Here is a 288,358-nt window from a genome sequence, read left to right on the forward strand (position 1 = left end):
TCACTTAACAAGATTTCCGAAAATGTTTATATCTTGTTTTTTTTTGGTTTTACATATTTCTGCACCTCTTTTAATTATGTTAATACTAAAATATATTTATATATATATACTATATATATATTTATGAAACTTTTTTAATTTTTAGGTTTGTTGAGCGTTACTTGTGTTCTGCATAAAACTTTCTGCGAGTTCTTACAAGTTGTAATAAAAGTACACGTCTGTTGACGTACGTGTGTAAGCAAAAATATATTTAAGAGTGCACATTTAAGATAGATTCATGACACAAGCAGTACAAAGGTTAGAGGCAAAGTTTTTATTAAGCGGAGACAAAAGACCGAGAGTAATGCAAACTATTAAAGGTTATGTTGGAATCCGATCATTTGGACTAAATATTAAAAAACTATCTACTACCAAACAAAGGGAAGAAAGGATCTTCATGGAAATTTGTTTAAACTTATTGACATAATTGAACCGCTCGATGCACAAGCTTATGTCTCCCAGATTTGAAATTGCCCTTTTGAACATCTTATTCACAATGCCGCAGCCTTCCTTTGAAGATTGGAGATGTTTAGGTAAACACATAATTATATATACATACCATATATATATATGTATGTATCTACGCATAATATAACCGCACTCTGACTTTAACTAAGTGATGCATGACCTATGAACAATATTGAGAGAACCAAAACCATATTTGGAAAGGAGAAACAACTTTAGTAAATGTGGCGAAAAAATACAAATATGTATACACATGTACTTCGATACGTGCGTATGCTTGTCTTCTAAATTATGGTTTGTTGGGTGGATATACTTGTATGTATGTAGGTACACGTATTTAATTTTATTTCGGGTCTTGAAATGATTGTGCTTACGAATCGAATTATTTGTGTATTTATATTTACATTATTACATAGTATTACTTAGTTTTTACTATAATAAAATAATAAAGGTAACGCAAGTGATCTATTCATTCGCACTCCAAACTTTAAACTTAAACGTGTAATTAATAAGCAAAATACTTAATTGAAGGTGACTCGTTTGCAAATACTTATGTATAACGTAATTATATTTTTTGTGTGTCTTTTTATTAGTTTACATCTTAGTTACAATTACCTGCTTCATAGTCTATATATTATAAAGTCTACAATTTATTTAATCTTAATTCAATTATTGTTTAATATTTTCAAGTTTATTTGCTAATCCCGAATTTATGGGATTGATAGCACTATTACTATTTTGTGGTTTGTAGATGAGCGCATACTAAAAAAAACAAACCTTTCATGTTGTATATAAAAGTAACATTCTTTTATTTGTGTTCAGTTCATTCTATTAAAGACGACTGCTTAGTTGATAATTTTTGAATTATGTCGTTTATTGGAGCAAACACTTCAGACGCTGAATGTGAAAGAGCGGATCAACCAAAAACCCGTCATTCGGAATTTATTTCAAAGTTAGCTGCAAACAAGTTATCCTTGGAACCTAAATGGACAAATAAAAAGGATGATGAATCTGGATCAGAATTGTCCTACTCAGAAAACTTTTTGACGAGAGGTGAGAAAATATGTCAGTGTCATTGTTTCAATTTTAAAATTTATAACTGCTAATAAAGTGAATCACAAAGTACAAACTATAGAAAAATATTATAAAACCAAGTCAAATTAAGCATTTATTTCGAACTTAACCGGCAGATGATAAAACCCGTGTTTTTACAATGATTGGTCACAATTATGTTGAGTATGTTTGTTTAAATTTATCAAATAATAGCATTCGACCAATTGCTAATTATTGCAAAAAGCTCCTTCTATATACACACTGCTTGCTCTTAAAAGAATTTACAGTCAGGACACTAACTAGATAGTAGAGCGGTGAAGACGATATTTAAAGCTAATATTAAATTATTTATATATAATATGATTAACAGCTAACTTATTCATATATCAGAAAATCAGGTCTTAATAATCCGGATTTAAAAATTTTGTTTCAAAAGTGGTCGTTTTTGTACAATTGACTTAAAATGTGTTATGTATTAATGTATACAAAAAGATAGAGATTGCCTTGCATAAGTTTGTGTAAACAGTTATCTTTTAAGTACAAATTTTGCATGATTGAGGTTCAGGTTCAACATTTATTTGTATACGCTTCTACAACTACCAATAATGAGTCTTAAGGTGAAGAGATGACGAAACTTTTTTTTCCGTAATAGAAGGGAAATTCTACTGATAATTATAGTCATGGACTATTACTGAGTGCTGAAAGCATTCAAGGGGATCAGTAAAATGATTACGAACTAACTATCGAGTCCGTCTGCAATGCTTTTTAATATTCGTATAGTTGGGTTTAGTATTATAGTGTCGTAAATTTATAGTTTGGTAAATGCTCGGTTTCTGGCATTCACCCAGTAGATTCTAGAGTAGGTAGCATAATTAAAGAGAGACTAATTTTTGTGGCGAGTCGAAGGTATAGGTGCCGTGCATACTGCCGTACTTGGGTTGAGAATTGAGTGCAAATGTAATCTGAATACACAAATATATTTTTTGATTACCTAACTTGTTTGTAACATCCTAAAATAATGAAGGTATATAACATATGTACATATCAACCTGAATTGAGAAAAGTGGATTTCCGGGCGATAACATAAGTAAAAAATGTGATATCAATAACAACTAACTCAAACAACTCATATTATCGAATAATACAAGGTGCGTTCCAAAGTAAACAAAACTTAAAAAAAAAGACAGAACAAATTGTTTTAATGGCAAAATCAATTAATTTTATTCAATATATTCTCCTTCTGCTTTAATACAGCTTTTTGCAAGGTTCAAAAGCATGTCGAACGAGTGTTTTAGCTCGTTGCCCGGTATGGCCGCCAGTATGCCGGTGCAAGCCTTTTGAATGGCCTCCACGTTTGCATAATGCTTTCCTTTCATCGGCAAATGCATTTTTCTGAAAAGGTAGAAGTCGCACGGTGCCATATCAGGTGAATACGAGGAGTGTTTGATTGTTAAAATGTGATTTTTGGTCAAATAATCGGCCACAAGCGTCGATCGATGAGACTGCGCATTATCCTGCAACAAACGCCAACTTACATCTTCGAGATATTCGGGCCGAACACGTTGATTACGGCGCACCAAACGCTTCAAAACTCCAAGGTAGAATTCCACATTAACGTTTTGGCCGGGTGGAACAAATTCTTTGTGAACAATACCCTTGGAACCATAAAAACAAATCAGCATTGTCTTCACTTTTGACTTCTACAGCCGCGATTTTTTGGGTTTCGGCTCATTTCTCATTTATGCCCTCACGACCACTTTAAAAACATTGAAACCACTCGTGCACTCTGCTACGGGATAGGCAATCATCGCCATAAATATATTTCATCAATTGAAATGTTTCGGTAATAGTTTTATCAATTTTAAAACAATATTTAATGTTGGCTCTTTGTTCGAAGCTCATTTTCGCACCGATGACAAAAACATATTGGCACTTAAAACGCAATAACTTCACTTCCAGTAGATGAAAGGTCATGAAATTTTTACTGGAAGTCGATAAAGGATAACAGATTCTAACGCACTAGTCGACATATAGATAGACGCCACTAGAGTTTACTTTGTTACTTTTTTACTGTTTACTTTGGAACGCACCTTGTAAATATTTCGATTTTTCAATAAAATTTATATAATATTCTACCAACTTTTACTTATTAGCTTACATTGTTATATTTTGAACCGGTTCAGTGCAGACAGTTCATTCAGGAAATTGGAGCAATGAAGTACGAAATTATGTTTTTGTTTCTTCTACACATTATCTTTAAGAACCAGTAAATTGTTTTTCCCTAACCCTTTAATAATTGCACGCAGCTTCAATTTAAAATGATTCAAACTAACAGGTGAATATTTATGTGGTTTAAAATAAATCTAAGCCGATTTAATGCAATTAAAAACAACCATATTAGTTGCAATGTGCGCAAGTGTTATAAAAAGTAAAATATACATATACAAGGCGAATAGTCTATTATATATTTAAATAAAATACCGATCACGGATTCGTACAAAACAAAACCATGATTGGTTAGGTTAGTCTGGTAGGCTAATATACCACCAAGCATAGACCAGTTTTTGTCCTTAGCAATACCAGATACAGTGCGGTCAAGTAGTCCATGAGTAGTAGTCATCCTTTAGGATGCCGCGAATTTCTCTGTAATGTCATTTACGATACCTCTTCCAGTGTTAGAGGCCCCAAAATGCTTAAAGCGTTGCCAATACGAGACAAGTCCAAAAAAGATCCTCCACTGTTTCAATGGTGCATTCCTCTTGACATTTCCTGCAGTCTTCTTGAAATGTTTCCCTATTCCGCAGGCGTGTGCAGCCAAAAGACCTGTGAGCATTACAACCATGTTCCTACAGCCCCATCTATCGATTGCCAGCAGAACTTCGTGCATTTCTGACCTACCGCTTTACGTATGACTTTTGATTCCGCTAGATCGATCCATCGCGTTTGACCTTCCTTGTCATTCTCATATCTAGATCTTTGTATGGGTAATGCAAGAGTTTACCAATGTCGGTCGCGCTTCCGGATAACAATGGGACATTATTCTAGGCAATTTCGTCCACTATCATGTTGCTTCGATGTCTTTCTGACCTGGTTCCCCGTAGAAGTTAAGCCGCTTGTTCCTGGCGACACTCTTCACTACTGCCCTGCTTACCAAGACACTTTTGGTCGCTATGCGAAACGAGGTAAGTGCCTTGATTTCTGGTTGGGTGTTCACGAGTATGTCACGCGACTTTTTCAATAGTAAAAACCTATGTTTGATATATGTATACTGCCTGTTAAACCGCCGTTAACCACTGAGTAGATTTCCGTAGAATAGAAGAGTTGGTCTTACTATTACTGTGTAGCACTAGTGCACGAGCGAGGGAGAAAGGGTTATGCCGAGCATTTGCCTTCGTCCATGTAAGGCATTGTAAGCCTATTTCAAGGTACTTGATGCGATCTTGAAGCGAGAGTTCTGTCTCATTTATCGAAGTTAGCCTTCATGGAGGGATTTTGTATTTCTTTGTGACAACAGGAAAATCAGTTTCATCCGGATTCAACCCCAGACTAGCTTGCGATGCCAGTACAGTGCTAATATTGGAGTGATGGTCATAATATTGCTAATGGTGTGTAGACATCTTCCTGTTATTAAAAAAGTAATAGCGTCCGCACATGCTACTATCTTGGTGGCTTTGCCGCCTAAGTTACATAACAAGTTCATAGCTCATTAGAACGAAATTAATTTAAAAGAATTACGGTTGAGCTTTAAAATTCAAAACCCACCAAATATATCAAAAAAATGTTTCCATTAGATAAATTTATTCCGAAAGATTTATAATATGAAAGACTCTTATATTTCTGCAAAATTCTGGTTTTACAATGTTTTACCAATTCAGATAGTTTCGTATCATAAGTCAACATTTGTGGCTCTGATACATACTTTAGTATAATTCCAATTATAATATCTTTTGAGTATTTTTTCAAACTTGCAGAGCCAAAAAAATACGACCTTCGTCTGTTTAGTTCTAAACCAAACTTTTTCTTTATTCGTAAATGGCTATATTTATCTATGCACAACTTTTTTATTTGTCTTCTTTACTTCCGAAAAGCAATATAGTACTTTCCAATTAGTAAAACCATCCTCTAAATTCATAGATTTTCTATCAAAAATTCCAGATATTTATACATAACTTTTCGACTCTACTTGTCATAGGATGAAGTTTTCTCAATTGTTAATAGAAAAAATGGTGTATATAGAAGTATACTATAGTTGTGAATATTGTGATAAAATGTAGCTTTATCGGTAACGCGCCTACATTGCAGCCCCAGAGGTGTTAAAAAAAACAATAAATATGCAATAAAATTTTGTTTCAGAGACATTCTTAAAAGTTTCCAATAAGCTTTTCCATTAAAACCACATTCCATTTTTCACAAAAAAAATCATATTTTACATTTCTTTTATTTAAATTTCTGTGCCGAAAAATCTAAGTATTTCAATCAGATGATTTCAGCTGTGTGAAAATTTTGACAACTATATGATTCGTTTGTTGCTTGTATATCTATGCAGTGGCTAAGTCCTCCTCTAGTACCTTTTACGCTCAGGGCGATTTATTACAGCATATACACATAGCCAATAAAGTCTGCGTTCACCCGACACTATTTTTTAAGTGAAGTAAAAACACAATGTAAATAGGGAATTCAGTTCAAATTTTCTATATGTATTTCTTCTTTATATCTTTAAGTTTAAAATGCAAAAACAAAAGTGTATATTCCTATTTTAATTTTTGTGATAACGGGATTTTAGTGTAAGGAGAAGTAAACATAGGCACCACTAAGTCTGCGTTCAGCTTTAAAATTAGTTACAAAAGTATTAACAAAATTAAATTCAATAGTTTGTTATTTTAAAACCTCGCTCAATCGATTTGGCATTGATCTTACCAACTTATCTGTTTCCTCAGCTGTAATCTGTTACCATTCTTCTTTCATAACTCTTCGCAAAGCCCCTTTACTTGTTATTGTATGCTGACAAATTCTTTTTTCCTACAGATGCCAAAGATTCTCAAGAGGATTGAGATCAGGTGATTGAGGGGGCGTTTTAAGTTGTCTAGGAGCATTTTAGAAGAGCCAAAGTCTAACTATTTCCGCAGTATGCTTCGGGTCATTATCTAGTTGGAACCAAAACGTCGAAGATAATCCAAGATTATCTGCACTTTGTTTCAAATTGTTTTTAAAATGTTCAAATAACCCCATTTATCTATTGTGGATTCAATAAATTTAAGCTGACCCACACCACCAGCCGCCATGCAACCCCACACCATAATTCCGCCACCTCCGTATTCGTATTTAACTGTACCAACACGATCTTGCTTTTCAAGGGCAGTTCCTGACTTGCGCCACACAATTTGTCGACCTTTTATGCCAAAAATGCATAATTTACTTTCATCCGAAAATATTATTTGTCTCCAGAATTCTGGCGATTTATTTATATAATTATAAGCAAATTCAATGCGATTTCGCCTGTTTACAAGTGAAATATATAGTTTCTTTCGAGCGACTCTACCATGGTATCCAGCTTTTCGTAAAATTTTTCTAGCAGTTTCGGCACAAAATGTTTTTTTAATGGTTATATTTACGTTTTCAATAATCTTTGTGGGCGTAATTCGAGGGTTAACTTTCACCATATTTATTATTTTCCGTTCTACCCGGGCTGATAATATTTTCAGACGGCCAGATCACGGTTTTGACGTTAAAATTCCGGTTTTTTTTTAAATTGTTTACGACGCGCTGGACAGAAGAATACGTTCTTCCAATAGTTTGCCCAATTTTTCTGAAACTTTCGCCATCTTTCCACAACTTAATGATAATTTTTCTTTCCGACAGACTAATTTCTTTTCCTTTGGTTTCCAATTTTTGAAATATTAATAAAACGAGTCACGAGCTCTTTAAACGACTAATTATATTAAAACACAATAGAATTTACGCAAAAAGAACGAACAAATTCATGAGAAGTAACGGTATTTCTAATTCAAGCTAACTGAACGCAGACTTAATGGTGCCTATTTTTACTTGTTGTTAAACTAAAATCCCGTTATCACATAAATTAAAATAGGAATATACATACATATGCGGTGTGTTAAAAGGAAAAAAGAAAATTTTGATTTTTCGCAAGTTGTGTACATTCGATTATCTATATTTTGGTTGTGTTATAATCAGACACATATGTTTATCATGCATTAGGAGCCAATTTCGATTAGTAGTTTGTTTTGACAACAGAAAAGATTAGTCATGTTTTTGTGTGCTCTTCGCTTTTTGACTTTTGAGAGAAATTGATCAAAGAATATGTATTAAATTTTGCGTTGTGGCATTCGGTGAGTCCATTTTGTCTCAAAAAAGTGTTTATAAGTGGTGTAAGCGCTTTACAGAAGGCTAAGAAGATGTTGAGCATACAGGAGATGCGACTACGTCAATAAGCGAAGAAAACATCGAATCAATGGAAAATATGGTTTTTGAAAATCGTCGAATCACTATAAAGAAAGTTGCAGAGGATGTTGGGATATCAAACGGCTCATGCCATTAAATGTTCTCGAATGTTTTGGGCATGAAACATGTGGCAGCAAAGTTTGTTTCGAAATTGCAAAATTTTAAATAAAAGCAATGTCATATTAGTATCGCTCAGGAGTTCTTGAATCAGAAAACGTAAATGAACGAGAATGTGCAAATTGAATTTTGTATGATGCTTGATTAGACGGCTAACAGAGCTGAAAAATTCCGACCAGGGAGTTCACCATTTTCTGTAGTATTCACTGCTATTTAACAGAAATGAGAATTTATAACAACGTCATCTTGCACAAATACGTATCCACCAACATAAAGAGAAAAATTAAATACTTTGACCAAAAAATACAAATGCCACTTCACAAATGCATGTTTATTTTTTGCCATATAAACGATTTTTATGATGAAAAAGGAAGGTTATGCAAAAAAATAATATTTTACTATTTTTATACTTTTCTAATTTCAATTGTTACAGAATTTATAATTTATGTATGTACATATGTACAATACATCAATATGTTATATTATATATTATAATATTATATAATAATATAATATATTATCACTTGTCAATAAATACATGTGCGCGCAATGCACTATATGTAAGTATGTATGTACAAATGTGCGTATGACATTGCAAAATAAGTGATGCATACACAAATCTACATACATGTATGCGTACAAATGTAAGTATGTCAGCCAATAGAAAAAATAAAAAACATTCTGGTACAAAAACAACAATTGTCTCAAATCGGATGAGCAGCATCAGTAAATCACACAGCAACAACATTTTCATTCATGAACGCTGGCGCACATGTAATAAGTCGTCTTATACATTAAAGCAATCACCTTACTCTTCTCCCCGAGCATGCGTTTGTGCCTTGTCGCGACGATGGCAAAAGCTAGAAATCATAAATTGAACAACTTTCTGATGTTCCCTCTAGAAGGGAAAAGTGACAACCCTGCAAACCCACAAAACACAGAAAAAAGTGATAAAAGTGGCAACAAAGCTTTCGTCGACTTTATATAATATATTTTACTATTCTTACATATACACATATTTTACAATTCTAAAATATTTTTCCGTGGCTCGCAAAAATCTTCGTCAATATGTATGGATGTTCATATATAAACATACACATTTACAATGATTTGTGGGCAAAGCTGTTAGAGCGGCAAGGGAAGCGGTGACAATCGTCGACGGTTCGTTTACTTTTTCGGTACATTTCGGATTTTCTACCAACAACACAATGTTGTGACGCTTTGTCGTCGCGTCAGTCTTTCGACAGATTGAGTTTTTGACATAAAAGCAAAAAACGTGAGCTTCGATCATTGGTTGACCATGTCAACGGAGATTTCACATGAAGTAATGAGTATTCATATCTACATACATATGTATGTTGTTTGTAGACAAATTTACAAATACGTTTCTTTCATATTTGTTTACATATACGCATGATATGAAAATGCCGACGGCGAAACACAATTCTGTACTTTTATAACTCCATAATGGTGTCAAGTACATGAATTATTTTAAGAAATATGTATATCAAAATACTTTATTATTAATAATTTTAAAGTATTTTGCCATACTTTATCAATCATAAGGGATATGGCCATAGTGCGCTTCAGAGCGAATTAGGCTTGAATATTTCGTGCAGGTACATCCAGCGACAATCTGCAGAAATTAACTTCATAACAGAAGTGCCAAAAAGCCATACATTTCGCACAAGAATCGAAAAGCGTGGAAATGCCGTTAAAATGGAACTACCAACACGATAACGATCTGAAGCACACGGCCAAATGTGTAAGGGATTGGTTTATTTACAATAAAATTGAAGCTTTGAAATGGCACGGAATCACCAGATCTCAATCCCACAGAGAATCTATGGGAAATTGTAGATCGGAAAATTCAGCGGGAAAATTGTAAAAACAAGGACTCTCTCTTTACCCAAGTCGAACCTTTCTAAAAACATTTTAATCAATAATAATGTATATTTTTGTGAAATAAAATAGAAAATATTAATTTTATAACAGTAAATAAATTTTGTACAGCTAAATGGTAATATGGTAAATTTCAAGCTTCAGGTTTGTCCGACACTGTATATCAGGTAATACGATATTGCTGAACAGTACTCTCTGTCCTCGAAAGCCTTTCAGATATCATGAGTACTTCTCTTTTCTTGCTCTACAGTGCCATCCTTCGCATGAAACCAGAATTAGTGCGCTGGAATTACATTTTTTTCTGAGAGAAAAGGAGACATTTTTGATGTAACACCTTTTCAAATATTTTGGAAAAGCAAAGTAGGTAGGTGTTAAGTCTTTCCCGAGTTTACTTATCATGTTGATCTTTTTTGATGAATCAATATTAATATCTCGAACAGAAATTTGCGTTAAAAAACAAGGAACGCACTACTACATATTTGGAAGCTCCATTAGGATTTTATCATGTCCTTTGATTTATCTCTTTTATGATCTTTTTAATTTTAAATGTTGAAGTCTTTAGACAAGAGCGACTCTTTATCCGTTGCAAAATTGACAGCTTAAAATCGTTTTTGTGACAGTTAGGCTGAAATACCATGTATATTTGGTTTACAAAACAAATTCAGTTGAGTGAAAGGGAAGCGATTTACATGCCATTCATGTCTACTTCTAGATCGCTTTGTTTTTAACATAGTTGCAAGCTTTTCTTTTTCATCATTTGATGCTTATACTCTTGCAACATTTTGTTATAGAGTATAATAGTTTTCTAACTGTAGATTGAATCACCCAAAACTAATCGAAATAGATATATGTATGTAGGTATATGTATAAATTACACAGATCTGCAACAAAAGTGCTGTCTAGATGTTTTCAAATAATTTGAATGAATTAAAGTGTTCCACAAACTAAAAAAATATTAAAAAAATTCCAGGACGTCAAATTATTTTGCAAAACGCAAAATTTTATTAAAAACAAGGGGTTTTTTTTGGACATTGTTATTTTGGTTACTGTTTTTAAATGTATACAAGGCATAGCTATTATATTTATATGTTGTTACATAAATAACGTAATGTGTGGGCTAAATTAACAAACAAAAACTTATTGTAACCTGAACGTACGCGCTCCGATAGTGTTGAAAGTTAGCGCTACTTGCTAACTCGTCACTGTTTTTTATATCTTGGTTCAATGTAGTACTCGTCTGACGGTTTTTGTAATGTTTGTGGCAAATATATGATATTAATGCAACAATTTAATATTATGAACTTTGCAAAAAAGGTATACTTCTTTCTGTTACCTCAAGGAAATCTATAAAAACTTGGAATTTGTCCTATGAATTTTAAAATATAAAGACCAGCGTTGGGAAGTGTGCGGTGATTTCAAGATACGTGTTTCTTAAATACCTTTTCTTTTTGTGTCTATGGACCAAAAAGTGCTAGCCTCCAAGTTCTGATCCACAGTTCATCACAACCATAATGGATTCTACAATCTAATAACAAGGGTATTTTCGACTACTTTCCAAAAAATGTAGGATAAAAATCAAGGTGAACGATTTCAGCAAGATATGAAGGAGATGAAAGAAATTTAAAGACAAATGTCTTAGTGATGGCAGATTACTGATGGACGCTTCAAAGAAACCTTCCAGTAGCTTCCTACAAGCGAAAATGTACCAAACGGAGTCTCACTGGGAAAAAGAAATGTGTTTAGTACTTTCTAATGAATGTATTTCAGATAAAAAAATTAGTTTTGTTAAGCAATTTTAAATAAAAAATTTTTTTTACTCTCTTATTTTTTATTGTAAGATGACAACTTGTTGAATATAGATACCTACACTGTCAGTAAACGTGACATTCCATGAAAAAATGAAAGTCATTTTCGGATTCAGTACACCTAAAAACATAGGAATTACGCAAAGTTCATAGAATACAAGGTTACGACAACTTTATGTCATTGAACCTATATCGTCATACTTACAGTGGGACGAATTTGAAAGACAAAAATTATTATTTATGCTACTGATTATTTTAATTTTTATAGTTATCTGATATATCTCTATTAAGAGATCTAATTTAAAAATACGTTCGACATGTAAAACACAAACGCTTAATTTAGTTACTGCACTCTAGGTTAGCTAGAATTAGCTTCTTCCAAATGTTTTTGATATTAAAATGGTTTACCAATTTATATTTTTTCATATTGGGACACCACCTCCATTATTAATTCAGTTCGTTTCACCAACCAGCCATTGTTTACGTGATTAGCCCATGTATAATTCTGATCTTAATCAAAATAACTTACTATAGTTTTTAATTCTGTACAAATGTAAACAACCAAATTGTCTAGACCGTCGAATTCCAGATGCAATAATTTCTTCAGGAACTTCCATTTGGAGTTTTCGTAATAGTATACTTTAATGAAAGGAAGTGATACATAAAAGGTAATTGTGCCCCTTCCAAATCGGATGTATCGTTGGATTCAACATAGCTGCATTCGGTTAAAGCCGCTTCGTTGTGACTCAAAAGATAGGAATGAATACGATATTTAAATTTCTATGCCAATTGCCAACATGAACATCACCATTTAATAGCTTTAATAATTAATATTTTAAGCTATTTTGGGAATAAAATAACACAACATATTTAAGAGACTATGGCAACCAACCAATTTGAACCAACTTCGTCATCAAACATATGATTTCAATGCTGTCGTAACGTGAACGTTGGGAATTACGTAATGGCACACTTGTGTTATCAGAATGACCAGACTAGTCGGGTAACTGTCTGCCCGTCCGTCCGTCTATGCAAGCTGTAGCTTGAGTAAAAGTTAAAATATCTTAATGAAACTTGGTACACATGTTTCTTGGCACCATGACGTGGTTGGTAATGCAGATGGGCGGAATCGGACTATTGCCAAACCCACGCAATTAATCGAGAACCTATAAAGTGCCATAATTGAGCTCCAAAATAAAATAGAAGACTGTTATTTTGTACAACAAATGCACTACGGAAGAGCATCTGCGGTTTTTTAAAAAGTGTGTTCTAATAGGTTTGATATACACATCTACTAAGCCACCAAAGCCAAACCAACCAAATTTACTCAGAGCAAGTGTTTTTGTTATCACTTTCGAAATGGGCTTAATTATAAAAACGCCTACTCTTATTTAACGGATTTGTTAGAAACTACTCAAAGTGTGATAAATCAATATACTTGTACATATAAATGGGTTAGAGATATTAAATTTTACGGCCAAGATGATACGATAAACCCCCCGAAACCGGACCTGAGTGTCTATGGCTGACTTAGCTATGGTCATTCTGTGAGATATTACAATGAAACTTAGAGGACGTTTTTTTCTGGTAATATTATGTTTGTATTGACCCTACGCTCCAACCAAAGTTAAGGAAATACTATACAGCTAATTCTGTTTATACACGGTTTGAAAATATTTAATATTTTGATTTAATTTTTGCGAAATTTTATCATATCACAAATTTAAAAGAAGTCCCTTTTTGAGGATACAAGCAAATTTACTGGTTAGAGCAATTGTAAATAGCACAAATTTAAGGAAACGATCAATGTCTTTATTTACGTGGCTTTTTCTGGAACCAATCTACCGTGTAAAAACAGAATTAAGTGTATACTTACATAAATATGTATTATGTCTTGATGTTCTTGTTGAGAGCAAGTAGTTTAGAGGACCTCTTATAGTTCACCCTGAGCTAGAACTATCTCGCACCCAAGTTCACGAGTGGGTAGAAAGCTCATCTGCTTGACAGTATCTAGCGATTCTGTTGTAATCCGGCACTCAAACCATTCGGATAAAAAAGTTGTTTAATACTAATAATAAAGACGACAAACACACCTTTACTAATCCTGTGCTTATAAAGAGCTCTCAATAGAAGACTTTCACTCCCACGTCTTACTTAACCTACGATCCATCTATAAAAAAGCTAATTGTACTTCGAAGTAGCGAAGGAACTCATAACGACCATGAGTCTATTATTTAACTACTGTTTCATAAAGCCAGAACACTATCGTAGTGAGAGACCCTACCTATTTCCAAAAAGGGTAACGAATGCCTTCCTCACTATCTCCTCGAAGTTTATCTTCCACAAAAGCTTACGATATCCTTGGGAAAAATCGTAGAAGCTGTTTTTGAAAAATCGCCCTTACAGAAGATATGAAAGGCTGTACAGCATTCAAAGGTGTGTATCTTCTGTAGATTGATTTTGTGGAAAGAGAGTTCAGGTGTATCTTTATTGAATCCTCACTAGTCAATGTCGAATCATCCGCCCCATTTCTTAAATGCCCCAAAAAGTAGGATTCATAGCGAAATTACGTCTTAACTCAGAGGATTCTTGAAAACCCTGTACGCCTTCGCAGAAGGCTATCCAAGAATATGTTCTTATATTTCCTATTTTTTTTTTAACATCTCTTTATTTATTGAATCTGCTTTTTTCTCTTTAAAGCCTAACAATAAGTAATAAAATCTTAAACCTTTTTAAAGCCAAACAACCTGAAGTCTTAATAGGCAAGAACGACTCGTTATCGGTGTCGGGCAAAATTTGCAGATTAAAACCATTTTTGGACTTTTAGGTTAAAATACCATTTCTAGGGGGTTTGTAAAGTAAATTCCCTTTTACTCTTCACTTCGAGCCTAATTACCACTTACATCCCATATACGCATGTTGGATTCCACCGGCGGCTTAGTGTGTTGCGCTTTTCAAAGAGAGTTCTCCTTGTTTGTTGTATTTGGGCTCAATTTCTCTAGATAATTTTTAGTGTTGTATTCTTCCGCACACTTAAGCGCTTTTCTTAATATGCGTACAGCAGACTTCAATTGCAGCTGAGTGCAAGGAGAGCGATTTACTTGCCATTCACATCTAGTTCGCTTTTTTTATAACGCTTTTATTAGCTTCTGTATGTATTGTATGCTTTTCAGTTACAAGCTTATCAATTTCACATTTGTGATTCTTCTGAGACCAGGAGACTTGCAAGTTTGTATGGTGCTGCTAGGACAGCTGTTTATTTTGAATTCGCTAATGCTCTGGTCAATATCTATTTCTGAGTTTTTTCTATAATCAATATTAATGTGGCTACTGATATAGTTTTTATATTTTAACCAATTAATTTTATGGGATGTTAGATCCACTTTTGGGGATACAATCAAGGGTTGTTTGGATAGTTTTAAGGGCACAAGAGAATGATCAGTCAGTATATGTAGTAGCAGTTATAAACGATCTATGCCGGCTTACCAAGAGATATTATAATATGTCAAGGTTATTGCGACTATTCAAATAGCGTAAGACTTTTGGATTAATTAATATGCTTTGCATAGTAGAATTCTATTCCTAGCCAAAAAGTCATTAAATTTTTAATCTTCTTTAAATCACCACGTACCACACAAACACTACCAAACCAAATTTATTATGTAGTTCTTCAACGGTCACTTTACGATGAACAATATATTATATATTAAATTGTAAATCGGATGTGTTTCATTTTTTATGAGCTGGTTAGCATTTCGTATCAATTCACTTTTGAACATTGGTAGTGGTACTTTATTTCTATTGAAATTATTTACAATCGTTTTAATATCGTTACCACATTCTTAAAGATCGTCTTTGATTTTGTTAGATTTTACTGAAGACTCTATACCGTTAATAACTACATCTAGGCCCTAAGAGCTCTTCAGTTCATATGAATAATAAGTTTTGTTATTGTTTGATAAAAGTTTTACAACGTCCATAAAACTTTTGTTTGTGTAGGTTTGTATTCTGTTTCATCAATATTACCCTTTTTCAAGTGCATTATGTGTTATTTGTGTCTACAATATCACTTAGTTTGGACATAATAGCATTAGAGCTACGCTACATATGTACAAGTATATAGGAGGCGGTTGTGTAATACCGGCTCTGTAATACAGACTCTTTTTATCCTCGTTTTCGTCAAATTCTCTTTTAGTATCGCTCTGTGCATTCACACGAGCAAAAAGAGTCCAGCAACTCGAGTCTAGTTTTTCTGCATTCCTTTTCATAATATCATAATATTTATTATAAAACATCCCTGAATTAATTATAGTTCTCATTTTAAATAAAATAATATTCGAACTAACTCCTTTGCGGTTAAAAGAAATAAATATGAAAGCATCTTAATATTTTATGTTAATATAAAAAAGTAAAGTTACCATTTTTATTAGCATTATTTTATGTATACTGGTACATTATTACATTTAATACCGCTATATGTTGTTAAAAATGTAAATTAAATATTTTTGGGTATCTTAAATTTCTCCTTATTTACAATTTTTCAAAATATTTATTTTATTCTATGCATACATATTTGCATATTACATACAAAAAATAGATAACATAATTCAAATTTGTGAACGAGTTCATTTGAAACCGAGCGCTCTTGCCACCGTTCAAAGAATTTGAAAGTGTAAAGGAATGCTGAAAAGGGTAGCAGCGAGCTGTTACGAACAAGAACACAAAGCGTGCTACCCGAACACGAATGGCACGGTCCCTTCGTCTTTCCTCGTCGTCCCCTCGCCCACAATAAACCGGTTTGGGTTACAAAAGAGTCTGTGTGTAAACGCCCACTTACTCAACAAGGCAAATCTGTTGCCGTTTAGAACTGCAGTCTTTTTGACACTTGAAGCGCCGGTCTGAAACTGTTTTGACATTGACCGCTGATTTTCCTTTTTATATTTATATAGCGGTCAATTCCAACCTGAACTGATTTTCCTTTCACCTCCTAATCTGTTTTCCTTCGGTCTTCGTGCGTTTGCTGATACATGCATTCTTGTTGGTGCCTGCTTGCTTGTATCTGTAAGTTAGTTGTTGCCCGCTTGTTTACTGCTGCTTCTGCGGATGGTGTCTTCTGCTTCGGTTCTTCTTCTGTTATTATTGGATGCAATGACTCATTTTTGTAACCTTTTTTTTTGTTGTTTAGAGTTTTTGCTGGCTTCACAAAGCTGAAGCAGACATTCGAAGAATGAATGAATGATGGTCTTGTTAGTGAGACTGAGCAGCACCCATGGCTGTTATTTTAAAAAATTTCCCCCTTTTAGTTTGTTATTATAATGTTCATTATTATTATTTCAGTTTTTTTTTTGTTTTTACGTACTTCTTTGTTTGTTCGGTGGTTTTACTTCACTTGTTTTGTTTGGAATTTTTTATTTTTATTCTTACTTACTTTACAGTAGGACATCCACAAAGCAAATTTAAACACGTCCGTACTCTTCGAAAGCTCCTTGACAAGTTCAAATTTTCTATAAATTTACTAATCGGACCCGCTCTGTTCGGGTTAAAACTAATATACCTATGATCAGAGAAGGAATTTTTAGTAAGAAGATTAGACATCTTTTAAACGTTTCTCTAGAATTGTGAGCTCCGCACCACTCCCTCCCGATTCGCTGCTCCAGTCGTGAGTTGGGAGAGATAAGTTGTAGTATCACAATATTTCCTCAATTTTTTCAATACTGCTTCTTCTACGGGGAGATCGTCCGTTCGTCAGCATACCTGACCAGCTTGTACCCGAGTGGCAGTTCCCATAAACTCACCTATTTTTTTTGTAATTTTTATAATACAATTTCGGTCGGGGCAAAATTAGTATTACTCATCAATAGTTATTAGTAATAGAAGTAAAAACATTAAGAATAAAGCAAGTAATACGTAGTTTCAAGAGAGTTATAATTATTTTACTGTTTTTGACCTGGCAATTCATATAAACATGGGTACAAAGACTAAAAAATTGTTAAAGAAATAAATTGCGACTTAACTCCCAACTTCTAGTTAGTAATCTGTTCACTTTCCGTTGCGTTTTACAACTGGAACTAATATTTTCGGCATTGAAGCCATTCGTTTTTTAAAGTTTGTAGCGGTATTGCAGCCCAAACTTCTTTAATCTCGACTTTTAGGTGTTTGACTGTGTTAAGTTCTTAAGCACAAACTTCTCTGGATAGAATACTCCAGAGATTTTCAATAGGGTTTAAGTCTGGGCTACAAACGAGCCAGTCGGGAATTTGGATTTTTTTTAGTCTCATAAACTTCTTTGTTTCTCTGGAATAATAAATGATGGCATTATCTTGCTAAAAAATTAAGTCAAGGCCGCATAACTCTTCTCATTCACATTCCCACGTTCATGTATATCTCAAAACAAAAACACTTACATATGTAACAGTTCACAGATAATTTTTTACCACAGAAATCAAAATAATTATCATTACTATCTTTGGTTCACATTGAACAGTTTTTAATATTTTACAAAATAATAGTTCAAAGTTTTGAGGACGTGCAACGAAAGAACAAGAGAAAAACAAAAGAAAAACTATCCTCATGGAAGAATTAAACTTGTTTACTGTGAAGCTTGCTCCAGCTGGTCTATCGGCCGTTTCCGCGACGGCGGTTGAACTGGTAGGTAATGGTACCTAGAGCGAGCGAACCGACTGGCACGTGGTCGACGCACCTGTCTATTACCTGAAATATATTTTGAACTACTTCGAAATCGAAGCTTATATTTTACCGATAGTTTTGAAAGAGAAATAGATTTTATTCGATTTAAATGATCCGACCCCCTTAACTACCTTTATGACCGCGACTATAGTCGCCATGCGACTGTCCGACTCCGTCCGGGTCGGAAACAGCCTCGGCAATAACGCACCAGCCATTTCTGCAGGGTGTCACCTCCAAGTAGTCTGGTGAAGGAATATCTAGACCACCAAGCAAGAGCTCAACTAAATGTAAAAACTTCAGTTCTTAACATAGTCCATGTATAATCCGATTTCAAATGTCAATTATTAGGTTCACCTGTATGTTTGTAACTTTTTTTAGAGCCACTGAAACTGAAAAAGAATCAACAGTTTGATAGGCACTGCAACTATGCAGCTAAAAGCTTCAACTATCCTTCCATCCTGCAAAAATATGGCGATAAAACTATGTACTTATGTAGCTAAAAGCATCAACTTCCATTCTGTTGTTCGGTGTGTAGTGCGAGAAAAAATTAAATTTTTTTTTCCACCAACAAAAAAAATATACGTTCACGTTATTAATTCAATTATATTAATTAACTTTATAAATATATGTATGTATATAACCAAACAATTATTACTTGTAGATATTCTTCAGGCGTATGTGCTAAAAGTATAAAAGTATAATATAGTATGAATATAATGTAAATATATTATACATTTGTATGCTATGTGCGAAGCAAAACAAAAATAGGATTAATTTTTTTAAATTAAGATATCTTTAGAGCATTCAAAAAAATCTTTTGCCGATCAAATGTTATGAGAGTGTTAAAAAATCGAACAAATCTTCAAGTATTATCTTGGAAAATGAATTGCATGAAATTTTTACTTCGTTTTAATATATATATTCACTTTAAGATTTTGAAGATATTTTTCAAAAAAACTCTTCATTTTGAAAATAAATCTTCACAGTGGGCAAAACTGAACTTGTCCCAGCGTTTTAGTGTTACCAGATTCTACAATATAACTTGAAGAACAGTCGGGAAAATATTTAGTAACACTGCGAATGAATATGATTATGGCGATAATAAAAAACCATGTACATTTATTGAACAAAGAAAATTTCCTAAAGCATGGTATTCAAAATGGACCATTTCACAAATTAATATTGGCATTGGAGCCACTCAAGATTAATTTTTATAAAGATACTTGTTATTTTCTCCTTTTTTTAAGACGAATATATTCGTGAGAAATATAATTAGAGGCCGAACGGGGCCTCTAATTATATTTATCCAAACTTGCGGAGTGTTAAAAAATACGACCGACTTTTGCTAATTCTAAACCAAGGTTAGTTATTCACAAATGATTACCATATATTTACGTCTTATAATTATGTTAATCTTATTGAGTCTATAACAGTTTTGATGCGGTTTGCCAAGGTAAGGCGTAACTTGATTATTATTCCATTGCTCCAATACTCCGAACATGAAATATTAATCGAGTAATTGTTGCATTGTTAACAGAGTCATCATAATTTTTATACTCTTGCAAGATGTTGTTACCAAGTATAATGGTTTTTTTTGCCTAACGGTTGTAGTTAAAACTAATCGAGCTAGATATAGGGTTTTATATAAATAAATGATCAAATTATTAAATTTTATACCCAAGATGGTATAAGAAGGCTTTATAGTAGCCGGTGTAAAAATTAGACAAAGGACGTAGCTCCGCCTAAATTTAGGTTAAACCACATATTTCCAAAACCATTTGACCAATTTCAACCAAATTTGGAACCTAACACATTCCTTTGTTAAAACGCAAAAATAGGCGAAATCGGAGTACAACCACGCCTACTTCCTATTTAATAACCCTTTGAATTCCATCTGGTTCTTTCACTTTTCAGTATACAAATCAAGTACTAATGAATATATCGGTATAAAACTTCGTACAATAGTGTCATTAAAATATGCATATGCTTACCCTAGTTCCATATAACTATTTGTATGTGAGGTACCTTTGTGAAATTTAGAGAGCATCTTTTTCTGTTAAAAATGTGTAGTATTGCCAAAATGCCATACAATTTCCAAATTTCCGGGTATGTAAGATATCTTAGCAATATTAACTGAACGTATAAGTCGTTTAGTTAAGTTTAATGTCGAAAATACATGTATGAACTTAGTCTACGTCTTTAGTCCAACTCCCATATAATACATAAAATGATTTTGTTATGGCGAATATGTCGGTCAGTGTGTCAGTTATATATTTATAAAATTGTTTTAAAATATGTTCTATGTGAAAAGTTTCAGCAATTAGTCCATCCAATTTTCTGCCTCCAATATACACTATATAGTGACTTTCAACTTTCCACCTGACTTTAAACCTTTAAATGAGTAATATTTTTAAAAGGTTAAGTGGAGTAGTTTTCTTGAAAAGTATGTGGTTTAGCGCTGAATATGAATGAAATTCGTCTAGACCTTGGCTCAAACCTAATATCCCTGACATAATGAATTCAGATCCTGTAGTTGATGTTTTCCACATCAGCTCTATGTATTAAATTTTGCCTCTTCGGTTGAATTTATCTCAGATATATCTCTTTTGAGGAGGATTTTAATACAATAGTAAGTAAAATATAGTAATAAAACTAAGTGAACATCACGATTTCGTCGAATAATAAATGTTGAATTCTTTTGCAAATTTTTTTAATAATAAAGTTTTACCAACACCTGAAGTATTTCACCGTCTTTGATCCTTGCAAGAACCAGGAGTATAAAATGTTCGGTTACATCCGAACTTAGTCCTTCATTACTTGTTGAAAATGGTATTAAGTATTACACAATTTTTAGGTGCATTTTTGCTGACACCTCTACATGAATTATCAATGGAACGAGCTGCAGTTATATGCGAGAAAATGAATTTCAAGGGATGTTTTAGTCTAACGAAAACTGCTACGGGAATTCTTTTCAAGTTTTCACACCCAGACGATTATCAAGCCGTTTATAAAAAGGGATTCCACAAAATAACGGGAGCGAGATTTTATCGAAAGGTAAGTTCTTATTCAATATAAATAATAGTGATGAACGCATTTTGTCTAGTCACCGGTGCATCAACTTTTCCAGCCACTAAATTGTTTCTCCCGTAAAGCACCTTTTAAATATTTTTTTACATCACCTAGCTAAAAACTTTTCGGTTTTTCTGCACAATATTATTGAATAGGTACTGTTATTTAATTTTTATCATAAAAGGAAGAGGAAGCCATTTTTCCGAAATACGCAGACAAGACCTCGTTCACACCCGGCCAAAACAAAACCAAGAGTCTGATTCGGCTGAATTTTGACAGTGGTCGTCTCAATGATCAATTTAGTAAATTTCTCTTGTGGTGGGGAGGCTGAGTTATTATGGGCACATAATCGTGTCCAAGATCTATACCAATTCGATTCATATTCAACGCTTAACGACATTATTTTTAAGAAATTTTCTTAGTTTCATTAAAATATCACAGACACATTTTAGGAACTAAGCTGTAGTATATCCAGTATTATAAGTTCATCTAATTTTGCTAAGACACCTTACTTATTAACCGATATACCTATACGCCATAAATTCGACAATAAGTTTCAAATTCGTATATTAGGTATATGGGGGCTAGGGAAATAGACACTCACTTAATTTCTTTAAGATATCTTACGCATTGACGGGTATATGAGGTATAAAATCAAAAGCAAGTTCTAAAATCTTTGTATTAGATATATGGGGGCTAGGGGAATTATTGAATCGATTATATCCATTTTTGGTATCCATAAAAATATGCTCTGACTTTCAATAAGGTACCGCACAGGTTGCCCAATATCTTCGGTACCTTAGGACTTGAAAAGTTTCGGTCCGATTTCGAAAATTCTTGGACGTAAAATATGCGATCATTTTAAATACATTCCGAGTGCAAAGTTTTATTTCGACGTTATCGAATTGGCTCTAGATTTCAAAACTGTAAAGTGAAAGAAGAAAATGAAATTTGAAATTGTGATATATGGGAAGTAGGCGTGATTGTATCTCGATTTCGAAAATCTTAATAAGATAACATTAAAAAGTTGTTGGGCACAAAATTTGGTTGAAATTGGTTAAGTAGTTCCCGCGATATAGGGTTTTACCCAAAGGTTGGCAGTGCCACTTCCGTTGTTGCGCTGGCTCCCATGAAGGCCTTCCGTACCATCGTCTCTTACGCCTTTAATTCTTGAATTATCGCATTATTAGTACTATAGTTATCATCTGATTTCACCTAGATACAAGTATGTACTAAATTACAGTTGTGTATCTTAATGCGTTGCTTAGTTATGACACTTTATAGGTTTTCGGTCAACGGCAATTTGGGGCGTCAGCTCAATTATCATCAATATATTTACATTTTTTTAGGTTATCGCACAGACGAACGGACGGATAGCAGGGTTTCAACTCGTCTCGTCATCCTAATCATTTATATGTAATTATACTTGTATATCTCTACATCTATCCCGATTAGTTTTAAGTGATACAAACAATTGTTGGGTGAAAAATACTATTATACTCTTTATTGTAAGATGTTAGAAGAGTATAAAAAATGTTAAAAATGTTGTGTTTAAATTCCATATTATACTCTTTGTTGTTACAATGTGCGAGAGTATAAAAAATGTTATGTTTAACTTCCGACTTCCGAATTGTGAACAATTCATATTTAACATCATGTAAACTTATGTAATAGGTCAGAGCATCACTTAGCAGCATTACTACACTTTGTGTTATTTCCTATATTTACCATACACTAAAATCAACTTATCTAGCAAAAAGCCACATATTTATCATACTAGTACTGGGCGAAAGTATACTGTATACCCATATCACCAATTTTAATACTTACTCATTACATTAGACATATGAAGCCTAGTCTAAGGTTCAAGCCTGAAATTAAACTACATAAATACATTGTGGTAAAAATAGTACCTTAACTTAATTATTTTAAAATATGGAACTCATTGACTAATATAAACAGTTAAAAGTCAACCGGAAAGTCGAAAATGATTATATTAAATACTTATATATTGGAGTTAGGGTATGATAAGGTCCGATTTCTTTTACCTTTGGCATTAAGCTAAAATAGACTTGAGAACATATTTTCACGCAATTTTATTCAGAAGGTGAGGTAAGTCAATGGCTAACATATTCGACACAAAGACCACAAAAATGGTAGAGCATAGATACCTTTCCTTATTATGATGTACTGCACCATATTTAAGGTGGCTTTTATTTTCAATGCCCTACCAACCTCCTCAGAGTGTTAAGGAATAGGTGTATCAATCATGCTTCTTCAAAATATCTAAATTTTTACTCAAAATATCGCTCTTACTAACAGACCGGTATCTGCCATAGTGTAAAATTCAGTAATACAAACGCCCGTCCCGAAAAAAAGTCATTTATAAACAAGTAAGGAAGGGCTAAGTTCGGATGTAACCGAACATTTTATACTCTCGCAAAGTCAAATGGTATACTCGTTTGAGATTTCTTTGTGGATTGACTGATATTTTCGGTAGAAGGTCAACTCTAGGCACTGGGGTCCACATATTTAGTACTTAGGGGTTTGAACAGTTTTGGTTCGATTTAGACAATTTTTAGCCGCAAGGTGGCATACTTTAATTACATTAATCACGCAAAGTTTTACCCCGATATAATCATTGTTACCTGATTTGCATAGTGGAAAGTGAAAGAATCAGATGGAATTGAAAATGGTGTTACATGGGAAGTAAGCGTGGTTGTAGTCCGATTTCGCCCATTTTCGCACTGTAACATAGAAACATGAAAAGAACGTTATGCACCAAATTTGGTTGAAATCGGTTGAGCAGATCTGAAGATATGGGTTTTCACATAAAAGTGGGCTGTGCCACGCCCACTGACTAATTTTGAACGCGGTTCCTATAAAGCCAATTTATACCATCTCAGAGATAAAATTTAATGTCTCTGGCGTGTTTAGTGCTTGATTTATCGCGCTTTTAGTAGTTTTTAACAGTACCGTTATATGGGGAGTGGGCGGAGTTGCCACCCGATTTCAACTATTTTCACACCGTCAATAGAAGTGCCAAAAACATTTGCTTCTAGTGAATTTTGTTATTATAGCATTAGCGGTATAGAAGATATGCACATTAAACCTATTAGAGGGGGGACCACGCCCACTTTTTAAAAAAAAGTTTTAACTGCAGATGCCCCTCCCTAATGTGATCCTGTGTACCAAATAACAGTCTTGTATCTTATTGCGGAGCTTAGTTATGGCAAGTTATTTGTTTTTGATTAATGGCGTTTTGTGGGCGTGGCAGTGGTCCGATTACGCCCATCTGCAATACCAACCGTCTCACGGTACCAAGAAACATGTCTACCAAGTTTCATAAAGATATCTCAATTTTTACTCAAGTTAGAGCTTGCACGGACGGACAGACGGACGGACGGACAGACAGTCACCCGGATTTCAACTCGTCTCTTCATCCTGATCATTTATATATATATAACCCTATATCTAACTCGATTAGTTTTAGGTGATACAAACAACCGTTAGGTGAACAAAACTATTATACTCTGTAGCAACAGGTTGCGAGAGTATAAAAAAAAAAACCAGAAACATTTTACTACGAGCGAGCGGACCGGTGATTAAATTATCTAATAGTTCACTTTTAGGTGAACTTTCGTACCTCAGCAACTGCTTGATCAATTTGAACATTTTGGTGTTTGGTATGTATTTTGTTATGTTATGGTTTGAAAATGGGAGATATTGGTCTACAACTACGTTACTTCCCATACAACACAATATCAAATCTGCAACTTTACAATTTATAAATCAAACTCTAATAAAGATATCGAAACAAAACTTTGCATACCTACTATTTTTAAGGTGTGGTCCTCTTCACCAAAAATTGGTCGAAATAAGATAATGAATTTTCAAACCCCCTGATACCAAATAAGAAGGCCTCCGTGAATAACGTTGATTTTATATCGAAAATATCAATACCTATCCTAGCCGTCATATATTAAACGATACACTTATATCGGACAATATGCAACATATTAAATTAAAGTGAACCCATTTCCTTAGATACACTGTAGTGAACAGTGTACAATTTATGAAATACTTCCTAACCCATTTAGGTATACTAAATGTGTGGCATCTGAATAATATTGAGTGAAAATTTGTTCCTAAGCATAGCTTTAATGCGAAAAGAAAATGAATGAAATCGGTTCAGACTTTAGTTCAAACACCATAGAATTAATATAATAATTTCTGACCCACTGGTTGAGTTTAGCGCAAGATCAATACATAGTGTAAAACAAAGTCGCTTTCTCTGTCCCTGTATCCCTATGTATGCTTAAATCTTTTGCCGGCTAGGGCCGCGGGAGCGTGCCTATAAATAGCGCGTCGAAGGCGGCGCTTCTTTCTGTAGCGCTTTGAATTTAGCAGCGATCGCACACGTTTATTTTCGGAGCTCATACGACATTCTTTGCATACCTAAGAAGCAGCATGCAAAGCTATGGGGCACTTGGAAGACGATTCTCACTGGGAAAAGACATTATCAGAAGCAGCTGTTTGTAGTTCAGCTACATCAGTAAGATATTTATTTGCCGTCATAGTAGCGTTTTGTCAAGTAACTGATTCTGTTAATCTATGGAATAAATTTCAAGAAAATATGGCCAGTGATATTCTGATTCGACGACGGCGAGATTTAAACTCATATAATGTACAATATGATCAAAACATATATGAGGAAACATTATTTGAATTGGTGAATGTACAATTCTGTTCTGTTCCGGCTGACGAAATAAATGATTCCCTAAAAAGATCCCACCTTTGGCCACGTGTCAATAAATTAGAGCTTAAAACTAATATGACGGTTTCGTCATCTTCACGTGGGCTATTTCCAGAGGTGCTGCTAAAAGTTGGCAATGGAAGTTTAATACAAAAGGAGGGAAGGATTAACCTAGAAAATCTTTGTGTTTTGATAGACAACATCCAAGAGTTAGTCAACAATGTCTATCTTGACATTGATAACATAAGTTATAAGGCAATGAACAAGTAGATAAAGAAAATAACTTGATTCTTAAACAAGTAAGGAAGGCCTAAGTTCGGATGTAACCGAACATTGTATACTCTCGCAAAGTCAAATGGTATACTCGTTTAAGATATCTTTGTGGATCTTGCCGCCTTGTTCTATGTTGACCCGCCCACTGTCTAATTTGAACGCGGTTCCTATAAAGTCATCTCATACCGTCCCAGAGATAAAATTTAATGTCTCTGACTTGTTTAGTGCTTGGTTTATCGCGCTTTTAGTATTTTTTAACAGTACCGTTATATGGCGAGTGGACGGTATTGTCACCCGATTTCACCCATTTTCACACAGTAGGTGCTAAAAACATTTGCTTCCAGTGAATTTTGTTATTATAGCATTAGCGGTTTAGGAGATATGCACATTAAACCTATTAGGGGCGGGACTACGCCTACTTAAAACAATGTTTAACTGCAGATGCCCCTCCCTATTGTGATTCTGTATACCAAATAAGAGCCTTGTATCTTGTTGTGGAGCTTAGTTATGGCAATTTATTTATATTTATTTTTATTTTTGAAAAATGGCGTTTTGTGGGCGTGATAGTGATCCGATTACGCCCATCTGCAATATCAACCGTCTCACGGTACCAAGAAACATGTCTACCAAGTTTCATAAAGATATCTCAATTTTTACTCAAGTTAGAGCTAGCACAGACGGACGGACGGACAGACAGTCATCCGGATTTCAACTCTTCTCTTCATCCTGATCATTTATGTATATATAACCCTATATCTAACTCGATTAGTTTTAGGTGATACAAACAACCGTTAGGTGAACAAAACTGGTATAATTTGTAGCAACAGGTTGCGAGAGTATAAAAAAAGATTGATGCGCGGCGAAAAAATACTACTCGGTCGATACTGTTCTCGATTTGGAAGATGCTGTTCATTTTCGTACAGAATTTCTAAACTTTTTGAACCCGTCTGGACTCCCTCCTCACAAAATGGTGTTGAAAGTAGGTTGTCCTGTTATTTTATTAAGAAACCTGAATCCACCAAAATTTAGTAAGGGCACGCGTTTGCTGATAAAATCACTGAAAACTTTTATAATAGAGTGCACAATACTCATCTTGAGTACCGGAGAAGATGTATTGATTCCCCGAATCCCTCAGATACCATCGAATTTACCCTTTCAATTTAAACGTTTACAGTTTCCGGTAAAGACATCTTTTGCAATGACCATTAATAAATCGCAGGGATAAACCTTCAACGTTGCAGGCTTAGATTTGAGCCTTGACTGTTTTTCACATGGCCAACTGTATGTCGCTCTTTCAAGAGTAAACTCTAGGGAAAACATGTTCGTACTGTCTAAAGACAAGAAAGCTGTGAACGTTGTATATAAAGACATTATGTAATATAGTGATTGTTGTAACAATAAAACAAATAGGTATAAATTTAAAAAGTAAATAAGTAAAAATGTAGTGTATGAATTTGGATATTCCAGATATAGCAGGAAATCTTCATATATATAGGGAAAGGCGAATTGTTTTACTTCAAATTTATAAAATAATGAATAAATGAAAACTACTGGATTATATCATTGAGTGACATAGGCTATATCTTTTAAACCCCTGCGAAGCTGGAACGGGCCGCTTTGTTTTTATAAACAACGTTCACAGTTTTTCTGAAGTGTATCAGAGCTACCAGATCTGCGACGGGTCTCTAGTATCTCAGTAAACTTAAGCGAAAATATTTCGATTAGAATTATGCCATTCGGTAGAAAATACGTACTTTCCCACAGCACTAATATGATCAATATAGTGGCTTGTGCTAGGGAAGAACAAATTTATTTGCGCCCCTTGTTTAAATGAGATAAGCCTCCCCTAGACCTACACGCCACTCTACTCGGCAAGAACTGGCGCACCCTAGTATAACCCACTACAATACACCACACTCATACATCACCACACGGGACAACTCAAGACACCACAGCATCGCGCCCTTCAGCAAACAAATAGGATGGTCTCCGCAGCAGATACACCTCATTCGAAGTAATAGCGATCCTGCGCGCACTTCATTCGCTTATCGTCTACGGGCCTGAGCGCCACATCAACTTCCCGCTTTTTAGAATTTTCGACTCGCTAGCGATCAGATCCTCGAGCACCCGCCTAAATCGAATCCCTTTTTTAATAATTTTGCCAACGGTGAGTGAAGTTGAAATTAACTTATTAATTAATTATTCATGATCCTTGGAGCCATAGTGAGCGGCACTATGGAGTAACAAAAAAAAAAAAAACAGTTGTGAAGTGGCTAAACGTTAATATATACATGCAAACGAACAAAAAAAAAACAAAAACTATGTATATAATATATAACAAGTGACTAAAAAGTGCTGTGGAGTGAACTGACATACATATACACATAGAAGAAAAAAAACAGATTGTTAAAAAGTTAATTTAAAAAAAAAAAGAAAGTGTGGAGTGACACAAACATATGTACAAGAGGTAAAAAACAACAATTATAAAAAAAAACGGGCGCGAAATAACACAAAATTTCATACGAGCGCGAATAGCAACAAAACCACAACAAAAATACATACATAATTAAAAAAAAGAACGGGCGCGAGTCAAAACTAACAAAAAAAACATAATCACTTCAAAAGGACACAACAACAACCACACCAGCCTAAATCAGCACTGCGAAGCAGAAATTGGGAGAGAGCCACAAGCGGAAAAAGCAACACACAAGTATACCATACACACATATGGTATACAATATTGTCGCCAAAACCCCTGGTGGACCCCAAAGTGAGTCGTATCGTTTCCTATTCCTTTATTTTATCATGCATATATGTATGTAAAGATTACAGTTTTATATATATAGAACCTGTAATAACAAATACGTTCACCAAACTACAACAGTTCGGTAAAATATATATATTATATATTGTATATATACCAACATAAAGATGTATTATTAAGAACAACAATAATTCAATGCCTATTTATGCTTAGCTTCGTGTATTCAAATACACCATCAAGAAACAAAAATCAAAAACGAATTCAAGTATATACTTGCAAATTTCTCCAGCAATACCCCTTTGTGTTTAATAAAGCAATAAGCAGGATTGCACATAATAAGTAAGCAAAGGCAAAATAGAAAATCTAAAACAAGACAGAGAAATAAATAAAAACACAACAAACAAACATACATATATGCATATCGAAATAACGCTTATATATCACATCTCTATATATCGTTAAATATATATTTTTAATAAACATATATACATACAAAAATATATTTACAAAGTGCATACGGTCAAATACCTGCACATTATTTACTTTGCTTTGGCGCTCTCTTCGCTGTGCGAGCCTACATACATACGTATATATACACATTTATATACACAAACGGCAATTAATATATCTGTAATTTGGGACCTAATAAAGTTATTTAATATCCATTTCAAAAAAGAAACAATTATCATAAATTTCGAATATAATCAAACGGCGATAAAACAAATATATGATAAACGAATTTATTAAAAATTAAAATTATTAAAAACAAAAAAAAACATTTTTTCCAACAACATACTTACATTCATATGTTACATATATATTTACAATTTTACATATATTCAAAGTCCTCATAGGCAATTATCCGGCAATACCCCTTGTAAGAAACAAGCAGGATTGCATATAAAAAAAAAACAGCACATTGATCTCTTCAACGAGCTCTCAATTGCATTAAAAAATAAACATACATACACACAAACAATCCGTGCATACTTATGTACAAAGTGTATTGATCTCTTCAACGAGCTCTCAATTTCACGAGCACATAAATATATAATAACAAGTCGTCAAAATAGTGAATCAAATAAACACGCAAAATAAATTTGCTTACATTAAGCGCCCTCGGCTACTCTACCAGCAGCACGCCGAAATACTTCCAACATTTACAGCCAATATGGGTAATACTAGGCAAAATATTCGCCTAGGGGGCCCAGGATGTTTAAATGAGATAAGCCTCCCCTACACATACACGCCACTCTACTCGGCAAGAACTGGCGCACCCTAGTATAACCCACTACAATACACCACACTCATACATCACCACACGGGACAACTTAAGACACCACAGCATCGCGCCCTTCAGCAAACAAATAGGATGGTCTCCGCAGCAGATACACCTCATTCGAAGTAATAGCGATCCTGCGCGCACTTCATTCGCTTATCGTCTACGGGCCTGAGCGCCACATCAACTTCCCGCTTTTTAGAATTTTCGACTCGCTAGCGATAAGATCCTCAAGCACCCGCCTAAATCGACTCCCTTTTTTAATAATTTTGTTAACGGTGAGTTAAGTTGAAATTAACTTATTAATTAATTATTCACCCCTTAAAAGTTTTGTAGAAAACCATCGTTTATGACATGGAACCTCAGTTGGCATCATAATGCTGTAATCACAAGACTTAATTGAAAGGTGATTTAATGCCTTTGGCGGTGGAATATGTTACAGATTCTGAAACTTTGTCAAGTAACGGGTGTTTTTTTCTAGGTATAGATTTTTAAGTTGGCATTAATCATGAATAGACTCACTCACGCCTGAACAACGCTTGCAAATAGTGCAATTTTATTTCGAAAATAATGGTTTTGTGCGGAATACGTATCGCGCACTAGCACTATCTTTTTATCGTCGACAATTTTTTTTAGCGATGAAGCAGAAGTGCAGTTGAATGGCTACGTCAACAAACAAAACTGCCATATTTGGAGTGAAGCTATCCTCAACTATATGTCGAAACACCGTTACATCCAGAAAAACTGACTGTTTGGTGCGCTTTATGGGCTGGTGGAATCATTGTCCGTACTTCTTCAAAAACGATGATGCCCAGAACGTTACAGTCAATGGTGTTCGGTATAGAGCCATGATTACTAACTTTTTCATTCCTGAATTGAACAACCATGATGTCCAGGAGCTATGGTTCCAACAAGACGGCGCAACATGTCACACAGCTTGTCCCACAATCGATTTATTGAAAGACACGTTTGGTGACCGCCTAATTTCACATTTGGGACCTGTGAATTGGCCTCCAAGATATTGTCATTTAACACCGCTAGACTACTTTCTGTGATGTTATGTAAAGTCATTGGTCTATGTGCTTAAGCCACAAACGCGTAACCATTTGGAAGACAACATTCGCGTGTTATTGCCACAAATGTTGGAAAAAGTCATCGAATATTATACGTCCAGATTGGACTAGGTATATCCGAGCCAGCGGTGGCGGTCATATGACAGAAATCATATTTATAATGTAATGCCACAAGATTATCTTTCGGATAAATAAAATTCATGTCAATCGAATAATCCATCGGTGTTTTATTGCAATTTAAAGTTCTATACCTCTAGAAAAAAAAACACCCTTTATTTCGAGTCTTTCGAAACTGTTTGTAAAGAACAGAATTCAGTAAATTCATTGTTCCACATAAAAAACGGTTTAATAAGATACAACTTTTGTGAGAATTATAATGTACCAAGTTGAAACTGATGAGGAAATATACTTGGAAATTAATTTGGGTTATATATTTAAAAACAAAAAAACTGTAATCTTTATAACAAATCGTTATGAACGAATAGAAATGGCGACTATGTATGGAGCATGGTGATGTTGTGAAGTCCAGTCGATAGTTGGAAAAAATCCAATTGCCCAATACGAAGGCATGATCATTAAAATTGTGGCTTACCCGAATCTGCCCACTACACATTATACCAAAACCGTATAAAAACACTTGAACTTACAAATTTTTAGAGCTCGTCCTGTGAACTTAGCCCTTCTTTACTTATTTCTCCTACCATTTCCACAATTTCAAAATAAAATATTTATCATGAAAAAAAATATTTTCTAATCGTTTAAAGTACTGTAATAGTGGTTGCTTTGTCACTAATACTTACATATGTAAATCAAAAAACTGCAATCCAAAGGAGTTTATGTGTCGTTTCGCGACTGTCAACGGAAGATGGGCCAACTTATACATACCAGAGACTAAAGAACAATAAAACAGTCGACTTCAACCTGTGAACTTGTTTCGAAGGCGACCTCCTTTTCCAGCCGTTAGGACAGTGTAACGTGGTCTTCACCATTTTATGGGATTCGCAAAGTGTCATTCACATCGAGTACCATTTTCTACAGATTTCGCTCCATACGACTTCTTTTTGTTTCCAAACTTGAAAGTCACTTGCCGGGCAAATCTTTGAATCGAAATCGCCTCCAAGGATATATTATATTATACAAGTATTTCAGATGGGTTAGGGGAGTTGGAGCATGGCTGGGTAAGTGTACCGAGCTACAAGGAGACTAATTTAAAAAATTAATCGACATTTTCCAAAATTGTATATATAAGTACAAAATGTTTCTACAGAGTATAATAGTTTGTTTCACCTAACGGTTGCTTGTATCACCTAAAACTAATCGAGACAATTATCGAGTTATATATTATATTATATTATATATATAAATGAACAGGATGACAAAACACGTTGAATTCCGAATAAACTACAAGTACATATCTTCTTACTCTTGCAACATGTTGCTACAGAGTATAAAAGTTTTCACCTATGCGTTGTTTGTATCACTTCATACTAATCGAGATAGATATAGGGTCATATATAATATATAAAAATGAATACGATAACGAGACGAGTTGAAATCCGGATGAGTGTCTGTCAGTGTAAGCTGTAATTTGGGTAAATTGTCGTTATGAAACTGAATACATTTGCTCCTTGGCAAAAAAGAAAGGAAGAGTTCGTAGTTGGGCGTAATTGGACTACTGCCGCGCCCACGAAATGCTCTTAAACGAAAAGTTCTAAGGTGCCATAACTCAGTAGTAATATAAGATACAAAACTGTTATTTGGCACAAGGAATCGCAGTAGCAAGAGGCACCTGTAGGTTAAAAATTAAAAAATTTAAAAAAGGACGTGGCAACGCCCTCTATAAGGTTTAATGTTAGAGATATGTACATAACCACATTCGTTCAATGTAAATCCCTTTTTACAGTGTTTCCATATAACCCTTATATCAAGACCTACTCCACCGATATCGACTAAATTTGGATAAAAACTTAAGCTGGCATAGTGCGTATAGAGTTAGCCACATTTTAGCCAAAAATTGTCAAAATCTGACTACAATAGTTCAAGCCCCCATACACTGAATATGTAGAACCCCAGTTCCTACAGCGAACATTTTATCGAAAAAATCAATCTGTGATAATAATATGTAACTGCGTGTTCTCAGAAATAGGATAGGAGAAAATAGAGATTTTAGCTATTGCAGTTGTGAAGTTAAAATTACGCATCGAAGCAGCATTTCCATTGAACAAAAGCTATTGATTATAACAAAGTTTAGGAAGGAAAAAATAAGATATTGCTAATCAGTGTGAAATTTTTCTTACGGCACCAAACGCAAACGACTTCGAAATTGCTAATTTGAGAATATCGATGAAGCAGTACTAAATGGATAATTGTTGTACGCGGTAAGAATCTTCCTTTATCTGGATTATTATTGAAGCACTAGGGCACTATGAATTGGAGGCAAGTACAGGTTGGTTAGCCAAGTTAAATATACGCTGTATGGGGAAAGTGCTGATGCCAACATACATATGTACATAATCGTGAAGAATGAGTAATGAACGTTATAGAAGTTGATTGAAAACGACATCATTAATGCCGATGAGATCGCCAAATAAAACATTGACCTTTAAAAATGAGATATACTTTGGTGAAAAACAAAGCAAGGAATATCTGTCCTGGTGGGAAGCAATATGACGGGATCAGAAAAGCTTAAATTGCTTGTAATCGGAAAGGCCTAGAATCCGAGGCGCTTTAACTGTAGAACACTAAATCTCGCCCTCGCAACGTTTTGAGATTTATTAATGTATTTCTTGGGTATTTTAATATTTGAAAACACTTACATGTTTTAAATAACCTAAACATGGACCCTACTTCTTTTTTATATACTCAATAAACAAATATCTTTTGATAATTTACGCGGAAGTCTAAGTTTAAATAACGTTTGCGGGGAATTCTAACCAAACTATGTATATACGTTGACTTTTAATACTGTCAAGCAAGACAATACTCTGCGACAAAAAACCCACTCTTTCTTAAAAACAAAACTATACAAATCTCTTTACATAAAGATTAGAAACACACGTAGAAGTCACTAAAAAATCTGATCTCACAAATAACCCACTGATTTCCCAATTTATTTCTGCGGGATTCTTAGTGGTGTTTCGTTGTTTTGCTTGTCATCAAAGCACGAGATCATGAGCTCTATCAAAAAGCAAAGAGAGGAGTTTCGGATCATTCGGGATGGATGAACTTTCATTAGATGGAAGCGAAAATGCAGATAATGTGGAAGTTTGGTCGTCTGCACCACCATCAACACAAAAAACTTTACACAGGACTCCTGCGAGAAATATTGTTCATACAATTTCAGGATCAAAACCTAATAAATCTCTCTTCTCCTTGCCCTCAAGGTGATAAGCCGTCAACTTCCAAAGAGCTCAATTCCCCAAAAGCTCTATCTAATAATAGTAATAAGTGTCTTACAATTCCAGAGGCTCCCCCTAATAACTTAATAGCATCAGTTAATAATTTGATAGTTATTCCACCTAAAAAGTCTATATTTATTTCGAGACTTGCCAAAGATACCTTGGTGGAGGACATTAAATCTTACATTTCGTCACGTTTAAAAATCGATGATATCAATATACGTAAATTTAACTTTAATTATGATAGAAGTATATCATCGTTTAAAATAGACGTATCTCTTGAAACATTCAAAAAGATCTTAGATAGTTCATTCCGGCCACCTGGGACTTTTGTACGCGAATTTAAACCTAAACTTAGAAGTCAACCTGAGGAAAACATTGTTAAATTACCAAAAGCAACCACCGATATAAAAAACTGATTGGTAGAAATTCGCATAACATTTATTATCAAAATGTTAGAGGTCTTAATACAAAATTAACTGACTTGTATTTGAACAGTTCCAATTTTAATTTCCATATAATTGGTTTTACAGAAACTTGGTTAAAACCTCACATTTTTGATAATGAGATTTTAAACAGCGAATTTCAAATTTTTAGATGTGATCGACTGAACAGAATCGGTGGAGGTGTTCTATTTGCCGTGCATTCCTCTATCCCATCTGAAAATATTCTTGTTCCAGGGACCGACTCATTTGAATTTAAATGTATTAGAGTATACGTTACTAGTTGCTTTATTTATTTAACCCTATCTTATATACCACCCCATTCGGACTTATCTGTATACATGCAGCATGCTTCTTTACTAAATAGTGCTACCTCGATGGCAATTAATGCAGATTCAATAATTGTATTAGGTGATTTCAATTTACCGTGTGCTTCGTGGAAATCTTTCGATGACTATATCGTGCCGATTTGCAATCGGTCATGTTTTAATGAGTTTTTCGAAAAAATGTCCGAGTTGAGTCTGAACCAAATTAATTTGATTCCGAATAAATTTGGTAAATGCTTAGATTTAGTATACGTTGATACCTCTGCAAAGTGTTCCGTTATTCAGAGTAATCCTCTTGTTCTACCAGAGGACTCATATCATCCTGCTTTGGAAATATCTGTCGAAATCTCAGGCATTGTACGGGATAATAATCATCAAACTTCGTGCTTCTGTACTCAGTTTAACTTTGCAAAAGCTAATTTAAAAAAATTAAATACAGAACTTTCTACAATATCATGGCCCTATTATAATGGTGGTATTGAATTGAGTGTCTCTCATTTTAATAACATTATTATGAAATTATTTGAAAAGTATGTTCCAATAGTAATTGTTAATAAAAGCAAAAGTATAAGTCCGTGGTTTTCGAAAGAGTTATATAAATTGAAAAACAGAAAAACTCGAGCCTTTAAACATTTTAAAAAAACCGGTTCACTTGTCGACTATTCTAAATATTCTCTATTGCGTCGACAATATTTTGACCTAAACAAAAAATGTTATAATAATTACTTAAATAAAGTAAAAAAAAATATTGTAAGTAATCCAAAATCGTTTTATGATTTCGTCAACTCCAAACGCAGGATTTCCAAATTTCCGTCCGCAATGAAATACAAATCTATCATTTCAAGTGACAATGATATTATATCCAATATGTTTGCAGAATTTTTCAAGTCAAACTACTGTAATAATTCTTCCAAAACTTTTTCTTATCAGCAAGTGCTGTGTTCGAATACTTTAATTAATGCTCCAGTTATTTCTGAAGAAGACGTCCTTTTTAACTTAAATAAGTTAAAACCATCTTTTAGTTATGGCCCAGACATGATACCCTCATGCTTCCTAAAAAATAGTGCCAAATATATTTACTTCCCTTTGACAAGGATATTTAATTCCTCCCTTAAACACGGTATATTTCCTTCAATATGGAAACAGTCATTTATAGTCCCTTTGCATAAAAGTGGATTTAGATCCAACATTGAAAACTATAGAGGTATCGCAAAACTATCAGTTATACCTAAACTTTTTGAAGCTATCATCACTGACCATATAACCTTTTCGATTTCTCCGTTAATTTCCTCATCTCAGCATGGATTTCGTAAAGGGAACTCGACTATAACAAACTTACTTGAATTTGTAAACCATGTATCATTGGGTTTTAGGGAACATAAGCATACGGATGTTATATACACAGACTTTAGCAAAGCTTTCGATAAAGTAAATATCTCATTCTCATACATAAACTTGATCTGCTGGGCTTTCAGCCAAGATTCTTTCAATGGGTATCTTCCTATCTTTATAATAGAACACAACGAGTGATATTTGAGGATACACCTTCAGATACAATTAATGTTTCTTCAGGTGTTCCGCAAGGTAGTCATCTTGGCCCGATTCTGTTCTTGTTGTTTATTAACGATATCTCTTCAGTAATAGAATTTTCAAAAATTTTATTATACGCTGACGATGTAAAACCTTTTAAATCATACACTTCAACTGAGGAAAGTTGTCTGTTGCAAACAGACTTAAACAATTTGGTTGCATGGTGTGATAGAAATGATTTGCCATTGAATCTCAATAAATGTAAGACGATGTGCTTTTCCCGTAGATCTGTGCACCCCTCTTCTTATGTAATAAAACACCATATTCTAGAGCAAGTTTTAAGCTATGTTGATTTGGGAGTTAATATTGACCCTAAGCTTAATTTCAGTCTTCGTATTGATACCATGGCCTTGAAAGCAAAAGCTGTCCTCAGTTTTGTTAAACGTTGGTCTAAAGAATTTAGAGATCCGTATATTACTAAAACACTTTATACAACTTTGGTTAGACCTATATTGGAATATGGCTCTGTGGTATGAAACCCTAGCTACCAAATCCATTCTGACAAGTTAGAGTCGGTTCAAAAACAATTTTTACTTTTCGCCTTAGCGCATTTCCGATGGGATGCTAGGGTAAGTCTACCTCCATACACTAGTCGTTTAAAACTTATTAATCTACCTACACTTTCTAGTCGTAGGGAAATGCTTGGCATAACATTCTTAGTGAAACTTTTGAATGGAACTGTTTGCAGTTCTTTTCTCCTGTCTGAAATTAAATTTAATATCCCGGTTCGCCTTTCGAGGCAGTTTAGACCTTTACTGCTAAAATCCTGTAGATCAAATTTTGAACTAAACGAGCCATTCCGCCGTATATGTCATGATTTTAATTCTCATTCCAGCACATTTGACTTATCTGACTCACTTTTCAAAATTAAAAAGACTTTATTGTTTTCTCTTAATAAATGAAAATGTAACAATTTATTATATTGTAACTTTAGATCTTAGCTGTTGAAATTTTTGTTTCTGTAGCTGAGCAGTTTTAGATCTCAACACTTAAAAAACTCTCTTGCCTTTTCTGACTCGGCTAATTCCGCACGTATGCGGAATGCGCCCCTCGCGTCGGTTGGGCGGGAGGTGGGTAATCGTTGGGTTATTAAAAAGAGGAAGTGAAAGTATTATAAAACCGTTAAAGTGTTTTCAACAATATTTCACATCAAACATAATTGATGAAATACTTCTTCGCATTAATGAGGACATTCAAATCACGGGAAGCAAGTACAAAAAACAAACTACCACAACCTCGCTGACTAGAAAATAAGAACTTAATGATCCTCTTGGCGTCCTAGTTTTGAGTGATACGTTGAAACATAGCCATTTATAATGTAAGAAGCTCTTTGATTCTTTGCTCCGTAGGTCCCTGTCTACATTTTGATGATAGAAGCACCATTAGAGTTTTACTTTTAATCAAAACTACAACAGAAATATAACAGTAGATTATGGGTTAACCTTTATAAGTTTAGCTGAACAGATGCTTTCCGAACCAATAAGTTAACGTTACTTATGATTATAAGAAGCAATAAAAAAGAAATTCACGTAAAATTCAAGCATAATCTATGTCCCTGTGTTGACACTTCCATGTTAGCACTTCATAATAAGCTTATACAAAATCAAACAAAACTGTTCACATGATATCTACTATGCACGAATCACCTACCATTGATTATGTGTCGAAGAAACCAGCAATAATTGAATCTTACAACTAATCAAATTCAACCGTGGATACTTATGATCAAATGTCTGGTCATGTTAGTTGCAGCCGCAAAACCAGACACTAGTATTTTTGTTTTTTAAAGAATGACTAATATGGCCGTACTAAACAGTTACATTCTCTACGCTTCCAATTGAAAAGAACTTAAAATAAAGCCAATGACTGAAGGATATTACATGGAAGCTTTCGCGACAAACACGAGTTCGTGAAGCAATAAATTATGCCCTCCACACTTTTAATTTTCAAAAGGTGCCACGCAGAATCCATTTAAACATTGAGATAAAGAGGACTTTCTTTCAATATCGGATTTGGCTGCTTTGGAGTCTTCATTTAAAAAAGTAGTATATACGTCAACATTGATACACTTTTACATATTCAGATAACGATGAAGACGATTTGACCGTTGAAGAGTTGGCAGATCTGATGAGGCATTACGTGCATTAGGACAAGTTTCTTCATTCATTAACTGAATCAGAACCTTTATGGAGATGAGGATTTGGTTTAGTTAAAAATTTGATATGGAAGAATGTAATTCAAACGAAACTTATTGATTATTTTAAATTAAAATACAAAACAATCATAGTTTCTACATAATGAAGTTTTTTATACAGTGAAGTGATTTTCAGGTCCCGAGCGAATTCGACTGTATAATGATTTCCGACTTTCCACCTGACAAAATGTGTGAGACTTTAATAAAATTAAATGAAGAAGTTTTTCTAAAAATTGTGTGGGAATATGAATGCAATCAGTCTGCACTTATATCGATAAAATAAGAAATACCGATCCTCTACTTGACATTTTCATATCAACTCATTATATTAAATTTAGCTTCTTCGGTTGAGTTTATATCACATATTTCTCATTTACGGATGATTTTAATATAATTTTGTTGACGTGATTAAAATATGTTTAAAAAAAATAAGATGCCTAAATTGATTGTTATCCATTCACGATTTCGTGGAATAATAATTATTGAATTCTTTCGCAACATTCTTTAGTATAATATTTCGCCAACTTTGATCCTTGCAAGTTGCAAGAGTATAAAATTGGTTACGCCCGAATTTAGCCCTTCCTTACTTGTTTAGTACAAAGTTTTGAAAGAGTATAAAAGGTTCGGCTACATCGAACTTAGCCTTTCTTTAGTTATTTTCCTTTTGTAGGCTAAGTATTTATCGGACAGCTCTCGTATTAGAATTATTCGTTTGGTAAGAGATTTAACCATTCAGAAAGGCGTTAATATTTAATAACCATAAATTTTTTCTTACAATATTATTTTATAACGTATTATTATTTTTTTATTTCAAAATAATTACCAAGTACGTAATTTAATTAAATGAAAATATAATATCTTTACAGATAGCGATTCCCTGTCGACCGAAAAAAACATTCACTCTCTTTGTTATGGATGTGCCTGAAGATTTACCCGTCGAAGACATTAGGCATGCATTATATAAGTTCGATTCTGTAGTTGAAGTAGTTCGCCTTCATTACCAAACTCAACAATTAATATCAAACGAAAAGATTCAAGAAGGTAACTATCGAGATAACATACTGATAAACTTATGCAATTAAGAGTTGTTAACTAGATATTATTACTTCTCATGATGAAGTGGAGTGGATCTTATTTTTATACTGTCCCAACCCATAGTATAATAGACTTATTCACCATACGGCGGGTTCTAACTCCTAAAACTTGCTACACGAATTCCTTGACACTATGAGGAGTTGGTATTGGAAATCGTAAAAATCTGCCTATTGCCATGCCTACAAAATGCCGTTAAACGAGAAGTCATAAAGTGCTATAACTAAGACAAAAATTACGCTACGAAATTAAACTTGGTACAGGAATAACATTTTTTTGTTTTTGTTTTATTTTGGAAATGGGTGAATTAGGATGATACTACGCCCACTTCCCATGTGACGAATATGTTCAACATTACTTAATGAGCGATAGCTCATTAAATAAATATTTTTATTTATTAAGTAACCTTAGTTCGAATTGAATATTGTTTATATCGAGCAAAGTGGCTAGAAAGAACTAGCAAAGTTTTTCGTTTTTCAGATTTTGTTATACATTTGTAAAAGAAATGTACCTGTGAATGGTATCACAATTTCGGTCCACATTTCACATTCTAGGAGCATTTTGTGCACCATTAGTTGAATCAATGAAGACTATTTTTATATGAAATATGTAGAAATGTATGTATTTCATCCCAGAAAAAAGTTTAATGACCAAACTAGCATATAACCTTCGCCCGTGAAAACATTTTTGAAATGAACTTCCAAAGTAGCCATACACGACACACTTATGTTTACAAATTCATTCACGATATACAGATTCATTTTACATTCGTCGTCGTAGTACTCTCTTGTGCACATTTGAGCAATTTTGCCATTGCTCAATTTTTATACACGGTTTTGCACACATTTAGCTTTTCAGTTATACTTTTGCATAATGTAAAAGATCAAAAGTAAAATCCAACTATTATCAGAAAGAAACAATTCAACAGTAATTACTCGACATCAAAATCGTAAATGGATTACAAATTTGGTAGTTTATTAAGTTATATTATAGGTCATAGACTCACTGAGTTTTATTATTATATTTTTTTCACTGTCAGTTAAAATTATATTAAAATCATCTCTGCTTGAAGTTTTCACAGCAACTCATTATATAATATTAAACTTAGCTTCTTCAGTTGCCTTTAAGTTCAATATAATATAATAAGTTGCAGTGGTTAGGGTGTATGACGCATCCACTAGTGAGCCAAGATAAAGAAAGAGAGAGAGAGCTACGAAGCAAGTGTTGACAGAGAACGTATATCATAGAGAAGGTTCATGGTGTGCCGATTGTCAAAATGTTCCTCTTGACGGAGGGTTACTCGCCAACTTAAGAGGATCTCACCACAAATAAATTATAAGCTGATTTCACCAGAATTTTACCCCTGCGGAGCGCAAAATAGCAGAATTGAGCATTTTGAATGTTAAATGAGAAAAATAATGCTAAATTCAATGTTAAGAAATGTACGCCAACAGATTCGTATATTTACAATGCGCAAAAGAATTTACATATAATTTAAAGATATTCTGCATATACAGGGCGGCTCACGAATCGTGCTACAAAAATTAACCGTAATAAGTTTCTTTTTATCAATATTTTTTGTATTGTATAAAAAATTTTAATTTTATTTTATACAATTAATTATTCCTCCATGCTCAGCCATGCATATTGGACACCTAATTAGAAAATTAATGCGGGCTGGAGGGTTCAAGTCGGGATTGCCTCAAATATCTATTTAATGGACTGCTTCAGCTCAGTCAGATTTCTGGGTTTGATTTTGTACTCCTCTTGCTTGACATAACCCCATAAGAAAAGACCAAGCGGTCGCAAATATTCTTATACATATATATGTAAGTATATGTATAATTATGTGTGCATATAAACAAATATGAAAGCACCCATTATAATTGTTAGTTTGTCCATATGCAACGTATGAATGTAAATATGTACACTCATTGTTTGATGCGAAATCTCCGTTGCCACGGACAACCAATGGCCGAAGCTCACGTTTTTTGTTTTCTTGTCAAAGAGTCACTGTGTCGAAGGACTGACGCGACGACAAAGCGTCACAACATTGTGTTGTTGGTAGAAAATCCGAGCTGTGCCGAAAAAATATTAACGAACGGCCGCCGATTGTCACCGCTTCCCTTGCCGCTCTAACAGCTTTGCCCACAAATCATCGTAAATATGTATGTTTATATATGAGCATGCATACATATTGACGCAGATTTTTGTGAGACACGGAAAAATATTTTAAAATTGTAAAATATTTTAAATGGACAAAAGCTTTGTTGCCAGTTTTGTCAATTTTTTCTGTGTTTTGTGGGCTTGCGTGGTTGCAACTTTTCCCTTCCAGAGGGAATATCAGAAATTTGTTCAATTTATGATTTTTAGCTTTTGCCATCGTCGCGAAAAAAAGCTTGTTGGCAAACGCATGCTCGCGGGGATGTGGGGGTATCTGTTTTTATGAATGAAGCGAGGTTGCTTGTTAAAACTACGCCTGCGTTCATGAATGAAAATGTTGTTGTTGTGCAATTTACTATAAATTTGGGCTTCGCCTATTTGGCTGACGTATTGACTTGTGACGGTTGTTGTTTTTGTAGAACAATGTTTGTAGTTTTTGCGGGTTACATATTTACATGTGTACGCACACAGATATGTAGGTTGGTTTGTGTATGCATTATTTGTTCGGCAATTTTATGTAGATATGTGCGTGTACATATAAATCATTGCGCGCACATATAGTGTATTGATAAGTGATAAAATCATGATTTGACTTTCTGAATGCGTACATTCAAATACATATGTACATACATATGACTATATAAGATTAATATGATAAAAGATGTACATACATACATATATTGTAATAAATTTAATCTCTATTATTATAATATTAAATATATATTAGGAATGTATATTAGGTAAAAACTAAATAAAATTATTAAATGCCCAAATTGGCTATAAATTTTAATTTGAAATGTCATAATTTAAAAGATCTTATCAGTTTTGCATGCATTCATAAAAATTCGCAAAATGATATTCATATCAATAAATATGTTTGCATATAAGCGTATAAGAATATAAGCCAAAAGGCTAACATGCAGCTGTAATATCAAAGCAAGTCTCTGAGCATAATTTTCATACAATGCTCAGCTCTGTTCACTCTCCACTGTTAAAATTTCTCCTTCCGAGCCAAAAGTGGTGAAATCCACTATTAAAATCTTGTTAGGTTTTGACAATTCACACGCTGGTCTGCAATTGAACCTTCTCTATGATATACCAGAGAACTTAAAACAATGAGAAGGTGCAAATTGAATTTTGTATGATGCTCGATTGGTTGGCTGAAAATTTGAGATCAAGGAGTTCACCACTTTCTGTACAGTTTAGCTGTTATTTAACAGAAATGAGAATGTTAACAACGTTCTCTGACAAAATACGTATCTACCAATATAAAGAGAAAAATGAAATGAAATGAATGAAAAAACAAGAAATACAAATGCCACTTCACATATGCATGATTATTTTTTGCCACATAAACGATTTTTATGATGAAAAATTGATAAATTATTATTATTTTGCACAAATGCTACATTGATAAAATGTGAAAGATTATGCAAAAAATGATATTTTACTGTTTTCATAATTTTCTAATTTCAATATTTACAGAATTAATAATTTATGTATGTACATCAATATGTTATATTATATAATATAATAATATATTATCAATTATCAATAAATACATGTGAGCGCACTGCTCTATATGTAAGTATGTATGTACAAATATGCATATGACCGCGCAAAATAAGTAATGCATACACAAATCTACATACAAGAATAATACAAACATTGTTGTACAAAAACAACAATTGTCTCAAATAGCATCAGCAGCAGAAATCAATATGGCAGCCAAATTGACAAATCCTAAATTTGTAGTAAATCACACACCAACAACATTTTCATTCATGAACGCTGGCGCACAAGCAATAAGCTAAGTCGTTTCATTCATAAAAGCAAACGCCTTACACATCTCCCCGAGCATGCGTTTGCCTACAAGCGTCTTTTCGCGACGATGGCAAAAGCTAAAAATCATAAATTGAACAAATTTCTGATATTCCCTCTAGAAGGGAAAAGTGACAACCCCTCAAATATGAGTATTAAAATATTTTAGAATAAAAGTGACAACATAGTAAATTTGTCGATTTACAATTCAAGAAACTTTTTAAAGAAAATATTCAATATTCCTCTGATTTATGTATACAGTAAACCCCGGTTAAGTATCACTCCTCCAATCCCTCTTATCTGCCGGTGTCTTGCTGCATCTCACTTTTTTTTTCTTAATTTTTTAAAGAAAACGGTAATTTTTTTTTAAATACATAGAAATAATTTTTTTTGGTACCACTCGCTTAAGTACCACAATCGCTTATGTACTACAAAGCAAAAAAAATCTGAATCTTTGGTTTTGGCACTTAACCGGGATTGACTGTATTTGTCAAAGAATTTACGTAAGTACGTTCGAATTTTTTGTACACACATTGACTTTGCACTTGCCCATATGCGATGTATGTTTGTAAGAGTGTGTATGGCACATCTCGGATTTTCTACCAACAACACAATGTTGTGACGCTTTGTCGTCGCGTCAGTTCTTCGACAACGGAGATTTCACATGAAGTAATGAGTGTACATATCTACATAAAAATACATACAAATGTGTAAACGACATAATATATGTATGTCCTGTTACATATGTTTACACATGCATTTGAAAAGAAAAATTGAAGCATGAATGTGAAATACCGACGGCAAAACACAATTCTGTACTTGCATGACTCCATAATGGTGTCAAGTACAATTAATGAATTATTTTAAGAAATATATCAAAAAACTTTATTAGTAATAATTTAAAAGTATTTAGATATATTTCTCATAATAAAGTAAAAATGAATTAACATAAAATAATTTAAAAAATAATAAATAATAGTTCAATAAAAGGGAATATATTTCAAATGGCATATCAATATTCCCAGTTTGGCATACATATTGTATTCTCTTCAATATTCGCCGTTTGGTTATGTTAAGAGAGCGTATGTTTACAGATTCACCGCTGTTATAAAAGCGAGAAATGTTATTTGTTTCTCGTGCATATGTGGTGAACTCCTTGATAAATTCCTACAAATTGTTCGCTGTCGAACCTGCACCTTCTCATTGTTTTAAGTTCTCTGGATATACGTTCTCTGTTTCTGATGTTCCCTATAGAAGGGAAAAGTGACAACCCTGCAAACACAGAAAACAACTACAAAAGTGGCAACAAAGCTTTTGTCGATTTAAAATATTTCACAATTCTAAAATATTTTTCCATGGCTCGCAAAAATCTTCGTCAATATGTAGGCATGTTCATACAGAGAATGTAAATGAACGAGAAGGTGCAAATTGAATTTTGTATGATGCTCGATTGGTTAGCTGAAAAATTGAGATCAAGGAGTTCACCATTTTCTGTAGTATATGCTGTTATTTAACAGAAATGAGAATTTATAACAACGTTCTATGACAAATTACGTATCTCCCAACATAAAGAGATAAATGAATTGAAATGAATGAGAAAACAAAAAATACAAATGCCACTTCACATATGCATGATTATTTTCTGCCATATAAACGATTTTTATGATGAAAAATTGATAACATATGATTTTTTTGCACAAATGCTACATTGATAAAATGTGAAAGATTATGCAAGAAATGATTTTCATAATTTTCTAATTTCAGTTGTTACAGAATAATTTATGTATGTACATATGTACATCAATATGTTATATTATATAATATAAAAATATATTTTCAATTATCAATAAATAAATGTGAGCGCACTCTATATGTAAGTATGTATGTACAAATATGCGTATGACCGCACAAAAACAACAATTGTCTCAAATAGCATCAGCACCAGAAATCAATATGGCAGCCAAATTGACAAATCCTAAATTTGTAGTAAATCACACACCAACAACATTTTCATTCATGAACGCTGGCGCCCAAGCAATAAGCTAAGTCGTTTCATTCATAAAAGCAAACGCCTTACACATCTCCCCGAGCAGGCGTTTGCCAACAAGCGTCTTTTCGCGACGATGGCAAAAGCTAGAAATCATAAATTGAACATCTTTCTGACAGAGAACGTATATCATAGAGAAGGTTCATGGTGTGCCGATTGTCAAAATGTTCCTCTTGACGAAGGGTTACTCGCCAACATTAGTGCATTTCACCACAAACAAATTATAAGCTGATTTCACCAGAATTTTACCCCTGCGGAGCGCAAAATAGCAGAATTGAGCATTTTGAATGTTAAAAGAGAAAAATAATGCTAAATTCAATGTTACGAAATGTACGCTTACAGATTCGTATATTTACAATGCGCAAACGAATTTACATATAATTTTAAGATATTCTGCATATACAGGGCGGCTCACGAATCGTGCTACAAAAATAAACCGTAATAAGTTTCTTTTTAATCAATGCATTACATTAATTTTTTTTGTATTGTATAGAAAATCTTATTTTATTTTATACAATTAATTATTTCTCCATGCTCAGCCACGCATATGCGACACCTAATTAGAAAATTAATGCGGGCTGGAGGGTTCGTCGGGATTGCCTCAAATATCTATCTAATGGACTGCTTCAGTTCAATCAGATTTCTGGGTTTGATTTTGTACTCCTCTTGCTTGACATAACTCCATAAGAAAAGACCAAGCAGTCGCAAATATTCTTATACATATATATGTATGTATATGTATAATTATGTGTGCATGTAAACAAATATGAAAGTACCCATTATAATTGTTAATTTGTCTATATGCAACGTATGTATGTAAATATGTACACTCATTGTTTCATGGGAAATCAGAACCATACACACTCTTTCAAACATACATCGCATATGGCAAGTGCAAAATCAACCCTTATTCATATACAACGTGGCATGCCTAAATGGAAACAAAGTCAACAAGTCATGTGCATATATACGGGCAGATGTGTGTACAAAAAATTCGCATATTCACATACGCACATTCTTTGACAAATACAGTCAATCCCGGTTAAGTGCCAAAACCAAAGATGCAGATTTTTTGTGCTTTGTGGTACATAAGCGATTGTGGTACTTAAGGAGTGGTACCAAAAATATAATTTCTATGTATTTAATAAAAAAATATAACCGTTTTCCTTAAAAAATTAAAAAAAAAACCTGAGATGCAGCAAGCCACAGGCAGATAAGAGGGATTGGAGTATTGATACTTAACCGGGGCTTACTGTATACATAAATCAGAGGAATATTGAATATTTTCTTTAAAAAGTTTCATGAATTGTAAATCGACAAATATACTATGTTGTCACTTTTATTCTAAAATATTTTAATACTCATATTTGAGGGGTTGTCACTTTTCCCTTCTAGAGGGAATATCAGAAATTTGTTGTTGTGCAATTTACTATAAATTTTGGCTTCGCCTATTTGGCTGACATATTGACTTGTGACGATTGTTGTTTTTGTAGAACAATGTTTGTAGTTTTTGCAGGTGACATATATACATGTGTACGGATATTCATATGTATGTAGGTTGGTTTGTGTATGCATTATTTCTTGGCAATGTTATATATACATACATACATATATATGTTGACATATAAATCAATGTGCGCACTCATAGCAGAGAATGTTAATATATGAATATTTATATATTTATTAACATTCTCTGCATATAGTGTATTGATAAGTGATAAATTATGATTTGAATTTCTGAATGCGTACATTCAAATGCGCATGTTCAGATAAATGTAAATATGACTATATAAGATTAATATGATAAAAGATATAAAATTATATAAGAATGCATATTATGTAAAAACTATATAATATTATTAAATGCCCAAATTGACTATAAATATTATTTCGAAATTCCATAATTTAATAGATCTTATCAGTTTTGCATGCATTCATAAAAATTCGCAAAATGATATTCATATCAATAAATATGATTGCATATAAACGTATAAAAATATAAGCCAGAAGGCTAACGTGCAGCTGTAATATCAAAGCAAGTCTCTGAGCATAATTTTCATTGAATGCTCAGCTCTGTTTACGCGCCACTGTTAAAATTTCTCCTACCGAGCCAGATTTGGTGAAATTTACTAATAAAATCTTGTTAGGTTTTTACAATTCACACGTTGGTCCGCAATTGAACCTTCTCTATGATATACGTTCTCTGTTTCTGATGTTCCCTATAGAAGGGAAAAGTGACAACCCTGCAAGCTCAGAAAACAATGACAAAAGTGGCAACAAAGCTTTTGTCGATTTAAAATATTTCACAATTCTAAAATATTTTTCCGTGGCTCGCAAAAATCTTCGTCAATATGTAGGCATGTTCATACAGAGAATGTAAATGAACTAGAAGGTGCAAATTGAATTTTGTATGATGCTCGATTGGTTAGCTGAAAAATTGAGATCAAGGAGTTCACCATTTTCTGTAGTATATGCTGTTATTTAACAGAAATGAGAATTTATAACAACGTTCTCTGACAAATTACGTATCTCCCAACATAAAGAGAAAAATGAAATGAAATGAATGAGAAAACAAAAAATACAAATGCCACTTCACATATGCATGTTTATTTTTTACCATATAAACGATTTTTATGATGAAAAATTGATAAAATATGATTTTTTTGCACAAATGCTACATTGATAAAATGTGAAAGATTATGTAAGAATATTCTAATTTCAATTGTTACAGAATTAATAATTTACGTATGTACATATGTACATCAATATGTTATAATATAATAATATATTTTCAATTATCAATAAATACATGTGAGCGCACTGCTCTATATGTAAGTATGTAAGTACAAATATGCGTATGACCGCGCAAAATAAGTAAAGTACAAAAACAACAATTGTCTCAAATAGCATCAGCACCAGAAATCAATATGGCAGCCAAATTGACAAATCCTAAATTTGTAGTAAATCACACACCAACAACATTTTCATTCATGAACGCTGGCGCCCAAGCAATAAGCTAAGTCGTTTCATTCATAAAAGCAAACGACTTACACATCTCTCCGAGCATGCGTTTGCCAACAAGCGTCTTTTCGCGACGATGGCAAAAGCTAGAAATCATAAATTGAACATATTTCTGATGTTCCCTCTAGAAGGGAAAAGTGAGAACCCTGCAAACACAGAAATCAATGACAAAAGTGGCAACAAAGCTTTTGTCGATTTAAAATACATATTTCACAATTCTAAAATATTTTTCCGTGGCTCGCAAAAATCTTCGTTAATATGTATGCATGTTCATATAAAAACATACATACCTACAATGATTTGTGGGCAAAGCTGTTAGAGCGGCAAGGGAAGCGATGACAATCGGCGAGGGTTCGCTTATTTTTCGGCACATCTCGGATTTTCTACCAACAACACATTGTTGTGACGCTTTGTCGTCGCGTCAGTCCTTCGACACAGTGACTCTTTGACAAGAAAACAAAAAACGTGAGCTTCGGCCATTGGTTGTCCGTGGCAGCGGAGATTTCGCATGAAGTAATGAGTGTTCATATCTACATACATATGTATGTTGTTTGTAGACAAATTTACAAATATTTTTACACATGATATGAAAATGCCGACGGCAAAACACAAGTCTGTACTTTTATGACTCCATAATGGTGTCAAGCACTTGAATTATTTTAAGAAATATATCAAAATATGTTTAAATTATTAATAACCCACAAGAAAGTAAAAATGAATTAACATAAAATAATTTAAAAATAATAATAAATAATAGTTCAATAAAAGGTAATATGTTTCAAATAGCATATCAATATTCCCAGTTTGGCATACATATATATTCTCTTCAATATTCGCCGTTTGGTTATGTTAAGAGAGCGTATGTGTACAGATTCACCGCTGTTATAAAAGCGAGAAATGTTATTTGTTTCTCGTGCATGTGTGGTCAGAGAACTTAAAACAACGAGAAGGTGCAGGTTCGACAGCGAACAATTTGTAGGATTTTATCAAGGAGTTTACCTCACATGCACGAGAAACAAATAACATCGCTTTTATAACAGCGGTGAATCTGTAAACATACGCTCTCTTAACAATGTTGTTGGTGTGTGATTTGCTACAAATTTAGGATTTGTCAATTTGGCTGCCATATTGATTTCTGCGACTATTTGAGACAATTGTTGTTTTTGTACAACAATGTTTGTATTTTGCCTATTGGCTGACGTACTTACATTTGTACGCTTAAATGTATGTAGATTTGTGTATGCATTACTTATTTTGCGCGGTCGTACGAATATTTGTACATACATACTTACATATAGAGCAGTGCGCTCACATGTTTTCATTGATAATTGATAATATATTATTACAAGTATATTATATAATATAACATATTGATGTACATACATATGTACATACATAAATTATTAATTCTGTAAGAACTGAAATTAGAATATTATGAAAATAGTAAAATATCATTTCTTGCATAATCTTTCACATTTTATCAATGTAGCATTTGTGCAAAAAAATCATATTTTATCAATTTTTCATCATAAAAATCGTTTATATGGCAAAAAATAATCATGCATATGTGTAGTGGCATTTGTATTTTTTGTTTTCTCATTCATTTCAAATTGGGAGATACGTAATTTGTCAGAAAACGTTGATATAAAATCTCATTTCTGTTAAATAACAGCAAATATTACAGAAAATGGTGAACTCCTTGATCTCAATTTTTCAGCCAACCAATCGAGCATCATACAAAATTCAATTTGCACCTTCTCGTTGTTTTAAGTTCTGTGATACAACAACCAACTTCTTACATCAAGCGCCGTATGTTTTGGGTCGTTGTACTGATAAAATTGAAAGTTGTCTTCAATACCAAGTTTTTGCACGCTTTCTTTCAAATCACCATCACTGAGCCACCACCGTACTTCACAGTTTTCCTTATATTTTTGGCATCAAGCTCTTGGTTTGGCTTACGCCACACTTTATTTCTTCTATCACATCCGAATAAATTAAATTTCTCCAATATGAGAAATCTTTATCCATAAATTTTATTGCAAAATTTCTTGTCGATCATGTTTATTTTTTTTTTGCTAATCAGGAGTTTTCTTCTTGCTACTCGAAAATGAAACTAATTTTTTCGTTATAATCTTCTAATAGTTTCTGGATTAACCTTAGTCCCTGAAGATTCTTCGACCATTGCAGTTTGGGGGCAGAAGTAAAAGGTCTTTACTTTATTTCTCGTAAAACAAAGTTTTCATCTCTGGTGGACAATTTCTTAGGTCTGGACTCACGCTGCTTATTTGAAATCAATTTTTCTTAACCAAATTTGCTATTTCACGCTCCATTTTTCCTTGTAAATCGGGATGTATGACTAAATTGCGTTCATCCAAAAAAGACTGTTTAAGATTTTGCGACATTTTAAAAAAATACTCACTTAAACTTCACTGACTGACTTACGATACTCAAATGACAAATATTTAGGCTTATAATAAAGCTTCGAATAGATATTACGGAATATTCGGTAGAAATACAGTTTGCCCGACTTTCAATGTGAGGCGAAAATAGAGCCTTAGCTCCGTTTTTGCTCCATGTGCTTAATTTTACGTTACTTTGAATATATATTTTTATTGTTTTGTTACTATAGGACTTTTTGTAATAAAATAAAATAAATGTGAGTGACTGTATATCTTATTGATATTATACATCAACTTTACGTTTTTACGATATCACACATACAAGTATGAATAAAACTTAAAAATAAATGCAAAAGTATATGAAAAAGAACATAAAATGAAATTTACAAACTCCTTTTTTTTTAATACTACGTCGTACTTATATACAGAATTAAGAATGTGTGGACTCACGCTAGGGATATATATATATTTGTAGGGCCTCTTTTTTTAGGTCATAATTATATGCAATTCATCGAAAAATTACTCATCAATTTATTTCTACATGGTCGTTAATATAATCAGACGTGTTTTCAGTATATAACCTAACCTAACTATATGAATATATTGAAATTATATTACTGCAACGACTCTTCATGAGTCTTTTTTACGTATACTGCAACGATATCGTCAAAATCTAGCACGCGCAGTATACAGCAGTATCTATTTCTGAACTAAAAATAACTAAGTCAATGAGTAGATCTTCCTCCATACATGTACGGAGTCGTTTTTTTTTCAATTTTATGTTGGAGAAGGATCCTTCACTTGCGCAACTCGTTACCATCATAGCCAGGTATAATCATAGAATAATTTCAAACCTAGACCTCTAATTGCCTTTGTTATGTGGTACAATACAACATTGATTCGTTTTCTGCTAGAGAGATTTAAAAATTTGTTGAGTTGGATGAATTCTGGAACTGGTATATTTTTACAAAGTTTTTTGCATTCAACACCTTCTGAAGTATGTCTCCAGTTACTAAATCCATTTGTTATGAAATGAGATTCACGTTCTTTAGCTAACAAGGTACAAACAAAGGAGCTAATTTTGCCAGTTGAAGAAGAAAAACAAAACGAAGAACGATGATGTTTTTTTTTGTTAGGAAACGTTCCCTGAAAAAGGAATGATGTACAGCCAGAGAACTTAAAACAACGAGAAGGTGCAGGTTCGACAGCGAACAATTTGTAGGAATTTATCAAGGAGTTCACCACACATGCACGAGAAACAAATAACATTTCTCGCTTTTATAACAGCGGTGAATCTGTACGCATACGCTCTCTTAACATAACCAAACGGCGAATATTGAAGAGAATATAATGTGTATATATGCAAAACTGGGAATATTGATATGTCATTTGAAATTTGAAATATATTCCCTTTTATTGAACTATTATTATACTCTCGCAACCTGTTGCTACAGAGTATAATAGTTTTGTTCACCTAACGGTTGTTTGTATCACCTAAAATTAATCGAGTTAGATATAGGGTTATATATATATAAATGATCAGGATGAAGAGACGAGTTGAAATCCGGGTGACTGTCTGTCCGCCCGTCCGTCCGTGCAAGCTCTAACTTGAGTAAAAATTGAGATATCTTTATGAAACTTGGTAGACATGTTTCTTGGTACCGTGAGACGGTCGGTATTGCAGATGGGCGTAATCGGACTGCCACGACCACAAAACGCCATTAATCAAAAACAAATAAATTGGCATAACTAAGCTCCGCAATAAGATAAAAGACTGTTATTTGGTACACAGGATCACATTAGGGAGGGGCATCTGCAGTTAAAACTTTTTTTTTTAAAGTTGGCGTGGTCCCGCCTCTAATAGGTTTAATGTGCATATCTCCTAAACCGCTGATCCTATAATAACAAAATTCACTAGAAGCAAATATTTTTAGCACTTCTATTGACGGTGTGAAAATAGTTGAAATCGGGTGGCAACTCCGCCCACTCCCCATATAACTATACTGTTAAAAACTACTAAAAGCGCGATAAATCAAGCACTAAACACGCCAGAGACATTAAATTTTATCTCTGAGATGGTATAAATTGGCTTTATAGGAACCGCGTTCAAAATTAGTCAGTGGGCGTGGCACAGCCCACTTTTAGGTGAAAACCCAAATCTTGAGATCTGCTCAACCGATTTCACCCAAATTCGGTGCATAACGTTCTTTTCATGTTTCTATGTCATAGTGCGAAAATGGGCGAAATACTACAACCACGCTTACTAATGGTGTTACATCATTTTCAATTCCATCTGATTCTTTCACTTTCCACTATGCAAATCAGGTAACAATGATTATATCGGGGTAAAACTTTGCGTGAATAATGCAATTAAAGTATGCCACCTTGCGGCCAAAAATTGTCTAAATCGAACCAAAACTGTTCAAACCCCTAAGTACTAAATATGTGGACCCCAGTGCCTATAGTTGACCTTCTACCGAAAATATCAGTCAATCCACAAAGAAATCTCAAAAGAGTATACCATTTGACTTTGCGAGAGTGTAAAATGTTCGGTTACATCAGAACTTAGCCCTTCCTTACTAGTTTTTTTTTTATTAAAATTGTTCATATTGCAATTGAACTTATTCGTGACATGTTTTTTCTTTTTTCTATTTTTACAAAGATTGATAATTTATAGTATATCCCTAATTCACAGAGCTGAAACTTTTTTGCTCATTATCATAATATTAGGTGACCAATAAACACTTTTAGGTTGTTCATATCATGATAGAGTTGAAGGGCAATTTTTAGATACTTTTTGGCTTTTAATACTAACTCACTCAAATATTTTTATTAAAAATGTTGCAACCGCACGTAGGAAATTTATCTACATATGAATTAGAATAGCTTAAAACCAACATACATATATACATTAGCATACAAGAGAATTTCATATAATCCAGCTTACAAGTAGTAAACCGTTACTTGGTAACGGTTTGGCTGATATACATATATACTTATATATATATATTTATACCTTTACTATGTGCATTAAACCAATAAGAGGGAACCACGTCAAAACGTTGTATAATGCAGTTGTATATAAGTAAGTATAAATAATAATACTAGCAAAAACTATTCAGCATTGGGCGTAACGCAGCCGAAAGTATCAGATACATTAATCTTATAAAGCAGTAAGTTGATCCATAATATCAGATAATAAGTTACCATATTACATATTATTTAATATATTTCTTATACATTCACTCACATTGAAAGTCGGGCAAGAACTAGAACAAGATAAAAGATATTTAACTCAATTTTATTTTATTTTATTACAAAAAGTCCTACAGTTACAAAACAATAAAAATATATATTCGAAGTAACGTAAAATTAAGCACATGGAACAAAAAATTAGCGACTTTTTTGAATCACATTGAAAGTCGGGCAAGACGTAAAAAATAAAAATATTTAAAAGTTTACAAACAAATAAATTATTTTTAGTATTTTGTCGCACCACCCTTTTGATTTTCTACTGCTTTCAGTCTTCTTGGTATTGATTCAACCAGATTTTTGCATACATTCGGACTAATTTTGTTTCACTCCTCTTGTAATGCATTCTTCAACTGGTCCTTCGATGTGCACATCCTGTGTCCTAATTCGTCCCACAAATGCTTAATTACATTAAGGTCGGGACTTTGTGCAGGGTTCTTGATAACTTTTGAGCAGTTATACCAGAGAACTTAAAACAACGAGAAGGTGCAGGTTCGACAGCGAACAATTTGTAGGATTTTATCAAGGAGTTCACCTCACATGCACGAGAAACAAATAACATTTCTCGCTTTTATAACAGCGGTGAATCTGTAAACATACGCTCTCTTAACAATGTTGTTGGTGTGTGATTTGCTACAAATTTAGGATTTGTCAATTTGGCTGCCATATTGATTTCTGCGACTATTTGAGACAATTGTTGTTTTTGTACAACAATGTTTGTATTTTGCCTATTGGCTGACGTACTTACATTTGTACGCTTAAATGTATGTAGATTTGTGTATGCATTACTTATTTTGCGCGGTCGTACGAATATTTGTACATACATACTTACATATAGAGCAGTGCGCTCACATGTTTTCATTGATAATTGATAATATATTATTACAAGTATATTATATAATATAACATATTGATTTACATACATATGTACATACATAAATTATTAATTCTGTAAGAACTGAAATTAGAATATTATGAAAATAGTAAAATATCATTTCTTGCATAATCTTTCACATTTTATCAATGTAGCATTTGTGCAAAAAAATCATATTTTATCAATTTTTCATCATAAAAACCGTTTATATGGCAAAAAATAATCATGCATATGTGTAGTGGCATTTGTATTTTTTGTTTTCTCATTCATTTCAAATTGGGAGATTCGTAATTTGTCAGAGAACGTTGTTATAAATTCTCATTTCTGTTAAATAACAGCATATACTACAGAAAATGGCGAACTCCTTGATCTCAATTTTTCAGCTAACCAATCGAGCATCATACAAAATTCAATTTGCACCTTCTCGTTCATTTACATTCTCTGGTACAGCATTTCCGGTCTGTGTGCGTTCAATTCGATTTCAATTCAGATAATTGTGTATTGTACATGGATAAACATGCAAATTATTAGAAAAGTGATGAACATTATGATTATATAAGTTATAATATTTTAGGTTATGTTTTTGAAAAAAAATTATTTTTTAGGCCGAAGCCATCTTTATTGAATCAAAGTGAAACTTAGACTAATTTTACAATATTAACTTCTTAACATTAAAGTGTACTTGTATATAAGTATTGTGGTTGTTGGTGCGCTTCCGTATCGTGGGAAACGTATAGTTCAAGCTTTTGAGTGTTAACAGCGTTAACTTCTCCCCCTTTAAGAGGTGCAACGTCCTCGTTGACCGATAGGACGCTTGGGATTAGTGTATCTTCTTGCCTGGGGTTTGAATCCTGGCTCTGTGTTTTGTTCGTAATTTTTATTGTAAGTTTTTTCTTTAAATATCCTTTTGCCGCTGCTGCGAGGATCAGGATTATGACTATTATAGTTGTGGCGGAGCCCGTCCAAAGACTGGTCCTATATTTTTTATTCTGCAGGACTATTTCTTCTATATTAGCTACGTTTAGTTTTTGTAGCAATTGCAAGGATAGAATTTCTTCGGTTTTTGTGGTAGAGTTTGTTGATTGTCTGATTTCTGGTAATGGGTTGGCAAGTGATGCCTCTTTATTGGAATAACTTTTGTCTTGGATATTGATAGTGGAGTTGACATAATTTATGATAAAGGTTCCCGTTAACTCTAGTGGGTTTCCATCTATATTTATTGTTCCGTTGTAACCATTAATAACTAATGTTCCTGGGAGGATTTCTTCCTGTATTGGTATGTGCTGATTGTTGATGGTTGTGCAGTTTGAAGGTTGCTTTTTAAGCAATCGTGGAATACAGTTTGTTTTTGAAATATCATAATTATGGAAATATGTTTGTGTATAATTATGTAAATATGTTTGTTTATTTAGATTGGTTTGCAATTTTAAGTTATTGTCACGTCTGTATCGTTTTTTTTGCAATTATTGCATGTGTGTTTTCTGTATGTGTGTGTATGTAGATATATATGTATACATATATGTATATTGCCACTGCACTTCTCTGTTTTATCATTACACTTTTGTCTGTTTTCACTACGTTTTTTTATATTTAATTTAGTCACCACTGTTTTAAATTTTTTTCGTCTTGGACAGACATGCAAACATACACCACGCTCGATGACACCACACATGGATACCACCCTAAGTCTAGGTGCGTCACTGTACCATATTGGGAGTCCCTTAACTTTAAGTTTGAATTGCTTTATAATTATGAAATTTCAGGCAACTATGAGCCATTATAGTAACATAAGTGTCGATTTTTCGACTTTCTGGACAATTATGCTGCGAACGATATTATGTATGGACGTGGGCGATTGTAGCCAAGAATCGGGAGATTCGGATATCGTTTGGTTGTTTGAAAATTGTGACCATTTTTCTAAGAGAAGAAGAATTAGGATTTTCGCTAATATATCATAATTAGCGAAAGCCATCCTGCGGGGTCGAAATGTTATTGCGGTTATTGGTTCAGTAGGATAAGAAAACTGGTCATATCGCATTCCATAGGATCCCCTGTGTTTTTATGGTGTACTGTCTTTTTCGAATTTAACGAAATTAGTGTACAACAAATTTTTTTTTGGAATATTTAGTAATATATTTTGATGATTTGGTTGAAATATATATATGTATATAGGGTTCTCAGAAGAAGCTCTGACTCGGTTTTTTGTGCCAATTTGTGCAGTGTTGGAAAATTGTGACTTTAATGGTAATCGTACGACGTATAAGCCATTATTTGATCGAGTAGTGGTTTCTTTGTAGAAGTCTTCACAATATTGATCTTCTGGGAATCAAATTTATATGATGGGGCGTTTTTATAACTCCCGAAATTTCCATGGCAGTTTTAGCCTATATTCTGCCCTAGACGCTATAAATGATCGTTGTGATACTTGTTCTATTAAGGCCCTAAGCTTAAACAGTTCTCCTCGGTGTTCGATGGAGACGACTGCTGTTGGTAGTAGTACTCTACTTTAATTTTCGCTGTGTAGCGTTTGAGTTTTTAATGCCTTTGAGCAGCATGGTGCTTCTTTTTGTAATTTTCGGGATTTGACTTTGCAATTAAACCCGTTCTTTTCTAATAAGCGCTGCTTTGGGGTGAGCTAGGATCAATACCGTCTTTACCATAAGGGCACACGGGGCCCGTGCCCAGGGCCTCTTTTCTCAGGGGGGGCCTCGAAGGACATTCAATTTTTCTCACACATTTATTCTCAAAACATTTTTGTCGGACACATTACTTTTTTTCGCAAATTAGTAACCCTATAAGAAGGTATTATACACGCACGAAGGCTTATACACTATACACAGATACTGTGGGCATATACTACGCCATTATATCAATGAGTGCGGCTATTCCTACTGTACAAATTGATAATATTTCCGAACGCATCCTACCTAATTTACTAAGAACACCATCGATCGATCACTCACGAAATCACTCCGATTCAAAAGTCAAGCTGCACCGTCTAAACAAGGCCTAACATAAATATCGACATTGTCTATGGTCGGGGAATCCCCGAATGATGTATTAAACTTTCAGTCTGTTATTATGAGTGAGTGGAGTTATTTTGTATCATTTCATATTTAAAATTTAGTAAGATAAAAAAAAGTTTCGATTAGTTCGTTTGTGGTTCGTTAAAACATTATTTCATTATGTCGAAAAGAACATATTTAAGTGGTTCACAAAAAAGAAAAAAAAATACAGCTCAAAAAGAAATAACGGAAAAACTTCCAAAGCTCACTTCTTTTTTTACGGCGGAAGAAACAAATAAGCCGAGAGATTATTCATTCTCATCACCGCTAGACAAAAATAGTACCTCTGAAAGTTACCAGGAAAAAGAGGTTACGTGTCACGGAAATTCAACCTACTGTGAATTAATAACTGCAAGCTTAGAGAATGTATCTGTGCCTGTGTCTCCTTATCCTGGTACTTACTGTGACGACATTTTACCGGAAAAAGTCCGCGATATTTGGATTCGAAAAGGGCCAGAGTTTTTCCAAATTATAAACAGTGACTTCTCCGAAACGTCTACTAGTTTTCCATATTCAAATGGTAAAACAAAAACAAGATGCTTGACAAAAAATATTTTTATTCATAAATTGACGAATGGTGAGTCTTTATGACCAACTGACTTTCATAGTTAGATACGTTACAGACGGATTGAGAGATTTTTGCAATTTTTGCCTATGGATGAACATAATGCGCAATATATTGCAGATACCATTTTAAAGCCTTGATATTTCCATAAAAGATTGTCGCGGGCAGAGCTACGACAATGCGTCAAATATGTCTGGAAAGAACTCTGGTGTTCAGTCAAGAATAAAAGAAGTTTGCGAATTTGCGATTTACGTTCCATGTGCGGCACATTCGCTGAATTTAGTGGGTGTTCAGGCTGTTGAGTGTGTTACTGAAGCAGTAACATTCTTTTAATTTGTACAATGATGGAAAATTTTGACAGAGCATTTAGGTCTGTAGACTGTATTTACCTTGAAGTCTCTTTCAGAAACTAGATGGTCTGCACGTGCCAACGCTATTAATGCTTTGCAAAATGGTTATTTAAATATTTCTGAAGCATTGTGTTCAATCGCAAGTGACATTAATCAACCAGGAGAAACTAGAAAGGAAGCCCAAAGCCTAGCAAAAAAAATGGAAAAGTTTGAGACTGCTCTTCTAACGGAAATATGGAATGATCTTTTGGGAATTATGAATAAAACAAGTCTAAGTTTACAGAATAGAACTATGACCATGGACGTTGTAACGAAACTTTACGAGTCTCTGATCAGATATGCCAATACCGCACGCGATAATTTTGATCAGTACGAAACGGTTGCTAAAGTAAAAAATCCATATGCTGACTACAAAGACACATTTGAAAGAAAAAGAATGCGCAGCACACGCATTACTTTTTTTGCAGGATCATAGGAGATGGCACAGTTGAGAGGTAAATAAAAGTTAAGTGTAGATACTTTCATTCCCGTAATTGACACATTAATTACTCATTTAAAAAAACGTTCTGCAGCATACCAAGAAATTAATAGTCGATTTAGTTTTCTTTGTCAGTTAACAATAATAGAATCTGATGAGTTGACCAAAAAATGCAAAGAATTTGCAAAATATTAAAAAATAATATTATATTTTATTAAGACATAAATGCAGATGAGTTCAAAACAGAATGTTTTCATTTAAGTCAATATTTAAAAAACATAGCAAAGCAATCGGCGGATTTAAGTATCTCAAATTTACATAACTTAATAAAAGCAGATAAATTGGAAGAAACTGCTCCAAACATAGAAATTGCTACAAGAATATTCCATTGCTTGATGGTTACTAATTGCAGTGGAGAGCGGTCATTTTCGCAGCTTAAAAGAATAAAAAATGAATTGCGAACAACAATGTTACAAGAACGACTAAGTAATTTGTCAATTATGTCCATTGAAAGTGATATCCTTCACAACATTGACTTGAATGATATAATAGAAGATTTTGCTCCACAGAAATCCCGAAAGAAACCATTATCGTAATCAGAACCAAAAAACAGCAGCATTCGAATATCATTAATGACATAATATTTATAACATCATACTTTATTTGATTTTCTATAATTTAATAAATGATTAAACTTATTTTTAAAATGTTAGTATAATTAGCGTTTTTTACTTCCCAAAAGGGCCTCCAATTCTAATGTGCCCAAGGGCCCCAGCTTAGTTTAAGACGGCACTAGCTAGGATGTGTGCTGTAATAAAGCATTGAATGGTGTCTTTTATGACAACAGAAGCAATTAAATTTGCTTTTACAATTTTTATAAGTATGCGCATGTGACAAACAATTTGTCTTATGTCTTTTTGATCTTAAAAAATTATTTCGTTCGTTAACTTTTAAGTTTTTAAACTTCTCTCAAAATTGTAGTTTTTGCCTCCTCGCGCATAGCTCACATGACGTATGTTTATTCTGTTCGGATGTGAACGATTGCGTTTTGTTAAAGCTTCTGTTTAATTTGTTTTTGCTACTAGCTTGGGGCTTATTGAAGCTTCGATTTAGGTCATGTTGAACAATTTTTGTTATAATTAGTTTTTAATGCCCTTTCAGCGATTGCTCCCAGAAAAGTAACGTGGGAATATTTTGTGCCGATATAACCGACAAACAATTTGAAACACTGGATAGTAGTTTCACAAATTCTTCACTTGTTTCTGTTTGAATTTTAGGCAAGTTTACTAGCTTGGGGTTTATTGAAGCTTCGATTTAGGTCATGTTGAACAATTTTTGTTATAATTAGTTTTTAATACCCTTTCAGCGATTGCTCCCAGAAAAGTAACGTGGGAATATTTTGTGCCGATATAACCCACAAACAATTTGAAACACTGGATAGTAGTTTCACAAATTCTTCACTTGTTTCTGTTTGAATTTTAGGCAAGTTTATTAGTATCGTTACTTGTTTATCGACAAATATTCTTTCGTTTTCATATCTAGATTTTAGAGCTTCCCCAGCCAAATATAAATTGTCGTCATTCAGTTCGCACTGTTTGACTATTATGCCTGCTAGACCTTCTGTTTTGAATCGGAGATGATACAATTTTTGTGCTTGTGATACTTTTGGATGGTTGATGTATGCGGCTGTAAACATGTCCTAGAAGGACGGTCATTCCTCATAAAATGTTTCGGTGTCACATGCAGGCACCTCGAGGCAGATGCCTCTAGCTTTAAATGATCGGAGATCATAGCTTTTGTACCTTCCTATAGTCTAAACAGTTTTCGTATATTGCATAGGCCGATGATTTAAAATTTTGTGGTAGATCTGAATCGTCAGAATCCACTATGGTGTCATGAGAAGCTTGGAGACGAGTCCGAAAATTGTCCAGATTTTATTTTTGTATTTCTAATAACGATTCAGTGTTGTCTTGAATTGGTGAAGAACAAAATCGAGTGCAGTAAGGCAGAAAAATATGTGCCTTTTATTTTTTAGTAGCAGCATGTCTTGTGGGTGTAGCTTCTGCAGGTGTATTTGGATTTTTATTCACATTCATAACTTTTGCAGTATGTTAAAATATTTGCCAAAACGAATTAAATTTTTCTCAGTGTAAACTGATTTATGTACACGACGCGATAATTGATTGTTATGTTGTTGAATTGTTACCGAATACTCTTTTAGGTGAATAAAAGGTTGATATTTCTGAATATCATTTAGAAACGTGTTTTTAGTGTTATTAATAAAGTTTTGCATTTACTTATCCTGTCTTTAAATTATATTTTCTTAATTTATTTATTAAGAACCGCACTTTTAATTTCAAACTTTACTTTTTATGTCTATGTTTATGTATTTAGGTACACCCTAATACACAGACTTGTATGTGTATATTTATGTGCTCGTTCAATTGAATTGAGACTTTGAATATACAATATGCAATTGTATATGAAGAAATAATTATGAATATTGTTCCGTGTTCGTTTTTTTTTTGAGTACATTAACTATTTATTGTTATAATTTCTAGTAGTGTTAATTTTACCACAACGTTTATTATTTTATTTTATCTTTTTGGAATTTTACAACTTTTTTTTTTAAAATTTTTAAAATTTCAATGTGTAATTGACCCAATGTATGTGGGGTATATGAGCATAGATTCTATGAATATGTTTATCAATAATATATATGTTTTTTTTCTTTCTCTTTTTTTTGTTTTTATTATAATATTGATTTATACTTGTGCCTTTACTTACTAAGCTTATGTAATCCTGCTTATTGTTTTTGTTAAAAATAAGGGATATTGTCGGAAAATATTTGCAAGTAAATACTTGAATGATGTTTTTGGATTTTCTGTGTTTGTGGAAGGGTGTGTTTATAAACACAAAGGTAAGCATATATGTAAAAGCATTCGATAATTATTTATTTTTAATTGGATATATATTGTACCAAACTGTTTTCGGGTTTTCTGGTAAATTAAACCCACAATTATGACAGTTTGGTAACCGTTTCTTATATTGTTAAAACAGATTTTCAGTTATCAGTTTTGTATTGAGTAAAACTGTGTTTATGCGTACATATTTACATATAAAAAATAAAATGTGAAATGAATACGCTCACTCTGTTTCCTTAAAGGGTTTTTGGGGATAATGTGTTTATATATAATATTATATAATATATGTATGGTATGTGCGTGTGGTAAAATTCATGTGCTCCTCTCCGAAATGCTTCCAGCTGGTATGCCTTCTGATGTTGTTTGTGCGTATATTGTTTTTATGATTTTAAATTCGCTTTCGTTTCTTAGTTTTTGTCTCTTGGTTTCGCTCCCGATTGTGTTTTTTTTTTGTGCTTGTTTAAAATGTTCTCCAAATTTTTAACTGTATAATTATGTAAATATGTTTGTTTATTTAGATTGGTTTGCGTTTTTTGTGTTTTATATTCTGTATCGTTTTTTTTTTTGCAATTATTGCATGTGTGTTTTCTGTATGTGTGTGTATGTAGATATATATGTATATTGCCACTGCACTTCTCTGTTTTATCATCACATTTTTGTCTGTTTTCACTACGTTTTTTTATATTTAATTTAGTCACCACTGTTTTAATTATAGTGCCTTTCGTTTAGGCGCGAAGGACCATGAATAATAAGGGACCCAGTTTATTGGAGAATATATTAAGCACCGTACATAAAATATTAGTAATGCACCAACACTCGCAGTTTATGTTTATATTTTCTGTTTATTGGTGCACTATATTACGATATATTGTATGATATATATATATATGTACATTAGTAATACACCACAACAATAGAATCCACACGCAAGAGTATCACACATTCAGACATGCAAACATACACCACGCTCGATGACACCACACATGGATACCACCCAACAGTACCATAAACAAAAGGAATCGTTGCCTTCACACGGATCTCTCTTTCTTTTGGATTTCGAACACGCCGCATTATTTTTCGATCAGTTCCCGTTCGTCGCCGTCACGTAGTAAAGAATTCGTTAAATTAAAAGTAAAATCTTTGTGAGATATTTAATTAAGTTAAAATATAAATCAAAAAATTAAATAAAAATTAAAATCTTATTGTGTGATAGTTGAATCAGAGAATGTAAATGAACGAGAAGGTGCAAATTGAATTTTGTATGATGCTCGATTGGTTAGCTGAAAAATTGAAAAAGTTCACCATTTTCTGTAGTATATGTTGTTATTTAACAGAAATGAGAATTTATAACAACGTTCTCTGACAAATTACGTATCTCCCAACATAAAGAGAAAAATGAAATGAAATGAATGAGAAAACAAAAAATACAAATGCCACTTCACATATGCATGATTATTTTCTGCCATATAAACGATTTTTATGATGAAAAATTGATAACATATGATTTTTTTGCACAAATGCTACATTGATAAAATGTGAAAGATTATGCAAGAAATGATTTTCATAATTTTCTAATTTCAGTTGTTACAGAATTAATAATTTATGTATGTACATATGTACATCAATATGTTATATTATATAATATAAAAATATATTTTCAATTATCAATAAATAAATGTGAGCGCACTCTATATGTAAGTATGTATGTACAAATATGCGTATGACCGCACAAAATAAGTAAAGTACAAAAACAACAATTGTCTCAAATAGCATCAGCACCAGAAATCAATATGGCAGCCAAATTGACAAATCCTAAATTTGTAGTAAATCACACACCAACAACATTTTCATTCATGAACGCTGGCGCCCAAGCAATAAGCTAAGTCGTTTCATTCATAAAAGCAAACGCCTTACACATCTCCCCGAGCAGGCGTTTGCCAACAAGCGTCTTTTCGCGACGATGGCAAAAGCTAGAAATCATAAATTGAACATCTTTCTGACAGAGAACGTATATCCAGAGAACTTAAAACAATGAGAAGGTGCAGGTTCGACAGCGAACAATTTGTAGGAATTTATCAAGGAGTTCACCACAGATGCACGAGAAACAAATAACATTTTTCGCTTTTACAACAGCGGTGAATCTGTACACATACGCTCTCTTAACATAACCAACCGACGAATATTGAAGAGAATATAATATGTGAGCAAAACTGGGCATATTGATATGCCATTTGAAATATATTCCCTTTTATTGAACTATTATTTATTATTTTTTAAATTATTTTATGTTAATTCATTTTTACTTTATTATGAGAAATATATCAAAATACTTTTAAATTATTACTAATAAAGTATTTTGATATATTTCTTAAAATAATTAATTAATTGTACTTGACACCATTATGGAGTCATAAAAGTACAGAATTGTGTTTATATAAACATGTATTCTTTCTATATTACTTTTAATAAAATTTTAAAAAATATATTGTTGCTCAAAAGTCTATTTTATTTCAATACTAATTTCAGTTGATTTTCCTATAGACATTTGACTGGCGTAGAAGCAAATGTGCAACAGGACATACATACATATATTATGTCGTTTACACATTTGTATGTATTTTTATGTAGATATGTACACTCATTACTTCATGTGAAATCTCCGTTGACACATTTTTTGCTTTTATGTCAAAGAGTCAATCTGTCGAAGAACTGACGCGACGACAAAGCGTCACAACATTGTGTTGTTGGTAGAAAATCCGAGATGTGCCATACACACTCTTGCAAACATACATCGCATATGGGCAAGTGCAAAGTCAATGTGTGTACAAAAAAATCGAACGTACTTACATAAATTCTTTGACAAATACAGTCAATCCCGGTTAAGTGCCAAAACCAAAGATGCAGATTTTTTGTGCTTTGTCGTACATAAGCGATTGTGGTACTTAAGCGAGTGGTACCAAAAAAAATTATTTCTATGTATTTAAAAAAAAATTACCGTTTTCTTTAAAAAATTAAGAAAAAAAAAGTGAGATGCAGCAAGACACCGGCAGATAAGAGGGATTGGAGGAGTGATACTTAACCGGGGTTTACTGTATACATAAATCAGAGGAATATTGAATATTTTTTTTAAAAAGTTTCTTGAATTGTAAATCGACAAATTTACTATGTTGTCACTTTTATTCTAAAATATTTTAATACTCATATTTGAGGGGTTGTCACTTTTCCCTTCTAGAGGGAATATCAGAAATTTGTTCAATTTATGATTTTTAGCTTTTGCCATCGTCGCGAAAAGACGCTTGTAGGCAAACGCATGCTCGGGGAGATGTGTAAGGCGTTTGCTTTTATGAATGAAACGACTTAGCTTATTGCTTGTGCGCCAGCGTTCATGAATGAAAATGTTGTTGGTGTGTGATTTACTACAAATTTAGGATTTGGCTACCATATTGATTTTTGGTGCTCATGCTATTTGAGACAGTTGTTGTTTTTGTACAACAATGTTTGTATTCTGCCTATTGGCTGACGTACTTACATTTGTACGCTTAAATGTATGTAGATTTGTGTATGCATTACTTATTTTGCGCGGTCGTACGCATATTTGTACATACATACTTACATATAGAGCAGTGCGCTTACATGTTTTCATTGATAATTGATAATATATTATTACAAGTATATTATATAATATAACATATTGATGTACATATGTACATACATAAATTATGAATTTTGTAACAACTGAAATTAGAAAATTATGAAAATAGTAAAATATCATTTCTTGCATAATCTTTCACATTTTATCAATGTAGCATTTGTGCAAAAAAATCATATTTTATCAATTTTTCATCATAAAAATCGTTTATATGGCAAAAAATAATCATGCATATGTGAAGTGGCATTTGTATTTTTTGTTTTCTCATTCATTTCATTTCATTTTTCTCTTTATGTTGGGAGATACGTAATTTGTCAGAGAAGGTTGTTAGAAATTCTCATTTCTGTTAAATAACAGCAAATGCTACAGAAAATGGTGAACTCCTTGATCTTAATTTTTCAGCCAACCAATCGAGCATCATACAAAATTCAATTTGCACCTTCTCGTTGTTCTAAGTTCTCTGGTATATCATAGAGAAGGTTCATGGTGTGCCGATTGTCAAAATGTTCCTCTTGACGGAGGGTTACCCGCCAACATTAGTGCATTTCACCACAAACAAATTATAAGCTGATTTCACCAGAATTTTACCCCTGCGGAGCGCAAAATAGCAGAATTGAGCATTTTGAATGTTAAAAGAGAAAAATAATGCTAAATTCAATGTTACGAAATGTACGCTTACAGATTCGTATATTTACAATGCGCAAACGAATTTACATATAATTTTAAGATATTCTGCATATACAGGGCGGCTCACGAATCGTGCTACAAAAATAAACCGTAATAAGTTTCTTTTTAATCAATGCATTACATTAATTTTTTTTTGTATTGTATAGAAAATCTTATTTTATTTTATACAATTAATTATTCCTCCATGCTCAGCCACGCATATGCGACACCTAATTAGAAAATTAATGCGGGCTGGAGGGTTCGTCGGGATTGCCTCAAATATCTATCTAATGGCCTGCTTCAGTTCAATCAGATTTCTGGGTTTGATTTTGTACTCCTCTTGCTTGACATAACTCCATAAGAAAAGACCAAGCAGTCGCAAATATTCTTATACATATATATGTAAGTATATGTATAATTATGTGTTCATGTAAACAAATATGAAAGTACCCATTATAATTGTTAATTTGTCTATATGCAACGTATGTATGTAAATATGTACACTCATTGTTTCATGGGAAATCAGAACCATACACACTCTTTCAAACATACATCGCATATGGCAAGTGCAAAATCAACCCTTATTCATATACAACGTGGCATGCCTAAATGGAAACAAAGTCAACAAGTCATGTGCATATATACGGGCAGATGTGTGTACAAAAAATTCGCATATTCACATACGCACATTCTTTGACAAATACAGTCAATCCCGGTTAAGTGCCAAAACCAAAGATGCAGATTTTTTGTGCTTTGTGGTACATAAGCGATTGTGGTACTTAAGGAGTGGTACCAAAAAAATAATTTCTATGTATTTAATAAAAAAATATAACCGTTTTCCTTAAAAAATTAAAAAAAACAACCTGAGGTGCAGCAAGATACAGGCAGATAGGAGGGATTAGAGTATTGATACTTAACCGGGGTTTACTGTATACATAAATCAGAGGAATATTGAATATTTTCTTTAAAAAGTTTCATGAATTGTAAATCGACAAATATACTATGTTGTCACTTTTATTCTAAAATATTTTAATACTCATATTTGAGGGGTTGTCACTTTTCCCTTCTAGAGGGAGTATCAGAAATTTGTTCAATTTATGATTTTTAGCTTTTGCCATCGTCGTGAAAAGACGCTTGTAGACAAAAGCATGCTCGGGGAGATGTGAGGGTATCTGTTTTTATGAATGAAGCGAGGTTGCTTGTTAAAACTACGCCTGCGTTCATGAATGAAAATGTTGTTGTTGTGCAATTTACTATAAATTTTGGCTTCGCCTATTTGGCTGACATATTGACTTGTGACGATTGTTGTTTTTGTAGAACAATGTTTGTAGTTTTTGCAGGTGACATATATACATGTGTACGGATATTCATATGTATGTAGGTTGGTTTGTGTATGCATTATTTCTTGGCAATGTTATATATACATACATACATATATATGTTGACATATAAATCAATGTGCGCACTCATAGCAGAGAATGTTAATATATGAATATTTATATATTTATTAACATTCTCTGCATATAGTGTATTGATAAGTGATAAATTATGATTTGAATTTCTGAATGCGTACATTCAAATGCGCATGTTCAGATAAATGTAAATATGACTATATAAGATTAATATGATAAAAGATATAAAATTATATAAGAATGCATATTATGTAAACACTATATAATATTATTAAATGCCCAAATTGACTATAAATATTATTTCGAAATTCCATAATTTAATAGATCTTATCAGTTTTGCATGCATTCATAAAAATTCGCAAAATGATATTCATATCAATAAATATGATTGCATATAAACGTATAAAAATATAAGCCAGAAGGCTAACATGCAGCTGTAATATCAAAGCAAGTCTCTGAGCATAATTTTCATTGAATGCTCAGCTCTGTTTACGCGCCACTGTTAAAATTTCTCCTACCGAGCCAGATTTGGTGAAATTCACTAATAAAATCTTGTTAGGTTTTTACAATTCACACGCTGGTCCGCAATTGAACCTTCTCTATGATATACGTTCTCTGTTTCTGATGTTCCCTATAGAAGGGAAAAGTGACAACCCTGCAAACACAGAAAACAATGACAAAAGTGGCAACAAAGCTTTTGTCGATTTAAAATATTTCACAATTCTAAAATATTTTTCCGTGGCTCGCAAAAATCTTCGTCAATATGTAGGCATGTTCATATAAAAACAAACATACCTACAATGATTTGCGGGCAAAGCTGTTAGAGCGGCAAGGGAAGCGATGACAATCGGCGAGCGTTCGTTTATTTTCGGCACATCTCGGATTTTCTACCAACAACACAATGTTGTGACGCTTTGTCGTCGTGTCAGTCCTTCGACAGATTGACTCTTTGACATAAAAGCAAAAAACGTGTCAACGGAGATTTCACATGAAGTAATGAGTGTACATATCTACATACAAATACATACAAATTGACACTTGCTTTAATAAATATGTAAAATGGGCCAAAACGAAAAATAAGTACATATTTACGTACATAATTACTTTTACACATGCATTTGAAAAGAAAAATCGAAGCATGAATGTGAAATGCCGACGGCAAAACACAATTCTGTACTTTTGTGACTCCATAATGCAATCAAGTACATGAATTATTTTAAGAAATATATCAAAATATGTTTAAATTATTATTAATAATTCACAATAAAGTAAAAATGAATTAACATAAAATAATTTAAAAATAATAATAAATAATAGTTCAATAAAAGGGAATATATTTCAAATTTCAAATGGCATATCAATATTCCCAGTTTTGCATATGTACATATTATATTCTCTTCAATATTCGTCGGTTGGTTATGTTAAGAGAGCGTATGTGTACAGATTCACCGCTGTTATAAAAGCGAGAAATGTTATTTGTTTCTCGCGCATGTGTGGTGAGCTCCTTGATAAATTCCTACAAATTATTGGATGTCGAACCTGCACCTTCTCGTTCTTTTACATTCTCTGGTTGAATCAGAGAACTTACAAGAAAATAATATACTTGTAATATATATGCCAAACTGGGAATATTGATATGCCATTTGAAATATATTCCCTTTTATTGAACTATTCTTTATGATTATTTTTATTATTTTATGTTAATTCATATTTACTTCATAATGAGAAATATATCAAAATACTTTTAAATTATTACTAATAAAGTATTTTGATATATTTCTTAAAATAATTCATGTACTTGACACCATTATGGAGTCACAAAAGCACAGAAATGTGTCTTCCCGTCGGCATTTTCATATCAATTCTACATGTAAAGAAATATGAAAAAAAATATTTGTAAATTTGTCTACAAACAACATATGTATGCAAGTAGATATGAACACTCATAACTTCATGTGAAATCTCCGTTGACACGGTCAACCAATGATCGAAGCTTACGTTTTTTGCTTTTATGTCGAAAAGTCAATCTGTCGAAAGACTGACACGACGACAAAGCGTCACAACATTGTGTTGTTGGTAGAAAATCCGAGATGTGCCGAAAAATAAACGAAGGTTTGCTGATTGTCACCGCTTCTTTGCCGCTCTAATTTTTTTGCCAACAAATCATTGTAAATATGTATGTTTATATGCATGCTTACATATTGACGAAGATTTTTGCGAGCCACGGAAAAATATTTTAGAACTGGAAAAATATTTTAAAACTGTAAAATATTTTAAATCGACAAAAGCTTTGTTGCCACTTTTGTCACCTTTTTCTGTGTTTTGTGGCTTGCAGGTTTGTCACTTTTCCCTTCTAGAGCGAACATAAAAAAGTTGTTCAATTTATAATGGCTAGCTTTTGCCATCGTCGCGAAAAGACGCTTGTAGGTAGGCAAACGCATGCTCGGTTAGATGTGTAAGGCGTTTGCTTCTATGAATGAAACGACTTAGCTTATTGCATGTGTGCCAGCGTTCATGAATGTAAATGTTGTTGTTGTGTGATTTACTACAAAGGATTTGTCCATTTGGCTGCCGTATTGATTTCTGACGCTGCTTATGTTATTTGAGAGAATTGATGTTTTTGTATAACAATGTTTGTATTTTTTCTATTGGCTCCCATACTTACATTTGTAGACTTATACTAAATTATTGTACATAAATAAATTATTAATTCTATAACAATTGAAATTAGAAAATTATGAAAATAGTAAAATATCATTTTTTGCATAACCTTTCACATTTTATCAATGTAGCATTTGCGCAAAAAATCATATCTTATCAATTTTTCATCATAAAAATCGTTTATATGGCAAAAAATAAACATGCATATGTGAAGTGGCATTTGTATTTAATTTTTCTCTTTATGTTGGTAGATACGTATTTTGTCAGAGAACGTTGGTATAAATTCTCATTTCTGTTAAATAACAGCAAATACTACAGAAAATGGTGAACTCCTTGATCTCAATTTTTCAGCTCTGTTAGCCGTCCAATCGAGCATCATACAAAATTCAATTTGCACCTTCTCGTTCTTCTAAGTTCTCTGGTTGAATAATTGTGTTTGAAATAAAAAGAAAAACCAATACACTGAAGTCTTGTCGTCTTATTTAAAAAACCAAAAGATCGGTTGGAATTAACAACCGTGGTGAGTGCTATAGGAGCAAAAGTGGGTAAGAAGATAAACATTGGTCTTTTAAGCCGCGTTGTAACAAAAAAATAAAAAGAAAAAAAGTGTGCTAAAAAAATATATATACACCTACATAGATATATACAGTGCCGTGGCACAGACGTGCAGATATCAAAACATCAAAAAAATCATATATGATATATATATACATATGTATATATTAATATACAATACAACTAAAAAAAAAATTACAAAAATAATATAATATATTGAAATATAGGTATTTATATCAAATAAATATATTGTAATTATAAAATGTGAGGTGGCTCAGCCAAAAATATTATATTATATTAGAAAAAAAAATGTATGTGAAAAAAGGCAAAATAAAAGAAGTATGTGTTGATAGATGCGAAAAAGAAAAAAATTGCAGTGAAACAAAAAAATCAAATTGTATATAATACACAAATTTACAAAATATTGTTAAAACCGGTCGCGAAACATATGTATGTATGCAAAAATTAGCAATTATTGGAGGAAAGGGATTATGCATATTGACACACCCCACATTTTAATACGCAGATAAAGCCCTTAAATAGCCTTGATAATAGTTTCGGATAGTCGAAAAATCGACTCTTTTCATACAACATCGGATGACTCTGAAATCCTTGAGCGATTTACTCTTCCCCCGTGCCCTTAGAGTAATTGCCAACATGCTAAATTGAATTTAAGGGAGTATCCCAAGTATACCCTCAAAGCGATATATTAACGCATCTAGACTTACCAAAAGCAAAGGCCGCTCTTACCACACATACTTAAACGCGCTTCTTCAGCCGCAAGGTCTCACTACTAAGAGAATCGAAGCCAATTGATAAAAAGAGCTCATTCTTAGTACTAAATCTATTTCTGAACACGAAGGGTCTACTTCGTGCGAATGGTCGGCTGGCCAACTCTAGTCTGACATACAATGAACGCCATCTTATACTTATTTCCGAAAAGTTGCCACTTTGCATAAGTTACAATACAAGAATGCGAACACAGATAACAATTCCACCTCCGCTGGAAAGCTCCAGAAAAGGCGCCGAAGCTTGTACTAATACACGATGATTGTCTCCCCCCTACAGAATGGCGATTTGGTCGCATAGACAAGCTACATTACGGCATATACGGGTAGTTGATCTCTGTACTCAAAACGGAACACTAACCAGACCGCTCGTTAAACTATGCTTTCTACCAACCGCGTACAATAGCAAAAATGAATTAATAAACAATCCGACAATCGATACTACCGAAACACAAATGAATTTAATGGAATAAATTCAAATAAACCTATAAATCCCAAAACCGCAACAAACCGTTAAAAGTCAGATTAGAATCAACAGAACCGACCGGTCAATATGACGACCTATTATTGCTACATAATGCGGCACGATCGCTTATTCTATTTTATATGCTACAAATATATAATAAAAATAAAATTTAAAAATTTCCGGATACCGGATATGGAGACCCCAGAGCCTATGACTGGCTTTTTTCCCAAAAATATCGGTCAAAGTGTGAGGTATATAATTGAAATTAGGAAAAATTTCTTCTTGATAATAGTATGTCTGTATCTCAAAAATGGGTGGAATTGGTCAATATTTCCCTTAGCCCCATATACCTAATAGTAAGATTTTCGAACTTCCGACCGACTTTATATTCCTATATAGGCTAGTATGTGAGTTATCGTAATAAAAGAGATGAACAGTATTAGTAAATTAAAAGTGCGGTGCAATAAAAAAAAACTTGATAAATAAATACGAAACTGTATTAATAAACGTTTTTACCAATGTATTCCGAAATAACAAATTCTTATTTACCGATAAGAGTATTCGGTTTCAAATTAAAAATCAGAATACTTCTGCAGGAGCTATACGCTCAAAACCGGTTGCTAGATTTATTTCAGAAAGTGACAGGTTAATAAGCTACTGACTAGATTTTCCTCTTCCCCAAATCAAGAAAACTCTGAATCGATGTTAGAAATTAAGAAGTAAAATCTTAACACTTGGAGTCGTGGCTGATGACGCCATAGTAGAATCTGAGGTTTCATATCTACCACAAATTTTTAAATCAACAGCTTACGCAATATACGACGCAATATACTGCTTAGACCAGTACGAACAAACAAACGCAACGCCACAAATTCAAGAGGCAACCATCTCGAGGTGCCCGCAAGGGACACAGAAATATTTCTTCGAGGTTATGAGCAATGGCCGTCCTTCCGAAACATGTTTACAACATAAACCATCCTAAACTATCAAAACCGCAAAAATTGTATCGCCTCCGATACAAAACTTAAAGTCAAACAGACGTAATATTCAAATAGTTCGCAGTCTTAATGACGACAGTTTCAATTTGGCATAGGAAGCTCTTAATTCTAGATATGAAAACTAAAGAATATTGGTCGATAAACAAGTAAAGATACTAATAAACTTGCCAAAAATTCAAACAGAAACAAGTGAAGAATTTATAAAACAACCATTCACTGTTTCTAATTGTTTGTCGGTTCTATCGACACAAAATATTCCCACAGACAGCTGGGACCCAATACTGGTAAATATATGCACTGCCGCTTTACCAAAAAAATCATAACGTCTATGGGAGCAATCGCTCTCGTCTCGGATAAAATGACCAACGTGGTAACAAATGAAAGATTTTCTAACTACCAGTACGAAATCGCTGAAAGGGTACATAAAAAACTAGTTAAAACAAAAAATGTTCAATATGATCCAAATAAAAGCTTCCATAGACTCCAAGCTAGTAGCAAAAATAAGTTAGGCAGAAGCCTTTACAAAACGCAAATTATTAAAAATTAACGAAAGAAACAAACAACAACGACTTTGTACAAACTGCGTACGTTAAAAATTGCAAAAGCAAATTTACTTGCTTATATTGTCACAAAAGACACCACTCAATGCTTCATTACAGCAAATTTCCCAGCTCACCCCGAAGCAGCGTTTATATAAGAAAAGAACCACGGGTTAAATTGCAAAAGTAAACTCCGAAAACCAAAATCCCGAAAATTTTCAAAAGATGCCATGTTGGTCAAAAGCGCAGTCATCTCCATCGAACACCGAGGAGAACTTTTTAAGGATCACAACGATCTTTCATAGCGTCTAGGGCACAAAAAAGGCTAATTGCTCTAGGCAGCGACCTCATACCCCAAATATTACTTGAATGTGTTGAAAAAATCTCAAACACATTCTCGGCGCAAAATACAATTTTCGGTTGGATATTTAGTGAACAAGTTACTGAAAGAGTTTCCACGTTAATAACTCAAGTTGAGGAAATCTCAAACGTATACCTTAATTCACAATTAAGGAAATTTCGAGGTTTAGAGAAACTACCCCCTCCCCCCATATCAAATACAACCCTAGGTCAGTATTGTGAAGACTTCTATAAAACCACAACAATTCGATCTGATAATGGTCGGTACGTCAATTAATACAATCCACCGCAAGATGTCACCACATAACGACACCCCACAACACCAAGCAGTAAAAGAATGGTTTCCACATCAGATTCAACACATTCAATAAGAAAACGACTCCGCACGCGCAATTCGATACGACAACTTCCCTCGCAACTTACACTCGATCGACACCGCTCAGGATTCTCCTGCGATACTTCAACAGTCCTGCGCGACATGCCCTTTTCGCCCAGAATTTGAAGCAGTTGTTTTATCGCATCCTCCTTTAATTCCCCAGCACAGCTACGCTCAACTCATTTAAATAAGTGTCACCAACATTATAATTTTACTACAATAAAATAAATAAACGCTGCTTTAACCACAAAAAAATCATATTTTTATTCAAATTTTTCATGAGATTTGAAGTGGAGTAAGTGAAGATCTTAGAAGTGGTAATATCGCGGTGGTGTTCTCCAATCCATTAGATATAAATTAAACACCTTGTATATCTTGGCAAGAAAACACAAATTAAAAGCAAATAATCGCTATACAATTCTAATGGGTCTATAAGATTTTGACACATTTTCTTTCATTAGCAATTTCATTATTTTAATTTACATCAGAATACATTCGAATAAAATCTTTTTGACAGTTTTATGATTGCAACTCAAGCAACTGTGATTTCAAACATGAAACTTACGGTTGAAGTTTCATTTGTCTTTTCCCCCTCAAAAGTACAGAAGAAGAACGAAAATTTAAACCAATGCAATTTATTTATATATATAATATTATATAATATCAAAATTAATTAGTTTTGATCAGGGTTGGAAATAATGCATTTCAAAGTAATTGAACTTTTGTTAACGTGTTAAAAAATTAATATACATATCGGAATACAAAAAAGGTTAGCACAGCTTTTTTTTTGTTTGCAGGTGAGGGGGTGGAAAATGCCTTCCGCATCATCACTGATGTCGTCAAGGAATATGTGCTCAGCGTCGTCTTCTGTCGAGTCGTTGTATGGGTATGACGTCTCTTCGACTTTCCCCATTATGTGGAGGTACGTTTTGAAGTTTCCGTGACCGGATAGCAGTTGTGTCATGTATAAGTCAACTTCTCCTAATTTCCGGCTTGTCCATAATTTCAAATCTTTTATAAGTCTGGCCGTCCGTCAGCCGCGACTCTCATTCTCCCATCTTGGTTTGCATGCTGACATCGTATCTTTCTTTATTTGTTCTCCCAATCAATTGGGACATTAGTCTGCTGAGTCGGGAGGTGATTTTCGCTGCCTTTCCTGCGGCGTGCTGGATTTGGACCCAGAAAGTTTATCTGGGGTCCAGTCTGATGCCTAGGTAGTTTACCGCTCTTTGTGTTCTTAGAATATCTGTAGTCGTTTGCATACTTATTTTTAGAGGTATGTGCTTGTTTGTCAACAGTAGTAGCTTTGTTTTTTCGGTAGCGAGCTGTAGGTTGTGTAAGTCAAGCCATGCTTGCGTCCGTACCATGACCTGGTTTAGCTTCATTTTCTTTCTAATTAGGACCAGCGTTGTTGAGTGCATGGAATATTCCGGCTCGAGGCAGACGTTGTACATGTTCAGAAGTGTTTGTACAGAGGCAGCATAATGAAGGCTTTGTGGACTCTTTCAGTTTGTGACCTGGTTGACCTCTTCTATCGGGTCTTTTGCAGTCCCAAGTTAGGTGTCCTGCTCAAAAACAGCAGAAGCACCTCTTTGCGTTTTCTTTGAGTCGCAGTCTACAGTAAACCCAGCAAATTTTTATGCATGCCCGTCGCATTAACGCTTCTGATTTCTCATTATGGAGTTATGTTCGCCTTTACCTGCTCTTGTGTTAGGTGATGTTAAGTTTATATTAATGCCTTCGTTAAAGTCCTGAATTCTCGAAGGGTGCTTTTGAGTGCCTTGCGGAAGCTGGCCTTTTTAGTTTGCCCCTTTTCCAGTTCTAGTAGTATCGCCCAGGCTCTTATTTTGCGGATCCCTTTTATATTAAGATCTGCTTCTTAAAGATTCACCTTGCTTCGCATATTCTTTACGATCTAGGCGTAGCGATTATATTCTGCTAGCTTAAGGATCACGGCCTCTAATTGCCGCTTGATCCTATTAATTGTTTTCAGATTTGCAGCTGTGTTATGCCGTTGTGGTCTGATTTCTACCTGTTTAGGAACTTCCGTAACATTTCGTCCATCGGCCTGGGGCTTCTTCTTTTTTTTAGGCAGAACTTTTTGCCACTCGCCGTCCTTTCGTTTCATGGCCGCACTATTTCGCGAGGTTCCACAGGGCTTGTCGCGCGTCGCTTAGAGGTTGTTGACTCTGGAGTTGCGATACGTCTACTTAGATGCCCCCGTCTTGGTTTTTTTTCCGCGATAAGCCAGTTTCTGCGGTAACTCTTGATTACATCAAAGAGTTTGTCGAGTTGCGCCGTTCCATTCTTGACATCCATGCTGACATTCTTTTGTTTTGCCATCGCCATCTTCATTTTTTTACGATACCCTTGCACTGCTCTAGAGACTCCTCTTCTGACCGTATCATTTGGGTAATGTACTCCTTCTTCGGTGAATTTTGGATGGTCCGAGGCTCTACTGTGATGGTAGCTGGAGTGCTTCCCGCTTCTGTTTGCTTTGCAGTTCCTGCTTATGTAGACGAAGTTTCCCTGTCCGTCTTTCTGTCTGTCTTTCCTTCTTTGTCGGTTGTTTTGGAGGGACCGTTAGTATAGGGGACCTAAGTATCATGCTACTCTTGCGGAAAATTGTCCCTATTCCCTTGTCTTGATTGTCTTTGTTTTGTTGAACTGTACCCTGTATGAACCCTGTGGTTATCTATGCAAGCAGGAAGGTCACGCGAGGGTTGACACAAGTCCTTATGGGAGCATGTCTTCAGAGCCTTTGCGGGCACGAATCAGGAGTTCGTCTCAACTGAACCTGTACGACCAAATTACAGGCAGCATCTATTCGCCTCTTCGCTGGAGGTTCATTGGGCGCAAGAGGCTTTTTGAGCCAAGCCTTCCTCTCCTGCAGCTCTTGGTCGGGAGCTGCGTAATACTATTCGCAGCTAACCTACTTAATGTAGGCCATCCACTATCCGCCAGCTGTGGCCCCGGTAGTAGCCTGAGCTCAGCCCTACCCTAAAGGTGGCTAATAATGCATTATAAAATAAATGAATTAACATTTAAATAATTTTTTTTTGGTTTTTGTAATCCCTGGAATAAAAAATAAAAAAATTAATTTTTAACCCCAAATACCAGATTGAAAAAAAAATTGGACTATAAATTAATCCTAAATACCTGATTGATTTAATAAAATTTTAACCAGTTCAACCATTTTTGTCTTATTTAACCTTACAATACCTGGTTCATATGTATATGGTATAAAGTTAACGAAAAGTTTGCAAATACTTATATTAGATATTATATATGGGAGTAAGGGAATGTATTCACCTACTTTTATGTATTTTAGGCACAAGAACACAGTGTCATTAGAAAGATACGCTGTATGCGGTATGAAGTTAATCAATTCGAAAATCTTTATATTTGGTATACGGGACTAGGGAAAGTAATGAGCTGAATTTATTCACTTGTGATACAAATCAAATCATGTATATATACATACATAGTTATGTATATATATACCGATATATTTTGTGAATAATCAGCCTTAGGCACTGAACCACATATATTCGGTATTTGGGGGCTTGAACAGTACGGTCCGATTTTAACAACTTTTAGACTAAAGATGGCATACCTTAAAAGCTCTATTTGTTCAAAGTTGTATCCCGATATTTACATTGGTGCTTGATTTGTATACTGTAAAGTGAAATGCGCGAGATAACAAACAAATATTATATAATATATTGTAACGGATTTCTCGATAAATCGTCTACCTGTAACTCACTCTTGAGTTCGATCACTGGATTGTTAAATAAAAGTCCCAATTTAATGGCTACACACTTATCTTTATTTCTAATTCCAACAACTTAACACTTATTGCTCGTTATTCGAGCTTACAACTTCTTACTTATAGCTTAATTGCTCTTATCACGACAACACTTTAACTAGAACTGTGTTTGCTGCACAATCCGGCAGCCTTTATATAGTAAATCTGTAACAAAACATTGCTTCTAGAACATTCTGGCCACTACGAATTCGCTAACTACTTTACTACTAGAACATTCTGGCAACTACGAATTCGCTGTCTAGTTGCTTCTGGCAATTTATCGTCGATTCGATTTTGTTCTATCATCCGTGTTCGTCACAATATTATATATATTTTTTTTGGCGCCTGTTTTATACCTATGAGAATGTTTGCTTACTTGCTAAATCTAAGATAGTTTGTTACACTTAACAGCTTATTTCTTATCGCATCCTGTCTGCTGCATTTATGATGCTTGACTTTTCTTCTTTGTTTAGGTTAAGTGTGATATTTATTTAGGTTATTTTCTGCGTCGCTAACTTCCCTCGTTCTTAAAATAGAGCGTCCTCGCAATTTTGCTGCTAATTGCTGTTGTTGTAGACGGTTGATTTCGATCTCAAATAAGCCATCGATTTGTCTTTGTCTGTTGAGCATTCTAACATTTTGGCAATATTTACAGAGGTTTACTAAACCATAAATAGTAGCTACGAAGGTAAGAAATCATATTATCATTATAAGTGTGTACTGTACTGGATGTTCTTCGACAGAAATTAAAAACGTTGAAAGTTCTTGTATGTTACTGAACTTGCAGTTTGATTTTTTTCGCTGTGCTGGTTGTGTTCGATTTTTCAGAGTTTTTGTTGAAGTTTGTAATATGTAAGCATCAATGTTAGTGGATTCCGAAAAATGAATTAACTTAGGCAGTGCACTTAGTTTCGTGTTGCCTGTTTTATTAATATATTTTTACTGACTACCTTTACAATCTTACTGCTATTTATACCTGTGAGAATATTTGCTTACTTGCTAAAACTAAGATAGTTTGTTACACTTAATATAGACATTTTGTTTAAAGAATGCTCATAATCTATTATTTTCATGAATTGTTTCACGTTGTGCTGATTTATCGTTTAATATTTTGATAGTACAATTACAATGATTTACAAATAAAATTACTGAAAAAATTCTTACATTTTGAAACTAATAATAATAATACATTTTGCTTTTCGTTATTGATTGTAGTTCATTATAAACTTCTGATATAACAATATTTTCGGTTTTGGGATCAAGGATTTCGAGTATTCTTTCGAACTGTGAATTAATTGTGTCTTGCTTATTGTTTTTTTCGATTAGCAAATTAAGTAAAGTTTTGATTTCCACAGGGTCATGGTGGTCATAAGTGATCTTTTCGGCTCTTTAAATGTTTGGAATGAGTTGAGTTTTCAGAGTTTCAATTTTGTTTACTAAATTTTAGTTTTGGCTTGGTCTTCCAGATTGTATGATGATTTCATTATAGTTTCGTATGGCGCGTATGGTATTATAAATAAGAAAATTATTCTGTACATGCCTTTACTCTAATGTTATCTTTATGAATAATCCGTCCTTTATTGGTCGTTACTGTCGTTCCGTTAACTTCCTTTACAATATGTTTCGCGTATTTCCTACGTTTTTATTACGCCTGTGCGTCTTTGAAAATATCACGTCTCCTTGATTATAGTTTAGATGCTTTCGATTGCGATTATAATGTCGTAAGACTCTTTCCTGGTTTTGTTGTAGGCGTTCTTGAATGTTGGGATACCCCCTTGATTAAAATTTTGGTATTTGTCTAAAGTGGCAAAATTTTGAGTATTTGTCGGTTGAGCTAATGTATATGTTATCGCTCATATAGCATAAATCTAAGTGTATGGATTCGCCTACATTTTTTGTTGTTGGTGCTAAACCAATTGGTTGTTTCTTTGGTCGGCGTTCGTATTTGCTTGTAGGACAGATTTCACAGTCTTGTACTTATTTTTTACATGTTTACTGTTTGGTCAGTAATAAAGAATTTAAGGAAATTGTGCAATATTTTTGTAGTTTCTGTGTGCACGTCTATGCGGGGCATTTATTATTTGTTTTTGTTGTTCGTTATCTGTTATGTCGTCAACCGTGTTATGAGTTAGAACGATAGATATAGTGGGAAATGTATTGATAATGTCATCTTCGACGTAAAGTAATAATTGTTTGTCTATTTGTAGAGCGTTTACAACTTTTGGTCTGATTACATTTTTAATCTGTCCAGTAGCTCAGTTTTAGTGTTAAAGAAAATTGTATGCCTACTGTTAGATAAAATATTTTGCGAAGATACTTGGGTGAGGTTTACATCTGATAGTTTTACAATAATTTGTTTTTTTAAGCAATTTAATGGTTGTTTTATATGTTTGATTTTTTGTTTATGGGAGCTTTGCGCTGAATGTTGGGAATTATCAGAATTACAAGTATATATGTTTTTAATTTGTTGGCAGGAAAGTGTATCAGCAACAATGTTCTGATGTCCAGTTTTGTAGCGATTTTAGCACTGTGTTCTTCGATGAAATTGTTCCATCTTTTTAATTTTGTATTGGGATTTTCTTCTGATATGGCGAAAGTTAAAGGTTAATGATCGGTGTATTTAGTTAAATCTGATATGCCATATAAGTCATTTTGAAATTTCTGTAAGGCCCACACAATTGCGAGTAACTCTTTCTAATTTCTAGAGTAATTCAGTTCGGCTTGACTGAGTGTTCGTGAAATAAATCATATTAGTTTTTTATTCTGCGATAATACAGCTCCTCTTGTAAAATTACTAGCGCTTGTGGTTTAAGGGCTTGCTGAAATTTGGTTGTAAAAGTTTAACCTGAGCTTGAAGTTCTTCATTTATTCGACTCAATGCTGCTAAACCTGGAATGTTTATTTAATGTGATTTTAATTTTTGCGCTATAATTCTTTGATATGCCACCGATGTCTACTTTGAGAAACGTGGTAAGTGGTTTAATAATGGTGCAAAATTTCTTATGAAATTTCGATAATAGACCTAAAAAAGATCTGAACTCCTTTAATGACGTGGGAATAGGCAATTTTTTTATAGATTGTATTTTTACTGGGTCGACAGTGCTTTTATTGTATTTAATTATGTATCCCAAATATTCTACAGAGTCTTGAAAGAAGTGTGACTTTTCATGGGAAATCTTAATGTTAGCTTGATGAAGTGCATTTATAATTATACGCTCGATATGCTCTTCGGGAAAAGAAGAGTAAATAAGAACATCGTCTATATAGACATACGCAAATTTGCCAATATATGGTCTGAAGATATCATCTATATATTTTTGAAAAATTCACGGAACATTTTTCAGTCTGTAGGGCATGCGAAGAAAATCATACTTGGCTCCTTTAATACTAATTGTTAGATTACTTAATAAGAAACTGATGAAATCATACTTGACTCCATTTACCTTAAATGTTGTAAATATGTTAGCATTAACAAGATTTTGTATGGTAATAGCAGCATCAGGTATGGGGTATCTATCTATAGTTTGAGCGTTTAGCTTTTGAAAGTCTACAACCATTCTGCGTTTAGGTTTCCCTTGTTTATCGGTACGTTTTTAGCAACTGTCCTAAAAAGTGACTTGTATGGACTTGTACTCGGTTGAATTGTTAGGTTAGGCTAGGTTTGGTTAGGAGGTCGATCCCATTTCGGCTAAGTATTCAGGTCCGCCGAAAGTGTGATTACCGAGATGTTTCAGTCTCAGCATAGCGAAAGCCGGACAGTGGAGGAGGGAAGTTTTCTTTCGAGGATAAGCCCTAGGTATTTCACTTTATCAACAGGTTAAATACGTGAACCCGGGAAGAGGGGAAAGGCACATTTGGGATCTTACACCTCCTATAAAATAAAAACATTTAGGTTTTACTTGAGTTGACGTCTAGGCAGCTTCTATAAATAGGTCGTTTATCACCAAGATCCAGAGCAGTGGGAAGAGTACCTCTCCCTGCGGAGCTCCCTATTAACTTTTCTGGTTGATTTGGCACAACCCCACTCCGCTACGAGAGTTCTGTTGCAAAGAAGACTAAAAATGAGGTGCTTGAGGTTCGATTTCACCTCAAACTTTTCGAGGGCTTTAACCACTGCCTCTGGCCGCACGTTGGTGAAGGCCCCCTCGATGTCGAGAAAGGTGCCCACTGCAAATTCCTTGTGCAAAAGCGCTATCTCCAGCCATGACACTACATCATGCAAAGCAGTGTCGACCGACCTGCCCTTGATATAGGCATGCTGCGCCCGTAACAGTTTACCCCTCGGTATTCTGCTCCTAATGTACAGATCCATAAGTCCCTCCAACGTTTTCAAAAGAAACGAGGATAGACTGATGGGTCTGAAATCTTTTGCACCGACGTGAAAGATTTTACCGGCCTTCAGAATAAACGTAACCTTAACCTGTCTCCACGCCTTCGGGACATGGGCCAATCTAACACAATTCGCGTAGATGGGTTCCAGCCAGCTGCATGACATCTTGACCGTACGCTTTTTTTTTTTTTTTTTTTTTGGTATATTTGTTTATTTGAATAAAATTAATAAACTTAATTACTACAATAAACAATAGTATAACGATAATATATACGTACAGTGTCTCTAGACGAGCTCTCGAGTACTTCGCTATCAATAATTAGTAACATTTTATTAACTAATGATATTATTTATATCTTAACTTAGTAGATATATAGTATATGCTTGTATTTGCTTGCAAGGAAAAAGTAAAAAAAAACGATGCATAAATGATTTTATAATATAAAATGGTTAAAAGAAGAACAAGAAATCAGACCAGTTGCGTCAAGAGTGAATTAGTTATCATTATCATTTAATAGCCACCAGCAGTTCTGTTTCGTCAAAGTGGTTTCAGTTTTGTCTCTAAACGAGATGTATGTGTCGAATCGTTTATTTTCAGCAGTGAGTATTTTTGAAGTGACTACTTTGTTGTTAGCTCTTCTAAATATGTGATATATTATTGGGATGTTGTCTTCGTTTTCGATGAAACCATTTTTGTCCAAGTAGAGAAAGGATTCTGGTGGTGCAAATCCGTTTGCAATAGCTAATGCAAAGTAGTCATCACTTTCGTAAAAAGGAGCTCTTATTAAAGAGTTATTGTCATCATATAGGCAGCGACTTATATGCTTTCTAATTAGATTTATGATGTGACAATCAATTCTGGGAACTTTTGCCGTGTCGTATAGTTTAGAGTTAGATATAAATTTGGTAAAATTACTATTCTGTGACCTATGCAGCGATGTGCATGATCGGAGAATTCTTCTCTCGAATCTTCTGAGTCTTTCCATGTATGAAGGAGAGATATTAAACCAAATTGAACATCCATATGAAAGTATTGGTCTCATTAGTGATTGATACATGATAATTTTAAGCCTGTTATATAGCAGTTTTGAAGAAAACATTTTTTTATAAGTATAAAGGGCTCTATTTGTTTTTAGGATTTGTATGTTGATATGATCATTAAAATATAAAAACTTATCGAGGTGAATACCAAGATATTTGATTCTCTCCTTGCGCTGTATTTGGATATTTGCTACACTGGATTTTATATTAAACTCCTTCCATTTTTTTTTTAACGTTTGAGTTACATTTATTAACGGGAGGGCGAAAAAGGATACTTTCGCATTTGTTAATATTTATTTTCAGATGCCAGTTTATTGTATAATTCTCAACAGTATTGTATTAGAGTTGCAGGTTCCTATTAACACTGTCGATCGTTCTGTCGGAGTGGTAAATGACAATGTCGTCAGCGAAGGCTACAATGTTGTCCATTTTTTGTACTAAGTCGAGGATGAAAAGATTAAACAGAATTGGAGCATTTACTGTCCCTTGTTGCAGACCATTTACTACGTGAAATTCGCGACTGCTTTTTATATTATTTATATGAACAGAAAATTTTTTGCCGGATATCATGTTATAAATAAGTATAATCAGATGGAGAGGGAATTTATAGCTGATGAGCTTACATATTAACCCTTCGATCCATACTTGATCGAATGCTTTCTCAAGGTCAAAGAAACATGCACCTGTGACATATTTCTTATTCCAGTTCCAGCTTATTTCGGAGACGAGAAGATTAATGGCATGTATAGTCGAATGCCTGTGTTTGAACCCGAATTGCTTAGAGCAAATTAAGTTGTTGGTTTTAGTAACTTTATTTATATTTATGTTAACCAAAACTTCAAAAACTTTACTAATATTTGGTAGCAAGCTAATTGGCCGAAGGTTTTTCAAGTTATTTTTGTCCTTATCTTTCTTTGGTATCACAATTAGTTTAGCTGTTTTCCAATTAGGTGGGAAGTAGGCATTGTTTAACATATTATTGAATAAAGTGCAATATTCTAATATTATTTCTGGGGAGAAATTTTTTAGAATGATATTGGGTATTTGATCTAAGCCGGATGATAGTTTACCTTTTAGTTTAGAGAATACGTCTGTAAGGTCGTTTGAACTAACATAAAAGTTTTCCGTTTGGTCGTCATTTAAATTATTGGCTATTTTGTTGGTATTGAAGTTTGTTTTGGTCGCTCGAGTGCTGTCGAATAAAGTTTTCATTTCCAAAAACTTTCTGAAACATTCTTGTACCTGGTAGTGGACTGGATTGTTGGGTTTACTTTCTTTTGAAGCATGGACTGCTTCGAAATGAGTCCCGACTATTTCATTTATAAATTTGTTGTTGTTGATGACGTAGTTGTTTTTAACTAAGTCTTTTTGCAGAAGGTCGCGGTCTAAGCCAGCGTTTTGGATTATGTTGGATGAGTTTAAGGGGATATTTATGTGACTGATTGTATTATTGTTATCTTTTATAAACGATTTTTTAATAACGGAAAATTTTGAGGGATCGTTAGTTTTAAGGCTAGTAAGTCTCTGTTCGAGTTGGTTATTAAAATGTTTCTTAATATTGTCATCTATTAGTTTTTTTAAAAGTTTCAGTTTTGCTTTTTCTACTTGAAGTGTCGTGGGAGGTAGGTATGTTTGAAGTCGATTATGTTTTTTGATGGCTGAAAGGATTTTACTTTTTTCTGCTAGCAGTTTTTTTATGATAGGCAAGTTTACAAGAGATTGAGTAAGGCTAATGATTTTTGCTTTTGGTACATTATTTTCTATGGCTTCCAAGACAATATTATTTAAATGAAGCAAATGGTGATCAATCTCTGTGTTGCTCAAGTTTCTGTCGTTTGGTACAAGGGGGTTGCTTTGAAGTTGCATGTTTAGATATTTTTTAAATTTTGTCCAGTTAGTCCTTTTGTAGTCAAATGTGGTTTTTATTGGGTTGCCTAACAAAGTAAAATAGTTTGTGTTGTCCCTATTAGTCGCAACGATTTGAATAGCGCAGTGATCGCTATCGTAATCAATGCATCTCAAGCAGTTAATTGTGTTATTGGCTCTGTGAATATCTATTCTGTGATCAGCAATGCAAATATCTAGAAAGGAATTAGCTCTTTCGTAAGATGGAGAAACCGAAGCATACATATTGCATCTGAACTTTAATTCGTTAGAGGTCAGCCAGTTTTTTAGGGCTTTACCTTTAGAGTTGTTTTGTGGGTTACCCCAGTCTGTGTGTTTACTGTTGAGATCACCAGCTAATATGTAATAGTGGTTGGGGTTTTGTAGGTTTAAGGATTCAAAGATTGTGTTGAGTTCAGATTTAAATGTGTCGTTATTATTACCTGACGGGTAATAGGCTGAAATTATATACATGATGTTATTCGGAGGCATATGTATTTTTATTACACAACATTCTAAACAGGATAACGCATCGATGTGTTGGTGAAAGACTTTCGTGTATTTTATGTTTTCACTAATTAGAATTGCGGTTCCTCCCCCTCTCGATCCTAACAATCTATCTTTTCTTATTAAATTATACCCTATAAATTTTAGTTTGTGTTGTGTGTTAAGTTTAGTTTCGTTCAACAGAAGAATATCAGGCTTATTATTCGATAAGAATTTATGTAACTCTATTCTCCTGCTTATATTAATAAGCGAGTTGACATTAAGAGAAATTATATTTAACTGGGATTGGGTAATAGTAATAGTATGGTCTGAATTCATGCTGTATCTATTATATTGTAAATTGCATCAACTCTTGCCGTTTGTATTTCCAACTGCTTCTGCAGAACTGTTAATAGTTTACTTAAAGATAACATTGTATTTTTTAGTTCTTCGAATATAGTATGTTGAGAATTTTGATTATTGGTATCACAAAATATACCAGATGACTGTTTACAAATATTTGCATAACTTAAATTAGAGTTAGTAAAATTTTGGTTAGTGTTTATTTTCGTGGCTATTAGGTTTTGTTTTTTCATTCTTATTTTTTGTTGAAGCTCTTTATATCGCTCACAGCCTTTATAGGAAGCTGGGTGCCCAAATTTCTTGCATAAAACACAATACACCTTTTCATTTTCGGTTGAGTTTGCGTCTAATGAGGTACAATCTTTGGTTTTATGTGTTCCGCTACATTTGACACATCTTGGTGGTAGATTACAATTAGCTGCGCTGTGAAAGAAACTTTGACAGTTTCTACATTGCGGAATCTCAGCTTTCCGTAGGGGTTCCCATTTAATGCAGTGGTACAAAACAGTTTTGATTGCTTTTAATTCGTTAATGTTACTTTCGGCACTTGTTTGAACCATAAACATAGGTAGTTTTATATTGCGTTGCGTGGAAGTTTTTGTGGTAAATTGACTAACTTTGAGAATTTTTAGCTTATCGTTTTGGTATGTGCAAAGTTCATTAAAAATTTCTTCGGGGTCGGTATTGCCGTTTAGCCCTTTTAATAGGTATGTTTTTGTTTTTAAACATTTAGGGGTGTAAGAATAGAATTTAACTTTTGATTTTTCTAAGTACCCTCGAACTTTTTTATAGTCTTCAATGTTTGTTAAAAAAATTGCTAATTTATTTTGATTATATTCTTTGATTTTAAATTGTGTTATGTTTAGACCATCTTTTATTAGTTCTATTATTCGTTTTGATTCGATATCGAATGTGTTTATTGGAGGAATGCTTTTGCTGTTTATTTTTTGTTTGACGTTTAGGTTCGAATTAACTTCACTAGTGCTGTTTTTGTGAGAAACGACAGCTGGAGTTATTGCTGCCGCTGCACTTGTTGATGGATTGTTTTTTGTTGTATTGTTAGTTTCATTTTGTTCATATTCGTTACTTAGATTATTGGAACGAACGTGTTGTTCGAATTTTTGAAGTGTTTCATTGCACTCTCCGAGATCAAGGGAGCAATTTCCCTAAAAGTTAGCGTAACGTTAAGGACTTCCGCCCTGCTAGCTGTCACAAAGGCAGGGCAGTTTCTCCTATTGCATATAGAAAGGTTTACATTACAAATAAAATCAAAAAATCTTCCACCCCAGCTAGAGGCAGCGGGCCATCTGCCCTGTCTTCTTTTGGGAGTATCCTAAGAACGACCCTCTCGAAGCTATAGCCCCGTTTGCAGTGCTGAGAGGAGCGAGGGACTCCTTGTTTAGGAGGGCTTGCCGATATGGTTCCTCGGTCCTCGCCAGTCTAACCACCCTCCAGTCTTGGGTGGGAAGAGATGGATTGCAGTAAAGACAGCAGAGATAGCAGCCGTACTGGTTGGATTGTTTCATTTTCTAAAAGTTTATTTATTTCTTTATATTCTATTTAAATCATTATAAGATATGGGGTACGGATATTGTTTTGTCCAAATAGGATCTTCGAATTTCGTCCTAATTTTGGTTTATAATGGTATAATAAATTTTTTCGAAAATTCCCTTTCTTTCTTGGCCCTTTACTTTTAACTGAGCTTATACTCGAAAAGGTTAATCGCTGCCTTGACTGTTCGGCCAGAAGCATATCAAATTCTTCTTATGCATCAATTTCAAAAAATGTAAGGAAATTATCTAATACTGATATTCTTTTTTTGGAGTTTGTTATTGAGAAACCATGAAGAGTTTTCACTTGAATAAGTTCAACTAACTAACCGATATTGCATTTAGTGCTTATATATTGTAGGTATTTGTTGCTCCGGTATCGATGAGGATATTAATTGCTTTACCTGTATCCCTGCAGTGGCGTTGCAGACACAGCAATTCATTCATTCGCATAAAAAAACAAAGCCTGTCTTGTATTCATAGCCGTCGCTTTGTTTTGGAGCAGGGGATCGTAATTATTCGCCGCTATACTATTGGGGAGCGAGAGAGCCTAATTCTTCTCTCTCTGAGTATAATGCACTTGTACGTTTGGTTTATGTCTTCGCTGGTCGTCGTGGTATTTTCTGTTTGGTGGAAAGTGATGCTGCAGGTTGCTATACTGCTTCTGGTTGCTGTACTGTGGGGCAACAAATTGGAAATTCGCGTTGTCATGGCTTATTGCACTTGCGATGGCATAGGCGGTTTCTAAGTCCTTTGAATTGTGGCTGTAGAGGGTACCGCTGGTATACTTGCTGTTCAAGCCAAGAATGAACGTCCTGCTGGCTTCTTGAGTCGCATACTGTTGTATTGCTGAAGAGTCATCTGGGCTGTGCATTTCGATTTTTATTAGGGCAAGATTCAAAGCCTTGCTGACCTCATAATGGAATTCCGGCAGCGTAAGTTTCCTTTTTGTAATTTTTTTTATCTCATCCATTAACACGCCTTTGGTCCGCATATGTGTAGTCGCAGCGATTTATTATTGAATAAAAGTTGAACTTCGTGTTGTGATTAATTAAGATTTTTGCTGCTTCTCCTTGGATTTTTGAGTGTAGTATCGAAAGTGCAGTGTAATATGTGGGGGCTGTGGCATATTCCTTTATATATTTCATGTGTGTCAACGCATGTTTTCTTTTAGATCTATACCGATTTCTGTTGCCCGTGAAGTCTGGCAACGCTTTGAAAATATCCAATTAAATCTACATTTGGTTGCTGGTGTTTGGTTTACAGTCCTCGTGGTTCTCAGTAATTGTCACATTCGATGGCACACAGTTTTCCAGGTTAGCCACCCTTTGTTGATACTCAGTTAGAGATGAAGTTAAAACAGCAATTTCAGCACTGAGGCTTGCAATCTCTTCTGCAGACATCTCGACGTCAGTGTTCAGTTTTTATGAGATCCTGTTTTAAATTTTTCAGGAACTTTTTATACTCTCGCAACCTTTTGCTACAGAGTATAATAGTTTTGTTCACCTAACGGTTGTTTGTATCACCTAAAACTAATCGAGTTAGATATAGGGTTATGTATATATAAATGATCAGGATGAAGAGACGAGATGAAGTGAAATCCGGGTGACTGTCTGTCCGTCCGTGCAAGCTGTAACTTGAGTAAAAATTGAGATATCTTTATGAAACTTGGTGGACATGTTTTTTGGTACCGTGAAACGGTTGGTATTGCAGATGGGCGTAATCGGACCACTGCCACGCCCACAAAACGCCATTAATGAAAAACAAAAAAATTGCCATAACTATGCAGGATAACATTAGGGAGGGCATCTGCATTTTTTTTAAAGTGGGCGTGGTCCCGCCTCTAATAGGTTTAATGTGCATATCTCCTAAACCGCTAGAGACATTAAATTTTATCTCTGGGATGGTATGAGATGACTTTATAGGAACCGCATTCAAAATTAGACAGTGGGCGTGCACAGCCCACTTTTAGGTGAAAACCCATATCTTGAGATCTGCTTAACCAATTTCAACAAAATTCAGTACATAACGTTATTTTCATATTTCTATGTTATAGTGCGAAAATGGGCGAAATCGGACTACAACCACGCCTATTTCCCATATAACACCATTTTCAATTCCATCTGATTCTTTCCCTTTCCACTATGCATATCAAGCAACAATGATTATATCGGGATAAAACTTTGCGTGAATAATACGTTCAAAGTATGCCACCTTGTGACCAAAAATTGTCTAAATCGAACCAAAACTATTTAAGCCCCTAAGTACTAAATATGTGGACCCCAGTGCCTATAGTTGACCTTCTACCGAAAATATCAGCTAATCCACAAAGAAATCTCAAACGAGTATACCATTTGACTTTGCGAGAGTATAAAATGTTCGGTTACATCCGAACTTAGCTCTTCCTTACTTGTTTTTTTTTTGCCTTCTTCAGAATGTGGATTTTTGGTTTTATCCTTTTACGTCAGGATATGGCAGGTTTAATTCCAAAGAAAAGACCGATTGAGCCCCCAGTTAACAAACGGTTAGTGTGTTATGAGTAAAAGAATATATATTTTTTTTTATGACTACCCTTTTACACTCTTATTGATATTTATACCAATGAGAATGTTTGCTTACTTGCTAAAACTAAGACAGTTTGTTACACTTATCAGCTTATTTCTTATCGCATTCTCTCTACTGCATTATTAATAATAACCCAACGATTACCCTCCTTCCGACCAACCGACGCGAGGGGCGCAATCCGCATACGTGCGGAGTTAGCCGAGTCAGAAAAGGCAAGAGAGTTTTTTAAGTATTGAGATCTAAAACTGCTCAGCTACAGAAACAAAAATTTCAACAGCTAAGATTTATAGTTACAATATATTAATTGCTCAATTTTCATTCATTAAGAGAAAGCAATAAAGTCTTTTTAATTTTGATATAAGTCAAATGGGCTAGAATGAGAATTAAAATCATGACATATCCGGCGGTATGGCTCGTTTAGTTCAAAATTTGATCTACAGGATTTTAACAGTAAAGGTCCAAACGGCCTCGAAAAGCGAACCGGGATGTTAAATTTAATTTCAGACAGGAGAAAAGAACTGCAAACTGTTCCATTCAAGATTTTCACTAAGAATATTATGCCAAGCATTTCACTACGACTAGAAAGTGTAGGTAGATTAATAAGTTTTAAACGACTAGTGTATGGAGGTAGACTTACCCTAGAATCCCATCGGAATTACGCTAAGGCAAAAAGTAAAAATTATTTTTGAACAAACTCTAACTTCTCAGAATGGATTTGGTAGTTAGGGTTCCATACAACGGAGCCATATTCCAATATAGGTCTAACCAAAGTTGTATAAAGTGTTTTAGTAATATACGGATCTCTAAATTCTTTATACCATCGTTTTACAAAACTGAGGACAGCTTTTGCTTTCAAGACCATGGTATAAATATGAAGACTAAAATTAAGCTCAACATAGTTTAAAACTTGCTCTAGACTATTATGCTGTATTACATAAGGAGAGGGGTGCACAGATCTACGGAAAAAGCACATCGTCCTACATTTATTGAGATTCAATGGCAAATCATTTCTATCACACCATGCAACCAAATTGTTTAAGTCTGCTTGCAACAAACACCTTTCCTCAATTGAAGTGTATGATTTAAAAGGCTTTACGTCGACAGCATATAACAAAATTTTTGAGAATTCAATTACTGAAGAGATATCGTTAATAAACAACAAGAACAGAATCGGGCCAAGATGACTTCCTTGCGGAACACCTGAAGAAACATTAATGAGAATCGAGAGGTTTACTTTATCGAAAGCTTTGCTAAAGTCTGTGTATATAACATCCGTATGCTCATGTTCCCTAAAACCCAATGATACATGGTTTACAAATTCAAGAAAGTTTGTTAGAGTCGATTTCCCTTTACGAAATCCATGCTGAGGTGAGGAAATTAAGGGAGAAATCGAAAAGGTTATATGGTCAGTGATGAAAGCTGCAAAAAGTTTAGGTATAACTGATAGTTTTGCTATACCTTTATAGTTTTCAATGTAGGATCTAAATCCACTTTTATGCAAAGGAATTATAAATGGCTGTTTCCATATTGAACGAAATATACCGTGTTTAAGATAGGAATTAAATATCCTTGTCAAAGACAAGTAAATATATTTGGCACTATTTTTTAGGAAGCATGAGGGTATCATGTCTGGGCCGTAACTAAAAGATGTTTTTGACTTATTTAATTTAAGTAGGACGTATTCTTCAGAAATAACTGGAGCGTTAATTAAAGTATTCGAACACAGCACTTGCTGATAAGAAAAAGTTTTGGAAGAATTATTACAGTAGTTTGACTTGAAAAATTCTGCAAACATATTGGATATAATATCATTGTCACTTGAAATGATAGATTTGTATTTATTGCGGACGGAAATTTGGAAATCCTGCGTTTGGAGTTGACGAAATCATAAAACGATTTTGGATTACTTACAATATTTTTTTTTACTTTATTTAAGTAATTATTATAACATTTTTTGTTTAGGTCAAAATATTGTCGACGCAATAGAGAATATTTAGAATAGTCGACAAGTGAACCGGTTTTTTTAAAATGTTTAAAGGCTCGAGTTTTTCTGTTTTTCAATTTATATAACTCTTTCGAAAACCACGGACTTATACTTTTGCTTTTATTAACAATTACTATTGGAACATACTTTTCAAATAATTTCGTAATAATGTTATTAAAATGAGAGACACTCAATTCAATACCACCATTATAATAGGGCCATGATATTGTAGAAAGTTCTTTATTTAACTTTTTAAAATTAGCTTTGGCAAAGTTGAACCGAGTACGGAAGCACGAAGTTTGATAATTATTATCGCGTACATTGCTCATGATTTCGACAGATATTTCCAAAGCAGGATGATACGAATCCTCTGGTAGAACAAGAGGATTACTCTGAATAACGAAACACTTTGAAGAGGTATCAACGTATACTAAATATAAGCATTTACCAAATTTATTCGGAATCAAATTAATTCGGTTCAGACCCAACTCGGACATTTTTTCGAAAAACTCATTAAAACATGACCGATTGCAAATCGGTACGATATAGTCATCGAAATCTTTCCACGAAGCACACGGTAAATTGAAATCTCCTAATACCATAATTGAATCTGCATTATTTGCCATCGAGTAGCACTATTTATTAAAGAAGCATGCTGCATGTATACAGATAAGTCTGAATAGGGTGGTATATAAGATAGGGTTAAATAAATAAAGCAACTATTAACATATACTTTAATACATTTAAATTCAAATGAGTCGGTTGCTGGAACAAGAACATCTTCAGATGGGATAGATCAATGTACAGCAATTAGAACACCTCCACTGATTCTGTTCAGTCGATCATATCTAAATATTTGAAATTCGCTATTTAAAATCTCATTATCAAAAATGTGAGGTTTTAACCATGTTTCTGTAAATCCAATTATATGGAAATTAAAATTGGAACTGTTTAAATACAAGTCGGTTAATTTTGCATAAAGACCTCTAACATTTTGATAATGAATGCTTGAAAGATTTGAACAATTTGTCGTAGTGCCTATATTTTTCAGTGAGAGTTACAAGATCTCGACCGATTTCAATAGATCTACAATTTAAACAGGACCAACGCAATCCCTTACAGTCGAAAATAGAATCTAAGATTCTACCTGTCAGTCCAGCACATTTAATATGGGCAAGCCCATCACAAAGCCAGTATGAAACGTAGCAATCTGACTCGCCTTTAATGTTACAATTGGGGAAGTTACAAGACATAATAAACAACAAGAATGAAGATCAAATTAAAGAGTAAGAAAACAAAATTTAATGGATGTAGAATAAATTGGTGTGTTAATAAAATATTAATAGAAATAAATTCAATTAAGAACAAACGCAAAAATAATAGCAATTTTTTTTTTTTCAAAGTTCAAAACCAAGGCAGTTTCAAAAAGCAATATAGCGAGCAGTTTTAGATGCACTGGAACAAATAAAAAGCTACACGCAACACAGCTGTGAATAAAGAAGTAAGTGAGATAAATAAAGAGAGAAAATAGAATAAAATAAAACTAAATGAAACAAAAAGCTGACTCGGCACCAAAAATTCGAAAATTTAAACTTTTTAATAATGCACAAAACTTAAGAACATTTAATACTTAGCTTGCAAATCAGAGTTAAATCACTAAATATTGAATTAAATCACTAAAAAATAAAATAAAGTTTAAGAATTTTGCAAAATTAAACACAATAGTTCACAGCAAAAAAATTACAGCTTTACAGCTTGAAGTGTTGCCACCGGGGTGTTGCCAACGGGAATTTTCTTGTTTGTTTAGGTTATGTGTGAGATTTATTTAGGTTATTTCGGCTTCGCTAACTCCTGCAAACCGAATCGATAAACTTCTTTTTATGGGTCAATTAGTGTGTGTTGGCAGCTTTTTTTTTGCGAATTGTATAAATCGTACTAAAAGACCTGAATATAATCCAAAAACGACCTCGAGTAATGACCAACGTAGCATTCAGCAAACAAGTGAGCTGGTGAACATATATGGAAATACATTACGATGGCATGCTTGTATTGAATAAAAAGCCTATTTTGATATCTTGGATATTGACCTATAAATACGGTATAACGCTAACCGAAAGTTTGTAATTCTTATATAGGTTGTCATATATCTCCCTTCCGCTTTTTTGCTCTTCATTCAATGCTTTATAAAAAGTGTTACAGTGATCGGATTTAGTTAAAATATGCGCCGTTTTGTTCGATGATCTGTTTCCATCTAGACGGCAACTTCATAATACCTTCCTTGTAGAAGCTCCCCTCCTTATTTGCGAAGAATTCGGACAGCCACTTTTCACAAGCCTCTTTTGAGTTCAACTTCACACCACCAAGGGCATTCGCCATCGACAGGAACAGGTGGTAATCACTTGGCGCTACGTACGGGCTATATGGTGGATGCGATAAAACCTCCCATCCGAGCTCCCGTAGCTTCTGACGAGTCATCAACGAAGTGTGTGGTCTGGCGTTGTCCTGGTGGAACACTACACCCTTCCTGTTGGCCAATTCTGGACGCTTCTGGTCGATCGCCTGCTTCAAGCGGTCCAGTTGTTCACAGTAGATGGTAGAATTAATCGTCTGGTCATATGGGAGCAGCTCATAGTGGATGATTCCCTTCCAATCCCACCAAACACACAGCAAAACCTTCCTGGCCGTCAATCCCGGCTTGGCCACTGTTTGGGACGATTCACCGGCCTTCGACCACGACCGTTTTCGCTTGATATTGTCGTATGTGATCCATTTTTCGTCGCCAGTCACCATCGGCTTCAAGAATGGGATGAGTTCGTTCCGTTTCAGCAGCATATCGCAGGCGTTGATTCGGTCCAAAAGGTTTTTTTGCGTCAAATTATGCGGCACCCAAACATCAAACTTTTTTTTGTATCCAGCCTTCTGCAGATGGTTCAAAATGGTTTGGTGACTAACTGCCATCTCCTGGGCGATGTCACGAGATGCCATATGCCGGTCTAACTCGATGTATTCCATGATTTGATCGGTATTTGTCGTCACAGGTCTTACGCCGGCTGGCTTATCCATGGTGTCGTTTTCACCGGCTCTGAATCGTCGAAACCATTCCTCCGCGGTTCGAAGTGATGATGAAGAGTACCATCCCCCAAAACACCATTAATCTCACGGAACGTTTCTCTAGCGGATTTGCCTTTAACGAAGGAAAACTTTAAAATAGCGCGAATTTCGGCGTTAGTGAACTCCATGCTTACACGTCTATAACTGTTGAACGCAATATCCAAACTAATCATGCATAGCGTTGTTTTGTAGATTATGTCAAGACCTTTCAAATTATGCCAGATACGAGCTCTGTAGCGCTTTGTACATAGCCGCGAAATTCAAAAGACAAAAAAGCGGGAGGGAGATATATGACAACCTTTATTAGGTATATGAGAGCAAGGGTTAGTATTGACCCGAATTTATTAATTTATGGCATTGCGGCATACCATTGGCTTAGAAGCTTTCTGAGTTTCATCAATATACCTTACAGGTTGACCAATGTATAATTATATAAAAATATGTTGCGCATGGCTAATTTTCAGGAAATTCTCCATTCCCAGTTGTGCAATATGCCTTTTCAGATAGGTCGCAGAATAATTTCTAAATTACGATTTGTATTTGGGAAACCTAATTTAAAATTATAATTAATTTATAATCTTTGTATATATATTTCTTGTGTGTGTGTGTATGTCACTGAACTCCTCCTAGACGGCTGGACCGATTTTAAGAAATTTTTTTGTGTGAGTTCAAGGGCATTCGAGGATGGTTTAGATTCACAATTTTGTCGACTTGAAAATGTTTATTTAACTAATTTTCATTTATAAATAGTTTTTTATTTTGGAATGTTTTACATCATTGTAGACTGTGCTACCATCGCAGATGTTAGAACGTTTTACATAGAATTCCGGCAGACAGACTTTCCTCGCGGCTAATTATACGTCCCGTGCTCGAGAACCATCGAATTTATTTGATTATGCCTCTCAAGGATTAACCATGCTCAGCGATTGGTCGGATTGTAATAAATATATATGAGTGAAGTTAGATATTGTAATAAATTTGTAATAAAAATTTTCATCAAAACGGTCTACAGCTGATTTCAAAAAGTTTACATTTAAGACGTGATACAGAACAACGTTTATCGGGCTTCTAGTATCATTATATATTTATTAAAATATATTTAAGTAGAGTTCGCTGAAAATCTTACAGATCTTTATGTATGACCATCCATCAATACATTTTTTCTACGTCACCACTGAATATATTGTACCTTTGATTGCAGAGATGATAGTAAGTTGTTAGCTTTGACAATACTATAATTTCTGATAATTTGCTTTGCCACAATTCCGCGGAGAAGAGTGTTTGCTGTCATTCGGGTTACGGTAAGGCGTTAATAAGTGTGGTTCTAACGTATAGCCACATTCATAACGGCTCTCGTAGGAATTTCGTGCTTTGCTTAAGCTCCAAATAAAAATATCGTGACATGACCCCGGCCTACAAGCGTCTACATTATTATGTTATAATCACATCTCTTTTAATGAAAGCATAAGTAATTTGAATATATATACAACAAATTAACTTACAATCATAGTATTAATATTATAGTAACCCTTCCTATTATAAAATAGTTCCCATTCTTTATGTGGTTTCAATAATCTGACATGTGTGCCATCAATACAACCCACCACTCCAGGTAAACCAAAATGACATTTTGTTATGTCATTCTCATGCATTTCCAATTTAATCCAATCCCAGCACAATGTCGATTCTAAAACTTCTATCAGTTCTCATTTGGCAACCTTCTTCAGCAAGAAATCGTAACAGTGCTCCCAGTTGCAGATGCAGTGGAATTCTTGATGACTATATGTATGGAGTTATTTTATCGATAAGCATTTTAAATACATCCTTGCTAACTCGATAATAAGCCACAAAACCAATATCAAATACTACAATAATTAAAAGTATTCAAACTATTTACAGTGTATCAGGAACTTTAAATGGATTTGAATGGTTTCTTAAATGCCTTCTTCTAATATTTTGCAGAACACTTTAATTGAAATCATTCGATTTGGAAAAACGAAATCACATCTATTTCATTTGGTTTCTGGAACATCCCTGATTATAAAAATTTATTCGTCAGTTTTTGAGATATCTGAATGTAAATTAATACATACATAGGTGCGTTTTGACATTCTATTGATCATTTGTCGGAATCGGCCAGATCGCACAACGACATCACATATCTCTAATACAACCGATCATTCAGTTATTTTATTTTCCGGTTGCCTGCCTTAAAGTAAAAAGCTGAGAGCACGTATTTTGCAGAACTGTTCTGTAATACCTACATATTTAAAAATGACAGTGAAAATAAAGAAAATCGAACAACTATAACATATACAGGTTGGTTGAAAAGTTTCTGCGCTCGAAATGGGAAAATACTGTTTTTGATACGAAATATATTCTTTTATTTAATATAATCCCCTCAATACACTTGTTCTAATGATCGTACAATAATTTTGTGCCATCCCTATAATGACTTTCAGGAAGCTCTCTGCAAAATCTTTTCTCACAAATTTTTTCATCAAGCTAATCCAAAAGGCTGCAATTATATCCAGAGTTGATTGTTTGACCTTTCTGCAGATAGTCATTTAACAAATTTCCTTTTGCATCCTAAAAAACTGATGCCATAACTTTTTTGCTGATCGTTGTAACTACAACTGTTTTGGAGCTGAACAACCAGCTTCAGTACACTGTAAACGTTCTTGTTTCAATTTAAAAATATGCCGAGAAATTTGTTTTCGATCCAGTTTTTAATAAATTTTTAACGTGTGCACTAACTTTCCAAACAGCTTTTTCATATGTAATTCTCCATGTAAAATATGAAGTACTCGTTGGTCTGAGATGCCTATAGCATTAGCAATTTCAATTAGTCAAACTTGGATCTTTACTAACAATGTTATGAACTTGCTCAATGATTTCTGGTGTGGTTGCGGTTTTTGGTTGTCTTTCGCGTGGATCTCCTTCAAGCCTAGTACGACTACGTTTAAATTCACCAGCCCAAAATTCAACGGTGCGTTTTGAAGGTGAGGACTCCTTATACACTTCTAACAATTGTTCATAAATAGAAGAATCCAATCACTGCGCGATATTAAATTTTTTTCTTGTAAAAAAATACAATACACGTCAACTTCAAATGGCTTGTAAACAAAGAATTAATTGGCATAATGGTTTGTAACATTGCATGTCTTCTCAAGACAGATGTACCAACTTGAGAATAAAAAATTGGAGCTGGTAGTGCATTTTCTGGATACGCGATTTTATAGAAAGAATCAACCCGCACTAATATATGCAAGTACTTAAATATATGTATGTATATACACATATTATTCAACATTAAAATGTAGATACATATGTATGTATGGGTCTAAACCAGGGGCCGTGAAAAATTATTATTGTTTGCGATTTTTAAATGAAAAAATCAATAACATAGATTCGACAAAAAACAAACACACAGTTGCATTATCTGTTAGTCCATTTTGGATGACATTCTTTAAACAAAACTTTCATGTTACGGATCCTATAGTGATAAAATTTGCAATAGTAATGCAAACCGGGACATACCTATGTATATCCTGTGTTTAAAAATTTGAGGCCCTAGCTTGATGTTCTAATTTGCGGATAATTGTACGTACCTACGTAGGTATTTGCAAACACATACATGAATTTAGTAGACCGAGTCAGTATAATATAATATTATATATCGTTCATACAATCATACCAGTATATTCAGACATCCTTTATCAAACAATGAGGTTAGTCTGGCCTGACCAAAAAGAAAATAATCTCATCAAAGATTTTTGCAACATACTCGTATGAATGCCAATAGAGGGATACGCATACACCCTCTAAATGGAAAAATCCCTATTTATTGTATTGGACCATTCATCAAATGATGCGTTGAAAGCTATAAGTTACGCGCCACTTGGAAAGCATTGATCAAACACAATGCACGGCGATATTCAGCCTACAATCCTCGTACAATAGCAATAATCAATGCTGTCATAATCACAGTTAATATCGGGCGTTAAAATCAGTGTGACGAATCTTTGGCGTATTTCATGCTGGATAGCGGACACAGGTGAAACAGAGAACTTAAAACAACGAGAAGGTGGAAATTGAATTTTGTATGATGCTCGATTGGTTGGCTGAAAAATTGAGATCAAGGAGTTCACCATTTGCTGTTATTTAACAGAAATAAGATTTTATAACAACGTTCTCTGACAAATTACGTATCTCCCAATATAAAGAGAAAAATTAAGCGAAATGAATGAGAAAACAAAAAATACAAATGCCGCTACACATATGCATGATTATTTTTTACCATATAAACGATTTTTATGATGAAAAATTGATAAAATATGATTTTTTTGAACAAATGCTACATTGATAAAATCTGAAAGATTATGCAAGAAATGATATTTTACTATTTTCATAATTTTCTAATTTCAGTTGTTACAGAATTAATAATTTATGTATGTACATATGTATGTACATCAATATGTTATATTATATAATATACTTGTAATAATATATTATCATTTATCAATGAAAACATGAGAGCGCACGGCTCTATATGTAAGTATGTATGTACAAATATGCGTACGACCGCGCAAAATAAGTAATGCATACACAAATCTACATACATTTAAGCGTACAAATGTAAGTACGTCAGCCAATAGGCAAAATACAAACATTGTTGTACAAAAACAACAATTGTCTCAAATAGTCGCAGAAATCAATATGGCAGCCAAATTGACAAATCCTAAATTTGTAGTAAATCACACACCAACAACATTTTCATTCATGAACGCTGGCGCACAATCAATAAGCTAATTAAGTCGTTTCATTCATAAAAGCAAACGACTTACACATCTCCCCGAGCATGCGTTTGCCCACAAGCGTCTTTTCGCGACGATGGCAAAAGCTAGGAATCATAAATTGAACATATTTCTGATGTTCCCTCTAGAAGGGAAAAGTGACAACCCTGCAAACACAGAAATCAATGACAAAAGTGGCAACAAAGCTTTTGTCGATTTCAAATACATATTTCACAATTCTAAAATATTTTTCCGTGGCTCGCAAAAATCTTCGTCAATATGTATGCATGTTCATATAAAAACATACATACCTACAATGATTTGTGGGCAAAGCTGTTAGAGCGGCAAGGGAAGCGATGACAATCGGCGAGGGTTCGCTTATTTTTCGGCACATCTCGGATTTTCTACCAACAACACATTGTTGTAACGCTTTGTCGTCGCGTCAGTCCTTCGACAGATTGACTCTTTGACATAAAAGCAAAGAACGTAAGCTTCGATCATTGGTTGACCGTGTCAACGGAGATTTCACATGAAGTAATGAGTGTTCATATCTACATACATATGTATGTTGCTTGTAGACAAATTTACAAATATTTTTACACATGATATGAAAATGCCGACGGCAAAACACAATTCTGTACTTTTATGACTCCATAATGGTGTCAAGTAAATTAATGATTTTAAGAAATATTGGGGTACTTAAGCGAGTGGTACCAAAAAAAATTATTTCTATGTATTTAAAAAAAAATTACCGTTTTCTTTAAAAAATTAAGAAAAAAAAGTGAGATGCAGCAAGACACCGGCAGATAAGAGGGATTGGAGGAGTGATACTTAACCGGGGTTTACTGTATACATAAATCAGAGGAATATTGAATATTTTCTTTAAAAAGTTTCTTGAATTGTAAATCGACAAATTTACTATGTTGTCACTTTTATTCTAAAATATTTTAATACTCATATTTGAGGGGTTGTCACTTTTCCCTTCTAGAGGGAATATCAGAAATTTGTTCAATTTATGATTTTTAGCTTTTGCCATCGTCGCGAAAAGACGCTTGTAGGCAAACGCATGCTCGGGGAGATGTGTAAGTCGTTTGCTTTTATGAATGAAATTTAGGATTTGTCAATTTGGCTGCCATATTAATTTCTGCGACTATTTGAGACAATTGTTGTTTTTGTACAACAATGTTTGTATTTTGCCTATTGGCTGACGTACTTACATTTGTACGCTTAAATGTATGTAGATTTGTGTATGCATTACTTATTTTGCGCGGTCGTACGCATATTTGTACATACATACTTACATATAGAGCCGTGCGCTCTCATGTTTTCATTGATAAATGATAATATATTATTACAAATATATTGTATAATATAACATATTGATGTACATACATAAATTATTAATTCTGTAACAACTGAAATTAGAAAATTATGAAAATAGTAAAATATCATTTCTTGCATAGTCTTTCACATTTTATCAATGTAGCATTTGTTCAAGAAAATCTTATTTTATCAATTTTTCTTCATAAAAATCGTTTATATGGCAAAAAATAATCATGCATATGTGTAGTGGCATTTGTATTTTTTGTTTTCTCATTCATTTCGCTTAATTTTTCTCTTTATATTGGGAGATACGTAATTTGTCAGAGAACGTTGTTATAAAATCTCATTTCTGTTAAATAACAGCATATACTACAGAAAATGGTGAACTCCTTGATCTCAATTTTTCAGCCAACCAATCGAGCATCATACAAAATTCAATTTGCACCTTCTCGTTGTTTTAAGTTCTCTGCTTTAATGATTTCAAAAGGAACTTGCCAGTTATTTCTTTTTTTCTAGTTCGGTTAAATATTTATTGAAACGTCGCTTACAGAATTCTTTGGAATTCTTTTCGACCGATTTCCAATGGTCCCTTAACCGATGGTAACTTTGGTTATAATTAGTGTCAACGATTGTTAATAAAAAAAAAAAATGAATTTGTTCCAGCAAAAGAAGTCGTAGAGGTCATTTGGATGATGTTATATTCAAATTTAATTGCATCGATTGTGCTTTACATTAAATAAAAAATATTTGAAGTTCCTTAACAATTAGTGTCATATCACTCTTATTGTTAAACCCTGTATTTTGTTTGGGCAAGTTCGCCTAGAAATAAATATTTTTAAGGCACCTACTAAAGCTGCTGAAGTTAGATTTAATACGATTTTTAAGTGTACAGTTTCATGGAAGAACATACAAAACACATACATAAGCATCTGTAACATTTGTTTACAACCAGCAAGCAAGGTGTACCTCTTAAAATCCAAAATTAGTAACCCTTGTGGTCCAATGTGTAAATGCTTCAGGTGTATATGGTTCATTAATAGTCAAACGATTTCATCCTCATAATGGAGAATCATAGTACGCTTAGCATCTTCGGAAGGATTGCTATTTTGAACCCTTCCTCCTACTCTTATAATGTTATTGTTGTCTACAATTGGAGATGAGGTGACTTGTTTGGAATTTCTTGGAGGTTGTATATTAGAAATAATTAGTTTTAGTTCCAAGTCAAAATTGTTTTCTGTGCTTCGGAACTACGTAATTTAATGCTTGTCGTTTATATAAAATTTTATTCATTAATGGATTTTTCTTGATGATATCTAAAGATTTGAATATGTTACACATAACATTTCACAGAAATTCAAAACAATTTTTATGGTTTATATTCAATAGAATTGTTTGCTTTTCGACAATAACAATATTGGATTTCTTCATCTTTGGAATAATTAAATTATCAATGTTTACCTTTTGTTGGACTTAATAGTTATTTGTATTAAGAATTTCCAGTCCTCTAAACCACAATTGGTTGTTGATGTTGTTGTATTCCTGAAGAAGTATATAAAAATAATTAAGATACATATTGATATAATAATTGAGATATCTATGCTAAAACTAAGTATTTTCGAGTTCTTATCTGTATATAGTACTTGATTCAATGTTCTTTCGTATTCTACTTGTTTTAGATATAAAGATTCAATTTTTATGTCTGCAAGCGTTGTATTACTGTTGTCTTTGATTTTCGTTATGAGATTAGGTAGGATAAATTTGTCTTGTATTTTAAGTTTAACATTTGTAAAAGTTTTGTTTAACGTGTTGATCTCACAATTTTCAAATTTTATCAAGTAATTTCCCGAAATTTTTAGTTTAGCCTTACTGCAATTGTGCGATATGTTACTATTGAATTGTTTGAGAACTAATATGCCTGGAATTATTTCCACTATTTCCTGTCTATTAAATATTTGCATATTGTAGTCGGCTTCTTCAAAATTTAATATATTATATTATTCAAGCAATTATCGTTGATTTTTATTAGGTTCTTTTTCAAATTTTCCATAATGTACGTACTATAAATGTTGTTTTCTAAATCTATAAGGACATCAGAATGATTAAGTTGTATGGATTTATTATTCTTGTCAGGTATTGGTACGAATGTCACCATGAATAGTGAATCTTGTGAAAATTGTGGTATAAGGAGGATAATGATGATGTTACCGTCATGAAGTGTTATGGATACCTTAATGTTGGTATAACTGTCAAAGTCTGAGGTTAGGGTAAGTTCGGTTTGAGTAAGAATATCTGTGGGGATAATTCCCAGTTTCCCGGAGAAAATAATTTGTCCGATGTCATCTACATGTTGGCGTAGGAGTGAGATGTCGTCATTAATCTGATATATGTCTTCTATAAATGTTATCTCGTCTTCTATGGTTGCAATTTTATTTCCTATAATATTTTTGAATTTAGTTAAATAATCTCCAATTGTCTTTTGTTGGTAATTTATGTGACTGGTAATATTTTGGATTTGGGTGTTCATGATATTATTAATATAAGTTAAATTGTCCATCCTGTATTTTAAGTTTTCGACGTTTGTGTGTAGTAATTTAAGAGTTTTACTTATTTGTTCTTCGTCGTCGCTGTCCATTGTACCTGCAATCATTTTCAGGCCTTTACCCATAATGTTTAGTAAAGCCAATTTTCTTTGAGAATGTGGGTTAAGGTTTTCTATCTTTTCATCATTATCATAATCCATTTACTCATCTAAAAAAAAATATTCATTTACTTGTTGCCCTGATTATGGGATTATTCTTATCTTGGTATTTCTTAGTAGGTCTAACGTGAGTTTTGTAATATTTATGTCCAGTTCCTATCGTCTGTATGTGGTCATCGTCTATTTTTTCCGCATTAATTTTTCTATATTTCCTGTGGTTTTTCCGACCCCTTATCTCCTTAACATAATTTAGTCCTCCTTCCAATTCAAAATCCTTCCTGTTCTCGTTTAACTTCTGAATATATTTTTTCGTTTTTACGTTAATAAGATCACGAATTTCCGTATATCTATCTTCATGTACCTTGCCATTTACAAAATCAATTGGCCTAATGCCGGTCGTCCCATGTATTGTGTTATTATAGAAACCTATTATTCTCATTATTTTATCTTCCATACTTTGATCCATGTTTTCTTATCATGTCTTAGTAAGCGTATGTGTTCAATGATTGTGTTGTGTAATCTTTCAATATCGGCATTGGACGTATGGTTACTGTTTGATGTATAGTGAATATCTATGTTCTCCTTTTTTAAAAATTCTTGCTTCGGTATTGCCTTAAAGCCTAACTTATTGTCTACGATAATTTTATCCATTCTCCCGTAGGTATTGATTATCAGCAATAGTTTCGTTTTGAATTCTGTCCAGTTTCTACTGTTTATCTGGAATGCTAAAGCGAATTTTGAGAATTTATCGATTGCTGTCATAAAGAGTTTCTTATTTAAGGTATAAAATACGTCTATGTGTAATACTTCGAGAGGTTTATGTGGGATTTTCGTAATTTTGTAAGGGATCTTTGGAGGTTTCCTGTCGTATTTTTCTATATTACAAATTTCGCAATTATTTATGAATTGAGTTATCCTTTGTTTCAATATAGTATTGTAAATTCGCGTAATTAATTGAATTTCTCTATGATTTTTGTTAAGGTGTTCATTTTTAATAACTTCCGTTAACTGATTTTCATCCTCTATGTTCTCCGTCATGAGTGTAGACCTAAGTACTTTAAAATTTGTGTTGTTTGAAAATAGTTCGACATAAGCATTTTTAAACATTGTATAAAATTCTTCTTCGATATAAATAGCGTTCAGCTGTGTAATGTGTAATGTAAAATGATTCTTTAGTATTGTAATTGCTGTTTCTCTGTCCATCTCCTTCAAATAAATTCTTCTTCTTTTATTTTTAAAAACAGATTTATTTTTTATTTTTAAAGATCCGGAGGTTGTTTTCAATATAACTACTTGGTTTTTAAACATATTAATTGGTGAAGTAGTACTTTTTATCGTTACACTGTCGCATTGCAGTGTATTAATGCAGGGTTCAGTTTCAATCCTTGATAAAGCGTCGGCATTACTATTCTTTGTTCCTTTCTTGTACCTTATTTCGTAATCGTATTCAGATAATCTTAATCTCCACCTAACAAGTTTTGAATTGGGCTCCTTTATAGAAAAGAGCCATGTTAATGGCTTGTGATCCGTTTCTATGGTAAATTTGCGACCAAAGAGGTAGGGCCTAAAATATTTTGTAGCCCAGATGATGGCCAACAATTCTTTCTCTATTGTACTATAATTTATTTCGTGTGTATTGAGGGTGCGGCTTGCATAGCATATTGGGTGATTATCTTGCGAAAGCACTGCTCCCAAAGCGAAATTACTCGCGTCCGTTGTCAATATGAATGTTTTAGAAAAGTCTGGATATGCTAATAATGGATCATGTGTTAGTAGGGTCTTGAGAGTGTGGAAACTTGTTTCATACTCTGGGTCATTTATGTTTATCTTTGAATCTTTCTTTAAGTATTTAGTCATTGGTTTAGCGATAGATGAGTAGTAGTTTATGAATTTCCTATAGTAGCCTGTGAGTCCTAAGAATTGCTTGATCTGTTTTGCCGTTTTTGGTATGGGAAAGTTAACAACGCATTATATCTTTTTAGGATTGGGCTTGACTCCCTCCGTTGTGATTATATGTCCAAGGAACTCTGTTTCCTTTTTTAAAAATTCCGACTTATCCAGTTGGATTTTTAGGTTTGCTTCCTGTAATCTTGCGAATATAAGTCTGAGTGAGTTCATATGTTTCTGTAGGGATGTTGAAAATATGATTATGTCGTCCAGGTATACTAGGCAGATTTAATTGATATAGTCCTGGAGTAAATTGTTCATCAATCTCTGAAACGTTGCAGGGGCTGTTTTTAGCCCGAAAGGCATTCGCAGAAATTCGTAGTGTCCTCCTTCGACACTAAATGCGGTTTTGTGGATGTCTTCCTCCTCTATCTCGATTTGGAGGAAACCCTTCGCTAGATCGAGTGTAGTGAAATACTGGCTTCTTCCCATTTTTCGAGAATCTCATCTATGTTCGGGATGGGGAACTTGTCATCGATGGTTACTTCGTTCAGCTTACGATAGTCGATCACAAGTCTCCATTTTGGTTTTCCGCTAGCATCAGCCTTCTTCGGCACGATCCAAATTGGGGCTGAATAGGGAGAATTGCTATTCCTGATTTTTTTATTTTTCAACATCTCTTGGATTTGATCTATAACTTCCTTTTTGTGTACGTACGGGTATCTATATGACTTGGAAAATATGGGTATATTGTTTGTAGTTCTAATTCTATGCTTTATTGCGGAAGTAAACGAAAGTCTATCGCTCTCCTGGTAAAAAATACTATGATATCTATTTATTGATTGTAATAGTTGTGATTTTTCCTCAGGGTTTAAGTGTCCTATTCTAATTTGATCATTCAATGGTTTAAATTCTTTGTTCTCAATTATGCTAAAATTTTCATGATCTACCTTTTGCGTAGTCACCTGGTTAGTTTCGGATAGCAAGTTCAGTTCTACTTCTCCATTTTCCACATTCAAAATTCCTTCTCTACAATCTTTCCGTCTTTTTCTTCCTTATAATAGACTAGGTCAGAGTTATCTGGTGCTATTATCCTTTTCTTATTTAAGTTTCCGTCTTCGAAGTGCATAGGGAGTGTCTTGTTACCGATGGTTATTTCCTTTTTTCCATAATTGATGCAGGCATTTAATGGTTTCAATATATCATTACCTATCAGACCGTCAAAAAATTTATGAAATCTTATTATATAGAATTCCAGTGTTTTATCCTTTTCAGTGTCGCTAAATTCTTCGAACATAGGTACTATGGCTTTTTCGTGAACGTAAATTTGATGTTAAAGAGTTTAGATTGGAAGTGGGCTGGTTGAATGAATTCTTTTGGGATCGCAGATCCCCGGATTTAAAATTGAATTTGTTGCGCCTGTGTCTATTATAAGTCTTATAAACCCTATCCTTGTCCTTATTATTATAAATGGTAATTTATTTTTGAGGCTAGTTCCTGAAAACTTTCAGCCACTTCTATTTTTCCTGAGTCCATAGGTTCTGATTGGTTTCTAGAATTAGGTCCTTGGAATGATGGATTTTGTGGGTTTACTTGTAGGTATGGGCGGTGTTGTTGGAATGGTTGCTGGTATAGTCGGTGTTGTTGGGATGGTTGTTGGTATAGTCGGTGTTGTTGGTATGGTTGGTGTGGTTGGAAGTCTCTTCCATTATTTTGGGGCATTGGTTGGGAATTTTGTCTGTTGAATGGTTGTTGGGGGTTCCTGTGTTGTGTTATATTCCTACTATCTCTCTTATTGTATTGTGTACTATTTCTGTAGTTATTATTCCTACTACCCGAATGAGTTTTAAATTCCGGGCCGTTACCGTTATTATTCCCTACATGACCGTATCCGACCTGGAATAGTATGTCCATAGCCTGTTCCAAATCTCCTGGGTTTCTGCAGAATAGGATAGACTTCATTGATTCAGGGATCTTGTTTTTAAAGATGTTAAGGGCAGTGCGCTTGTTGTTTATCGCGCTCTCTCTAGTCGCTTCGGTTGCCCCTAAAATAACCACTAGTTTGTTATTTAATCTATGTAACTTGGTTTTCATATCGTTATAGAAATCTAGGGTATTTGTTCTAAAGGTCACGCTGCGTAATTCGTCAAAGAGTTCTTCACAGGAACGTCTATATCCAAAATTATTCTGTAGTATGGTTTTAATCTCTGCCCATGAAGTCGCGTGGCAGTTTATTTCTATCGCCTGTCTTGCCCTTCCTTTGAGTTTTGACTTTATTAGGTGTGAGTGTAAATTGTTTAAGTATTTCAGAGGGTTTATAGTTAATCTGTTCATTAAGTTTTCAGCCTGTACTACCATTTTTAAGAAAAAATATAGGAAAAGGAAAAAGAAATTGTCTCTTACACACAAATGCGGTTTTCTCTTTTATTTTTATGCCTTAAGTAGAATTTCTTTGCTTTAGTTTTTATCAATGTTATATTATGTAGGAGTTCTTGCAAATTTTTGATTTCTTGTTCTTCTGACGTATACAGTAGTTTTCTTTTAATTTCTAATTTTATACTTATCTTTTGAGTTACATACATTTAATAATAATATTAATGGATATAAAATATTATAAATAGTATAATATAGTTAATCAAATTCTTACTTTCTGATACTATTGTTGAAAATATATATATTGCTGTCTGCTTGAGTCTGTGCTTCTACCGTTGGATTTAAAGTTGATTGGGATGAAAAAGTTGTCACTATGTTGAGTTTAAAGTTGATTAGGATAAAAAGTTGTCACTTTCTTCCGTTGTGTTGTTTTTTCTCTTTTTTTATATTTTGTATGTGTCCTTTAAATTTTTAAAGGATCCACAATCTTATGAAGTCTAAGAGTTTTGCACTTTAATTTTTTAAAGGGTCTGTTCTTCAATCTTATGAAGTTCAAATGTCACAAAAATTGTATATGTCCTTTAATCTTTTAAAGGATGTGTTCTTCAATCTTATGAAGTTCAAAAGTCACAAAAATTTTGTACGTCCTTTAATCTTTTAAAGGATCTGTTCTTCAATCTTATGAAGTTCGAATGTCACAAAAATTTTGTACGTCCTTTAATCTTTCAAAGGATTCGTTCTTATTTTCGTTTACCCGTTACGGATATTAAAATATCCAATATCCTTTCTCATGTAACTCGAATTTAAATGATTTACACACAAGGATGCACGGGTATCCTACCGACTGCGCCACTTTTTTTTTCTTCTAATGAGAAACACCAAAAAATAAAACAATTCGATTTAAGGTTCGATCAATAACTGACTCTTATTCTTTATTTTCCACTTTCTTATATACTATTATTTTGTTGATAAAGATAAATGTTTGTACAATAATTCTTAAGAAATTTGTTTGGTGCGTTTACAAAAAATGTAACAATTCACTAATGTTGCATTTTCGTTAGCGGACACTTGAAAATAAAGTTATTAAAGTTCTTTGGAATTAATGCACTTGGGCAAATAAGTAATAAAATTATTTGGAATTAACGATACATTTTTGTTAACAGTTGCATTTTCGTTAGCGGAAATGCACTTGGACAACAATTCTTTGTAAAGTACAATTTATAAATATATTTTATAATTCTTTGCGAAAATACAATTAACAAAGTTATAAATATACATATTAAAATTCTTAGGAATTAGTATACTTTGCAAAAAACAATTGATATTATTCTTAATGAGTTAAAATAGCGTGTGTATGTGTGTATGGTCAAAGTAACGTTAAGGGAATAAAGGAAGACACTATAACAATTTAGCTGCAAGTATACCATATTTATATGTATAAGTTTTACCTGTTTCGTTTTCAGATTTTGCATAAACTACTGCTCCATACGCTTTCATCCAAGCCTAATAAAATCCGTGTCTATCAATATTTACCTATTCATTGCACAAAATTCGCCTAAATATTCGTATTTGATTTAACAATGGAAGCTCGCAACGCAGTCAGTTTTTTATTTCCAAATCTCTTATCTTATTTCCAATATTCCAAGGTTATACGAAATTGATCGTTTTCTTGTTTAAGTCAAATTGATTTTCCCTGTCTTTAAGAGGAATAGTTTTTAAAAATTCAATGTTATTGGAACACCATTTTCTAAGGTTACATCCATAATTTTTACACTCTCACAACATGTTGCTACAGAGTATAATATTTTTGTTCACCTAACGGTTGCTTTTATCACCTAAAACTAATCGAGTTAGATATACGGATATGTATATATAAATGATCAGGATGAAGAGACGAGTCTTTATGAGACTTGGTAGACATGTTTCTTGGTACCGTGAGACGGTTGGTATTGCAGATCAGCGTAATCAAACCACTGCTAGGCAAACAAAACGCCATTAATCAAAAACAAATAAATTGCCATAACTAAGCTCCACAATAAGATAAAAGACTATTATTTGGTATACAGGATTACATTAGGGAGAGGCATCTGCGGCTTAACTTTTTTTAAAGTGGGCGTGGCCCCGCTTTCTAATAGGTTTAATGTGCATATCTCCTAATCCACTGAAGCTATAATAACCAAATTCACTGAAAAACACTGTGTTTTTAGCACATCTATCGACGGTGTGAAAATGGGTGAAATCGGGTGACAGTACCGCCCACTGCCCATATAACGGTAGTGTTAAAATCTACTAAAAGCGCGATAAATCAAACACTAAACACGCCAGAGACATTAAATTCTGTGAAAATCTAAATATTCTGATCTGCTTAACCGATTTCAACCAAATTCGGTACATAACATTCTTCTCATATTTCTATGTTATAGTGCAATAATAGACGTAATCGAATTACAACCAAGTCTATTTCCTATATAACACCATTTTAAATTCCATCTGATTTTTTCACTTTCGACTATGCAAATCAAGCAACAATGATTGTATCGGTGTAAAACTTTGCGCGAATAATGCGTTTAAAGTATGCCACCTTGTGACCGAAAATTGTCTAAATCGAACCACAACTTTTCAAACCCCTTTACTGAATATATGGACCCCAGTGCCTATAGTTGACTTTTTACCAAAAATATCGGTCAATGTATAAGATATATAATTGAAATAATAGTATGTTTTTGTGTCAAAAATGGGTTGAATCGGATCAATACTTCCTATAGCCTTGATATACCTAATATAAAGATTTTTGAACTTCCGGGTGACTTTATTCCGCATATATCGGCCAATATGTGAGATATTTCAATGAAAATTAGAGAGAGTGTGTTACTCATACCAAGGTATCTTTGTGCCTAAAGTAAAGTCGGGTGAAAATTTTACCTAGCCCCCATGTAACTAATATGAGGATTTTCGAACATTCGTCTGACTTTACTCCATATGATTGGTGATGGTAAGTGAGGTACCTTGATGAAACAGTGGGATTATTTTAGTCTGTGTCATGTTAATAGTGGTATTGGCAAAAATTTATAAAATCGGATTAATACTGCCCTCAACTTCCATATACTACTTAGAATGCTTTTTGTTATTCTAACTAGTTTTATGCCGAATATGTCGGTCAGTGAGCTAATTAATTTATAGATTTTCCTTATCCTAATTCATATATGTAACACAAACATGTGTACATATCTTAATCCTAATCTACTGTACATAACGGCATTGTGTAAACATATCTTAATCATAAATGCTCTCAACTGCATAACACAATTCTTTCTTATTTTTTTTTTTTACTTTAGGATCATTTGTGATCCTTTACATAGTCAACGCAATATTTGTATTGCATACAATAAATACTACAGCTACTATTTAATATACCCGAAATGAACACTTTCAAGTGTTGATAGAAATAAGTAGGTAATTGATAATCCGTTCCGTTCAGAAATCTGAACATATTGCCCGCGTTAAACTGTTTATGTTTCAAAGTAATTCAAGAATATATAAATCTTGGACATTTTAATTTTTTTTTTTTGAAAATACGCTGGTGGCACTCTTAGTTGTTTTCTTATACCATATTTTTTATTTTTTATTGTATTTTTAATTTGCTAATATTAATAACTAATTTCTAAAGGTATAGTTTTCTACCGGATATACGTACCTTGCTGAATTACAGATGTATTTTTACGATACTTCCTTTAGCAATTAACAGATGGTAGTCTCGGGTCTCGGAATTTCAGGTATTTTGAAGGCCTAGATTGAAATGCTTTATCCTAGTCTAGTAAACCCAACATATTCTCTTTTTTCAATAAATACTCTAGGACTATTTTTAAAATAATTTACGTTTAATCAGTTTATGCTTGGTAAAACTATTAGTAAGCTTGATAATATTAAAACGAGGTTTTTGTTTTTAAAGCGAGCCGCCTTAGTGTATTTTTTCTTCGGTGTCTGTGGCATGTTAATAGTGGTATTGGCAAAAATTTATTAAATCGGATTAATACTGCCCTCAACTTCCATATACCACTTAGAATGCTTTTTGTTATTCTAACTAGTTTTATGCCGAATATGTCGGTCAGTGAGTATTAATATTTTTTATTTATATATAAGATTTCTTTAAAATATGCTCTCGAGTATAGCTGAGCAATGTCAAAATTAATATCATTCTCTATCCCCAATATATATATGATTTCCGTCTTTCCACCTTAGCTTAAACCGTTCCGGTTAATCAAAATGTGATATTTTAATAAAATTAAGTGGATACATTTTTTTAAAATTATGTGATTTGCCGCTGACATACACTTAGAATATAAAATTTAGCCACTTTGGTCGAGTTAATATCACATTTAAGCATATGTGTATCTCACTTCAAGATGTTTTTTTTCAATATAATTTTCGCTGACGTGAGCAATAAAACTGTTTCTGGCTTTTAATATAAGTCAAAAAGATACCAAATTTGATTGTAATTTAATTACGATTTCATTTAGTAATATATGTTTAATTCTTTCTCAACATATTTTTCCTATAAGGTTTTGCCGAACCTGAAGGAATTTCCTGGCATTTGAGTCTTGCGAATTGCAAAAGTATAAGATTTTCGGTTTCACCCTAGTACCCATTATTAGGGATATATTGACACTAGCTCCAACATACTTTATGGAAAAAATTGAAACTTCGTTTGGCTTTATATAAAAATAAAATAATAGATATACAATAGTTTAATACCGAAAATGTGTGAAATCGGTCCACGAATTTCCCCAGCTTACATGTATAATTTTTTTCGTTAATTTGATCATTTACTGAAATTCAATGGAAAGTTTTTGTATAATGTGGTTTATCGCTGCATACGAATCAAATTGGTTTAGTTTAAACCCTATAACCCTAATATACTGATTTCCGCTGCTCTGGTACAACATCAACCTCATATACCCCACATATTAAATCGAATCCCTTTGGTTCAGTTTATATCACATATATCATGTTTGAGTTAACTAACTTCTTTCGAAGAACATTTCGAAAAAAAATAGTATTGACACTAAATAAATCTATGATCTACAACATAAGTTAATAAGATACCAGATAATAATCGAATAATGAATGTTGAATTCTTTCGCAACATGTTGCAACAGAGTATAGCTTTATTCACCAAACTGTTGTTTGCATCACCTACAACTAATCGAGATAGATATAGATTTCTATATACATATACTTCTTCTAATATTTGGTGATAATCAGTGGATAGGTATATTTGCTCAGCCATCATGTTGAACTTATAATAAAATATACCAAACATATAATATTAGATATATATAATATTAGAGTGCTGGACTTTGTATAGAGCAAAAATATCTTTCTAGAAAAAATAGCATGAAATAAATATTAGTGGTGTAGTATCAAAAGGGCTAAAGACCCTTTTTATGTGGTAATAGATGAACAGCGACCCCATCGGATTATATGCTACTGTCTATTTCAGTTTTGCGACACAATTTCATATGAAGGTAAACTGTAAACTCAAGAAAAGTACATTTAAGTACTTTTTGGGATTTACCTAGCGCCGTTGGCAGCTAATGAAAGGTTTAGATATTAAGACAGAAAGAAGAAAATCTACCTACCTGATCTACATATGCTCATACCATACCTAATTAAAGTTATTGTTAATTTAACCTTCATTTACAGACCTTTCCATCTGTTTAAAAAAGCGTTAGACTAAAGCAATGAACGGAGGGGTTTTCCGAGTACTTATTTTCAATACAATGGAATAAACTGCTCATTTCTAAAATATAAATATAACTAAATATTATGTTATACTGTGTACACTGTGTTCTGAAGTTTCAGTTACACTAGATTTCTTGACCAGCAAAGTGCTTAGTGTTTAATACTTACATACATATATAGTGTTGCATGTATGTGCACACATTTACACTAGTATATTCAACCTATACACGAGAACAGGAAAGGATTCATAGCAAGGACTCAATTATAGTGAAAGAGAGCAGCACCTAGGATCCAACTTTACACAGCCGAACGGACGGAATTACATAAGTATGATATTATATATAAGTATTTTATATATTTTGGTAAACCATTTATTATTTATGAATTATTCCTAGATTAAGTAGAAGGTCTGTATTACTACTGCAAACTCTTTATATAGAGATAGTGAGCAGACACAAGATACTGTTAGTCACGCTAATCGTAAATTAAATTCCGATGTATGTCTGTCAAATTATCAATACAAAACAACATAGAACCAGGCGGGAAAATCTCAAGATAGACCGTATGAACAAAATTTAAATACTGTTTATCATAAAACAAGGAGGCAAGATCCACAAATTCGTTCTGAAGAGCAAATAAGAGGTCATAGATCTTGTCGAGAAAATCTCGAAGTGCGTTGTGATGAGCAACGTATCAACACCGGGGATCATAGAAAACTTCGCGTAAGAAATCCTAAGTATAGGAATATAGAGCGCATTCGTCAAATGCAAAGAGAATATGCATAACGAAATCTTTAAACTTGGAGAGAGGAGCATGATAGAGAAGCACAACGTCGATAGCTTAGTAGGAAGGGTATGAGGGAAAAAATGTTTAATCAGAGACGTCTTAGACCAAGTCAAGTTCGCCTTTGCAGAGATAACCCGGTCAATAGGCAAATTGAAAACGAAAGCCAGTCCCAATGAGTCCGATTAACGAGCGAAAATAATGTTATAGAAACTGATTATATTCGCAATTTAACAAATTTTAAAAACATTTTTTTCCAAAATATAAAGAAGAGCCGTACTGAAATATGTATTTGCTGCGGCGGATTATGTTTTTCACAACAAGTTCGCAAATTAAATTTCGAAACTATTGCCCAAAGTCACCTTCTTTTTAATGCAAAAATTCCCTTCGGAAGATGGAAATTATAATTTTTATTCTACTTGCAAAAATGCGTTTGTTAAAAAGAACGTTCCAAAAATATGTTTACCTAATGCTCTAGACTTTCCTGAAATACCGGATTATTTGAAAGATTTAACCCTAATTGAAGAACGTCTCATAACGTCTAGGTTATCTTTTATGACAATCCGTGAGTTAGGATATCAAAATGAGAGTTTGCTCAAAGGTGCTGTTGCTAATATTCCAATTTCTGCTAACGATATAGTGACATCTCTACCAAGGTCTTTTGATGAGGCTCATGAGATACAAATTTACTTAAGAAGGCGTTTCGAATTCAATCATGATTACATGATCGATACCATACGCCCCACAAAGATTATGGAAGTTTTTCAATTCCTAGTGAATACCTCTCTGTATCGTGAGCATTATATACATATTAATGAGGACTGGAGTTCAGATTTTAATAACCAAGTAGAAGTCCGGTTTGTTGCATATGCAGTGGATTCCCGATTGGTTCAATGCGGAACAAACTTCTCATGATAATCCCTTAGGTAATAATATTCTCACGGGTCTTTTACCTTCAGAGCTAAATCTAGGCGGTCAAGAAACTCTTTTGGGCAATATTCCTGTAGAAAACTTAGACTATAACCGTTTAGTTATACCCCCAGGTGAAGGACATAGACCAATTGACATAATTCAAAAGAGTTGTCATTTGGAACAATATACATTGAGCAGAACCATACATGCTCTGAAACATATAGCAAGATAATACGTTATGAATTTCGTCGTTTTGACAGAAGAGTGTGTATCATTCCAATGTTGTTATATGATTAGAAAAACAAGAACTGGTACAAACTTAGAATAGTACATCCATTTGTCTTAGAAAGTTTTCAGGTCACAACCGAGTTGCGGCCCAAAATCTATTTAACAAAAACTTGTTCATTCAATTTGGGCTTTCAACCTTCTTTATCACTTTATCGGTTGCAGAATTTCAGTAGGTTGAGCTTTTTGTCATCCTCTCTATAACTGTTGATTCTAAAGATATTTCGGATGAGGAAGTCAACAGTTTAACAACCCAAGATAGATATCGCTTAATTCGTTTAGACGCGGTTACTTATGCTTAATTTTTTGACGGCAGCTATCTACAAATTCTTAAGCTTTTTAAAGACAATGCCGGCATGTTTGTAGAGCATTTTGTCAAAAATTTCTATTGGAGAGTGGAGTAGCAACAGAGAGATTCGAAGCATGTACATAACATGTATTGGTTTAATAATGCTCCCAAGATCAAACTTCAAGATCCTCAGACATTCCCTGATGTCATTAGTTTTATTAACAACTATATTTATAGAGATGGTTCGGTTAGTCACTTGGAAAATTATTTGGGATATCAAAAGCTTAACCACAGTCGGTTCTGTACTAGGGAAATAAGAGGACAACAGTTTTGTCGTTTTCGTATACCATATCCTACAATGCCTTTAAAGCAAATACTGTTACCTCTTAAAGAAACAAGTCAAAATTCAGAAAGACACTGGGAAAATTTTTTCAAAATTCAAAACGCTTTAAATATGACTACAGAATATATTTCTAATTTAAACGATTTTGAACATTTCCTGTCTGATAGTAGCATAAATATGGCTTTTGATGACTATTTGTTAGCCCTAAGATCAAGTTTATGAAAATCCAAAATTTTTCTAAAAAGAAAATTACAGGATCGTTTTATAAACGCTTATAATCCTTTGATTTTGGAACTCCATAGAGCAAATATGGATATCCAATATATACTGCATGCTTCCTGTTTATATAATATATAATCAATTATATTAACAAGTCTAACAGGAGAATTTTTTTGCTTTTGGTAAATACTGGTAACTATGCTGTAAAACAAAAACTTAAACATATAGGCCACCAACTTATATCAGGCACAAAAATATATGCACAAGAAGCAGTATATTGCATTGGCCTCCATCTTTCGGAAGTAAAGCAGAAGTATTTATAAATACCTCTCTACCTAAGAAACGTGTTCGAATGATAAAACCTAGAGCGGAACTTCAGAATCTTCCTTCAGGTTCGACTGAAATATTCGTAGCCGGTATTATTGACCGTTATGTTCAAAGATCCGATCAGTTAGAAACTATTTGTTTAGCTGATTTTGCACAAGTATATTTTAAACATATTTTAAATCTAGTAGAAGAGCTCAAGACAATGATCATGAAGAAGAAGAAGAAAAGAGAGAAGACGATAATTTACGGCAAAATCTTATTGAAAACGATAATGAGCAGACTTGCATAGCACATCATATTTTAATTGATAAAAATCAAAGAATATATAATGTTTTAAATACGAAGCAAAGAACCTGTTTGACATATTTGATGCACCAGATAAAAATAAATTGCCCATTTTATGAATTAATTGGCGGCGGTGCAGGTGTAGGAAAGAGTCGTTTGATATCTGCAATATATCATGCTCTTAACCATCGTTACAATTCTACACCTGGATCCAATCCAAGTTCCTTAAAAGTTCTTTTTTGCGCACCTACGGATAAATCAGCATTCGGAATAGGTGGAATGCATACATCACTTTAGTTGGTTCCCCTTTGTGGGAGTTATTTAAATACTTTTAAATTGACAGAAATAATGAGGCAACGGGAGTATCAGGCCTTTGCAATTGCATTAAACTATATGACACCTGTTACTATGACAAATGACGACATTGAAACTCGAGTAGTTAATTTCGAGGAAGTTCTCGATGATGCCATACATTTATTTTGGTCCAATGAAGAGACAAATAATTTCAATGCCCTTAAAGGAATTGATATTAGTGAAAATGAGAATATTTTGAAAAGAGTTAAACTTTTGAAAATTTCTGAAACGCAGGGACTTATGCAAATTGATTTCTATTATTCTTTTCCAACAATTCTGTGGATTAAATTTTTGGAACCTTCTGTTGAAAGGAAAGAATTGAACACAATTAAAGCTCTGACAACAAGTTTCAATTTTATGATTTCCCGAACATCAGGACATCAAATTTTATTCCAAAATGTTCAGAGTTTTCACGCTCTCATTAATGATATAAAAAGCGACTATTTGATGCTATCTCAGATATTTTATATTTTGTAGAAACTTGGAGTTATCCTTTCGAAACTTTTGATATAGCAGGACTTACTCCAATTAACGAGCTGAAGACACAAGTAGATATCACCGAACAAGCAACAGAAATAAACGGGGCATTATAATAACTATATGCAAAGCATAGTATTGCTTGCTCTATAGAACCAAAGGCTGTAAAGAAAATTTATACAGGCCGCAAATATTTATGTTGTATATTGTAAATATTATATAATATACAAATTAATATAATAAAATAATTTTTAAAGTTGTTAATATTTATTAATTTTAAGCTAAACATGTATTGTAAAAAAATTTATTCATTGTCAAAAAACGATTTCTTATATATTAGATTTTATACTCTTCAATACAGTTGTAATGCATTCTATATAAAATAAATTATATATTATATTATATAATATAAAATTTGAGTAAATTTAGTTTACAAATTGTTCTAATTAATTTCACTGTGAATGTAAATAACTGAGGCAAATGTTCCTACTTCTATTTAAATATTAAAATATATAAAGAAATCTCAAACGAGTATACCATTTGACTTTGCGAGAGTATAAAATGTTCGGTTACATCCGAACTTAGCTCTTCCTTATTTGTTTAAAATAAATTTGATATTATTCTGCATTAACTTGATATCATCTAGATTATCTCCTCTTGTCATAAGATCATCCATGTTAAAATCTACAATGATAATCTCCGCTAATTCTAATTAATTTCTTTCCCTTTTTGCAATTTTCTGTAAACATTTAACTACTAAATAGGATCCATACGTAACTGTACTGTAGAGTATATGTTCGCAATGTTTCGGTATCTTCATCGCGTCAGTAAATTAATTGATATTTTTTATCCTCTGGACGAATCCATATTTGCCAAAACATTTTGTCTGCTGTGAAGACATACCAATGTTTTCTAAATATTAATAAAATGTTAAATAAATCTTCTTGCAATTTAAGTCCAGAATCCATTATTGAGTTGAAGGACATATTCCTGCCTATTTTACAGGATGCATCAAAAACTTATCTTAATTTAGTATATGTGCTATCTGGTTTTAATACACAATGATGTGGTAAATAATATCTCGACTTAAGCTTATTAACATTTTTTATTTCCACCATATGGCCCAATCCTATGAATCTATTTATAAATTGTTTATATTGCTATCACATGACTTAATAATTTTTAAGTTTTAGAGAAGTAAGAGAAAGGAATCTTCTTTTTGCTTCAAAAGAAAAATCTCCAAAGGTTTTAATTTTTCATCTCCAGCATTTTTAAATTATTAAGTGCTCTTCACATTGTGTTCTTCTTTAGTTTCATTAACACATCTATTTCAAGGGTTTCCATGACATGTCAGACAATTTCCGCTTTAACATTACAAGTATTTACCCTGTTTTAAGACATTTGGTGCATAATTTGGTTTTCATTGCTATATCCCATTTCTCCTGCGTAGAAAGAGCTTTAAATTTATAATAATAAAATATATTGTGTTGAATATTACATCCCATTATGCATTTAAAGACTGCATTTGTATTAGAATTTGAATCTTGTGCTGCATCTAGTGCATTCCCTTCATAATTCAGAAACGAATGTAGTGAATTTAGAGTCGGTATTTCCTTAGAGTTCTTAAAGGAATTTTCATATCGAAGTCTTAAACTGTTGTCTAATTTTTGTACAAGTGTATAACATAATAAAGCTTGTAACAAATTGTCTGCAGACAAACTGAGACTTTCCAATGCATGTATACTTTCTGAAATTTTTTTTTAAATTTTCGTACACCTAAAGCAGTTTCAATCACTACTGGTGCATCTTAAATAATTGCTAGTAACCGTTTATTTATAAATTTTTCATTAAGTAGGTTTCAAACGACAGAAAAATTCGTCGAAGTTGAAGGCAGATTTTCAATAAAACTTGCAGCCTATCCTCTTAATTTAGTTTTTAAAATGCGCATTTTGACACACAAACAGATTTTGAGACTCAAACAATTCTTTAAAAGTTTGCTACTGAATGGGTTCTCCTGAAAAAATGGGAATGTCAACTTGAAGCAACGTAAAATTGGCAGCATTTTTTCTACCAGTCAATTTTAGTCTGTAAAATATATTTTTTATATCATAGAATTTACACGTTAATTCTTCATTCTCGTTTTGGCTAACAAATTCATTCACAGTATCACGAGTTTTTTTCTAATATCATCTCTATGCTATACTAATGACCCAACGATTACTCTCCTCCCGACCAACCGACGCGAGGGGCGCAATCCGCATACGTGCGGAATTAGCCGAGTCAGAAAAGGCAAGAGAGCTTTTAAGTGTTAAGATGTAAAACTGCTCAGCTACAAAAGCAAAAATTTTCAACAGCAAAGATTTATAGTTACGATATAATTGTTACATTTTTATTTATCAAGAGAAAGCAATAAAGTCTTTTTAATTTTGAAAATGAGTCAGATAAGTCAAATGGACTAGAATCATGACATATACGGCGGTATGGCTCGTTTAGTTCAAAATTTGATCTACAGGATTTTAACAGTAAAGGTCTAAACTGCCTCGAAAAGCGAACCGGGATATTAAATTTAATTTCAGACAGGAGAAAAGAACTGCAAACTGTTCCATTCAAGATTTTCACTAAGAATATTATGCCAAGCATTTCACTACGACTAGAAAGTGTAGGTAGATTAATAAGTTTTAAACGACTAGTGTATGGAGGTAGACTTTCCCTAGAATCCCATCGGAAATACGCTAAGGCAAAAAGTAAAAATTATTTTTGAACAAACTCTAACTTCTCAGAATGGATTTGGTAGTTAGGGTTCCATACAACGGAGCCATATTCCAATATAGGTCTAACCAAAGTTGTATAAAGTGTTTTAGTAATATACGGATCTCTAAATTCTTTATACCATCGTTTTACAAAACTGAGGACAGCTTCAAGACCATGGTATAAATATGAAACCTAAAATTAAGCTCAACATAGTTTAAAACTTGCTCTAGACTATTATGCTGTATTACATAAGGAGAGAGGTGCACAGATCTACGGAAAAGGCACATCGTCTTACATTTATTGAGATTCAATGGCAAATCATTTCTATCACACCATGCAACCAAATTGTTTAAGTCTGCTTGCAACAAACACCTTTCCTCAATTGAAGTGTATGATTTAAAAAGCTTTACGTCGTCAGCGTACAATAAAATTTTTGGGAATTCAATTACTGAAGAGATATCGTTAATAAACAACAAGAACAGAATCGGGCCAAGATGACTACCTTGCGGAACACCTGAAGAGACATTAATTGTATCTGAAGGTGTATCCTCAAATATCACTCGTTGTGTTTTATTATAAAGATAAGAAGCTACTCATATGCTTATGTTTCCTAAAACCCAATGATACATGGTTTACAAATTCAAGCAAGTTTGTTAGAGTCGATTTCCCTTTACGAAATCCATGCTGAGGTGAGGAAATTAAGGGAGAAATCGAAAAGGTTATATGGTCAGTGATGAAAGCTTCAAAAAGTTTAGGTATAACTGATAGTTTTGCGATACCTTTATAGTTTTCAATGTAGGATCTAAATCCACTTTTATGCAAAGGAATTGTAAATAGCTGTTTCCATATTGAACGAAATATACCGTGTTTAAGAGAGGAATTAAATATACTTGTCAAAGGCAAGTAAATATATTTGGCACTATTTTTTAGGAAGCATGAGGGTGTCATGTCTGGACCGTAACTAAAAGATGTTTTCGACTTATTTAAATTAAGTAGGACGTCTTCTTCAGAAACAATTGGAGCGTTAATTAAAGTGCTGATAGGAAACATTTTAAGACGAATTTTTACAGTAGTTTGACTTGAAAAATTCTGCAAACATATTGGATATAATATCATTGTCACTTGAAATGATAGATTTGTATATCATCGCGGACGGAAATTTGGAAATTCTGCGTTTGAATATATAGAATAGTCGACAAGTGAAGTGTTTTTCAATTTATATAACTCTTTCGAAAACCACGGACTTATAGTTTTACTTTTAGTAACAATTACTATTGGAACATACTTTTCAAATAATTTCGTAATAATGTTATTAAAATGTGAGACATTCAATTCAATGTCACTATTATAATTAGGCCATGTTATTGTAGAAAGTTCTTTAGTTAACTTTTTAAAATTAGCTTTTGCAAAGTTAAATTAAGTACAGAAGCTATAAGTTTGATAATTACTATCCCGTATTGCCTATGATTTCGACAGATATTTGCAAAGCAGGATGATACGAGTCCTCTGGTGGAACAAGAGGATTTCTCTAAATAACGGAACACTTTGAAAAGGTATCAACGTGTACTAAATCTAAGCATTTATCAAATTTATTGGGAATCGATTGAATTGGACATTTTTTCAAAAAACTCCTGAAAACATAACTGATTGCAAATCGGTACGATATAGTCATCGAAAGGTTTCCACGAAGCACACGGTAAATTGAAATCTTCTAAAGCGATTATTGAATCGGCATTATTTGCCATCGAGGTAGCGCTATTTATTAAAGAAGTATGCTGCATGTATACAGATAAGTCCGAATAGGGTGGTATATAAGATAGGGTTAAATAAATAAAGCAGCTATTAACATAGACTCTAATATATTTAAATTGAAATGAGTCGGTACCTGGAACAAGAACATCTTCAGATGGGATAGAGGAATGCACGGCAAATAGAACACCTCCACCGATTCTGTTCAGTCGATCACATCTAAAAATTTGAAATTCGCTGTTTAAAATCTCATTATCAAAATTGTGAGGTTTTAACCAAGTTTCTGTAAATCCAATTATATGGAAATTAAAATTGAAACTGTTCAAATACAAGTCGGTTAATTTTATATTAAGACCTCTAACATTTTGATAATAAATTCTTAGCGAATTTCTACCAATCAGTTTTTTATATCGGTGATTGCTTTTGGTAATTTAACAATGTTTTCCTCAGTTTGACTTCTAAGTTTAGGTTTAAATTCGCGTACAAAAGCCCCAGGTGGCCAGAATGAACTATCTAAGATTTTTTTGAATGTTTCAAGAGATACGTTTATTTTAAACGATGATATACTTCAATCATAACTGAAATTTATCTTATCGATATATATACTATCAATTTTTAAACGCGACGAAATGTAAGACTTTATGTCCTCAACCGAGGTACTTGGCAAGTCTAGAAATAAATATAGATTTTTTTGGGTGGAATAATTACCAAATTTTGAACAGATCCTACTATGTTATTAGGGGGAGCCTCTGGAATTGTGAGACACTTATTAAATTAAATAGAGCTTTTGGAAGGTTGAGCTTTTCGGAATTTGACGGCTTATCACCTTGAGGGCAAGGAGAAGAGAGATTTATTAGGTCATTTGGAGGAGACGTAGTCTTCTGTACAGAAGAACTAAGTGTTACTTCCTCGGGAGGACGTTTACGCTTAGGAGCAGGTTTGGAGGATTCGTGAGAATAATTCAGGCACTTAAAAGATTTGAACAATTTTTTGTAGTGCCTAAATTTTTCAGTGAGGTTTCCAAAATCTTGACCGATTTCGTTAAAGCCATTGCGTGTCTGCCTATAAATTAAATAGATCGATTTCAATAGATCTACAATTTAAACAGGACCAACGCAATCCCTTACAGTCGAGAATAGAATATAAGATTCTACCTGTCAGTGCAGCACATTTAATATGGGCAAGCCCATTACAAAGCCAGCATGAAACGTAGCGATCTGACTCGCCTTTAATGTTACAGTTGGGGAAGTTACACGACATAATAAACAACAAAGAAGATTAAATGGAGATCAAATAAAAAAGTAAGTAAACAAAATCTAACAGATATATAATAAATTAGTGTGTTAATATAATATATTGGGTGTTGCATTAATTCGTGCGGTTTTCTAAGAGAGCGCTCTACTAGTATTATTTCGCGTCGTATTCATCTGTGGCTATATTCATTTAAAAGGTACTGTCATTTCGCGTCGTTTTCAGTAGATGTCATTTGTTTTAGCGTGAACAGCAATTTGTTTCATTCTTTTGAAAATGTCGAAATTTGTACCAGATAAAGTGTTTTTGCGGGGAGTTCTTCTTCATTACTTTAACATGAAGAAAAGTGCTACCGAAAGCCTTCGTATTTTACTGGACGTTTATGGTGACCATGCTTTAGCCGAAAGAACGTGCCAAAAGTGGTTTGCACGGTTTGAAAGTGGCAATTTAGACTTAGACGACGGAGAACGGCCCGGACAGCCAAAAAAATTTCAAGACGAAGAATTGGAGACATTGCTCGACGCAGACGCAAGAAGAACTTGCAAAAGTATTAGGAGTTGATCAAGCAACCGTTTCCAGACGATTAAAATCATTAGGATTCATCCAGAAGCTTGGAAATTGGGTGCCTTATGAATTAAAGCCAAGAGACGTCGAACGTCGATTCTGCATGTCGGAAATGTTGCTTCAAATCCACCAAAAGAAGTAATTTTTGCATCGGATTGTCACTGGGGATGAAAACTGGATTCATTATCTCTATTATGAGCTATTGAAATCGGGTCAGACGATCAATGGGGACCTTAACCGAAAACAATTGATTCGTTTGAAAAAGGCCATCGCGGAAAACGACCAGAATATGCAACCAAACACGAATCAATAATTTTTCATCATGACAACGCTCGGCCACATGTTGCAAGGCCAGTTAAAAACTATTTGGATAACTGTGGGTGGGAATTTCTACCTCCCCGCCTTATAGCCCAGACATAGCACCTTCCGATTACCACTTATTCAGATCAATGCAGAATGCCCTCACCGGAGTACGCTTCACTTCAGAACAGGGTATCAGAAATTGGCTCGATTCTTTCTTGACATCCAAGCCGGAGAAGTTCTTTTGGGATGGGATCCACAAACTGCCAGAAAGATGGGCAATACTTTGAACATTAAATGTGGGTATAACATCATATATCAGTGGAGTGATGATAATTTTTTGTGGTTTTAATGTTTCATATTTTTTCTCATCCACTTTTTCTTAATTCCACTCGTGTATTTAATTTTTAATTTTATTTTTTTTCCTTTACTTATTCCTTTTTTTATACTCTTGAAACATGTTGCTACAGAGTACACATACTGACATATGAAACTTGGTTGTAGATGGGCGTAATCGGACCAATGCCACTCCCACAAAACGTTGTTAATCGAAAACTTATTAAACGCCATAACATAGCATTAATTTAAGATATATATGCATCTGTAATTTTGTACAGAAGATTGTATTGGGGAGGGGCATCTATGGTTTAGAAATGGGCGCGGCCTCTCCTCCTAATAAGTTAAGTGTATATTTTTCCTAAGCCATTTATTTATTTAACGGTCTTGTTAAAAACTACTTAAAGTGCGATAAATCAAAAACTAAATGCGTCAGAGACATTAAATTTTACATCCAAGGGGGTTTTAAAGGCACCGTTGTTGAAATGGGACGATGGACGTGACACCGCCCACATTTAGGCGAAATCATATACATCCGGAATTACTTAATCAATTTCAAAATTTTTTACATAGATTTCTTTTAACAATCCTATCTCACAATGAGAAAATGAACGAAATCGGACTACAAACAAGCTATCTATCCTATCTAGCACAATTTTAAATTTCATATGATTCTTTAACTTACCAGTATACAAATCCAGCACCGAAGAATATATGAGGACAAGACTTCAAACAAATAGTGTTTTTGAGGTATACCATCTCCAGTCTAAAAATTGTCACAATCGGACCATAACTGTTAAAGTCCCAGTTACCGAATATGGGATTCCAGTGCCTAATGGTTTTTACCGGAATTAATTGTCAATCTGTGAGATATATTATTGCAAGTCGGAGAGAGTCTCTCTCTGATAATAGTATGCAAGTATGTCAAAAATGGATTGAATCGAGTCAATACTTTTCATAGCCGCCATATACCTTATCGAAATATAAGGTTTGCCATTATTTCCCTTCCGCTTTTTTGTCTTTTGAATTTCGCGGCTATGTACAAAGCGCTATAGAGCTCGTATCTGGCAACACTATACATAATTTGAAAGGTCTTGACATAACCTACAAAACAACGCTATGCATGATTAGTTATATGTGAGCTATTTCAATAAAATTAAGTCGATGTACTTTTTTCATAATGCTTCATTCATCCTTGTGCCTAAAATGTGTAAAAGCGGGTGCAAACTTGCCCTAGTCCTCATAGAACAAATCACAGAATTTTCAAACATGCGGTTGATTTCATTCCACATATGTCGTATTTCATTCCACATATGTCGGTAATGGTATGTGAGATACCTTCCGGTTGGCCTTATGCCATATATATCAGTCAATGTGTAAGATATCTTAGCAAAATTAACCCAACGTATAATATTGAATATATTATACTTTTAGCTTAACGTACAGTATTTATATATATATTATAAATATATATTATATACAATATATATATATAACTACAGTATAATGACGAAAATATGAGAATTTAGTATACGAATACCCCAACTTTCTCCACATACTACCTATATTAATTTTCGTTATTCTAAAAACCTTATTAAAATTGTTTAAAAATATGATCTCAAGTATACTTCAGCAATGTCAAAATTAATTCAATCAGCTCATCCCTTTCACTGTCTCCAATATTACCTATATAATAATTTCCGACCTTTAACCTGACGAAATGCGTGAAGCTTTAACAAAATTAAATTTCTTAAAAATTGTGTGGGAAATTAGTCTACACTTTCGTCCACACCTTATATCCCTAAAATAGGGAATGGCGATCCTCTGCTTGACGTTTTCACATCAACTCCTTATTTTAAATTTAGCTCCTTCAGTTGATGGGATATACCATATATCTCAGTTGAAAATGATTTCAATACATATTTAGCGGGCACGAAATAAAATATAGCAATAAAACTAAGTGAGTATATGACCTATACTTGCATTATAACTTAATACAATACAAATTTGATTGTAATCCATTGACGATTTCATCGAATAATAAATATACCTTAACGAGATATTTTCGAACTTCCGGTTTACTTCATATCGCATATATCGGCTAATATGTGAGATATTTCAATAAAATTAAGTGGATGTATTTTCCTTATAAAGCTTCATCTTTGTGCCTAAAATTATCAAAATCACAGAATTTTCAAACATCCGGTTGATTTTACTCTACATATGTTGGTGATGGTATGTGAGGTACCTTAAAGACTCCCTCAGGGAGTATTTTATTCTGTTAATAGTATGTTGTATTGCCAAAAATAGATAAAATCGGGTCAATATTACCCCAATCTCTCATACACCTAATACATAATACCTGGCCTACAAAAACAAACGGTAATACCTCTTTTTCAATACATAACATAATTTATTTTTTATTGTTTAGCAAATTTTATTTTATTTTATAAAACTAATTATTTTTAAAAATTATGGACCGTTAATGACCTTCATGCTCAGCCTACATATGTGATTAGGACACAATGACCTAATTAGAAAATTATTCATTGGGGCCTGAAGGGTTGAAGTCGGTATTGCCTCAATTATCGATTTAATGGATTGTTTCAATTTAGTCAGATTTCTAGGTTTTGTTTTGCACACCTCTTGCTTAACATAACCTCTATTTCAAGGGATACGTCTTCAGCGCAGTTCTTTATTTCTTTAAAGAAGTATGGCCCGACAATACACCTTGATCAAACTGCGCCCCACACAGTGACTCGTTCTGTGTGAAGTTCCATCTTGTAAATTATTTTTGGATTTGATTCACTCCAGATACGGAAAATTTGCTTGTTGACATTTCCATTTAGATCACAATGCGATTCATCAGACATAAACAGGCAATTTATCAAGGCCATTTCAATAATTTTTTGGAAAATTCTAACCGAATAAGCAAATCTAGAGGGGTTTACCTGCTTGTTATTTGAACTTTGTACGGAAACAGCTTTAATTCATGAGGCATTATCCGTTGTAACAAACGTCTTCTAACTCCAACTTGCTCCAATAAGTAGCGAGTCGAAACTCTTGGATTTGCCTGAATTGACGATGCAAAGCCGCGATTGTTTCTTGAACACGAACATACTGATCTCGAGAGTATGGTCTTCTTGCAAAACTTCTCAATTCGGCACAAACGTTTACCAACCTCATAATGGTTCATCTACTCAGGCCCACTGTCATACTATCGAGACTAAAGTCTACTCACTCTATTGGCTTGTCTCTGAACTACTCCGTGCTTCGAATGAATTTAATTAGTACGAAAAGTTTTTTCTGTCTAACATCCGAAACGTCGTCCAGAAACTCTCGATCGATAGTTGCGATTCTTCTCCTATATAAGTAGATCCTTAAAGTCGCATAGGAGATGTTTAATAGTCTCCTACTCTTCTACCTCTTGGCAGCTTCTACAATATTAATTTCATCACGTTCCTAGTCTACTGGCATATCTGCCTATTAGACAGTGACCTTTTAATACTCCTACTAGATTACTTCTGTCGTTTCTTTTAAATTGTAATACTTGTAGTAGTACTATATTCCATTCATGCCTCGTTTGCCTTCTGTTGAGCAAACTAGAGATTGATTCTACCGATACCAGATATGTTTATGACATATTTGTCGTTTAAATATTTGCAAGTATTCAGAGGCATAAAAATTCCGGAGTCCAATTGTAAGATGGTGCCTGTTATGGCTAGTTCATCTTCTTAAGAGTTCGTAGGAATATCACTATGTTCTGGAAGCCTTTGCAGATTTATCGTGAAATAGCATGTTAATCAATCCATTAAGAGATCAAGACATTCTTTTACTAAATTAGACGAAACCCGAGGAGACTTTAGTGCTCTCAAAGCCGCCCGATTATCTGAATATATATCTATATTCCTTGTTGTGAGCACACTCCTAGTCAGAACAAGAAGGCTTTCTTTAATTGCTGTGATCTCCACTTAGAAGAAACTATGGTGGGTGCTTAACCCTGCGCCGCCCAAATGGCCCCCTTCCGTGGTAATGGGAAGAATCGGGAACTTTTTTAATATCCTAGACTGTCCCTTGTTACTGGCGTCTAATAAGGAGAATTCCCTCAGACTAAGAGCTGACTTCGCTGCCATTTGCTTACAAAACAAGCCCGTTGGCAGTAAGTGTAAAATTACGTGTGGTGCCTGGTTTAGCGTTCTGAGAGCTCCATTGATGCAAATATTGGCTGCTACTGTCTTTGCGGTAGCTGCTTTTACAAACGCTAAAAACGCTTGAGCTTTTACAAACGCTGCTCTCTTCTTGGAACAACTTACCTCTTCAGGCAATAATGGCCTTTGTAGTAATCAAGAATCCGCCCATACCTTAATTTTTAAAGTCTACCCTGGACGGAGTTTTTCTCTTCTAATTTCCAAAGAAGTACATCTCAAGAAGGCGTGTTATCCCCACTTCTCTGGATCCTAATAATGAATAAATTATTGTTGGATCTAAAAAAGAAGGGGGTATATGTTGTGGCCTACGCTGACGATGTGGCGGTTTCGGTTAGAGGTAAATTCCCGAACATTCTCGATAACGTTATGCAACCAATTTTAAATGATATAAAACGTTGGGCCGTAGCTAGTATTGTTAATTAGGAAAGTACTCCAGAAGTTATGGTGCCAGTATTAAATGTTACCAGACTAAAAATTGGACATAGGCATGCTAATTCGGACTTATCTTTGACAGGAAGCTTTCATGGAACCCAGCAAGCAGCTACAGAACTTTACGCTTACAAAAGGATGGTGGGCCCAAATGAGGGTTTACGCCTCGGATTATATCTTACGGGGATTATGACTTATGGTCTATTGGTATGGTAGCCAACAACAAAAAAGAAATACGCGGTAAGGCGAATGTAAAGAATAAAAAGAGCAGCCGGTATTTGAGTGGAGTTTAAACAACGCCAAACCAGGCACTAAACATTATTTTATACCTTCTGCCAATATACTTGTTTTGTAAGCAAATGGCAGCGAAGTCAGCTCATAGACTGAGGGAATCCTCCCAATTAGTCGCCTTTAATAAGGGGAATTCTAAGTTACTTAGTAAGTTCCCATCATCATTAAAGGTGGCAACACTTCAAGCTCTTAAGCTGTAATTTTTTGGCTCTGAACTTTTGTGTTTTTATTTTATAAATTCTTCAAGTTTAATTTATTTTTATACTCTCGCAACTTGTTGCTACAGAGTATAATAGTTTTGTTCACCTAACGGTTGTTTGTATCACCTAAAACTAATCGAGTTAGATATAGGGTTATATATATATAAATGATCAGGATGAAGAGACGAGTTGAAATCCGGGTGACTTTCTGTCCGAGAGTCCGTGCACGCTCTACGGTTGGTATTGCAGATAGGCGAAATCGGACCACTGCCACGCCCACAAAATCCAATTAATCAAAAACAAACAAATTGCCATAACTAAGCTCCGCAATAAGATACAAGACTGTGATTTGGTACACAGGATCATATTAGGGAGGGACATCTGCAGTTAAATTTTTTTTTTAAAGTGGGCGTGGTCTGCCTTTAATAGGTTTAATGAGCATATCTCCTAAACCGCTAATGCTATAATAACAAAATTCACTAGAAGCAAATGTTTTTAGCACTTCTATTGACGGTGTGAAAATAGTTGAAATCGGGTGGCAACTCCGCCCACTCCCCATATAACGGTACTGTTAAAAACTACTAAATGCGCGATAAATCAAGCACTAAACACGCCAGAGACATTAAATTTTATCTCTGAGATGGTATAAGATGACTTTATAGGGACCGCGTTCAAAATTAGACAGTGGGCGTGGCACAGCCCACTTTTAGGTGAAAACCCATATGTTGAGATCTGCTTAACCGATTTCAACCAAATTCGGTTATTATATTATATTTCTACGTTATAGTGCGAAAATGGGCGAAATGGGACTACAACCTCGCCTACTTCCCATATAACACCATTTTCAATTCCATCTGATTCTTTCACTTTCCACTATGCAAATCAGGTAACAATGATTATATCGGGGTAAAACTTTGCGTGAATAATGCAATTAAAGTATGCCACCTTGCGGCCAAAAATTGTCTAAATCGAACCAAAACTGTTCAAACCCCTAAGTACTAAATATGTGGACCCCAGTGCCTATAGTTGACCTTCTACCGAAAATATCAGTCAATCCACAAAGAAATCTCAAACGAGTATACCCTTTGACTTTGCGAGAGTATAAAATATTCGGTTATATCCGAACTTAGCCCTTCCTTACTTGTTTTTTACTGATTTTATAAAAATTTTAGTGATTTAACTGTGAGTTGCAAGATAAGTATTAAATGTTCCTAAGTTTTGTGCAGTATTAAAAATTTACATTTTCGAATTTTTGGTGCCGAGTCAGCTTTTTCTTTCATTTTGTTTTATTTTATTCTATTTTCTCTCAATATTTATCTCATTTACTTCGTTATTCACAGCTGTGTTGCGTTTAGCTTTTTATTTGTTACAGTGCTTCTAAAACTGCTCGCTATATTGCTTTTTCAAACTGTCTTGGTTTTAAACTTTGATAAAAAATTGCAATTATTTTTGCGTTTGTTCTTAATTGAATTTTTTATTATTAATATTTTATTAACACACTAATTTATTATATATCTATTAAATTTTGATCTACTTACTCTTTTATTTGATCTTCATTCTTGTTGTTTATTATGTCTTGTAACTTTCCCAATTGTAACATTAAAGGCGAGGCAAATCGCTACGTTTCATGCTGGCTTTGTGATGGGCTTGCCCATATTAAATGTGCTGGACTGACAGGTAGAATCTTAGATTCTATTCTCGAAAGTAAGGGATTGCGTTGGTCCTGTTTAAATTGTAGATCTATTGAAATCGATCTATTTAAAGTTTATAGGGAGACACGCAATGGCTTTAACGAAATCGGTCGAGATATTGTAACCCTCACTGAAAAATTTAGGCACTATGAAAAATTGTTCAAATCTTTTAAGTGCCTGAATAATTCTCACGAATCCTCCAAACCTGTTCCTAAGCGTAAACGTCCTTCCGATGAAGTAGCACTTAGTTCTTCTGTACAGAAAAGAACGTCTCCTCCCAATGACCTAATAAATCTCTCTTCTCTTTGCCCTCAAGGTGATAAGCCGTCAACTTCCAAAGAGCTCAACCTCCCCAAAAGCTCTATCTAATAGTAATAAGTGTCTCACAATTCCAGAGGCTCCCCCTAATAACTTAGTAGCATCAGTTAATAATTTGATAGTTATTCCACCTAAAAAGTCTATATTTATTTCGAGACTTGCCAAAGATACCTTGGTGGAGGACATTAAATCTTACATTTCGTCACGTTTAAAAATCGATGATATCAATATCCGTAAATTTAACTTCAATTATGATAGAAGTATATCATCGTTTAAAATAGACGTATCTCTTGAAACATTCAAAAAGATCTTAGATAGTTCATTCTGGCCACCTGGGGCTTTTGTACGCGAATTTAAACCTAAACTTAGAAGTCAAACTGAGGAAAACATTGTTAAATTACCAAAAGCAACCACCGATATAAAAAACTGATTGGTAGAAATTCGCTAAGCATTTATTATCAAAATGTTAGAGGTCTTAATACAAAATAAACCTACTTGTATTTGAACAGTTCCAATTTTAATTTCCATATAATTGGATTTACAGAAACTTGGTTAAAACCTCACATTTTTGATAATGAGATTTTAAACAGCGAATTTCAAATTTTTAGATGTGACTGAACAGAATCGGTGGAGGTGTTCTATTTGCCGTGCATTCCTCTATCCCATCTGAAAATATTATTGTTTCATGGACCGACTCATTTGAATTTAAATGTATTAGAGTCTACGTTAATAGTTGCTTTATTTATTTAACCCTATCTTATATACCACCCCATTCGGACTTATCTGTATACATGCAGCATGCTTCTTTAATAAATAGTGCTTCCTCGATGGCAAATAATGCAGATTCAATAATTGTATTAGGTGATTTCAATTTACCGTGTGCTTCGTGGAAACCTTTCGATGACTATATCGTGCCGATTTGCAATCGGTCATGTTTTAATGTGTTTTTCGAAAAAATGTCCGAGTTGGGTCTGAACCAAATTAATTTAATTTCGAATAAATTTGGTAAATGCTTAGATTTAGTATACGTTGAGACCTCGTCAAAGTGTTTCGCTATTCAGAGTAATCCTTGTTCTACCAGAGGACTCATATCATCCTGCTTTGGAAATATCTGTCGAAATCTCAGGCAATGTACGGGATAATAATCATCAAATTTCGTGCTTCTGTACTCAGTTTAACTTTGCAAAAGCTAATTTTAACAAGTAAGGAAGAGCTAAGTTCGGATGTAACCGAACATTTTATACTCTCGCAAAGTCAAATAGTATACTGGTTTGAGATTTCTTTGTGGATTGACTGATATTTTCGGTAGAAGGTCAGCTATAGGCACTGGGGTCGACATATTTAGTACTTAGGGGCTTAAACAGGGGCCACAAGGTGGCATACTTTAATCGCATTATTCACGCAAAGTTTTATCCCGATACAGTCATTGTTGCCTGATTTGCATAGTGGAAAGTTAAAGAATCAGATGGAATTTAAAACGGTGTTATATGGGAAGTAGGCGTGGTTGTAGTCCGATTTTGCCCATTTTCGCACTATGATATAGAAACATGAAAAGAACGTTATGCACCGAATTTGGTTGAAATCGGTTGAGCAGATCTCAAGATATGGGTTTTCACCTAAAAGTGGGGTGTGCCACGCCCACTGTCTAAGTTTGAATGCGGTTCCTATAAAGTCATCTCATACCATCTCAGAGATAAAATTGAATGTCTCTGGCATGTTTAGTGCTTGATTTATCGCGCATTTAGTAGTTTTTAACAGTACCGTTATATGGGGAGTGGGCGGAGTTGCCACCCGATTTCAACTTTTTTCGCACCGTCAATAGAAGTGCTAAAAAAATTTGCTTTCACTGAAGTTTGTTATTATAGCATTAGCGGTTTAGGAGATATGTTCATTAAACCTATTAGAGGCGGGACCACACCCACTTAAAAAAAAAAAGTTTTAACTGCAGATGCCCCTCCCTAATGTGATCCTGTGTACTAAATAGCAGTCTTGTATCTTATTGTGGAGCTTAGTTATGGCAATTTATTTGTTTTTGATTAATGGCGTTTTGTGGTCGTGGCAGTGGTCCGATTACGCCCATCTGCAATACCAACCGTCTCACGGTACCAAGAAACGTGTCTACCAAGTTTCATAAAGATATTTCAATTTTTACTCAAGTTAGAGCTTGCACGGACGGACGGACGGTCAGACGGACGGACGGACAGACAGTCACCCGGATTTCAACTCGTCTCTTCATCCTGATCATTTATATACGTATAACCCTATATCTAACTCGATTAGTTTTAGGTGATACAAACAACCGTTAGGTGAACAAAACTATCTGTAGCAACAGGTTGCGAGAGTATAAAAAGGTTAATACAGAACTTTCTACAATAACATGGCCTAATTATAATGGTGACATTGAATTGAGTGTCTCTCATTTTAATAACATTATTACGAAATTATTTGAAAATTATGTTCCAATAGTAATTGTTAATAAAAGTAAAAGTATAAGTCTGTGGTTTTCGAAAGAGTTATATAAATTGAAAAACAGAAAAACTCGAGCCCTTAAGCATTTTAAAAAGACTAGTTCACTTGTCGACTATTCTAAATATTCTCTATTGCGTAGACAATATTTTGACCTAAACAAAAAATGTTATAATAATTACTTAAATAAAGTAAAAAAGAATATTGTAAGTAATCCAAAATTGTTTTATGATTTCGTCAACTTCAAACGCAGGATTTCCAACTTTCCGTCCGCGATGAAATACAATTATATCATTTCAAGTGACAATGATATTATATCCAATATGTTTGCAGAATTTTTCAAGTCAAACTACTGTAATAATTCTTCCAAAACTTTTTCTTATCAGCACGTGCTGTGTTCGAATACTTTAATTAACGCTCCAACTACTTCTGAAGAAGACGTCCTACTTAATTTAAATAAGTTAATACCATCTTTTAGTTATGGCCCAGACATGATACCCTCATGCTTCCTAAAAAATAGTGCCAAATATATTTACTTGCCGTTGACAAGGATATTTAATTCCTCTCTTAACCATGGTATATTTCCTTCAATATGGAAACAGTCATTCATAATTCCTTTGCATAAAAGTGGATTTAGATCCAACATTGAAAACTATAGAGGTATCGCAAAACTATCAGCTATACCTAAACTTTTTTAAGTTATCATCACTGACCATATAACCTTTTCGATTTCTCCGTTAATTTCCTCATATCAGCATGGATTTCGTAAAGGGAATTCGACTATGACACACTTAATTGAATTTGTAAACCATGTATCATTGGGTTTTAGGGAACATGAGCATACGGATGTTATATACACAGACTTTAGCAAAGCTTTCGATAAAGTAAATATCTCGATTCTCAGGGAGGGTAATCGTTGGGTTATTATTATTATTTTTATTTCTATCCACTACCACGGATTTTCGAAGTCCTATACAATTGAAACTAAATTCGTTGCACAATATTGCCTTCCCTTCCAGGGAGGAGTGGGAAAGGGGGAGGTGGACAGGAATGCAGAGATAGGCATCTAGGCGGGTATGCCCAAACTAGATAATTGAGTGGGAGATGGTACCTTTTTAGCAAAATTAGTTTACTAGAAAACTGCAGTGTCTGCCAAACGGAGATCACAGCAATCAAAGCAAGTCTTTTTGTTTTGACACGCACAATAAGGAGTAAATTTATATATACGGATAGCCAAGCGGCTTTGAAATCACAGAGGGCTCCTAAGGTTTTGTCAAAGATAGTGAAAGAGTGTATTGATCTCTTAGTGGAATCTCTTTACGATAAACCTGCAATGGTTTCAAGGGCATAGTGATATCCCTGGTAACTGCAAAGCAGATGAACTAGCCAGAGCAGGCACCACTCTACAATTAGACTCCGAATTTTTAAGCCACTTATAAACATTTAACCGACGAACATGTTAACTGAGTCTCGGTGGAAACTCTGACTTGCTCAACAAGCACGCACACGTGGCATAAATGGAACATGAGCCGCACAAGCTGACTATTAAAATTCAAAAGGAATGACATAAGGACTCTAGTAGGGGTGCTAACAGGTTACTGTCTAATTGGTAGACATGCTAACAGACCACGTACACCATACAATGACTATTGTAGAAGTTGTCAGGAAGTGGAAGAAGAGGAGGCTGTAAAACATCTTCTGCGAATATAAGGCTCTATAAAACTATTCAGCGCCTATCTATAGAAATGCATGCAATATATTGGTTGTCCCAAACTATTTTCAAATTTCATTCACAATTCTACAGTAATGTGCTTTATTTTTTCCGAAAAAAGACAATCTGTTTATATACACTAGGTAGAAAAAGTCTCCGCTCACCAATCCTTGGAATGTGTTTCAATAAAAATATCAATAATATATATGCGTTTTTGAAGTTCTTTTCAGAATATCAGATGCGCATGCTAATAGCATTACAATCGCCAAATTTAATGGAATTCGTATGTGCGTTTGCAAAGTTAACGGCATTTTTTGACTTCTACTAATGGAGAATAAGCAAAAAAAAGTCCGCTCACTGCTTATTACATTAGTTTATTGTAGTTTCTATGCGTTTAAGACCTGATAATTTTTTGTGCGTTGTTGTCAATAATACAGATTTAGATAATCGAAGGAAAAATCTGTGAATTTGTGAGTAAATTTTTCGAATTATTCAGCTTTAATCGAAATGAGTGCAAAAGGCAAAGAAATAAGTGTTGATGAGCGGAAAATAATATTAAAATTAAGAGAAGACGGTAAACGTTTTCCAACAGAACGGAGTCATCAGTGCGATATGTCATCCAGACTTTGAAAACAACGGGAATTATTACTTCAAAGCCTCGATCTGGACGTTTAAGAATATCGACTGATCGGGAAACACGCAAAGTTGTATCTCTTGTAAAGGTTAATCCGCGTTTAACCGCCTTCCAAATAGCAGAAGATGTAAAACTACAATTAAAAACAAGTAAGGAAGGGCTAAGTTCGGATGTAACCGAACATTTTATAATCTTGCAAAGTCAAATGGTATACTCGTTTTAGATTTCTTTGTGGATCTTGCCGACTTGTTCTATGTTCACCGATATTGTCGGTAAAAAGTTAGCTATAGGCACTGGGGTCCACATATTCAGTACCAAGGGGCTTGAACAGTTTTGATTCGATTTAGACAATTTTTGGTCACAAAGTGGCATACTTTAAACGTGTTATACACGCATGCCGATATAATCATTGTTGCTTGATTTGTATACTGGAAAGTGAAAACATCAGATGGAATTTAAAATGCTGTTATACGGGAAATAGACGTGGTTGTAATCCGATTTCGCCCATTTTCGTACTATAATATAGAAATATGAGAAGAATATTATGTACCGAATTTGGTTGAAATCGGTTAAGCAGATCCCAAGATATGGGTTTTCACCTTAAAGTATGCAGCGCCACGCCCACTGACTAATTTTGAACGTGGTTCCTATAAAGTCATCTCATGCCATCCCAGGGATAAAAATTTAATGACTCTGGCGTGTTGATTTATCGCGCTTTTAGTAGTTACCGTTGTATGGGGGGTGGGCGTTGTTGTCACCCGATTTCACCCATTTTCACACAGTAGGTGCTAAAAACATTTGTTCTCAGTGAATTTTGTTATTATATCTTTAGCAGTTTAGGAGATATGCACATTAAACCTATTAGGGGCGGAACCACGCAGATGCTTATCCCTAATGCGATCCTGTATGCCAAATACCAGCCTTGTATCTTATTGTGAAGCTTAGTTATGGCAATTTATTTGTTTTTGATTAATGGCGTTTTGTGGGCGTGGCAGTGGTCCGATTACTCCCATCTGCAATACCAACCGTCTTACGGTATCAAGAAACATGTGAACCAAGTTTCATAAAGATTTCTCAATTTTTACTCAAGTTACAGCTTGCACAGACGGACGGACGGATGGACAGACAGTCACCCGCATTTCAACTCGTCTCTTCATCCTGATCATTTATATATATAATATATAACCCTATATCTAACTCAATTTATGTTAGGTGACCGTATCATGGGCGAATTGCACACAAAAAGCCATTCATTCTTTTAGAAATCGTATGAAGTGTATTGCATTCGCAAACGAACATATAACCAAGCCTATATCTTTCGGGGAATCAGTTTTATGGTCGGATAAGACCAAATAAATTATATTTGGAAAAAAAGGAAGACAAATGGGGTGCCGAAAATCTGGTACGGCCTTTGAAGCGCAAAATCTTACTTGAACCGTAAAGCATGGTGGGGTTGGAGTTCAATTGAGGGGGTGTATGGCAGCATGTGGAGTTGGTGGCATTAAGTTTATCGAAATGAAGCAAAGTGCTGATAAATTAGGATTGCCAAACGTGTTTTGTTTCCAACAGGACAATGACCCTAAGCATTCAGCGGAACTTGTTCACCTTTGGCTTCTGTACAATGCTACAAAACAGCTACATTCACCTCCACAATCACCTGATTTCAATCCAATTGAGCATTTCTGGGCTCTATTGGAGCGCAGAATTCACACACATATTATTACCAGTAAAGAAATGCTCAAGACCGTTATATTGGACGAATGGATGGTAAAATGTCAGTCCAAGATACGAGAAAATTGGTACATTCCATACCTAAACGTCTAGCAGAAGCTCTAAAATTTCGAGGCTACCCCACCAACTATTCAACTTTTTATAATTACTTGATATTATTGAGTTCTGTTTGATGAGCAGAAACTTTTTCTGTTTGAGTTAATTGTTTTTAAAATTAAAATGAACTATGTGGCTTTTGTTTATGGAATAATTTGAAAAAAAAGTAAATTTTTTTAAGCGAAAAGATATGATTTACAAGCACAAAAAAAATTTCTTAATTGGTCAATTGGTCAAACTTTTATTTTAGTTCAAAAGATTTTGTACCCAGTGAGCGGAGACTTTTTCTACCTAATGTACATACTGTATGTGTCGGAAAAAAAGGTCAAAGAATTTTCAATATTAAGGTCCGTGAGTACGAGGTTACCCAGTTGCTAATAGGCGTCGACAAGCAAACGAGTTTTTTAATCGTCGTTTATTGTAAAAGTTGAAACAAAGCCGCGTCGAATCAGAAAAAAAGCACGATAAAGAGAAATTTACAGTTCAGTAATTCAAGCAACGATGTAACAAAAGTTTGTGCAATTGGATGAGTAATGGCTATACAAAATATTTACCCGGTCGCCATTGACAGTTAAGTTATCACCATCATCATTTTAAAGGCAACGATAATTCAACCGACTCACAAACCACACCAAACCGTTATATTTCTAGATGAAATGACAGCTATTCAATCTCTTCAGGTTGCCCTTCGTCTCAAATGCGGCAATTTTGCTTGTTTACATACCCATTGAGCCAGAAATTGACCTCATCGCTGAACGAAATTTGGATCTACTTGTAACTTCTCAAGAACCCATAGAGCGAAGAGATGTCGCTTTGGAAGGTCGAACGACCTCAGTTCTTGCACAAGTTGTTGGCTTTCAATTTAAGATCTCGACCTAAAATGCGCCAAGTCATTCCATACGTCAGTCCGAGTTACTGCGAACGGCGCCGAATCGACTCTCCACGGTCTTCGTGTACACTCTTAGCTACGCCGCTATACTTTCTTCACTGAGTGCTGGACGTGATTTATTCGCTTGAATATTATACAATAATGAATACTGGGTTTCAAGATGGGTAATGGTGTTGCGAATAGTACATAACAAAGTTGAACGATTTGTAAACGTTTTTCAGGTGTAAGTGATTCAATGATGAAATACCAAAAAATTCTGAACAAAAATAACATGACAACTTGACACAATTCACGCATGGTCTGTCAAAAAAAGGCTATTGAAAAAAGCGCTCTACTTGCATCACTCGTTATATATCCAAATATATAACGAATTTTATTGCCTTTAAAAGCTTACCATTTTGTTTAAACACACACAATGTCTCAAACAACAAAAACTTCAAGTATTTACTTACACCAACTTCCGGCACTACTCCTTATACTTGATCAAGTATAAGCAGGTTTGCTTAAAATAGCAAGAATAAGAAAATTTACCAAGATACAATAGTTTTAAACATACATACATATATGTTAATACAATTTTCTACATTTATGTATAACATTAATACGTTACATATTTCTAACAACATACAAATATACATATAATATTAACTCTATATACACAAACTGTATATAACGCAACAATATCATTTCACATATGTACATATGTATATAAGTACGTATAAAAGAGAACTTACGAAAATTACCTGAATATTATTAATTTCCTTTTCGCGGTCTGATCGTACTGCGAACATACATATATACATGCGCATTAATACAAATATAATATTACTATTTTATTTTTTAGAACATCGATTATTTCGAAACTGCATAGACGGTGCTAATATAACCGCACCGGCTAATATAAATTATAAAAACCAAAAATTATAACTTGTTCCAAAACAAAAAAATAAAATAAATAAATAAAGGAAGTTCGTGGTGTATCATAAATAACTAATCATATACACATAGCAGAAAAAAACTGCGTTCACCCACTGTATTTAAGCATTCACCAAAAAATATATGCAACTTAAAAGTTTCATTAATTTCTTTTCACTTATTTTGAAGACAATTGTTCGATGGGTAAAATTTCGCAGTCGTTCTGAGTTAACGGAAGTTTAACCGCGTTTTAGTACCGCTAATTAAGTAAGTTGAGCAGAAAAAGTGTGCGTTCACTTTAAATATCGATGGTTGGTTGTATGAAAAGTACAAGTTTTTTAGATCAAAGTTATTTTAAATGATAAACGATAGTTAGCGCGGTTAATAACACGTCTAAAACATATATAATCACAGGAGTTATTCGTCTTTTTTTAATATGGACCAAAAGCGAAAAGAAATAGATATTGGCGAAAGAAAAATTATTGTTGGATTGTGGCAAAATGGCAAAAGTTATCGAGGAATTGCGAAAACTGTTGGGAGACAGTACTCCTCAGACCAGAAAGTAATAAACAATTACAAACAAACAAAATGTCATGAGTCCAAGCCCCGTTCTGAACGTCCAAAAAAAACTAACTAAAAGAGAAGAGCGCAATATAACCTCTCTTGTGAAGTGTAATCCACGACTGATAGCAAGCCAAATTTCAAAAGACATAGAATTTAAATACCAAAAGAAGTTATGTCCAGATACAGTACGAAAAATTCTGAAAAGAGCCGGATTTTACGGCAGAGTGGCACGTAGAAAGCCCTACATATCGAGAGTAAATCGACTTAAGAGGATGGCCTTTGCAAAAGAGCACTTAAACAAGCCTCCAGAGTTTTGGAAAAGCGTTTTTTTTTCAGATGAGAGCAAGTTCTGCATCTTTGGAATAAAAGGTCGTAAGATTGTTTGGAGGAAAAGTGGAACAGCACTGGATAAGCAAAATCTCGTACCTACGGTAAAGCATGGTGGTGGAGGTGCTATGATGTGGGGGTGTATGGCAAGTTCGGGCGTTGGAAATTTTCAGTTTATTGAGTCGATAATAAATAAACATGGTTATCTTGATATTTTTAAAATAAATTTAAAAGAAAGTGCAGACAAGTTGGAACTGGGTGAGCGATTTATTTTCCAACAAGACAACGACCCGAAGCACACAGCAGAGAAGCTGAAGCTGTGGTTGCTCTAAAATATTCCAAAACAACTTCGTACACACCCTCAATCACCTGACCTCAACCCAATTGAACACTTATGGCACCTACTAGAGATAAATATTAGGCAGCGTGCTATCACCAGCAAAGAAATGCTTAAGGACGCGCTTAAAGAAGAATGGGAAGCTAGAAGTCCAGAAACAACAGCCATATTAGTTGGTTCAATGAAAAATCGCCTACTAGAAGTCATTAAAAGACGTGGATATCCAACTAGTTACTGATTTATTATATACTTTTTAACCTTTAGCCTTTTATTTCTTTATTCTTGAAGTGAACGCAGTCTTTTTCTGCTTGGCTTGAATGACCTTTTTATTTTTACGAGAAATTATTTTAAATTCAATTACGTTTTTGGTACGTTTTCTATTCAACTAAATAAAATATGTAAAAAAAATTGTGTAATTTTTTTTTCCGATTTTTCATAGTACAAAGGAAATTTGCGTAAGTGAACACAGACTTTTTCTGCCATGTGTATATACGTATATCACATCGCAGTCTATATTGGCATATTTCGCGCAATACCCCTTGTTCTTTGGCAAACAAAAACAAGTTGGATTGCGTATATTATAAATATATTTAAAGTTCACTTTGGCTTACATTCCGTAATTCCCCTTGCTATAAACAAGCAAAATTACGTAGAAACACATAGCTACAAAGTGCATTGATCTCTTCAACGAGCTCTCAATTGCACAAATACTTACATATGTACATAGATACAAATCTACATATTAGGGTGTACCTACAAAACCCTTCACAAGGACATAATAAAAAAGTGCGGTTATTAAACAAAATTGAATTGAAAAAAATAAATTAATTCGAAACGGTACCAATAAATACGAAATGCGAGATTTACTTTCAATTAAAAACTCTTATTACCTCAAAAGAGTTTTTCGGTTATACATACGATTATATACGAATATTAAAAACGTCATTGTTTTATTGATTTTATTCGAACACTTATTTACTTAAAAGAGTCTTCTTGCAAACTTATACTCGTGTATATACTAATATATTTCTGAAATATTATCACGTTTTTAAATGAGCTCAGATTAAAAAGAATTGAAAACAAGTAAGGAAGGGCTCAGTTCGGATGTAACCGAACATTTTATACTCTCGCAAAGTCAAATGGTATACTCGTTTGAGATTTCTTTGTGGATTGACTGATATTTTCGGTAGAAGGTCAACTATAGGCACTGGGGTCCACATATTTAGTACTTAGGGGTTTGAACAGTTTTGGTTCGATTTAGATAATTTTTGGCCACAAGATGGCATACTTTAATTGCATTATTCACGCAAAGTTTTACCCCGATATAATCATTGTTACCTGATTTGCATAGTGGAAAGTGAAAGAATCAGATGGAATTGAAAATGGTGTTACATGGGAAGTAAGCGTGGTTGTAGTCCGATTTCGCCCATTTTCGCACTATGACATAGAAACATGAAAAGAACGTTATGCACCGAATTTGGTTGAAATCGGTTGAGCAGATCTCAAGATATGGGTTTTCACCTAAAAGTGGGCTGTGCCACGCCCGCTGACTAATTTTGAACGCGGTTCCTATAAAGCCGATTTATACCATCTCAGAGATGAAATTTAATGTCTCTGGCGTGTTTAGTGCTTGATTTATCGCGCTTTTAGTAGTTTCTAACAGTACCGTTATATGGGGAGTGGGCGGAGTTGCCACCCGATTTCAACTATTTCCACACCGTCAATAGAAGTGCTAAAAACATTTGCTTCTAGTGAATTTTGTTATTATATCATTAGCGGTTTAGGAGATATGCACATTAAACCTATTAGAGGCGGGACCACGCCCACTTTTAAAAAAAAAGTTTTAACTGCAGATGCCCCTCCCTAATGTGATCCTGTGTACCAAATAACAGTCTTGTATCTTTTTGCGGAGCTTAGTTATGGTAAGTTATTTGTTTTTGATTAATGGCGTTTTGTGGGCGTGGCAGTGGTCCGATTTCGCCCATCTGCAATACCAACCGTCTCACGGTACCAAGAAACATGTCTACCAAGTTTCATAAAGATATCTCAATTTTTACTCAAGTTAGAGCTTGCACGGACGGACAGACGGACGGACGGACGGACGGACAGACAGTCACCCGGATTTCAACTCGTCTCTTCATCCTGATCATTTATATATATATAACCCTATATCTAACTCGATTAGTTTTAGGTGATACAAACAACCGTTAGGTGAACAAAACTATTATACTCTGTAGCAACAGGTTGCGAGAGTATAAAAATTCAGTTGCGTAAAATTCCAACGATGATTTCTGAGGAAGAAAGTACATGTACACCTCAAGAAGCTACACGCTCAAAGTAAGGTGCTACTAAACAAAAGAGAGGGAAAGACATTACATACAGCAAATTCATTGCTGACAGTTTAATAAGATACTGCAATCGATTTTCATCCTATCCGATTCAAGACTACTCTGAATCGGTATTAGAAATGAAAAAAAAATCTAGAAAATTTTGAACACGTCTCCCAGCTGCATATAACGCAATCATAGAATCTGACGACACAGATCTTCCGGGAGGTTTCAAAACCCCGGCTTACGCCAAATGCGAAAACTTTTTAGACCAGTTTAAGGAAACAAAAGCACTGATTTCTGACCAATAAAAATTTATTAAAGCAATTGCGCCTACTCCACAGCCGATAGTAGAGCTGCCACAAATTTAAAGTCAAGAGGCAAGTTCAAGCATCCAGATGCCCGGATGTGACACAGAAATATTTCATGGTTTATGAACAATGGCCATCCTTCCGGGAAATGTTTACAGCCGTATACATAAACCATTCAATTTATCAAAAGCTCAAAAATTTTATCCCTTCCGATACAAAACGAAAGGTCGAGCAGGCGCAATAATAAAACAGTTCGCACTTAATTACGATAGTTTTAATTTGGCTTGGGAAGCTCTAAAAGCAAGATACGAAAGTAAAAAATATTGGTCGATAAGCCAATGAACTTGGCAAAAATTCAAAAGGAAACAAGTGCAGAGTTCATCAAACTTCAATCCACTGTTTTTTTAATTATAGTAAGTTCACCTCGGAATTCAGATACCCAGCTGTAAGTCTGTAAATACTTGTATATTGACACCCTAAAAGTTGTCTCAAAACCTACATATGGTAGGGTGTACGCAACTATTAAATTCCAAGGTCAAAGGTCACAAAAATCGGTTTTTTGCGCTTTTTTTTGTAAATATCTCATTTCCTATGGGTTTTTTGCTATTGGTATTTATTATCAATATTGTAGAATAAAAAATTCTCTACAAATTTTGTTTAAAATTTTTTTCATACGGTGAACCGTTTTCGAGATAAAGGGCTTAGAGCGCGCGGTCATAGCATCACTTCAGGTGCCTCAACCTCAGGTGCCTCCGATCAAAAACGCGCCATATATAGTTGATGAACTATCGATAAATCAATGATTATAAATATTTGTCAATTTTTATTAACTATTATATTATATTATATTTTATCATTTTTTCCTAACCTATCCACTTTTTATTCAGTATTAATTTATTTAACAACACTTACCTGCCCATGAAATTGCAGAATTGTTAATGAAAATATAGGAATTATATTTGAATTTAAACCTTATTAATATTAATAACTTCTTACATGGTAAAAAAAAATAAAAAAAATTTATTAAAAAATATCATTCAATACATTTATTTTTATTAAAAGTAAAAAATGGAATAAAGGGTACAAAAACTACAATTTATAATTTTAATCATCTTCTTCCTCTTCATCGTCGTCTTCCGGCTGCTGGTAAATTTCAAACTGGTCTTCATTATCGTCTTCAACGACATTTGTTTCAAGTTCTTCCATGATTTCGGGGTCAAAAGTTCCATCTTCGTTAATGTCGCTCTGATAAGGTAGAGCATTGAGACAAGCTTGCCCATTACATTGGCCACAAGCTAAAGAGCATTGCAAGCCCGCTTTCCTGCATCCGCATCGCGAACCACAACCACTCTTGCAGTTGCAGAAAATTGTATTTAGCAAATGTTCTGGAGCAGGTGGTAAAATTGTCATGATAGGCTCCAGAAAATCGTTTCGCATTGCCCAACCCCATACCTGGGGTTCCAAATCATGCCCTAACCAAGTTTGAACTTGATAATATACACGTTCGAAATGTTGATGAGCAGCTGCACTTGTTGGTGGAATATTTGAAAGCTGCACAGGTTTATTAAGTTTTGTAGACTTGACGTAATGCATATAACGAAGATGATCGAGACTTTTCACAGATTTCGGAGCATTATAGACTGCCAATAAGGTTTGAGTTCCACTCTCTAATAATCTCTGGGCCGAACAATTTTCTTCCTCAAATGCTGCAGCTAGTTCATCCAAATTGGTCAGTTTCTCAAAAACTTTTAAAAATGTTTTCTTCCCTTTTTAAAAAGCGCAGAAGTTGTGTCACATCCACTTAATGCGTGCAGAAATAAAATATGTGTTTTGGAATGAGGATAATTATCAAAACTTTTAGTCGAGTATATCTCCGTTTTTACATTGCCTTTCCCAACTTTTTTGAAGAAAATTTCTTGTTCGTAAGACAGTGTACGCCCAATTAAAATGATGAGTAAATCAATATCTTGTCCTATTATTTACAAATTTACAGATTTTAAAGAAGATGCACTTAATTATTTTCTAATTAAAATGTCATTAGTGTTCATGGGAATATAATTATAGTAAGATTTAAGTTTTTCCCTTCATTATTTTTTAATTTTAGGAAACGGTGATCAGTATTATTGAATAGATAAAGATTTAAGGCATGAAGAAAATGATAAAATGTAATATAACTAGCAAACCTGGCGAACCCCGTTTCGCCACCAGATGGCTTTGTTTTATGTAATATTTCGTTTGGTGATTAAAAGATGAAGAACATTTTTTTTTTGTTTTATATTTGGAAAGGAAAAATTTTATTTCATTTGAAATGAAAAATGAAGTGTTATTTAGTTGAACTTCTCTAAGTAAATGAAAGTGGATCCAAAGTAAAAACTGAATCGAAGCGTTATACGTGTCCGCAAATTATCCGTTTCATTGAAGTGCTCTTTGGAAAACCACATTTTTTGTTTTTTGGTCTGACGTTAACACAAACAAAGCGGATGGTTTCCCAACTCGTGAACACGCAACGTATAACTGCCCATGTGAAAAACAATGATTTTCTAAATTTATCCCGCAAACACTAAGCGATTGGCCATGCGACTTGTTAATTGTCATTGCGAACGCAAGGCGAACTGGAAATTGCAATCGTTTGAAGTCAAACGGAAGATCAGTCGAAATATATACATTTTCACCTGCGTACTTTCCGTTAATAATGGTTGCTTCAATCAAATTCGGCATAAGTCTTTTTACCGAAAATCGAGTACCGTTGCAAAGTCGCGGCGGATTCAAATTACGCAATATCATAATAACTGTACCAACTTTGAGTTGCAAGTTATATGGTGGAAATCCTGGTAACTCCAGAGAGTTCAAAAACTCCGTTGGATAATTTACTACATCATCGGGATTTGTTATGGAATCAACGGAATTGTATGTCACCAAATCGCCAGCAATTTTTGATTGAATGGTGAAACTCAGTGCCTGTGCATCATTATTCTTTGCGGCAAGAATTGCTCGTTGACTTAACCAAGCATAATTCTGATAATTCGCACTAATGGTTTGGAAAACATTTTCAAAAATAGCTAATTGAGAGTCTACAAATCGGCAAAAGTCGTTGGTAAGAGTAATTAATCCAGATGTCGCATCAACTCTGACTTTTCCATTTCCAACAGCTAACAATTGTTTGGAAAATTGTGCAGCAATTCGATCATTTTGAAGTTGAACTCTCATATTAGTGGTCCATAAAGGTGATGCCTTCAGGCAAGCATTCAATTCATCTGCAGCCGTTCCACGGGGAATTACTGGCAACGTCTGCCTGTCAACAATAATTGCAGCAACATCATTAACGGTGGGTGCATTGAATCTTCGCACATGTTTACCTGTTGGGGTACAATCAGCATTTTGACAAATTTGTGCGTATCCGATGGCATTCGTTCCAATGCTGTTTTGAACATATTAACCACAGCATTATTAGCGTGAAAAAATGCTTGCAACTGTTCAATAATTCGTCTCTTTAACTGTTGTGTTCCCTGTATATTGCACCGCTCATTCAGCTGATCGACCATCGACGAAATGAAATATATTTGCAGAAATTTATGCGGTTCATCTGGTGTTGGCACCATTGAACCATGCAAATGATATATTTGTCCTTGTATCTGTAATTGCAAACAATCATTTGTTGAAGAATACGGTGTAACTTATGATCGTGTGATGGTGTTTTTTTTTGTCATGCGAAAGCAGTTATTGTATTCAAGGATGTGTTGAAGAAAATGGCTGGAATCGGGATCACTTCCATCGAACAATGGTTTCAGTGGCTGTGGTGGTGTAAGTAATGGATCCAGTTTGACTTTTCCACTTGCGCAGCACAATCCAGCCGTTTCTCTTTTGAACTTTAACGCATTGCAATATCGGCATATAGTCGTCATTGGTCCAATATCTAAGTTTGCATCATCACTGTAGTTCGCAGTGGGATCAGATTGGAATGCCAAGCGATTGTATGATGCCAATGATCTTCGTGTGCTCACGCGTTGTCTCAATCACACGTGTTGCTGGCTTGCATGCTTGTGCGGCGGCCGATGTTGGCACGTCGTCCTCTAGGCATTTTGGGCTATGGATAGAGTGGTGAATTTAACCTCAAATGCACGCTCCACATAATTTATACAGTTCAACTTACCACCTTAAAGACAAATGCCTGTTGTTGAAATTGAATAAAAATTTGCACAATACACGTGATTGATTTGATGGTTTCCAATTGAAATGTTAGTTCCAATTGTAATGAACGAATAACTTATTTTTCACAATTTCACAGTGAACACAATACCGGTTTGTCACATGAAATTAATTGAGCAGAGAACAATGAGTAGCTGTCAAACAATGTATCACGCACCGGCGCCATCTACTTAAAATATTGGTTTGTAGTACATGCTATGTATCAGAGATGGCGCTGTAGTGAAAAAAGATTTTCCCGCCTTTCTGTTAAAATATTTCCTGAATTTCCTTTGCTATAAACCTCACGGAGCCCGAGACCTTTCCAACGAATACAAAACCGTGGAAATCGGTTCGTGCGTTCTGGAGTTATAGCGTCAGGAAGGAAAACCCGACTTATTTTTATATAATAGATAGTTAATAAAAATTGACAAATATTTATAATCATTGATTTATCGATAGTTCATCAACTATATATGGCGCGTTTTTGATCGGAGGAACCGGTTGACCTGAAGTGATGCTGTGACCGCGCGCTCTAAGGCCTCTATCTCGAAAACGGTTCACCGTATGAAAAAAATTTGTAGAGAATTTTGTATTCTACAATATTGATAATAAATACCAATAGCAAAAAACCCATAGGAAATGAGATATTTACAAAAAAAGGGCAAAAAACCGATTTTTGTGACCTTTGACCTTGAAATTTAATAGTTGCGTACACCCTACCATATGTAGGTTTTGAGACAACTTTTAGGGTGTCAATATACAAGTATTTACAGACTTACAGCTGGGTATCTGAATTCCGAGATTCTAACCTAATTTAAGCTTAAATGACTGGACTAAGCTTGGAAGCATGTTAGTAATTATATTATAAATTTTTCCAGTTCACCCCTAAACAGCGCAAATTTGAAAAGAGCCACGGGTTTAGTTGGAACAAAAAATCCCGAAGCGTGAAGCCCCGAAAATTGCCAAGAAGAACCATGCTGATCAAAGGCATTAAAAGCTTTAACTCTACATAGCGAAAATCAAAGTAGGGGACTACTATCCATAGCAGTCGTCTCTATCGAACATCGAGGAGAAATGTTTAAACTTAGGTCCTTAATAGACCAAGGATTACAACAATAATTTAGAGCGTCTAGGTCACAAAAATGACTAAAACTGCCAAAAAAGCTAGCTATTTTAAAATCACGAGAATGGGCGGAAGAGTAATTCAAAACTCAAATAAAATCGGCCCCATTACCCTAATTTCCCCCAAAGCGGATAAGCGCATTCACGCAGAAGCTATAGTCTTACCGCAATTAACAAATATGCTGCCAAGCTATCATATAAATAGGAAGCATTGACAAAAGGTTTCACACCTAAAGCTAGCAGATCCCAACTGCAACACTCCCTCTCAAATATATCTTCTATTAGGCAGCGATCTCATACCACAGATAATACTCAAAGATATTGAGAAATTTTCAAACACACTTCTGGCACAAAATACTATCTTTGTTAGGATCATAAATGGTTTAGTTATAGAACCAGTTACTACCATGATAACTCAAGTTGAGAAAATCTCAAATAAATACCTCAATTCACAATTGACGGAATTTTGGGAAGAACTCCCTCCCATACCACTACCACTAAAGCAACAATTTCACAAAACACTCGCCTTAGGCCATTCTCGCACCTCTGCAATACGGCAGTTTCAAAGTATGGAAAAAACCTACTTAAAAAGTGAGCTCAAACTATAGCTGCAAAACTACCAAAAGTCGCACCACTCAATAGTTTAAAATAATAATATTGATAGTATCGATACTTTTTCCCTTTGAAATCTCCTTATTTTTCGCTCGTTCAAATTAAAAAAACTTGGCTTTGTACACATCATTTTTATGAAATTAACTTTGGATTTATTGAGAAAACAAAACATCAACAATAACGGAAAAACAAAAAAATTAATAAAGCTACATATACAATTTTTCATAATAGACGGCTTTGAGAGCTGACAAGTTAAAAAAAGATAGCTTGTTTTTATAAGTACACTAATGCAATGTAACATGAGATCAAGTAATTTATATATACTTATAATACGTTTTAGTAGAGTTCATCAATCCACTTGTATAATTCTCATAAAAATAAATGAACCCCCAGTCTGACCAATATGGGTCGGCTTCACAAAATTTACTGCACTACCCATTCCTATGAACGTAATCGTTGGCGAGGGTCACTTCCGCAAGGTGATCGCTGCTGCTACCGCTCGCTTCATACCGGCTGGAAAAATCGAGGAATCCCGTACCAACTTCCCAGTCAAAGCAGATGTTTTTGCCAACGGGCGCGACACCTTACTTTATGCCGCTCCCTGTGATCCCCAAATAAGGGATCTCAATTTTCAGATTCGGCAAATTGTAAACCAACATATGCGGACAAAATTTGTTGAGCATCTGAAGTCCTGCAACCTCTCAACCGGTGTAAGTAAGCTTTAGACTACTGTCAAGGCCTTGTTTAATCCGAGGAAACATGACAACCGGGTTGAAATTCAATTCGATGGCCGTGCCTCCCCGGAACCGAAGAATTGCACAAGCTATGTCAGCCGGCAATTCATACTGCACCCTTCGACAGAAAAGACCAAACGATGGCTGCGCAAAATGCTAAATGACTGCGAGCCACTTACTTTCACCGATGGGGAGGTTCAGAGTGTCATCACCAAGGCAAAATCGTCTAAGTCCATTGGCCTTGATGAAATAAATATGCTGATGCCAAAACATCTAGACTCGACGGGAGTAAGCTATCACACTCTTCAAATATCCGATGTGTGGAAACTCGGAAGAGTGGGGAGTCTTATCGTCTGATAACTCTCCTTTCCCTAGTAGCAGACCATCAGCATGGCTTCCGAAAAGTGCACATCACCACTACAGCACTTAGCGTCATAAACGCCCAGATAGTTCATGCCCGAAATCGAAAGCCACCCTGTGAGTGGGCGATCATCGTAGCGTTGGACATGTCAAAAGCTTTTGACACAGTCAATCATACAACGCTACTTGAAGACATCGAACAATCCACGCTCAATCGATCTGAAGGGGTCGCCTAAGAACTACCTAAGCGGTCGGCATTCATCCGTATTGTTTCGAGGTCAAAATTCCAAGCTGAGAGGAGTTAAACAGGGGATATCGCAGAGTGGTGTCCTCTTCCCGCTACTGTTTTACTTCTATATCTCGAAACTCCCCCAACCACTCGAGGAATTTCCATGACCTCGTACGCTGATAACTGTATGATATTGACATCGGGCAATGGAATCGATGGCATGTGTTTAAATGACTATAAACTCCCCTTCCAACTACACCGCTTCTTCAGGGTAAATAATGTCACACCCTAATACAACACACCTCACCTTGGAACACAACACGCACTCACAACATAAACGACCACACTGCACACGATGTCAGCACAGAAGTTACCACCATACACGATGACACCCCACACAATCAACAAAAAGAGGGATTGGATCTTCAATTCAACACATTCGAAATAATTCCGATCTCTTTGCGCAACGTAAATGTATGAAATCGCTATCTCCGCTACCAACCGTCAAAACTTTCTGAGTTTAAAATCGTGGTATTAATCTTTATCAAAAAAAGTGTTAAACCAATAAAAAATTTGTGAAAATTAACATTTAATAAAAAAGGTAAATTTAAACCTTAAAAAAGGCGTTTTGTGGAAAAAATGGAAGAAATAATGTCATTGGTGAGTGCTAACATTATAGCATAATTATTCAGCATGTGCTCAAAAGTAAATGGCTATCTCTCCAAAAAGCTTAACACTCTAAATCCACAGCGACCATATTCACAAACTGGACAAAGGAGTACGGACTGGATCTTAACATTACCCTCGATGGCGTTCAAATTCCGACCGTCAATAACCCTAAAATTATCCCTATCAGTGTACTCGAAATCAAACCACCACCCATCGAAGACGAAAAGATCGAGTGGCCACGAGAAACTAGAGTGACTCTTGCGCAACTTTGTTCTGGATACTGTTGCAGGATCGACCCTGACATACAAAGTATATGTCCATCATGCAATAGGTGTCCGGGTTACGGGTAACCACCTCTTTGCATTCCCAATGAACCCCACTCATCTAACACCTTTCTCACTATGGTCTAACACCGTTGAAATAGCTGTTTCCCGCGATCAGATCGCAGCAGACCAGCCGTCCGGGTCAGTACCGAAGGCCAGCTGCCCCTCCTCCGAGGCAAAATGAGCCATCGACGCGGCCTCAGCAGCATCACAAGTCGACACCACCCAACTATCAAAACGGACTGACTGAAAACCAGAGGGCCTTCTTTTCGTTTTAAATTCCGAATTGGCAACACAGCGTCCGTCGCAGCATCACCATTTTCCTTTTAATTATTTATTTAATTGTTTTTAATCGTACTTTGCGGCATTCCGAATTTTATGATGTTAATTTATTAAATTTATTATAATATTAAGGAAGAAACCAGCATTTATTTATAACAATTTCTTGGTTCCTTCTTTTTAAAGTAATTTTATCCAAAGTTAAGTGCGCGGTATGTGGCGAGTGAAGGTAGTCCAAATAGTCAGTATGTAAGCTCATTCCCAACTTGGAGATAACAAAAAATTGCGTCAATTCAAATTAAAAAATGTAAAAACAAGTAAGGAAGGGCTAAGTTCGGATGTAACCGAACATTTTATACTCTCGCAATATGAAATGGTATACTCGTTTTAGATTTCTTTGTGGATCTTGCCGCCTTGTTTTATGTTGACCGATATTTTCGGTAAAAAGTTAACTATAGACAATGGGGTCCACATATTCAGTACTAGGGGCTTGAACAGTTTTGATTCAATTTAGATAATTTTTGGTCACAATATTATTCACGCAAAGTTTTACGCCGACACATCATTGTTGCTTGATTTGCATACTGGAAAGTGAAAAAATTATTTTATTAATTAAAAATGATGTTATATGGGAATAGGCGTGGTTGTAATCCGATTTCGCCCATTTTCGTACCATAACCTAGAAATATGAGAAGAATATTACGTACCGAATTTGGTTGAAATCAGTAAAGTAGATCCCAAGATATGGGGTTTCACCTAAAAGTGGGCGATGCAACGCCCACTATCTAATTTTTTGAACGTGGTTCCTATAAAATCTTCTTATACCATCCCAAAGATAAAATTTAATGTCTCTGTCTTGTTTAGTGCTTGATTTATCGCGCTTTTAGTAATTTTTAACAATTAATTGTCACCCGATTTCACCCATTTTCACACCGTCGATAGAGATGCTAAAAACAATTTTTTTCAGTGAATTTGGTTATTATAGCTTCAGTGGTATAGGAGATATGCACATTCAACTTAATAGGGGTAGGGACCACGCCCACTTTTAAAAAACATTTAAACCGCAGATTCCCGTCCCTAATGGGATCCTGTATACCAAATAAGAATCTTGTATCTTATTTTGGAGCTTAGTTATGACGCCCATCTGCAGTACTAACCGTCTTACGGTACCAAGAAACATGTGTACCAAGTTTCATAAAGATATCTAAATTTTTAGTCAAGTTACATCTTGCACAGACGGACGGACGGACTGACATTCACCCGGATTTCAACTTGTCTCTTTATCATGTTCATTTATATATATAACCCTATATCTAACTCAATTTATGTTAGGTGATACAAACAACCGTTAGGTGAACAAAACTATTACACTCTGTAGCAACAAGTTGCGAGAGTATGAAAATATATAATATGATATCATTCATTTTTTGTGTTTTTATATAGCTCCACTTGCTATGTCTTCGACACAAGTTAACCGTTCTCGAGAAATATACTAGCGAATGCTTATTATTTTATCTGGTGATTTTAATACAGATTTTAAGAAAGAGAATCAGGTCAACTTTTTGAATACTCACGAGAAGTAATTTACATTGAAAAGAAATATGATAGAAATATACTACAAGATATGGTACTCCGATCGATGTAGTTTTTACTAGATACATTGTAAATGTAATTTTTTTTATTTATTTTAGTTACTATAAAATATTAGTTACATATATTACTAATAGAATAATTTAAGTTCAAAATAATTCAACGACTTAAATATATATTGTTCTTAGTTTTTAACATGTGCAAATCAGCTCAATAATTGTATTAATTTTTGTTTTTTTTTTTGTATTCTGTGCTTTATACGCAAAGTGAAATTAAAATTTATTGTGATATATCTTGTCAACCATTACCAATTTGTTTATTAATTATTGGGTGAAAAAAAGGCGCGAATTAAAAGCCATAAATCAAAAAATTTTCCGAACATTTGCAACTGAATGCCTGAAACCTTTCCTATGCGCTTTAAGCTTTTTTATATGAATAGGGCTTATGGACATTGGTATTCAGACTTGAATTAAAATTAATGAAGTTTCCTAAAAAAAAAGTGTATATTTTTTTCTTGTATTTTGTTCGTATTTGTATACTAATTGCATTCAACTTATTCTCTCAGGAACCCTTATAACTAGAAATGAAATTTCTGAGAAAACAGACCGCCGAGAATCAACTACGTCGGTAATTCGAATAACATTGGCATCAATGGATGAATATAATATATTACTGCAAAATGGACTAAACTTTTACGATGCGACCTTTTTCCCAACAGAAGCAAATCTTCAAATGAAGGATGCAAAAATTGACTATAAAAGACGGTATATATATCAACTCATTTAAAAAAGGCTCTCGTATTAATATGTAACAAAATATTTGTTTCAAATGTTCAACTGTTTTCATTTTACAAAATTTTGTTTATTTATTCTGACAATCTTTTGGTAAATGAGTTGCTTAATATAAAAAACATGAGAAATTTGGAAAATGCATATGTATCTTATTATTTTAGAATTTTCGATGGAAATAAGAGTAGCCGAGTTCGTGAATTGCTTCCTGTTTTCGATGCCACCGGATTTTGTAAATTGCCACCACCATCAAGTAAACTTATTAAGCCAACAAGAATCATCAAATAATGTCTTCCAATAAAAATACTGCACTACTAAATGATTTACGAAACGCATTTAACACATGATATTAATTCCTAAAAATCTTTTTAATTCTTTCTTCTTTTCTAATCAAAGAATAAATTTTGAAATATATATGCAATATTCATAAAGTTTAATTTTTTTTTGCTAATAGTAAGTATACATCCATCATACATAGTGAAAAAATATGGACTGTTAATATGTGCAAGTATATATGTAAGTGTGGCAGTAACCATAACCATATTATACAATTCATATATTTTATTTAAACCCTACACTCAATGTAATTAAATTAACCATTAAATGTATTTATAATTCTAAAACTAAGGATTAAATAATTTTACGTTCTAAGTATGAGTTAAACCAGTTTGTCAGTGTAGGCAAAATTGTACATTGAATTTCTAATCATTGATCAGGATGACGAGGCGAGTTGAATTCCGAGTGCCTGTCGGTCTGTCCGTCCGTAACTTGAGCAAAAATAGAGATATCATGATGAAACTTGCTACACATGTTCCTCAGCGCCCAAGGTTGGTTGGTACTGTAGATGGGCAATAATTTTTAAGGCACCAAATATGTGGACCCCAGTGCATAGGGCTAGTTTTTTTCATCGAACGTATCGGTCAATCAGTAAGGTCTAGTATTGAAATTCCTGGCAAAATTGGTTTGTGATGACAAAACTGGATAAAATCGGGTCAATACTTTCCTTAGCCTTCATATACCTAATATAAATATTTTAGAACTTCTTGTTGACTTTATACCTCATTTATCGACCAATATGCAAGGAATCTTTATGAAATTCAGAAAAATTAGATATCCGCTTTCCCAAAATGAATGAAACCAGGAATATACAGATTTTCAAAATCCGCTTGATTTTATATCTTATACGAATATAGTATTATTTAATCTGTGAGGCTTCTAACTGAAATTCAGAAAGTACCTCTTGCTGGTAATATTATGTCGTTATACCAAAACTGGATCAAATTGGGCAAAAATATTTCCTAGCTTCCATATACCTCATATAAGAAAATTGATAAGAATTATATAAAATTGCAAACTACCGGTTGGATATATTGGTTATTATGTAAAATATCTTAGCAAAATTAAGTAAAAGTATAATTGGCTACAGTATTGTTTAATGCCAAAAATGTACGGTATCACCCCACGAATCAACCCAGCTATACTAAATATAATGATTTTCATTTATTAAATATAGTCCTTTTGATTGAGTTTATATCACATATCTCTTTTGAGTTAATAATGTTGATCTAAAATTAATATTTCGCCATAACTCAGCACTAAATTAAGATATAAAACTGTAATTTGTCACAAGTGATCGCAGGAGCAAAGGGCACAATTGGCTAAAAAATTTGATAAATGGGCGTGGTCCCGCTCTCTAAGAGGTGTAGTGTAGAAACTTCCTAAGCCACGTAAGATACTATGATCAAATACAGTTAGGACAAATCCCTTAAGCACTTCTATCGGCACTGCAAAAATTCATGAAATCGGATGATAACCTTGTCCACTGAACAGTTCTTTTAAAAACGACTAAAAGCGCGATAAATCAATAAATACCCCAGAAGTATTAGATTTTACCCCGAGATAGCACGAGAGCGCTTTATAGGAGCTGGGGTCAAAATAAGACAATAAGCTCGGAACTGCCCACATTTAGGTGGAAATACATATATCAGAACCTACTAGACCGATATTGACCAAATTTTTATTGTGATAGTGTGATTTTTAGTGCGAAAAAGATCGAATTAAACCAGTCCTACTTCCTATATAACATAACTTTACATTTTTTTTTGATTTTTACACTTTCCAGTGTACATATCAAGTACAAACGAGTATATAAAAAATAGTGCTTTAAAGGGTTGCCATGACAAGTTTAAATATTGTAAAAATTGGATCATAACTGTTCAAGCCTCAAGTGCATATGGCTGACTTTTTACCAAGAATTACGGTCAATGTGTGTCATATAAATAAAATTCGAAGATTATCCTTTTCGCATAACCGTATATTTCTATGTCAAAAATGTATCTTAGTGAAAACTAGAGAGCGTGTTTTACTAATAACGGTGGATCTTCCGGTTGGCCTTATACCATATATTTGAATTACCCCCACTCCCGTTTTCGTTTTTCTAACAAACCTCAGTCGTTCAGTGTGTGAGTCACATACATATGTATATATTTATAACATTTCTGGAACATATGCCCTCAAGTATACCTGAGCAATATCCAAATTAATGCAATCAGCCCCTCCCTTTCTCTGCCCTCAATATTACATTAATTATTTCCGCTTTCCACCTGACCTGACCTTACCACCGGTTGGTCAAAATGTGTGATATTTTAATGAAATTAAATGGACAAGTTTCCTTGAATATTATGTAGTTTACCACTAAAAACCAATATAAGTTAATAGAATGCCCAATTTGATTGTTATCCATTCACGATTGCGTCGAATAATGACTGTTGAATCAGAGAACTTAAAACAACCATTTACGTTCTCTGGTACAATAACTTCTCATAATTTGGATACGCCAGGATCGGCTCTTTTGTTACTAATAACTTAATAGTTTCTATGGCTCTTCTTTATCTGAACTATTCACCACATTGTCTTTCTTCGTGCAATTTGTCAAGGGTTATGTTATTTTTGAAAATTTTTGAATAAATTTACGGTAAAATCCCGCTAAACCCAAACATTGTTTTATTTCCTTTTCCGTTTTGGGAATTGGATAATTTAAAATTGCCAGAACTTGATTTGGATTTTGTTTTATGCCAGTAAGGGTAATAACATCGCCAAGAAACTCGGTTTCTTGTTTTAAAAATTCACTTTTGTCCGGCTGTACTTTTAGATTCGCTTCAGCTAATCTTTGAAACACTTAATCGAAAGATTCGGTGTGCTCCTTCATAGATGTACTGAAAACTAAATAAAAGCCATGCAATCTTTCCCAATTAGACCTTCCAAAACTGTATTAATAGGCCTTTGGAAAGTAGTAGCCATTTTGAGTTAAAAAAGCGGGTTTTTGTTTATCTATAGGATCCATTTCGATTTGGTGGAATCCTTGCGCCAAATCAATTGTCGTGATATATAAACATTTACCTAACTTGTCCAGAATGACGTCCATATTTGGAATCGGGTACTTGTCATCCACAGTGATATTATTTAACTTGCACCACCCAAATCGGTGCAGAATATGGAGAAGTACTGTGGCAAATTATTTTTTGAAGTGAAGTTCTTTCCGCTCGTTGAGCTGTAATTCCAGTATCGAATGAAACAAAAAAGCGAAAGGAAATGTTAATGTTAATAGTAATGCAGAGAATGTTAATAAATAGAAAAGGGGCAAATGTTAGCTGCGCTATTATTAAAAGCGAACATCGAAAATGCGCCAATTCGAAAATTAAATTACACCACGTCGAAAAGGACCGCTTTCCCCTTTATAAGTGAACTCAACAACTACACCACTCTAAGAAGGTACCAAGCAAATTTTAACCAGAGAACTTAAATGAACGAGAAGGTGCAGGTTCGACAGCGAACAATTTGTAGGAATTTATCAAGGAGTTCACCACACATGCACGAGAAACAAATAACATTTCTCGCTTTTATAACAGCGGTGAATCTGTAAACATACGCTCTCTTAACATAACCAAACGGCGAATATTGAAGAGAATATAATGTGTATATATGCAAAACTGGGAATATTGATATGTCATTTGAAATTTGAAATATATTCCCTTTTATTGAACTATTATTATACTCTCGCAACCTGTTGCTACAGAGTATAATAGTTTTGTTCACCTAACGGTTGTTTGTATCACCTAAAATTAATCGAGTTAGATATAGGGTTATATATATATAAATGATCAGGATGAAGAGACGAGTTGAAATCCGGGTGACTGTCTGTCCGTCCGTCCGTCTGTCCGTCCGTCCGTGCAAGCTCTAACTTGAGTAAAAATTGAGATATCTTTATGAAACTTGGTAGACATGTTTCATGGTACCGTGAGACGGTTGGTATTGCAGATGGGCGTAATCGGACCACTGCCACGCCCACAAAACGCCATTAATCAAAAACAAATAACTTGCCATAACTAAGCTCCGCAATAAGATACAAGACTGTTATTTGGTACACAGGATCACATTAGGGAGGGGCATCTGCAGTTAAAATTTTTTTTTTAAAAGTGGGCGTGGTCCCGCCTCTAATAGGTTTAATGTGCATATCTCCTAAACCGCTAATGCTATAATAACAAAATTCACTGGAAGCAAATGTTTTTAGCACTTCTATTGACGGTGTGAAAATAGTTGAAATCGGATGGCAACTCCGCCCACTCCCCATATAACGGTACTGTTAAAAACTACTAAAAGCGCGATAAATCAAGCACTAAACACGCCAGAGACATTAAATTTTATCTCTGAGATGGTATAAAATGACTTTATAGGAACCGCGTTCAAAATTTGACAGTGGGCGTGGCACAGCCCACTTTTAGGTGAAAACCCATATCTTGAGATCTGCTCAACCGATTTCAACCAAATTCGGTGCATAACGTTCTTTTCATGTTTCTATATCATAGTGCGAAAATGGGCGAAATCAGACTACAACCACGCTTACTTCCCATGTAACACCATTTTCAATTCCATCTGATTCTTTCACATTCCACTATGCAAATCAGGTAAAAATGATTATATCGGGGTAAAACTTTGCGTGAATAATGCAATTAAAGTATGCCACCTTGCGGCCAAAAATTGTCTAAATCGAACCAAAACTGTTCAAACCCCTAAGTACTAAATATGTGGACCCCAGTGCCTATAGTTGACCTTCTACCGAAAATATCAGTCAATCCACAAAGAAATCTCAAACGAGTATACCATTTGACCTTGCGAGAGTATAAAATGTTCGGTTACATCCGAACTTAGCCCTTCCTTACTTGTTTATTATTATTTTTTAATTATTTTATGTTAATTCATTTTTACTTTATTGTGAATTATTAATAATAATTTAAATTTTATTTTGATATATTTCTTAAAATAATTCATGTACTTGATAGCATTATGGAGTCACAAAAGTACAGAATTGTGTTTTGCCGTCGGCATTTCACATTCATGCTTCAATTTTTCTTTTCAAATGCATGTGTAAAAGTAATTATGTACGTAAATATGTACTTACATATATTATGACATACATATATTATGTCGTTTGCACATTTGTATGTATATATGTACACTTATTACTTCATGTGAAATCTCCGTATCCACGTTTTTTGCTTTTATGTCAAAGAGTCATTCTGTCGAAGGACTGACGCGACGACAAAGCGTCCCAACACTGTGTTGTTGGTAGAAAATCCGAGATGTGCCGAAAGATAAACGAACACTCACCGATTCTCATCGCTTCCCTTGCCGCTCTAAAAGCTTTGCCCACAAATCATTGTAAATGTGTATGTTTATATATGAGCATGCATATGTATATATTGACGCAGATTTTTTATAAAATCTCATTTCTGTTAAATAACAGCAAAACTATACAGAAAGTGGTGAACTCCTTGATCTCAAATTTTCAGCCAACCAGTCAAGCATCATACAAAATTAAATTTGCACCTTCTCATTGTTTTAAGTTCTCTGGGTTGACCGTGTCAACGGAGATTTCACATGAAGTAATGAGTGTTCATATCTACATACATATGTATGTTGTTTGTAGACAAATTTACAAATATTTTTACACATGATATGAAAATGCCGACGGCAAAACACAATTCTGTACTTTTATGACTCCATAATGGTGTCAAGCACTTGAATTATTTTAAGAAATATATCAAAATATGTTTAAATTATTATTAATAACTCACAAGAAAGTAAAAATGAATTAACATAAAAAAATTTAAAAATAATAATAAATAATAGTTCAATAAAAGGGAATATGTTTCAAATAGCATATCAATATTCCCAGTTTGGCATACATATATATTCTCTTCAATATTCGCCGTTTGGTTATGTTAAGAGAGCGTATGTTTACAGATTCACCGCTGTTATAAAAGCGAGAAATGTTATTTGTTTCTCGTGCATGTGAGGTGAACTCCTTGATAAAATCCTACAAATTGTTCGCTGTCGAACCTGCACCTTCTCGTTGTTTTAAGTTCTCTGGTTGAACGATCGCACGCAAGAAGGGGTCAGGGGCACACTGCCACATAATTATATCAGATATATATTTTATTTATCGAATTTATTTTAAAAACGATTATAGGTATGAATTTATTTGTATTTATATTTTTACGTATCTATTAATTATATTACGTCAATAAGTCATTAATGCATTAGTATTTTTCAATACAAATTAAGCAACATATTAATATATTATGAGCCCTCACTTGACGCGCCTCTGTACATGGTGGCAAGCCAAGGAAATAACGGCGAGTTCGCGCGGATATTGTGTTGTTGAAAAAAACCAAATGACGACTTTGCCGACAAACATACATATTTACATACATACAAACGAGCTCGCATACATATTGACGCCAAATTTTGCGCATCGTCGCGAAGTTGACAAAATTTGTTTCAATCGACAATTTTACGACAATGTCGGTCGGCTATGTCGTCTCGTTTGTCCTTTTTGCAGTGGTTTGCTATTGAAAGTTGACTTATGCTCTTTTGAAATATTGCGATTACCGATTGCACTGCATTTTCATAGCGTCGTGTTTAGATAAAATGGGCTAAATTGAGAAACTATGAAACACTGATAATAAGTAAAGAAGCTTAGAATATATAGAAGTAGTTAAAGACTTCTTATGATTGGCAATTTTATATTAATTTTATAATTTAATGCCATAAATAGTGCATAATATGAAAATATTAAAATAATATTTCAAATCGCTAAGAGGTCATGTTGCCAATTCTCCTTTCTGAATGGGAACACCAGACAAATTCTTCAATTTCTGATTTTTAGCAAATGTTGTGAGGAAGCAGCTTGTGGGCAACATACAAATGCGAGGGGAATGGTAGGATCAGTTGTAAAATTGAAACTTCTTCAATTTTACTGAAGACATTCAAAATTCAACTTCATTCATTCATATTTTATAAACTTTTGCGTAGGAATTCTATATGCAAACCAAATGTGGTTTACCAGGCGCACAGAAAAAATAGCGCGGCGCAGAGTTATGAACGAACGCACTTTGCTTTGAAGCAGACGCACGTTCCCTATGAATGAATTTGTTGTAATATGAAATACTTAGAAAATAAGCCGCGAGTTCGCTTGAATATTATTGGCCGACGATGGTGCGTCTACGTTTTTTTGTCACTTGCGCGAATGTTTGATTTTTTGTGAAAGACATATTGGGGGACATACATATGTACATATATGCAAATATATTTGGACATGCGAATGAAGGAAAGCAATTTCAAGAATATTCACATATAGATATATGAACATTTGAAGCAAGTAAACAACAATAGCTGTTTGAGTTCACAGATTAGACAAAATGGCTTAAATATTGTCGGTGGTGCTGCTTGTATAGCAGACTTCTTTATTTCAACGTGAAATATTTTACCTAAGTTCAAATCCTACCAGATATTTTTATATACTATTTTTTTATTTTTAAAACCCTTTTTTATTGAATGATATTTTCTATTTTCATATTATTTTCCTCATTCTTTATATATTTTTGTCAGAAGTCAATTATTTTCCTTTTTATTATTTAAATATTTGTTTATGCGCATAACAAAGAACATCTGTGCATATGTATGTATATACATCTTGCTTAGAGAGTGGTGTAGTTCGTTGAGTAAATTGATATTTGTGGTGACATTTTAATTTCGAACTTGCGCGTTTTCGATATTCCCTCATCGTATTAGCTGTTCTAAAATGTTAATTACGATGAGGGAACATCGAAAACGCGCAAGTTCGAAAACAAAATTTCACCATCCTATCAATTACGCAAAGAAATTGACTTCGGACAAGAAAATATTAATAATGAGGGAAATAATATAAAAATAGAATTAAAATATCATTCAATAAAAAAGGGTTATAAAAATAATAAAATAGTTTATATACTTTGAAATAAACAAATCTGCTATACAAGCACCACCACAGACAATATTTAAGCCATTTTGTCTAATCTGTGAACTCAAACAGCTATTGTTGTTTACTTGCTTCAAATGTTCATATGTCTATATGTGAATATTCTTGAAATTGCCTTCCTTCATTCGCATGGCTTAATATATTTGCATATAAGTACACATACATATGTATGTCCCTCAATATGTCTTTCGCAAAAAATCAAACATTCGCGCAAGTGACAAATAAACGTAGACGCCATCATCGGCCAATAATATTCAAGCGAACTCGTGGCTTATTTTCTAAGTATTTCGTATTACAACGACAACAAATTCATTGATAAGGAACGTGTGTCCAGAGAACTTAAAACAACGAGAAGGTGCAAATTGTATTTTGTATGATGCTCGATTGGTTGGTTTGTAGTAAATCACACAACAACAACATTTTCATTCATGAACGCTGGCGCACATGCAATCAGCTAAGTCGTTTCATTCATAAAAGCAAACGCCTTACACATCTTCCCGAGCATGCGCTTGCCCACAAGCGTCTTTTCTCGACGATGGTCAAAGGTAGAAATTATAAATTGAACAACTTTTTTATGTTCCCGCTAGAAGGGAAAAGTGACAACCCTGCAAGCCCACAAAACACAGAAAAAAGTGACAAAAGGGACAACAAAGCTCTTGTCGATTTTAAATATTTTACAATTCTAAAATATTTTTCCGTGACTCGCAAAAATCTGCGTCAATATATACATATGCGTGCTCATATATAAACATACACATTTACAATGATTTGTGGGCAAAGCTATTAGAGCGGCAAGGGAAGCGGTGACAATCGGCGAGCGTTTGTTTATTTTTCGGCACATCTCGGATTTTCTACCAACAACACAATGTTGTGACGCTTTGTCGTCGCGTCAGTCTTTCGACAGATAAGCAAAAAACGTGAGCTTCGATCATTGGTTGACCGTGTCAACGGAGATTTCACATGAAGTAATGAGTGTAGTGTAGTGTAAATACTTTATTATTAATAATTTAAAAGTATTTTGATATATTTCTCATAATAAAGTAAAAATGAATTAACATAAAATAATTTTAAAATAATAATAAATAATAGTTCAGTAAAAGGGAATATGTTTCAAATAGCATATCAATATTCCCAGTTTGGCATACATATATATTCTCTTTAATATTCGCCGTTTGGTAATGTATGTTTACAGATGCGTATGTTTACAGATTCACCGCTGTTATAAAAGCGAGATATGTTATTTGTTTCTCCTGCATGTGAGGTGAACTCCTTGATAAAATCCTACAAATTGTTCGCTGTCGAACCTGCACCTTATCGTTGTTTTAAGTTCTCTGGTACATCATTTCAAAGTCCACATTGGCATATATCCCGCAATACCCCTTGTTACAGGATTGCGTACACAAAAAAATAAAAGCACATTGATATCTTCAACGAGCTCTCAATTGCATTAGAAAATAAACATACATACGCACAAACAATCCGTGCATACTTATGTACAAAGTGTATTGATCTCTTCAACGAGCTCTCAATTTCAGGAGCACATAAATATATACTAACAAGTTCGTGTATTAGGGTGTACCTAAATACATCAACATAAGGACATAAAAAGTATTATTGAATTAAAAGTGCGATTTTTAATAATTAAATTAATTAAAGCAAGAGAATCAAAATAAAACCACAACCAAATCATATTGCAAGTAAATAAGGTTTATACTGAGAAAATTTTAATTAAAATTGACAAATATTCTAACATACTAAAAAAAAAAAAAAAATGATGAATGTGGATAAAAATCAAATTACACCTGCAGAAGCTACACGCGTAAGACAGGTTACCACAAAGCAAATAAAAGGCACAGGTATTTGTGCCACCAAATTCATTTCTGAGAGTGACAGATTAACACGATACTACACTCGATTTTCATCTTCACGGATTCAAGACATCTCTGAATCGTTATTGGAAATAAAAAAACAAAATATTGACAATTTTTGGACTCGTCTCCAAACTGCTCATGAAGCCATAGTAGATTATGACAATTCAGATCTACCACACAATTTTAAATCATCGGCTTACGCTCTATACAAAAACTGCTTAGACCAGAACGAAGAAACAAAAGGTATGATTTCTGATCAATTAAAGCTAATAAAAGCGATTGCACCTACTCCACATCCGAGAGCAGAGCTGCCACAAATTCAAAGTCAAGAGGTAAGTTCAGGCATCCATCTCGAGGTGCTCGCATGTGACACAGAAATATTTTATGGAGGTTATGAAGAATGGCCGTCCTTCCGGGACATGTTCACTGCCGTATACATCAACCATCCAAAATTATCAAAAGCGCAAAAATTGTATCACCTCCGATACAAAACTAAAGGTCAAGCAGGCGCAATAGTAAAACAGTTCGCACTAAATGACGACAATTTTAATTTGGCTTGGGAAGCTCTAAAATCCAGATATGAAAATGAAAGAATATTGGTCGATAAACAAGTAACGATACTAATAAACTTGCCTAAGATTCAAAAAGAAACCAGTGAAGAGTTTATAAGACTACAATCCACTGTTCAAAATGTTTGTCGGTTTTATCGACACAAACTATTCCCACAGACAGCTGGGACCCTATTCTGGTATATATATATGCACCATAGCATTACCAGAAAAATCGTTACTCTTATGGGAGCAATCGCTCTCATCACGAAAGAAATGACCCACGTGGCAACAAATGAATGACCTTCTAACTACCCAGTACGAAATCGCTGAAAGGGTAGATAAAAAAACTAATTAAAACAAAAATTGTTCAACACGACCTAAAAAGAAGCTTCAATAGGCCCCAAGCTAGTAGCAAAAATAAATTAAACAGAAGCTTTTACAAATCTCAATCGTTCACATCCGAACAAAATAAATATACGTCATGCGAACTATGCACAAGAGGGCATAAACTACAATCTTGCGAGAAATTCAAAAAATTAAAAATTAAAGAAAGAAACTTTTTCGTGAGATAAAAAAAATTATGTGCAAATTGCTTGTCACATGCGCATACATATAAAAATTGTAAAAGCAAATTCAATTGCTTATATTGTTACAAAAGATACCACTCAATGCTTCATTACAGCAAATTACCCATATAACGCCAAAGAAGCGCTTATACAAAAAGAACCACAGGTTACGTGAAAACAACAACTCCCAAAAACCAAAATCCCAAAAATTGCCAAAAGACACCAAGTTGCTCAAAGGTACAAAACACTCAAACGCTACACAGTGGAATACAAAATAAGGTATTACTACCCATAGCAGTCATCTCCATCGAACAGCGAGGAGAAATCTACAAACTTAGAGCCCTAATAGACCAAGGATCACAACGATCGTTCATAGCGTCTAGGGCACAAAATAGGCTACAACTGCCAACAAAACAAGCCAACTTTGAAATTACAGGAATGGGCGGAACAGTAGTTAAAAACTCTAATAAAATCTGCCCCATTACCCTAATTTTCCCCCAAACGGATAGGAGAATTAAAGCAGAAGCTATAGTTTTACTGCAACTTACCAATATGCTTCCAAGTTATCATACAAATAGGAAGCATTGGCAAAAGGTTTCACACCTAAAGCTGACAGATCCCAACTGCAACACCCCCGCTCAAATAGATATAATAGTAGGCAACGACCTTATACCGTAAATAATACTTGGAGGTGTTGAACAAATTTCAACGACTCTTCTAGCCCAAAACACTATATTTGGGTGGATTCTAAGTGACCTAGTTACAGAACCAGTTTCCACATCAACAACTCAAGTTGACGAAAATTCCAAAGAATACCTTAATTCACAATTAAGAAAATTTCGGGAGTTAGAAAAACGCCCCCTCATAACAACCCCAAAAGATCAGTATTGTGAAGACTTCTACAAAGCCACAACTACTCGATCAAATAATGTCCGGTACGTCGTACGACTACCACCAAAGCCACAATCTTCCAACACTCTACAAATTGGCACTAAAAACCATGTCAGAGCTTCTTCTGACAACCCCAGTGTTAAAAACACAAATATATAATATAAAATTCAACCAAATCTTCGAGATATATTACTAAATATTCGAAAAGAAAATTTGTTGTACACTAATTTGATTAAATTTGAAAAGGGCAGTACAACATAATAATACAGGGGATCCAGTAATAATACATAAATATAATGTATCTACAAGTATGACATAGTAATAAGTCGTCAAGCCAAAAAAGCTGCTTATCTTATCTGAGCACTAGTACCAACATAAAAATACAAAATTTGATATAAAACCAAATTCGCCTCTTATGTTATACCTACAGATAAATATGGATATACAACTACTACCTTATGCATACCGCGCCCTCGGTTACTCCAACTGCAGTACGTCGTGATACCTGGAACATTTACAGCATATCTGTACTACAAGCAAAATATTCGCCTAGGGGGCTCAGGATGTTTAAATGACTGTAAACTCCCCCTCCAACTACACCGCTTCATCAGGGTAAATAATGACACACCCTAATACAACACACCACACCTTGGCACCAGAGAACTTAAATGAACGAGAAGGTGCAGGTTCGACAGCGAACAATTTGTAGGAATTTATCAAGGAGTTCACCACACATGCACGAGAAACAAATAACATTTCTCACTTTTATAACAGCGGTGAATCTGTAAACATACGCTCTCTTAACATAACCAAACGGCGAATATTGAAGAGAATATAATGTGTATATATGCAAAACTGGGAATATTGATATGTCATTTGAAATTTGAAATATATTCCCTTTTATTGAACTATTATTTATTATTATTTTTAAATTATTTTATGTTAATTCATTTTTACTTTATTGTGAATTATTAATAATAATTTAAACATATTTTGATGTTTTTCTTAAAATAATTCATGTACTTGATAGCATTATGGAGTCACAAAAGTACAGAATTGTGTTTTGCCGTCGGCATTTCACATTCATGCTTCAATTTTTCTTTTCAAATGCATGTGTAAAAGTAATTAGGTACGTAAATATGTACTTACATATATTATGACATACATATACTATGTCGTTTGCACATTTGTATGTATATATTTACACTCATTACTTCATGTGAAATCTCCGTTGTCACGTTTTTTGCTTTTATGTCAAAGAGTCATTCTGTCGAAGGACTGACGCGACGACAAAGCGTCCTAACATTGTGTTGTTGGTAGAAAATCCGAGATGTGCCGAAAAATAAACGAAGGTTTGCTGATTGTCACCGCTTCTTTGCCGCTCTAATTTTTTTGCCAACAAATCATTGTAAATATGTATGTTTATATGCATGCATTGACGAAGATTTTTGCGAGCCACGGAAAAATATTTTAGAACTGTAAAATATTTTAAATCGACAAAAGCTCTGTCGCCACTTTTGTCATTTTTTTCTGTGTTTTCTGTGTTTGCAGGGTTGTCACTTTTCCCTTCTAGAGGGAATATCAGAAATTTGTTCAATTTATGATTTTTAGCTTTTGCCATCGTCGCGAAAAGACGCTTGTAGGCAAACGCATGCTCGGGGAGATGTGTAAGGCGTTTGCTTTTATGAATGAAACGACTTAGCTTATTGCTTGTGCGCCAGCGTTCATGAATGAAAATGTTGTTGGTGTGTGATTTACTACAAATTTAGGATTTGGCTACCATATTGATTTTTGGTGCTCATGCTATTTGAGACAGTTGTTGTTTTTGTACAACAATGTTTGTATTCTGCCTATTGGCTGACGTACTTACATTTGTACGCTTAAATGTATGTAGATTTGTGTATGCATTACTTATTTTGCGCGGTCGTACGCATATTTGTACATACATACTTACATATAGAGCAGTGCGCTTACATGTTTTCATTGATAATTGATAATATATTATTACAAGTATATTATATAATATAACATATTGATGTACATATGTACATACATAAATTATGAATTTTGTAACAACTGAAATTAGAAAATTATGAAAATAGTAAAATATCATTTCTTGCATAATCTTTCACATTTTATCAATGTAGCATTTGTGCAAAAAAATCATATTTTATCAATTTTTCATCATAAAAATCGTTTATATGGCAAAAAATAATCATGCATATGTGAAGTGGCATTTGTAGTTTTTGTTTTCTCTTTCATTTCATTTAATTTTTCTCTTTATGTTGGGAGATACGTAATTTGTCAGAGAACGTTGTTATAAAATCTCATTTCTGTTAAATAACAGCAAATCCTACAGAAAATGGTGAACTCCTTGATCTTAATTTTTCAGCCAACCAATCGAGCATCATACAAAATTCAATTTGCACCTTCTCGTTGTTCTAAGTTCTCTGTTGGAATACAACTCGCACTCATAACATACACGACCACACTGCACACGATGTCACCACAGACGTTACCACCACACACGATGACACTCCACACAATCAACAATAAAAGAGGGATTTGATCTTCAATTCGACACATTCGACAAAATAGCGATCCTGCGCGCAACTCATATCTTTCGCAAACCCACACTCGTTTCGCGAACGTAATTTTTGGATCCTCACCGCCTCCAGTTTTCGGCCTGAACATTTGTTGATTCAATTTAATATATTAATAAATAATTTAAAGTTTGTAAACTCTCGAACAATCATAAATTAAATTAGTTTGTTAATACTCATTACTCGGACATTTTCATTTTCGATGTTTTGTGCAAGTGTCGGACTTAATCAGTGATAGACTAGCTCATCTTAAATGTGCTGGACTGAAAGGTAGGTATGAACAATTGTTCATATCGTTTAAATGCCTAAATTATTCTCACAAATCTTGCAAACCTGCTACCGATGAAGTGATACCTAGTTCTTCTGTTCCGAAGAGTACTTCTCCTCCGAACATTGACCTTATAAACTTTCTTCAAGTTGCCCTCAAGGAGAGAAACTGTCAACATCTAACGATCTCAATTCTTCGATGGCTTTATCAGTAATAAGTGTCTGATTATTCGAAATGCTTACCCTAAAAACTTAGCGGCATCTGTCAAAAATTAAGTGGTAATACCACCTAAGAAATGTGTATTAATTTCTCGATTCAAGTCTTACGTTTTCTCGCGTTTAAAAATTAATGAAATCCATATTCGTATGATTAACTTCAGTTACGATAGAAACATAACATCTTTTAAAATAGACGTTACTTTCGAATACTTTAGAAAGCTCTAAAATAACAACGCAGAAATATATTTTAAAAACAAATGATACCATACTCATGTTAATATTGTTTGTTGTTACTAAGTATAAGCACTTATGGAATATTTCCGGAGAAAATTAACAAAAACAAGTAAAGAAGGGCTAAGTTCGGGTGTATCCGAACAATTCATTTTCTTGCAACTTTCAGTTGTTGGCAAAACTTTACATTAAGAAATGAAGTGAAAAGGTTCAAGCTCATTGTTTGACGAAATGGTGAATGGATTATGTGGTATAAAGTCAACTGGAAGTTCGAAAATCTTTATACTAGGTATGTATATGGGGGAAGTATTGAACCGATTCAACCATTTTTGACCCAAGGGTATATTATTATAAAACACTTACCCCGAGTTTCGATTTTATGTTTCACAGATTTCCCGATATTTTCGGCAATAGTAGGTATCTGAAGGCCGGTTTTGACAATTTTTAGATCCGAGATGGCATGCCATTTTCGTGCAAATTTTATCCCGATATAATAATAAGTGCCTGATTTATATACTGGATAGTTAAAAAAATAGAGAAAATTTAAAGGTGTAGACGTGGTTATTGTCCGATTTCGCTCATGTTCATACTGTTAGATGGGTATGTAAAAGTAATCTTATGTACCAAATTTGGTTGAAACTTATGGAGTAGGTACGGAGATATATGATTTCACCTAAATGTGGGCGGTGCCATGCCCATTTCCCGATTTTGACACTTGCTCTTATAAAGCCCTTTTGTGTCATCTCGGCTGTAAAATTAATGTCCCTGACGCATTTCGTTATTGATTCATCGCTTTTTTAGTAGTTTTCAACAAAACCGTTATATGGGGAGTGGGCATGGTAATCATCCGATTTCATCTATTTTCAAGCTGTCGCAAGAACTGTCGAAATTATATTTCCTGTGCAAATTTAGATCATATAGCCTGAATGTTTTGGGAGATAAATTTTTCAAACCACAGGGGCCCCTTATTATTGCGATTCGTTGTACTAAATTATAGTATTTTATCTTAATTTGCGGCTTAGTTAAAGCATAAATAGCTGCGTTTTCGATTAATAGCATTTTGTGAGCGGGTCAGTGGTTCGATTACGTCCATCTACAATACTAATACCAATGCGACCGTTTTCTTTAGTACAGTTTGAATTTTGGCAATATCAGACGTGCTTCATTTATGGTGTTCTCTATGCAATGGAAAATAAAATTTTAGAAAAACTGTCGAGTGCTGAATTTGTGAGGTCTGTCACACTCACAAAAAAGCTGAAGTTACTTATCAAAATGAAATGAAAATCATTCAGAATCACAACGCCAATGGAAGTCCGTTGCACGTTCATTTTTTAATCGGACATTTTAAATTCGCTTAGGCACAGATAATTGGCACTTTTTATTTAAATCGCACATCCGAATTATTCTCTCACATCCTAAAAAAGCTTGTGAATTATTCACTTTATATAAAAACTGTAATATTAATTAATTTTTTTACTAAAATTTAATTGGACAATTGGATAGGTAAAGTAAAAAGTTCGTTCGGTTTTTTATTGATTTTTCAAAAGATGATAACTTTGTGTACATTTGTCCGATTTAAGTCAAATATGCGCCGTTTTGTTCGTAAACTTGTTGCCAACGAGATGCCAACTTCATTATACCCCTCTCGTAGAAGACTGCGTCCCTATGCCTCTGAGAGCCAATTTTCACAGGCCCCTCTTGAGGCCAACTTCTCACCATTAAGCGCGTTCGCCATGGACAGGAAAAGATGGTAATCACTTGGTGCCAGGTCCGGACTATAAGGTGGGTGCATTAGAACCTCCCATTCGAGCTCCAGAAGCTTCTGGCGAGTCACCAAAGACGTGTGTGGCCTGGCGTTGTCGTGATGGAACACAATTCGGCCTTTGTTGATCAAAGATGGCCTCTTCTGAATGAGTGCTGCTTTCAAGCGGTCCAGTTGTTGGCAGTAGAGGGCCGAATTGAGCGCTTGGCCATAGGGGAGCAGCTCGCAGTAGATGGTTCCTTGCCCATCCCACCAAAAACACACAGCAAAACCTTCCTGGCCGTCAATCAGGTCTTGCCACCATCTTCCGCTTCCGAGCTTTGACCACGACCGTTTGCACATCTTTGACGAGCGCTCACAACGAACTGAGTAAATCAAACTGTCAAAGACAAACTTTTAGCGCGAATAAACACGTTTTCAGCGCCGTATAGTATGACATGATGCGACACGTAACACTAGTACTATGGACAATAACGCCATCTCTTAGATAAAAAACTTTTTACTTGACCTAATATTATTTCGCGTCAGCTAAAATTATATTAAAAACATCTTCAAATAAGATATATTGGAGGCGGAGGAATAGAACGGCTATTTGCATTAATTTGGAAATTGCTCAGGTATATTTGAAAACATATTTTCAAGCAATTTTGTAAATATGTAATACACACAATGAATGACATGTTTACATGCAAGCCTTTTGAATGGCCTCCACGTCTGCATAACGCTTTCCTTTCATCGGCAAATGCATTTTTTCGAAAAGGTAGAAGTCGCACGGTGCCATACCAGGTGAATACGGGGAGTGGTTGACTGTTAAAATGTGATTTTTGGTCAAATAATCGGCCACAAGCGTCAATCGATGAGACGGCGCACTATCGTGCAACAAACGCCAACTTCCATCTTCGCGATATTCGGGCCGAACACGTCGAATACGGCGCACCAAACGCTTCAAAACTCCAAGGTAGAATACCGCATTAACGTTTTGGCCGGGTGGAACAAATTCTTTGTGAACAGTACCCTTGGAATCATTGTCTTCACTTTTGACTTCTTCAGGCGCGATTTCTTGGGTTTCGGCTCATTTCTTATTTATGTCCACACGACCACTTTGAAAACGTTGAAAGCACTCGTGCACTCTGCTACGGGATAGGCAATCATCGCTATAAACTTGTTTCATCAATTGAAATGTTTCGGTAAAAGTTTTACCAATTTTAAAACAAAATTTAATGTCTCTTTGTTCGAAGCTCATTTTCGTACCGATGACAAAAACTTACTGACACTTAAAACGAAATAACTTCACTTCCAATTGATGAAATGTCATGAAATTTTTACTGGAAGTCGATAAAGCATAGCAGATTCTAACGCACTAGTCGACATATAGATGGCGTCACTGGAGTTTACTTTGTTACTTTTTTACTGTTTACTTTGGAACGCACCTTGTATATGTAGTATATGGGAGTTGGGAGTAGTATTGCCCCGATTTTATCTAATTTTGCCACCACTACTTACTATTAACTTGCCAAGTACTAATCAAATGCTCCCTGGGTTTCATTAAGGTACCTCACATACCATCCCAATCTATATATACTGAAATTCGGTGGAGGAAAAAAAACCAAAACCGTGCAGTGACAGTTACTGAAAAAAAAGTGCAGTGTGATAATGTAGAGAAATATATACACATATTGTATATGTTATATGTGTACATAATATATAGGCCCTCTCCGTCCCGTCAAAACCATGGCAGGGCTCAGAGTACGTTCCGCTCCTGTCATCATTAAGTTTGTGTGGTAGGTGTTTGTTGAGATGACTCCTTCTTTGGGCTGGTCGGCTCTGAACGCACTGCCTCTGAGTGGGGACCCAATACACAACCAAGGACGAAAGAGGAAGCAGGTCGAAACCAACATCTTCAAAAGAGGACAGTTCTCTGGGGGGGACATCCTCACCTATGGGGACGAAACCGTCCCCGCTAAACGGCGAGGAGAAAAATTCCGGGGGTGCCTGGCTTACCGTCACTAGGGGCGGTAAGGCGGGGGGAGTGGGCAGAAATCTGCCGACTGACACCTTAGGCAGGGCGGAAGTGCGCAGCGGAATCGCCAGCACTAGCTGAGGAACCTCTGTTAAGGTTATGGGGGGCGCGGAGTCCTCAGCGAACGCTAAGGGTTCCGCGGGGAAGCGCGTGACCACAACTAAAAAGCTGAAGTCGGACCGTCGGCTGGCTGCCAAGATTTTGGAGCGCTACGGTGGCAAGCAGGCTGACCAGAAATCTGATCAGTATGCTAGCACATTTGAGAGGCCAAAAGGGTGCTAAGCGATGTTAATGACGGGAAAGTGGGGCCAAGCGAGTCCCACACCTCGGTGAAGCGACAGAGGTCGCAGGAGGGGAATCCTCCCTCGGCAAGAAGCCTCGGGTCAGAGCCGCACCGATGTTCAGCGAAATCGCTAAACTCGCCAGCTCAATAGAGCTCTTGGTGTGCGACAGTAGCAGGGGAGATGGAGCTATCTCCCATGATGAGTGGAAGCAGGTAGCGGCTGCTATCTCCGCTGTGTTCATGAAGGGAGTCAGGGGAAGCCATGGACCACCCCCAAGATGTGAAAGTATCGGGTGGAACCTCAGCTTATACCAACTTATAAGGTGTGCCAACGAGCGGTCGGCTCCTCTCAGCATTGCAAACAGGGCCATAAGCTATGGCTTCGAGAGGGTCGTCTTTAGGATTCTCCCAACTGAAGCCAGGGCTGATGGTCCGCTCCCTCCAGCTGAGGTGGAAGAGAGTGGGAAAGCGACCCACTCGAAAATGGACATCGACCCCATCCTCTCGGATGTGGTGAGTACGGGGGGCGGATCGTCAGGCGATACTGGATCCGTCTTCAGTCTCGAGCGTCTGTACGGATGATGGTGCGGAACTCGCTGCTGGAGAGGAGTTTAGAGGATTAGGATCCTCCAAATTAAACCTCCAGCACTCAAAGGCGGCCTCTGCTGATCTATTTCTTCGTCTAGGACAGGACGAAACAGACGTTGTCCTTATCCAGGAACCGTGGCTGAGTGGCAATGGTATCTCTGGTTTAAGGACAAAAAGCGACAAGCTTCTGGCGGCAAACAGCGCAGGTAGAACCAGTGCCTGCTTGTTGATTAGAAACGAGTTTAACGTTTTTCTTTTGCCTAATTTCAGCAACGAAGATGTCGTCACTGCTAGATTGGAGGACACTACTGGAGAATTCTGGCTTGTCTCAGCCTACATACCGCACGACGACGAGGTGGAGCCACCTCCGTACCTGTTGAGAAGGGCTCTGGCAGAGGCCAGGCGCAAGGAGCCGGAGTTTTAATAGGCTCGGATGCTGACTCAAGGCACACCGTCTGGGGGAGCGCGGACATCAACGCAAGAAGTGAGTCACTCCTCCAAGGAAATTGCTCCTTGACTTCGGAATGGAGGGTTCTAGACGACCATTCTTTCTCCAATCATAAATATATTGGTTTCAGCTTGAAAGCCTCACGCCCGGAGCTCAAAACCTATAGAAATTTCAGGAATACCAACTGAGTCCTGTACTGCAGGAAGCTTCGCTCAGCTCTTCCAACCGCACCCGACAGGGATTCGATCCTATCTGCGGATGCGATTGATGAGCTCGTCGAGGTTTTCAGCTCTGTTTGTAGAACTACTCTTGACAGCTCCTGTCCTCTGAAAACTCAGAAAATCAAAGAGAAACCCCCTTGGTGGACTTCGGAGCTAACGGAGATCAGATCTTCGAGCAGAAGGCTTTTCAACAAAGCCCGTAAATGTGGCTCTAGTGACGACTGGGCGTTGTACAAGGTCGGACTGGCCATTTACAAGTCCGAGTTGAAGAAAGCCAAGAGAGCTTCGTGGAGAGCCTTCTGCGGTAGTGTAGAGGGCTGTCATGAGTTCTCACGGTTCAGGCGCATTCTTGAAAAAATCCTACTCCAGTGGGGTATCTAAAATATACAGATAGTAGTTGGACAACGAGCAGCGAGGAGTCGTTGAAACTACTCCTGGATGCTCATTTTCCACTAAATCACTCTGCTGAAGAAGTGAAACTGGGGGAGCTGCAGGAGGGCTGTACAGCCTACTGGTACCTTATGGACGATCGTTACCTTACCTGGGCGTTGAAATCCTTCTAACCCTTTAAGTCCCCGGGGCCCGATGGCATTATTCCAGCGCAACTACAGCGTACGATTAAGATGTCATGCAGCTGTCTGGCCCCCATCTATGCGAACTGTGTTAGATTGGGCCATGTCCCGAAGATCTGGAGACAGGTTAAGGTTACTTTTATTCTGAAGGCCGGCAAAAGCTCTCACGTCGGTGCAAAAGATTTCAGACCCATCAGCCTATCCTCGTTTCTGTTGAAAACATTGGAGAGGCTTATGGATTTGTACAGGGGAGCAGAATACCGAGGGGTAAACTGTTACGGGCGCAGCATGCCTATATCAAAGGCAGGTCGGTCGACACTTGTAGTAAAAGTGAAATACCTAGGGCTTATCCTCGATAGAAAACTTTCCTGGAGGCCAAACATTGAGGAGAGAGTTAAGAAGGCATCGGTCGGAAAAAGTGGGGACTCTCACATAAGGTGATGTTCTGGCTCTACGAAACCGTAGTTAGGCCAATAGTGTTCTATGGTGTGTTCTTCTGGTGGGGGGCGCTCGAAAGGTACACACTGGCTAAAAATCTTGAGCGGGTCCAAAGAGCGGCGCTCATCGGAATCGCCGGTGCACTGGGGACCACACCTACTATAGCTCTTAATGGTATTTTAAACATAGCACCTGTTGACATTGCCGGTAGGTGCATTGCTGCGAAGTATGCTCTAAGGCTCAAGGAAGCTGGGCTTATACTTACTCCGAAATTCTTTCCTCCTTCAGCTGCATTCCGGAAAATTTAGATCACTGCGTCACTGAGGCCACTCGAGGCGGCTCCTTCACCGCTCATATTCCAACGAGGGACATGTGGATGGGAAGAAGGTGCTGGAGAAGAGGCGCGGTGAGCTTTTCACGGATGGATCGAGGCTAGGAGGGAAGGTTGGAAGTTGGGGGTTTTCTGCAAGGAGCTTTCCGTCAGTATTAGCTTCAGGCTACCGGACCACTGTAGTGTTTTTCAGGCGGAAGTGGCTGCTATCAAGGTGGCGGTAAAGTACTGCTGCGTAGTGCAGCCTCGTTTGTAGAAGTTATCATCCACTCTGATAGTAGGGCGGCAATACTAGCTTTGAGCGCGCGAACCGTGCAATCAAAGCTAGTCAAGGAGTGTCTGTCCTCTTTAGAGATAGCATTTGGCTATTTCAACATCAGGCTCGTTTGGGTGCCTGGTCACAGCGGTATCGGTGGAAACTGCAAAGCCGATGAGCTAGCCAGGGGGGTCATCCTTGCCCCGCTCACATCGGAATGGGATCGAGTTGGATCTCCGTTAACGTCTTGCGCTCTAGCTTTGGATCAATGGACCTGGCGTTCACTCAGCAGACGCTGGTCGACGACCAACTCCTGTGCGACCGCGAGAACCTTCTGGCCAAGAGTGGAGCGCAGGAGGTCGGGGGAACTTCTCGCCCTGAGCAAAGTGCACCTCGCCGCTATGGTAGAAGTTCTCACTGGACACTGTCCAATAGGCACTCATGCGGTAAGGCGTAGAGGACTACCCGTTTCTAGTTGCCAAAGTTGCATGGAGGAGGGCGAAGTAGAATCATCCTGGCATTTTCTCCTCCAAGGTCCGGCTTTCGCTAGGCTGAGATTGAAATATCTCGGCAATCACACTTTTGGCGGACCTGAACACTTAGGCGAAATGGATATTGGCCGTCTTAACAATTTTGTTGTAAGCACAAAGCGTTTCGTCGACTTTTAAGGGTCTTTTGATCCAGATTATAGAAGTTTTGTAGGTATCACAACGGACCGGCGTCTTAAGTTGTCCAAGTGGACCCTTCTTGGGATCGACCTCCTAACCTAACCTAACCTATATACATTCAATCGGCAAACAATATACAAATTGCATTTACCGATAAATCTTAACTAAACATTCACTTATACTTTTACATATCAAAATATATTAACATAAGCGCAGTCGGTAAAATACTTGCGTTTTACAATTTTTATTTTTCTCCACACTCTTCTTTCACGCCGAAAAATATCACGCGTGCACAGTCATACATAAACATACTTGTACATACGGCATACGATCTGCCTATGCTCACATACCCCATATACAGTGGGTAAAAATACATATTTTTATTTAATTTAATTATTTAAATATCGGTTATTTTAAAAATAATTAAACGGTGAGGTTAAATCATAGCAACAATTAAATAAATAATTCCATAATACAAAAAAAAAATTTTGCTAAAAGAAAGCTAAAAGCAATAATATAAATAATTCTCAAATAAAAATTTCTTCAAAGTCCATTTTGGCAAATATCACGCAATACCCCTTGTTCTTTGGCAAACAAACACAAGCAGGATTGCGTACAAACGTTTCAGCACAATAATTCGTGTACACCTAGGTACAAAGTGCATTGATCTCTTTAACGAGCTCTCAATTGCTCAAGAACATAAATACATATCTACAAGTCCACGCATTAGGGTGTACCTACTTAGTCAAGTGTTAGTGGATATAAAAGTGAAAAATATAAGCGTAGAATTCATTTTAAACCGCAAAAATACGTACTTTCAATAGTTGAAATTTTCAACTTTAAACGTAAATATCTCGAACACTATTAGTTTCCCGTGGCTATATCTATATATATTCTTGATCTGGAGGATCTCCTCTATCCGCCCATACCCATTTTATCCCCCAAAGCCTGGGACGGTATACTAAAGTCGACCCTTTATTTCTGAGAGTGACAGTCTAATACGATACTGCACTCGATGTCCTTCCGGGATGTGTTTACAGCCGTTTACATAAACCACCCAAAATTATCAAACAGACAAAAATTGCATCACCTCCGGTACAAAACGAAAGGTCAAGCAGGCGTCATAGTCAAACAGTTCGCACTAAATGACGATAATTTCATTCTGGCTTGGGAAGCTCTAAAAGCAAGATACGAAAATGAAAGAATATTGGTCGATAAGAAAGTAATGATACTAATGAACTTGCCTAAAATTCAGAAAGAAACAAGTGATGAATTTATTAGACTACAATCCACTGTTTCTAATTGTTTGTCGGTTTTATCGACACAAAATATTCCCACAGACAGCTGGGACCCTATTCTGGTAAATATATGCACCGCAGCATTACGAGAAACATCGTTACTTTCGTGGGAGCAATTGCTCTCATCTCGGAAAAAATGCCCAACGTGGCAGCAAATGAAAGAATTTCTAATTACCCAATATGAAATAGCAGAAAGGGTAGACAAAAAACTAATTAGAACTAAAAACGTTCAAAACGACCTCAATAGAAGCTTCAATAGACCCCAAACCAGTAGCAACAACAATTTAGGTAGGTAGGTAGGTAGAAAATCAATCGTTCACATCCGAACAGTATAAACAAATGTCATGCGAACTGTGTACAGGAGGGCATAAACTTAAATCTTGCAAGAAATTCAAAAAATTAAATTTTGTCGATAGGAACAATTTTGTGAGAACAAAAAAACTTTGCACAAACTGCTTGTCACGTTCGCATACTCTAGAAGAGTGTTAAAGCAAGTTCAATTACGTTTATTGTCATAAACATCATTCTATGCTTCATATAAATAATTTTTCCAGTTCAGTACTACTACCTACAGCAATCGTCTCCATCGAACACCGAGGAGAGCTGTTTAAACTTAGGGCCTTAATAGACCAAGGATCACAACGATCTTTCATAGCGTCTAGGGCTCAAAATAGGCTACAACTGCCAACAAAACTAGCCAATTTTGAAATTATAGGAATGGGCGGAAGAGTAGTCCAAAACTCTAATCAAATCTGCCCCATTTCCTTAATATCCCCCCAAGCGGATAAGCACATACAAGCAGAAGCTACCCAGGTGTTAAAAACACAAACATATGTAGACAATATCTTGTCTGGAAGTCACAGTCTTCTACAAGCATACGAGTCACTATCACAAGTGGTAAAAGCCCTCAAAACCGCAGGGTTTCCTTTAAAAAGGCAACGGCGAACCACCCTAATATTTTTAAAAATATACCACTTGAAAATTTGTTAGATACTAATTTCCTTAAATTTGAAAAGAAAAGTACAACTAAAACTCTGGGGATACAATGGAATGCAATATCTGACCAGTTTTCATACACTAAAGAGTCAATATCTCCATTATCCGCCATAACGAAGCGACAAATTCTATCCTCTGTGGCAAAACTTTTCCGCACCTGAAACACCCGCCTAAATCTACTCCGTTTTTGTTCATTGTTCAACTGATTTTACGAACGGTGAGTGAGCTTAAAATTAATTTATTAGTTGTTTTAAATATGTATTGCCAATTTTGGGCAATTTCATACTCTTGCAACTTGCAAGATTCAAATCCAGGGAAATACCTTCAGTTAGCAAAATTTTATTTCAAAAAATATTCAGCCCAGGGTTGGTTAGAAAAACGAAAATTATTATATGTAGTATATGGGATTTGGATAATTTGTAGTCCAACATCACATATTTACGGCATTAAACTATGGTATGTCCAATATTGTACGTTCAGATAATTAAGATATCTTTCATATTAACCGATATATACGGTATGCCGCCCACCGGAAGTTTGAAAATCTTATATTAGGTATATGGTGGTATTGAACCGCTTTTATCTATTTTGCCATTACCTCATATTATTAACAGAAAAAGTGATAAGGGGTAAGTCAACCGGATGAGTTTAAATTCTGATTTAATTATATGGCTTCTATTTCACCCGATTTTATCCATTTTATGCACAAAGATACATTGTTATTAGAAAACCACGCTCTTTCGATTTCATTAAGATAATTATCATTTTTCTATTCGGTATATGGGGACTAAGGCTTTAACACAAGGGCATATTATTATCAGATAAGCATTCTATCTGGGTTTTTATAATATATCTCACAGAAAGACCAATATTTTCGATAAAAAGTTCACAATAGGAACAGTTTTATCCAATGATGATATGTGAGGTCCCTTAATGAAACTCAGAGATCATCTTTTTCTGTTAATAATATGTGGTAATGACAGAAATAAATAAAAGCAGTTCAATACTACCACTATCTCCCATATATCTAATATAAAATTTTCAAACTTCCAGTTTTCCTTCTTTATACCGTATATAATGGTCTACGTATAATGATTTTCGTTATTCTAACAAACCATATGCTAAATATTTCGGTCAGTTCTTCGGTGAGTTATTTACATATGTACATATAAAATTGCTTCAAAATATGTTCTCGAGTATACTTGAGCAATTTTAAAAGTTAGTGCAATCAGCCCAGACCAACCCAGTGATTTCCGACTTTCCACTTGCCTTTAAACCATTTAGGTTGGTAAGAATGTGTGATATTTTAATGAAATTAATTGGACAAGTTTTCCTAAAAGCTTTGTGGTTTAGCGCTGAAAATGAATGGTCGAGCCATTGGTCTAAGATTCATATCCCTAATATAATTAATTCCGATCTTCTGGTTGACGTTTTCCACATCAAATCAACATATTAAATTTAGCCTCTTCGATATATCTCACTTGAAAATGACTTCAATATAATTTGACGGGAAGTAAAATATAGTTATAAAACTAATTGAGTCTATGGCCCATATTATAAGTTAATAAGATACAAATTTGATTGTAATCCTTTCACAATTTCGTCAAATAATGAATGTTGAATTCCTTTCTCGAAGTTTTTTAAAACAAATTTTTGCAAGAGTAAGAAATGTTCGGTTACACTTGAACTTTCTTTACTTGTTTAATATAAAGTTTTGTACATACATAGTAAATAGAATTTGAGGTGTTTCGGTGAGCGATTCTACATATTATCGGCAATATACTATAGTGTATTCTACAATACATTTATTCGTTTAGTTACTTTTGCTGGGATATTTTACATATTGGCCGATTTACAGTAAAAAGCCAATCCGAAGTTTGAAACTCTTAAATTAGCTATTGTGGTTAGGGGTAATATTCAGGGGTGTTGGAAAATCCAATAGTTGTCGGAATCAGAATTGAAACCGATAAAAAAATGTAGTAGGTGTCATGAATTCAGATATTATTAGTTTGACGTTTGAAACAGAAATTGTATCGGTTTTGGCTGTCACGGTAACCAATTTGATCGGGTTTGTTATTCAAAATAAAGCAAGAGGATAGTCGATGGCAGATTTATAAAGTAAGTTAAGAAATTAACTTATATTATTGGCTGACTCGATTATCTAGTTTGCACCCATCCATCCCGCCCCTTTCACACTCTTCTCTAGGAGGGAAGGCAATATTGGGGACCGAATTTAGTTTTAATTCTATTGGATTACGAAAGTCCGTGGTGGTATTGAGCTTTTCCTATGTTTTAAGGAGGAATGAGGACAGGCTAATTGGTCTGAAATCCCTTTGATTGTGAGCTTTTCCCTGCCCTAGGTATGTATATTAACTTGACTTCGCTGCATAGCGAAGGAATCTAGTTTAATTGCAGCGCCCCTTAAGAATGGTTACCAGCCAATCTATAATGTTATTAAAATTAGTTAGAGCAGTTTGTAAACCAAATTCACACAAATTATGAGAAATTGTTCTTGTGTTTTGTTGTATACGCTTATAACTGATTTTATATAGAATGCATTACAACTGTATTGAGGAGTATGAAAAGAAATCGTTGTTGGACCAGAGAACTTAAAACAACGAGAAGGTGCAAATTGAATTTTGTATGATGCTCGATTGGTTGGCTGAAAAATTGAGATCAAGGAGTTCACCATTTTCTGTAATATTTGCTGTTATTTAACAGAAATAAGATTTTATAACAACGTTCTCTGACAAATTACGTATCTCCCAATATAAAGAGAAAAATTAAGCGAAATGAAAGAGAAAACAAAAAATACAAATGCCCCTACACATATGCATGATTATGTGTAGAGAACGTTGTTATAAAATCTCATTTATGTTAAATAACAGCAAATATTACAGAAAATGGTGAACTCCTTGATCTCAATTTTTCAGCCAACCAATCGAGCATCATACAAAATTCAATTAGCACCTTCTCGTTGTTTTAAGTTCTCTGATTGTACGACAGACTCCTCTTATGTACATTAGGATCAGTGTTCAGCCAAAATGGGCACCCAATATATTTTGCCATTTGATGAACATGAGTTGAATTATTCGGCAACAGAAAAAGAACGCTTGGTAGTGGTATGGGCTACGAAGTACTTTGTACCGTATTTATATGCCAGAAAATTGTTAATGAATAGTGATCATCGCTCTCTGCAATAGTTACATAATTTAAAAGAGCCAAATGCAAAACCGCAGCGGCGGAAGATTAGGTTGAAAAATACGATTTTGATATTAAATACATTTCAGGTCAAGAAAATAATGTTGCCGATGCGTTATCTCGCGTTAGCATTGAAGAATGTAACGGTAATGAAGAAACTGCTTCAATGTAGCCACAATCCATTCCGCTGACGAAGATCCCGGTGAGTTTATTAGAATTGCCGACGACGACGATTTTGTACAATTTCAAAGCATTAATAAAACGCTGATTACTTTAAACAGATTTAAAATTTAAAGGGCTTAGAAAACATTGAAGATTATTCTGCCTTCAAATCAAAAATATTAAAAATTCACCTCGAAGAACTTCATCAAGGAATCGAAAAAGTAGCAAACTGTTTCAAGCCCTAATTACCTTAAAGAGATAACTAAAATAAATAATGAATGTGAGTTATGCAACCATTGCAATAACGACCACATCTCGAATAACCTACAATTTAAAGTTACACCTCCTGTGTATGAGACTCGCGAAAAGTTTGTAGTAGACTTCTGAAAGTGAATGATGAGAATTATTTAACATGTATTAAAGATTTTTAAGAAAAGAAGAAAAAAATATGTATAGCTGATGTATGTTCATAACTTTTAGTTTTAAGTATTTTTTAGTATTGTACTTATCTGACTCACTTTTCAAAATTAAAAAGACTTTATTGTTTTCTCTTAATGAATGAAAATGTAACAATTTATTATATTGTAACTATAAATCTTAGCTGTTGAAATTTCGGTTTCTGTAGCTGAGCAGTTTTAGATCTCAACACTTAAAAAACTCTCTTACCTTTTCTGACTCGGCTATATCGCACGTATGCGGATTGCACCCCTCGCGTCGGTTGCGCGGGAGGAGGGTTATCGTTGGGTTATTATTATTATTATTACAAAAAACAAAAAAAAAACCAAATGGGTTAAAGCATTTAGTAATATTATTGAGAATTATATGAATCTGTTAATTTTTTTTATATCTACACATGTTGTAAATAATAACAAGTAAGGAAGAGCTAAGTTCGGATGTAACCGAACATTTTATACTCTCGCAAAGTCAAATGGTATACTCGTTTGAGATTTCTTTGTGGGTTGGCTGATATTTTCGGTAGAAGGTCACCTATAGGCACTGGGGTCCACATATTTAGTACTTATGGGCTTGAACAGTTTTGGTTCGATTTAGACAATTTTTGGTCACAAGGTGGCATACTTTAAACGTATTATTCACGCAAAGTTTTACCCCGATATAATCATTGTTGCTTGATATGCATAATGGAAAGTGAAAGAATCAGATGGAATTGAAAATGGTGTTATATGGGAAATAGGCGTGGTTGTAGTCCGTTTTCGCACTATAACATAGAAATATGAAAAGAACGTTATGTACCGAATTTTGTTGAAATTGGCTAAGCAGATCTCAAGATATGGGTTTTCACATAAAAGTGGGCTGTGCCACGCCCACTGTCTAATATTGAACGCGGTTCCTGTAAAGTCATCTCATACCTTTAAGTCATCTCATACATTAAGTAGTTTTTGCCACCCGATTTCACACCGTCAATAGAAGTGCTAAAAACATTTGCTTCCAGTGAATTTTGTTATTATAGCATTAGCGGTTTAGGAGATATCCACATTAAATCTATTAGAGGCGGGATCCGTAGTCCGTTCTGAACCAGCAAACATTTCGGAGTTAGGAACCGGCTTCCTTTTCTCACTCTCTGTACAGTTTACGTCCACGTTGTTTATTTGGTCTTATACTATGTTCGCACCGACACAAAATTCGTGTTTTCATAGACAAAAGAGGTTTTGACGCGAAAACTTGTGTTTTCATCCATACAAAATCTGTCAAACGAAAACACAGTTTTCGCTGAAAACTCCTTGAAAACTTACATTCCACTCATTATAATCGATGCCTGCTCTAGTTTAATCGATATTATTAGAAGACATATTTTGCCAGCCCTAAATGCCAATTGACAATTTGTTTAAATTCCATAATTGGCCTAAACTTACCCTACAAGAAACTGCTGATGGGTTCACCAATACACTCACATTTGATATGTCAGTACTGTTAATTTACATTTGCATTTTTAAATTCAGAACTATCCACTGATTGGAGAAAGACGTACGCAGAGCTATTGAGAGGAGGAGATGGCATCAAGTGAAAATTTATTTTTATATTTTTATATTTTATTATATTTTTTCTTGCATTCCTTTTTATATTTAAGTATATTATTATAACTAATTTTGATTAAAAGTTTGAAATTTATTAAAGAAATAAAAATTATATTATCTACTGCGCAAAAGAATTTTTCACTTCTGATAGCGTTTCAGCCATAACTGACAATTTTCAGCTATGACAGATTTATGGTCAGCAATGACTCAGAAAAAACAAAACAAACAAACAAAAAGAAAACAAGGATCTTAAGAAAATGATAGAAACTTTGATTTGCGCTCTGACAAAATTTTTTCAGCTATTACTGTCATATGACCCATCAGATGACCGTCACTGTTCTTGTAGGGTACATAACATATATAAACAAATAGATGTGTGAACTGTCAATGAAAACTCATCGAAAACACACAATGTCGTTCAGAACGGCTTAGGTTCCACAATCCACAAATTGTGTTTTAAAGAAGATTTCAATTCGGTGCGAACATAGTATTAATTGTGTCTCGATCGTAGCAGTGTCTGTTATACGTATCATTTGATTTTTTCGGTGCCATCGTCAAGTTAATTGTATTCTTGTAGTGAAATTGGCATTATTTTTTAGTGCTAAAAATATCGATATCACAGACATTGACATTGACAATCACCTCTGCTGAGTAAAACATTCAATCGTGCTATAGTAATTGGGTCGTGTATATACAGTCACAACATATAAAGATGCATGTTTGGATTGGTATTGTTTGAAGAAGCTTGCTGCATATGCATTAAATTGCACAGGAACACAAATTTGTCTGCTATTTAGTACTGACATGTTTCTGGACCCGATCACAAATGTTGTGGGATAATCATAAAGATTCGATAACTGATAATATATTGTATCGACATCGTACAAGGGGCAACGATCTAACGAAATCATTCAAGAACGCAATGTCATTGCACCTGATTTAGTCAACACATATATAAATCGTGAACCGCAGTATGATACTGTCGAACTGCCAGTGACTGTTACTCGCAATGTTCCACTCCTAAATGAAGAATAAAGATTAACTTACGACGGCATACTATTAGGCAGCACTTTGTTACTCCTTTCTGTTTATTTTAAACATAATCTGATGATATCAACGTTTGCTTAAAATCATCGCATCGTGGTGGAATGTTCCAAAAGTACAACTGACAGTGAACATGTGCGTTTACATGCTTCAAATTCCATCTGTCACAACTTTCTCAAAACAATTGTTAAATATTGGAAAGTAATATAGAAATATAGAAAAGTTGCTTTACATGGACTTACTGGATGCACCGACTGATTTCTGCATAATCATCAACTCATAAAATACTCTCATCGACAATATATTTCCCAGTGTATGTACACACAAAATATAATATAATATAAAAATCTTGGATGGCTGCCAGAAGGAGCGATTTTGGCAGCAAAAAATTTGGACGTCAATGGATTAAATTCAATGATAAAACAATTGTTGCCATGAGACTTGGTGTCATACAAATCTAGATTCGCATACGCAATGACGATCAATAAGTCACAAGGGCAAACGTTGCTTGTTTATAGCTTAGATTTGGGTACACCATGCTTTTCCCACGGACAACTTTATGTTGCATGTTCTTCCGCGGGCAAAACATTTAGTTTGTACTGACCAAAAATATTGTACATTCCATTGTGCTGAAAGATTATTCTTTGTTAATTTTTAATTGCGATAATTATGTAATTGTAGAAAGATGAACTCTTTTCGATGTATAGATATCAATCAATAATAGAATTCAATATATACATACATATTTGTTACTTTAATACAGAATAATTTATTAACTAAGATGAAGTATACTTAAATTGTCTACAACTCTTCATACCTATTTCAACTATAATTACATCTTACATATTTATACCAAACGCTTTGTTATTTTTAAAAATCTTTCCCAAAAAAATATTATTTAAAACACGTTTCCCAAAAATAACGCATGTAGTGATTAGAATGGCGAGACATTAGAATTAAGATATCTTAATGAAACTTGTATGCATGTTCCTTAGTACCATAAGAAAAGTAGTGTTGAAGATAGGCAAAATTGGATCAATATCATGCCCACAAAACGTCATTAATCGAAAACGCATAAAGTGCCATAACTAAGTTCTCCATTAAGATGCAAAGCTGTAATTAGGTACATCAATTAAAATTAGAGAGGCGCAACTGAGGTGAGGAAATTTTTGAAAACTGTCTCGCCCTTTAATAAGTTTTGTATCTATAACTTCCAAACCACTTAACTTATATTATGTTAGGTTGGCCGTTATTTCCCTTCCGCTTTTTTGTCTTTTGAATTTCGCGGCTATGTACAAAGCGCTACAGAGTTCGTTTTTGGCAACACTATACATAATTTGAAAGGTCTTGACATAACCTACAAAACAACGCTATGCATGATTAGTTTGGGTATTGCGTTCAACAGTTATAGACGTGTAAACATGGAGTTCACTAACGCCGAAATTCGCGCTATTTTAAAGTTTTCCTTCGTTAAAGGCAAATCCGCTAGAGAAACGTTCCGTGAGATTAATGGTGTTTTGGGGGATGGTACTCTATCACTTCGAACCGCGGAGGAATGGTTTCGACGATTCAGAGCCGGTGAAAACGACACCATGGATAAGCCAGCCGGCGGAAGACCTGTGACGACAAATACCGATCAAATCATGGAATACATCGAGTTAGACCGGCATATGGCATCTCGTGACATCGCCTAGGAGATGGGAGTTAGTCACCAAACCATTTTGAACCATCTGCAGAAGGCTGTATAAAAAAAAAGATTGATGTTTGGGTGCCGCATAATTTGACGCAAAAAAACCTTCTGGACCGAATCAACGCCTGCGATATGCTGCTGAAACGGAACGAACTCGTCCCATTCTTGAAGCGGATGGTGACTGGCGACGAAAAATGGATCACATACGACAATTTCAAGCGAAAACGGTCGTGGTCGAAGGCCGGTGAATCGTCCCAAACAGTGGCCAAGCCGGGATTGACGGCCAGGAAGGTTTTGCTGTGTGTTTGGTGGGATTGGAAGGGAATCATCCACTATGAGCTGCTCCCATATGGCCAGACGCTTAATTCTACCATCTACTGCGAACAACTGGACCGCTTGAAGCAGGCGATCGACCAGAAGCGTCCAGAATTGGCCAACAGGAAGGGTGTAGTGTTCCACCAGGACAACGCCAGACCACACACTTCGTTGATGACTCGTCAGAAGCTACGGGAGCTCGGATGGGAGGTTTTATCGCATCCACCATATAGCCCGGACGTAGCGCCAAGTGATTACCACCTGTTGCTGTCCATGGCGAATGCCCTTGGTGGTGTGAAGTTGAACTCAAAAGAGGCTTGTGAAAAGTGGCTGTCCGAATTCTTCGCAAATAAGGAGGGGGGCTTCTACGAGGAAGGTATTATGAAGTTGCCGTCTAGATGGAAACAGATCACCGAACAAAACGGCACATATGTTAACTAAATCCGATCACTGTAACACTTTTTATAAAGCATTGAATGAACAGCAAAAAAGCGGAAGGGAAATAACGGCCAACCTTATATTAACCAATTTTGCACAGGACAAATCTTTTTGACACCTCTTATGACTGTGTGAAAATATGTAGGTGAAATCGGATGATAACTCCGCCCACTCCCCATATGACGGTTTTGGGAAATACTACTAAAAAAGTGATAACTCTTTAACTAAACATGTCAGAGATAGTAAATTTAGTTAACTCTATAGAATTTAATTTCCAAATTGGACAATCTGCGTGTCATCGTCCACTTTTAGGTAAAAACGTATACCTCAAGAATTAATAGACCAATTTCCACCAAAATCGGTGCACAACATTATTTTGATGTTAGTATGCTACAAAACTATCGATGATCGGACCACTCGATAATTTCGATAGTTAAAAAAATACTAACAATAATTTTTCCCCTTGAAATCTACTTACTTTTCGTTGGTTTAAATTACGAGACCTGGGCTTTGTACTCTAAATTTTTATGAAATAATCTTTGCGTATAAATAAACAAACATGAACAATAACGGAAAACACAAAAAAATTAATGAAGTTACATTCAATTCAATATTTCATGTTATTGTACTATTATATATAAACAGCTCTGAGAGCTGACGAGTCATGAAAAGGTAAATTTTTTATACAATTACTAATGTAATAAGAAATCAAGAAATTTATACTTAAATTAAATTTCAGTAGAGTACTTTAATCCTCAATAATCGACTTGTTTTTGCTTGAAAATAGTGATTTGTTGACTTTTTAGTGCTGTTCTCCTATCGATATTAATAATACAGTAATTATAACAATCCATCCGACTCTATAAAATTGTAGGCAAACTAATGCCTCTGGGTGTATGTGTTAGTATGTATGTATCTACATATATTTTTCGAAAATCCGTTTGACTTATATATATATATAAAATGAACAAATCCGAGTGAATACTTCCCCTAGCCTCATATACTTAATATAAGAATTTTGAAACACTTTATGCTTTACATCTTGGTCACTATGTGAGGTATCTCATTGAAAATTTGCGACCATCTATTTTTGGTAATAGTTTTTCGTCCTGACAAAATCTGATAAAATCGGGTTAATACTAAACGTAGCTCCCATATACAAAATACAAGAATTTCAGCCTTCCGGTTGTCTATACTGTATATATCAGTCAATATATAAGATATCTTAACAAAATTAAAGAACGCCTAATATTAAGATGACTATAGTTTAATGCTGAAAATGTTGGAATTGGATATGCCGAATGGTAATGAATAATGCCGAGGACTTAATACATCTGGCATAACTAATTTTTTATATGTTTTTTCGGTACTGTATTTTCCACCAGACTTATGGTCAGTTTAAAAACATTATGGAGTGTCTTTCCACCAATCAAGAATGTGAAAGCAATTCCACTAAATGCTCAGGAAATACATCGAGGACTAAGAGAATTCAATTTACGAATTATAGCGTTTGTGTGAATGTTTTCCTGTCACACAAAACACTTTGATCTTATATCCTGAACTTCACGAATAACTGTTTTAATAGCATTACGCTGTTCATTATTTGCGCTATCATAAAGCGCATTCAATAAATATTATTCTACAAAAGGATCAAAAATATCGAGATCGGCAAATTCTGGGATCATTGTAGGTGTAGGCAAACCAAGTGACGTACATGTAACATTATGTGTTAAAAAAATATCCTCGATTTCCAATAATGCTTTATTGAAAGAAACACTACAACCATTTCTCACGAAGTCTTCACATAAATTATTTCTAAAATCCACCCAAAGTGCTAAGGCGCCACTCGTTTGTAGTTGTTGTAGTCGCTGAATTTGCGTCAACGCAATTTTACCCGTGTTCCGTTGACGTACATGAACGTAAAAATAACATTGTGCACTTCTGTACGTCTTCTTCTTTCCAACGGTATATATTTTATCCATACATATATGTCAACCCAGTCAAAGAGGGAACACAAACTTTTTTATTAGCGTAATTATATATGGTAGATTATAAAAAGTATTTCAAAAGTTTATTTTCTTTTTTTAATGGTTTAAATTACAAATGTTCGCATACTTTATTGAAGTATTGTGCAAATATAATATAACTGAATTCTATTTTAACAATTGTAAACTCAAACGTATTTTTTATACTATCGTAAGGGATATTATAGTTACCTAAGTTATTAAAGTGTTGCATGTCGCGTGACGATTACGTGACGTCACTTATCAGTAATAACATGTGCGCGTAGTTCTCTATTTTTTTTGGAAGGGGAATCTTACATAGGTACTGATAGTTATGCATTATGCACGATTCGTACTGCCCGCTTAAGGGTACACCTCATGCGGGACCACAGTACCGCTATTAAGCATTTCATCGCTTAGGCTTTCGGCTCGCGTCATTTATTCGCTATTCGTGGCTCAAACTTCACTGCTTCTCTGTCGTTCGTCTCTTCTCAGCTCTTGGAGTATCAGTCGTCGTTTTTCCATAATGCTCCATACTTGCCTCGATTCCAACATGTAAGGCACAAGCTTATCTGGAGTTGTTTGTCTCTCTATTGAAAATTTTGGAGTGAAAAAGATATGCCATGTCTATACTTATGCAAGTACACTCGGAAAAACCCATGCCCCGTTAGGAACTGCGTCATATAGAAGTCAGTTTCTCTGTGTTTTCTTTCCACCCAAGCTTGCACATTATCAATTAATCGTTGTGCCCATCTCCCCTTGACTAATGCGTCCCAGCGATTCTGCCATTCCTGTGTGCTGGCTTGTCTTTCCTCTATGCGTTCTGCCCACACTTTTTTTTTTATCGTAAATTCGTTTCAGTTCACGAGCCATTATATCTGGTGGTATCTGCACTTCATATGCCACCGTACGAAATGCTGACGGTTCTGATGGCATATGTTTTTAGCATTAACGCTCGTCGCCATACAGGTACGGCATACATTATGATTGACTGATTGGATTGAACTGACTTTTTCGGTATGGACTTTGTAACTTAGTCTTGCATCTTTCATTACACCCAGGTACTTCAACGATGTTTGTGTCGTGATTATGCCCATCTATGCTAAGATAAATCGTCTCCGGTTTTTTTCCTAATTGTACTAAGCACTGTCTAATCAAGTTGAAGTTTTGAGCATTTATCTGTTGTACAGTATCACTACATATATTTTGGATTTGGTAAAGTTCTTTAGCTACTATTGTCACTGCAATATCGTCGGCATATCCGATTATCTGTAGGAAGAAGAAGTATACCATCATACAGTACATTCCACAGGATTAGTGGAGTACCGTATATTCCCCTCTTTCTATGTTACGTTGACATAGGCACCATGCTTTGTGACAATCGCTTCTCAGTATTTCCATATCACTGTTCCCTCAATATGCCGGTATTCTCCGAGCAGTTTCTTCTTGATGCTCTATACTAATGTGCATAAATCCTTTTTTTTTATAGTAGGGGAAGCATTGAAAACCGAAGTGCGGAGTTTTAATCCGCTAAACCTAACCTACTCCCAACTCATGTCTTTCCTACGGAATCACCAAATTAAGTATTACTTCATGGGAGAGAAAAGGACATTTAGGTCTCCTCTATAGTATTGACTGACTGACTCCTCATTTGTTGTAAGTATCTCAGTTTTGTCATAATTAGAGCTGCCGCTTCGCTAAATGCTTTCCATTTTTCAGAGTACTGACACATGTGTGCTGTCAAAGTTTTCACCGTTAGACTACTGCCGAGTGTAGATCTCAACTTTTCCCTAATATTTAAAAAACTGTGTTCAGAGTCTTCCATGCACTCTGTACACGTTGGACAATACAGACTAACATTATGAGGAATTTTGAAGAGATACTTTCTAAAGCCTTCTTCTTCTATGCCCACACAGTTTTTGGCTTAGGTGGAAATTCAGGTTCCCATGTCGTCTGTCTATCCACGAATGAATGTCCGGAATCAGTCTGTGGGTCCATCGTCCTTTGGATGAGGTTTGCCACCGCTGCTGCCACATTGTTAGGCTCTTGGTTCTCTCCTCTTTTTTTACTTTAGGCGGCATGCTGGCTAATAATTCCGCAGCATCACTTGATGTCGTTCGGATAGCCCTTATTACTCGGATTGCAGAGAGCCTATACACAGCGTTTATTGGTCTAGCAAATGATTTTTTATCTAGCGCTTGTATCCATATTAGTGCTGCATATAATATCACGGATCTCATTGCTTTTGCTATTAAAAACCGCTGCTGGAACGCACGCAGTCTTTATTTCTTTATTTTCCATCATTTTCGATAGGGCGTTATAAATTTTGTTTGCTTTACCGGAAGTATACGCCAGTTGTTCCTTAAATTTTAATTTGGAGTTTAGTATTACTCCCAGATACTTCAGCTGCGGCTGTGAAGTAATCTCGCACTCTTCTATGGTGAATGTTAATCTTTCTTCCACCTTCCTTGTGCTTATGAGCAATACTTCCGTTTTCTGCTCTGCCAGCTCTAAACTCATGGTAGCAAACCATTGGCGAAGACCATTTATGCAATAGTTGCATTTGAGCCTGAGGTCATCTATATGTTTAGCCACTGCTACCACTATGAGGTCATCCGCATACGCTATTGTTTTCACGTTTCCTGGTTGATGTGTTCTTAGTACCCCATCGTACATCAAGTTTCAAAGTAGAGGGCCTAAGACCGAGCCTTGCGGCGTCGAATAACAGTCTGCGATTTTTAAAATAGCTCATTATAATATTTACGAGATATTGGGGAGCGCGTATTTCGTATAGAGCTTTGGTTATATTTGCCCACTTTGCGGAGTTAACCGCATTCCTCGTCCAGAGTAATTAGCGCAATACTTTTTTGTGCCACCTTTCCATCTTTTGCCACTCACTGCACATTTCGCAGTAGCAAAGACTTCTCTTAGTGCGTCAATAGTGGACCACTTTTTTATTAAGCCGTATTGTCTTTCTGATAATCCGTAGGCTTTTTTGGGTAGATTACTCCAAGCGGTTTCTTACAATGCTTTCGCACTCTTTACCAATCGTGTAGAGCAAGCACAATGGTCGATAAGATGAAGGTTCGTCCGGTGGCTTTTTTGGCTTTTGGAGTAGTACCAAACCCTGTATTTTCCAAGGGTCGGCGAACACCTCTTCTATTATACACGCGTTGTACATTTTTGCAAACAAACTGGGTTTTATAGTCATGGCTTCCTTTAGGGCTTTGTTGGGTATGCCATCTATTCCAGGCACTTTGCTGTTTCTTACTATTTTAGCTATGGTCAATATTTCATCCTCAGTGACCAATAATGGTAACTCTTCAGCATCGTTTCGTGGCTTATCGTAAGAGGTAGGGTGGTGTGTCGGAAATAATGACTCGACTACTCTTTTCATAAACGATGCGCTATTAGGCTGCTGGGAAACTGTTTCTTTTACTGCGGGTAATCGCTGATCTCAGGAGCTTCTTGTACCTTTTAAACGTATCCCTGAACTCAATTTCGTTTGCACCACTCTGGTTACGCTGTAGGTGACGTCTGGAGGAGTGACAAAGTTTCCTGAGCGTGGGTATTTCCTCATTCCACCAATATACTGGCCTTCGTTTATTACGGTGGGTTGTCCTACGCATTGTTGCGTCACATGTTGCGGCCAGTGCTTTCCGCACTGCGGATACCAAGTGAGCGGCGTCTTCACCTGGTGTCTCTGAAGCACTCCAGACTATCTCAAAAATATCTTTATCAAAATCTTTTTGCATCCAGCATTGCTTTGGGAAGAATTTCCGGGAGAACAAAACTTCAGCAATTATAGGAGAGTGATCGCTATTTGTGTAAATGTCTGACACCTCCCACTTAATGTCTCTGCTCAGAGTATCATTAGTAAACATAAGGTCTATTATAGAACCTCTATTTCCTTGTTGGTAAGTATTTTTCATGCCGCTAATCATTAACTTGAGGTTCGTTTGGCTCAGGAATTCTAAAATAAGACCCCCACGATGGTTTGTTTTTTGCCCCAAGCAGAAGACCATGCGTTAAAGTCGCCCGCTATTATTATTGGTGATTTGCCTCTGGTTTCTAGGGACAGTTGCAGGAGAAAGTCCTCAAAATCTTTAATTGATGCACTGGGATGGGCATAGCAGCTTACAAAATATATGCCTTGTATTTCTGCCCATGTGAAACCATTGTGAGCGTGCCTGGAGTGCGATATAAAAGATTTTCCTTTGCAAGAGTATTTTGCTGCCTTGCCAGTTCTATCTGCGATCCAAGTGCTTTCGGAACGCTAGCAGTATTGCTCGCTTCATAACGCGATATCAATTTTTTTTCTATAATCGGTTGTTTGAGCAAGCATTGTGCTGCAACACAGTGATTTAGATTTAGCTGCAATATCCTCATTTTTTAGTGACGTCATTATCTCCAGATATTTCGGGCACTTCGTACTCAAGATTGAGTGTTCCCCTTTACAGAGCATGCATTTTGGAGCATTTGTGCATGTCTCTGCAACGTGTCCTCCAGTTCCACAACGCGTGCAAAGAGACGACCTGTCAGTCGGGTTGCAAAATTTTCGTGCCATATGTCCCAGGTTGAAACCCCTAAAGCAGCGCAGGATAGGCGAGTATTCCCGGAGACGACAGATCGACCACCCTACCCTAACTTTTTCGGTTGATTCTTCGGTTTCAAGACTTTGTTATACAGGCTCATTATGCTACTCTGTAGATCGCGCATAGCTTGGTATTTCTTCAGCCTGGTCAGTAATTTCACTATTAAATGTTGATCCAGCAGCGGTGGATTCCTCATTTCAGCCATTAGGTGGCGTTCTCAAATTTTGGAATTCCTCCGAAAAGGATTCTGTGGTATACGCCCCATATTATTCTCAGAGGTCATACCTTAGCTTGAGAATAGTTTGGGTACACCTGTCAATGCGTATGTTTCAACCCTAGCGCTAAAACCTTACTTACGTTATGAATGGTTGGCAACGCCACAACCAAAAGCAAAATAAAAAGGAGAAAACGAAGCGGGGAACAGCTGTTTAATCAAAACAAAACGGCATATTGAAAAATATGCACGTTTTATGTGAATAATAGCAAAAAATTTGGGGAAATGGTAAATATAATATAACTAAATATTACAAAAATTCTCTATAAGAAAGGAGCAGGTAAGTGCAAATGATTTTTTATATAATACTTTGTACTTATCTATTTATTTAGGCTAAATCCACTTAGAACGTCCGGTTTCCCGGTAAGTCCAAAACATAAAACTAGTGTGCCTCACAGTGAAAAGCTGGGATTGTCCGTAGGTAACCTAAGAGCGCTAAAAACACTTCCACTTCACTGAGACACTACACTATATGACATTGAAGAACAAATAATGTATACACAAACCTACATACACATATGCGTACATATGTAAATATGGCACCCGCAAAAATTTCAAACATTGATTACAAAAACAACAATCGTCTCAAGTAGTGGAGAAGCAGCACGCACATGTCAATATGGCAGCCAAATTACTCAAGCCTAAATTTATAGTAAATCACACAACAACAACATTTTCATTCATGAACGCAGGCGTACTCTTAACAAATGATGACTTATTCATAGAAGTAAACGCCGTACACATCTGCTCGAGAATGCGTTTGCCTACAAACGTCTTTTCGCGACGATGGCAAAAGCTAAAAATCATAAATTGAACAACTTTCTGACGTTCCTTCTGGTAGGAAAAGTGTTAACCCCGCAAACACAGATATAAGTGACAAAAATGGGAACATAGTTTTTGTCGATTTAAAATATTTTCCATGGCTCCCAAAAATCTGCGTCGATATATAAGCATGCTCATACATAAACATAAATATTGACGATGGTTTATTGGCGAAGCTAGACACACAGTTCAATAAAAATATTAGTTGGAGACCTAGTCTATTTTTATCATTTTGTATTATCATTCCCATTTTCCAAGTATGTAATTAGATTGATGGAGCGATTTTTAGTTATGTTCTTCTCTTATCATATGCATTTTATGTAGACTAGTGCAGAAGCCTTTGAAAATTATAAAAAAAAGAAATTCATAGTAGCTTAAAACCCATCGGAAAAAAAAAATAACTTACGGGCGATCAGAGATCGGGAAAAAGAAGGGAGGGATGTGGTTGAATTTTTAAGCGTTAAAAAAGGTTTATCTCGGTTTCCGACGGAACTACGAGTCCTATAGAAAAAAGTTATATATCAATGTTGTAGGTAATGAAAACGTCTATAACATTTGTATATAGGTTTCTTTCACATAACCTCTAAATTGATGCGAAAAATTCAAAATTTTTGGTGTAAACATACTTTAGTTTTTTAAATTTAAAATATTAAAGAATAAACCTTATTTCGACCTAAAATCGAAAAACCCCTAATTTTCAATCAAAAGTTCACATGTCAAAATTTCAGATCATTTTAAAAAGTCCATGGGCCATATGTTTCTTGAAATCTCTACTTTCTGATGGTATAAAAAATATATAACTCACTAAGCTCAGAAAACGCAAAAAAGACTCCACTACACCTCTCTCCCATATCTATTTCCGAAACGGCTAGACCGATTTCAATGAAATTTTCGGGCTATCTTAAGGATGGCCCAGCGAGTGATCCTGTAAAGTTTGGTGGCGATCGGACATATTATTTTTAAATGTCAATGACAGTTTATTTACTGCAGATATGCTATTGTTTTTATTACACAATTTTGTTGACACATGCGTCGTTCATATTTATGTCATTTAATTAAGCACATTGAGGTAATTAATTGAACGTATCATATTGGATGTACATTAGTTTAATGTCGAAAATATGTGAAATTATATTATATTACATATAAAAATTTTCATTCCAAACAAACCTTATTGTGTTAATGGTTAAGCGATGAACATAATTTGAGTTGGTTTAGAACTTGTTTAAATCTCATATACCTAATATCATCAATTCCGATTTTTAGGTTAACGTTTTACACGTCAAATATTAAATTTAGCCTCTCCGGTTAAGTTTATGTTAAGTATATCTCATTTGAGGATGATAATAATAAAAAAAAAATCGCTAAGGGGAAGTCAAATATAGATATAAAACTAATTGAGTATAAGACCTTTAATACAATACCTATATCTTTCACGATTTCTTCGAATAATGTATTCGAGTTTCCCAACATTTTTTATTATGTATGAAATAGATTTAGATTTATATATATATATATGAATATAAACAATCTGTCGTTTCGTCCGTTTGTGGTTTGAAAGTGTTCAGATAGTAGGTGTGGTCCCGCCACTAATAGGTCAGCCGCATTAAAACTCATAGCCAAGATGGTGCTTAAGATCTTTATAGGAATCGGTGTAAAAATTGAACAATGCACTGTCTACCTTTACTTGAAATCCTTTATCTTAGAAAGGTAGGGTATCAATTTCAACAGAATTGGATGTATAACCCATCCTTAGATTATTATATTTTAAATTTTCCGAAATCGGACTACGCATTTTTGAACTCCTTTATTTTACAGTATTTAAATGAAGAACCAATAAAAATATGGGAATAACAAATGAATTTAAAAGGCCTCAGTTACCGAACATATGGACCACATGTCTATTGCTGACTTTTTACCGAAAATATCGGTCCATCTATGCGATATATTTTTGAAATTGGGAGAGAATATTTTCCCGATAATAATGTGCTCTATTGGACAAATGGCTAAAATTAGGTAAAATACCTTCTATAAAGATTTTTAAACATTCAGTTGACTATAAACCGTATTTAACGACGTTAACCTATAACATTCGATATACTCAAATTTATGCCGTAAATGTGTAAAATCGCTCTACGAATTGCTCTAGCTCGCTTATATCAGAGAATGTTGATGAGTAGAGAAGGAGCAAATGTTTAATGAAAACTTTTTGAGTACTAATTTGTAATTCCACAAGAGGGAACATCGAAAAGTATAACTTCGAAAAAGAAAAATACACCACACAATATGCGAAATGCTATAAATAGACACAACGAATATTCCAATATGAAAAATCGTTGCGCATACCTATTTAGATTTATGTTTTCAATTTCTATGATATGACAAATTTATAATTATGAAAAACCTTTTGAATTAAAAATCTGTATTACCGGTAAAAACCCCAGAATTCATAATAAAATAAACATTTAATAAGCTAGTTTTCTAACTTATGTATGTGCGTTGCGTAAGCAATATACTTATTAAACAAATGATAATAATAAAACGGAGGCTAAGCGGCCGCGTTTCCACTTTTGTGGTGGCTTAGGTCGTAAGCGCGAAGGAGTTAAGCTCATTCCGAATACGAGCATATACGTTCGAGTCCTAAAATACATAAAATTAAAATTGTATTTAATTTATTTATTTTATTAATTGGAATCTAAGCATATCATAATTCAATTACTTTAATAGCATATTTTACTTCCTGATATAATTAAAATATATCAGGAGAATATGTTCATATGTTTAGGTTTATTGAATATTTCCTTATTATGCGTATTTACACAAATGTGATAATCACACATACATTCTTAAATACACGTATGCTGAAGCTTGCTTCTTCTTGCTCCGCACAAGCAATGACTTTTGTCTACACTTTTTGCTTTTTGCGAGAAACAAGTTGAACGTACATAAGCAAGAAAGGGTCAGGGGCGCACTGCCACATAATTATATCAGATATATATTTTATTTATCGAATTTAAACGAAAAACGATTATAGGTTTAAATTTATTGGTATTTATATTTTTACATATATATTAATTATATTAAGTAAATAAATCATTAATGCATTAGTACTTTTCAATACAAATTAAGCAACATATTAATATATTATGAATCCTCACTTGACACGCCTCTGTGCATGGTGGCAAGCCAAGAAAATAACGGCGAGTTCGCGCGGACATTATGTTGAAAAAAACGAAAAGACGACTTTGTCGACAATCATACATATATACATATGAGCTCGCATACATATTGACGCCGAATTTTGCGCATCGTGGCGGAGTTGACAAAATTTGTTTCAATCAACAATTTTACGACAATGTCGATCGGCTATGTTATCTCGTTTGTCCTTTTTGCAGGGCTTTGCTGTTGAAAACTGACTTATGCTCTTTTGAAATATTGCGATTACCGATTGGGCTGCATTTTCATAGCGTCGTATTTGAATAAAATGGGCTAAATCGACAAACTATGAAATAATGATAATAAGTAAACATATAAAAGTACTATATGGACTGTGCTTAGAATATATAGAAGTAGTTAATGATTTCATATGAATGGCAATTTAATATAAATTTTGTAATTTAATGCCATAAATAGTGCATAATATGCAAAAATATAAATATTATTTAAACTCGCTAATAGGTCATGTTGCCAATTCTCCTTTCTGAAGTGAACATCAGACAAATTCTTCAATTTCTGATTTTAAGCAAATGTTGTGAGGAAGCAGCTTGTGGGCAACATACAAATGCGAGGGGAATGATAGGATCAGTTGTAAAATTGAAACTTCTTCAATTTTACTGAAGACATTCAAAATTCAACTTCATTCATTCATTTTTTTTAAACTTTTGCGTAGGAATTCTATATGAAAACCAAATGTGGTTTACCAGGCGCACAGAAAAAATAGCGCGGCGCAGAGTTATGAACGAACGCACTTTGCTTTGAAGCAGCGCACGTTCCTTATGAATGAATTTGTTGTCGTTGTAATATGAAATACTTAGAAAATATGCCGCGAGTTCGCTTGAATATTATTGGCCGATGATGGTGCGTCTACGTTTTTTTGTCACTTGCGCGAATGTTTGATTTTTTGCGAAAGACATATTGAGGTACATACATATGTACATATATGCAAATATATTTGGACATGCGAATGAAGGAAGGCAATTTCAAGAATATTCATATATAGACATATGAACATTGAAGCAAGTAAACAACAATGGCTGTTTGAGTTCACAGATTAGACAATTTCGCTCGGATATTGTCTGTGGTGCTGCTTGTATAGCACACTTCCTTATTGCAACGTGAAGTATTTTGCCTAAGTTCAAATCTTATCAGATATATTTATATACTCTGTTTTTATTTTTATAACCCTTTTTTATTAAATGATATTTTAATGCTATTTTCATATTATTCCCTCAATACTTATATTTTTTTTTTATAAGTCAATTATTTTCCTTTCTATTATTTCAATTTTTGTTTATACGCATCCCAAAGAACATCTGTGCATATGTATGTATATACATTTTGCTTAGAGAGTGGCGTAAATTGACAGGATGGTGAAATATTATTTTCGAACTTGTGCGTTTTCGATGTTCCCTCATCGTAATTAACATTTTAGTACAGCTAACATTTGCTGCTTCTCTATTCATTAACATTCTCTGGTTTTATGGTATCTGCTTATAATTTGCCACGCATACGATTTAGTTTTACCACAGAATGTTGAAGATTAGAGAAGGAGCAAATGTTAACTGAAAACTTTTTGAGTACTAATTTGTAGTTCCAGATGAGGGAACATCGAAAAATATAACTTCGAAAAATAAAAATACACCACGCAATGTGCGAAATGCTATAAATAGACACAACGAATATTCCTAAATGAAAAATCGTTGCGCATACCTATTTAGATTTATGTTTTCAATTTCTATGAAATAACAAATTTATAATTATGAAAAGCCTTCTGAATTAAAAATCTGTATTATCGGTAAAAACCCCAGAATTCATAATAAAATAAACATTTAATAGGCTATTTTTCCAACTTATGTAAGAGCGTTATGTGAGCAATTGTTTATTAAACAAAGGATAACAATAAAACGGTGGCTAAGCGGCCGCATTTCCACTTTTGTGGTGGCTGAGGTCGTAAGCGGGAAGGGGTTAAGCACAATCCGAATACGAACCTAACGTTCGAATCCTAAAACTCATAAAACTGAAATTTATTTAATTTTTTATTTTATTAATTGGAATCTAAGCATATCATAAAGACAAATACTTTAATAGCATATTTAACTTCCTGAGATAATTAAAATATTTCAGGAAAATATGTTCATATGTTTAGGTTTATTGAATATTTCCTTATTATGCGTATTTACACAAATGTGATAATCACACATACATTTATGAGTACACGTACGCTGATGCTTGCTTCTTCTTGCCCCGCACAAGCAATGACTTTTGTCCACACTTTTTGCTTTTTGCGAGTTGAACGATCGCAGGCAAGGAGGGATTGGGGCGCACTGCCACATAATTATTTCAGATATATATTTTATTTATCGAATTTAGTTTAAAAACTATTATAGGTATGAATATATGTGTATTTATATATATATATAATATATATTATATTACGAAAATAATTCATAAATGCATCAGTATTTTTCAATACAAAATAAGCAACATAATAATAACTAAGAGTCTTCAGTTAGAACGCCTCTGTGTATAGTGGCAAGCCAACGAAATAACGGCGAGTTCGCGCAGACATTGTGTTGTTGAAAGTAACCAAATTACGATTTTGTCGACAAACATACATATATACATATGAGCTCGCATACATATTGACGCCGAATTTTGCGCATCGTGGGTTGACAAAATTTGTTTCAATCAACAATTTTACGACAATGTCGATCGGCTATGTTGTCTCGTTTGTCCTTTTTGCAGGGCTTTGCTGTTGAAAACTGACTTATGCTCTTTTGAAATATTGCGATTACCGATTGGGCTGCATTTTCATAGCGTCGTATTTGAATAAAATGGGCTAAATCGACAAACTATGAAATAATGATAATAAGTAAACATATAAAAGTACTATATGGACTGTGCTTAGAATATATAGAAGTAGTTAATGATTTCATATGAATGGCAATTTAATATAAATTTTGTAATTTAATGCCATAAATAGTGCATAATATGCAAAAATATAAATATTATTTAAACTCGCTAATAGGTCATGTTGCCAATTCTCCTTTCTGAAGTGAACATCAGACAAATTCTTTAATTTCTGATTTTTAGCAAATGTTGTGAGGAAGCAGCTTGTGGGCAACATACAAATGCGAGGGGGATGGTAGGATTTTCAGTGATACAAATTGTAAAATTGAAATTTTGCTGATTCTTCAGTTTTACTGAAGACATTCAAATTCAATTTCATTCATTTTTATTTTTGCGCATTTGCGGTAGGAATTCTATATGAAAACCAAATGTGGTTTACCAGGCGCACAGAAAAAATAGCGCGGCGCAGAGTTATGAACGAGCGAACTTTGCTTTGAAGCAGACGCACGTTCCTTATGAATGAATTTGTTGTCGTTGTAATATGAAATACTTAGAAAATAAGCCGCGAGTTCGCTTGAATATTATTGGCCGATGGTGGTGCGTCTACGTTTTTTTGTCACTTGCGCGATTGTTTGATTTTTTGCGAAAGACATATTGAGGGACATACATATGTATATGTACATATGTGTTCATATATGCAAATATATTTGGACATGCGAATGAAGGAAGGCAATTTCAAGAATATTCACATATAGACATATGAACATTGAAGCAAGTAAACAACAATAGCTGTTTGAGTTCACAGATTAGACAATTTTGCTCGAATATCTTCATACGTCGATATGTGAATATTCTTGAAATTGCCTTCCTTCATTCGCATGTCCAAATATATTTGCATATATGTACATATGTATGTCGCTCAATATGTCTTTCGCAAAAAATCAAACATTCGCGCAAGTGACAAAAAAACGTAGACGCACCACCATCGGCCAATAATATTCAAGCGAACTCGAGGCTTATTTTCTAAGTATTTCATATTACAACGACAACAAATTCATTCATAAGGAACGTGCGCCTGCTTCAAAGCAAAGTGCGTTCGTTCATAACTCTGCGCCGCGCTATTTTTTCTGTGCGCCTGGTAAACCACATTTGGTTTGCATATAGAATTCCTACGCAAAAGTTTATAAAAAATGAATGAATGAAGTTGAATTTTGAATGTCTTCAGTAAAATTGAAGAAGTTTCAATTTTACAACTGATCCTACCATTCCCCTCGCATTTGTATGCTGCCTCACAACATTTGCTAAAAATCAGAAATTGAAGAATTTGTCTGATGTTCCCTTCAGAAAGGAGAATTGGCAACATGACCTCTTAGCGATTTGAAATATTATTTTAATTTTTTTCATATTATGCACTATTTATGGCATTAAATAATAAAATTTATATAAAATTGCCATTCATATGAAATCATTAACTACTTCTATATATTCTAAGCACCCTCCATATAGTACCTTTATATGTTTACTTAGTATCATTATTTCATAGTTTGGCGATTTAGCCCATTTTATCTAAATACGACGCTATGAAAATGCAGCGCAATCGGTAATCGCAATATTTCAAAAGAGCATAAGTCAATTTTCAACAGCAAAGCCCTGCAAAAAGGACAAACGAGACAACATAGCCGATCGACATTGTCGTAAAATTGTCGATTGAAACAAATTTTGTCAACTCCGCCACGATGCGCAAAATTCAGTGTCAATATGTATGCGAGCTCATATGTATATATGTATGTTTGTCGACAAAATCGTCATTTATTTACTTTCAACAACACAATGTCTGCGCGAACTCGCCGTTATTTCGTTGGCTTGCCACTATACACAGAGGCGTTCTAACTGAGGACTCTTAGTATATTATTATGTTGCTTAATTTGTATTGAAAAATACTGATGCATTTATGAATTATTTTCGTATTATAATATATATTATATATATATATGAATACACATAAACTCATACCTATAATCGTTTTAAAACGATAAATTCGATAAATAAAATATATATCTAAAATAATTATGTGGCAGTGCGCCCCAATCCCTCCTTGCCTGCGATCGTTCAACCCGCAAAAAGCAAAAAGCGTAGACAAAAGTCATTGCTTGTGCGGGGCAAGAATCTGCGTCTGCGTACGTGTATTTAAGAATGTATGTGTGTAAACCTAATCATATGAACATATTTTCCTGATATATTTTAATTATATTAGGAAGTAAAATATGCTATTAAAGAAATTGAATTATGATATGCTTAGACTCCAATTAATAAAATAAAAAAATTAAATAAAATTTTGAGTTTCATGTATTTTACGATTCGAACGTATGTGCTCGTATTAGGATTGAGCTTAACTCCTTCACGCCTACGACCTAAGCCACTACATAAATGGAAACGCGGCCGCTTAGCCACTGTTTTATTGTTATCTTTTGTTTGATAAGTATATTGCTTACGCAACGCATATACAAAAGTTGGAAAAATTGCATATCAAAGGTTATTTGATTATGAATTCTGGGGTTTTTGCCAGTAATCCTCCTTTTTAATTCAAAAGGCTTTTCATAATTATAAATTTGTCATATCATAGAAATTGAAAACATAAATCTAAATAGGTATGCGCAACGATTTTTCATATAGGAATATTCGTTGTGTCTATTTATAGCATTTCGCACATTGTGTGGTGTATTTTTCTTTTTCGAAGTTATATTTTTTCGATGTTCCCTCATGTGGAATTACAAATTAGTACACAAAAAGTTTTCAGTTAACATTTGCTCCTTCTCTATTCATTAACATTCTCTGGTTTTACTAGAGCTGTGAGAAATATTGACTCAACTCTTTGGAGAAGCTTGAAAATATGATATTAAAATCAACCTCAAATGAAATACATACTTGGACAAAATTGTGTATATTGGTTATATGAGGAAAAGTCAAGCAGAGGATCGGAAATCATTATAAAAGGGATAGGAGGTTTAGACTGAAAATCATTATATGTAGTATAGTCAAACCTGGTTAAGAGAGAGTTCAAGGGACCATGATTTCTTTATCGCTTATAGAGGCTTCTCACTAACTCGACAACAAGTTGATTTTTCGTTTAGACATTATAAGTTGTTGTAAGAGCTGTACCGTTTGATGCAATGGTATTTATGAACTGCAGGGAGCATGACAAATAAGTGAATACAATTAAATATTATTTTCATGAATTTTAAGAAAACCACATGGTTCCTGATTCCTGAAAAAAAGAATGAATCATGCAAAGGAAAATTGTCGCTTATAGGGGTAAATACAAGGGCGGCTCTCTGTTATAGAGGTCAGAGTGGGAAAAAGGCTGTCACTTATGGATTTTTTTCTTTTAAACTCATATAGGTTTTTAAGAAGTCAAAGTTCGGGACCGGAGAATTATTCTCATAGAGTTTCCTCGCTTACCCATTTCTGTCTTACTGAGGTTTGACTGTATATGGATGCTGTCTGCTATACAAATACAATATAAAACCAACTAAAAGTTTAAAAATCCTTATATTATGTGAAGGGCAGCTGGTAGTTTAGTATTTACCCGATATTATCCATTTTTGACACAAAAGTTTTTCTCCGAATTTCAGTAATACATAAAAGTATGTCTCACAGATTGACCAATATTTTTTTTAAAGGTCAACCATTAGCACTGGGGTTCACAAATTCGGCATCTAGTGGCTTGACAAGTTATTATCCGATTTTGACAATTTTTGTGAATAAATCTTTTATATTCTATGCAACAGGGTTTATTTCCTATAGCTCCATACAGAATTCAACCAATTTAAATCTTAAATGTAATACTAAAAACTCAACTACAGTTCAGAGATTAGGTGATATTTAAATTTAAGTCAGTTGCGTCACGATCGTAAATAGTCACTTTAAATTTTATTTTTTAAGAAAATATGCACTTAGGTATTTTTCGCGCAGCTATATTAAAGCATTAATTTATTGTTTTACATCTTGTTGAAAAATATTGGCAATATCCTGCAGTGTTGTAGTGGTTTGTTCCAAAATCTTCTGGGAAAGGCCCTGCAACTTTGGTTCTTCAGTCTCCTTTATTTTGTTTATTTTGACTAAAAACGCATCTGCTCCAGTTTTATATTTTTCAAGTACGACTTTTACATCAGGCGATTGTTTGATTTCTTCTAAAGCTTTATCTACAGATTCTCTTAAACTCTTGACAGCTTCGTTATCTTTTAAGTTTTCAGTCTGAAATAAATAAAATAAGTTTAAAAATTTGATCTACTAACTTATCAAATTCACCTCTTTTTTGATATTTGCACCCCACTCATCTAATTGTTTAGCAACATCTCGTCCACTTTCTTCAAACTTTTGTGCGTTAAATGATTTTGAAACCGTATCTCCAAATTTCTTAAAATTCTCATTAATAGTCTCAAATAAATTCAAAATCGATGGAGCTTCTTGATTAGATGCAACCTCACGTATTGAACGAGCACTGACGCTCTGAAATAGTTAATCATTATTTAATTATGTATAACTGTTTTAAATTGTGTAATATCACCCTCACCGCAAAAAAGATGAAGCTTAAAATGAATACTTGTTTGAAGTACATTTCTGTAAAATTTGCTTTTCCAATAATAAGAATGGGACTGCTCCAAAATAGTGAATATACCACTTTATATACCATTTCGAATAGAGGAATGTCCAAAGATCATGCGATAATTTATTTTATTTGAAATGAGAAAGTGTTTGCTTTAATACTTATGTCTAATATAGTATTGTATCTTCTGAACAGTGCCCACTGAGTTATTGTTTTTGCCTTTTGATAAGTAAGTTTAAATTCTTGCTCCATGGTGTACGTATAAGAGATATGACACTAAAAAAAAACTATTTTAATATATTTACTAATGCCAAGTGTTGATAACATAGGACACCATTTTTTAAATACATACACGGACGCATATACCTACATAGCAAACTAACATTAGTTTAGATTAAATCACCATGTATACTATATGGGTACTACTACAAATTATGGGACTTCTGTATTATGTATTACATATGTATCTATTAACAGTTAAGGCTTTTGTATTTGACAGACATTGATTTCTTCCAGTGTTCTTAAATGCTATATTAAAGTGACATATACTTGTCCTCGAAGTTCGAAATTAAGCTTGTTTCACATATCATTATTAATTATAATATACAATTTACTAAAAAAGTAAAAATATGTACATAATCTATCCATTCTTCTCATTTTAATGAGGTATAATATTTTTCTACCGGGCTTTTAGTGGATGCTAAAAGTTACCAAAGTTAGGTCTTCGAAAAAAAAATTTATTTAAAAAATATTGATTTCATTTTTGGAAATACTTGTATGATATTGTTGTGCATGTACGTGTTATATTTGTTCGTATAGTTTGTATTTACTATGCATTGTAGTTTTTTCAACGGTTCAAATGTTAGATGGTGAAGATTTTGTATTTGTGAAATTGCCTGGAATGCTTTATTATTACTAACTTCATTGGCAAACACTCTCATATTAATTACTTGTATTGTAAATATGTGCGTATTCTGTTGGAAGCCCTTTTGATAACGAAAGTTCATTTGACGTTGAAAGTTTATTTAATGTATACATATCTTAATTATTAAAAAGGCAGCTTCAAAACGGATCTAACTTTCGTAATAAACAAGAAAAAACGTTAACTTCGTTTGCAACGAAGCTATAATTCAAAAAAACAAAGGTTCCCTAAAAGAACTTGATTCCGATCTAATTTCGCGAAAATACCTCGTCAAAAAGTTTTCCACGGAAGTACTTGGCAGCTATATGCTATAGTGATCTGATCTAAAACATTTCTTCGGATATTACATTGTTGCCTTGGGAAATAACTCATGCCAAGTTTTGTGCGTATAATATGTTAAATAAAAAAGTTTCCCTTACAAGCACTTGATTCCGATTGTTCAGTTTGTATGGCAGCTATATGCAATAGTGGTCTGATACCGTTCCGACAAATGAGCAGCTTGTTAGTGAGGAAAGGACAGGTGCAAAATTTAAGATTAATAGCCTAAAAACTGAGGGACTGATAGCTTAAAGACACACGGACATAAATCAACTCAGCTCATTATGCTTATCATTTATGCCTATATTTTATAGGTTCTCCGACGTTTCCTTCTGAGTGTTATAAGCTTCGTGGCAAACTTAATATACCCTGTTCAGGGTATAAATATAAATAAATATATATATATTTTTTTATCACTTTTACAAAAAAAAATATTTTCAGTTTTGTCAAAGTGTTCGACGTGGAAGGATGTTGTTTTAGTGAAATTTGTAGGAATAGTGTATGGAAAAGTTGAAAGGTGGAATATTTGGTTCAACAGTTATTGAAAGAAACAGATTTTGTCAAAACTATGACTGTTCTGGAAAGCAAATCGTGAAAAAGTTTTGTGTTGATAGTCGAAAATATCTTCGGTATAAAATATGCTGAAAACGAAGTCATTAAAATATAGATTATTTTCGCGTTCATAAATAATAACTTTGGAAACTATAGTGAGGAAAAGAGAGAGCTAGAGAGAGAAAGATATAAATGTTGATGGGGTGGGATACATAGTTATTAAAAAACGATTGTCGACTGTAAAATTATAAAAGAAAAGCTTACAAAAGTTGTTTTATTGAAATTCAACATATTTGTCTCTCTGTTTACTTCTATGCATTCTTATTTAAAAAAAAAACTTGGCATTATTAATACACATATCTTCTATTTTGTTTTCTGATTTGTAACTTAAAAAGAAAATAGAGATTTAAAAAAAAACGACATCTTATAAAATCATTGATAGTCATGATTTGTGAGCCCAAATATATCCAAAATTGATCTTATATTCAGCCGCGTTTTGTACAGTACAGAGTCACAGAATTTGGAAAAACGTATCTCGAAAGCCGAAATGCTTTGCGTTGTCAAATTGCATCAAACGTGGCTTGGGGGATGAAGTTATTGCGAAGTGAGTTACCAACAAAACTCTTTTGGAAACAATTTATCGGGTTGAATTTCGATTTCCACCTCTTCAATGACTTGCACTTTAGTATGTACTAGTTGTAAAAGGAGTAGATTTTTTGTTATTTATAAAACTAGCAAAACAACTTTGTTGCACACCAAAAATTGCTTATTCGACTCATTGAACCTGTTATTTACGATTTTAAACTTTTGCAGTTATCGTCCCATTACTTAGTGCCTATTGCCCGCGGGCACCATGACGGTTCTAGCCTAAATTAAGGTGCCTTAATTAATATTAAGTTTTTTTTATGTAAAAATAGTTCTCTATTGATTATAGATTGCAAAAAACTATCGTGCCAATTTTCAAACTTGATTTGGTCCTTCTGTCTGTCAATGTGTTAAGAGTAAAACTTTTTTAGTACTAGAATTTTGTTAAAGAGGGTTTTTAATCAATTGAAAATAAGTGACACCTTACTAAATTTAAATTGACGTATTTCTTTAAGACATTCACAAGCGCAAGTTTGATAAAATTCAAAAGAACAAAATACAATTTCTCCTCTATTTGCTCTATAGTTTGAAATGTTGAATTATTCTAAAACAATTCTGTTTCGGAATTTATTACCCAAGCCAATTTAACTAACTGCATAGTTTTGTTCTGATTTCTTGTGACTGATTTATAGTGTATAACTATTGAGGTGTTACAAATAACCATTAGGTGAACAAAACTATTATACTCTGTTGGAACATGTAATATAGCTGTAATAATGCAATAATTGGGTCATTACCATGATTAAAAAATGTTGTTAAGTGAAAATTACAAAGTGCTACAACTGAGCCACAAATTAAGATACAAAACAGTAATTTAGTACACTACATTGAATTTTAATAATTTAAAACTTTTTAAAAGTGAACGTGTCACGGCACCTATAGTAGTAAACTTTTTTTTCTCACAAACTCTTCATACTAAATCGACCAAACTTGCTGATAATAAGTCTTTCTAGCATTTCCTTACATTGTTGAAATTTACTTACCTACGACAGATGAACTACATATTATGTACATATGGATATGCCTAAAATGGATACAATTGGGCGAAAACTTGACCTAGCCCCCATATAATTAATATCAGGATTTTCGAACCTCCAGCAGACTTTATTCCATATGATTAGTTATGGTATGAGGGTACCTTAATGAAACCCTGACAGCATTTTATTAGTCTGTGGTGTGTTAGTAGTGTGTGGTATTTGTAAAAATTTATAAAATCGGGCCAATATTACTCCCAACTCCCATATACAACTCATAATGATTTTCGTATTCTAACAAGTTTTATGCCGAATATGTCGGTCAGTGAGTATTATTTATATTATATTATATATAAAATTGCTTCAAAATGTGTTCTCGAGTATAGCTGAACAAGGTGAAAATAAATGACCCATTAAATGATTTCCGTTTTTCCACCTGTATTTAAAACGTTCAGTTTGGTTAAAATATGTGATATTTTTTTTGAAATTAATTACTCACTTGTTTAATATAAAGTTTTTCTAACATCTGAAGGAATTTTCCCTCTTTTGATCCTTGCAAGTCGCAAGAGTGTAAAATGTTCGGTTACAGTCAAACTTAGCCCTTCTTTGCTAATTCCCTTTGAAGTGTTCCAAAAGCATTAAACATTTAAATTCCCCCCTAAACCCTATCGGCGTTACCAGGAGAACACATTTAACGAGTGAACACTGATTTTTTCATTTCGGATGATCTAGCACCAAGTTATAAGGTCGACGCAATCCTATTTTTTTCCTAGATACGTTCGAATAAATACTACCATTGCCATATTTTTATACCCTGAACAGGGTATATTAAGTTTGACACGAAGCTTTTAGCACCCAGAAGGATCAGCACGACGAGTCGATATAACCATGTCGCTTTTTCTTTATATACGCAAACTAGCCCCTCAGCTGATGAGATATCGATCATAAATTTTGCACACGTCCTTTTCTACCCAAGAAGCTGTTCATTTGTCGGAAACGATATCTGACTACTATTGCATATAGCTGTAGAAGTCAGATCAAAATCAAGTTCTTTTATTAAATATTTTGTAACATATTTGTGAAGGGTATAATTGCTTCGGTGCAACGGAAATTAACTTTTGGTTTAATAGTTATTCGTGAAAATTGTATACATCATTCTTCGAATGTCATACTTTAATGGACTATTGTTTTGAATAAAGAGATTTTGACTGTGTGTGTAAAATTCACTAAAAAATTACTGATTTTGCACCTTTTTTGTCTGGGAGGTTATTTGCCAGACTGCTGTATAATTTGACTGCTGACTGTATAATTTGACAGCCATCGTTTCGGGTAAACTTGCTATTAGTTATAATAAGACATTTATTTTGTTTAACATATTTATATTAATTAAACAACCATTTAACTGTTCATTAATTTTCTTAATAGTACAGTCAATGGATGAAGCGTTGATGAAGTTCACCAACATTTTGCGGATATCCTAGTGTAAAACTTCAATATTAAATGTTGCACAATTTCATTCCTTATAACAAACAAACGAAAATAGACGAAATACTTTTTTTAAGTTTTTTGATATATTTAAATTATCAATGACTTATTTAATATACTAATTTTCTTTATAAATGTAGAAAAAAATTTTCAACTGCCCTATATATCGTTACATTATAGCGTAATGAATATATTCATTCTTAAGATGAGGTGCCGTTGCAGGGAATTTTTCAGTATGACAATGATCCAAAACACTGACTGAAAGATGTAAAATCATATTTGATGCATGTATGTGTAATGGATTGGTCACCAAAATTAAAAGTCGATACATTGCAATTTGTAATAAAATAAAAATGTTTAAAAAAATGTTACTCCAACAAGTAAGGGGGGGGGGGGGGGGCTAAGTTCGAGTGTAAGTAAACATTTCATACTCTGGCTATTTTCCAGGATCAAACCTTGAAAATACCTTCAGATGTAGGCAAAACTTAGTTATTGCGAAAGAATTCTACATTCATTGTTAAACGAAATCTTGAGTGGGTTACAATCAAATTTGTATTTTATTAACATACATTTTAGGTCATTGGCTAAATTAGTTTTACTAAGTTTGTTCAATAAAACGCAAGACTAAATTTGAAAACAAGTATATTTATTGCGGCGATACAAAGAAGAACAGAACTCTTACAGAAATAGTACAATACTCAAAGCAAATCATGAATAAAATGATCCGAAACTCTTTGATTTGAGAGAGCGCTGTCAAAGTCCACATTTTGTATACCATTTGACAGTGGTGCCACTAGGAAAAGAAATAAGTTTTGAGATTTTTTAATGTATTTCTTGGGTATTTTTCGGTTTTCATTTTACAGAAAAATATACATAATTAAAATTAGTTTAACAAGCTAGACATCCTATATGATTTCTAAATATATGTACGTGTATATTTTAATCACAAAAGATTTTCTAAATTAACTTTTAAAACTAAATTTAACAAAATATTTTAATATTTCAACAAACATTACTTAGTTTTTATATACTGATTAAACAAATATCTTTCGATAATTTTTTCGGAAGTCAAAGTTTACATAATATTTGCTGGGAATTCTAGCCAAAATATGTATATACGTTGACTATATACTGCTAAGCAAAACAATACTCTGCGACAAAATACACGCTCTTTCTTAAATTCAAAGCTATATTAAATCTCTTTAAATAAAGATTAGAAACACACGTAAAAGTCACTAAAAGATCTGATCTCACAAATAACCCACTGATTTAGCAATTTATTTCTGCGGGATTCTTAGTGGTAGTTCGTTGTTTTGCTTGTCATCTGTTCAGTAGCTCATGAACTCGTGGTTTATTTTTGGCAGCACTGAAAGTTCATGAGCTCTCTCAGAAGCCAAAGAGAGGAGTTTCGGATCATTTCGGATTTATCTATGAAGCAAATAAGTGAACTAAGAAATGATAGGTACAATAATAAAGAAACACTTTGGACAGGGAACATCATGTGATATGAAAAAATAGAAAATACGTTCCATAAGAAGTAATCAACGTTGCGTTTCGTACCAGGCCATCACTGCCAGGATGGACCTCTGTCTGTAATTTCCAATGTCACATCGCTTGGTTACCTGCGACGCGTACCAAATGTCGTTCGGACATTACAGCTGCCTTCCACAATCCACTTTGATGGAGACACTACGTATTAAAAATTGCCAATATTGGCAAGATGTTGTTGATTGTGTTCACTGTGCCATGCAGCGGAACAGGCCGCGTAGACTAACAAAACGCGTGAAAGCGTCTATAGATGCCATCATCCACCAATTTGATGTGCACAGCTTAGGTAGCCATACATACGAAAACTGACAGATAAGTTTTCACTGTACTGCGAGATCTTTTAGTGCCAATGCGCAGTGAAAAGGATCGCAGTAGTCTACATCTGACACCATAAATGGCTGAAATACGCGAACCTATTGTCGAGGTAATGATACCATCTTTTGAGTAATGTTAACTTCACGATGTCTTCTGCAAATCCCACATTTATATATTAAACTGCGTACAATTTGCCTGTATGAAGAATTCAATAGCGGTAGCGTTGAGTCTGTAGCATTAGCTGTGTTCCGCCGTGAAGGGTGTCGATATAATTTTGATGTACAAGTAGCCAAACTCTAGCCTAAAACTTTGACCCCCTCTTCACTCTGCTCTGTAACACGTTAATCTGCTTGTAACTCAGCTGCCTGGTCAAACGGGCTTGCTTTCTGACGTAACCAATCAGGACTTCTCCACCATAAATGGTGGTTCAGCTACTCTGATGGACTCACCACCACAGCGCAATCTGCTGGATTCTGTTCTGAACGTACATAATGCCACCAATCTACAGATGTTAATTCTTGCATTTGCCGAACCCTGTGGTCAACATATTGTACTTTTAGTATGGTTTTAACAACGTTGGCTGTTTGCACAGCCAGCACTAGACAATACTGGAGTCCGTCAGTAGGTACACAGAGGCATCCTCCAAACTTATCGCTCTGCAAACATTACAAATCGTCTTGACTAGTAGGAGATCTCCACATAGATCTAGTCAAGAAATTGTAGCGCCATTCAGCGGTGGGATTTTTATTCGCGCGGTGAGAAATGATAATGGACATTGTTCATCAATGTTGTTAGTGCGAGCGTAAACCTCCGCAGCGTAGGTCTTCTGACTGCCATCACAAAATTCATAGAGAGTAATAAGATTCGTTGCATTCATCTCAAACCATCTAGGTACACGAATCTTGTCGAGAGTTTATAAGTCATCGCAAAATTTAGACCAAATATGGCAGGGATCTTCAGATAGTGGAGTATCCCAAGATATACTTGCGTACCAAAGAGTCTGTATAAATACCTTTCCCGGTATAATGACTGGGGCCAGAAATCCCGTGGGGGTCGTAGAGTTGGGCCACATCACTAAGAACTCATCGCATCATCGGCATTTCATCATAATGTTTTAGTATACTTTAAACAAAGCTCATCACATACTGGGTCCCAAAGCAACCCTAGCACTATAGGCGCGTCAATATAGCATTCATGTAGAGAAAATGATTCTCCAATTTTCGTCAAACCGGCGGCTCTATTTGTGTTCCACTTCCGAAGTCTAAAACAGCTTGTCGACAATATAATGGATACATTCTTGGCTAAAGTGACTGTTTCTTCCACGTCAGTACGGCTAGTAACAAAGTAGTCTATGAAAAATTATGAAAGAATAGCAGAGCATGCCGACTCAGCTTACTTATGGTCGCTCATCAATCTATAGTTACACACTGCTGCAGCGCTAGCATCGCACTGTATGTTATGGGCTATATGCCTTACCATACGTGACCGTCGTAAGCTCATAAATTTTAATAACCTCGTTCGGTGATTCGCGCCATACGATACGCTGGATATCTCTATCCTCCAGTGCTACCAAAACCAGGCGAAACATCTTTTCCAAGTCAGCTGTGAGAGCAATTGCGTATCTTCGGAATCGGTAAACGATATCGTTCAACGAATTCTGAATAAATAGTTGGCCGCACAAGATATATCATTAAGAGAAAAACTATTTAACGTTGGTGCTGAAGCATTAAAAACGACACGAAACTTGTCTAGTACGACAATAGTTTTGTTCTGATTTGGACAATTTTGGTCATAAGGGGCACACCTCAAATGCACTATTTAAGCAAAGTTTTATCTGGCTACATTGATTTCTTCTTGATTTGTAAACTGGAAAGAATCAGATGGAATTTAAAATAATGTTATATGGTAAGCAGGCGTGGTTTTTGTCTGATTTCGCCCATTATCGCACTATAAAGTAGAGATGTTAGGGTAATTATACATAAAGAATTTTGTTGAAATCGGTCGAGTAGGTTTCGAGATATCGGTTTTTAACCTATAAGTGGGCCCTCGTAAAATTCCATGCCTCTGGCGCATTTATTTATAGATTTTTCGCACTTTCAGTAGCTTTTAACAATCCGTTATATGGCGAGTGGGTGGGTGGGATTATAATCCAAATTCACCCATGTTCACAGTGTGGGTTGAAATACCCTGTGCAAATTTGATTTTTATAGCTTGCATGGTTTAGGAGATATGTACAATAAACTTATTAGAGAGCGCGATCACGCTCACTTTTTAAAAAAAAGTTCAACCATAGATGCCCCTCCCTAATACCATTCGTTGTACTAAATAACATTAATTAATTTATTAATATTAAGATTAATGGCGTGGCAAGGTCCACCCATCGGCAATACCAGCTCTCCAGGTTTTGTCAAGATATCTCAATTTTTATTCAAGTTACAGCTTGCGCGGACGGACGGACGAACAGACAGTCATTCTAGTTCCGTCATCCTGATCATTTATATATATATATATATATAGGTATATATATATATATAACTCTATCTCGATTTGTTTAAGGTGATACAAACAATCGTTAGGTGAACAAAACTAGTATGCTCTGTAGCAGCATGTTGCAAAAGTATAAAAATATAATTGATGCAACTTCAAAGAAGTTTGAGTTTTCGGAATTTTTTTTTAATAGGTTAGGTTATGTTCAAAGAATTTAAATGAGACTTAATATCTAATTCTGATACTTCACTCAGTCTCTTGAACTGCGAAGCTCCTAGATAATTAAACAAATTTTTAATTAAAACATAATACTTTACAAAAAAAACTGACTTTTTTCTCATGATTGGATCAAACCAAACTTTCTTCGAGTGATCAAATCATAAAAAAACAAGAAAAAACGTTAACTTCTATTGCACCGAAGCGATAACACCCTTCACAAATACAAAGGTTCCTTACAAGAACTTTATTCCGATCGTTCAATTTGTATAGCAGCTATATGATATAGTGATCCGATCTATACAATTTCTGCGGAGAAAACATTGTTGCCTTAGAAAATAACTCATGCCAAACGTTCGTTACGATACCTCGTCAAATGAAAGAGTTTTCTATACAAGCCATTGATTCCGACCGTTCAGTTTGTATGGCAGCTATATGCTACAGTCATTTGATCTATACAATTTTTTCGGAGATTGAATTATTGTCTTAAATAATAGTCCATGCCAAATTTCGTGAAGATATCTCGTCAAATGAAAAAGTTTTCCATACAAGCACTTGATTCCGACAAATGAGCAGTTTATTTGGGAGGAAAAGACGTGTTCAAAATTTCAGATCGATTTCTCAAAAACTGAGGGACTAGTTCGCGAATATATAGACAAACGGGCATAGCTAAATAAACTCAGCTCGTCACGGTGATCATTTGCATACTTGTACATATAAACTTTATAGGGTCTCCGCCGTTTACTTTTTGATGTTACAAACTTCGTGAAAAGCTTAATATACCCTCTTCAGGGTATAAAAATAAGCTTAGAGTCCAGTTATCGTCCCATTACTTAGTGCCTATTGCCCGCGGGCACCATGACGGTTCTAGCCTAAATTAAGGTGTCTTAATCAAAATTAAGTTTTTTTTAGGTAAAAATAATTCTCTATTGATTATAGATTGCAAAAAACTATTGTGCCAATTTTCATCATTAAATCTTTTTTAGTACTAGAATTTTGTTAAAGAGGGTTTTTATTCAATAGAAAATAAGTGACACCTTACTAAATTTAAATTGACGTATTTCTTTAAGACATTCACAAGCGCAAGTTTGATAAAATTCAAAAGAACAAAATACAATTTCTCCTCTATTTGCTCTATAGTTTGAAATGTTGAATTATTCTAAAACAATTCTGTTTCGGAATTTATTACCCAAGCCAATTTAACTAACTGCATAGTTTTGTTCTGATTTCTTGTGACTGATTTATAGTGTATAACTATTGAGGTGTTACAAATAACCATTAGGTGAACAAAACTATTATACTCTGTTGGAACATGTAATATAGCTGTAATAATGCAATAATTGGGTCATTACCATGATTAAAAAATGTTGTTAAGTGAAAATTACAAAGTGCTACAACTGAGCCACAAATTAAGATACAAAACAGTAATTTAGTACACTACATTGAATTTTAATAATTTAAAACTTTTTAAAAGTGAACGTGTCACGGCACCTATAGTAGTAAACTTTTTTTTCTCACAAACTCTTCATACTAAATCGACCAAACTTGCTGATAATAAGTCTTTCTAGCATTTCCTTACATTGTTGAAATTTACTTACCTACGACAGATGAACTACATATTATGTACATATGGATATGCCTAAAATGGATACAATTGGGCGAAAACTTGACCTAGCCCCCATATAATTAATATCAGGATTTTCGAACCTCCAGCAGACTTTATTCCATATGATTAGTTATGGTATGAGGGTACCTTAATGAAACCCTGACAGCATTTTATTAGTCTGTGGTGTGTTAGTAGTGTGTGGTATTTGTAAAAATTTATAAAATCGGGCCAATATTACTCCCAACTCCCATATACAACTCATAATGATTTTCGTATTCTAACAAGTTTTATGCCGAATATGTCGGTCAGTGAGTATTATTTATATTATATTATATATAAAATTGCTTCAAAATGTGTTCTCGAGTATAGCTGAACAAGGTGAAAATAAATGACCCATTAAATGATTTCCGTTTTTCCACCTGTATTTAAAACGTTCAGTTTGGTTAAAATATGTGATATTTTTTTTGAAATTAATTACTCACTTGTTTAATATAAAGTTTTTCTAACATCTGAAGGAATTTTCCCTCTTTTGATCCTTGCAAGTCGCAAGAGTGTAAAATGTTCGGTTACAGTCAAACTTAGCCCTTCTTTGCTAATTCCCTTTGAAGTGTTCCAAAAGCATTAAACATTTAAATTCCCCCCTAAACCCTATCGGCGTTACCAGGAGAACACATTTAACGAGTGAACACTGATTTTTTCATTTCGGATGATCTAGCACCAAGTTATAAGGTCGACGCAATCCTATTTTTTTCCTAGATACGTTCGAATAAATACTACCATTGCCATATTTTTATACCCTGAACAGGGTATATTAAGTTTGACACGAAGCTTTTAGCACCCAGAAGGATCAGCACGACGAGCTGAGTCGATATAACCATGTCGCTTTTTCTTTATATACGCAAACTAGCCCCTCAGCTGATGAGATATCGATCATAAATTTTGCACACGTCCTTTTCTACCCAAGAAGCTGTTCATTTGTCGGAAACGATATCTGACTACTATTGCATATAGCTGTAGAAGTCAGATCAAAATCAAGTTCTTTTATTAAATATTTTGTAACATATTTGTGAAGGGTATAATTGCTTCGGTGCAACGGAAATTAACTTTTGGTTTAATAGTTATTCGTGAAAATTGTATACATCATTCTTCGAATGTCATACTTTAATGGACTATTGTTTTGAATAAAGAGATTTTGACTGTGTGTGTAAAATTCACTAAAAAATTACTGATTTTGCACCTTTTTTGTCTGGGAGGTTATTTGCCAGACTGCTGTATAATTTGACTGCTGACTGTATAATTTGACAGCCATCGTTTCGGGTAAACTTGCTATTAGTTATAATAAGACATTTATTTTGTTTAACATATTTATATTAATTAAACAACCATTTAACTGTTCATTAATTTTCTTAATAGTACAGTCAATGGATGAAGCGTTGATGAAGTTCACCAACATTTTGCGGATATCCTAGTGTAAAACTTCAATATTAAATGTTGCACAATTTCATTCCTTATAACAAACAAACGAAAATAGACGAAATACTTTTTTTAAGTTTTTTGATATATTTAAATTATCAATGACTTATTTAATATACTAATTTTCTTTATAAATGTAGAAAAAAATTTTCAACTGCCCTATATATCGTTACATTATAGCGTAATGAATATATTCATTCTTAAGATGAGGTGCCGTTGCAGGGAATTTTTCAGTATGACAATGATCCAAAACACTGACTGAAAGATGTAAAATCATATTTGATGCATGTATGTGTAATGGATAGGTCACCAAAATTAAAAGTCGATACATTGCAATTTGTAATAAAATAAAAATGTTTAAAAAAATGTTACTCCAACAAGTAAGGGGGGGGGGGGGGGGGGGGGCTAAGTTCGAGTGTAAGTAAACATTTCATACTCTGGCTATTTTCCAGGATCAAACCTTGAAAATACCTTCAGATGTAGGCAAAACTTAGTTATTGCGAAAGAATTCTACATTCATTGTTAAACGAAATCTTGAGTGGGTTACAATCAAATTTGTATTTTATTAACATACATTTTAGGTCATTGGCTAAATTAGTTTTACTAAGTTTGTTCAATAAAACGCAAGACTAAATTTGAAAACAAGTATATTTATTGCGGCGATACAAAGAAGAACAGAACTCTTACAGAAATAGTACAATACTCAAAGCAAATCATGAATAAAATGATCCGAAACTCTTTGATTTGAGAGAGCGCTGTCAAAGTCCACATTTTGTATACCATTTGACAGTGGTGCCACTAGGAAAAGAAATAAGTTTTGAGATTTTTTAATGTATTTCTTGGGTATTTTTCGGTTTTCATTTTACAGAAAAATATACATAATTAAAATTAGTTTAACAAGCTAGACATCCTATATGATTTCTAAATATATGTACGTGTATATTTTAATCACAAAAGATTTTCTAAATTAACTTTTAAAACTAAATTTAACAAAATATTTTAATATTTCAACAAACATTACTTAGTTTTTATATACTGATTAAACAAATATCTTTCGATAATTTTTTCGGAAGTCAAAGTTTACATAATATTTGCTGGGAATTCTAGCCAAAATATGTATATACGTTGACTATATACTGCTAAGCAAAACAATACTCTGCGACAAAATACACGCTCTTTCTTAAATTCAAAGCTATATTAAATCTCTTTAAATAAAGATTAGAAACACACGTAAAAGTCACTAAAAGATCTGATCTCACAAATAACCCACTGATTTAGCAATTTATTTCTGCGGGATTCTTAGTGGTAGTTCGTTGTTTTGCTTGTCATCTGTTCAGTAGCTCATGAACTCGTGGTTTATTTTTGGCAGCACTGAAAGTTCATGAGCTCTCTCAGAAGCCAAAGAGAGGAGTTTCGGATCATTTCGGATTTATCTATGAAGCAAATAAGTGAACTAAGAAATGATAGGTACAATAATAAAGAAACACTTTGGACAGGGAACATCATGTGATATGAAAAAATAGAAAATACGTTCCATAAGAAGTAATCAACGTTGCGTTTCGTACCAGGCCATCACTGCCAGGATGGACCTCTGTCTGTAATTTCCAATGTCACATCGCTTGGTTACCTGCGACGCGTACCAAATGTCGTTCGGACATTACAGCTGCCTTCCACAATCCACTTTGATGGAGACACTACGTATTAAAAATTGCCAATATTGGCAAGATGTTGTTGATTGTGTTCACTGTGCCATGCAGCGGAACAGGCCGCGTAGACTAACAAAACGCGTGAAAGCGTCTATAGATGCCATCATCCACCAATTTGATGTGCACAGCTTAGGTAGCCATACATACGAAAACTGACAGATAAGTTTTCACTGTACTGCGAGATCTTTTAGTGCCAATGCGCAGTGAAAAGGATCGCAGTAGTCTACATCTGACACCATAAATGGCTGAAATACGCGAACCTATTGTCGAGGTAATGATACCATCTTTTGAGTAATGTTAACTTCACGATGTCTTCTGCAAATCCCACATTTATATATTAAACTGCGTACAATTTGCCTGTATGAAGAATTCAATAGCGGTAGCGTTGAGTCTGTAGCATTAGCTGTGTTCCGCCGTGAAGGGTGTCGATATAATTTTGATGTACAAGTAGCCAAACTCTAGCCTAAAACTTTGACCCCCTCTTCACTCTGCTCTGTAACACGTTAATCTGCTTGTAACTCAGCTGCCTGGTCAAACGGGCTTGCTTTCTGACGTAACCAATCAGGACTTCTCCACCATAAATGGTGGTTCAGCTACTCTGATGGACTCACCACCACAGCGCAATCTGCTGGATTCTGTTCTGAACGTACATAATGCCACCAATCTACAGATGTTAATTCTTGCATTTGCCGAACCCTGTGGTCAACATATTGTACTTTTAGTATGGTTTTAACAACGTTGGCTGTTTGCACAGCCAGCACTAGACAATACTGGAGTCCGTCAGTAGGTACACAGAGGCATCCTCCAAACTTATCGCTCTGCAAACATTACAAATCGTCTTGACTAGTAGGAGATCTCCACATAGATCTAGTCAAGAAATTGTAGCGCCATTCAGCGGTGGGATTTTTATTCGCGCGGTGAGAAATGATAATGGACATTGTTCATCAATGTTGTTAGTGCGAGCGTAAACCTCCGCAGCGTAGGTCTTCTGACTGCCATCACAAAATTCATAGAGAGTAATAAGATTCGTTGCATTCATCTCAAACCATCTAGGTACACGAATCTTGTCGAGAGTTTATAAGTCATCGCAAAATTTAGACCAAATATGGCAGGGATCTTCAGATAGTGGAGTATCCCAAGATATACTTGCGTACCAAAGAGTCTGTATAAATACCTTTCCCGGTATAATGACTGGGGCCAGAAATCCCGTGGGGGTCGTAGAGTTGGGCCACATCACTAAGAACTCATCGCATCATCGGCATTTCATCATAATGTTTTAGTATACTTTAAACAAAGCTCATCACATACTGGGTCCCAAAGCAACCCTAGCACTATAGGCGCGTCAATATAGCATTCATGTAGAGAAAATGATTCTCCAATTTTCGTCAAACCGGCGGCTCTATTTGTGTTCCACTTCCGAAGTCTAAAACAGCTTGTCGACAATATAATGGATACATTCTTGGCTAAAGTGACTGTTTCTTCCACGTCAGTACGGCTAGTAACAAAGTAGTCTATGAAAAATTATGAAAGAATAGCAGAGCATGCCGACTCAGCTTACTTATGGTCGCTCATCAATCTATAGTTACACACTGCTGCAGCGCTAGCATCGCACTGTATGTTATGGGCTATATGCCTTACCATACGTGACCGTCGTAAGCTCATAAATTTTAATAACCTCGTTCGGTGATTCGCGCCATACGATACGCTGGATATCTCTATCCTCCAGTGCTACCAAAACCAGGCGAAACATCTTTTCCAAGTCAGCTGTGAGAGCAATTGCGTATCTTCGGAATCGGTAAACGATATCGTTCAACGAATTCTGAATAAATAGTTGGCCGCACAAGATATATCATTAAGAGAAAAACTATTTAACGTTGGTGCTGAAGCATTAAAAACGACACGAAACTTGTCTAGTACGACAATAGTTTTGTTCTGATTTGGACAATTTTGGTCATAAGGGGCACACCTCAAATGCACTATTTAAGCAAAGTTTTATCTGGCTACATTGATTTCTTCTTGATTTGTAAACTGGAAAGAATCAGATGGAATTTAAAATAATGTTATATGGTAAGCAGGCGTGGTTTTTGTCTGATTTCGCCCATTATCGCACTATAAAGTAGAGATGTTAGGGTAATTATACATAAAGAATTTTGTTGAAATCGGTCGAGTAGGTTTCGAGATATCGGTTTTTAACCTATAAGTGGGCCCTCGTAAAATTCCATGCCTCTGGCGCATTTATTTATAGATTTTTCGCACTTTCAGTAGCTTTTAACAATCCGTTATATGGCGAGTGGGTGGGTGGGATTATAATCCAAATTCACCCATGTTCACAGTGTGGGTTGAAATACCCTGTGCAAATTTGATTTTTATAGCTTGCATGGTTTAGGAGATATGTACAATAAACTTATTAGAGAGCGCGATCACGCTCACTTTTTAAAAAAAAGTTCAACCATAGATGCCCCTCCCTAATACCATTCGTTGTACTAAATAACATTAATTAATTTATTAATATTAAGATTAATGGCGTGGCAAGGTCCACCCATCGGCAATACCAGCTCTCCAGGTTTTGTCAAGATATCTCAATTTTTATTCAAGTTACAGCTTGCGCGGACGGACGGACGAACAGACAGTCATTCTAGTTCCGTCATCCTGATCATTTATATATATATATATATATAGGTATATATATATATAACTCTATCTCGATTTGTTTAAGGTGATACAAACAATCGTTAGGTGAACAAAACTAGTATGCTCTGTAGCAGCATGTTGCAAAAGTATAAAAATATAATTGATGCAACTTCAAAGAAGTTTGAGTTTTCGGAATTTTTTTTTAATAGGTTAGGTTATGTTCAAAGAATTTAAATGAGACTTAATATCTAATTCTGATACTTCACTCAGTCTCTTGAACTGCGAAGCTCCTAGATAATTAAACAAATTTTTAATTAAAACATAATACTTTACAAAAAAAACTGACTTTTTTCTCATGATTGGATCAAACCAAACTTTCTTCGAGTGATCAAATCATAAAAAAACAAGAAAAAACGTTAACTTCTATTGCACCGAAGCGATAACACCCTTCACAAATACAAAGGTTCCTTACAAGAACTTTATTCCGATCGTTCAATTTGTATAGCAGCTATATGATATAGTGATCCGATCTATACAATTTCTGCGGAGAAAACATTGTTGTCTTAGAAAATAACTCATGCCAAACGTTCGTTACGATACCTCGTCAAATGAAAGAGTTTTCTATACAAGCCATTGATTCCGACCGTTCAGTTTGTATGGCAGCTATATGCTACAGTCATTTGATCTATACAATTTTTTCGGAGATTGAATTATTGTCTTAAATAATAGTCCATGCCAAATTTCGTGAAGATATCTCGTCAAATGAAAAAGTTTTCCATACAAGCACTTGATTCCGACAAATGAGCAGTTTATTTGGGAGGAAAAGACGTGTTCAAAATTTCAGATCGATTTCTCAAAAACTGAGGGACTAGTTCGCGAATATATAGACAAACGGGCATAGCTAAATAAACTCAGCTCGTCACGGTGATCATTTGCATACTTGTACATATAAACTTTATAGGGTCTCCGCCGTTTACTTTTTGATGTTACAAACTTCGTGAAAAGCTTAATATACCCTCTTCAGGGTATAAAAATAAGCTTAGAGTCCAGTTATCGTCCCATTACTTAGTGCCTATTGCCCGCGGGCACCATGACGGTTCTAGCCTAAATTAAGGTGTCTTAATCAAAATTAAGTTTTTTTTAGGTAAAAATAATTCTCTATTGATTATAGATTGCAAAAAACTATTGTGCCAATTTTCATCATTAAATCTTTTTTAGTACTAGAATTTTGTTAAAGAGGGTTTTTATTCAATAGAAAATAAGTGACACCTTACTAAATTTAAATTGACGTATTTCTTTAAGACATTCACAAGCGCAAGTTTGATAAAATTCAAAAGAACAAAATACAATTTCTCCTCTATTTGCTCTATAGTTTGAAATGTTGAATTATTCTAAAACAATTCTGTTTCGGAATTTATTACCCAAGCCAATTTAACTAACTGCATAGTTTTGTTCTGATTTCTTGTGACTGATTTATAGTGTATAACTATTGAGGTGTTACAAATAACCATTAGGTGAACAAAACTATTATACTCTGTTGGAACATGTAATATAGCTGTAATAATGCAATAATTGGGTCATTACCATGATTAAAAAATGTTGTTAAGTGAAAATTACAAAGTGCTACAACTGAGCCACAAATTAAGATACAAAACAGTAATTTAGTACACTACATTGAATTTTAATAATTTAAAACTTTTTAAAAGTGAACGTGTCACGGCACCTATAGTAGTAAACTTTTTTTTCTCACAAACTCTTCATACTAAATCGACCAAACTTGCTGATAATAAGTCTTTCTAGCATTTCCTTACATTGTTGAAATTTACTTACCTACGACAGATGAACTACATATTATGTACATATGGATATGCCTAAAATGGATACAATTGGGCGAAAACTTGACCTAGCCCCCATATAATTAATATCAGGATTTTCGAACCTCCAGCAGACTTTATTCCATATGATTAGTTATGGTATGAGGGTACCTTAATGAAACCCTGACAGCATTTTATTAGTCTGTGGTGTGTTAGTAGTGTGTGGTATTTGTAAAAATTTATAAAATCGGGCCAATATTACTCCCAACTCCCATATACAACTCATAATGATTTTCGTATTCTAACAAGTTTTATGCCGAATATTTCGGTCAGTGAGTATTATTTATATTATATTATATATAAAATTGCTTCAAAATGTGTTCTCGAGTATAGCTGAATAAGGTGAAAATAAATGCCCCATAAAATGATTTCCGTTTTTCCACCTGTATTTAAAACGTTCAGTTTGGTTAAAATATGTGATATTTTTTTTTTTTGAAATTAATTACTCACTTGTTTAATATAAAGTTTTTCTAACACCTGAAGGAATTTTCCCTCTTTTGATCCTTGCAAGTCGCAAGAGTGTAAAATGTTCGGTTACAGTTAAACTTAGCCCTTCCTTGCTAATTCCCTTTGAAGTATTCCAAAAACATTAAACATTTAAATTCCCCCCTAAACCCTATCGGCGTTACCAGGAGAACACATTTAACGAGTGAACCCTGATCTTTTCATTTCGGATGATTTAGCACCAAGTTATAAGGTCGACGCAATTCTATTTTTTTCCTAGATACGTTCGAATAAATACTACTATTGCCATATTTTTATACCCTGAACAGGGTATATTAAGTTTGCCACAAAGCTTTTAGCACCCAGAAGGATCAGCACGACGAGCTGAGTCGATATAACCATGTCGCTTTTTCTTTATATACGCAAACTAGCCCCTCAGCTGATGAGATATCGATCATAAATTTTGCACACGTCCTTTTCTGTCCAAGAAGCTGTTCATTTGTCGGAAACGATATCTGACTACTATTGCATATAGCTGTAGAAGTCAGATCAAAATCAAGTTCTTTTATCAAATATTTTGTAACATATTTGTGAAGGGTATAATAGCTTCGGTGCAACGAAAATTAACTTTTGGTTTAATAGTTATTCGTGAAAATTGTATACATCATTCTTCGAATGTCATAGTTAATGCACTATTGTTTTGAATAAAGAGATTTTGACTGTGTGTGTAAAATTCACAAAAAAATTACTGATTTTGCACCAATTACCATCGTTTCGGGTAAACTTGCTATTAGTTATAATAAGACATTTATTTTGTTAAACATATTTATATTAATTAAACAACCATTTAACTGTACATTAATTTTCTTAATAGTACAGTCAATGGGTTAAGCGTTGATGAAGTTCACCAACATTTTGCGGATATCCTAGTGTAAAACTTCAATATTAAATGTTGCACAATTTCATTCCTTATAACAAACAAACGAAAATAGACGAAATACTTTTTTTAAGTTTTTTGATATATTTAAATTATCAATGACTTATTTAATATACTAATTTTCTTTATAAATGTAGAAAATTTTTTTAATATATTCATTCTTAAGATGAGGTGCCGTTGCAGGGAATTTTTCAGTATGACAATGATCCAAAACACTGACTGAAAGCTGTAAAATCATATTTGATGCATGTATGTGTAATGGATTGGTCACCAAAATTAAAAGTCGATACATTGCAATTTGTAATAAAATAAAAATGTTTAAAAAAATGTTACTCCAACAAGTAAGGGGGGGGCTAAGTTCGAGTGTAACTAAACATTTCATACTCTGGCAATTTTCCAGGATCAAACCTTGAAAATACCTTCAGATGTAGGCAAAACTTAGTTATTGCGAAAGAATTCTACATTCATTGTTAAACGAAATCTTGAGTGGGTTACAATCAAATTTGTATTTTATTAACACACATTTTAGGTCATTGGCTAAATTAGTTTTACTAAGTTTGTACAATAAAACGCAAGACTAAATTTGAAAACAAGTATATTTATTGCGGCGATACAAAGAAGAACAGAACTCTTACAGAAATAGTACAATACTTAAAGCAAATCATGAATAAAATGATCCGAAACTCTTTGATTTGAGAGAGCGCTGTCAAAGTCCACATTTTGTATACCATTTGACAGTGGTGCCACTAGGAAAAGAAATAACTTTTGAGATTTTTTAATGTATTTTTTGGGTATTTTTCGGTTTTCATTTTACAGAAAAATATACATAATTAAAATTAGTTTAACAAGCTAGATATCCTATATGACTTCTAAATATATGTACATGTATATTTTAATCACAAAAGATTTTCTAAATTAACTTTTAAAACTAAATTTAACAAAATATTTTAATATTTCAAAACAATATTACAAGTTTTAAATAAGTTAAACATGAACATTACTTAGTTTTTATATACTGATTAAACAAATATGTTTCGATAATTTATTCGGAAGTCAAAGTTTACATAACATTTGCTGGGAATTCTGGCCAAAATATGTATATACGTTGACTATATACTGCTAAGCAAAACAATACTCTGCGACAAAATACACGCTCTTTATTAAATTCAAAGCTATATTAAATCTCTTTAAATAAAGATTAGAAACACACGTAAAAGTCACTAAAAGATCTGATCTCACAAATAACCCACTGATTTAGCAATTTATTTCTGCGGGATTCTTAGTGGTAGTTCGTTGTTTTGCTTGTCATCTGTTCAGTAGCTCATGAACTCGTGGTTTATTTTTGGCAGCACTGAAAGTTCATGAGCTCTCTCAGAAGCCAAAGAGAGGAGTTTCGGATCATTTCGGATTTATCTATGAAGCAAATAAGTGAACTAAGAAATGATAGGTACAATAATAAAGAAACACTTTGGACAGGGAACATCATGTGATATGAAAAAATAGAAAATACGTTCCATAAGAAGTAATCAACGTTGCGTTTCGTACCAGGCCATCACTGCCAGGATGGACCTCTGTCTGTAATTTCCAATGTCACATCGCTTGGTTACCTGCGACGCGTACCAAATGTCGTTCGGACATTACAGCTGCCTTCCACAATCCACTTTGATGGAGACACTACGTATTAAAAATTGCCAATATTGGCAAGATGTTGTTGATTGTGTTCACTGTGCCATGCAGCGGAACAGGCCGCGTAGACTAACAAAACGCGTGAAAGCGTCTATAGATGCCATCATCCACAAATTTGATGTGCACAGCTTAGGTAGCCATACATACGAAAACTGACAGATAAGTTTTCACTGTACTGCGAGATCTTTTAGTGCAAATGCGCAGTGAAAAGGATCGCAGTAGTCTACATCTGACACCATAAATGGCTGAAATACGCGAACCTATTGTCGAGGTAATGATACCATCTTTTGAGTAATGTTAACTTCACGATGTCTTCTGCAAATCCCACATTTATATATTAAACTGCGTACAATTTGCCTGTATGAAGAATTCAATAGCGGTAGCGTTGAGTCTGTAGCATTAGCTGTGTTCCGCCGTGAAGGGTGTCGATATAATTTTGATGTACAAGTAGCCAAACTCTAGCCTAAAACTTTGACCCCCTCTTCACTCTGCTCTGTAACACGTTAATCTGCTTGTAACTCAGGTGCCTGGTCAAACGGGCTTGCTTTCTGACGTAACCAATCAGGACCTCTCCACCATAAATGGTGGTTCAGCTACTCTGATGGACTCACCACCACAGCGCAATCTGCTGGATTCTGTTCTGAATGTACATAATGCCACCAATCTACAGATGTTAATTCTTGCATTTGCCGAACCCTGTGGTCAACATATTGTACTTTTAGTATGGTTTTAACAACGTTGGCTGTTTGCACAGCCAGCACTAGGCAATACTGGAGTCCGTCAGTAGGTACACAGAGGCATCCTCCAAACTTATCGCTCTGCAAACATTACAAATCGTCTTGACTAGTAGGAGATCTCCACATAGATCTAGTCAAGAAATTGTAGCGCCATTCAGCGGTGGGATTTTTATTCGCGCGGTGAGAAATGATAATGGACATTGTTCATCAATGTTGTTAGTGCGAGCGTAAACCTCCGCAGCGTAGGTCTTCTGACTGCCATCACAAAATTCATAGAGAGTAATAAGATTCGTTGCATTCATCTCAAACCATCTAGGTACACGAATCTTGTCGAGAGTTTATAAGTCATCGCAAAATTTAGACCAAATATGGCAGGGATCTTCAGATAGTGGAGTATCCCAAGATATACTTGCGGACCAAAGAGTCTGTATAAATACCTTTCCCGGTATAATGACTGGGGCCAGAAATCCCGTGGGGGTCGTAGAGTTGGGCCACATCACTAAGAACTCATCGCATCATCGGCATTTCATCATAATGTTTTAGTATACTTTAAACAAAGCTCATCACATACTGGGTCCCAAAGCAACCCTAGCACTATAGGCGCGTCAATATAGCATTCATGTAGAGAAAATGATTCTCCAATTTTCGCCAAACCGGCGGCTCTATTTGTGTTCCACTTCCGAAGTCTAAAACAGCTTGTCGACAATATAATGGATACATTCTTGGCTAAAGTGACTGTTTCTTCCACGGCAGTACGGCTAGTAACAAAGTAGTCTATGAAAAATTATGAAAGAATAGCAGAGCATGCCGACTCAGCTTACTTATGGTCGCTCATCAATCTATAGTTACACACTGCTGCAGCGCTAGCATCGCACTGTATGTTATGGGCTATATGCCCACGTGACCGTCGTAAGCTCATAAATTTTAATAACCTCGTTCGGTGATTCGCGCCATACGATACGCTGGATATCTCTATCCTCCAGTGCTACCAAAACCAGGCGAAACATCTTTTCCAAGTCAGCTGTGAGAGCAATTGCGTATCTTCGGAATCGGTAAACGATATCGTTCAACGAATTCTGAATAAATAGTTGGCCGCACAAGATATATCATTAAGAGAAAAACTATTTAACGTTGGTGCTGAAGCATTAAAAACGACACGAAACTTGTCTAGTACGACAATAGTTTTGTTCTGATTTGGACAATTTTGGTCATAAGGGGCACACCTCAAATGCACTATTTAAGCAAAGTTTTATCTGGCTACATTGATTTCTTCTTGATTTGTAAACTGGAAAGAATCAGATGGAATTTAAAATAATGTTATATGGTAAGCAGGCGTGGTTTTTGTCTGATTTCGCCCATTATCGCACTATAAAGTAGAGATGTTAGGGTAATTATACATAAAGAATTTTGTTGAAATCGGTCGAGTAGGTTTCGAGATATCGGTTTTTAACCTATAAGTGGGCCCTCGTAAAATTCCATGCCTCTGGCGCATTTATTTATAGATTTTTCGCACTTTCAGTAGCTTTTAACAATCCGTTATATGGCGAGTGGGTGGGTGGGATTATAATCCAAATTCACCCATGTTCACAGTGTGGGTTGAAATACCCTGTGCAAATTTGATTTTTATAGCTTGCATGGTTTAGGAGATATGTACAATAAACTTATTAGAGAGCGCGATCACGCTCACTTTTTAAAAAAAAGTTCAACCATAGATGCCCCTCCCTAATACCATTCGTTGTACTAAATAACATTAATTAATTTATTAATATTAAGATTAATGGCGTGGCAAGGTCCACCCATCGGCAATACCAGCTCTCCAGGTTTTGTCAAGATATCTCAATTTTTATTCAAGTTACAGCTTGCGCGGACGGACGGACGAACAGACAGTCATTCTAGTTCCGTCATCCTGATCATTTATATATATATATATATATAGGTATATATATATATAACTCTATCTCGATTTGTTTAAGGTGATACAAACAATCGTTAGGTGAACAAAACTATTATGCTCTGTAGCAGCATGTTGCAAAAGTATAAAAATATAATTGATGCAACTTCAAAGAAGTTTGAGTTTTCGGAATTTTTTTTTAATAGGTTAGGTTATGTTCAAAGAATTTAAATGAGACTTAATATCTAATTCTGATACTTCACTCAGTCTCTTGAACTGCGAAGCTCCTAGATAATTAAACAAAATTTTAATTAAAACATAATACTTTACAAAAAAAACTGACTTTTTTCTCATGATTGGATCAAACCAAACTTTCTTCGAGTGATCAAATCATAAAAAAACAAGAAAAAACGTTAACTTCTGTTGCACCGAAGCGATAACACCCTTCACAAATACAAAGGTTCCTTACAAGAACTTTATTCCGATCGTTCAATTTGTATAGCAGCTATATGATATAGTGATCCGATCTATACAATTTCTGCGGAGAAAACATTGTTGTCTTAGAAGATAACTCATGCCAAACGTTCGTTACGATACCTCGTCAAATGAAAGAGTTTTCTATACAAGCCATTGATTCCGACCGTTCAGTTTGTATGGCAGCTATATGCTACAGTCATTTGATCTATACAATTTTTTCGGAGATTGAATTATTGTCTTAAATAATAGTCCATGCAAAATTTCGTGAAGATCTATCGTCAAATGAAAAAGTTTTCCATACAAGCACTTGATTCCGACAAATGAGCAGTTTATTTGGGAGGAAAAGACGTGTTCAAAATTTCAGATCGATTTCTCAAAAACTGAGGGACTAGTTCGCGAATATATAGACAAACGGGCATAGCTAAATAAACTCAGCTCGTCACGGTGATCATTTGCATACTTGTACATATAAACTTATAGGGTCTCCGCCGTTTACTTTTTGATGTTACAAACTTCGTGAAAAGCTTAATATACCCTCTTCAGGGTATAAAAGAAAGCTTAGAGTCCAGTTATCGTCCCATTACTTAGTGCCTATTGCCCGCGGGCACCATGACGGTTCTAGCCTAAATTAAGGTGCCTTAATCAAAATTAAGTTTTTTTTAGGTAAAAATAATTCTCTATTGATTATAGATTGCAAAAAACTATTGTGCCAATTTTCAAACTTGATTTGGTTCTTCTGGCTGTCAATGTGTTAAGAGTAAATCTTTTTTAGTACTAGAATTTTGTTAAAGAGGGTTTTTATTCAATTGAAAATAAGTGACACCTTACTAAATTTAAATTGACGTATTTCTTTAAGACATTCACAAGCGCAAGTTTGATAAAATTCAAAAGAACAAAATACAATTTCTCCTCTATTTGCTCTATAGTTTGAAATGTTGAATTATTCTAAAACAATTCTGTTTCGGAATTTATTACCCAAGCCAATTTAACTAACTGCATAGTTTTGTTCTGATTTCTTGTGACTGATTTATAGTGTATAACTATTGAGGTGTTACAAATAACCATTAGGTGAACAAAACTATTATACTCTGTTGGAACATGTAATATAGCTGTAATAATGCTATAATTGGGTCATTACCATGATTAAAAAAAATGTGTGGTATTTGTAAAAATTTATAAAATCGGGCCAATATTACTCCCAACTCCCATATACAACTCATAATGATTTTCGTATTCTAACAAGTTTTATGCCGAATATTTCGGTCAGTGAGTATTATTTATATTATATTATATATAAAATTGCCTCAAAATGTGTTCTCGAGTATAGCTGAATAAGGTGAAAATAAATGACCCATTAAATGATTTCCGTTTTTCCACCTGTATTTAAAACGTTCAGTTTGGTTAAAATATGTGATATTTTTTTTGAAATTAATTACTCACTTGTTTAATATAAAGTTTTTCTAACATCTGAAGGAATTTTCCCTCTTTTGATCCTTGCAAGTCGCAAGAGTGTAAAATGTTCGGTTACAGTCAAACTTAGCCCTTCCTTGCTAATTCCCTTTGAAGTGTTCCAAAAGCATTAAACATTTAAATTCCCCCCTAAACCCTATCGGCGTTACCAGGAGAACACATTTAACGAGTGAACACTGATTTTTTCATTTCGGATGATCTAGCACCAAGTTATAAGGTCGACGCAATCCTATTTTTTTCCTAGATACGTTCGAATAAATACTACCATTGCCATATTTTTATACCCTGAACAGGGTATATTAAGTTTGACACGAAGCTTTTAGCACCCAGAAGGATCAGCACGACGAGCTGAGTCGATATAACCATGTCGCTTTTTCTTTATATACGCAAACTAGCCCCTCAGCTGATGAGATATCGATCATACATTTTGCACACGTCCTTTTCTACCCAAGAAGCTGTTCATTTGTCGGAAACGATATCTGACTACTATTGCATATAGCTGTAGAAGTCAGATCAAAATCAAGTTCTTTTATTAAATATTTTGTAACATATTTGTGAAGGGTATAATTGCTTCGGTGCAACGGAAATTAACTTTTGGTTTAATAGTTATTCGTGAAAATTGTATACATCATTCTTCGAATGTCATACTTTAATGGACTATTGTTTTGAATAAAGAGATTTTGACTGTGTGTGTAAAATTCACAAAAAAATTACTGATTTTGCACCTTTTTTGTCTGGGAGGTTATTTGCCAGACTGCTGTATAATTTGACTGCTGACTGTATAATTTGACAGCCATCGTTTCGGGTAAACTTGCTATTAGTTATAATAAGACATTTATTTTGTTTAACATATTTATATTAATTAAACAACCATTTAACTGTTCATTAATTTTCTTAATAGTACAGTCAATGGATGAAGCGTTGATGAAGTTCACCAACATTTTGCGGATATCCTAGTGTAAAACTTCAATATTAAATGTTGCACAATTTCATTCCTTATAACAAACAAACGAAAATAGACGAAATACTTTTTTTAAGTTTTTTGATATATTTAAATTATCAATGACTTATTTAATATACTAATTTTCTTTATAAATGTAGAAAAAAATTTTCAACTGCCCTATATATCGTTACATTATAGCGTAATGAATATATTCATTCTTAAGATGAGGTGCCGTTGCAGGGAATTTTTCAGTATGACAATGATCCAAAACACTGACTGAAAGATGTAAAATCATATTTGATGCATGTATGTGTAATGGATTGGTCACCAAAATTAAAAGTCGATACATTGCAATTTGTAATAAAATAAAAATGTTTAAAAAAATGTTACTCCAACAAGTAAGGGGGGGGGCTAAGTTCGAGTGTAACTAAACATTTCATACTCTGGCAATTTTCCAGGATCAATCCTTGAAAATACCTTCAGATGTAGGCAAAACTTAGTTATTGCGAAAGAATTCTACATTCATTGTTAAACGAAATCTTGAGTGGGTTACAATCAAATTTGTATTTTATTAACATACATTTTAGGTCATTGGCTAAATTAGTTTTACTAAGTTTGTTCAATAAAACGCAAGACTAAATTTGAAAACAAGTATATTTATTGCGGCGATACAAAGAAGAACAGAACTCTTACAGAAATAGTACAATACTCAAAGCAAATCATGAATAAAATGATCCGAAACTCTTTGATTTGAGAGAGCGCTGTCAAAGTCCACATTTTGTATACCATTTGACAGTGGTGCCACTAGGAAAAGAAATAAGTTTTGAGATTTTTTAATGTATTTCTTGGGTATTTTTCGGTTTTCATTTTACAGAAAAATATACATAATTAAAATTAGTTTAACAAGCTAGATATCCTATATGACTTCTACATATATGTACATGTATATTTTAATCACAAAAGATTTTCTAAATTAACTTTTAAAACTAAATTTAACAAAATATTTTAATATTTCAACAAACATTACTTAGTTTTTATATACTGATTAAACAAATATCTTTCGATAATTTTTTCGGAAGTCAAAGTTTACATAATATTTGCTGGGAATTCTAGCCAAAATATGTATATACGTTGATCTGCTAAGCAAAACAATACTCTGCGACAAAATACACGCTCTTTCTTAAATTCAAAGCTATATTAAATCTCTTTAAATAAAGATTAGAAACACACGTAAAAGTCACTAAAAGATCTGATCTCACAAATAACCCACTGATTTAGCAATTTATTTCTGCGGGATTCTTAGTGGTAGTTCGTTGTTTTGCTTGTCATCTGTTCAGTAGCTCATGAACTCGTGGTTTATTTTTGGCAGCACTGAAAGTTCATGAGCTCTCTCAGAAGCCAAAGAGAGGAGTTTCGGATCATTTCGGATTTATCTATGAAGCAAATAAGTGAACTAAGAAATGATAGGTACAATAATAAAGAAACACTTTGGACAGGGAACATCATGTGATATGAAAAAATAGAAAATACGTTCCATAAGAAGTAATCAACGTTGCGTTTCGTACCAGGCCATCACTGCCAGGATGGACCTCTGTCTGTAATTTCCAATGTCACATCGCTTGGTTACCTGCGACGCGTACCAAATGTCGTTCGGACATTACAGCTGCCTTCCACAATCCACTTTGATGGAGACACTACGTATTAAAAATTGCCAATATTGGCAAGATGTTGTTGATTGTGTTCACTGTGCCATGCAGCGGAACAGGCCGCGTAGACTAACAAAACGCGTGAAAGCGTCTATAGATGCCATCATCCACCAATTTGATGTGCACAGCTTAGGTAGCCATACATACGAAAACTGACAGATAAGTTTTCACTGTACTACGAGATCTTTTAGTGCCAATGCGCAGTGAAAAGGATCGCAGTAGTCTACATCTGACACCATAAATGGCTGAAATACGCGAACCTATTGTCGAGGTAATGAGACCATCTTTTGAGTAATGTTAATTTCACGATGTCCTCTGCAAATCCCACATTTATATATTAAACTGCGTACAATTTGCCTGTATGAAGAATTCAATAGCGGTAGCGTAGAGTCTGTAGCATTAGCTGTGTTCCGCCGTGAAGGGTGTCGATATAATTTTGATGTACAAGTAGCCAAACTCTAGCCTTTGACCCCCTCTTCACTCTGCTCTGTAACACGTTAATCTGCTTGTAACTCAGGTGTCTGGTCAAACGGGCTTGCTTTCTGACGCAACCAATCAGGACTTCTCCACCATAAATGGTGGTTCAGCTACTCTGATGGAGTCACCACCACAGCGCAATCTGCTGGATTCTGTTCTGAACGTACATAATGCCACCATTCTACAGATGTTAATTCTTGCATTTGCCGAACCCTGTGGTCAACATATTGTACTTTTAGTATGGTTTTAACAACGTTGGCTTTTTGCACAGCCAGCACTAGACAATACTGGAGTCCGTCAGTAGGTACACAGAGGCATCCTCCAAACTTATCGCTCTGCAAACATTACAAATCGTCTTGACTAGTAGGAGATCTCCACATAGATCTAGTCAAGAAATTGTAGCGCCATTCAGCGGTGCGATTTTTATTCGCGCGGTGAGAAATGATAATGGACATTGTTCATCAATGTTGTTAGTGCGAGCGTAAACCTCCGCAGCGTAGGTCTTCTGACTGCCATCACAAAACCCATAGAGAGTAATAAGATTGGTTGCATTCATCTCAAACCATCTAGGTACACGAATCTTGTCGAGAGTTTATAAGTCATCGCAAAATTTAGACCAAATATGGCAGGGATCTTCAGATAGTGGAGTATCCCAAGATATACTTGCGGACCAAAGAGTCTGTATAAATACCTTTCCCGGTATAATGACTGGGGCCAGAAATCCCGTGGGGGTCGTAGAGTTGGGCCACATCACTAAGAACTCATCGCATCATCGGCATTTTATCATAATGTTTTAGTATACTTTAAACAAAGCTCATCACATACTGGGTCCCAAAGCAACCCTAGCACTATAGGCGCGTCAATATAGCATTCATGTAGAGAAAATGATTCTCCAATTTTCGCCAAACCGGCGGCTCTATTTGTGTTCCACTTCCGAAGTCTAAAACAGCTTGTCGACAATATAATGGATACATTCTTGGCTAAAGTGACTGTTTCTTCCACGTCAGTACGGCTAGTAACAAAGTAGTCTATGAAAAATTATGAAAGAATAGCAGAGCATGCCGACTCAGCTTACTTATGGTCGCTCATCAATCTATAGTTACACACTGCTGCAGCGCTAGCATCGCACTGTATGTTATGGGCTATATGCCTTACCATACGTGACCGTCGTAAGCTCATAAATTTTAATAACCTCGTTCGGTGATTCGCTCCATACGATACGCTGGATATCTCTATCCTCCAGTGCTACCAAAACCAGGCGAAACATCTTTTCCAAGTCAGCTGTGAGAGCAATTGCGTATCTTCGGAATCGGTAAACGATATCGTTCAACGAATTCTGAATAAATAGTTGACCGCACAAGATATATCATTAAGAGAAAAACTATTTAACGTTGGTGCTGAAGCATTAAAAACGACACGAAACTTGTCTAGTACGACATGATACGGAATGTAGTATTCTATGTGATGGGAATTATTGTATGTACCTAAAGCTTCCATGTAATCTTCTTCATGAAAGCCATATATAATATAAGAACGGGGTCCACACATTCTATATCTGAGAGCTTGAATAGTTTTGTTCTGATTTGGACAATTTCGGTCATAAGGGGCACACCTCAAATGCACTATTTAAGCAAAGTTTTATCTGGCTACATTGATTTCTTCTTGATTTGTAAACTGGAAAGAATCAGATGGAATTTAAAATAATGTTATATGGTAAGCAGGCGTGGTTTTTGTCTGATTTCGCCCATTATCGCACTATAAAGTAGAGATGTTAGGGTAATTATACATAAAGAATTTTGTTGAAATCGGTCGAGTAGGTTTCGAGATATCGGTTTTTAACCTATAAGTGGGCCCTCGTAAAATTCCATGCCTCTGGCGCATTTATTTATAGATTTTTCGCATTTTCAGTAGCTTTTAACAATCCGTTATATGGCGAGTGGGTGGGTGGGATTATAATCCAAATTCACCCATGTTCACAGTGTGGGTTGAAATACCCTGTGCAAATTTGATTTTTATAGCTTGCATGGTTTAGGAGATATGTACAATAAACTTATTAGAGGGCGTGGCAAGGTCCACCCATCGGCAATACCAGCTCTCCTTGGATGCCTAGGAACATTTGTATCAGGTTTTGTCAAGATATCTCAATTTTTATTCAAGTTACAGCTTGCACGGACGGACGGACGGACGAACAGACAGTCATTCTCGCTCCGTCATCCTGATCATTTATATATATATATATAGGTATATATATATATAACTCTATCTCGATTTGTTTAAGGTGATACAAACAATCGTTAGGTGAACAAAACTATTATGCTCTGTAGCAAAAACACGTCAAGTGGACCCCCCATTTTCCACTTGATCATCGAATTTGAATGTGAGTATTTTTTCATAAAGTAGTCATCATAAGCAAGTAATCCCCTGCTCAGTTTTTTTAAATTTTAATTTTTACAACAATTTTTTTTTAATTGAAAATTTTTTCTACTTTTAGTTAAAAAATTAATAACTAGAAAACTATTGGTGATTTTTTAATGAAATTTTCAGGAGTTATAGTTCAAAACTTTTCCTTTGAAAAAATATGTATGAATTTAAATAATTTTTTTTTGTTCAAATTGTTAATTAACTTTTAAGTTAAGAAATGAAAATTTTAATGACTTCTCCCTCAAAAATTAAAAACAATTTTTTTTAGTATTTTGCAATAAACATAAAAGTAACGAAATCCACAAAAAAAATTTAACCGATCGCGATTAGATTAAGCAAAAAAAAAATTTTTATGACGGGCGGTAGCGCTGCCGGTATAGCGCTGCAGGTATAGCGGTTCGGCAACGCAACACTTAGAGTGTGTTGCATATTTCATTTGTATGTTGGGATGATGGTCTCACATTTTGCTTGCAGTGAATTAGCATGAATGTGGTAGAACAATATGCATAATACCTACCCGCTTAATAGTTTCAAAGAAATACTTAAGACGGGAATTCCCTAATCCACCAGAATGTATTGAATACCCGCTATTAATATTTCAAGGCCAAATTTTAAACTGGAATTTCCTATTCTTTAAGTATTAAAAATCCATACTTTTTTTACCCCTTATTTTTTTTTATTCATTATAAAACATCCAATTAACATTACAATACTTGTTTTAAATAAAATGATATTCGAACTAAATCCTTTGCGGCTAAAAGCAATAAATATGAAAGCATCTTAATATTTATGTCCCAGTATCTACAAGTATGTGAACAACAAAGGAATATCTCGAGCCATTCATAATTTCGTTGATAATTAATCATGAGCCTCGTTAAGAAATGCTGCAATCCATTAAATTGGATATTAAAATGGATAATTAAAAAATCTGTTGAGGATGGAGAATTTATCGTTTGCCTTGATTTTTCTGAAAATTATACTTTTACTGTTCAAAATGCCATCCAATCTCATCATTGGAATACCAGTCAGGCTACAATTCACCCTTACGTTGTGTACTATAGAGAAAATGAAGAAATGAAACATATAAACTACGTGGTAATTTCGGAAAAAGTTAGTCACGACGCGAGCTCAGTTCACCTTTCTAATTTTAAATTGATAAAATTTCTAAAAAATTAGTTTGGAGCGGATAAAATAAAAAAGATTTCCTATTTTTCGGACGGAGCTGCTTCTCAGTACAAAAATAAGTATAATTTTGTGAATTTAATAAATCATAAAAAAGATTTCAACGTGGACGCGGAATGGAATTTTTTGCTACTTCTCATGGGAAAGGAGCATGTGATGGTTTGGCAGGAAGTTTTAAGAGGCAAGCTTTTCGTGCAAGTCTTCAACGGGAAAGCGATAAGCACATAACCAATGCAACTTCATTATTTGAATGGGGTAAGAATGCATTTAAAAAAATTAACTTTGGTTTTTGCTCTCAAGAAGATCATGACTCTCATGAGAAGATGTTTAAATTACGTTATGACCGATGTGTAACCATAAAAAATACCCGCCAATATCATCATTACAGAGCTCTTAATAATACATCACTCGAGTGCAAAGTTTTCGCCAAAGACATTAAAATCGTTACCAATAAAGTTAAAAAAAAATAAATAAAGCAATACGTATAAGTTATAAGAATTAATTTAAGAATTATTTAACTTCTTTTTTTTTTATTTATGCAAAACTATTTAATTTATTATCTTTCATTTGTTGAAATAAAATTAATCATAAAATAACGATATTTTTAATTAAAAAATGAAGTATTATATTATTGGATTAGGGAATTCCCGTCTTAAGTATTTCTTTGAAACTATTAAGCGGGTAGGTAATATGCATATTGTTCTACCACATTCATGCTAATTCACTGCAAGCAAAATGTGAGACCATCATCCCAACATACAAATGAAATATACAACACACTCTAAGTGTTGCGTTGCCGAACCGCTATACCTGCAGCGCTATACCGGCAGCGCTACCGCCCGTCATAAAAATTTTTTTTGCTTAATCTAATTTTAATTTAAATTAAAAGTTAATTAACAATTTGAAAAAAAAAATTATTTAAATTCATACATATTTTTTCAAAGGAAAAGTTTTGAACTATAACTCCTGAAAATTTCATTAAAAAATCACCAATAGTTTTCTAGTTATTAATTTTTTAACAAAAGTAGAAAAAATTTTCAATTAAAAAAAATTGTTGTTAAAATTAAAATTTAAAAAAACTGAGCAGGGGATTACTTGCTTATGATGCCTACTTTATGAAAAAATACTCACATTCAAATTCGATGATCAAGTGGAAAATGGGGGGTCCACTTGACGTGTTTTTACTCAGCAGCATGTTGCAAAAGTATAAAAAATATAATTGATGCAACTTCAAGGAAGTTTGAGTTTTCGGAATTTTTTTTTAATAGGTTAGGTTATGTTCAAAGAATTTAAATGAGACTTAATATCTAATTCTGATACTTCACTCAGTCTCTTGAACTGCGCAGCTCCTAGATAATTAAACAAAATTTTAATTAAAACATAATACTTTACAAAAAAAACTGACTTTTTTCTCATTATTGGATCAAACCAAACTTTCTTCGAGTGATCAAATCATAAAAAAACAAGAAAAAACGTTAACTTCTGTTGCACCGAAGCTATAACACCCTTCACAAATACAAAGGTTCCTTACAAGAACTTTATTCCGATCGCTCAATTTGTATAGCAGCTATATGATATAGTGATCCGATCTATACAATTTCTGCGGAGAAAACATTGTTGTCTTAGAAGATAACTCATGCCAAACGTTCGTTACGATACCTCGTCAAATGAAAGAGTTTTCTATACAAGCCATTGATTCCGACCGTTCAGTTTGTATGGCAGCTATACGCTACAGTCATTTGATCTATACAATTTCTTCGGAGATTGAATTATTGTCTTAAATAATAATCCATGCCAAATTTCGTGAAAATATCTCGTCAAATGAAAAAGTTTTCCATACAAGCACTTGATTCCGACAAATGAGCAGTTTATTTGGGAGGAAAAGACGTGTTCAAAATTTCAGATCGATTTCTCAAAAACTGAGGGACCAGTTCGCGAATATATAGACAAACGGGCATAGCTAAATAAACTCAGCTCGTCACGGTGATCATTTGCATACTTGTACATATAAACTTTATAGGGTCTCCGCCGTTTACTTTTTGATGTTACAAACTTCGTGAAAAGCTTAATATACCCTCTTCAGGGTATAAAAATAAGCTTAGAGTCCAAAATAACTGCCTAATCAACAAAGTTAAAATTTTTCTCTATACTATAGTTACTTATTACATAGGGAGATGGGTGCACAGACTACTACGGTATGCTTGTGACAGATATGTGGTAACAATACCATACTACAAACGAATACCAAATATGTGTCAGAGATATGAATTGAGATAAGAAAATACCCATGGAAGAAATCTTGGCTGAAAGCCAAGATGATCAAGTTTTTGCACGAGAGTCAGTGTATATAACATCGATGAATAAACAAGTAACAAAGGGATAAGTTCGAGTGTAACCGAACATTTTATACTCTCGCAACCTGTAAGGATCAAAGCCGGCGAAATACTCAGATGTGTTCACAAAACTTTATATAAAACAAGTAAGGAAGGGCTAAGTTTGGATGTAACCGAACATTTTATACTCTCGCAAAGTCAAATGGTATACTCGTTTGAGATTTCTTTGTGGATTGACTGATATTTTCAGTAGAAGGTCAACTATAGGCACTGGGGTCCACATATTTAGTACTTAGGGGTTGAACAGTTTTGGTTCGATTTAGACAATTTTTGGTTACAAGGTGGCATACTTTAAACGTATTATTCACGCAAAGTTTTACCCCGATATAAACATTGTTGCTTGATATGCATAGTGGAAAGTGAAAGAATCAGATGGAATTGAAAATGTGTTATATGGGACATCGGCGTGGTTGTAGTCCGATTTCGCTCAATTTCGCACTATAACATAGAAATATGAAAAGAACGTTTGGTTGAAATCTGTTATGCAGATCCCAAGATATGGGCTTTCACCTAAAAGTGTGCGGTGCCACGCCCACTGACTAATTTTGAACGCGCTTCCTATAAAGTCATCTTATACCATCCCAGAGATAAAATTTAATGTCTCTGGCGTGTTTCGTGCTTGGTTCATCGCGCTTTAAGTATTTTTTAACAGTACCGTTATATGGGGAGTGGGCGGGCTTGTCACCCGATTTCACCCATTTTCGCACCGTCAATAGAGGTGCTAAAAACATTTGCTTCCAGTGAATTTTGTTATTATAGCATTAGCAGTTTAGGAGATATGCACATTAAACTTATTATGGGCGGGACTACGGCCACTTTAAAAAAAAAATTTAACTGCAAATGTCCCTCCCTAATATGATCCTGTGTACCAAATCACAGTCTTGTATCTTATTGCGGAGCTTAGTTATGGCAATTTGTTTGTTTTTGATTAATTGGGTTTTGTGGGCGTGGCAGTGGTCCGATTTCGCCTATCTGCAATACCAACCGTAGAGCTTGCACGGACTCTCGGACAGAAAGTCACCCGGATTTCAACTCGTCTCTTCATCCTGATCATTTATATATATATAACAAACAACCGTTAGGTGAACAAAACTATTATACTCTGTAGCAACAGGTTGCGAGAGTATAAAAATATTGCGAAAGAATTCAACATTCATTATTCTGCGAAATCCAGAATAGATAACAATCAAATTCTGTATTCTATTAACTTATATTGAAGGTCATGCACTCACTTAGTTTTACTTGTATTAATATACTTTAATAGCGTCAACGGAAAGTATATTAAAATCCACCTTAAATAAGAAATATATGATATAAGCTCAACCGAAGAGGCTAAATTTAATATTATATATTGAGTTCATGTGGAACACGTTAACCAGAGAATTGAAATTATTTATAATCATTTACAAAAGAGGATGATACAAATCCTCTGGCAGAATAAAACGATCACATTGAGTTTCGGAAACCACTATATCTAAGAATTTACCGATTTTGTTTAAAATTAAAATCTTTTGGTTAAGACCCAACACGAATATTTTTTCAAAAACCCATTTAAGTATGATCGAGTACTAGCCTTCCACGCACAGTAAATTGAATTTTCCCAGAAGGATTATGGAATCAGAATGATTTGCCTTCGACGTAATACTATTTATAACAAGTAAGGAAGGGCTAAGTTCGGGTATAACCGAATATTTCATACTCTTGAAACTTGTAAGGATTAAAGCAAGGGAAATTGCTTCAGGTGCTGGAAAACTTTACAAATAACTCACAAACTGACCGACATATTCACGATAGGGTTTGTAAGAATAACGAAAATCATTATAGTATTATAGTAGTATTATATATGGGAGTTTGAGTAACTCGTAGACCGATTTCCAATATTTTCGGCATTCAACTAAAGTTTGGTATTATACAATACGTTCAGTTAATTTTGCTAAAATATCTATACGGTATAAAGCCAACGGTAAGTTGGAAAATATTTCATTAAGTATGTGGGAGATATGGGTAGTATTGACCTGATTTTATCTAATTTTGAAAATACCACATAATATCAACAGAAGAAGATGATTTCTGAGTTTCATTAAAATACCTCACCAATATATAATATAATATCTATAATGAATAAAGTCAGCCGGATGTTTCAAATCCTGAATATGAGTTATATGGAGGCTAGCGCAAGTTTTCGTCCAATATTATCCATTTTAGGCACAAATACACACAGTTATTAGAAAAACTCACTTTCTTTATATTATTAATATTATAATATATATAAATAAATCATATATTGGCCGATGTATGTACATGTATTGTACATATGTGTTATAAAGTCAACTGGAAGTTCGAAAATCCTTGTATTAGTTATATGAGAGCTGAGGGAGGTAATAAACCGATTCACCCCATTTTTGACACAAAGTTATAGTATTATCAAAAAAATATACTCTCCGAATTTCAATAATATATCTCACAGATTGACCGATATTATCGGCAAAAAGTCAGTCATACGCACTGGGATCATCATATTCCGTATGTGGGGTCCGATTTTGACAAATTTTAGATACGAGACACATACCTTAAGAGCGCTATTTGTGCAAGTTTTATCTAGATATATTCATATAGTATTGATTTTAATACTGAAAAATGAAAAAGTCAGATGAAAGTTAAAAATGGTTTATATGGTAAGTTGGCGTGGTTGTAATCCGATTTCGACCGCACAATAGCATACTTGTAGAAATCTCAATGTAATGATACCTACCTAATTGGTTGAAATTGGTTCAGTAGCTTCGGAGATATGTGACTTCGCCCAAATGTGGGCGTCACCACGCTCATCGTCATATAATTTTGACACCGTCTCCTATAAAGCCCTCTTGTACCATCCTGAATGTAAAATTGAATGTCTCTGATGGATTAAGTTATTGATTTATCGCACTTCAGTTCTTTATATTCTATTGAAAGAGGGCGGGGTTATCATCCGATTTCCCCTATTTTCACACTGTTGTAAGAATTTGAATATTATAGCTTAAATGGTTTTGTATATAAGTACATATATAAATTAAACCTTTTAAGAGGCGGTGCCACATACACTTATTCACAATGTGACCACAGATGTCCCTTTTTAATGCGATTCGTTGTACTAAATAAGAGTCTTGCATTTTATTGTGGAGCTTAGTTATAGCAATTTATAGGTATTTGATTATTGTGATTTGTGGGCGTGGCAATGGTCCGATTCCATCCATCTGCAATACAAAACTTCTTACGGTGGCAAGAAATATATATACGAAGTTTCATCAAGATATCTCCATTTTTGCTCAAGTTACAGCTTTCACAAACGGGCAGACAATAGATATCCATCTTGTCGCGTCATTTAGACCATTTATATATACATATCAATATATCTCAACTATATATGAATATAATTTAAAATACTCGTCAGTCCCGCACATTTAAGATTGGCAAAGCGATCAGACTCGCCTTAAATAGTACAATTTGGAAAATTGCAAGCCATGGTAATAAAAAAAGATACTCGTGGCACTCGGAATTGTTAAAAATATTTTTATTATCTTACAATACATGTAGGTTATTCAGGAATTTGTATCATTGAAACCTTAGGTTTATGGCCACTGAAATAAGAAACATAAGCTTGAAACTTGATATTCTCTAAATATCTGGAAAATACCGCGTCAAAGGTGGTCTCATATATTGTTGTTTTTAAATTCAATTTTGTCAATCGGTCTGATTTTTTATCAGCGAAGTTGATGTTGAAATCGGCAGCCAAGATAAATGGAAATTTACTACCATTGATAATCCGATAGAAATACCTAATTTCAATTATATTGTTCAATTCAAACGAGATACTGTTCTAAAATGTGGGGTAGCTATTTACCAAAATAATAATAATGTTACTAATATCGAGTATTTTTTTCGAGGTATAGAGCTTTAAGTTGGCATTACTGTTCCAGATGGCGACCGATTTAACAGCTGTCAAGGGATTTATTCTCAGTTTGGTTTAGCAATTCATCATGAATAGACTCACGCCTGAGCAACGCTTGCAAATAGTGAAATTGTATTTTGAAAATAATGGTTCTGTGCGGAATACGTATCGCGCACTACGCTCATTTTATCGTATGATGCGATGTAGCGCGTTTCTGGTTGAATGGCTACGTCAACAAACAAAACTGCCGCATTTGGAGTCAAGCTAATCCTCAAGTGTATGTCGAAACGGTAGTTACATCTAGAAAAATTGACTGTTTGGTGCGCTTTATGGGCTGGTGGAATCATTGGTCCGTACTTCTTCAAAAACGATGATGGCCAGAACGTTACAGTCAATGGTGATCGGTATAGAGCCATGATTACTAACTTTTTCATTCCTGAATAGAACAGCCATGATGTCCTGGAGCTGTGGGTGCAACAAAATATGTCACACAGCTCATGCCACAATCGATTTATTGAAAAACATGTTTGTTGACCGCCTAATTTCACGTTTTGGACCTGTGAATTGGCCTCCAAGATCTTGTGACTTAACATCGCTAGACTACTTTCTGTGATGGTATGTAAAGTCATTGGTCTATGCGCATAAACCACAAACGTCCCGAGCTAGCCGTGTCAGTCATATGCCAGAAATCATATTTAAAATGTAATGCCACAAGTATATCTTTCGGATAAATAAAATTCATGTCAATCGAATAATCCATCATTTATTGCAATTTTATCTATACCTCTAAAAAAACACCCGTTATTATGACTTCGCATATTGATTCATTTATTTGTTGCATATTTAATTTTATATTTTTATTTGCCATTAAAAATTTGTATTTTACATATTATTATTTTTGAATCACCCTGCTCTTCAATTGATCTGTTCCGCTTGAGACATGCGAAAATACGCCTAAAAGTATGCAAACATTTTGCGCACACTGTGTGATCGTGTTAAGTTTGTTACCGTTACGGGATTGATTGGGTCGCCGCGCTCAAAGCCCCCGATAGAAGCTATGCAATAACTTAAAAACAAAAATTAAAAAATTAAATAGGAAGCAGTAGGTAAAATAAATCTAATATCCATGGTGCGTTCCAAAGTAAACAGTAAAAAAGTAACAAAGTAAACTTTAGTGGCGCCGTCTATATGTCGACTAGTACGTTAGAATCTGCTATCCTTTATCGACTTCCAATAAAAATTCATGACATTTCATCTATTGGAAGTGAAGCTATTGCGTTTTAAGTGTCAGTATGTTTTTGTCATCGGTGCGAAAATGAGCTTCGAACAAAGAGCCAACATTAAATTTTGTTTTAAAATTGGTAAAACTTTTACCAAAACGTTTGAATTGATGAAACAAGTTTATAGCGATGATTGCCTATCCCGTAGCAGAGTGCACGAGTGGTTTCAACGTTTTCAAAGTGGTCGTGAGGACATAAATGAGAAATGTTCCGAAACCCAAAAATCGCAACTGGAGAAGTCAAAAGTGAAGACAATGCTGAGTTTTTTTATGATTCCAAGGGTATTGTCTACAAAGAATTTGTTCCACTCGGCCAAAACGTTAATGCGGTATTCTACTTTGGAGTTTTGAAGCGTTTGGTGCGCCGTATTCGACGTGTTCGGCCCGAATATCGCGAAGATGGAAGTTAGCGTTTGTTGCACGATAATGCGCCGTTTCATCGATCAACGCTTGTGGCCGATTATTTGACCAAAAATCACATTTTAACAATCAACCACTCCCCGTATTCACCTGATATGGCGCCGTGCGATTGTTACCTTTTCGGAAAAATGCATTTGAATAAAATTAATTGATTTTGCCGATAAACCAATTGTTCTGTCTTTTTTTTTTAAAGTCCTGTTTACTTTGGAAAGCACCTTGTATTATATAATACAACATAATAGTAATTAGCGCAATAGTATCATAGTAACACCGAAACCTTTTAAATGTAGCTGTGAATAATAGAGAAAAGGACAAAAAAATAAGGGAAAGTAAAACATAAATAAGTAAGGTAAGGCTAAGTTCGGCTGTAACCGAGCATTTTATGCTCTCACAACTTGCAAATGTCAAGTCGGGGAAATTCTTTCAAGTGTTGCAAAGTTTTATATTTTACAAGTATGGAACTCCTTAGTTCGGGTGTAACCGAAGAGAAGGTCTTTGCTGACTGCATTACCGTTGGCAAAACCCAAGTATACTCGAGAACATGTTTGCATGCAATTTTATGAATATAATTCACATACTGACTAGCATATTGAACATAAAGTCTGCTAGAATATCGAATATTGTAATAATATTCTAGCATACTTTAAGAATAACAAATATGGGATTTCATCTAAAAGTGGGCGATGTCATGCTCCACCTGCTCCTATAAAGACGTTTAGTAGCATCTTGGCTGTGAAATATAATGTTCTGACGTGTTTATTTACTGAGGGATCGCACTTTTAGTAGTTTCAACATAACCGTTACATGGAGAGTGGGTGGGGTTAATATAAGATTTCATCTATTTTCACACTGTTGAAGGAGATGCCGAAAATATTTGTCCTGGGCATTGCTCTAGTAGCACATTAAACGTATTAGGGGCGGAATCACACCTCATCATTTTAAATTTTCAAACCACAGGTGGCCCTTCCTAATAGGATTCCTTGACACTCTTGTATTTTAATGTCGAGCTATAGCAATTTATAACGTTTTGCTTGATTGCACTTTGTGAGCGTGGTAATAGTGCGATTACGCCCATCTCTAATAGAACCTTCCCATCCAAACTTCATTACAATATCTTAATTTTTACGGACGGACGAACAGACAGTCAGCTGAATTTCAACTCGTTTTGTCATCCGGGCTCGTTCAAACAACGCCAACTGGTCTCTTGTTGATGACCATGTGGACTGACTTGATGACTTAGCTTTGATCGCTCCACTTGCCCATTAGAAGCAATTTGTAGGGGTGACGTGTTTGAAATACTAATGACAAAATTATTGGTTAGCATGGTCAAAAACGAGCGAAAATTTACTATGGTTCATTATCACAATCGATCCGAAATCTGAACCTAAACTGGCTTTAGATCTTCAATAGTTCTCAAGATAATAGGATAACATAACAAATTTGGAGAATATGTCAATGTAAGTTAAGCAAAATTTCTTGTCATTGGAGAATATGTTTTTTTTTGTAATATTTCTCTATGTGGAAAGGGAATGATGGCTCGTCAAGCTAGTGTTTTCTTGGTTGTCCTTCTTATTTAGACCTGGCACATATCTTGCAGTTTTGAATAGTTCATTTCCTAACCAAACTCTCTTTGCCAGGCTACGCGCGTTGGACTCATCGATTCGCGCTTTCCACCTTTTAGCCTTAGCATTGGGATTAGATTTTGATACTGGGAAGGTTAAATGCTGGTGGTATGTAAGTATATTTATATCTTAAATCTCATGCAGATAATGCCGCAGCTTATCCCATACAATGGCCAATATCTCCCTCTCGTTAGTAGCATAATTGAACTATCTATCTTTCACTTCTTGATCTCATTGTAATCGGACAGCCCTCTTGGGACAGCACTGAGCCTATGTCGTAGGCTGAAGCATACGTCGATAGATCGAAAGCCTTTTGTAATCATACGGAATGCGTATTTGTATACTGAGATTCTCATGTTAGCCTCATTTAGATTCTTTGGGATCCCGTCAACGTGCTTTAAAGGAAATTCTACGTTCTCTAAGAAGATGATTACGTCATGAACGGAGTCATAGCAAAACTTGCCTCATCAATGATCTTCTGAAAGTTACTAACCGCATTTTTCAGACCAAAGGGTAACCTTTGAAGTTTATACTGCTCCACGTTTACAGAAAAGGAAGTTTTATTGCGCTCGCGTTCTGCGAGCATTATTTGATGGCAGCCAGACTTGAGGTCAAGCGTTGAGAAATACTTGCTTTCTGCTAAGTTACCCAATAATATTGGCATATTCGACGTAAGGTCTTGTTTGAGTATCGTTCTTTCATTAAGCTTGTCAAAGTTCATGTTTTTCTGCCTGCGACGAACTGAAATTATTGCATCCACTCTGTTTGATTTGACCTTTTTATACTCTCGCAACATGTTGCTACAGAGTATTATAGTTTTGTTCACCTAACGGTTGTGTGTATCACCTAAAACTAATCGAGTTAGATATAGGGTTATGTATATATAAATGATCAGGGTGAAGAGACGAGTTGAAATCCGGGTGACTGTCCGTCCGTCCGTCTGTCTGTCGGTGCAAGCTGTAACTTGAGTAAAAATTTAGATAACTTTATGAAACTTGGTATACCAATGTTTCTTGATACCGTAAGACGGTTGGTGTTGCAGATAGGCGTAATCGGACCACTGCCACGCCCACAAAACGAAATTAATCAAAAACAAATAAATTGCTTCACAATAAGATACAAGACTGTTTTTTGGTACACAGGATCACATAAGAGAGGGGCATCTGCAGTTAAAACTTTTTTTAAGTGGGCGTGATCCCGCCTCTAATAGATTTAATGTGCATATCTCCTAAACCGCTAATGCTATAATAACAAAATTCACTGACAACGAACGTTTCTAGCACCTCTCCCCGCCCACTCCCCATATATCGGTACTGTTAAAAACTACGAAAAGCGCGATAAATCAGGCACTAAACAGGCCAGAGACATTATATATGATCTCTGGGATGGCATGAAATGACTTAAGGGGAACCGCGAAACTGATGACAACCACGCCTATTTCTCATACAACACCTTTAAGACTTTGTGCGAATAATGCGTTTAAAGTATGCCTCCTTGTGACCAAAAATTGTCTAAATCGAACTAAAACTGTTCAAGCCCCTAGGTACTGAGTATGTGGGCCCCAATAACTATAGTTGACTTTTTACCGAAAATATCGGTCAATGTGTCAGATATACCTATAATTGAAATAATAATATGTTTTTGTGTCAGATCAATACTTTCTATAGCCCTCATATATCTAATATAAAGATTTTTGAACTTCCACGTAACTTTATTCCGCATATATCGGCCAATGTGTGAGTTAACTCAATGAAAATGAGAGAGTGTGTTTTACTCACAACAAGGTATCTTTGTGCCTAAAATCAAATCGGGTGAATATTTTCCCTAGCCCCCATGTAACTAATATGAGGATTTTCGAATATTCGTCTGACTTTACTCCATATGATTGGTGATGGTATGTGAGGTACCTTAATGAAAAATTGGGAGCATTTTATTTGCCTGTGGCATGTTAGTGGTATGTGGTATTGACAAAAATTGATAAAATCGGGTTAATACTACCCTCAACTTCCACGTACTCCTTGTAATGTTTTTCGTTATTCTAACCAGTTTTATGCCGAATATGTCGGTCATTGAGTATTAATATTTTTTTTTATACAAAAAATTGCTTCAAAATATTTCGAGTTCGTTATCGAGTATAGTTAAGCAATGTCAAGATTAATATCTTTCTCTATCCCCAATATATATATGATTTCCGTCTTTTCTCTTGACTTTAAACCGTTCCAGTTGATCAAAATGTGATATTCTAATGTAATTAAGTGAATAAGTTTTCTTAAAAATTATATGGTTTGACGCTGAATTAGAATTAAATTAGTATATACCTTGGTCTAAACCTCACACCTTCATATAATGAATTCTGATTCTCTGGTTGACGTTTTCCACATAAGCTAAATAAAATTTAGCCACCATGGTTTTATTATAAATATATAATTTTCGCTAACACGAACTAAAAGTAGCAATAAAAATGAGACTAAGTTTATGGTCAAGAAGATAACAAATTTGATTGTAATTTAATCACGATTTAATTTAATAATGGATGGTTAATTCTTTCTCAACATTCTTTTAATATAAGGTTTTGCCACTATTTATTAGTTTCACTTCTCACTCACCTTTTTCACTTTAAAATAAAAACACGGCGTATACAAAAGGGTAGCACGGGCGGAATATCTCGGACGTCTCGTCGGTTTGATCGCTAACGAAAAAAGGAGCCGTTTTGTCCTCTGTTAGCCCCTTTTGAAGGTTGAGTTGTGTGATGTGATGTGTATGTGTGGGTGTCTGTGGGGTGTGATGTCTGCGTGGTGTGATGGTGTGTGTTAGTGGGTGGAGTCTTCTTGTGGATCGTGTTGGTGTGGTGTGTTGGCGCTCAGTGGCGCGTATGGAGGGGGGAGGCGTAACTCATTTAGCCATCCCGGCTCCCCTAGGCGAATTTTAGCCTAGCAATCGCTGTAGTTGCTGCAGCGTAGCAACAACACTGCTGAGGCCAGTGGAGCGGCGGTATGTTGGCCTGGGCTGCCGACGCCGCGTTAATGCCTCCTGTCGCCTTGGTCTGGAGGGAGGTGGAGCCGCCTGTCTTCGGGGGCGATCCTGATGGCTGCTCTGCTGCGATCTACGGCTTGGGGCGAGTTGTCGCCCGACGGTCCGCTTTGGGGTGCGGTGCAGCATGGTGTGATGCTGTCTATTGCACAGTTGGCACAGCGTAAACGACGTACACTCCTGTGTCGTGTGGAGCGTAGCCAAACAGTTTAGGCAGTGCCCGTGCGCTTGGGCAACCTGCTGACGTTGTGGTGGCTGCATGCTTCGGAAAATGCTGCAGTGTTGCAGCCGGTGTGTGCGTCGACACAGTGGGCATCGGCTGCGTTGCGGCACCGTTGCCGGTGCTGATGAAGGTGGTAGTGGTCGCGCGCCATTACGGGGAGCGGTTGCAGGGACGATTGCCGCTGCGGTTCGTGGTGTTGGAGCTGCCCCAGGGCGCGGCACATTCATGGCGGACCTCACAGCTGGCGTCGGTGTTGCTGCCATATCTACTTCCATATTGATCTGTATGAAGAAGTTGGAATGATTATACATTTGTGGCATGTAAATGTATGGCGAATGTGCCACGGTATGTGGCAGGAATGGATCGTCAATTTGATAGATCATTGCGGTTAGAATGGTTGGTTTATAACGGTTTTGTCGTTTGCGGGTTTATTGGTTAGTTATACGACTAATTCATTTGCGTCGCGGTAATATCAGCGGATTGTTTGTTATTTGCGGTTTTGTCATTAGATACGGTTGGCAGAAAACATAATTTCACGAGCGGTCTTGTCAGCGTTCCGCTTTGAGTACGGAGATCAACTACTCGTATATGACCGTCGGAACCGTAATATAGTTTTTCTATGCGGCCAAGCCGCCATTCTGTGGGGGGTAGACAATCATCGTGTATGATAACACAGTCTCCAAGCTGTGGTGCCTTTTCTGGAGTTTTCCATCGGTACCTTTTATGAAGGTCCTTGATGTATTCTTCCTTCCATCGGCAGCTGAAATCATGATGGAGAATTTTGATTCTTTCCCATCGATTTAATAGGGATAGCGACCCCACGCCTGGCTCAGGTATGGCCAGAATGGGTGCTCCTTTGAGAAAATGCCCTGGAGTTAGGGCTGTGAAGTCGGAGGGATCTTGCGAGAGTGTTGTGAGTGGCCGTGAATTGAGAACGGCTTCAATTCGAGTTAATAAGGTAGTGAATTCTTCATAATTGAATTTATAATTTCCAGCTACTTTTTTGAAGTGGGATTTGAAGCTTTTTACAGCTGATTCCCATAAACCACCCATATGAGGAGCGCTTGGGGGGATAAACTGCCAATTAATGCCTTGGGGAGCATACTTCTGAACAATTTCAGGTGATACTTGTTTAATAAAATCCACAAACTGTTTTTCAGTGGCTCTTTGGGCTCCAATGAAGGTTTTGCCGTTATCGCTCATTAGTTTTGAGGGGAAGCCGCGTCGTCCGACAAAGCGAGCAAATGCCGCGAGAAAAGCCTCCTTAGTCAGATTTGTACATAGCTCGAGGTGCACTGCTTTTGTCGTGAAACAGACAAAGACAGCCACATAGCCTTTCATTATGGTGGGCGACCTTAGCATGGACGCCTTTATTTGAAAAGGCCCAGCAAAATCGACACCTGTGACTGTGAAAGGCAGAGTGAAGTTACAGCGTTCCGGAGGAAGTGCTGCCATAATCTGCGTTCGCAACTTCTGCTTATGCAGAGTGCAGATCTTGCACATGAAAATGCATTTTTTGATTTGGGGCTTAAGTCGGGGAATATAGAACTCTTGGCGGACTATATGTTGCATTAGGCGATGTTCTGCGTGGAGCATAAGTAGGTGGATATAATTGAGGAGTAAAGAGGCAAGTCGAGATTTCTCTGGTATGATTAGAGGGTGGCGTTCATTATACGTGAGGCTTGAATTGGCAAGCCGACCATTCGCACGAAGCAGACCTTTCGTGTCTAGGAATGGGTTAAGAACTAAGAGTGAACTCCTTTTGTCAATGGGTTTTGATTCTCTTAATAGTGTTATATCGCGGCTGAAGTAGCGCGTTTGAGTTGATGCGATTAGAGCGACCTTTGCCTTTTGCAATTCTAGGTGCGTCAATGTATCGCATTGGGGGTACTCTGAGGGAACTCCCTTAACTTTAATTTTAAGTCGCTCTATGAACTTTAACATATAGGCGATTACTCTGAGGGCTCGGGAGAACGATGAAAATCGCTCAAGGATGTCAGTATCCTCCACTGCTGTGTGAAAGGAGTCGCTTTTCGACTTTCTGGGGCTATTATATTGCGCATGGGCGATTGTGGCCAAGAATCGGGAGATTCTGTTAACCATCGGGGACCATTCCACCAGAGGGTGGTGGTGGTAAGGTGCAGCGGTTTGCACCCTCTTGTACCTAGATCGGCAGGATTGTCAGCACTGGCTACGTGTCGCCAAGTGGCTGATCCCACTAGGTCAAGTATTTGAGACGTTCGATTGGAAATATACGTCTTCCATGCATGTGGTGGTTTTTCTAACCAGGCTAGTACAATTTCAGAATCGGACCACAGATACAATTTGTATTTTGCCATATTTAAATGCATTTGCACCATGGATACTAGTTTGGCTAGTAGTAGCGCTCCGCACAGTTCAAGCCGTGGCAGACTTATTGTTTTTAACGGAGCTACTTTTGCTTTTGCTACTAGCAAGTGGCTTGTGGTCGCAAAGTCGCTTTGCGTGCGAACATATATAGTTGCGCAATATGCCTTTTCAGAAGCGTCACAGAAGCCGTGTAGTTCGACTTTGTGCTCTGGGGCATAATTTACCCATCGTGGGATTTGTATCTGTGAGATATCGTTTAGATTGTTTGCAAACTGGGACCACTTTTCTAAACGAAGTGGTTTTACTTGTTCGTCCCAGTCGGTTCCATCTAGCCATAATTCTTGTATTAGAATTTTTGCTTGTATCATAACTGGCGAAAGCCATCCTGCGGGGTCGAAAAGTTTCGCCACAGAGGATAGAATTTGTCTCTTCGTTATGGCGGATAATGCAGATATTGACTCTGTAGTGTATGAAAACTGGTCAGATATCGCATTCCATTGGATCCCCAGAGTTTTTGTTGTACTTTCCTTTTCGAATTTAAGGAAATTGGTATCCAACAGATTTTCTTTAGGTATGTCCTTTAAGATATTAGGGTGGTTCGCCGTTATCTTTTTCAACGGAAACCCTGCGGTTTTGAGGGCTTTTACCACTTGTGAGAGTGACTCGTATGCTTGTGGAAGACTGTGACTTCCAGACAAGATATCGTCTACATATGTTTGTGTTTTTAACACTTTGGTTGCCAGAGGAAATTCTGACCTTGTGTTTTCTGCCAGTTCGTGGAGTGTTCGAATGGCTAAATATGGAGAACAGTTGACGCCAAAGGTAACTGTTTTAAGTTTATAGTCGCGTAGTGGACTATTAGGAGATTTTCGGAAAATAATTCGCTGAAAATCTTGATCGTCTTTATGTACGACTATTTGCCTATACATTTTTTCGACGTCTCCGTTAAATACGTATTTGAATATACGCCAATTTAAAATGAGTAGCATTAAATCTGGTTGGAGCGTGGGTCCCGTAAATAGAATATCATTTAGGGAATTCCCCGAGCTAGTAGATCTTGATGCATTAAAGACAACTCTTACTTTAGTTGTTTTTTTGTCTGGCTTTACTACTGCGTGATGAGGCAAGTAAAATGAGTAATATTTGCCATTTATGATTTTTTCGCATGGGCTTACTTCCTCCATGTGATCTAAATGGAGGTATTCTTCTAACACGCCATCGTATTCTGGCTTAAGCTCACCTTTTTTAAGTAAGTTTTTTTCCATACTTAAAAACTGCTGTATTGCAGAGGTGCGAGAGTGACCTAAGGCGAGTGTGTTAGGAAATTGTTGTTTTAGTGGTAGTCGTACGACGTACCGACCATTATCTGATCTAGTAGTTGTGGCTTTGTAAAAGTCTTCACAATACTGATCTTCAGGGGTTGTGATTGATATGGGGGGGAGTTCTTCTAACTCCCAAAATTTTTTTAATTGTGAATTGAGGTATTCGTTTGAGATTTCCTCAACCTGAGTGGTCATGGTGGTAACTGGTTCGGAAACTAGTCCACTTAGGATCCATCCAAAAATAGTATTTTGTGCCAGAAGTGTATTTGAAATTTTTTCAATACCTTCGAGTATTATCTGTGGTATGAGATCGCTGCCTAATAGAAGATCTATTTGAGCGGAAGTGTTGCAGTTGGGATCTGCTAGCTTTAGGTGTGAAACCTTTTGCCAATGCTTGCTATTTATATGATAGCTTGGAAGCATATTTGTAAGTTGCGGTAAGACTATAGCTTCTGCTTGTATGTGCTTATCCGCTTGGGGGGAAATTAAGGTAATGGAGCAGATTTTATTAGAGTTTTGAACTACTCTTCCGCCCATTCCTGTAATTTCAAAGTTGGCTTGTTTTGTTGGCAGTTGTAGCCTATTTTGTGCCCTAGACGCTATGAAGGATCGTTGTGATCCTTGGTCTATTAAGGCCCTAAGTTTAAACAGTTCTCCTCGGTGTTCGATGGAGACAACTGCTGTGGGTAGTAGTACTCTACTTTGATTTTCGCTGTGTAGCGTTTGGGTTTTTAATGCCTTTGAGCAGCATGGTGCTTCTTGGCAATTTTCGGGATTTCGCACTTCGGGATTTGCTGTTGCAACTAAACCCGTGGCTCTTTTCATATTTGCGCTGTTTGGGGATGAGCTGGTAAATGTGCTGTAATGCAGCATTGAATGATGTCGTTTATGACAATAAACGCAATTAAATTTGCTTTCGCACTCTTTAAGTGTATGTGCATGTGAAAGGCAATTTGTACAAAGCCTTTTTGTTCGTACATAATTGTTTCGATCGGTAATATTCATTTTTTTGAATTTCTCGCAAGATTTGAGCTTATGCCCCCCTGTACACAGTTCGCATGACGTTTGCTTGTACTGTTCGGATGTGAACGTTTGATTTTTGAAGAAGCTTCTATTTAAATTGTTGTTGCTACTGGCTTGGGGTCTGTGGAAGCTTCTATTTAGGTCATGTTGAACGGGTTTCGTTCTGACCATTTTTTTATCTACCCTTTCTGCGATTTCATATTGGGTAGTTAGGAAATCTTTCATTTGTTGCCACGTGGGGCATTTTCTTCGTGATGAGAGCGATTGTTCCCATAGAAGTAATGATTTTTCTGGTAATGCGGCAGTGCATATGTTTACCAGTATTGGATCCCAGCTGTCTGTGGGTATATACGTATGTATATCAATTATTAATAATATATGTATATATAGCAAGTATTAGTATTATATGTATGTTGTAGGTTTTTCTCCTAATATAGTATGTATGTATATATTTATATATGTTAAATATAATATGTATATGTATGTTTAAATTTATTTTGTACGTTTTCGCTTTTTTTTGTTTTTTTGTTTTTTTTTTTTTTTGCTTTTGATTGCCTTTGCTTATTTTACGCAATCCTGCTTATACTTGATAAAGTATAAGGGGTATGCTGGAAATTTGTGCAAGTAAATACTTGAATTATTTGTTTTAGAGATATTTTGTGTATTTGAACACAACGGTAAGCAGTTAGGCAATCAAGAGTTCGTTCGATATATATTTTTTACCAAACTGTTTTATCTTGTAGCGGTATTTCGGTTTTTACCGGAAAATAAACCGAAATATAGAAACAGTTTGGTAACCGCTCTTTTTTGTTATTGCCTTTATTAAGATGGGTTTTTGAAAAAAATAAACCGCAAAGGCATAAATTTCAACATACATACAAAAAGAGAATATATACATATGCTAAATGGAATCGATACAACTCACTTTGTACCGCCTCAAGGGTATTTGGGGGTATTTGTATGCGTATGTGCTTGTGCGTGTGCTTTCGGTGGCCCAGTCCTCTGCTGCTTGGCTGCGCTGACTATGTTGAGCTGGTGTGGTTGTTATTGTAGAGTGGCATTTTTTTTTTTTTTATTTAATTCGCGCCCGTTTTTTTTTTTGTATGTAATTTTTTTTTTTTTTTTTTTTTGTTGAAATTCGCGCCCGTTCGTAATTTTTTTTTTTTTTTTTTTATTATTTCGCGCACGTTGTTGGTTTTGTTGTTTTTTTTCTATGTGTGTATGTATTATATGTATGCCACTTTGCACCGCACTTCTTTCATATATGTTTATATATGTATATATTTTATTGTATCTGTATATGTTTTTCCACTGCACTGCACAGCACTTATGTTTTTTTTTTTTTTTTTTTTTTATATAGCTATGTATATATGTATGTTTGTGTCACTGCACTGCACTATATGTGTTTGTTACTTTTTTTGTTTTTTTTTTGTTTCTCACACTTTTTTTGTTTTTGTTCACTTTTTGGCACTTTGTCACTGCACTTTGTTGTTTTTTTTTTTTTTTTATGTTTAATTGCCCATAGTGCCGTCCACTAGGGCTCGAAGGACCAATATTTATTCGTTTCACTTCTCACTCACCTTTTTCACTTTAAAATAAAAACACGGCGTATACAAAAGGGTAGCACGGGCGGAATATCTCGGACGTCTCGTCGGTTTGATCGCTAACGAAAAAAGGAGCCGTTTTGTCCTCTGTTAGCCCCTTTTGAAGGTTGAGTTGTGTAGAGTTGTGTGATGTGATGTGTATGTGTGGGTGTCTGTGGGGTGTGATGTCTGCGTGGTGTGATGGTGTGTGTTAGTGGGTGGAGTCTTCTTGTGGATCGTGTTGGTGTGGTGTGTTGGCGCTCAGTGGCGCGTATGGAGGGGGGAGGCGTAACTCATTTAGCCAGCCACACCTGAAGGAATTTCCTGGCCTTTGATTCTTGGGAATTGCAAGAGTATAAAATTCTAGGTTCCTCCCTAGTACCCATTTTTGGGGATATATTGACACCAACATACTTTATTCAAAAACTTCAAACTTCCGTTTGGCTTTATATAAACTTAAAATATTAGATATACAATAGTTAAATGCCGAAAATGTGTGAAATCGTTCACGAATTTCCTCAGCTCACATGTACTACTTTTTTGTTAATTTGATAATCTAATGAAATTAAATGGACAGTTTTTTTTTAAAAATAAAGTGGTTCATTGCTGTATATGAATGAAATTGGTCTGGACTTTTATTTAAACTTTATAACCCTAATATACTGATTTTCGCTCCTCTGGTACAATAGAAACCTCATATACTCCATATATTAGATCTAACACCTTTGGTTCAGTTTATATCACATATACTTGTATCATGTTAAATAGCTTCTTTTTATTAAAGTTATCATTTCGGCGAAAAAAATGGTATTGACACTAAATAAATTTATGATCAATAATATAGTTTTATTTTTATTTTTGTTTCTTCTAATATTTGGTTATAATCAGTGGATGTTTTCTCAGCCATCATGTTGAACTTATAACAAAATATACCAATAACAATGTAAAAAAGTTTCTTAAAGTGCTGGACTTTGAGACCAAAATATCTTTCTAGAAAAAATCGCATGAAATATATATAGTAGTGTAGTATCAAAAGAAGAAGGGCTAAATACCCCCTTTTTGTGGTAAAAGACCCCATCGGTTTAAATGCTACTGTCTGTTATTTCAGTTTTGCGACACATTTTAACATGAAGATAATGAGGTGAACTGTAAACTCAAGAAAATTACATTTTTACCCAGCGCCGTTGGCAGCTTATGAAAGGTTTATATATTAAGACAGAAAGAAGAATATCTACATACCTGCTCTACATATCTCTTAGCCTTCATGTGCAGACCTTTTCCCCTCTGTAGCAACAGAGCAACTATACCATTTCTTAATATATATTTGAAAAAAAAATGAAGAACTATTGCAATAAGTCTGAAAACTTTAGTTCGAAATAGAGACACAAATATTGTCATGATAGCTGTGTGCTGTCTCAAAAGTAATTGCATTAACATGGGAAGGATCCATGTTTGAAAATGCCCAATCAATTTGTGTGCCGGCAGGTGTAGTTGAATATTCTACACCAAGCAGGGAACTAAAGTCTTTTTCTTGCAGCAGATTTCCTATTGAATTCCCTGTAGACATTAAACAAATGTTGAAATCTCCAACAATTAGCACATTTTGATTGCATAATTCAGAAGTAAGGACTTCCTGAAGTTCTACAATTAAATGTATGACAGAGAAAGCTGAATTTCTGTATAAAACCAGAATATTAATACTGAAACATTTAAACAAAGACGCTTCTAAAACTTTGCAGCCTGAATAAATTTTCTTTACAGCTTTTGGTTCTATAGAGCTAGCAATACTATGCTTTGCATATATTATAATGCCCCCTTTATTTCTGTTGCTTGTTTCCGTGCTATCTATCCTCAGCTCGTTAATTGGAGTAAATCCTGGTATATAAAAATTTTCACACGAATAACTCCAAGTTTCTACAGAACATAAAATATCTGAAGATAGCATCAAACAGTCGCTTTTTATATCATTAATGTGAGCATGAAGACTCTGAACATTATGGAATAAAATTTGATGTCCTGATGTTCGGGAATTCATAAAACTGAAACAGAGCTATATTTGTGTTCAATTCCCTCAGTTCCTTAAATACAGGATCCGATTCAGAAAATTTGTTAGGAGGAATAAAATTTCCTATGATGAATAGACCTTCTGCAGTAGTAGCTCGACTACAAGCGACATACATATATTGAAGCACCGGGTAGAGTGTGAACTACAACTTTATTATATGTGGCACCCTGACTTTTATGAATACTTATTTCCTCAGCCGGAACAACTGGAAACTGATTTCTTTCAATGGAAATTTGTTCATTTCTTTTATATTGAAAAGATTTTAAAACTTTTTCAATTGGTGTCCAAGAAATTTCTAGAGGATGAGGCTTTTTTGATCGTGCTATCAAACCAACAGAAGGTTCCAAAAATTTATTCCACAGAATTGTTGGAAAGGAACATTGAAAATCAATATGCATAAGTTGTCCAGCTGCCCTATTAACCAAGCCATCACACGTGTTTATATTCACTGTAATCATATATTTGGCGAATGTTTTTAGTGTCAATTCATAGGGCAGTCCATGCGTTTCAGAAGTTTTGAAAAGTTTAACTTTTTCCAAAATATTCTCATTTTCACTTACACCAATTCCTTTGGCTGAGTCATTTGCAGTTGAAAGGATAGGTTCAGTTGGGATTCGACTGAGCTTAAGGGCATTGAAATTATTTGTCTCTTGATTGGACCAAAATAAATGTATGGCATCATCGGGAACTTCTTCGAAATTAACTACTCGAGTTTCAATTAGTGATATGTCCTCATTTGTCATAGTACCAGATGCCATATGGTTTAATGAAATTGCAAAAACCTGATCCTCCCGTTGTCTCATTATTTCTGTTAATTCAAAGTATTTAAATAAGTCCCACAAAGGGGAACCAACTAAAGTGCTATATGCATCATTGGGATTAGGAGAGCATATCCACCTATCTCCAACAGGTGAGAGTTGCTTCAAATCACCAAACGCGATGAGCGGTATACCACCGAAGGGGCTGTCTGTTTTGAAAATTTGTTTTAATCTCGCATCAACAGAGCTAAACATACGAGCACCTACCATCGCTATTTCATCAATTATGATTAATTTTAAATCGATAAATCTGGAATACAATTAATTAACTGTGTCATTGCTAAGTGGCCTCAACTCTCTATTCAACTGATTAAAAGTTAGTAAAGAGAATATTGAATGAAGGGTCATTCCATCTATTCCGAATGCTGTTTTACCCATAGGTGCGCAAAGAAGAACTTTTAAGGAACTTGGATTGAATCCAGGTGTAGAATTGTAACGATGGTTAAGTGCTTGATATATTGCAGATATTATCTACACCTGCACCGCCGCCAATGAACTCATAAAATGGGCGGTTTGTTTTTAGCTGGTGCGTCAAATGTGTCAAATAGGTTCTTTGCTTAGTATTTAGACTTTGAACTAAAGAAAATAATTCCTCAACTGTAATTAAAAGCGGTAGTTTAATAAGTCTAATATTGCAATCAGATTCAGTGCCATCATCTGTTGAATCCTCACCATGCAAGTCCAGCAAATTTATATTTGGGTTTATTTCTGGAAGTGCCAACACTCTGAACTCATTTTCCACGATTGGTAGTTCATTCTGAGCCCCTTCCTCCATTTTCAAGTTCTCTTTGCTCAAAAACATCATATTTTCTTTGATCTTCTTCATGTGTTATGCAAGTCTGCTCTTGATCGTTTACAATGAGATCTTGCTGTTCATTCCGCCATGGATAGTAAAGCATTACCATTTCGCGGTAATTAATCGGGTACTAAGTTGCACCAAAGCACTCACCGCTTTCACTTGCTCCCGAATATAAAAGAACAAATATGGTTAAAAATGTATAAAGGATTTTCCAATCCGCAATTTTATTATAGTCTTTGAAACTATAAAATTGTTTAAAAACGATGTGAAAATATAGATTTCCGGGGTGGCGCAGAAAGTACGATGGCGATCGAACGAAAAAAGGGCCGTATCCAGTCGTCGATCCCTTTTGTTGGTTGGTTGGAGTGGTGAGATCGTGGGTGTGTTGGTGATGTGGTGTGTGTTGGTATCCCTTGGTAAGTTGTGTAAAGTTGTATGTATGGGTGTGTGGTGTTTTCAGGAGTGGATGATATTGTTGTGGTGTGTTTGCTTGTAAAGTGGGGTGTGGTGCTTGTGCAGGGATGTTTGCTGGGAAGGCTGATAGTTCATTTAGCCATCCTGGCCCCCCTAGGCGAATGTTTAGCCTAAGAGTCGTTGCAGCTGTTGCACTGTTGCTACAACGTTGCTCAGTCTCGTAGAGCGGCGATATTGCGGCCTAGAGTGCCGGCGCATCATCGGTGCTTCGTTTCGGTGACTCCTTAATCGGGACACAGGAGGGGCTGCTGGTCGTCGGTGTTGTATTGCCCGAGTCGATGGTGGTTGTCTACTTAGAGGGCGGCTGCGCGGGGCAGGCGGCCGACCGATGTCACGTCTCGGGTTGCGATGGAGCAACGTATGATGCATCCTGCCGCATATTTGGCACAGACTGACGGACGTGCACTCCTGAGTGTTATGTGCCGCTGCCAAGCAATTGAGACATGCCCATGAGCCTGGGCAATTTGCTGGCGTTGCATCGGTTGCATGCCTCTAAAAATGTTGCAGTGTTGTATTCGGTGAGGGCGGCGGCAAATGATGCACCGGACGCGCTGCGGTTCCCTGTTTGGTGTTGGTGATGGTCGCGCGCTACTTCGAAGAGCGGCTGTGGGAGCGGTTGCAGTTACAGATCGGGGTGCTGGAGAAACCCCAGGACGCGGCACATTGATAGCCGACCGAATAGCAGGCGTTGGCATAGGTGCATCTGCGTCCATAGTTATCTGTGTAGAAAAGATTATTGGGCTTTATAAAGTTGTATGATATAATATAAGTTGAAATAGGCATTCTACAACCTTTGGTAGCTTGGGGGTCGTCATATTGATCGGCTCGTTAGTTTATATACTTATATATACGAATTGCTGTCAAGTTTACGAGTTATTGTCTTTTCGTTTTTTTTTGTCGATTTATTGAAACGCTTATGAATTACGTTTTCGGGATTATTATCGGGTTATCGTTTATCATTTGCTTTATTGTTTATATTTGCGGTTGGTAGAAAGCACAGCTTCACGAGCGGTCTGGTTAGCATTCCGCTTTGGGTACGGAGATCAACTACTCTTATATGACTGTCGGAGCCGTAATGTAGCTTTTCTATGCGACCAAGCCGCCATTCGGTAGGGGGTAGACAATCATCATGAATAATAACAAAATCTCCAAGCTTTGGCGCTTGTTCAGGAGTCTTCCAACGATATCTTTTATGGAGATCCTTTATGTACTCTTCTTTCCATCGGCGGCTAAAATCGTGATGGAGAATTTTAATTCTTTCCCAGCCATATAATAAGGATAGCGGCTCCACGCCTGGCTCAGGTATGGCCAGAATGGGTGTTCCTTTGAGAAAAAGGACTTCGACTTTGTGTTCCAGGGCATAATTTACCCATCGTGGGATTTGTATCTGGGAAATGTCTTCCAGATTTTTTGCGAACTGGGACCATTTTTCTAAGCGAAATGGTTTCACTTGTTCGTCCTAGTCGGTTCCGTCTAGCCATAATTCTTGTATCAAGATTTTCGCATGTATCATAATTGGCGAAAGCCATCCTGCGGGGTCGAAAAGTTTTGCCACAGAGGATAAAATTTGACCTTTTGTTATGGCGGATAATGCTGATATTGACTCTGTTGTATATGAAAACTGGTCAGATATCGCGTTCCATTGGATCCCAAGAGTTTTTGTTGTACTTTCCCTTTCAAATTTAAGGAAATTAGTGTCCAACAGATTTTCTTTAGGTATATCCTTTAAGATATTAGGGTGGCTCGCCGTTATCTTTTTTAACGGAAACCCTGCGGTTTTGAGGGCTTTTACCAATTGTGCTAGTGACCCGTATGCTTGTGGAAGACTGTGACTTCCAGACAGGATATCGTCTACATACGTTTGTGTTTTTAACACCTGGGTTGCCAGAGGAAATTCTAACTTGGTATTTTCTGCCAATTCGTGCAGTGTTCGAATGGCTAAATATGGAGCACAGTTGACGCCAAAGGTAACTGTTTTCAATTTATAGTCGCGGAGTGGACTATTGGGAGATTTTCGGCAAATAATTCGATGAAAAGCTTGATCGTCTTTATGTATGACTATTTGTCTATACATTTTTTCGACGTCTCCGTTAAATACGTATTTGAATATACACCAATTTAAAATGAGTAGCATTAAATCTGGTTGGAGCGTGGGTCCCGTAAATAGAATATCATTTAGGGAATTCCCCGAGCTAGTAAATCTTGATGCATTAAAGACAATTCTTACTTTAGTTGTTTTTTTGTCTGGCTTTACTTTTGCGTGATGAGGCAAGTAAAATGAGTAATATTTGCCCTTTATGATTTTTACGCATCGGCTTACTTCCTCCATGTGATCTAAATGGAGGTATTCTTCTAACACGCCATCGTATTCTGGCTTAAGCTCACCTTTTTTAAGTAAGTTTTTTTCCATACATAAAAACTGCTGTATTGCAGAGGTGCGAGAGTGACCTAGGGCGAGTGTGTTAAGAAATTGTGGTTTTAGTGGTAGTCGTACGACGTACCGACCATTATCTGATCTAGTAGTTGTGGCTTTGTAAAAGTCTTCACAATACTGATCTTCAGGGGTTTTGATTGATATGGGGGGGAGTTCTTCTAACTCCCAAAATTTTTCCAATTGTGAATTGAGGTATTCGTTTGAGATTTCCTCAACCTGAGTGGTCATGGTGGTAACTGGTTCCGAAACTAGTCCACTTAGGATCCACCCAAAAATAGTATTTTGTGCCAGAAGTGTATTTGAAATTTTCTCAATACCTTCGAGTATTATCTGTGGTATGAGATTGCTGCTAATAGAGGGTTTATTTTAGCGGGAGTGTTGCAGTTGGGATCTGCTAGCTTTAGGTGGGAAACCTTTTGCCAATGCTTGACTTTATGTGATAGCTTGGAAGCATATTTGTAAGTTGCGGTAAGACTATAGCTTCTGCTTGTATGTGCTTGTCCGCTTGGGGGAAATTAGGGTAATGGGGCAGATTTTATTTGAGTTTTGGACTACTCTTCCGCCCATTCCCGTGATTTCAAAATTGGCTAGTTTTGTTGGAAGTTGTAGCCTATTTTCAGCCCTAGACGCTATGAAAGATCGTTGTGATCCTTGGTCTATTAAGGTCCTAGTAGTACTCTACTTTGATTGTCGCTGTGTAGCGTTTGGGTTTTTAATGCCTTTGAGCAGCATGGTGCTTCTTGGCAATTGTCGGGATTTTGCACTTCGGGATTTGCTGTTGCAACTAAACCCGTGGCTCTTTTCATATTTGCGCTGTTTAGGGATGAGCTGGAAAATGTGCTGTAATGCAGCATTGAGTGATGTCGTTTATGACAATAAACGCAATTAAATTTGCTTTCGCAGTCTTTAAGTGTATGTACATGTGATAGGCAATTTGTACAAAGTCTTTTTGTTCTTACATAATTGTTTCGATCGGTAATATTAATTTTTTTGAATTTCTCGCAAGATTTGAGCTTATGCCCCCCTGTACACAGTTCGCATGACGTTTGTTTGTATTGTTCGGATGTGAACGTTTGATTTCTGAAGAAGCTTCTATTAAAATTGTTGTTGCTACTGGCTTGGGGTCTGTGGAAGCTTCTATTTAGGCCGTGTTGAACGGTTTTCGTTCTGCCCATTTTTTTATGTACCCTTTCTGCGATTTCGTACTGGGTAGTTAGGAAATCTTTCATTTTTTGCCACGTGGGGCATTTTCTTCGTGATGAGAGCGATTGCTCCCATAGAAGTAATGATTTTTCTGGTAATGTGGCAGTGCATATGTTTACCAGTATAGGGTCCCAGCTGTCTGTGGGCATATTTTGTGTCGATAAAACCGAGAAACAATTTGAAACAGTGGATTGAAGTTTGATAAATTCTTCACTTGTTTCCTTTTGAATTTTTGACAAGTTCATTAATATCGATATTTGTTTATCGACCAATATTCTTTCGTTTTCGAATCTTGATTTAAGAGCTTCCCAAGCCAAATTGAAATGATCGTCATTTAGTGCGAACTGTTTCACTATTACGCCTGCTTGACCTTTTGTTTTGTATCGGAGGTGATACAATTTTTGTGCGTTTGATAATTTTGGGTGGTTCATGTAAACGGCTGCAAACATGTCCCGGAAGGACGGCCACTGTTCATAACCACCATGAAATATTTCTGTGTCACATGCGGGCACCTTGAGATGGATGCCTGAACTTGCCTCTTGACTTGTGGCAGCTCTACTCGCTGATGTGGAGTAGGTGCAATTGCTTTTATTAGTTTAAGTTGGTCGGAAATCATTGCTTTAGTTTCTTCGAACTGGTCTAAGCAGTTTTCGTATTTGGCATAAGCCGAAGATTTGAAATTTTCTGGTAGATCTGAGTCGTCAGATTCTACAATCGCGTCATATGCAGCTTGGAGACGTGACCAAAAATTATCAAGATTGTCTTTTTTGATTTCTAATACCGATTCAGAATTGTCCTAAATCGGCGAAGATGAGAATCTAGTGCACTATCTTATTAAACTGTCACTTTCCGAAATGAATTTTGTGTAAGTAATGTCTCTACCCCTTTTTTGTTTTGTCGCACCTTGCTTGGAGCGTGTAGCTTCTGCTGGTGTGCATGAACTTTTTTCGTCCGAAATAATTTTTGGTACTTTTAGAGACTGTGCTGTTTTTGAATCTTTTGAGTCTGAGCTCATTTAGAAATTGTATGAAATAAATTAAAAATTTCTCAGTGTCGACTGATGGATAATTCAGAAAATATCTTCGTATATATAAATGTGTGAACGAAAGCTATTGTTAGTGAATAGAGTTTTTCACTTCGAACCAAATTAATATTAATTTCCGTATATACTTGTATGTATAACCGCAAAAAATTTTATTTTTTTTTTTGATTAGCGTTCTTAATTTCAAATAAATAACTGAAATACCCGGATTTAGTTGTTATAGATACCGGTTCGTATTTATTTTTAATTTTATTTTATTTAACAATTTATTGACAATTTTTTTATTTATTTTATATATGTATATATATATATATATATATATATTTTTTTTTTATGTCCTTATTTAGGGGTATGTAGGTACACCCTAATGCGTGGACTTGTAGGTATGTATATATGTACTTGTACAATTGAGAGCTCGTTGAAGAGATCAATGCACTTTGTACCTATGTACGAGTAAGCACGAATTATTTGTGCTGAAAAGTTTTGTACGCAATCCTGCTTGCTTGGTGCAAGGGGTATTGCGGGATATATGCCAAAGTGGACTTTGAATATAAAATATAAATTTAGTTTGAACCAATATGTATCGTATATTACATATCGTATTTTACATACATATGTATATATCCTATGCGTCATTTATACATACAATTAAAAACTTGCATACGTACATACAGTGCTTACGGAAAATTGCGCCATTACTTGCTATTGCCAATTTCTCTCTAGCGCTCTTTTACGATTATACATAATTCGCTTATTTGCATTACATACAGTATACAATGTAATACATACAGTATACAAAAAAAACGATGTGTTGGCAACACTAGAATGGAACGCAGTGCTCAATCCGTTCGGTCGGAGCACTACATACATACAGTTCATTTTACTGGGAATCCCCGACCACAGAGAAACACATTATCTATCTCTTTTTAACATTTTAGTTCAAAAGAGTTGGCATTATTTTTGATGGAGCGGAACACAGCTCATTCTTATTCATTCAATCGGTGCACGCACTTAAAAACAGTTATCGCAATTAAATATTTTAAAACAAACAGACGCAGTAATCAGGCGGTCCACGCTAAGTTACGAAGTGCATGTTTTTTACTTTTTGTCGCCGACTACAGAGTGACATAGGTTTTATCCAAAAAGTTGAAATACAAATAGTGTTTAAGTAGGTATTTGCTTTATGACGGATTATTTCACTAATTAGGTAAGTACAATTTTATTTTAACTATCTTTACTTATTATACTAAAGAGGTAACATTTGTTTCTTTGTTTATGTTATGTTTGGAGTGGGGTAATCTATTTAAAGTAAATTATATATTATAAAATATCTCTGGAACTGACTATATAATGTTGATGAAATTTTAACACGGAGATAATAAATGAATGTCGAGGAGGTACGGTCAAGTGTAAAAGTGGATGAACACTGTTCATTCGTAAGCCTTTGTGTTAAAGGTGAAAAGTGTCCACCGACTTTTGCATCTGACTGTACATAGAAGTCATTTTTTCGGGAACGAGTGGATGATCGTGATTTATTTCATACAAATCTAAGCACTATCACGTAATACAAGCTTTTAAATATAACATTTCCCAATTATTCCGCTGCCATGACAATATTACCTTACCTAGATTTTTCGATCGTAGTTCAAGTGTATGCTAACGCTTTCCTGAATATAAAGCGTTTTTGGTCGTCCTCACTCAATAGCGTTATATTTAATTAATTTATAGAAATGATCGGACTTACGCAGATTTAATTTGTTGCAGATTTGATTAGTACAAAATGTCTGAACACGTTGATCCTTTCAAAAGAAAACCATCTGGGTCAAAAAGAGAAGGAAAAAACAAAAAAGTTTATGAATATAGGCAAATATATCACAACCAAAAATCAAGACCTTAATGTGGCATCTACATCTGAAATACAAGTGAATACATCGGTAGTGGAGTCTCTGTCTGACAAGTCAGATCAGTTAGCTGTTGAAGAGATTGTGGACGAAGTTTCCCAAAGTGAGGAGACAAGTTGTGTTACAATTACAGATGCTGCTCAGGATGACACTATTGGTGATGTACAACAAATACAAATTCTAGATGACGTTAGTTCTCTTGTTCCAAATATATCGGATCCAGCCACTTGGCCACTCACTCGAAATAGCAAAATTATTGATCATATAATAACTAATGGCCCAGTGCAAACTCACATTGATAATTATCCAAAGAATGATACAGGGCGACATTTCTCAAATTCTCATTTTACCAAAAAACTTGCAAACAATGAAATAATTCAGCGTCGTTGGTTAATATACTCAGTTTCTAAAAATCGAGTTTACTGTTTTTGTTGCCGGCTATTTGATAGCAGCTCAAAGTCGAATTTAGCATCTGAAGGATATAACGACTGGAAACACTTATCAGAAATGTTAAAAGTTCATGAAAGTAGCACTTTTCATAAGAAGTTTTACCTCTCATGGATTGAGGCTGAACTAAGATTAAAAACGGGAAAAACAATAGATTGTCAAGAGCAACATTTGATTAGAAAGGAAACTACAAGGTAGAATAATATTTTGTCTAGATTAATGCATATTACACTGTATTTAGCTGAAAACAATATGGCGTTTAGAGGTACTTCCGACAAACTATATACGCCAAATAATGGAAAGTTCTTGGGTTTAGTACAACTACTAGCCAAATTTGATCCAGTTATGGAGGAGCACTTGCGATTAGCTGTAAAGGGTAATGTTTCTGACCACTACTGCGGAAAAGACATTCAAAATGAATTACTAGAGCTGATGGGTGAAAAAGTGAAGTCAGAAATCATATCACGTGCAAAGAAATCGAAATATTATTCTATTATAGCTGACTGTACTCCGGACATTAGTCATATAGAACAGCTTTCACTGACAATACGATTTGTTGATTTGTCATCAGATGTCGATAAAATATCAGTAAAAGAGCATTTCATAGAATTTTTACCTGTTAATGAGTCGACTGGTGAAAGGCTGACTGATATGACAACGAAGCAAACATGAAAGGAAAAAATATTGGAGTTCAAAAGAGAATTCTGGACATAAATCCTTTAGCTGTATATGTACCGTGTGGCTGTCATAGCTACAATCTCGTACTATGCGATGCCGCTAAGTCATCTGTAAAATCTGTCACTTTGTTTTCAGTACTTCAGAGGTTGTTTGAGGTTGAATTTTTCAACTGTCTTTTGGACACGACGTTAACTTCACCCAACGAAAGATTTGAATAGTTATGTGAGTACTCGGAATCTTGGTCTTTTTTGTACAATTTAAAACAGATTCCAGAAAAACACGACCTTATCAAACTCTGTAGTGATCTCCAATTGAAATTAAATGTAAATTCCAAATCAGATATAGATGGATGTATGTTGTGCGATGAACTCGTAAGTCTGAAATCGTTTTTGCCTGATCAGAAAGTGGTTACTCCTGTTTTTGTTTTAAATTTTATCAAAGACCGCAACTTACAAGAACTATATCCAAATGTTTGGATAGAATTACGAATATTATTAACTATTCCCGTAACGGTTGCTAGTGGAGAGAGGAGTTTTTCTAAGCTTAAGCTGATAAAAACCTATCTGCGATCGACAATATCTCAATCTAGATTGACAAACTCTCTTAATATAAGAGTTCGCCGATAGAAAGGCTAGAAAAGTAAAATTTTATTAATTTTTTTAATAAATGTTTATTTCTTTTCATAAATGGTTATTTCATTATTATCCTTCGTCTTTTTTCGTATGGGTTTAAATTGCAGTTAGGAGGCGCCGTAGAAATCACGCCCAGGGCGCTGGTAGTACTAAAACCGGCACTGACTACCACCCAAGCCACAATCTTCACTAAAACCGGCACTGTGTAATTGTTATATATACGTTAGAAGTAAATGTATGTACTCCTTTTTGTACGTATATATATATATATTTTTTTTTTTTATTTTTTTTTTCGTTTAACTTCGTTTATTGTATGTATGTATGTATATTTATTTTGCCTTTTATGCTTTAAGTTTGACCATACCTCTGATATAGCTTCATTTAAGAGCCTAGAAACTCCCCTGTTAGAATTGTTAATATAATTAATTATATTATATATGAACAGCATATGCATCCAGTATATATTGGATATACATATTTGCTCTATGGAGTTCCAAAATCAGAGGATTATAAGCGTTTATAAAACGATCCTGTAATTTTCTTTTTAGAAAAATTTTGGATTTTGATAAACTTGATCTTAGGGCTAACAAATAGTCATCAAAAGCCATATTTATGCTACTATCAGACAGGAAATGTTCAATATCGTTTAAATTAGAAATATCTTCTGTAGTCATATTTGAATTTAAAGCGTTTTGAATTTTGAAACAACTTTCCTAGTGTCTTTCTGAGTTTTGACTTGTTTCTGTAAGAGGTAACAGTATTTGCGTTGAAGGCATTGGTGGATATGGTATACCAAAACGACAAAACTGTTGTCCTCTTATTTCCCTAGTACAAAACCGACTGTGGTTATGCTTTTGATAACCCAAATAATTTTCTAATTGGCTAATCGAACCATCTGTAGAAATATAATTGTCAATAAAACTAATGATATCAGGGAATGTCTGAGTATCTTGAAGGTTGATCCTGGGAGTATTATTAAACCAATACTTGCCATGAACATCCACTCTGTTGAAACTTCACTCTCCAGTAGAAATTTGTGACAAAATTCTCTCCAAAAATGCCGGCATTATCTTTAAAAAGCTTAAGAATTTGTCGATAGCGGTAGTCAAAATAACTAGCACAAGCAACCGCGTCTGACCGAATTAAGCGATATCTATCTTTGGTTGTTAAACTGTTGGCTTCCTCTTCCGAAATATCTTTAGAATCATCAGTTTTAGGGAATATTACCAAAAGCTAAACCCACTGAGATTCTGCAGCCGATAAAATGATAAAAAAGTTTGGAAGCCCAAATTAGCGAATCATAGCGATTGGCTTTTTCTTCTCAGCTTCCCAGTGCGTAGGATAGGTTCTAACGCCTTTCAAAACCTTGTAACCATCATCGTGTTGAATCAAGTTTTGAACAAAGTTTTCGTTTAATAGACTTTGGGCCGTAACTTGGTTGCGGCCTGACAACTTTCTAAGGCAAATGGATGTACTATTTTTAATTTGTAGCAGTTCTAATTTTTTGTAATCATGGAACAACATTGGAATGGTACACGCTTTTCTGTCAAAACGGCGAATTTCAGAACGTATTATTTTGCTATATGTTTCAGAGCATGTACCTTTCTGCCTAGCGTATATTGTTCCAAATGCCAACTCTTGTGAGAAATTGTCTTGAATTATGTCAATTGGTCTTTGTCCTTCACCTGGCGCTATGACTAACCGGTTATAGTCCAAGTTTTCTACAGGAATATTGTCCAAAAGAATTTCTTAACCGCCTGGGTTTAGCTCAGAAGGTTAAATACCCATGGGAATATTATTACTTGAGGGATTATCATGAGAAGTTTGTGCCGCACGAAAATGATGCAACAAACCGATCTTCTTCTTGGTTATTAAATTCTGAAATCCAGTTCTCATTAATATGTATATTGTGCTCACGATACAGAGGGGTATTAACTAAGAATTACAAACCTTCCACAATCTTTGCGGGGCGTATGGTATCGATCATGTAATCATTATTGTACTCCTAACGCCTTCTTAAGTGACTTTGTATCCCATGAGCCTCATCAAAGGAACATGGTAGAGATGTCACAATATTGTTAACAGAAATTGGTATATTAACAACAGCACCTTTGAGAGAACTCTGACCTTGATATCCTACCGGACGGATGTTATAAAAGGCAATCTAGGCATTATGAGACGTTCTTCAATTGGGGTTAAATCTTTCAAACAATCCGGTATTTCAGGAAAGTCTAGACCGTTAGCTAAACATATTTTTGAAACGTTCTTTTTAACAATCGCATTTTTGCAAGTAGCACAAAAATTGTAGTTTCCATCTTCCGAAGGAAATTTTTGCATTAAATAGAAGGCGGATGCAGCATTCGGGTGCCCTTGCGCAATAGTTTCGAAATTTAATTTGCGAACTTGTTGTGAAAACCATAATCCGCCGCAGCAAATACATATTTTAGTAGGGCCCTTATTTATATTTTGGAAATAAATGTTTTTGAAATCTGTTAAATTGCCACTATAATCATTTTCTATAACATTATTTCCTTTCGTTAATCGGATTCGTTGGGACTGTCTTTCGTTTTCAATTTGCGTATTGACCGGGTTATCTCTGCAAAGGCGAACTTAACTTGGTGTAAGACGTCTCATACCCTTCCTCTCTCCTTGTTTAAAGATTTCGTTATGCATGTTCTCCTTGCATTTGATCACGAATGCGCTCCAAATTCCTATACTCAGGATTTCTTACGCGAAGTTTTCTATGATCCCTGGTGTTGATACTTTGTTCATCATAACGAACTTCGAGATATTCTCAACAAGATCTATGACCTCCATTATATCTTATTTGCTCTTCAGGACGAATTTGTGAATCTTACCGCCTTGTTCTATATTGAACAGTATTTACAACTAGCTCAACAGATCGAACCTCGGAGTCTTCGCGCCGAGATCTATGACCTCGAGTATCTCTTATTTGTTCTTCAGAACGAATTTGTGGATCTTGCCTCCTTGTTTTATGATAAACAGTATTTAAATTTTGTTCAAAAGACCGTACCTCGAGATTTTCTCGCCTGGTTCTATGATGATTTGTATTGATAATTTTTTCGGACAGATGTACATCGGAATCTTATCTACGATTAGCGTGACTTACAGTATCTTGTGACTGCTCACTATCTCTATATAAAGAGTTTGCACGAAGAAGTTTCATACGTCTTCTATTCTGAAGACGACTTAGTAATACAGACCTTCTACTTAATCTAGGAATAATTAATAAATAATAAATGGTTTACAAAAATATATAAAATACTTATTATAGTACTTATGTAATTCCGTCTGTTTGACTGTGAAAAGTTGGATCCTAGGTGCTGCTCTCTTTCACAGTAATTGAATCCTTGCTATGACTCCTTTCCTGTTCGGTGTATAGGTACTATGGTATACTGGTGCACATATGTATATGTGTTTGCTCGCCACTGTATGTAATACGGTTTTGCTTGCCACTGTATATAACAATAGTTTAAACACTATATAACTAATCTACTGAAATTAGTTTGAATACAGCACTTTGCTGTTCAAGAAATCTAGTGTAACTGAGTATAATAGTTTTATTATGATATATTTTTGTACACACAGCTTACGTACTTTTGTATATCTATAGATATTCAATAACATAATAATACAGATTATTTATTTATATTTATATTTTAGAAATTAGTAGTTTATTTCATTGTATTGAAATTAAGTGTCGGAAAACCCCTCCGTAAATTGCTTTTGTCTAACGCTTTTTAAAACAGGGATCTATGGTACCTATTTTGAAAGGTCTGCTCGTGAAGGCTAAATTAACAATAACTTACATATAATTAAGTATGGTTCACACATATGTATAGCAGGTATGTAGATTTTCTTCTTTCTGTCTTAATATCTAAACCTTTCATAAGCTGCCAACGGCGCTGGGTAAATCCCAAACAGTACTTAAATGTAATTTTCCTGATTCTAAAATGTGTCGCAAAACTGAAAAAATAGATAATAGCATTTTAACCGATGGGGTCGCAGTTTATCTTTTACCACATAAAAAGGATATCTCACGCGTTTTTTTTTCTAAAAAGATATTTTTGCTCTATACAAAGTCCAGCACTCTAAGAAACTTTTTTACATTGTTGTCTGGTATATTTTGTTATAAGTTCAACATAACGGCTGAGAAAATATACTTATCCACTGATTATCACCAAATATTAGAAGAAATATTTGTATATAGAAATCTATATCTATCTCGATTAGTTTTAGGTGATGCAAAAAACCGTTTGGTGAACAAAACTATACTCTGTTGCAACATGTTGCGAAAGTACAAAAATGTTGCGAAAGAGTTCAACATTTACTATTCGATTATTATTTGGTATCTTATTAACTTATGTTATTGATCATAGATTTACTATTTTACACAGATACCATTTTTTCTCCGAACTGTTAACTTTAACAAAAAGAAGCTATTTAACTCAAACATGGTATATGTGATATAAACTGAACCAAAGGGGTTAGATTTAATATATGGGGTATATGAGGTTGCTGTTGTACGAAAGGAGCGAAAATCAGTATATTAGGGTTATAAGGTTTAAACAAAGGTCTAAACCAATTTTATTCATATGCAGCTATAAACCACATTGTTTTTAAGAAAAACTGTCCATTCAATTTCAATAACTTATAAAATTAACGACATAAGATTATACCATAAGTAGCAAATGTATGGTGGGGAAATTCGTGGATCGATTTCATACATTTTCGGCATTAAACTGTTGTACAAGACGCCTTCCAAATTAAACAGTAAATCCTATCCTTTATCGACTTCCAGTAAAAATTTCATGACATTTCATCTATTGGAAGTGAAGTTATTGCGTTTTAAGTGTCAAAAGTGAAGACAATGCTGATTTGTTTTTATGATTCCAAGGGTATTGTCCACAAAGAATTTGCTCCATCCGGCCAAAACGTTAATGCGGTATTCTACCTTGGAGTTTTGAAGCGTTTGGTGAGCCGTATTCGACGTGTTCGGCGTTTGTTGCACGATAATGCGCCGTCTCATCGATCAACGCTGTTGGCCGATTATTTGACCAAAAATCCCACTATTTCGACATGCTTTTGGACCGTGCAAAAAGCTGTATTCAAGCAGAAGGAGACTATTTTGAATATTGAATTAATTGATTTTGCCGATAAAACCAATTGTTCTGTTTTTTTTTTAAGTCCTGTTTACTTTGGAACCCACCTTGTATATTTAATATTTTACATTTATATAAAGCCAAACCGAAGTTTGAATTTTTTACATAAAGTATGTTGGAGCTAGGGTCAATATATACCCGATAATGGGTACTAGGACGGAACCAAGAAATTTATACTCTTGTAATTCGAAGAAATTAATTAATTAATTCAAGAATCAAAAGCCAGGAAATTCCTTCAGGTGTGGAAAAGTTGAGAAAGAATTAAACATCCATTATTAAATGAAATCGTGATTAAATTACAATCAAATTTGGTATCCTTTTGACCTATATTAAAGGCCATAAATTTAGTCTCAGTTTTATTGCTATAGTTTAGTTTGCGTCAGCGAAAATTATATTAAAAAAAAAAAAAAACATCTTGAAGTGAGATATACATAAGTATGAATGTAATATTAACTCGACCAAAGTGGCTTAATTTTATATTATAAGCTTGTGTGGAAAACGTCAACCAGAGAATCGGAATTCATTATATGACGGTGTGAGGTTTAGATCAAGGTATATACTATTTTCATTCTAAGTCAGTGTCAAACCACATAATTTTTAAGAAAACTTATCCACTTAATTACATTAAAATATCACATTTTGATCAACCGGAACGGTTTAAAGTCAAGAGAAAAGACGGAAATCATATATATATTGGGGATAGAGAAAGATATTAATTTTTACATTGCTCAGCAATACTCGAGCATAGATAACATATTTTGAAGCAATTTTATATATAAAAAAAAATTGTATTACTCACTGACCGACATATGAGAAGTATTATAAGTAACATATGGAAGTAGAGGGTGGCATTAACCCGATTTTATCAATTTTTGTCAATACCACATACCACTAACATGCCACAGACAAATAAAATGCTCCCACTTTTTCATTAAGGTACCTCACATACCATCACCAATCAAATGGAATAAAGTCAGACGAATGTTCGAAAATCCTGATATTAGTTACATGGGGGCCAGGTAAAAATTTCACTCGATTTCATCCATTTTAGGCACAAAAATACCTTGTTATGAGTAAAACACGCTCTCTCATTTTCATTGAGATAACTCACAAATTGGCCGATATATGCGGTATAAAGTCACCCGGAAGTTCAAAAATCGTTATATTAGGTATATGAGGGCTATAGGAAGTATTGATTCGATTGAACCCATTTTTTGACACAAACATACTATTATTGAGAGTTTTACTTATTTATTTTATTATATGAATTTCAATTAAATGTCTTACACATTGACTGATATTTTCGGTAAAAAATCAGCTAAAGGCACTGGGGTCAACAAATTCAATACCTAGGGACTTGAATAGTTTTGGTTCGATTTAGAAAATTTTTGGTCACAAGGTGGCATACTTCAAACGCATTATTAACGCAAAGTTTTACCCATTGTTGTCTGATTTGTATAGTGGAAAGTGAAAAAATCAGATAGAATTTAAAATGGTGTGATATGGGAAATAGGCGTGGTTGTAATCCGATTTCGCTCATTTTCGCACTATAGCTTAGAAATATGAGATGAATATTATGTACCGAAGTTGGGTTGAAATCGGTTAAGCAGATCCTAAGGTATGGGTTTTCACCTAAATGTGGGCGGTGTCACGCTTATAGTCTTATTTCGAACGCGGCTCCTATAAAGTCAGCGCATACGATTAATGACTCTTGCGTGTTTAGTACTTTATTTATCGCGCTTTTAGGGTTGTCACCCGATTTCTCCCATTTTCACACCGTAGATAGAGGTGCAAAAAATATTTGTTCTGAGTTAATTTTGTTATTATAGCTTTAGCAGTTTAGGAGATAAGCACATTAAACCTATTAGGGGCGGAAACACGCCCACTTTTTTAAAAAAATTTAACCGCAAATGCCTCTTCCTAATGCAATCCTGTGTGCCAAATACCAGCCTTGTATCTTATTGTGGAGCTTAGTTATGACAATTTATTTGTTTTTGATTAATGGTACCGTCTTACGGTATCAAAAAACATGTGTACCAAGTTTCATAAAGATATCTCAATTTTTACTCAAGTTACAGCTTGCACAGACGCACGGACAGACAGCCACCCGGATTTCAACTCGTCTCTTCATCCTGATCATTTATATATACATAACCCTATATCTAACTCAATTAGTTTTAGGTGATACAAACAACAGTTAGGTGAACAAAACTATTATACTCTGTAGCAACACGTTGCGAGAGTATAAAAATGAGTATACTGTGTTTGTAGTTTTAGTTACACTAGATTTCTTTCACTTGTATAGTGTACATATGTGCACACATTTACACCAGTATATTCAACCTATACACCGAATAGGAAAGGATCCATAGCAAGGACTCAATTACAGTGAAAGAGAGCAGCACCTAGGATCCAACTTTTCACAGCCGAACGGACGGAATTACATAAGTATTATATATAAGTATTTTATATATTTTGGTAAACTTATTATTATTTATGAATTATTCCTAGATTAAGTAGAAGGTTCGTATTACTAAGTCGTCTTCAGAATAGAAGACGTATGAAAGTTCTTCGTGCAAACTCTTTATATAGAGATAGTGAGCAGTCACAAGATACTGTTAGTCACGCTAATCGTAAATTAAATTCCGATGTATGTCTGTCCGAACAAATTATCAATACAAAACAACATAGAACCAGGCGAGAAAATCTCGAGATACGGTCTTTTGAACAAAATTTAAATACTGTTTATTATAAAACATGGAGGCAAGATTCACAAATTTGTTCTGAAGAGCAAATAAGAGATACTCGAGGTCATAGATCTCGGCGCAAAGACCCCGAGGTTCGATCTGTTGAGCTAGTTGTAAATACTGTTCAATATAGAACAAGGCGGTAAGATTCACAAATTCGTCCTGAAGAGCAAATAAGATATAAGGAGGTCATAGATCTTGTTGAGAATATCTCGAAGTTCGTTATGATGAACAAAGTATCAACACCAGGGATCATAGAAAACTTCGCGTAAGAAATCCTGAGTATAGGAATTTGGAGCGCATTCGTGATCAAATGCAAAGAGAATATGCATAACGAAATATTTAAACAAGGAGAGAGGAGCATGATAGAGAAGCACAACGTCGATAGCTTAGTAGGAAGGGTATGAGGGAAAAAATGTTTAATCAGAGACGTCTTAGACCAAGTCAAGTTCGCCTTTGCAGAGATAACCCGGTCAATAGGCAAATTGAAAACGAAAGCCAGTCCCAATGAGTCCGATTAACGAGCGAAAATAATGTTATAGAAACTGATTATAGTCGCAATTTAACAAATTTTAAAAACATTTTTTTCCAAAATATAAAGAAGAGCCGTACTGAAATATGTATTTGCTGCGGCGGATTATGGTTTTCACAACAAGTTCGCAAATTAAATTTCGAAACTATTGCCCAAGGTCACCTTCTTTTTAATGCAAAAATTCCCTTCGGAAGATGGAAATTATAATTTTTATTCTACTTGCAAAAATGCGATTGTTAAAAAGAACGTTCCAAAAATATGTTTACCTAACGGTCTAGACTTTCCTGAAATACCGGATTGTTTGAAAGATTTAACCCTAATTGAAGAACGCCTAGGTTATCTTTTACGACAATCCGTGAGTTAGGATATCAAAATGAGAGTTTGCTCAAAGGTGCTGTTGTTAATATACCAATTTCTGCTAACGATATAGTGACATCTCTACCAAGGTCTTTTGATGAGGCTCATGAGATACAAATTTACTTAAGAAGGCGTTTCGAATTCAATCATGATTACATGATCGATACCATACGCCCCACAAAGATTATGGAAGTTTTTCAATTCCTAGTGAATACCTCTCTGTATCGTGAGCGTTATGTACATATTAATGAGGACTGGAGTTCAGATTTTAATAACCAAGTAGAAGTTCGGTTTGTTGCATATGCAGTGGATTCCCGATTGGTTCAATGCGGAACAAACTTCTCATGATAATCCCTCAGGTAATAATATTCCCACGGGTCTTTTACCTTCAGAGCTAAATCTAGGCGGTCAAGAAACTCTTTTGGACAATATTCCTGTAGAAAACTTAGACTATAACCGTTTAGTTATACCCCCAGGTGAAGGACATAGACCAATTGACATAATTCAAAAGAGTTGTCATTTGGAACAATATACATTGAGCAGAACCATACATGCTCTGAAACATATAGCAAGATAATACGTTCTGAATTTCTTCGTTTTGACAGAAGAGTGTGTGTCATTCCAATGTTGTTATATGATTAGAAAAACAAGAACTGGTACAAACTTAGAATAGTACATCCATTTGTCTTACAAAGTTTTCAGATCACAACCGAGTTACGGCCCAAAATCTATTAAACCAAAACTTGTTCATTCAATTTTGGCTTTCAACCTTCTTTATCACTTTATCGGCTGAAGAATTTTAGTGGGTTGAGCTTTTGGTCATCCTCTCTATAACTGTTGATTCTAAAGATATTTCGGAAGAGGAAGCCAACAGTTTAACAACCCAAGGTAGATATCGCTTAATTCGGTTAGACGCGGTTAATTATGCTATCTACGAATTCTTATTATGTATATCTACAAATTCTTAAGCTTTTTAAAGACAATGCCGGCATGTTTGTAGAGCATTTTGTCAAATATTTCTATTGGAGAGTGGAGTAGCAACAGAGAGATTCGCCCCATGTACATAACATGTATTGGCTTAATAATGCTCCCAAGATCAAACTTCAAGATACTCAGCCATTGACTGATGTCATTAGTTTTATTAACAACTATATTTATAGATATGGTTCGGTTAGTCACTTAGAAAATTATTTGGGATATCAAAAGCTTAACAACAGTCGGTATTGTACTAGGGAAATAAGAGGACAACAGTTTTATAGTTTTGGTATACCATATCCACCAATGCCTTTAAAGCAAATACTGTTACCTCAGAAGCTATTTCTAATTTAATCGATTTTGAACATTTCCTGTCTGATAGTAGCATAAATATGGCTTTTGATGACTATTTGTTAGCCCTTAGATCAAGTTTATCAAAATCCAAAATTTTTCTAAAAAGAAAATTACAGGATCGTTTTATAAACGCTTATAATCCTTTGATTTTCAAACTCCCTAGAGCAAATATGGATATCCAATATAAACTGCATGCTTCCTGTTTATATATAATCAATTATATTAACAAGTCTAACAGGAGAATTTTTTGGCTTTTGGTAAATACTGGTAATTATACTGTAAAGCAAAAACTTAAACATATAGGCCACAAACTTATATCAGGCACAGAAATATATGCACAAGAAGCAGTATATTGCATTGGCCTCCATCTTTCGGAAACGAGTAATGCAGACGTATTTATAAATACCTCTCTACCTGAGGAACGTGTTCGAATGATAAAACCTAGAGCTCAACTGCAGAATCTTCCTTCAGGTTCGACTGAAATATTCGTAGCGGGTATTTTAGACCGTTGTGTTCAAAGATCCGATCAGTTAGAAACTATTTGTTGAGTTGATTTTGCATAAGTATAAATATTTTAAATCTAATGGAAGAGCTCAGTGATCATGAAGAAGAAGAAGAGACAGAAAACGACAATTTACCAAAAAGCGGTAGCGGTAGCGGTTTTGCTAAAAAACGTACCAAACCTTGTATAATTTGCTATAGAAGGTTTAACGCAGATTTGCCTAGAGTTGAGTATTTCCGCGAACAGCAAGATCTCATTGAAAACGATAATGAGCACACTTGCATAACACATAATATTTTAATTGAGGAAAATCAAAGAAAATATGATGTTTTAAATACGAAGCAAAGAAACTATTTGACATATTTGATGCACCAGATAAAAATAAATTGCCCATTTTATGAACTAATTGGCGGCGGTGCAGGTGTAGGGAAGAGTCGTTTGATATCTGCAATATATCATGCTCTTAACCATCGTTACAATTCTACACCTGAATCCAATTCAAGTTCCTTAAAAGTTCTTCTTTGCGCACCTACGGATAAATCAGCATTCGGAATAGGTGAAATGACCCTTCATTTAATATTCCTTTATCTGTTAATCAGTTAAATAGAGAGTTGAGGCCACTTAGCTATGACACAGTTAATTCATTGTATTCCAGTCTTATATAAAACATATTTTCAAAAGAGACAGCCCCTTCGGTGGTGTACCGGTCATAGTGTTTGATGATTTGAAGCAACTCTCACTTGTTGAAGATAGGTGGAAATAATGAGACAACGGGAGTATCAAGTCTTTGCAATTGCATTAAACCATATGACACCTGGTACTATGAATTGACACTAAAAACCTCCGCCAAATATACGGTTACAGTGAATATAAACACGTGTGATGGCTTGGTTAATGGGACAGCTGGACAACTTATGCAAATTGATTTGCATTGTTCTTTTCCAAAAATTCTGTGGATTAAATTTTTGGAACCTTCTGTTGGTCTGATAGCACGATCAAAAAAGCATCATCCTCTAGAAAGTTCTTGGAGACCTATTAAAAAAGTTCTAAAATCTTTTCAATATAAAAAAAATTAACAAATATCATTTAAAAGAAATCAGTTTCCAGTTGTTCCCGTCGAGGGAATAACTATGCATAAAAGTCAGGGTGCCACATATTATATAATAAAGTTGTAGTTCATACTCTACCCGGTGCTTTAATATATGTATGTTGCTTGTATTCGAGCTACTACTGCAGAAGGTCTATTCATCATAGGAAATTTTATTCTTCCTAACAAATTTTCTGAATCGGATCCTGTATTTAGGGAACTGAGGGAATTAAACACAATTTAAGCTCTGACAACAAGTTTCAATTTAATGATTTCCGGAACATCAGGACATCAAATTTTATTCCATAATGTTCAGAGTCTTCATTCTCACATTAATGATATAAAAAGCGACTGTTTGATGCTATCTTCAGATATTTTATGTGCCGTAGAAACTTAGAGTTATCCTTGCGAAATTTTTAATATACCAGGATTTACTCCAATTAATGAGCTGAGGATAGATAGCAACAGAAATAAACGGGGTATTATAATATATGCAAAGTGTGTATCAATAGTGTTGCTAGCTCTATAGAACCAAAGGCTGTAAAGAAAATTTATTCAGGCCGCAAAGTTTTAGAACGGTTTTGTTTAAATGTTTCAATCATAACGTTGTGGTTCTATACAGAAATTCAGCTGTCTCTGTCAGACATTTAACTGTAGAGCTTCAGGAAGTCCTTACTTCTGAGTTATGCAATAAAAATATGCTAATTGTTGAAGATTTTGACATTTGTTTAATGTCTACAGGGACTACAATGGGAGATCTGCTCCAAGAAAAAAACTTTAATTTCCTGCTTGGTGTAGAATATTAAACCAAAGAACTTAAAACAACGAGAAGGTGCAGGTTCGACAGCGAACAATTTGTAGGATTTTATCAAGGAGTTCACCTCACATGCACGAGTAACAAATAACATTTCTCGCTTTTATAACAGCGGTGAATCTGTAAACATACGCTCTCTTAACATAACCAAACGGCGAATATTGAAGAGAATATATATGTATGCCAAACTGGGAATATTGCTTTTTAATACATATGCTTCTTAAAACATATTCCCTTTTATTGAACTATTATTTATTATTATTTTTAAATTATTTTATGTTAATTCATTTTCACTTTCTTGTGAGTTATTAATAATAATTTAAACATATTTTGATATATTTCTTAAAATAATTCAAATGCTTGACACCATTATGGAGTCATAAAAGTACAGAATTGTGTTTTGCCGTCGGCATTTTCATATCATGTGTAAAAATATTTGTAAATTTGTCTACAAACATACATATGTACGTAGATATGAACACTCATTACTTCATGTGAAATCTCCGTTGACACGGTCAACCAATGATCGAAGCTCACGTTCTTTGCTTTTATGTCAAAGAGTCAATCTGTCGAAGGACTGACGCGACGACAAAGCGTCACAACAATGTGTTGT

At 34.8% G+C, this 288,358-nt stretch overlaps 3 protein-coding genes and 2 long non-coding RNA genes across 6 annotated transcripts; 1 reads left to right on the forward strand and 4 right to left on the reverse strand.

The window, feature by feature from the left end:
- The first annotated feature begins 973 nt into the window (after positions 1-973).
- LOC106624428 (uncharacterized) lies at positions 974-158,138 on the forward strand. 2 transcript variants are annotated; one of them, XM_036376786.2, is made up of 6 exons: positions 974-1,035; positions 1,327-1,557; positions 21,382-21,581; positions 40,559-40,733; positions 157,493-157,691; positions 157,880-158,138. In XM_036376786.2, exons 2-6 carry the CDS (start codon positions 1,371-1,373, stop codon positions 158,001-158,003), a joined length of 885 nt encoding a protein of 294 aa, XP_036232679.1. In that variant the 5' UTR covers positions 974-1,035; positions 1,327-1,370; the 3' UTR covers positions 158,004-158,138. The 2 variants fall into 2 exon arrangements, with proteins under 2 accessions (XP_036232679.1, XP_069966907.1); XM_070110806.1 differs by lacking the exon at positions 974-1,035 and adding an exon at positions 1,050-1,065.
- LOC138857623 (uncharacterized) lies at positions 150,033-151,241 on the reverse strand. The gene is made up of 2 exons (XR_011396787.1): positions 150,975-151,241; positions 150,033-150,908 (listed from the first exon to the last, which is right to left on the reverse strand). It is a non-coding gene; the product is annotated as an uncharacterized lncRNA (long non-coding RNA).
- Positions 158,139-209,702: 51,564 nt separating the features above from the next.
- LOC106625113 (uncharacterized) lies at positions 209,703-210,572 on the reverse strand. The gene is made up of 3 exons (XM_070110808.1): positions 210,374-210,572; positions 210,109-210,309; positions 209,703-210,054 (listed from the first exon to the last, which is right to left on the reverse strand). The coding sequence occupies exons 1-3, from the start codon at positions 210,491-210,493 to the stop codon at positions 209,791-209,793; spliced, it is 585 nt and encodes a 194-aa protein (XP_069966909.1). The 5' UTR covers positions 210,494-210,572; the 3' UTR covers positions 209,703-209,790.
- Positions 210,573-212,443: 1,871 nt separating this feature from the next.
- On the reverse strand, positions 212,444-213,731 carry LOC118682561 (uncharacterized). The gene is made up of 2 exons (XR_004978367.2): positions 213,581-213,731; positions 212,444-212,890 (listed from the first exon to the last, which is right to left on the reverse strand). It is a non-coding gene; the product is annotated as an uncharacterized lncRNA (long non-coding RNA).
- Positions 213,732-255,792: 42,061 nt separating this feature from the next.
- On the reverse strand, positions 255,793-256,789 carry LOC138857622 (uncharacterized). Its single transcript, XM_070110807.1, has one exon. The coding sequence runs from the start codon at positions 256,742-256,744 to the stop codon at positions 256,097-256,099; it is 648 nt and encodes a 215-aa protein (XP_069966908.1). The 5' UTR covers positions 256,745-256,789; the 3' UTR covers positions 255,793-256,096.
- Between the last annotated feature and the right edge of the window lie 31,569 nt (positions 256,790-288,358).

Source organism: Bactrocera oleae, chromosome 5 (assembly GCF_042242935.1).
Source record: "Bactrocera oleae isolate idBacOlea1 chromosome 5, idBacOlea1, whole genome shotgun sequence".
NCBI classification, from domain to species: Eukaryota; Metazoa; Arthropoda; class Insecta; order Diptera; family Tephritidae; genus Bactrocera; species Bactrocera oleae.

Bases quoted from the DNA above. Each gene is read 5' to 3' on its own strand.
- LOC106624428 (XM_036376786.2), top strand. From the start codon at position 1,371: ATGTCGTTTATTGGAGCAAACACTTCAGACGCTGAATGTGAAAGAGCG. The intron at 21,582-40,558 runs GTAAGTTCTTAT...ATATCTTTACAG, and splicing joins GAGCGAGATTTTATCGAAAG to ATAGCGATTCCCTGTCGACC. The intron at 157,692-157,879 runs GTATATATATCA...TTATTATTTTAG, and splicing joins AAAATTGACTATAAAAGACG to AATTTTCGATGGAAATAAGA.
- LOC106625113 (XM_070110808.1), bottom strand. From the start codon at position 210,493: ATGGTATATAAAGTGGTATATTCACTATTTTGGAGCAGTCCCATTCTT. The intron at 210,310-210,373 runs GTGAGGGTGATA...TAACTATTTCAG, and splicing joins TAAGCTTCATCTTTTTTGCG to AGCGTCAGTGCTCGTTCAAT. The intron at 210,055-210,108 runs GTGAATTTGATA...TATTTATTTCAG, and splicing joins GTGCAAATATCAAAAAAGAG to ACTGAAAACTTAAAAGATAA.
- LOC138857622 (XM_070110807.1), bottom strand. From the start codon at position 256,744: ATGCCACAAATGTATAATCATTCCAACTTCTTCATACAGATCAATATG.